The sequence below is a fragment of the Mobula birostris genome, chromosome 30 (genome assembly GCF_030028105.1).
Source record: "Mobula birostris isolate sMobBir1 chromosome 30, sMobBir1.hap1, whole genome shotgun sequence".
In the NCBI taxonomy this organism is placed as follows: domain Eukaryota; kingdom Metazoa; phylum Chordata; class Chondrichthyes; order Myliobatiformes; family Myliobatidae; genus Mobula; species Mobula birostris.
The window spans coordinates 6,916,414-7,198,604 of NC_092399.1; the positions used below are offsets into that span (position 1 = coordinate 6,916,414).

Below are 282,191 nucleotides of genomic sequence, written 5' to 3' on the forward strand. Positions count from 1 at the left end.
CAGCTATTTTACATTTTGAGAGGAAGAAAGGAGAGGGGAAGGAGCAAAGGAAATGAGACACAGCTACAGGGAAAGAGGAAGTGTGGGGATAAAGGAGAAAAGGAGCAATGTATATTTTCAATTGACAGATAAAAGGAGACAAAAGAGAGGTCAACACTATCAGAAGGCGAGGAGGAGAAAGAGTTAGAGACAAAAGGATGGGAAATGGAAAGAACATAAGGAGAAATAGAGAGGAAAGAAGCAACGAAGATGAAAATACAAAAATGTCACAATTTTCTGGAGTGATGTTCAGAGTGCATTTCCTCTGGATGCTCTAATTTTCTCCCAGGGTCAAAGACATGCCAATTGATTGATTAATAGGCCACTGGAAATTGCCCCTATTAATGAGTAATTGGGCGAGGTGAATCTGCAGGCAGTGGATGGGAATGCTGGGAGAATGGTTTCTGGGTAAAGGTACTGACATGTGTTAGTGATAATAATGCTGATTCTGATTCCGAAACGACCAAGGGAACGGGATCGGCTGTGAATCGGCAAGGGCTCAGTGGGCTTTAAGGAAATACAGAGCGATAGGGGCAGGAGCGTATTAAAACGTCACCTACATGTCTCAGTCAGCCTGATGACGCAACACATCTGGGGTTATATCCGGTCACAGTAAAATGAATTACCTCACACTAGAGATACTAAACCACGCTTACACCCAACACATAACATATCAGGAAAGAGACACAGCCTCAGGCCAAGAAGGTATCGGTCCCACTGGTCTGCTTATTCAATACAACAGTGATGATACAACAGTGGCTTACTCAATCCTTTGATGTCGCTTTTACCGGAAAACAAGAGTGCAGCTGCTTAAATGGTGATTCTCACATCCAAAATGAAATGGCTCTTCTTGGAGAAAGAATTTCAGAGGAGGAGCGAAGTGCCAGGCCCTGATGTTGTACCTGGTGGGGCACTGAAACCCTGCGCCAACCAGCTGGCGGGAGCGTTCAAGGACATCTTCAATCTCTCACTGCTGGAGTCCAGCGGTCCATGCAGATCAGAAATAACATCTCTTCCTCACTGACAGTTAACACTGGCACAGCTCAAGGATGTGTGCTTAGCCCGCTGCTCTACAGCCTAAACACGGAGTTGCCGATAACACAATTATTGTTACCAGAATTTCAGATGGTGACAAGAAGGCGTACAGGAGTGAGATAGGTCAGCTGGCTGAGTGGTGTCTAAACAACAACCTGGCCCTCAACATCAGTAAGGCCAATGAACTGATTGCGGACTTCTGGAAAGGGGCAGTCAAGGGCATACACATGTTCTCATGGAGCGATCAGCAGTGGAAAGGGTGAGCAGCTTCAAGTTCTTGGGTGTCAACATCTCTGAAGATCTACCAGGGGCCCAACATATTGATGCAATTACAAAGAAGGCAGTTTGAGGAGGTTTGGTATGTCACCAAAGGCTCTTGCAAATTTCTACAGATATACTGCGGAGAACATTCGAACTGGTTGCCTCATTGTCTGATATGGTGAGGCCATTGCACAGGATCAGAAAAAGCTACAGAATGTTGTAAGCTCAACCAGCTCCATCATGGGCACCAGCCTCCCCAGGCGAGTTCATTAGGGCATGTTCATAAGGCGATGTCTCAGTCATTAAGGACCCCATCACCTAGCTTCTTTGAATTGACTTTATTGAATTGACTTTATTTCTTACATCCTTCACATACATGAGTAAAAATCTTTACATTACGTCTCTGTCTAAATGTGCAATCATGGTAATTTATAATAATTTATAATAAATAGAACAGTCAATGTAATATGGAGTACCATCAAATCAGTGTGAGTTAATCAGTCTGATGGCCTGGTGGAAGAAGCTGTCCCGGAGTCTGTTGGTCCTGGCTTTTATGCTGCGGTACCGTTTCCCGGATGGTAGCAGCTGGAATAGATTGTGGCTGGGGTGACTCGGTACAAGAGCCTCAGGACCCACCACAAGGTTTAAGAACAGTTACTACCCTTCAACCATCAGGCTCTTGAACAAAAGGGGATAACTTACACTCATTCCATTTCTGGTCTTCCCTCAACCAATGTTCTCACTTTGAGGACACTTTATCTTGATAGTTCATGCTCGTTATTTATTGCTATTTGTTTACATTTGCACTTGCACAATTTCTTGTTCCTTGATCCTGTTTACAGTTACTATTCTATAGATTTGCTAAGTACGTCTGCAGAAAAAGAATCTCAGGGTTGTATGTGGTGACATGTATGTACTCTGATAATAAACTTTACTTTGATTTTGAGCTTCTTCCTCTTGCCATCAGATTTACGAATGGACAATGAACCCATGTACACTACCTCAATATTTTTTTCTTTTTTGCTTTCATTTTGCACTAATTTATTTACTTGTAGTCTTATTAATGTGTAGTCTTTTAATATGTATTGCAATGTACTGCTGCCACAAAACAACAAATTTCATGATATATGCCGGTGATATTAAACCTGGTTGTGACTCTGAGGTCTGAAATATCTAATTCCGCAGAGCATGCATTAGAGGTGAGAAGGAATAAGTTCAAAGGAGATGTGCTGTCTGAAGAGGTGTTAGAGGCAAATATAATAGAGGCATTCAAAAAGGCTTAGATGGGTACATGAGTTTGCAGGGAATAGAAGGACATGGACGTTGTGTAGGCAGAAGGAATTAGTTTGGTTGAACATTTGATAACTAAATTAATTAGCCCAGCACAAGGTCCTGTCATGTGCCATATTCTTCAATGCTCTATAATCAAGGAAATACAATCTAGAGTACACAACCTAATCTCGTTTAACTCCTTGAACTTCAGTATCATTCTGGTGTATCCGCGTTGCACACCCAACGTTCAAAGTACATTTATTATCAATGTATGTATATACAAGCTTGAGATTCGTCTCCTTGCAGGCAGCCACAAAACAAAGGATCACAATAGAATCCATGATAACATCCCACACAACAAGGACAGTCAAACCTCCAATGTGCAAAAAAAGAACGAATTGTGCAAACAATACCAAAAGTAAACAAATAACACACAGAACCCAAACCGCAGAGTCCCCGAGGGTGAGTCCTCAGCCACAGAGCCAATTCAGGCCTGCAGCAGCTCCAGGAGCCCAGTGGGTGCAGGCCACAGCCATGGATCCAGCTCTGGGCTTCAACTGCTCCAGGAGCCCAGTGGGTGCAGGCCACAGCCACAGAGCCAGTTCAGGCCTGCAGCCGCTCCAGGAGCCCCATGGGTGCAGGCCACGACTACAGCGCCAATTCAGCACTGAGGCAAGTAAAGCCTGACAGGTTAGTAAACTGAATATCGGTTCATCTTTCGTCTTTGGCCTCGACACCTTGATCATTTTAAACTGGCTCGGTGCTTACATCAGCTGAACATCTGTTAGTTTTTCACTCTCAGGCCTGGGCCCCACTGCTTCAATGAAATGGGTCCCAAGTCCGCTCCAGTGATGGTTGCCATGGCTATACCTGCACTCCAAGGACTTAAAGTCATTAATCTCTTAGTTTGAAGTGTGTGGGTTAAAATGTATTCTAATCATTGAATAAACACTCAAGGCCATTATATCCACCTGAAAACAACCCCAGTTTGTCTCCCTTTACTTCTTGGAATAGGATAGCTCCTGTATAACTGCATGCCGAGCTCCTGGTTTCTCCTCAACCAAGTGGGTCCTGCAGAACCTTTTACTAGCCTGTCCTAAGAGGGCAATGGAGCACCTTTTTGAATCACAGCAACCCTGCTACTGAAGGTATTCCAGGTAGACCAAGGTTTCCTAATATTTTTTAAGCCATGGATCCCTACCATAAACAGAGGGGTTCACAAACCCCAGATTGGAAACCCCTGCACTAGGCTATTTAGAAGGGAGTTCCAGGATTAACGAAGGACATGGAGAGATATTTCCAACTCAGGATGGTGTGAGGCTTGTAAGGAATCAATGTTCCCTCATCCTTCTTGGTGGCAAAGGCTAAAGGTCTGAAGATTAGAATAGCCTTGGCAGGTAACGGTAATGCATTCAACAGATTGCATGCAGTAGAGCCACTGCACAGTGCTGAAGGAGAGAATGAAGGCTTAAGACCGATGGATGGGATGACAGTCAAGCAACCTCTTTTCTCCTAGATGATGTTAAGCTTCTTGGGCGATATTGGACCTGTAGTCACCTACCCTTCAAAGGCTAGATCACTTCCCTGTTTATCCTCCATGATGAGTTTAGCAGCCAATACCCACTATTTGAGCAGTGGGTCCCCTCCACTTCACAGGGAGATACTTCTAGCAAACAAAGGAGTTTAAACACAGTTTGTTTATTTTTAGTGATACACATTTAAATTTAGATAAAATTCTTAAAACACTTTTAAAACTCACAGTGGATTTCAATCTTAAAAAAGATTTCCAAATTACAATTTCTAAAACACAAAGGATTTCCAAAACACAGGTACAACTTCTATAAGCTAAAAAGACATACCAACAAGTTGCAGATGAATGCGGTGTCCACCGCAGAAATCCAAGGCAGAGAAATGAATTCTGGTCAACTTGTCTTTCCGTCAATCTTCTTATCATTCATTGACCATTCCTAACAAGCCTGGCTGTTCTCTTACTATATTTTACTGCATTTTACTATCTGGTAAAAAAAATATGGGATTTTTTTTCAAATACTTTAGCTGGGAAATTCACACAGATGGCCTAAGGCTTCTAAGGACAAAGAGTCAGACATCCAAAATAAATGTTGTGAGGGCTGACTCTCTGAGTATCCAAATCTCCCAACTATTGATAGATCGGCTATTTGATGTGCTAAGTGATAGCATCAGTCTGGTCTGTAAGCTTCCTTGAACTACTGTAAACAAGTTCCTTGAACTTTGTAAAAAATTCTTTCTTACTTCTCTTCTAACATTCGTGCATCTGTGCATTTGTAATGCTATTGTGGCACTGTAATTTTCTTTGGGATCAATAAAACACCTATCTATCTATAACTTAGCCAGTTTTGTCAAGCTTGATAGAGGGCCAATTAATATAACCCCATTGTTTTACATTGCATCTCTTAAGCAGTCATCTTTGTGTTATGGGTCTGTGCTTTACACAGTGTAGTTTACTTGCAAAGCTGTCCTTTTAACTTCAGACTGATATTGCTTGTCATTTAAATTAAGAACTGAAGACTGACTCCCATTTGCAAAAAGAAACTAAACAAAGGAAAAGCTGTCTTTTAAATTTCAAACTGATCATTGATCACAACTTACATTAAGAACTGAAGACCGGTTCTTGTTTATGACAAGAGGCTGAGCAAGAAGTATGACTTGGGAGTTTAACATACTCAAAAACAACACTTTGACCCCTGGAAGAGTCCACTGCTGTGTTAGTTAGCTGAGTTTGGTAAAAAAGCTCCCCGGGCCCCAGACATTGAATATCCATCACATGTGGAGCCAAGGATACTACCCTGAGGAACTCATTCTGTTATGAGTGAACAACAACCTCGATCATTTTTCCTTGTGAAATTATGCCTCCAACCATTGGTATGTTTTCCTTTTAGTTTTATCAGAATTTCTTAGTGTTCCTATAATATCAAAGACGTTCACTCATAACTCACTTTATCAACTCTCTGCTCCTTGTTTGAGCCTTTGCAACCCAAAATGGCATTGCCGAACAGGTTATTTGAGAGTATATTATGCTTGATAGAAAATTGTCATCTTCCATCACTTTTGCTAATACAAAGTAAAACATTTTTGTACTCTAGCCCCAGTATGTGCTTGAACCTGAACCCACAGAATAACAGCATCTCTTATTGCATAGATTTGATTGCAATCTTCAGCAGCCCTGCATGAAACTGGACTGAGGTTCGGGCAGGAAAGGAGTGATAGTGATAAGAAACAATTCCACATAGGACACATTAAAAAAGACAGGAGAAAGAAAAATATAAGCAAAACTTTTGTTTCACTCGAGTCCGAGGCAGGCTCGTACTGGAACATAAAGGTGAAAAGGAACCAACCACCTACACTTGATCATAAGTTGTATCTGAAAAAGAGATGCCCTGCTCAGAACAGAAATCATTCTGACATATAGGGCCTCTGCCCCTTCCCTCTACAGTCTTAACGAAGGGTTCCGGCCTGAAACGTCAACTCATCTTTTCTACGGATGCTGCCCGACCTGCTGAGTTCCTCCAACATGTTGTGAGTGTTGCTTATTCTGACATGACCGTTACAAGACAAATCTAAAGCATCGCCGAAAATGATTAACACACATGCTCACAAACAGAACAACCCATTCCACTGGAAAGTAGTAAATGCGTCAATATTTATTGGACTGAATATAGGAACACTATCAACAATCTACAATAATCTGACACATTTGGAATATATGCAAAGCAACTGCACAAGGCACTTAATATCTGAAGCAATGCACAATGCAAGTCAGATGTCCATATTGCTTGTAAATTAGGTAATGCCAGTTAAAACTATATGATAATAATCCAGTTCTCACTGTAATATACTCCAGAATGACACTTTTAGAATGAGCTAATCATCCAACTTCCCAGTGTGGCCAGTTCAGAACACCAGTCAATAAGTTGTATTCTCAAGGAATATATTGGCAAGGTTTGAGGGGTGATTCTGAGGTAAGAGGGCGCTTCATAGTGCAAATTAAACTTCACATCCTCGTCTTCACACAAGCATATTTAAGAAGAGAAGAGCCGTGGGTACATTTGTAGATGCTAATTAGGCAAAGTTAAGAGAAGAGCAAACAGTTCTAAAAGAGTGAGACCATGCTGGGAAGTGTAAACCAATGTAAATGCTGCCGTCCTGGTCATCCAGGCAAATGAAAGCACTCTTAACTTCTTAAACTTATTCTTTAAGCCAAGAGAGTTCAAAACGCCCGAAGTATCTACCCATTCCAGACAGGAATGGCTCATGTAGTGGAAGAATACTTGTTTGCATCAAGCATACAGCCAGTTCAAGGTTTTTCTCAGATCTCCCTTTAACTTATTGTGAATAACATTCTGCAGCATTCACATAGGCAAAGCTTTGGGTTTAGTTACTCACTGCATCTATGGTATATTGGTGAGTAAATATACTTGTCACTAATCCACTTAATAACACTGGACAACAATTTTTTTTGTAAGTGTTGCTTCCTCAGAATTTTTTTTTTGTTTATGATAGTTCACTTGAAGTTGGACACAAATATAGTTTCAGACTATTTGTATCACGTAGGAATTTGGAGACACAAAACATGAACTTTTATTGAATATAATGCATTTAATTGCATTACGGTGTTGACGCTTTGCAATAGTTCAACTAAGCTTGTTGATGGTTTTCATTTGTACTCAGTGTCTGAGGCTTCTCCCTTAAGTGTCCAACAATAACCAGCCAGCATTTATGGATTCCAGTTGCCCTGATACCATTTCTCCATGACCGCAATGTCCTGGTGAAACCTTTCACCATGCTGGTCACTAACAAGGCCAAGATTTTCAGGGAAGAAGTCTAAATGGGAACGCAGTAAATGAACCTTTAGTGACATGTTCACTTCATGGTCTTGTATGCTTGAACCATGTTGTCAACCAGCTACGTGCTCTGTAATTGTCAAGAAAATTTTGAGCAACATCCTTGAATGCCTTCCATGCGATTTTCTCCAGTCCCACTAGAAGCTCTTCGAATTGCCTGTCATTGATGAACTGTTTGATTTGTGGAGCAACAAAAATGCCTTCCCTCATCTTGGCATCAGTATTCTGACTTGAATTATGAATTGAAATAACAAATATAGGCAATTTTTTAAAAAATGGTCCATGATAGAGAAGTTTCACGGTGATTTTCATGACCAGCAGGCCAAAATCCATTAGGTACACCCAAAAGTATTCAGAAAGCAAAATCTTTGTTATCCAGTGTAGTTGGCAGCTTCTACCTTGCTTTGACATTGTGCTTATTTACTATCTTTAAATATTCATCCCATTGATAGTAATTAACTACATTATTGGAGCAAAACACTTTACCACAAAGGTGCACCAATGATTGTTTCTCTAGCAAGAAGGTTACGTTTATGTGACTATCTGGCAATATGAATAATGAACTGATTTCCCAAAGAACATTTATATTTTAAAAATCTAGTTGATTTTCCCAGATCGCTTATTTCAAATTTTGCCTCAAAAATCAGCAAATGAAAAATATTAATCCAATCAGCTCATCCCAATGTCACAGTTATCAATGCTCCATACTTATCTATACTCAGAACAATATCAAACTGCACACCTGCAGCAAAAGTTTTGTTTTGTCCAAATATCTGGCATTTCAGAACACGCAGATCTCTCCTACAAAAATTCTAGTCATTAAATCGCAAATCTGTATAGATCAGGTGATCTTTGGTACTAAAATTTTTTGTCTTTCTCCGAATAAAAGCAGCAATGGTGACACAGCTATGCGTTTGGTCAAAGCATGCAGTTGCTGCCATTGTTCACACCTCAGGAGTGTCCAAGGTCCACAGGAATCCAATGGTTCAATCCAGAAATAGCTCATGCACTGGGGGAAGAAACTGTCCTCGTTGCTTGCTGGAATATCAGCTGTATCGTACCTTTTCCTTGTGCGTGCGCAGGTTTGATGAGGCCAGGGGGCTCGATGGCACAGATCACAGCGCCGTCTGACTTCTCTGGCATGGTTTTGTTCAGGACACACAGACTTGTCTGGAAAAGGGAAGTGGGCACACTCTGGTAAGATAATACAGCACCTTGAAAATTAAGTCCTTGATTACACTGAGGGAACAGAGGAAGGAGCACGGGGTTTAAAGAAATTGGAGAGGAGAATGAAAAATAGAAAAAAAAAACCTTTAATAATATTAAGAAACAATCCTACAAAGCTGATGCTTCAAAAACTGCACAAGAAACAGGATGTGATTATTAATGGTATTCAACCCACAAAGGACTACAGCTCATTTCAAAGATTATTTAACTATATAGTGAACATTGCTGTAACACCGTATGTTTTTACATGCTTACAATAGCTTAATTATCTCAGTGGACCAGTTGAGAGGAAAATGTTTCTCGGCTTTATTTATATATTTATTCAGCGTGGAACAGGCCCTTCCATCACTTCGAGCTGCACCACCACAGCAACCCCCACAACCCCGATTTAACCCGAACCTCATGGAACAATTTGCAGTGACCAACTAACCTACTCGATAAGTCCTTGGGCTGGGGAGGAAATGAGAGCACCTGGAGAAAGCCCACACGTTCCATAGGGACAACATACAGAGACTCCTTACAGATGATGCTGGAACTGGGCTCTGAGCTCAGGGCCCCGAGCTGTGATGGCATCGCACTAACCCCTACGAAGTCATGGCACTCTATTGGAAGGAAAAAGGTCCACAGAGAACTTCTGCAACTCAGAGTTTAACTTCTATCGGTCACTGTTGGAAGGCCTATCATATGAGGAGCGTTTGACGGCTCTGGGACTCTACTCACTGGAATTCAGAAGAATGAAGGGTCGCCTCATTGTAACCTATCAAATGTTGAAGAGTTTCAACAGAGTAGATATGGAGAGGATATCCTTTTAGAATAGAGATGAGGAGAAATTTCTTTAGCCAGAGAGTGCTGAATCTGTGGAATTCGCTGTCACAGGCAGCTGTGGAGGCCAAGATATTGGGTATACTTAAGGCTGATAAATTCTTGATTAGTCAGGGCATGAAAGGGTATGGGGAGAAGACAAGGGACTGGGGCTGAGAGGGAGAATGAATCAGCCATGATGAAATGACAGAGTAGACTTAGTGTGCCAAGTAGCCTAATTCTGCTCCTATTCCTTACGGTCTTAAAAAGCAAACCCAGTCATTGTTGGGAAGAGCTTATTGTCAGTAAGAAACTACCCTGTTGCCTCAGGGTAGTAGCAAGAGAGTAGTAGTCTACGGGAAGGGAGCCTGGAAATAAACAAATAAAAATAACCAAGAGAAACCTCTGAAACGCACAAGGGTCTGTTTTGGGAACAATCTTCAAGATCATCATTTCCATCTTCACAGCTTCTGCAACAATGATCAGATATGGATCACTCAGAATTGGCACTGAGACTTCCTTGAGTAGGCACCAAGTTAACTTCTTAAAACAAGGATGAAACATTAACTCTTTCACTCTCCACAGATTTCAGCAATTTGGTCTGGTTTGCAATCACTAGCCTTGGCAGTTTGTTTTATACATGCCCGCAACAACTCATGGTAGCGTAGCAGTTAGCGCGACGTTATTACAGCGCTCCAGGTCAGCGGAAATCAGAGTTCTATCCTGTAAGGAGTCTATATGTCCTCCTCGCGGAATACGTGGGTTTCCTCCGGGTGCTCTGGTTTCCTCCCACAGTGCAAAGACGTACCGGTTAGTAAGTTAATTGGTCAATGTAAATTGTCCTGTGATTAGGCTAGGGTTAAATTACCAGGTGGCATGGTAGTGTAGTGGTTAGCACAATACTTTACAGACCCGGGTTCAATTCCCGCCACTGCCTTTAAGGAACTTGTACCTTCTCCATGTGATCGCATGGATTTCCTCCGGGTGCTCTGGTTTCCGGTTGGTAGGTTAATTGGTCAATGTAAATTGTCCCGTGATTAGGCTAGGGTTGAATTGGGGGATTGCTGGGTGGTGTGGCTCGAAGGGACAGAAGGGACTATTCCATGCTGTATCTCAATAAATAAGTAAGTAAACAAAATTGGTTAGTTTTTTATTACTGCTGGGCAACGTGGAAGAGCCTATTCTACACTGTATCTCTAAATAAAATAAAAATAAATAAAATTATTACCTCAGAGATTGGAGCGTGCTTCACCTCTGGAGGAAGTAAACATGTCTAGAGAGAGCACCCTACACCCCAGAACATCTTCTGGGAGCAATGCCTCTAAAAGGAGGCATCTATCATTAAGGACCTCCATCACACAGGACATGTTATCAGGGAGGAATACAAGTGCAGTATATACTTCTTAACGTAATTTGCAGTCTTTATTATTATATATCGCAATGTACCGCAGCCGTACAACACCAAATTTCACAGCCTACTGTCAGTCAGTGGCATTGAACCTGATCTGATTCTGAAGGGAATGAATGGCCTGCTCCTATCCCCCAATGGTCTTAAAATTCCAGTGAGTGGGTGCACAGTGCACATCCAGCAATACCCTTAGCAGAATAGAAACAGGACGAGAATCAGTGAGACTCAGGACGATGACGCATGGAAATGTCAGTCCCATTGAAAGTTTGACTCTGACAGCACGACATTCAGACCAGTGTCCATGCCTAAGGTTACTGAGAAACAGATTTATCATTGACATTTGACACCAAAGTATAGTAGACGAAAGACAGTAAGTGGTGTGGAGGACTTCAAGATGGAGTCAGAACTTGAACATCAAAGCTAAGGAGTTGTAGGAGCCATGTATCTATTTGCTGCCTGTATTCTAGTTTGTGGCATTTTTATTAAGGTAATCGAGGTTTGGGACGTGGTAGAAGTAAATGAGTATAGTTACATATTCATATTTCGTCTTAGTTGTTAGTTTAGTCTACTTTTTGTTGAAAGCTAAGATTGGTAACTTCATTATTTTGCTAATTAGAATGCTAATTATGCGATAAGACCACTATTTACACCGATACATCGCTGATTTAGTTTTGCTAGTTTTGTATTGCTGCAAGATGGTTCGCCTTTGCTGGTTTCGTAATAAAGAGTCGAACGTACCTTTTTCGATTTGGGAATTTGCTGATGGGAAGTGCGTTGTACAGCATCAAGCACCCTGTTTTTGATTTGCTTTCAAGTAACTGCTACAGGAGCGACTTCACAAAAAGGGGAGGAGAAATCTGCTTCCAAAGATTTTTGTCCAAGGGATCCAAGCCAAGCCGGGCTATGTGGATCAAAAATTGTCTTTATAATGGAAGAAAGAGAGTGGTGGAGTGTTATTTGGAATTCTGTGACCAATGGGCACCAGAAGGGTCAGTGCTTGGGACCTTTGATGTTTGTGATATGTATTAATGACTTGGATATGAATGTAGGAAGCATAATTAACCAGGTTGCAGATGATTCAAAATACAGTGGTGTCTAAGGTTACAGCATGATATATGTAGATGAACTTAGAAAGTTGGGCAGATCAATGGTGTATGGAATTCGATAATGACAAACGCAAGGTGATGAGTTTTGGTAGAGCAAACAAGGGTAGGACATACACAGTAAGTGATAGGGACCTAGGGAGTGTTGATGAACAGAGGCACCTCGAGGGTAAAAATTCACAAGTAACAGCAGAGGTGGAGAAGGTGGCGAGGCCTCTAGCATATTTGTCTTTCGTTGGCTGTGGCTTAGGATATAAGGGCGGCGGGCATCACGTTTCAAATTTTCAACATGGCTTAGGCCACACTGGGAGTATTGTGTACAGTTCTAGTGGCCTCACTACATGAAGGATGTGACTGATGAAGGAGATTCACTGGGATGTTGCCTGGATGGGAACTTTTCAGTTATAGGCCAGTTTTGTTTTCTCCGGGAGCAAAGGGGCAGAGGGGTGATCTGACAGAAGTATACTAAATTATAATGGAAATAGACAAGATAAATACTCATCCTTTTTCACACTCTAAGGCAGGAGTTCCCTGCCTGGCGCCCACGGGCCCCTTGCTTATTGCAATTGGTAATATGTTACACATCTGACCACACCAGCTTCTGGGGTTTAGATGCTCTAACTCTCCGGAATATGGATAGCTGGCACGGCCCTTTAAAGATTCAGGCCTGTCCAACTAATTTGTGGCCATGGTTTGGTTTCAGGATTTTTAATATTTAAAGAGCATCTGAACTGAGGTTCAATGCTCAATTGTCAACTCTACTTTGGAGTCTCATCTAGCATCTGGTTTAGAACCCTGTCCTTGTTTCAAACTCGTTTTGTGTCTTGATTCTGGTCTTGGATACTCCTGCACATGGGTCCTAACCATCCTCACCAAGGTCTCTCCTCACAATTGGCCCACAGTATAAAAAAGTTGGGAATCCCTGCTCTAGGGGGACCAGAGGGGGTACATTCTCCCCACAGATGAAGGGGTTGGAATCAAGAATGCACCGGCTGAGAACGTGGTGGAGGAAGATATTCACATAACAGTTGAGAAACATGAATCACCAAGGCATTGAAGGCTGTGGATGCAATGTGGGTATAAGACAGATTGGAATGGATTGGTGCAACGGTCAGCATGGGTTCGATGGGCTGAAGAGACTATTTCTGTGTTGTACAATTCTGGGGATCCAATCTGAACAATTTCCTAACAATAATGATAACGTCTTGGGTCTATTTACACCTTGAAAATCTGAAATTGCAAGATCTGTTGTTAGGCAAAGGGTTTAAACAGCCAAGTTAGAAATGTCAGCCTATGATACAGATGAACTGTGATCTTGGACTTTTTTCCCAATGGCAGAGAGCACCATTCTGCCCATCAAATTCAGGCTTTCATCTGTTCCATTCTGCCACTTATTTCCTTGTGCTTTGGCCATACAGTCTCCCCTAATTCTACTGCCACCCAAATATATTAATAGTCAGCTAATCTTACAACACATCTTTAGCATAAAATTTGTTCAGATATACAAAGAGTGAAAAAGAGGTGAGAGTGGATAGCAGACAACTGGAAAACGATGCTGGAGAGGTAGTAATGGGGGACAAGGAAATGGTGAGCGAACTGAATAAGTATCTTGCATCAGTCTTCACCGTGGAAGACACTAGCATATGCTGGATGTCCCAGAGTGTCAAAGGGCAGAAGTGAGTGCAGTTGGCCCTAATGGGCTACCCCCGCGGGTTCTGAAAGAGGCGGCTGAAAAGCTGGTGGCAGCATTAGTAATTATCTTTCAAGGATCACTAAGTTCTGGCATGGCTCAGAAGGACTGGAAAAATTGCAAATGTCACTCCACTCTTCAAGAAGGGAGAGATGCAGAAGAAAGGAAATTGTACACCAGTTAGCCTGACCTCAGTGATTGTTAAGGATGTGGTTTTGGATTACTTGGAAGCACATGATAATATAGGCCAAAGTCAGCATGGCTTCATTAAGGGAAAATCTTGCCTGACAAATCTGTTGGAATTCTTTGAAGAAATAAAAAGCAGGATAGACAAAGTTGATGCTGTATACCTGGATTTTCTGAAGGCCTTTGACAAGGTGCCACACATGAGGCTGCGTAACAAGCTGAGAGCCCATGGTATTAGAGGAAATAGTCTAGCATGGATAAAGCAGTGGCTGACTGGCAGGAGGCAAAGAGTGGGAATAAAGGGAGCCTTTTCTGGTTGGCTGCCGGTGACCTGTAGTGTTCCGCAGGGGTCTGTGTTGGGTCTGATTCTTTTTACGTTATATGTCAATGATTTGGATGACGGAATTGATGGCTTTGTTGCAAAGTTTGCAGACAATATCAAGATAGGTGGAGCAGTTTTGAGGAAGAAGGGAGGCTGCAGAAGGACTTACACAAATTAGGAGAATAGGCAAAGAAGTGGCAGACAAAATACAGCCTCAGGAAGAAATAAAAGCGTAGACTATTTTCTAAACGGGGAGGAAATTCAAAAACTGAGGTGCAAAGATTCTTGGGATTCCTCAGGCAGGGTTCCCAAGCATTGGTGAGGCCTTTCTTGGAGTATTGTGAACAGTTTTAAGCCCCTTATCTATGAAAGGATATGCTGATATTGGAGAGAGTTCAGAGGAGGGTCACAAAAATGATTCTAGGTTTAAAAGGATTATCACATGGGGAGTGTTTGACAGCTCCTGGCCTGTATTCACTGCAATTTAGAAAAAATGGGGGAGGTGGGAGGTCTCATTCAAACCCATTGGATGTTGGAAGGCTGAAATAGAGTAGATGTGGAGAGGATGTTTCCTATAGTGGGGAGTCAAATACCAGAGGGCACAACCTCAGAAAAGAGAGACGTCCATTTATAATGGAGACGAGGCGGAGTGTGGTCAGTCCGTGGAGGTCGTTGCCACAGGCAGCTTTAGGGGCCAGGTCATTGAGTGTATTTAAAGGGAATATTGATAGATTCTTGGTAAGTCGGGGCATGAAAAGTTACAGGGAGAAGGCAGGAGAACAGGGTTGACAGGACAATGGATCAGTCATGATCAAATGGTGGAGAAAACACGATGGGCCGATTGGCCTTATTCTGCTCCAATGGCTTATGGTCTCATAAGACAGGAAACCAAGAAGCCAGAGGAAATATTTTGAATGATAGAAAGAACGCACTCCACGCAGACAGCACGCAAGCTCAATTTCAAACCCGAATCCTTGAAGCTCTGCCACAACAGCACTAACTACTGCACCACTCTGCTGTCATTATCTAACTGAACAGTGGAAAAAAAGGGTTCTTTAAGGTAGTCATAGCCGGGGGCAGGGTGATAATGGGGACAAGCTCCCACTACCTATTAAACGCTCCCCATGGAGTGCGTCTCAAATAGCCTCTGACAACCGAGTCCAGCTCCTGGTCTTCACGTGTTGCTTAGTTGCTGAGCCTGGTGGAACCATTTCTACTGACAGGAGAAGGGGCAAAGGTGGGCTACTGGCACCTTAAAACCAGTCACTTCGGGCAACGCACCTAGTAGAGGGAAAACGCTGATCTCAAACCTCCTCTGCCTTGCGCCTGTACCAGCTCACGGGGAAGGCTTTGGGAGTAAACCTCAAGGAAATATCTGGGGCTGGAGTCCCTAAGGCAGTCTTACGTTGAGTTCAATGCTGACTGACAACTCCAACTCCTGCCGCTGGTGCCAAACTGTATCAGTTTCTGCCTGGCATGGGCAACAGCTGGCTCTCCATATCGTACTGCCCTGGCAGTATCAAGTAGACAGCTAGGACACCATACCCGTGGCCAACTCCGAGCAATGAAGGGTCTAAAGTGGAAAAAATTCAAAAGGTCTGAACAGCAGATTCCCGTCAAACCTTAGTATCAAATCTAGGTTCGATTTCAAGTCCTGAAATCAAATATCAGCATCACCACAATAATATAAACTTACATCCTGAACAGTCATGCAGCCAAATTAAGCTTTACAAGGTTTGTGAGGATAAAAGCTGCAGGTTGGAATGGTACAGAAAAGAAGGGCGCCATGATGGCATAGCAGATAGCACGATGCTTTTACAGCTCAGGGTGTCAGAATTCTGGTGCCGTTGGTAAGATATTTGTACGTTCTCCCCATGAATCTGAGGGTGCTTCCAGCTTCCTCCCACAGTTCAAAGACATACCAGTTAGTAGGATAATTGGGCATTATAAATTCTCCTGTGATGAGGTGAGGGCTAAACCAGTGGGTTGCTGGAATGGTGCGGCTTGTTCCCCACTGTACCTCTAAATAAAATAAAATATGCAATGGGTTAACTCCAGACAACTTCCAACTTCAGCTGTTAGGAGATAGGACAAGAAACACTCTCTCACATGGGACACTGTCAGCACCTTTTCCCTTCCCTGAAAGCAATGACTTTTGATATCATGCACGCTCCACCTGTACTAACTACTCTAACATTTAACAAGCATCACATAACCATCAGAGGCAAGATTGGCCAATCCTGTGCATACCACTTTCCTGTCAGAGCACAAACTTCAGTTTCTCCGCTTCAGTCCAGGGCTTAAAGGTCAATTATCCACAATTCTGTAAACACAAACACGCTGGCGACATCGAACTCCAACAACTCAAGAACAATTTCTGAATAATATGGCTGCTTGCCTGACATCCAGAGATGAACTCCAGAAATAACCTCCAACCAGATATTGTGAAGACTGAAGCCACAACATCAGTATCTAAAGTAAATTCTGGTTCTCAACCACCAGCTCCACTGCTGAATACATCCCTGAGCCTGAACCAGACTCTTCACCACCTTTTAATTCACAGTAGGCTACCAACCCTGAATAAGTACAGTACTTCCTCTTTAGATCATTGAGTGATTTGGTGTTAGATTTTGTTTGGCATCAACTCTACAAAATGCCTTTTGAGGTTCTACTCATTAACGGTGCTAAGCAAGTTATTTATAAACTATTTTAATTTAAATCTCAGGCTAATCAACCAGTAGCCAAAGAGGAAACAGGTACAGCAGCTGAAGATAAATGAACAGGGCATTTGTTGTGACCGACAACCAATTTCACCCTTTATGAAGTGCTGATATTATTCCTCATATGTACTGTGCTCTTCGGTGTCCATGCTGTTACTTGTGAAAATGACTCTCTAGAAAGCTGCAAATTTCCCCGTTTTGAGCACTAATGGCAGGTCATAAGGAAATAAATTACCTTCGGAATTGAGCTGAGATTTCATATTAGGACAAATGGAAAACATCAGCAGAATAAACAGTCATGAAGATCTGGGATGGAAAAAAGGCTGGATTCTCATAAGAGGAAGTTGGGCTACTGCTGAGACCTGGTTGCCAATGACAGTGGCTGCGCAGGAGATGCACATTGAACATCAACTGCGACCGTGGAAGATGAGGATGGAGAATGTGAGTGTAAGGCTGAGTGCGAGTGTGAGAGAGAGCAAGCTTACCAGCTGACCGTCATCACCAGCCTCACTCTGAAAACTCTTACATCCCTCAGGCCGCGCATGAAATTGCAAAATCCTCACAAGTATCCTCCTAGGGAACAAACACTCAACATTACACACAGACCAGTGACATGCAACTCCAGCTCTCCAGAAGTTATGTCAGCAGGATATCCGTATTGGACTAAAATGAACATACTGTCCCAGAGTGCGCTATTCCCTCCAAACCCCCACAGCTGTTTCTCCCACCCACTGGAAGGCAGGGTGGAGATACATTTCTACCAAAGGAGGTGTAAGGCGCTCCTTTCCTCCGCTAGCCTGCAGGGCATGCTTGGGTAAGGATAGCATATTCTTAGCACCCAAACCCCCCGGATCAGGGTCACGTGAAGCCATGGGATCAGGTGGTGGATGGTTGTTTGAGCAACTGGTGCAGATCACAAGTCCTGGTTATGCGACCACTGACGCCAGGCAGACAGTCTCTGAAGAGTATTGATAATGGCCGGGGTCACCGTCTTGTGAAGAGACTGACCAGAAAGCAATGGGAAACCACTTCTGTAGATCACCATGCTATACCACACAGCACATGGCGAATGGACGAATGAACTGATTTCATCAGCCCCGTCACGAGAAACCACAATCCCGCCCACCCAGATTTATCACTTTCACCCATCAGCTCAGTTTTGCAAGCACTACAATGAAATCTAGCATTACTTTTCGAACAGGTGTACCGTGCCCAAGCAAAAGACTCAGAATCGCGTAACGGTCGCAGCATAGGAGGAGGATATTCAACCATTGAGTCCATAGCAACTCTACGTAAGAGAAATCAGCTAGACGGCGGTTCCCAGCCTGGGTGCTATGGACCCCTCACTTAATGGTACAAGTCCATACATGTAAAAGGTGGGGAACCCTTGAGCTGGACAATTTCCCCCGTCCATTCACCATAGTCCCGTCATTTCTTTCTTTTCAGTTACCCAGCTCCCTTCTGAGTGCTACTGTTTCTATTACTACCCCGGTTCTGTATTCAACACAGTCTATTAAAGAATCCTTGTGGCTCTCCCTCCACCAGTGAGAACAGTTTCTATCTATTCTGTCTCCTTACTAATTTAAATACATAGAACATAGAAATCTACAGCACAATACAGGCCCTTCGGCCCACAATGTTGTGCCAACCATGTAACCTACTCTAGAAACAGCTTAGAATTTCCCTAGCGCAAAGCCCTCTATTTTTCTAAGCTCCATGTATCTAAGAGGCTCTTAAAAGATCCTATTGTATCTGCTTCCACCACCGTTGCCAGCAGTGCATTTCACGCACCCGCCACTCTGTGTGTGAAAAACTTACCCCTGACATCCCCTTGGTACCTATTTCCAAGCACCTAAAACTAAGCCTCCCTCGTGTTAGCCATTTCAGCCCTGGGAAAATGCCTTTGGCTATCCACACGATCAATGCATCTCATCATCTTATACACCTCTGTCAGGTCACCTCTCATCCTCTGCCCCTCAAAGGAGAAAAGGCCAAGTTCACTCAACCTATTCTTATAAGGTACGCCCTCCAATCCAGGCAACATCCTCGTAAATCTCCTCTGCACTCTCTCTATAGCATCCACATATATAGTATTCTTGTAGTGAGGTGACCAGAACACAACACAGTACTCCAAGTGGGGTCTGACCAAGGTCTTATATAGCTAAATCATTCCAATCCATATTTCTATATCCATCCTTCTCCCCCCTTTCGGAATCCAAAAGCACTTATTATTCCTCTCTGTGCAGCAAGTTGACCGTGCAACTTTTGTATCTGCTTTACACACTTCGTATGATTGCCAGTCTTACTTTTCTTTTCATGTATGTACCACATTTAGAGCTGCCTTTCAAACATGGCACTGTTTCCTTAATCTCTCCACTTCAGCTTTAGCTACCTGGGCTGCTTATTCCTGTTTACTCTTCCCTTTAACCAACTTTCTCCCACAAGGACTGCATAAGAGCCAAGGAAATGGCATACAAGGTAGCAAGAGTGAGTGAGAAGTTTTTAAAATCCAACAAAAGGCAACTTTAAAAAAAGCTATAAGAAGGGAAAAGATGAAATATGAGGGCAGACCAGCCAACAACATAAAGCAGGATATCAAAAGTTTTTTTCATTTATATAAAGAGTAAAGGGAGGCAAGAGTTGATATTGGACCAGTGGAAAATAATGCTGGTGAGGTAGCAATAGGGGACAAAGAAATAGCAGATTAACCCAATGGACACCCTGCATCTGTCCCCACTGCTGAAGACACCAGCAGTGCGCAGAAGGTCCATGAGTGACAGGGAGCAGGAGTGACCTCGATCTAATCTCCTCACAACCTTCTCCTTCCCTAGGAGAACAACATCCAGCTCCTCCAGTCTACAGCACATAACCAAAGTTGTCCATCCTTGGAATCATTCTTGCACTGCCTCCAAAGGCTGCACGTCCTTCCCAGAGCATGGCACTCAGAACTGGACATTGTACAACAATAGTGTCCACACGTGATTTGTAAAGGTTCAGCTGGACTGTTCTGCTCTATTTCTTTGTGCCTCTGTCTGTAAAGCTCGGAGCCAAACATGCTGCTTCAGCTACTTTCTCAACCTGCCACTTATAATGAATTACATGCAAACACGCCAGATCTCTGTTCTCGTTTCTCTTCAGGAATTCTATCCTCACAATATTAAAAACTCCTTCAAAATGTAACAAATTTCACAGCAATAAATTTCATCACCCATCTATCGACCCAATACACCAACCATATCTCCTTGACCCATTACCACTTTCCCAACACTTCAGTCCACTTCCAAGTTTTGTCATGTGTAAATTTGGAAACTGTATTTGGTACACTCATTTCCAATTCATTATTTTTATATTTAAAAGCAGCGCTCCTGGGAATTTCATTGTGTACTTCTTCCCATTTGATAAATCATTAGACCATAAGATATAGGGGCAGAATTAGGCCATTCGGCCCATCGAGTCTGCTCCACCATTTCAGCATGGGTGATTTATTATCCCTCTCAACCCCATTCTCCTGCCTTCTCACCGTGACCTTTGACGCCCTGATCAATGAAGAGCCTACAACCTCCACTTTAAATATACTCAATGACTTGGCCTCCACAGCCGTCTGTGGCAATGAATTCCATAGATTCCCTACCCTCTGGCTAGAAAAATTCCCCCTCATTTCTATTCTAAATGGACTTCCCTCTTGTCTGAGGCTTTTCCCTCTGATCCGAGACTCCCCTATTATAGGAAGCATCCTCTCCAACTTCACTCTATCCAGTCCTTTCAATATTCAATAGGATCCCGCCCCCCATTCTTCTAAACCCCAGTGAATACAGGCCCAGAGCCATCAAACACTCCTCAAACGTTAACCCTTTCACTCCCAGAATCATTCTCATGACCCTCCTCTAGACCCTCTCCAATGTCAGCATTTCTTTTCTTACATATGGGGCCCAAAACTGCTCACAATACTCCAAGTGCCATCTGACCGATGCCTTATAAAGCCTCAGCATTATATCCTTGCTCTTATACCCTTGGTCCTCTCGAAGTGAATACTGACACTGCATTTTCCTTCCTTACCACTGACTCAACCTGCAAGTTAACCCTTAGGGAATCCTGCACAAGAACTCCCAAGTCCCTTTACACCTCTGATTTTTGAATTTTCTCCCCGTTTAGAAAAAGCCTACACCTTTAATCCTTCTACCAAAGTGCATGACCATACACTTCCCTACACTGCATTCCATCTGCCACTTGTTTGCCCATTCTCCCAATCTGTCTAGGTCCTTCAGCAGACTCCCTGCTTCCTCAACACTACTTGCCCCTCTGCCTACCTTTGCCCCATCTGCAAACTTGGTCACAAAGCCATCCATTCCGTGATCCAAATCATCAACAAAGAACATGAAAAGAAGCAATCCCAACACTGACCCCTGTGGAACACTGGCCACTCTTTGCCTCCTGCCAACCAGCCAAGCTTCCCCCGTTTTACATTCCTTGGGCACCTTTAGGGTCATTGAGTTCCAGAGCTCGAAAACAAGGACAATCCCAACTCACCCGTGCCGACCAAGGTGCCCGCCTGAGCTCGTCCCATTTGCCTGCATTTGACCCATATCCATCTAAACCAGGGGTTCCCAATGGACCTCTTGCTTACTGGTATTGGTCCATGGCATAAAAAAGGTTGGGAACCCCTTCCCTAGACCTTTCCCATCCATGTACTTAAATATTGTGATTGTGCCTGTCTCAACTCCTTCCCCTGGCAGCTCCTTCCATATACAGACCGGCTTCTGCATATAAAGCTGCATCTCAGATCTCCCTTAAATCTTTCTCCAATCATCTGAAACTTATGCCCCCTAGTTTTAGACCCCCCCCACACCCTAGGAAGAGATTGCGACTATCCATCGTATCTATGTCCCTCATGATTATATGAACCTCTATAGGATTACCCTCTCTCTCCTAGGCACCAGGAAATAGCTTCAACCTATCCAGTCTCTCCTCATGACACAAGTCCTCCAGTACAAGCAACATCCTTGTGAATCTTCTCTGTGCCATCTCTAGCTTAATCACATCCTGCCTTCCTACGGAATGGCGAGAGGAATGTGCACAAAACTCCACCTGGTCTCACTGATGTCTTGTACAGCTATAATATGACATTCCGAATCTTGTACTCACTGAGACATCCAACAAAAGCAAATGTGCCGATGCACCTTTCTCATCCACTGTCACTTGCGGTGAATTTGTCCTCCAAGGTTTCTCCATTCAAGTCCTGCCCTCGGCGAACTTCTTCAAATGTATCACTTGTCACTTACTCACTGTCTGCTTAGGGCAGCCATGAAGGTCTTTCATCTCTGTCGGTGTTCAGGGCTTCCTTCATCGTGTCAGTAGCTTCCTCTCAGTTTTCACTACTGTCAGTCACGCAAGTCCTGGGTGGAGACTCAGGAATACCGTCACACTCAGATGTAGGATTCTTCATTGCTGTTTCTGTAACTGTTTTGTCTTACCAGTCAGGGTCATTAATCCTGAGCTGAACCCCTGAACCTAGAAGACCAGTGGACCACTCTTAGTCTGGCCTTTACCCTCTGACCTGTTTGGCACGGGTGACCCTACCAAGAGCCAAAACATAAAGCCCTGACTCCAGCCAATATAGCTCTCCAGATCACTGAGACATGCAAGTCTCCAAACTATGACAGGTTGTGGTCCTCTTGGAAGACTTTGCACTCGTACAAGTTAAATTCCATCTACCATTCCTTTGTCCACTTTCCCAGTTGATTTAGATCCTGCTGTAACCTTGGACAATCTTCTTCCCAGCCAAAACACCACCAATTTTGACATTATCCACAAGCTTACTAATTATGCTTTGTACATCCTCGACTGAATCTTTAATAAATAGATCAAACAATAGAGGACCCAGCATGACCCAAGCAGCACACCATCGGACACAGCACTCCACTGCTACCTCTGGCTCCTTCCAGCAAACCAGCCTTGTATGTGGTTTATTTATTTATTGAGATACAGTGAGATACAAGCCCATCTGGATCTTTGAACCACGGCGCCCAGCAATCCTCCGACTGATCCCTAGCCTAATCACGGGACAATTTACAATGACCAATTAACCAACAAACCGGTACGTCTTTGGACTGTGGGAGGAAACCCACGTGGACACGGAGAGAACGTACAAACTCTTTACAGACAGCAGCGGGAATTGAATCTGGGTCGCTGGTACGTAAAGCACTGTGCTAACCACTACACTATTGTGTTGGCTAGGTCACCCCGGATCCCATGTGATCGCACCTTCCAGACCAGCCTACCACACAAAATCTTGTCGTAGCCCCTGGATGATTACAAATACCTGGGGATACGAATTGACAATAAACTGGACTGGTCAAAGAACACTGAGGCTGTCTACAAGAAGGGACAGAACCGTCTCTATTTCCTTAGGAGACTGAGGTCCTTTAACATCTGCCGAATGATGCCGAGTCTGTGGTGGCCAGTGCGATCATGTTTGCTGTTGTGTGCTGGGGTAGCAGGCTGAGGGTAGCAGACACCAACAGAATCAACAAACTCATTCGTAAGGCCAGTGATGTTGTGGGGATGGAACTGGACTCTCTCACGGTGGTGTCTGAAAAGACGATGCTGTCCAAGTTGCATGCCATCTTGGTCAATGTCTCCCATCCACTACATAATGTACTGGGTGGGGACAGGAGTACATTCAGCCAGAGACTCATTCCTCCGAGATGCAGCACAGAGCATCATAGGAAGTCATTCCTGCCTGTGGCCATCAAACTTTACAACTCCTCCCTTGGAGGGTCAGACATCCTAAGCCAATAGGCTGGTCCTGGACTTATTTCATAATTAACTGGCATAATTTACTTATTACTATTTAACTATTTATAGTTCTATTACTATTTATTACTTATGGTGCAACTGTAACGAAAACCAATTTCCCCCGGGATCAATAAAGTACGACTATGACTATGTTAAAGTCTACCCCTGTCCTCATCAATCTTCTTAGCAACCTCTTCAAAAAAAATTCGAGGCATAATTTCCCACACACGCAAAGGCATGACGACCGTCATCATTTTCTACCCATGACAGTGTAGCCCCTTTCAGGCTTTAAATCTCAATAACAAACCAACTATATAATATCTTATCAAATTGATTTGCAAATCCATAAAGGTCACATCAATCATATTTCCCTTCGTGGACTCTCTGCTACTTAAATAAAAACTCTATGGTACGAAATTAGTTCAATACGATTCGTCACCAACACACTTACATTGGCATTCTCTCACCAGCCGCAACTGGCAATCCCGTCCTGATTATTGTTTTTAGAACTTTCCTCATCAGCAAGGCTACTCTGGTCTGTAATTACTGCGTTTATCTCCTCCTAGGGAGGAAAAAAATGCATACCATTCTCAATTTCCCAGCCCTCTGCAGGGAAGGTTTTGGACAGGACACTGGCAATTTCTCCTTTTCTCAGAAACCTAGGATACATCATATCTGTAGGAGAGTAATTGATCCACTAAGTCCAGATGTGCTTTCTGCTTCGATCAATTTTTAGCCTACAGTATGTACGAGATGTGACCTCAATTACATCTTTCTCTGTTGAGATTCAAAGTGTCTTTTCTGTTGATGATAACTGATATAAAGTATGCATTTAGTTCCTCAGCTACTGTATATCTCAGTGAGAAGATTCCTTTTTTTGTGTCTATCACCACTCATTTTTCTTTTCATAATCCATTCCAGCATATGTCTATGACTACATACAGATTCCCGTTAGTGTTTGCTGACCATCTTTATTCAGGCTCCCTTTTCCCCCGACATCTAATTTCTTACTTCCTCTCTGAAGAGGACCACAACCTTGTGGTTTGGAGGCTTGTATGCCTCAATGACCTGGAGAGCTATGTTAACCAGAGACAGGGTTTTAATGCTTTGCTCTGTTAGGGTCACCCATGCCAGACAGGTCAAAGGGTAGAGGCCAGTCTACGAGTGGTCCACTGATCCTGCAGGTTCAGGGGTTCAGCTCAGGGCTAACAACCCTGACTGGTAAAACAAAATGATTGCAGAAACAGCAGTGAAGAATCCTTCAGCATCTGAGTGCAACGATATTCCTGAGTCTCCACCCGGGATTTGCATGACTGACAGTAGTGAAAACCGAGCTACGCAATAAAGGAAGCCCTGAACACCGCCAGAGACGGAAGACCTTCATTGGTGTCTTAACTGCCAAGTAGACAGTAGAGTTCCCCTCTGAAGTTTCTGTAGTCAAGCCGTTTCTCCTTTGATTTATCAACTACACAATTATCATATTTTTTTTAGGCATCCGTTAGTTTCGTGAGACCATGGATTTGCGCCTTGGAAGGTTTCCAGGGCGCAGGCCCGGGCAAGGTTGTATGAAAGACCAGCAGTTGCCCATGCTGCAAGTCTCCCCTCTCTATGCCACCGATGTTGTCCAAGGAAAGGGCACTAGGGCCGATACAGCTTGGCACTGGTGTCGTCGCAGAGCAATGTGTGGTTAAGTGCCTTGTCCCAGCTGAGGCTCAAAACGAGCAACCTTCAGATCACTAGACTGATGCCTTAACCACTTGGCCACACGCCAACACAATTACCACATTTATTTCTGCTCTTTTTTATTCTCTTATTTATTTCTGCCCTCAGATTTCCCCTTGGGAACATGAGATCACAGCTGAAAAATCGCATCTTCAAAAGCCTTCCATCGGTTAATTGTTTAATTCTTGCGAGCGGCCAGAGTGCTCCACCTGCCCATTTACCTCCTCCCTCGCCTCTGTTCAGGGCCTCAAACAGTCCTTCCAGCTGAGGCAACACTTCACATGCAAATCTGCTCCCAACGCAGCCTCCTCCACATTGCTGAGACCTGACATACACTGGGGGACCGCTTTGCCGAGCACCTCAGCTCTATCTGCCAAAAGTGACCAACATTTTTATTCCCATTCCCATTCTAACATGTAGGACCACAGCCGCGATGAGGCTACGTGGCCTCAGGGTTGAGGAGCAACACCATATCTCATCTGGGTCGCCTCCAACCTGATGGCATCAATTTCTCCTCCCAGTTAAAAAAAATTCTCTCTCCTTCTCCTCTTCGTCTATTCCCCACTCTAGCCCCTTAACTCTTCGCACCTGTCACCTCCCCCTGGGTTTCCTCTTCCTTCCCTTTCTCCTAAAGTCCTCTCACCTTTCCTATCAGATTCCTTCCTTTCCAGCCCTCTACCTTTCCTACCTACATGGCTTCACCTATCACCTTCCAGCTAGTCCTCTTTCCCCTCCCCTCATTTTTTTTTTTACTCTGGCATCTTACCCTTTCCTTCCCAGTCCTGAAGGGTCTCGGCCTGAAACGTCGACCGTTTATTCATTTCCATAGACACTGCCTGATCTGCTGAGTTCCTCCAGCATTTCTGTGTCTGTTGCTTTGGATTTCCAGCATCTGCAGAACCTCTCATGTCTGTAATTAGAATTTTGCCTGCCAAGGTTTGAATCCAATTGACTTGGGCCTGATCTGTTATTATCCCATTGAAACTGATTGGCATTTCTACAGTTGGAATTTTACCTTGGAGTGTTCTATAACCTCTTTCAGGGCCATTCTAAGCCTTGCTATGTGGTAACTGCAGTTTCCTAAAAGCTCCCCGTTGATACTTGTTCATTCCTTAGAGCCAAGTTCAGCAACAACATCCACCACTAGGTAGAAACGCTTCCGAACATTCCAGAAACTTCCTCCCCCCATGCCAATGTTCCCTCTAATTTGGAATGACCAGTGTGCACAAAAATCTTGTGCTGGACACAGCGACAACATGTGCACACTGAATTTTTCAGTGTGAGTAAACCTGAAGCTTTTCTAAGGATAATAAACCATTCTGCTTTAAATAAAGCGGGAGTTCTTTTGCATTTCATGCCTTTTGCTTCTTTGGAGTTCGACATAGTGAATCAATAATTTCTTCAATAAATCCAGAAATCTTGAGATTGTGAAATATACTTAACATGCCAACGAGATAGAGGGTGACAACCTTCTGTGCACAGATTAAATTCCTTCATGCGCTAGTAGCAAAAGATGCGTGCACTCATACACATGCACACCTTAGAGGGAACATTGTCCCACATCATTTAAGCTCTTGTATCATTGCCACTTCAGTCTATATCTGTATGGTTAAAGCCTCTGTTTAGCTCACAATGGTGTTAAAATCTCGGTTTTCACTAATCTTCCCTCTAAAGGGAGAGTCTGCTCCATAACAGTGTTTCCCACCTTTTTCTAGCCCAGTGCCCCCCTAAAGCACTTACATACTTGCTAATGCCCCTCTAGGGACAATATACTTTCCGCACCCCCATAGTGTAAAAACATGTCTACATGAGAAAAATGATTCTGCTTTAATGTTTATTTGTCTTTAAACCTAGCTTACACAGTACCTGTGCACTGTACAGCAGCTCCGATATCAATATGATCCTTGAGCTTGATGGGTTTTAGGAAAAGTTGAAATATCTGGTTCAAGTTGTGACAGCAGAAGCCTGAAGTCCCCACACATAACAATGTCCAAGCAGTTTCTGTTTCTTCTGAGTATGTGGTTCACTGCACTGAAGCCTCGATCAACAAGGTAGGAGGATGGAAATGCAATGAAGAGCAGTTTGTCTCTTCTCCAAAGATCAGGAAACCTCATATACCAGTGTAGCCACATACCACAAAAACCTGCATTTTTGCTTCGTCATTCTGAATTTCAATCATTTCTTCTTGTAAGCTCTCTTCCTGTTCTTCCACCTTGCAAAGAAATGGGTTAATTACCTAGTCCGGAATTTCCAGATCATTCAAATCCTTGAATTGAATCTGAAAATCCTTTTTCAGTGATTGCAGGTGTAAGCAGTACTCTTGCAAATCATCATCTGTGAAAGAAAGTGCCATACTTCCCATGCAGGGAAACTGTGAGAACATTCTTCTCCCGATGTTTTACTTATATATTTCCACTTTTTCAATAAAAGTGGACACTGCACTTTTTCCCTGGATTAAATTTAGATTCTCACCCTGCAGTTTCATATTTAGAATGTTCATTTTGTCATACATATCAGCTAAGTATGCCACATCTCAACATAGAAGTCCAATCGTGTTTCACAAGCTCTTGTCGACTTTGAGCTAAAATTCAACGATAGTGTCAAAAAGATCAAAGAAATGTTTTGAGCTGCAGCCTTTTGACAGCCAATGCACTACAGTGTGAAGAAGCAAGAGTTCAAACTCTTCACCATCTTGGCATAACTGGCAAAATAGTCTGCTATTTAATGGATAGGCTTTAATTTTGTTGATAGCAGATATTACAAGGGTCATCCTTGACAAATGTCGCTGGCTAAGGTTTTTGACTGCAAGATGTTGATGATGAATTACATAATGTATTGCAAACAGAGTTGGAATTTTTATTCATAAATGCCACTAACCAGCATGGTGTCCTGTCATGTATGGTGCTCTATGTGTTGCACAAAGCATCATGTTCCTAATTGAAATACTTTTATACTCAATATACATATTCAGCTTGTTGTAAACTGGCTCTCCGTTGATATTTGTTTTTAACTTTTTACAAAAGAGAACCTCTTCATTAACTTTTCCATTTTTGATAAACTGTACATATGCCATTAATACTGCCTTGTAGTCTCATACAGTTGACTGATCCAGTAGTATGCGAAATACTGTTTTAGTAGCTCTGTGCATAGTTGATAATCAATGCCTTCATTCATTTTGTCAATACAAGCTACAGCTAATACTCAGAGAAATTGATTTTAAAATGCAGGTATCCATTTTGAGAATGGTGGTGAGCACTTCTGATACTGCAGGCATTAATAACCTTTCACCGATTGTATGAGATTTTCCACGGTCTGCTATCATTTTGGAAATGTTATAGGAAGCAATGAGACCATTATTGAGGTCATTTTTAGCTTTCTTGGCAAATGACTTGAGTGTGTGACACTTTTCTATTGCTTCTTTGATCTTCTGGAACTGAGTAATACCATAAATAGCCTACCCAGGGTGTCTTTTACGGAAGTGCTCCTGCAATCTTGATGGTTGCATGATTTCATTAGACAGTACAGTATTACAAATAAGGTGCATGGGGATTCGCTGATTTGACAGGAGTGGAATAAAACCACATGCCAAACATATAACATTGTATTGATGCACTTTCTGTAGTTTGTTTCAAAGCTTCACCTCCTTCAGACTCTTAGAGAGATTGTGCCATACATATTTATCCATCATTAACTGGGCTAGATTAAAATTAAAAATAACACAAACTGGGAATGCCTATTGGATGCTGATGATGCCGGCAAGTTGACACAGGTGAAATGATGGTAGCGGCACGCAAAGGAACGGCAAAGTGAAGAAGAAGACAATTACAACAGCGAAAGTTGCATTGACAAGAATTCAGATTGGAATTGAATGTTAGTCAGGATGGAGCTGGTGTTCAGCAAACTAGCTTTATGCTCTTCCAGTTAGCGCGATTGACCAATCATGTAAGATTTCATAATCCCCAAAGACGGTTCGTGACCAGACATCACTTTGAACACAAGGGAGTCCTCTGGGTCAGCAAGTTCATTGATTGGCTCTATTTCACTGTTTGGTTCCGGCCACAGCAGTACCGTTGCACGACCTGTTTTCTGTAGATCTGTAGAAAAAGTTGAGAGGGTGTACTTGACTTACCAACTGTTAAATTGCATGAACTCATTCTATGCTGCAAGGCAAGGGGAATTATTGGACAGCCTGGTTGCTAAGTTACGCACCCCCAATGACATCTGTTTGGTTGGTAGGGTTGGATGAGGCTGCTGAGATTCAGATGCGTTGTGACGACGAGTGGTCACTGCCTGCAGAGCTATGGTTCTTCCTGTGTTCCAGTGCCTCATCCTTTTTTTTGGAAGTACCTGCTCTACTAACGATCAGTCCGGTCTCATGCGTCAAGTTAGGGTGCCGCTTACCCCCCTCCCCAACTTCTATTTCCCCTAACACCCCCTTAGGACATGTAACCCGTATTCCCGTTGGGAATCACTGCTCTATAACGATCAAAGACAATCTCTCTCTGCTGAGTGAAGAGCCAACGGAGGGTTGTAATTTACTTATTTATTTAGAGATACCAGTCAGGGTCAGGTGAAGCCACGGGAGCAGGTGGTGGGCGGTCGTATGAGCAGCCGGTGCAGGTCACGAGTCCTGGTTATGTGACGACTGACACCAGGCAGACAATCTCTGAAGAGTGTTGATAATGGCTGGGGTCACCCGTCTTGTGGCAGCAAAGGTAAACCACTTCTGTAGAAAAATTTGCCAAGAACAATCATGGTCATGGAAAGACCACGACAGCCCACGCCACACAACACGGCCCATAATAACGACAATGAGAGATACAGCAGTGACAAGCCCTACCAGGCCACCAGTGTAGCACACGAGCAGAGCGGTTAGCGTTACACTGTTACTGCGCCAGCGACCCTGGTTCAATTCCGCCACTGCCTGTAAGGAGTGTGTACATTCTCCCACTTTCCAGAGACATACACGTTAGTGGGTTAATCGGCCACATGGGTGGGCTCGGGCAGCGTGGGCTCATCAGAAGGGCCCATTACCGTGCCATATCTATCACAGTTCAAATTCCGGTGTCACCTGCAAGGAGTCCGCATGCCCACCCTGTGGAATTGGCACGTTTTCTGCAGGTGCTCCAATTTCCTCCCACAGTCCAAAACACGTACCGGGTAGGCTGTTCGGTGATTGTAAAATGTCTCCAGCCTAACGCAGGTTGACTCTGTGGTTAAGAAGGCATACGGTGCACTGGCCTTCATCAGCCGTGGGATTGAGTTCGAGAGCCGAGAGGTAATGTTGTAGCTATATAGGACCCTGGTCAGACCCCACTTGGAGTACTGTGCTCAGTTCTGGTCGCCTCACTACAGGAAGGATGTGGAAACCATAGAAAGGGTACAGAGGAGATTTACAAGGATGTTGCCTGGATTGGGGAGCATGCCTTATGAGAATAGGTTGAGTGAACTCGGCCTTTTCTCCTTGGAGCGACGGAGGATGAGAGGTGACCTGATAGAGATGTACAAGATAATGAGAGGCATTGATCGTGTGGATAGTCAGAGGCTTTTTCCCAGGGCTGAAATGGCTAACATGACAGGGCATAGTTTTAAGATGCTTGGAAGTAGGTACAGAATAGATGTCAGGGGTAAGTTTTTTTTAAACACAGAGAGTGGTGAGTGCGTGGAATGGGCTGCCGGCGGCGGCGGAAACAATAGGGTCTTTTAAGACAGGGGTCCCCGACCTTTTGCGCACCGTGGACCGGTTTAATATTGACAATATTCTTGCAGACCTCACACGTGTTCAAGTTCAACAGTGGGCGTGACAGGGAATGAAGAATGGTGCAGCTCATATCGGTTCATATTGCCAAATCATACCGTTTCCTCGCAGCCCGGTGGTTGGGGACCACTGTTTTAAGAGACTCCTGGATGGAAACATGGAGCTTAGAAAAATAGAGGGCTATGGGTAAGCCTAGGTAGTTCTAGGGTAAGGACATGCTCGGCACAGCATTGTGGGTCAAAGGGCCTGTATTGTGCTGTAGGTTTTTCTACGTTTCTAAGCTGACAGCGATGCAGGTGGATGCTTTCCTGGTGTCATGGATTCTTGATTACCTGACTGGCAGACCACAGTACGCGTGCTTGCAACACTGTGTGTCCGACAGAGTGATCAGCAGCACTGGGGTTCCACAGGAGACTGGCTTGTCTCCCTTTCTCTTCACCAATTACACCTCGGATTTCAACTACTGCACAGAGTCTTGTCATCTTCAGAAGTTTTCCAATGACTCTGCCATAGTTGGATGCATCAGCAAGGGAGATGAGGTTGAGTACAGGGCTACGGTAGGAAACTTTGTCACATGGTGTGAGCAGAATTATCTGCAGCTTAATGTGAAAAAGACTAAGGAGCTGGTGGTAGACCTGAGGAGAGCTAAGGTACCGGTGACCCCTGTTTCCATCCAGGGGGTCAGTGTGGACATGGTGGACGATTACAAATACCTGGGGATATGAATTGACAATAAACTGGACCGGTCAAAGAACACTGAGGCTGTCTACAAGAAGGGTCAGAGCCGTCTCTATTTCCTGAGGAGACTGAGGTCCTTTAACATCTGCCGGACAATGCTGAGGATGTTCTACGAGTCTGTGGTGGCCAGTGCGATCATGTTTGCTGTTGTGTGCTGGGGCAGCAGGCTAAGGGTAGCAGGCACCAACAGAATCAACAAACTCATTCGTAAGGCCAGTGATGTTGTGGGGATGGAACTGGACTCTCTGACAGTGGTGCCTGAAAAGAGGATGCTGTCTAAGTTGCATGCCATCTTGTACTGGCTGGGCACAGGAGTACATTCAGCCAGAGACTCATTCCACCGAGATGCAACACAGAGCGTCATAGGATGTCATTCTTGCCTGGGGCCGTCAAACTTTACAACCCCTCCCTTGGAGGGTCAGACACCCTGAGCCAATAGGCTGGTCCTGGACATTTCCTGGCATAATTTACATATTACTATTTAATTATTTATGGTTTTATTACTATTTAATTAATTATGGTGCAACTGTAATGAAAACCAATTTCCCCCGGGATCAATAAAGTATGACCATGACTATATCAGGACAATTTACAAAGACTGAATAACTTACTACCTGGTACGTTTTTGAACTGTAATAGCATGGCAGTAACCACTCTGCCAACATGGTGTCCAATAACAAAGTCTGAACATATTCCACATGTAGTCTCTCATGCTCAAAATACCTCTTTACCCTGCTGTATTCTGAAGGTACAGTTTGCATTAAGCTTGTGTACCATTGAAAGTAAACCTACATTATATTTGTGACCTATGGTGTGATCCGAGATCATAAACTGTTCATTTGGTCTCTGGTTTCTCTGAACATAATGGTGAGCCAGTGAACGGGGTTGAATCACAGAATCCCTGGAAGGGCTCAACCCCAAATACAACATGGACTTAAGTGAAATGTGTCAGCCAGGAAAGTCAAACCTGTTTTAGCCAGTAGATCTCCAGTGAATCAGGTCGGGGCTGCGAGATTCCAGCACAGCTGATGCAAAAGATATTAGATTAAGGTACAAAATCCCAAACAGAAAAGTAATTCATCCACAGTTGATCAGAAAAACTAATGAGAAATCAAGGTTTATAAAGTTAGTAGAAACTAGCAGGCTAGAGGATTGGGATCATTTTAGAATTCAGCAGGGAGAACCAAGAAAATGGTAAAGAAAGGCAATGAAGAATATGATTGTAGACTGAAAAGAGGGTGGAAAAAAGTAGACCAAGAGCTTTTACAGTTACAGCTTTTAAAGGAAAAGATGGCAAAGGGCAAGAGTAGGCCCTTAGAGAGGAACTGAACTTCTATAGATGATACACAAACCCTACTGAGTATATTTATACAGAAAAAGCAAGAAAGGATATAATAAAGAAACTGGTAGATTTGAGAGCTGGTAAGTCTCAAGAATCTGTTGATTCTCATCTGAGAATTTTGAAAGATGGCTTCAGAGAGCATGGATGTTCTGGTTACCATTTTCCAAGATTCTAATCTGCAAACATTCCTGTGTCTTAAAAGGCAGCAAAAGTGTTCCTACCCCCACTGAACGAGGAAGAGAGAATACAGGAGACTGTCAGCTTTAATGTCTTTGATATAGAAACTGCTGTCACCTTTATTGAATAATATAATATCCTGATAAGAAAAACAGAATTGATCAGAGTCAGCACGGATTTATAAGAGGGAAGACCATCTTTGTCTAATCTTTGTCCAGTTCTTCGAGGACGATGACGAATAGAATAAAAAAAAAAGGAGAAACACTGGGTGCAGTGCACACAGATTTTTGGAAGGTTTTCAGTACGGTCTGCACCTGAAAGTAGGTCAAAAAGGTTAGAAGACAGAATTATGGGTGGTAGAATGACAGAGACAGGATTGGCTATTGGACAGAGAGCAAAGAGTGGGAATAAACACTCTTAGAATGGCAAGATGTGACTGGCGGGGTAGCAAAAGGTTGGTAGTTTAGCAAATATTCATGATCCATGTCAACAATTTGGCTGAGGAGAAAATACCACTTGCTGATTTAAAGATTAAGTGGGATTGAGAGCACAAAGAGAAGTTGCAAAAAAGCTTCGAGAAAGGGGGGTTCAGACAAGCTGAATGAGTAAGCAAGAATATAACGTCCTGAGGCTGGGGTGCCACGATAGTGTAGCTGCTAGCGCGACGCTATTACAGCTCAGGGCGTCGGAGATCGGAGTCCAATTCAGATGTCACCTGTAAGAGTCTCTGTATGTCCTCCCCGGGGAATGCGGGGGTTTCCTCCGGGTGCTCCAGTTTCCTCACGCAGTCCAAAGACGTATTGGTTAGTAGGTTAACTGGTCATTGTAAATTGCCCTGTGATTCAGCTAGGGTTAAAATCAGGGGTTACTGGGCAGCACAGCTCTAAAAGGCCAGGGGGGCCAACTCCATGCTGTATCTCAATAAATAAATAAGACAGATGGAATACAATGTGGGAAAAATGTAGTTCATCCATTTTTGTCCAACTATTAGAAAAGTAGACCAGTTGTTAAATGGCAAGAGATTGGGTCGCACTGATGTCAAAGAAACCAGTGTGTGTTTGTATACGGGTCACTGTGTGCTAACATGCAAGTGTAGTGAGCACTTGGGCAGACAAATGGTACTTCAGCATTTATTATGACAGGCTTGGGTCTTACTGTGACTATGATATCCCACCCGCTGCATTGCATAGAGCTCTGGTATCTAGTTTTCCCAGAAGTTCAGGAACACAGTTTACTACATTTGAGACAACCAGAGGCAATCAATGTACATGTCCAGAGAATAAATAAAACACAGTAATAACCCTCAGTGGATGAAACACCTTGGTTCAGAAGGTGAAAGGACTCCATCTCCAATTAAATTTATTTCTATCCAAATAAATCACTCGGAAACTCATTCAGATCACAGCGTGACTGACTGGGAGATGGGAAGCAGGAAGTATTCTAGCTTCAGCTGTTGTCTTGATTTGATGAAGATGAAATAAAGGCAATAATTATGAACAATCTTTGTAAAAACGTAAATGATGAAGGAGTTTGCAACCGCTTTATAGTGAATCTACAATCACCAACCCAACAGTGCACAGCCATGGCTTCATATTTGATCTTCACTAAAGCTCACATCTCACCTCATGCCTGGCAACTAAATTCGTTAGATTATTACAGACACTGGCTCCTCGTGATATCCGGCATCCTAAATTCAAGCTTCAACACCGATAAGCAGCAACATCTTGTGTCATGGGCATTATGGACAGAGGAAGTCAGCATGGGAACAAACCATCACACCGGCTGGGTGCACTCTGTGGACTTGGACATTCATTTGAAGCCTTGACAACAAACACACTTATTACAAAGGCACTGTCAAATTGCTCAAAGACTCTTCAACTTTTAAACTACCCTCACTTGGCAACAACCTACAACTCAACTAAAATAAGCTTAGACAGAGAAGACCGTTTGGATTCTAGAATATTAAGTTTCATAGTGGAATCCTATGTAGTGTTTTCAGTACCAATACACAGAAAGTGCTGGAGAAACTTAGCAGGTCAGTCTGAAAAGAAGGATCAGCCCTGATGAAGGCTCTCGGCCCAAAATGTTGGGAGGATGGGGGGAGATGAGAGAGAGAGGGAGACGGAGAGAGTGTGTGGGGGGGGGGAGAGAGGGGAGAGGGGGGAGAGAGGGGGAGGGGGGGGAGGGGGGGGAGGGGAGAGAGGGGGGAGAGAGGGGGGAGAGAGGGGGGAGAGAGGGGGGAGAGAGGGGGGAGAGAGGGGGGAGAGAGGGGGGAGAGAGGGGGGAGAGAGGGGGGAGAGAGGGGGGAGAGAGGGGGGAGAGAGGGGGGAGAGAGGGGGGAGAGAGGGGGGAGAGAGGGAGGAGAGAGGGAGGAGAGAGGGAGGAGAGAGGGAGGAGAGAGGGAGGAGAGAGGGAGAGCAGAGTGTGTGTGTGTGTGTGTGTGTGTGTGTGTGTGTGTGTGTGTGTGTGTGTGTGTGTGTGTGTGTGTGTGTGTGTGTGTGTTTTTGTTTGTTTTGCTTTGGATTTCCAGCATCTGCTGACTTTCTTGTGTTAGTGTTTTCACTAGTTTAGCAGGGGAAGAGCATGAGACAACTAATGTATTTTTTTAACCTAGGGAGAACTTGAGATCCAGAAAATAGGAAAGGAAAGGTACGTCGCATCCGGAGTTTCTCCGGTTAGTGGCCGATTTCCCTCCACGCCTCTCTGACGTAGTGGGGAACCTCGTACGAGGCAAGTTACAGCAGTGGTTTGCCATTGCCTTCTGCCGGGTGAGTTTCACCAGCTCGTAACCCAGTACAGAAAGTAAAACTCAATAAATCACGAACTCCCATTTGGATAGAAGTTGCTAGAGTTGCCTTTCAAGCTGATGGTAGGTGCATGGACTGTAATGCGATGGGGCCGCGCGGTTGCACTATGGATAGTGCAACTATCTCACAGACCAAGTGACCCAGGATCAATTCCGACTTCCAGTGCTGTGTGCAAAATTTGCCCTACAGGACTCTCCCCCAGTCTTAACCCCCACCCCCACAGCAAAAACAAAATTAGCCTTCGGGTAGCTAACTAGTGGAAGAATCACGTAAATATTAATATTAACTTGCAGGTTGGGTCAGTGGTGAGGAAGGCAAATGCACTGTTAACATTCATTTCGACAGGACTAGAATATAAAAGGATGTAATGCTGAGGCTTTATGAGGCACTGGTGAGGCTTCACTTGCAGTATTGTGAGCAGTTCTGGGCCCAAGAAAGGATGTGCTCCCATTGAAGAGGTTCACAAGAATGATTCTGGACATGGAAGGCTTATCATATGAGGAGAGTTTGATATTTCTGCACCTTTACTGCCTGGAATTCAGAAGATTGAGGGGTGATCTCAATGAAACCTATCAAATGTTGAAGGGCCTCGATAGAGTGGATGTGGAGAGGATGTTTCCTGTGGTGGGAGAGTCTATGACCAGAGGGCACAGCCTCAGAATAGAGACACACCCATTTAGAACAGAGATGAAGAGGAATTTCTTTAACCAGAGAGTGATAAATCTGTGGAATTCATTGCCACAGGCAGCTGTGGAGACCAAGTAATGGGGTATAATTAAGGCAAAGGTTGAAAGGTGCTTGATTAGTCAGGGCGTGAAGGTATACGGGGAGAGAGCAGGCGATTGGGACTAAGAGGGAAATGGATCAGTCGTGATGAAATGGCGGAGTGACTCAATGAGGCAAACGGCCCAATTCTACTCCTATATTTTATGGCACATGTGAGAGGATAGGTTACGAGGAAAAAAGCAGGAGAAAGGAATTGATAGGAAGAATCCACAAGCTGGCATAGGCTTGATGGATTCATTGGCTCCATCTTTCCATTAGGGAAATATGAAATAAATCAAGAAACTTTGTGCATTTCAGAGCAGATAGTTAAACACAAACAGTGTAACTCCAACCAGTCATCTTCCTTTTCATTCCCTCAATACCCTCGGCCGCTCTGTCCATTCCAATCTCCCCCAGTCTCTTTCACAACTGCTGAACCATCTGCCTCATTTCATTTCTACTCAGAGTTCACCAGGGAAGACTATGTGATCAATTTCAATTTTATTATAAATACAAGTTAATTAAAAAAAAATCAATAATTAGATGGCATTCTCTGTACAAGCAATACAATGGAACAAAAAATACACATAAGAACACTTTAAAATAACACATTGTGGTGGAACACACTGGACTGGCAGTAAGTTTTCTGTGTGTCATCTCAATGCAATATGTGAAAAGGCAATGATAGGTCTGAAGGCACAAGCAGGACCCAGGGCTTCCCAGAACCTAAACCTCACCAATACTTTCCAACAACCCAACCCTTCCCTTTAGACCATTCCACTTCAATCCCAGACAACAGATCAACTGCTGAGGATAATGAATATTTCCCCTGTGTCTTACTGTCTTTTGGTCACAGTGACCCACAATAATAATTATCCCATCATCCCATTTGAAGCAAAAGATTAAAGCAGCAACTCAACTGGAAGGAAGCCCTCCTGCAACCTTGGCCTCAATCTTCTTATTTCAATAGCAATAGCCTTTCAGTATAAACTATTTCTTGTTCCTTTATTATAAAAGCATTCTGACCAACACCCTCAAGCTGCTACACCTTGCCTATAAATACTTGGCTTCAATGCTCCACCTCAGTTTATTCCAAGAGCACGATGCTACTTGTAATTCACAACAATGAGATGTCCCTCTTAATTAATTAAGCAGGAGGCATCTGGTGATCTTTAAAGCGAGTCCAGCGCAGATCCTTCACAACACCCACACTTTTGTAGACAATCAGTCTCTGAAGGCTTAGCATTCTCAGCCATGCGATCGCATGCAGCATGTCACCGAGACATGAAGATTCCCATGACCGGCACCTTAGCTTCCCCCTCATGCTCAGGGTGAAGTCATGGGGTGACAGGGAATGGATAGGTGCACGAGGGAAGGTGGAGTCAAACACGACAGGCAGGGCATTCACTCATTTCATTAGGGGTCACGTCCTACCAGGCTGCCTTCTGTTTTCACTCCCTGAGTAACACTGTGCTGGCCCCCAGACTCTTGTGTTGTATCTGGGTCCAAGAAGCCACGTCTGTCAATTAAACTAGGGAATAACGAGAAAAAGTAGTGAGCAATCTCAATCTCTGTATTAATGGACAAATCAGAACACTTGCTATTATACTCAAACATTGTAATTTACTAATATAAACTTTATACAAACTTTATACAAAGATGGCACAGCAGGTCCAAGACAAATTCTGCAATATTTCTTTGCAGTTTTGCTCCATTGTGGAAAGGAGAAGAATAAAAGTACAAACTACAGGAATTCTGCAGATGCTGGAAATTCAAGCAACACACATCAAAGTTGCTGGTGAACGCAGCAGGCCAGGCAGCATCTCTAGGAAGAGGTGCAGTCGACGTTTCAGGCCAAGACCCTTCATCAGGACCTAGTCCTGACTGCACCTCTTCCTAGAGATGCTGCCTGGCCTGCCGCATTCACCAGCAACTTTGATGAATAAAAGTACAATCAGCCTTTCCGAATTACTGATGCCCTCAGCAAATCTCATCCTTCTGGTGCACAAACACTACACTTAAACACAATGTAAATTTAACAAGTTATTGCCTAGTTTCAATCATGGCAGATTATTCCAGGTATTTATCATACATTGCAACAAATTCTTAATATTGTGTTATTTTAAAAAAATTTTCCACCAGAATTTGGACACAGACAGAAGGAGAAAAGCTGCAAAGGATAGTAATGTTGATAAATCAGGGAGAGAGGACCATGTCTCCAGCAGTTAGGAGACCAAACTGGCACAGCAAGGGCATTGCACTGGAAGTTCAGCCCTGTACTCCGGGCTTCTTTTGCAGTCAATGTCACAAAGGTAGTACAGTGAACAAACTTACCCACAATTTGGTATTTTATTCAGCAGTTCCTTTAAGTAAACAACCATTAAAAGGTATTTCCTGTTATAAATCTGACTGATGGACGGCACGGTAGCGTAATGGTTAGCACAGCGCTTTACAGTACAGGTGACCCGGGTTCAATTTCCACAGCTGTCTGTAAGGAGTTTGTATGTTCTCCACGTGACCGCATGGGTTTCCTCTGGGTGCTCCGGTTTCCTCCCACAGTCCAAAGATGTACCGGTTGGTAGGTTGATTGGTCATTGTAAATTTTCCCGAGATTAGGCTCAGATTAAATCAGGGGATTGCTGGGGAGCACGATTCGACAGGCCAGAAGAGCCTATTCCACACTGCATCTCAATAAATAAATGAAATGATGCATACACATACAAGCATGTATGCACTTCACAATCCAAAAATAAGGACAAAAGCATTGGCTATCCACAGCCTCATGACTTGACAATAGATGTGGAGCAGCAGACTTGAGTCATTAGGGTTTAGCCAGATAGAAATGGGGTAGGGGAAAAGTGGGTTGAGGGAGGGAACAGTGAAAATTAGGGTCAGACAAAGAGATGCACAAGATGGACACAGATAGAGACCGGAATGAGTGTGAGTGTGTGAGAGAGCGAGAGAGAGAGAGAGAGCGAAAGAGAGACACACACACACACACACAAATGCAGGTTTCAGAATCAAAATCAGGTTTAGTATCACAGCTATAAATCATAAAATTTGTTGTTAGGTGGCAGCAGTATATTGCAATACATAAAAACCTGTAAATTACATTTTAAAAGTTAAATTAAATAAGTAGTGAGGTGGTCTCCTATTCTTACCTGGGTGGCATTGGTCCACATAATACTGCACAGCAGTTAGTGATGATACTGTTATAACTGTAGGGGTTACTGCTTTCCTCTGAGTGCTTACTGGACCATGAACCTTTAATCTATTTAAAAATCAAAAAGAGGATCATTGTACAAACTGCAGAATCATAACCTAAATATTTATGTAAGCAATTTATATTCTACACTTAGATTTGTCTCCAATGTCATAGCAGAACTTCCAACCCTGTATAATCCCCATCCATTAATTCACTCCAGGACGTACATCATCATCATCTTCTGAGTGAAGAGAGGGGGGTATGGAGCTGATTCTCCCCACTATGTTTTAGAGCCAACCACACACAGCAAATACTCTCCTTACAATATCAGCTGTTCCCAGCTTAGGTGCAGCACAAGAAAATTAGCAAGTTTAGATCTCTTGTTAATAGTAGTGTGCTTGGAAGAGTTATGGTTCTGTAGGAGCCATGTGTTCTGTGTTGTATGCTTATTATGGTAACTAGAGGGTAAACAGCTTTAAGTTCCTTGGCATCCACATCACCGAGGATCTCACGTGGTCTGTACACACCAGCTGTGTGGTGAAAAAAGGCACAACAGCATCTCTTTCACCTCAGACGGTTGAGGAAGTTTGGAGTGGCCCCCAAATCCTAAGAACTTTCTACAGGGACACAACTGAGAGCATCCCGACTGGCTGCATCACTGCCTGGTATGGGAACTGTACCTCCCTTAATCACAAGACTCTGCAGGGAGTAGTGTGGACAGCCCAGCGCATCTGTAGTTGTGAACTTTCCATGATTCAGGACATTTACAAAGACAGGTGTGTAAAAAGGGCCCATAGGTTCATTGGGGACCCAAGTCACTCCAACCACAACCTATCCCAGCTGTTACCATCCGGGAAGTGGTACTGCAGCATAAAAGCCAGGGCCAACAGGTCATCAGACTGATGAACTCACGCTGATTTGAGTGTACTCTATATTACATTGACCGTTCTATTTTTTATAATTATGAATTACTATGATTGCACATTTAGATGGAGACGTAACGTAAAGATTTTTACTCATGTATGTGAAGGATATAAGAAATAAAGTCAATTCAATTCAAAAGCACATCGGTGGGGGTGTGGTAGAAGCGAAGGGAGTAAGTTACGTATTCATAGTTATTTCATGGCAGTTTGTAGCTTGGGACCGCAGAGGTCATATCTTTGCTGACCTCCCGAGATATCACTCAACAAATCTTGATTATATGTTTGCTAATTGCTAACAAAGGAACACAATAGGGATTTTGACTCTTTGGAGGCAATCTTTGGAACCATGGGCATGTCACGTATGTATAACAACTCTGTCTGGGGACACAGGCTGGCGGCAAATGTTCTGTTTTGATTTTGGATCAATTTTTTGCTAATACAGATTCAGTTACTGATCTAGAGGTACACTTAAACCCCACCAATGACAGCTAGTAAATTTAAATTCAAGTAATTCAATAAATCTGTAATTACATAAAACTATGACGTTGCTGCAAAATCTAATGTGGCTCCCCCACTCCTCAAGGAAGGAAATCTTTATCAGATCAGGTCTCAAAGCAATTTCCAACATGTTGCTTGACTCTAAACCTTTCAGCAACCCTCTAATGGTTGACCAATCCACTCAATTCAGAGGCCAATTTGGGATGGGCAGTAAATATCAGCCTCTTCAGCAACATCCACATCAAATAAAAATTAGTCTGCTGCAATTCTACCACTGCAGTAATAATTCAGAGTGCTACATCAGTTATCCTCATGGTTTCTACAAATTAAAGTGAAATTAACAGCAATTTTGTGCTGAAAATTAAGAATCCATCTAAAAGCTTCTAAAACAGGGGTTCCCAATCTTTTTAATGCTACAGTCCCACACCACTAACCAAGGAGCTGGGAACCCCTGTTCTAAAACATTCTGTGAAATCAAACAGAAATGAATTACATTTCATAAACACTCCCTCTGATCAACTGGCTTCTGTCTTCACTGTCTTTGACGATTCCAGTGACTTTCAACCAAATTAATAACAAGCCTGAAGATTTTCTCTCGCATATTCAAAAATATTAGTGTGGTTTACAATGTCCACTGTTTTTTGAATGTAGTCAAGCAAAAACAAATTTCTCTTGTAATTCAAAGTGAAAATTATTGTCACTTTCTACATTAGAAAGTTCTATTGAATCTACTGCTTCTTCCTTCCAGAATGTTCCAGTCAAAACAAATACAAATTATTCACTTAACTCTTCTTCCTTTTCCTTAACACTAGTTTACAGCAACAACTCTATTCCAAGCTTCAGTGGAGATTGTCAGTCAGTGGAAGACATTCAATCTAAGTATATAAGCTATATTATGTATTCATATCTATTCAGATTTTTTATTATTGTTATTTTTTATGCTGCATCGGATCTGGAGTAACAATTACCTTGTTCTCCTTTATACCTGTGTACAAGAAATGACAGTAAACAACCTTGAATCAGATAGCTCTTCTGTCAATCAAGCACGATAACCACACTGTGCTAATTTTAGCATTTTGCCTGTGATTAAGTTTAGGCAAGTATTTTCCACACTATAATTTTCTGTAGAAATTAATGTCTCTATTGAGGGAAGTTGTTATTTCCTTTATTTTATTAAATACCCCTTTTTTTTTGTTTGCTATACAAGTCTTGGTTGTGTGTTTAGTTGTGCATGCACTGCCATGCCACTAAATCACCAACTCACTGTTAGGAGGGTTGTGTTAGCTGCATTTCTCAGGAGGAGGAATGCACAGAAAAAAAAACAAACCTTACAAGGGAGAAGGCTGGGAGGGAGATGATCGAGAAACCAAAAGTAAGAAAATTCAACCACAAAAAAAAACAAAGAAAGAGACACAAGTGATTGGCAGAGTCGGAGAGGAGAGGGGGAGGGTCATAGTTACTTGGGGTAGCGGGAGGGCGTCTCTTTGTGTGTGGCTGTGTACAGGAGAGGAGAGATCCTAGGGACCAGAAAGTGAACATTTGGGAAAGTCAAAGGAGGTGGCCCACAAAAATACACGAGAGACTCTAGGAAAAAATGGAAGGCATTGATCTTTAGAGATGGGGATGGGGTGGGGTGGAAGAACATGGTGACATGGATGAGGAGATGTCAAGACAACTCTTAGGATTTTTTTTTTGGGTGGGGGAGCCTGACAGGGAAAAGCTCCCACAGGAAGGAAGAAACAGGATAAAGAGAGAAATCAAAACGTTTCTGAGAGTACAGAAAAATGCACAAGGCTAGTGGAGCTTATGCTCTCATTCAGGAGCAGACTATTAACCCTCGATCATCAGGCTCCTGAACCAGAGTGGATAACGTCATTCACCCCAACACTGAACTGAATCCACACCATATCGAGGACTCTAAAATTCATCTATTCATTATTTATTTTTTCTCTATTTGTATTTACACAATTTGTCATCTTTTACACATTGGTTGTTTGTCTGTCTTTGTGTATAATTTTTCATCGATTCTATTTTTTTTTGGCATCTACTGTGAATGTCCACAAGAAATTGAATCTCAACATAGTATATGCTGCATCAGCAAGTTTGCAGCGCTGGAGGTTTACCGTCTGCATGAGATGATGGGACTTTTGAGAGACTTTTACCGTGCTTATCAAATTACGGTATTGCTTTGCACTGTCGTAACTATATGTTATAATTATGTGGTTTTTGTCAGTTTTTAAGTTGGTTTGTCATGTATTTCTGTGATATCATTCTGGAAAAAGATTATATCACTTCTTAATGCATGCATTACTAAATGATAATAAAAGGGGACTGTGTGTCCTCATAATCTAATCTAATCTAATCTAATGGTACATATGTATGTACGTCACTAATAAATTTACTTTGAACTATATAATCCATTTATTTGATCACAGAAGTAACCTCCACGGAACAATGATAAATGCCACACTAAAGAAAGACTGACATTAGTTACAGCTTGTTCACATCCAACAGCACTGTTCTACTTACATCTTCATTTGTTGTCAGGTTGGAGGCCACCAGGTATGTGTGAAACCCTGAGAGACCCAGAATGGACCAAACTGAGAAAAAACAAACCACCAGCTCAAGTGCGGTAAGCGGAGTCAAGAAAAGTATATTTTCAATGTTCAAGAAAAACTCGTCAGAATCCTAACAAATCACCATTCCCTAACCTATGCACCACTCCCAAGCACACCATCCCTCCCAGGTTCTTTGGGTCTGATTTGCTATCCTCTTCTGCTTAGAAGCTGATTTTGAGGTTTAATTTTTGTTGGTTTGTTATATTATCAACTACTTAATGGTACAAAAAGGAGCAGACTGATAAAGCCCTAAAACCTCTTCCCCCACTTTGTTCTACAATTAATCCCAGGTAAAACAATTGCCCAAAAAAACCTAACCCTTCTCATCCTCCAAAAAGAACATTAGAGTGTGGAAATGCACAGGGCACAATATGCCAGTTTTAATTTCCTAATGACAAGGGGGGAGATCTATATCATGCCCTCCGGCTTGTTCATATCCACTTCCAGTGAAGATCAAGAACAACCAGTATGGTTGAATGATAGGTAAACTTTAATTTAATTAGAAAATTAATTTGCAGGCTGCAAGCCAATTTCCTGCAGGCTTTCTATTCTAATCTCTTGCAATTGTTGGTTTCACTGGCAACTATCAGTGGATTTGGTCCACTCTTCATTGATGCTGGTCTGGCTTTATTTCCCATTACTGACTCTCCTAAATATCCAGGTAATGAATGGTGTACATCGTTTAAGAAACAATCATGCTTAGAATTACAATAAGGCTTTTACAGCTGGGGTATGTTTTTGGCAGGAGAGGAAAAACTATGGAGTCAGAGATTGAACTGGTACTTAGGGCTAGCAATTAAGCTTTTGGAGTTACTGGCTCATTTTATGGATTGGGTTTAAGAGTTTAGTCATAAAGCTGCCTGGGCAGATCCCAATTAAAATTTAGATTAATATACAATTTGGAACTCGAAAACTTGTAAATAGACCAACATATTATTCAAGTGAACTCAATCTGTCCTTTAGTGTCAACTAACAAAGATGCAGGTGTCAGCATGCAAGTAATTATTGAGCAAGATGACATCACCATCTACTAGTTGGATGTGCCTCAAAAACCAGAGAAAATGATAAAGTGGCCTTAAACAATGTGATCTTCAGTATATGCCATCTAATAGTAGCTGTGAAGCGGCAGAAAGCATCTTGCAAAAATTGGACAAGTGTAAAACTCAAACCAAGATAGTTTAAATGGGATATTTTATCATTCATATAGACTAGAATGAGACAATGAGCTCATTTTGAAAGATCATTTTGCAATGGTGGGTGATTTTATACAGCAGGATTATAGAATACCGGTTCAATATTGTGTGTACTTATTTTCTATTCATTTTGTGACTGGCGCTTAAGGCAACAATGAAGCTCTTCCATGTTCATTGCTGTTTTCATAACAATGTTGTTTTGACCAGTCAGGGTTGTTAGCCCCGAGCTGAACCTCCAAACCTGGAGGACTGGTGGACCAATTTTAGTCTGGCCTCTATCCTTTGACCTTTTGGCATGGCTGACCATATCAAGAATCAAAGGACAAGGCCCTGACTCCAGCCAACGGAGCTCTCTGGGTCAATGAGGCACTCTTGGAGGAATATGGTGTGTTAAAGGGACAAACTACTGTCAAGATTACAGACTGCAACAATAAAACAGTCATGCGCTGGGAAGGTGGGGGGTGGGCAGTTGAAAAATTAATCTTTTTATGCTACAGATTCAGTTATTAGCCATGAAGGGCAAGAAATCGATTACTAAAAGAATACATGGATGGTGAAAAACGCAGAGATCAACAAAGAACACATACAAAAAGGCATTAAATAAACAGAGACCTGGAGGACAGAAAGAAGCTGTATCAACAGGTAAGAACTGCAAAAGAGCTGACCTTTTTCGAGTCCTTGTTTGTGTATAGAGGAGCGGAGTTAATGACAAATAGTGATTTCAACCGATGAAATATGGCAGCCCAGTTTCTGTTTTGTTTGAATCTTTTTCATGTTCAGTTATTAAGAGATTGGGAGGTTTAAATTAAATGTTACTCGGAGTCTGTATTTGTATACGTTAACCGTTATTAATGTAATCCCGATCTCTTTGTATCATTATCATTGTTATGGTTATCAATTTGAAACTCAATAAAAAAGGATGAAAAAGAAAGAACTGCAAAAGGGAACAATAATGGAAGGCTTCAGAATGAACAAGTGTTCAGACATAGATTTTCAAAAGCAATCTGAGCCTTTCAAAGCAAGTAACATTGATACTATAAATGCATGAGAAAATGGCATGCACTTTAAATTTTACTTTCAGCATTTATAGAGGAGAAAGGAAGTAACAGTCCAAAAATCTAAGACACTGCTGAATCATGGGAAGGAATTTGCCATAATTTTAAGTGAAAAAGCAACAAAAGAAAATAACAGTATTGAAAATGAAAAACACTAGAATCAGATGGAGTTTGAAAGGAAGGGGTAAACACAAAGGATCTAGTGCTTTCACAGAGTATATGACGAATAAACTCTAACTGGGCTTCCAGCCGGGTACAGCTATCGACTATAACTGACTTTTCGATGACACACTCTGCCATCTTCACCAGGGATGATGCCTGGGTATGTCTAGTCTGGTGGTATTTATACCCCCGTAGTCCGTCCCTCCTGATTGGTTCGTCCTCATCCAACCAGGTTTCCACTCTCCCACCTTGTTTACAATCAAATTCCATCTCAATGTGTATATAATAGTCTTGGAAGCAATACACGGTAGATTTATCAGAGAGGTACCTCAACGCAAAGGGGCTGAGTTATACAGAGCGCTTGCAGAGACAGTGCCGCATTTCCTGTAATTAATGTATAATGTAAGTTAGGTAATGGAGTCATTTTAAAGGAATGGTTTGTAAGTTACTAAAGGGTAGTTGAGAGAAACTATTTCTACCGCTTAAACAAGGAGGCAAAGTTAAAAAATTACAGCCAGACTTTCCAGGGGCAAACACTTCTACATACATCAGGTGGAAAAAACTAATATTCTCTTCTGCAATAATTTCAGAAAACCAAACATGTTAAGAGACCAGGTAAAGGGCTGCATATAGAGTCAGGTCACTTATCAATCACAATCTACTTGGTACAGGTTGGCTAACCTAATCTCTGGTGAGCAGGTAACCAAGCCAGTGGGATTAAATTAAGATGCAGTGCAAACTTCCTCCCTGCACTGTTCGGTGCGTCAGCTGGCAACCTTGCTATTTCTTTACAGCTTGGCTGCTTTCGGAGGCCGAGTTGCTAGCTGATGGCTCAACCCAGCACGGGTATGCTGTGCAAAACATTCCACTAAAAATCTACTAATTCTCAATATCCTGGCTCACGCAGAACATTTTGTTTCAAAGCTAAAGGCCATAACACGAGAAATTTTTTTTCTCATGTAGAAATGCGCACCCATGCCTTACTGTGAAGTAACCTCTCCCATGCAACTCTCCCCCACCCCCAAAGAGGAACATATTCTTCAGGACACGGAAGAACGCAAAAGTTAAAATACAAGTTAAGCAGAGATTTTAACATTCTCTATGGCCCTTGGGCAAATACACCAGTGACACAATGCAACAACACAGAAAAGGATATCTAGCTGGAGTTTCCTGGAGCGTGTTTAATAACCCAATGTCCTGAGATCCTGGGGATGAAACAATGAGAAAGGTTAATGCTGAATGGATTAATTAGATTGGTGCAGTAACAATAGTATCAGTATTAAACTCAAGACCGAAGCTTACAAAGGAATATATGCAGTTTAGTTCAATAGAATTAAAGAAAGATTCATCCAGGGCATACACTCCACTCAAGATCACCTAACTACTTGTTAGCACATATAGTAAATAACTTCAGCAGCTAACCTCAGCCACCAATCTTCAAATGTGAATATAGACTGTAGATTAAATTTAAAATGCAGCCCTGAACAAAGGATTGTGATCACAGTTAACTGGAAGACCAGACAATGCTGATTCAAAATTCATTTTTGTGTCTGTAGTGTAGATGCGAATAAGGTGGTGTAAAAGTTATAACTCAAAGGAAAGCATTGTAGGTGCTTGTAAATACGTAATTGTCCTTCGATCTTTAGCAAATAAAATAGTGTTGGGTTGAGCAGTCTTCTTTCTCCAAAAAGGTCGAAGTGTGATGCCAGCTGTGTCTCATTTTGTCAAATAAAGAGACTACTTCATTTCTACCCACGTCTTCACTCCAGTGACTTAGTTCACTCAACACCACCACGCATTTGGGCAAAGGCCACAGCTCCAATCCTCCAGCACCCACTTGACAAAATCAATAACTCCCATTTATACAGCACCTTTAACAAAATCAACGCCCCCATTCAGACTTCAGAGAAGCGTTATCAACAAATATTTGTTGCTGAGACAAAGGATGATTTAGCTACTCGAGAAAATCTTGGTCAAAGTTAAATGAGTGCACCAAGAGAGGAAAGAAAAGTAGGAAACTGAAGCAATGAATTCTAGAGCGCAAGTCACCATGAAGTGATCTGAGGCATTAAGAAGCACAGGTCATATAACAAGCAGAGGTCAGAGAGACAGTAGTATGAGATTTGGAAGCCAGAGTGAGAAGATCTGATTTAACTATATGCTAAAGTAGATCAGAAAGCTTTGGGAAAAGGAATGAACTTGAAAGTGCAGATTTAAAGTTCACTTTTCAGCAGAATGAGAGGTGTACTAGGATAGTTGTCAAGCTTATGCCATGTACCAACCTTCGGCCAAACTCCTGCCTTGCCTGCAAACTGTAACTAATGCAAATCTTCAGTTCATGACCATCCCTCATGGTCCAGGAACACATCACAACACCGTACGGCTGGGAAGTCTCCAAACTGATGACAAAATAACGATTTCTCCTTCCGGTAAAAAGCTCTCTACCTCCGCTTCCCTTCCTCTTCTATTCCTCACTCTGGCCTTTTACCTCTCCTCATATGCCTATCACCTCCCCCCGGTGCCCTTTCTCCTATGGTCCACTCTACTCTCAGATTCTTTCTTCTCCAGCCCTTGACCTTTCCCACCCACATGGCTTTACCCTATCACCTTCTAGCTACCCCCATCTTTTTATTCTGGCATCTTCCCCCTTCCATTTTCGTCCTGAAGAAGGGTCTCGGCCCGAAACATTGACTGTTTATTCATTTCTATAGATGCTGCCTGACTTGCTGAGTCCCTCCATCATTTTGTGTGTGTTGCTTTGGATTTCCAGCACCTGCAGACTTTTTCGTGTTACTGTTCCCAAGTAACAAATACTTGTTGGACTGGGGTGTAAAATTATCTTTTCTTGCAGTTTAAAATTCCTATGTTTGCTTCTATTTTTATATCATCACCTCTATACACTCAGTGGCCAGTTTATTAGTGCATTAATGCAAATATCTAATCAGCCAATCACCAATGGTCGAAAGGGTCAGTTGTTGTCCAGACCAAACATCACAATGGAGAAGACACTTGATCTAAGTGACTTTGACTGTGTCGGTGCCAGGTGGGGTCATCTGAGAATCTCAAAAACTGCTGATCTCCTGAGATCTTCACTCACAACAGTCTCTGGAGTTTACAGAAAATGGTGAAACAAAAAAAAATCCAGTGAGCGGCAGTTCTGTGGGCAAAAACACCTTGTTCACAGGAGAATGGCCAGACTGGTTCAAATTGACAGGAAGACGACAGTAACTCAAATCACCACGTTACAGCTGTGGTGTGCAGAAGAGCATCTGAGTGCACAACGCGTTGAACCTTGAAGTGGATGGGTTACAGTAGAAGACCGCGAACATCCTATACCTAATAAACTGCCCACTGGGTATACATATAATCATCCAGCAAACTTTCCAGTAATTATGGTACAGTTAACTCTGTATTGTTCTGGAAACTTCTATACTTCTCAGCACCAGGTGTCACACCACTTGAATCTGGCTATTTTGGGTAATCTCTAGTTGGAGTTTGAGATGACCCAAACTAAACTACTTTTTGGTTTGGTCTTTTCTTTGTTCTCTTGATGCTGCCTGTTCTTTGCTCTTGCAACATTTAATTAAACAGCAGTGAGCAACAGGATTTATGCCTCAATTTGACTTCCAAAGGACCTTTGGATCACAAATGCATCAGGATCCAACATTGCTTACAATGAAATGCAAATTACAAGTAGCTCTTACCAATTTTTTTTAAATCAGAAGCCTTGCTACTTCATTCCAAATGAAAAAGGGGTAATTCAGGGAGTGAAAATATCTTTGAAACTCATTTCCAAGGACTAATCAGGTCCACTTTAAATCATTTCTTAAAAAACAATAATAACCCTTGGACTGCCCTAGTTCACATGGGATCAATACAAACTTACGCAGCGCAAGGTGAGTTATCACACAGGCAAAAATGAAAGCAGTTAGAAAGGAAAGCGACAACAAAAACATGTAGAAAAATCTGTAGTTCCTTTTCCCGACACAGTTTCCAACCCAAGGACAATGGTGATCAAATCGCTCTGCAAGAGACAAAAAATTTAACATTAGCCCATCAAAATGCACTTTCTCCCCTGCCATCAGGAAACAGGGCTGATTTGCCTCCCAAATAATCAACTACCTGGGGCAAGTTTTGCCCTCAGTAAACAATGGTATTCAGCTCCTTTTATCCCCCTTCTATTCAATTGCCCATTCACTTTGACCTTGGGGAAATGTTACCCCCTATTTGTCACATATGCCAACTTCCACAAACCTGTGCCCAATGGCCCCATTCCTACCAAAGTCCGTGTGTTTCCTGACAGAGCCCTCAGGGACACAATCCAATCAATTCCATTCCACAATACAGCTCCCTGTGCCCTCACCCACACTCACCCACACAGTTATCACAAAGGCTACAGTGCGACGTTCGCGGGGGCCGGAACATCTTGCAGCTGAAGCAGTATTTAAGCTTCACTGCCTGCCCATTGATCACCACTTCCTTCGTTCGAGGCGGCGGTCGATAACCTGATCCACCAGGGTTATCTGAAAAAGAATGGAGCACCTTCTGTTAGAGTGTGCTGGGGCAGAGGTCCAATGGCCAACAAGCAATTTCTACCAACCGCACTTCCATTCTCTCCCCACACCGCGGGGCGTGAAAGGGAAGGGCCTGTGAGAATCCAGTGAAGGAAAAGCAAACCTGACTCCCTTGATTATTATCCAGATTTCTATTTGATCCCTGCTGCTTTGAAGCCACTGGGTCAACATAGCACAAGGTTCGTGGCAATTCTGGGACCTGTGGAAGCTGGTTCACTGCCCCGTGTAGGGCCAGTTGGCTTTTTCACATACCATGAATCACCTTGAAATCGACTGAGAATGGATCAGTCTGTTTCTGTAGGGGGATAAAGAAAATTGCGAAGAGGCCGTAATGGAGAAGTGCAAAAGTTTGAAGACTGTAAGAGGATACTGGAAAAGATAGGACTAGTTGGGCCGAATGACCTGTTTCTGTGTTGTACTTCTCTAGGACTTTACAGTGATGAAGTGTAGGGAGATGTGATCCGAACGATAATTTAAACTTATAAATGCAGATTACACTAAAGCATATTCATATTCCTTTCTGAACAATTAAAACTGCAATTAATTCTCAATCTCTTTATAAAGGATAATCCATAATTAAGACAGGAACACGAGAGACTGCAGATGCTGGAAATCTGGAGCCACATACAAAGGAGCTGGAGGAACTCAATAGGTCAGGAAGTATCTTTGGAGGAAAATGAACAGTCACTATTTCAGGCCGAAACCCTTCATCAGGACGGGAGAGAAAGAGGGAAGACAGCCAGTACAAAAAGGCATAGAGAAGGGATGCAGCAAGAGCTGGCAGGTGATAGATGGATCCAGGTGAGCAGGGGGGAGTAGGGAAGAGTGGGAATGATGTACAAAGCTAGAACGTGACAGGCTGAAGATGGAATATGATAGGAGAGAACAGTCAACCACAGAATAAAGGGAGGGAAATTGGTGGGAGGAATGTGTGGGTGATGAGCAGAGAGGGTGTGAGAGGGGAAAGAGGATTAAGGACCCCCACCACCCAGGCGACGCCCTCTTCACACTGTTACCATCGAGAAGGAGGTACAGAAGCCTGAAGACACACACTCAGCGATTCAAGAACAGCTCTGCCATCAGATTTCTGAATGGACATTGAATTCAAGAACCCATGAAGCATTTTATTTCTGTTTCTTTGCACTGTTTATTCTAACTTATCAATTTAACAGACATATATGTGTAACTCAGTTTTTTTGTTCTCTATATTTATCATGTATTGCATAGTACTGCTGCTGTCAAGTTAACAAATTTCATGACACATGCGGGAGATATTCAACCTGATTCTGAGATAGGGTAATGGGGTAGGTGGGATAAGGGTCAAAAAACAAAAGGCAAGGACAGAGGGAAGTGGTAACCAGAAATTAGAGAAATCAATGTCAGTTTGGAGGTTAACAAGGCAATGCTCCTCTTCTCTGTGTCTAGCCTCGACCTGGCTATGGACAGACATGTCAATGTAGGATTAGGAACAAGAATTAAGGGAGCTAGCCACTGGGAGATCCCAGTTGGTATGGTATCAAGGGTGCTTAATTTAGTGATTCCTCCAAACTGTGTCGGGTCTCACCAACACAGAGAAGGCCGATCTGGATTCAATAAAGGGTAAGCATAGATTCTCCCGTGAAGGGCTGGAAGGACGTTTTGGGCCCTGAATGGTGGGTGAGGGAGGCGTTAGAGGGAGAGGTGTAACCGTGCGGCTACGGGGATAAGTGCCTGGAGTGGGATCGGTGGGGAGGCACAAGCAGGCAATGGAGTCATGGAGTGAGGGAGAGGGGAGCAGAAACAGTACGTGGTGGTGAAGCCCCAGTACAGATGATGGAAGCTGGAGAGAATGATACATGGAATGCAGGTTTCACAGCCAAATGTGGAGCGTCAGTTACCTATCTGCTTCTCCAAGTGGGCTGCTTCATCTGGCGTCGCTCGTGGCAGAATCCCAGGGTCGGTGAAACTCGTGTGCAGCAGTGCACTTAATACAAACACAAACAGCAGCCCCGCGATAATGGGAATAGCCAGCGTCAGGTTCTCCGTCAGGTAAGGACAGCTGTGAAAACAGAGTACCATAGCTTTACCAAACACAAGCAGCAGCCCCGCGTTAATGGGAATGGTCAGAGCCAGGTTTTCTGTCAGGTAAGGACAGCTGTAAAAACGGACTGCAATAGCTTAACCTTTCCTCTGGGCCTCAGCAACATGCCTCATAAATCACAGGAGAAAAGATTTATTATAACACACACAAAACGCTGCAGGAACTCAGCTGGTCAGGCAGCATCCATGGAAATGAATAAACAGGCTGAGAGCTTTCATCAGGGCCTGATGAATAATCAGTCGACATTTCATCAGGACCCAAAGAATAATCAGTCGACATTTCATCAGGACCCAAAAAATAATCAGTCGGCGTTTCATCAGGACCCGATTAAGGCTATTGGCCAGAAGCAGCAACTGTTTTCATTTCCATAGATGCTGCCTGAGCTGCTGAGTTCCTCCAGCGTTTTGTACGTGTTACTCCGGATTTCCAGCATCTACATAATCTCTTGTTTATGAGAAGATGTATTTATTTTACTGAGAGATACAATGCGGTAACTGGCCCTTCCAGCTCTACGTACTGCCCAATGACACACATGACCCATTAACCTATTAATCCGTACATCTTTGGAAGGTGAGAGGAAACCCACATGCTCACAGGGAGAACATACAAACTCCTTACAGACAATGGCCGAATTGAACCGGGGTCACTGGCACTGTAAAAGCGTTACACTAATCACTCTGGCTTTACCCCTCTACTGTTCTCACCTGGAGGTATCTGACGAGCCAATATCATGGGAGTTTTATTCTACATCTCTCCAGTTCCAACTGCAATTTCAGTCAGGTTGTCATCATCAGTTCTGGAAATGCAGGTGCATCACCGTCAAACAAGAATTACCAAATAGAAACAGATCATTTAGTCAATCAAGTCTGATGTGGTATTTACCCTCCACAATAAATACCTGGAGTATTTATGGTATGTGTGGTGTCCCGGTTCTGAGAATCTACACTGTTTCTATTTTGCAACTTCTAATCTAGAAAGTAGTTTCGACTGGAAGGTGAGACTAGAACTAGGGGACACTGCCTCAAGATTCAGGGAATTAGATTTAGGACTGAGAAGAGGAAGAATTTCTTTTCCCAGGGATCAGTGATCTGTGGAATTCTCTGCCCAGGGAAACAGTGAAAGCACATCATCATCATGTGCCGTGTCGGATGACGTGGGCGATCATGGTCTTTCCATGACATGATTGTTCTAGGAAAATTATTTATTCATTTATTTATTTTTACAGAAGTGGTTTGCCATTGCCTTCTTCTGGGCAGTGTCTTTACAAGATGGGTGACCCTGGCCATTATCAATACTCTTCAGAGAGTACCTGCCTGGCGTCAGTGGTCACATAACCAGGACTTGTGATGTGCACCACCTGCTCCCATGGCTTCACGTGACCCTGATCGGGGGCTAACTAGATAACCATCAAAAAGGGATAGGCAGCCAGTGCAGATTACCCCGCGGCAGTTGCCCTGGATACTGCTGAGGGGAGGAGGGAGATGTTCCGGCAGAGGAAAGCCACTGCACTCAGGTCTCTGGCTCTATGGCTCAGTAGAGAAGAGGGGAGAGGAGTCAAACTTAGTGATAGGGGATTCAATGATTAGGGAGACAGACAGGAAGTGCTGTGGATGAGGACAAGATTCCTGGATGGTACATTGCGTCCTGGGTGCCAGAGTCAGGGACAACTCAAACTGAGTTTACATACCCTTAAGTGGGAGGGTGAGCAGCCAGAGCCACTGCCCACATCAGAATCAGTGACGTAGGTAGGAATGCTACATGCTAGTGAGGCCAGAAGTAGGAAAACAATTTAACACGTGGCTAAGGAGATGGTGCAGGAGGGAGGGCGGGCTTCAGAGTTTTGGATTATCAGGCTCTTTTCCACGGAAGATGGGACCTGTACAGGCAGGACTGTTTTCACCTGAACTGGAAGGGGGGGGCTAACATCCTTGCAGGAAGGTTTGCTAGTGCTGCACAGGGCAGGGGCATTTTAAAGTAGAACCGCAGAGAGATAACAACCAGAGCAGATAGTGGAGTGGTTTGGGGGAAAGAAGTTGTTACGCCTATATACAAAGTCAGCATGGCGGGACTAATGTCCTGAGCTGTGTATATTTCAATGCAAGGAGTATTGTACAAAAGACAGATGAGCTCAGGGCATGAATCAGTACATGGAATTATATCGTAGCCATTAGTGAGACTTGGCTGCAGGAAGAGCAGGACTGGCAGCTCAATATTCCAGGGTTCCATTGTTTTAGAGGTGAGAGAGTGGGTGGGATGAAAAGGAGAGGGGTGACTTTACTAGTCGGGAAAAAAGTCACAGCAGTTCTCAGTCAGGACAGTCTGGAGAGCTCATCTAGTGAGGCTTTACGGGCAGAAGTGAGGAATAAGAAAGGTGTGACCTCTTTAATGGGACTATATTATAGGCCACCCAAAAGTCAGCGGAATTTAGAGGAACAAATTTGTAAAGAGGTCGCAAACTATTGCAAGAAACACAAGGTTGTGATAGTAGGTGATTTTAACTTTCTACATATTGATTGGGACTCACATACTGTAAAAGGATTGGATGGGAAAAAGTTTATCAATTGTTTCCAAAAAGTTTTCTTAATCAATATATAGAGGTCCCCACAATAGGGAATGCAATACTAGATCTCCTGTTAAGGAATTAGACAGGGCAGGAGACAGAAGTTTGTGTAGGGGAACATCTAGTGATCATAAGGCCATTAATTTCGACATAATTATGCAGAAGGATAGGTCTCGCCCTTGAGTTGAGATTCTAAATCGTAGAAAGGCCCATTTTGATGGTGTCAGAAAGGATTCTGGCCAGTGTGGATTGGGACAAGTTGTTCTCAGGCAAGTGTGTGGCTGGTAGGTGGTAGGCTCAGAGTCTGAAACATCGACCGTTTACCCTCACCCGCAGCGTTCCTCCAACATTGTGTGTGTGTTGCCCTGCAGAATCTGTGTTTATAACCCCCAGGCGGCTCTGCATCCTTTTGCATTACTGTCTCTTCAGGACTGATTTCATGGCGTGACGGCAGTCGCCATGGCCGGTTCTGTGGTGTAGCAGGTCGGTGAGCCACCTATCACCTGCCAGCTCTTACTCCACCCTTCCCTTCACCTTTTCATACTAGCCACCTCCCCTCCTCCTTTCTTGTTGAAATGAAGGGTGCCCATTTCCCTTAGCCTGACCTGCTGAGATGCTCCTGCGCTCTGTGTGCTGTTCACAGTAGCAATTTTTGAAGCATGCCAGTATACTGCAAGAATACTGTTTCCCATAACCAAGACTTTGTCAGTAGGACTGATATGTCAGTGAAGTCACCCCAACTAGAGAAACAAAGAGCAGCAAATATAGGAAGTCTGAAACAAAACCAGAAGATGCCTGAAATAGTTGGCAGGTCAGACAACATTCCTCAATAGTTTAACAAAAAACCCATCAGCCAAGTAATCTGCTGGATAAACTCTACAGGTCAAGAAGAAAGGAACTGTCAGTGTTCCAGTCGAAACAGATGGGGAGAGCGGTTCATTAGCCGAAATCTAGAAGGAAAACTCTGATCTCAAATCTCCACTGCTTTGCAGCCTCACCCACTCATGCAGAAAGCTTCGGGAGTGAACCCCGAATGAAAAATCCAGAGCTGGAATCACTACGGCAGTCCTACGTTGAATTCAACTGGCAACTCCTGCCACACCGCTGGCGCCAGACTATGATCAATCTCTGCCGTTCATTTGGATTCATCAGCTATGGGAAGAGGAGGCTGCTGAGGAGGTAGCAGCTTGCTCTCCATATCGTACTGTGTATCAACTTAGACAGCATGGACACAACATCCATGGTCAACGCCAACCAACTGGGAGGGGAGGGGCCACCAGGTTGAAACCCTACATCAGAAACTGACTGGTCCTGGACGAGTTGGGCGGACGAGCCGGTTTTCTTGTTTGTCACCATTGACTCTGCCAACTTCACTAGAATTCTCAGAAATCTGGCCAACAAGAGCTGAAAGCTTGCTGTAACATTCAACCATGACTCATCCTCCATATCAACATCCTATTCCACCTCTCACGGCCCAGAACAGTAAACAAAAATGTAGTGTACTTTCCAAATTACTTGTCGCACCTGTCTTTGCTAAGTCCTGCATTGGGACATCCAGATTTCTCTGCATATCAGAATGTTGCAATCTTGCATTCAGATTTTTTTTTTCCAATTTCCCCTCCCAAGATGTATAACTGCACGTAATTTTGTCAGATCTTTACTAACTTGTTTAATCCCTTTGCCTTTCACAATTTACACTCTATCTTTGTGCAACCGCGCCTTCACCGACTTGACTCATTTCTATAAACTGGCCCCACCACCAAACTCTGGAACATTTATCATTGTATCCAACCAGAAAAAGACCCACTTACACCCACTTCGCGTTAGTCAGCCACCCCGCTAGATTTTATGTTCTGTGATAACATCTGATGTGGAGTCCCAGAGCAATGCAGCACACAAACAAGTCTTTCCGCGCTGCTGGTCCAACTTCCCAACGCACGCAAAATGCTGGAGGAACTCAGCAGCTAACGGAAAAGAGTAAACAGTCGACCTTTCAGGCCGAGACCCTTCATCAGGACTCCTTGCTGGTCCCAGTTGCCCACAACCCTCCCCCCCCCCCATGTACCTATCCAAATGCCTCCTGCCTTCTCTTTTCACCCCAAGGAGCCAAAAACAATGGGGAACTGGGTCGAGCAGAGCCGAACACTCGCTCGCTCACTCACTGAGTCAGTGAGGCCAGCCGGGTGGACACTCTCCCCCGGCAAACAGCTGCTAGAAATCCAAGTGTAGTATGTTTTTTTTAAATGATCACTTGGTAGTTTCTTGTTTCCCGTCACTAAGACCATTGTTGAACAAAGCAAGGCGAAGATACGTTTACAATTAGTCCAGACAGGTCTCCGGCTCAATAAAGGCACAATAGCTGAGTGCTAGCCATCTGTGGAACAACCCCCTCCCACGACGATCATGGTGGCAAACACCTAAAATCCTTCAGTGGCAAACGTGAAGAAAAAGCTGTAAGTCCTCAGATCCCAATCACTCAATAACTGCAACGCCAGGAAAGTATATAGTTGCTACTCAGGACCGAGCGCAGTGCATCTGTCCCAATCCCAACACTCGCCCCACACACAGCCGACGGATGTTCCCAAGGAAATCCCACCCAGGTCATTGAAAGGGAAGCTCCCAGCACACAAAGGCCGGCGGTTTATCTCTAACTTCAGGGTATTATCCACAGTCCAAAACGGTCCGGAGGGCGGAGAGACCCGGGGCTGCAAGATGCTGGAATCTGGAGCAACAAACACATTGCCGGGTGAATTCAGCGGGTCGGGCGGCCTCTGGACAGCTAGCGAGACCCTTTACCTGGACTGGAGCTCCGGCCCCGGCCCCGGCCCCCGCCCGGCGGCAGGACACCGACCTCAGCCCAACTTCTGGAAGCAGCGCACCCCGACCAGAAGGCAACTTACTCGAACCCGAAGAAGAGGCCGCTGGTGCCGAGGATGAGGCCCAGGGTCAGGTAGAAGGCGCCACTCTGCCGCCCGGTTATCAGCCGCCCGTCGCAGAAGAACCGATTCTTGCCGGCGAACGACTCCCACTTGCGCCGGCGCCGCTGCTTGCCCGAGGCCGGAGTCTGACACGGGGGAGCCGGCGTGGAGCCTTGCCCGCGCCCCAGTGCGATCTGCCGGTACTCGCACACCTTCATCACCGAAACGGCCGGGGGTGCTCAGCGCTCCGGGTCTCCGCTCCCGGTCATCCGGTTCCCTCACTCAGGCCGCCACACTTCCCATATACCCTCAGCCTCCGACAGCCAGGGAGCCGGTCCGCTAACGCGGGCAGGAGCAACCTCCGGCCGCAGCGACACCCAGCGGACAGCCGGGGAGCCGGTCCGCTAACGCGGGCAGGAGCAACCTCCGGCCGCAGCGACACCCAGCGGACAGCCGGGGAGCCGGTCCGCTAACGCGGGCAGGAGCAACCTCCGGCCGCAGCGACACCCAGCGGACAGCCGGGGAGCCGGTCCGCTAACGCGGGCAGGAGCAACCTCCGGCCGCAGCGACACCCAGCGGACAGCCGGGGAGCCGGTCCGCTAACGCGGGCAGGAGCAACCTCCGGCCGCAGCGACACCCAGCGGACAGCCGGGGAGCCGGTCCGCTAACGCGGGCAGGAGCAACCTCCGGCCGCAGCGACACCCAGCGGACAGCCGGGGAGCCGGTCCGCTAACGCGGGCAGGAGCAACCTCCGGCCGCAGCGACACCCAGCGGACAGCCGGGGAGCCGGTCCGCTAACGCGGGCAGGAGCAACCTCCGGCCGCAGCGACACCCAGCGGACAGCCAGGGAGCCCGTCCGCTAACGCGGGCAAGAGCAACCTCCTCCAGGGACACCTAGCGGACAGCCAGGAAGCCGGTCCACAAACGCGGGCAGGAGCAACCTCCGGCTGCAACGACACCCAGGGGTGAGGAGCCGCCACAACCAGAGCTCCGGCTTCTTCCTCGGACGATTGGCAGTCCAAATTAAAAGCGCATCCCTGCCGCCAACTGGACTGGGTTGTGGTGTAGAGTTGGGGGAAAACCCCTTACTGCTACTCTTTCAAATGAAATCTACAGCCCAGCGCATCTGTGGATGTGAACATCCTACTATTCAGGCCATCTACAGAAACAGGTGCATCAAAAGGGCCCGAAGGATCCGAGTCACCCCAGCCAGACTGTTCCAGCTGCTCCCATCCGGGAAACGGTCCGCAGCGTTAAAGTCAGAACCAACAGGCTCCAGGACAGCTTCTTCCACTAGGCCATCAGACTGATGAACTCATGCCGATACAATTGTATAGCTGATACTATGCTATACTGACTGTCCTGTTGTACATACTATTTATTACAAATTACTATAAGTTGCATTCTGACGGAGACGTAACGTAAAGATTTTTACTACTCATATATGTGAAGGATGTAAGAAATAATGTCAATTCAATTAAATTACCCCCCAAAAAACCCTATAGATTGTAAAATCTCTGAGGATTTAATCTGGTCCCAACATATCGATGGAGTTATAAAGAAGGCAAGACAGCGGCTATATTTCATTAGGAGTTTCAAGAGATTTGGTATGTCAACAAATACACTCAAAAACTTCTGTACATGTACAGCACCCAGGGCGTGCCCTTTTCTCACTGTTACCATCAGGGAGGAGGTACAGAAGCCTGAAGACACACACTCAGCGATTCACGAACAGCTTCTTCCCCTCTGCCACCCGATTCCTAAATGGACATTGAACCCTTGGACACTACCTCACTTTTGTAACATATAGTATTTCTGTTTTTGCACAATTTTAATCTATTCAATGTACGTATACTGCAATTGATTGTTATTTTTTATTATTTTATTTTGTTTTCTCTTCTATATTATGTATTGCATTGAACTGCTGCTGCTAAGTTACCGAATATCACGTCACATGCCGGTGATAATAAACCTGATTCAGATTCTAAGTAACGAAAAACGAGACTGTACTGTGAATTAAAGTCAATCTCGTAATTTAGCAGTTTTTAAGAGAAAACTAGCACCAAAGATCGTAATGAAGCCTGCATTTGATTTAATTCAAAGTTACATGCTTAACTTTGTAATAGTATACGTTTAGCTGTTTCAAATGACAAAACCTACACAACCCAGAATGAGTCCAGAGGGTCTTGGCCCGAAACGTCTTTTCCATAGATGCTGACCTGCTGCGTTCCTCGAGCATTCTGTGAGTGTTGCTTTGGATATTTTCTCGTGTTCGTGATACGACAACCAAAAATGATGTTTTCCAACAAGACTGAATTCAGACGGAGACGTAACGTAAAGATTTTTTACTCGTCGTGTATGTGAAGGATGTAACAAATAAAATCAATTCAATATAACGTATGCCCAACTCTAAGTCATGTCAAACTAATTCCTTCCCTTCTTGTTTTACCTCTTCTCCCATAATGCCCAATATCCCACGTCTTGTCATCGCCCCCCTAATTCTTTACCCTACCAACCCCTTAGCTTCTCACTTGCTAAGTGGAAGGTCTATATCTGTTGAACTTCTAACAGCTTTCTTAGCTAAACGATCAACCAATTCATTCCCCTCAATACCTCTACGTGCAGGGACCCATAAGAAACAAGCTAACACTTTGTATACGAAATAATATTTGATGAGTTTCACGATACACGTGAAGCTCCGTCGTCAGCAACTGCAACACTTTGAGAGTCATCCCCAGCGGCTCTACGTCACCACCCAGGAGGGTGACGCGGGGGGGAGTGGGATGGACTACCTCCGCACACTGCGCCATCTAGCGGAGGGAGTCAGAGCAGCAGCTCGCTGCCGTAGCGTCGCCACCCACAGGGCAGGGAGTGGCTGGAGGAGGGGGGAGATTGGGGGTGGTGGGTAATCAACCTCCGAGCACAGCGCCGCTTAGCGCATCCCCTTGCGGAAAAAAGCAACGGCCCTGCACCGTACCGCCACCTGGTGGACAGGTGATAGTTGGAGGTCCGATCCCCGACCCCACCACAAGTCCCTAACCGCAAGCATGGAGGCAGCTAACAGGTTCTGCACTACCTCCTAATGACCTTCCATCCGAAGGGAAACATCGGCGGCAATAGGTCGCTAAAAGTCAGGGATGAGGGAGAAATACGTAGAGGGTGGAAGACAATACACCCATCACCTCCTGATGGCTGGGCAGATACAAGGGACGGCGCATCACTATACTGCGACCTCCAAAGTAGAGGAGCTAGCACCAACCACATTAAGACTGCAAGATATAGGAACAGAATTAGGCCATTTGGCCCATCGAGTCTACTCCACCATTTCCTCATGGCTGATCCATTTTCCCTCTCAGCCCCAGTCTCCTACCTTCTCCCAGTACCTCTTTATGCCCTGACCAATCAAGAATCTATCAGCCTCTGCTTCATGCCTTGGCCTCCTCAATTGCCCGTGGCAAAGAATTGCACAGATTCAACACTCTCTGGCTAAAGAACTGTAAATGGATGGTAAAGGGGGAAAGTGACAATAGAAAAACGCCAGGTATTGACCATTGTCAAATAACAATCTAAACACTAGTTGTCACATCAGTAACAGTGCTATCACTTCACCCCCTGTCATAAACCTCCTAGAGGTCATCATTAACCAGAAACTCAACTGAAGTGGACACACAAAATACTGTGGCAGTAATACACGGATGTCCTGTAGCCAAGTATCTCACCTCTTGATACACCAAACGTTTCCATCTGTAAGGTACACATGATCATGATGGAAGTCTCTCCACTTACTGACATGAGGATGGTTTCTTAGGACAGGGCAGTAAAAGGTCCTGCAGTATTCGGGAGCTCAGGATGCAGTTATACAGGGCAGGAATCGCTATCTGGGGGCAAATGGAGAATGGCAGGAACACAAAAACAACCACATGGTGTGAGGAGATAAAACCCCTCTCCATGCAGATCAGCATCTGGAGGCTCAGAAAACCTTCTGCTTTCCTCCTCCTGACCTGCGGCTGCTCTGAGAGTCCTTGGCCTTCAACTCCCTGTGCTCGAGCTCGAGATTCTGATCTAAATCTACCTACAAGTTTGCAGATGACATCACTGCAGTGGGCCGTATCTCAGATAACAATGAGTCACTGTACAGGAAAGAGATAGGGACCCTAAAAACATGGTATCATGTCAGCAGAACAGTCATTGACTCCAGGAAGGGGGGTGGCAGCGCTCGGGTAGAGAAGTTTGAGAACTTCGAGTTCCCACGAGTAGACATCACCAATAGCCTGTTCTGTTCTAACCATGTTGATGCCATGGCCAAGAAAGCTCACCAGCCTTCTACTTCCTTAGATGGCTTTTAAAAAATTTGTTTTTTTTTAAATTGGTATATTTTGGGTTTCTTGCTTTGTGGTTTCCCGTAAGCAAACAAATCTCAAGGTTTTATCATTTATACATTCTTTGATAATAAATATACTTGGAACTTTGAAAAAAAAGCATGTACCCTTTGACCTTTACCATTTTTATCAATGCAATCACATGTGGTTGATAACAGGGATGTTATGAAGATACAAAATAAATCCAGCAGATACAATGAGGCTTTGCTTTTTGCGTCCTGGTTCGGGAGGGAAAGATCAACTTGAACTTCAAAAAAAGGTAGGTAAAATTTGGTAAATGAAGATGGTGACACATCCAGATGCAGCAGCCACTCTGGCTCCAAGTGATGGTGCCCTACCATCGAGCAGGAGGCAACGTAGCATTAGGACAACTGTTAGGCTGGGAAACAGCTTCTTCCTCCAGACTGTAAGACTGCTGAACTCCCTGCCACCACCCAGGTCTCATCACGTATGAAGAGCCATTTGAGTGACCGTTTACTTTTTAATTCGTACTGTATATGCACCTTATTATTTGTTAATTTACTTTATTTGTTAATATTACTTTATGTGGTACGTGTGCAAGTTTCTGTGTATATACTGTGTCGTGCATCTTGCCGGAGTATCGTTGCCTCATTTGGAGGTATACATGCGTTCCGTTGAATAGAAGGTTTGGGCACCTCAGACTCAACCTGAAAGCCAGCATAATCCAGAACTTTTTTTTAAAAAAACCAGACAAAATCAAAAATGATAAGTCAAAATGAAAAGAACTTTGTCAGAAACATAACAGGATGGCAAGTGATCTTTCACATGAACTTCTGCCAACCTTCAACTTCTAGGGAATGAAAGAGCATTGAAAATTGCCAATTCGAGTAACTTGGTCGGTCAACCAAAGATAATTCAAGAGAACACAAGGTGGACAAGTAGAACAGGTAATCAGGTGGGTGAAGCAATCAGTCAACTGTGAAGTAATATACACAGTAAGGCTTCTAGCCACATTGAGATCAGGAACATGGTACCGAGTGACAAAATGATTATTATATGCAGGATGTGACAATCTTCTAGTTAAGTGAGAGAATCTAGGGTGCAGTGAGAATGAGTAACTGAAGGAACTACAGCACAAGTGAAAAAACAGTAATTTGTTGAGCTTGAAAGACAATAAATCACAAGGACCTGTAGATCTAAATCCAAGAGTTCTGAAGGAGGTGGCTTTTGAAATTATGGAAGTATGGGTTGTCATTTTCCAAGATTCTATCAATTCAGGATTTGTTCCTGTGGATTAAGAGGAGCAAATGCAATCCTACTGCTTAAAAAAGGGGAAAAAAATGGGGCATTAGTTTAACATCGGTGAGAGGGGGAAATGTTGGAATCCATAATGAAAAGAACAATACTGAGCAGAGTCAACACAGTATACGGAAAGTAAATGGTATTTGATTAATCTTCAGTCTTTTGAGGATGTGGTCAACAAGTAAAAGCACATTGATCCAGATATATTGACTTGCAAGTTCCTACAGATGTACTGTGGAGAGCATTCCGACTGGCTGCATCACCGTCTGGTATGAGGGGAGGGGGCTACTGCACAGGATCAAAGTAAGCTGCAGAAAGTTGTGAACTTAAGTCAGCTCCATCATGGGCACTGGCCTCCACAGTATCCAGGACATCTTCAGGGAGCGGTGTCCCAAAAAGGCAGCGTCCATCATTAAGGACCCACACCATCCAGGGCGTGCCCTTTTCTCACTGTTACCCAGGGCGCGCCCTTTTCTCACTGTTACCCAGGACGCGCCCTTTTCTCACTGTTACCCAGGGCGCGCCCTTTTCTCACTGTTACCCAGGACGTGCCCTTTTCTCACTGTTACCCAGGGCGCGCCCTTTTCTCACTGTTACCCAGGACGTGCCCTTTTCTCACTGTTACCCAGGGCGTGCCCTTTTCTCACTGTTACCCAGGACGTGCCCTTTTCTCACTGTTACCCAGGGCGTGCCCTTTTCTCACTGTTACCCAGGACATGCCCTTTTCTCACTATTACCCAGGGCGTGCCCTTTTCTCACTGTTACCCAGGGCGTGCCCTTTTCTCACTGTTACCATCAGGGAGGAGGTACAGGAGCCTGAAGACACACACTCAACAATTCAGGAACAGCTTCTTCCCCTCTGCCATCCAATTTCTGAATGGACATTGAACCCACGAACACTTCACTCTCACTACTTTTTAATTTCAATTTTTGCACTACTTGTTTAATTTAACTATTTAATATATAAATTAACTGTAATACACTTTTTTATTCTATTGCATTGAACTGCTGCCGCAAAGACAACAAATTTCACGACATATGCCAGTGATATTAAACCTGATTCTGACTCTGACATGGATAGAGAATTGGTTTCTGAACAAAGGGCAAAGATGAGAATAAACAAGATTTCTCAGCTTGACCGGCTGTGACGAGTGGGCTACCTCATCCACAGTCATTCACCGTCTGTATCTTTAGACCAGGGGTTCCCAACCTGGGGAGCACTGACCCCCTCTGTTAATGGTAAGAGTCCATGGCATAAAAAAAGGTCGGGAACAAAAATGTCACGTTTTCCAAGTTTGCTGACAACTCTAAACCAGGCAAGATGAGAAACGAGGAAACTTCTGGGGGACACAGATGAGCTGAGAGGGCAAGACCATGGCAGACAGATCGAAATATTTTTAAAATTAGGTGCCTAACTAAAGCTCTCCCTTCGGCCTACACAATGCTCGTACCATTTCATTCTGTGCATATTCATATGTCTATCTAAGAGCCTTGACTATTATTATGCTGAGCACATTGGCACCAGGAAGTGTGGCGACATTTATGGGCCTTCCCCAGCACATCCTTGGGTTGTGTTGGTAACGCAAATGACACATTTCATTGTAGGCTTTTATCATTTCTTTATCGGCCCTTCGAGCCGAGCCACTCAGCAACTCCCTCCCGATTTAACCCGAGTCTAATCGCGGGAAATTTCATGGTGATCTTTTAACCCACTGACTGGTATGACTTTGGACTGTGGGAGGGAACTGGAGCACCCGGGGCAAACCCCAGCATTCCACGGGGAGGATGTACAGACGACGAAGGAATTGCACTCCAGCCTCCGATGGCCCGAGCTGTAACTGGGCAGCGCTAACCACTATGCCGCCGTGGCGCCCGAATGTTTCGAAGTCCATGTTATATACAAGTGAATCTGCATCCCGCAGTGCATTCCAGCAACCCACCACCGTTAGAGATAGCTTGCCTCGCACATCTCCTTTGAACTTACCCCCTCTCGTCTGAAACGCATGCCCTTTGAGCGTTACTGGGGCTGCATTCCTCAGTCAAAACATCTCTTCACTCCTGTGACGTGCCTCGTAGCTGTTATAAAGTCAGTAGTGAATCTAGAGGTGATCCCCCCACCCCCCAGCACACATCACAAGCTACTCCTCCAACCTCTTGTACCTGGTGTATTTTTAAGGTCGATCTGGTTAATGCTGACAGGGAATTCAATAAAGCTGCTCTTTGCTAGCCCTGATGATCGTAGAATACCAATACCATGTGGGTGGGGTTTATGGCCGGAACTGGTCACGTCCAAGGGAGAAAATTACAATGCAAAGCAAGGCCAAGAAACCAGTACAGTACAAAATATCCAAGAACACAGCGTGCAGTCTGGCTGCACCTTTTCCAGTCCTGCAGGAGAGCAGTGAGATGGTTTCCGGGAATGACTGCAAACTCGTACGGATGTGGTGAGGTAGTGGCGTCCTGCCCGGGCTCAGTTTCCTGCAGCAAGTGGGCACAGAACCAGTACAGGACGGGAGAGGCAGAGGCCAGGAACCTGGTGATGACCTGCGTAGGAGGCAAGAGAATTATCAGTTATTTCACATCATGCAGTGATGCAAATGCTGAAAATCGTAAGTAACAGAAATGTTCAGCAAATCCAGCAGTGTGTGTGGAGAGAGGAAAGGGTTGGTTTGTTAAATCTGCCCTCACAACAGCTGTTGTCAGCTCCAGAGCCAATGGTGTGAGCCTCAGCGGAGACATTTCTTCGAATAAAACTGTACAAAATTATATTTTGTAATCTAAATTATAACAGAATCAATGAAAGACCATACCAACTGGTCTTTTGCACACTGATTGAACACCCAGTTGTTGCAGTCTTTCATTGATTCCAGTTTAGTTATTATTCTATTATCGATTTATTGAGAATGCCCGCAAGAAAATAAATCAAAAGGTTGCATATAGTGACATATGTACTTTGATAATAAATTTACTTTGAACATCGTATAACAAGCAGTTCTCAGAAAGTTAGAATGCATTCTAATTTTGTTTCAAATCACTACAGAAGTGGCATTTTTGATCCTTTCAAAAGCTTGAGAAAAGGGAAGTCATGAGACCAAGGAATGAGAGTGTCAGTTTGGAGAGTGGAAGATATTGGGAGTGATCAGACAATTAGTATTAGGTTGGGTCGGTTACTAATGGCTGGGAGGGATAAACAGAAGAGATGTTTGATGGCAATGGGGAGCAAGTCCAGGACAGAAGAACTAAGATTGGATTGTGTATTAGAATAGCTAGGGAGCAAGGAGGGTGCTTGAATTAGCCGAGATCTTCGTGGATGTGGAAGTGAGGGTCTGACCTTGGAGGATCAGAGGTGGTGAGGATTAACAACTTTAAATTCCTCGGTGTTACTATTTCAGAGGCCCTGTCCTGGGGCCAACACACAAGTGCAATTACAAAGAATTCATGGCAGCACCTCTACTTCCTTAAGAGTTTGTGAAGATACAGCACGACATCTAAAACCCTGGCTAACTTCTACAGTGGAGAGTATATTGACTGGCTGCATCACAGACTAGTCTGGAAACACCAATGCCCTTGAATGGAAAATCCTACAAAAGGAGTGGACACAGCCCAGCCCATCGTGAGTAAAGCCGCCACCCCCCCCCCCCCAACCTTTGACCACTTCTCCATGAAACACTGTCGTAGAAAAGCAGCATCCTTCGTCAGGGACACCCACCACCTCGGACACGCTCCCTTCTCACTGCTGTCATCGGGAAGGTGGTACAGGAGCCTCAGGACTCGCACCACCAGGTTCAGGAACAGGAACTCCTCAACCATCAGGCTCTCGAACCAAAGGGAGAACTTCACTCGCCCCATCATTGAAGTGTTCCCACAACCAATGGACTCACTTTCGAGGGCGTTTCATCTCGTTCTCAATATTAAATAAATTTATTGAGTGTGCCCACAGTGAGTCTCAAGGTTGTACTGAACATGGTGACAGACATGTACTCTGATAATCAATTTACTTTGAACAAACCTCTAAGCTAGCAAATGATTTGGGAACAGATAGGAAAGTGGGATCAGACTGGGGAATATTAATGGATGCGGGAAACTCCTTGTGAATTTTCACATCACAATGTGTATACTCTGCTTTTGTGGTCGCAGTTCTCACCTGGATGTGCATGAAGCAAACACCAAATGCCAACAGCACTGTTGCATGAACAACATAGACGAACACACCACGACTGTGGAAGCCGGATGGTGGTTTTCCGTCCCTCTCTCTCTCCCCCTTCGGCGTTTTATGGGTCAAACCCAGGCGGATGCAATACCAGGGATCAACGAGTATGTACTGCTGGGCTGCCCACACACCCAGAGCTATGATCGGGAACGCAAGCAGGAAGTTGGGAAGCTGCCGGAGCTGGTAATATCTCATGAAGCCCACGTCCCAGTAGGTATCCTGAACGTAGGAGTATATGACGGGGTACTGGTGATGACACCAGCTGGGTACGGCTCTGTCCTTGTCTGGGACACGGTAGCCCTTCTCCGTGGCCAGTTGCAGCAGATGTTGAGGAACGCTCAAAACAGGGCTCACCGTCGACCTACAGAATGTCAGGTATCCATAATACTGAAAGAGGGCAAAGGGCAAAACGACCACTACTGACCCCCCGGTCACCAACAGTACCCTTCGGAGGATTGGGCCCAAGCACTGGTGCCAGTCTTTCCGTGCAAACTTCAGCTCGGGTCTCAGGTACAAAAGGCAGCGCTTTAGCTGGGAGTGAAACAGAAATCCTGCGTTTACAATCCCATTGGAGCGTGCTGCTGTAGACAAGGCGAAGAGAAGGCAGCTGGTCAGAGGCTGTGCCTTCTCAAGATACAGCATTCCACCGAAGGCCAGCAGTGCGAACATGCTTTCGGAATACGCAGCTGACATAAAGACGCTTGCAGGGTTCAGGCAGAAGAGGAGGCTGGACACAGCCGCCAGCCTGCGATCGCGGAGCACAGCAAGACCCAGATGGTAGAGGACGACCGCAGAGAGCACGAACAGCCCGGTGTTCAGAAGCGTCGAGGCGAGCAGCAGCCGGCTGTGAAGACTAAGCCACCGCTCGAGCGGTCGAAGGGCCGTCTCTGCCAGGGCCCGGACGCTCAGCGGAAACAGCGGGAAGAAGGCGAAGTTTTGCTCGTAGACGTAGCCGAACTCTGCAATGAACAGGAAGTGCTGAGCATCCCAGCAAGAGAAACCACCCAGCAGAAACTCCAGCAACACGTCACCAGTGCTTGGACTGTGCAATGGGGGCACACGGAACGCGTCTGCTCTGTGATCAGGAATCAGAGAATTAAACACTATCTGGAAAAGAACAACAGATGAGGTAAATATCCCTCCAGCAGGTAAATATTACATAAACATATTCAAAACTATATCAATCACTGGGATTCAAGTGCACCTGCAAACCCTGAAAATTACTGTGCTGAGGAACAATTATATCTCGTCCTGTCATTGATAATAAAATCAAATAACTGGGCCCAGAACACGCACACGCTTTCAATTCAAACATTCTTTTTATTTTACTTGTGCTCTAGAATAGCATGGTCCCTGTCACCCACACTGTTCTGACGCCTGAACAGAAAACCGCTGTTTTTACACAGAATTGGCTCACCAGTTACAGATAGTGATCATTGTAAATTGAATATGTTTGAATTTCTTACTCACAAGATCAATCGCAATTCACAGTCGAAGCTTCAAGTGGACAGCTGATGATATTCTGAGTTAGCTAAGACAATTGTCTCACATCCTTCCATTTTTCCCTACCGCGTCTGTCTCTGTCACCCTCCATTATGTCAAACAGGGGCTCCCAACCCTTTTTAAAACCGCGAACCCCAGGTTGGCAATCCCTGGTGTAAAGGGATGCTATATTTTAGGACTCCAGCCAACATAGCTCTCCGGGTCATTGAGGCACGCAAGCCTCCAAATCGCGACGGGGGTGTGGTCCCCTTGGAGGGTACTTGGAGCAAGTTAGATTTTTAACACTACGTGCCTTGGTTTGGAGGCTGTAGAACTGAGGCACTCAAAACAAACAGCTCCTGGATCCCTTCACTTCGCGGACAGAGCAGGAGCAGTGAGCTACAAGGCTCGGAAACCCTACGGTTCTCAAACACAGAGAATCGGCACCTTCAGAAAGTATACACATGGGAAAGCCAGCACCTTCAGGAACACACAAAGTGCGTTCATGTACCTATGAATTCATGCATTTATGAATGTCATTAAATCAAAGCTATTAAACTCAACTTCAATAATTTTTGAATTTTTTTGTACCCAATTAATTTTATAAAGCTCCTGGGAAATGGTCCGTGACATTTAACTACATTAAGAATAGTTAACAGTTAATAATAAAAATAGTTAAAATGTTGTGTAGCACTCCCCAGCAGCTTTGTAACATTAAATAGACACAATAACAAAGTATTATTGAGGCTGAGGGTAATAGTTTTGATTTAATGAGCTTCATTAAGGATAATAAAAAATGAGTTTTAGGGATGATATTCTTACAATTTAAGATCTAGATTGCTAAAGGCACCACCACCAAAGGTAGAGCAATTGATATCAGGAATGTGCAAGGATGAAGGAGGACAGAAATTTCAGAGGGGTGGGGTAGGGCTGGGGTCTCTACCAAAGGAGGTGTAAGGTGCTCCTTCCCTCCGCTAGCCTGCAGGTCACCCTTGGGCAAGGTGTAGCACCTGCTTAGCCCCCAGATCGGGGTCACGTGAATCCATGGGAGCAGGTGGTGGATGGTCATGTGAGCAGCCGGTGCACATCACATCCTGGCTATGCGACCACTTCCACCAGGCAGACAATCTCTGAAGGGTATTGATAATGGCTGGGGTCACCTGTCTTGTAAAGACACTGCCCAGAAGGCAATGACAAACCACTTCTGTAAAAAATTTTCCCCAGAACACTCGTGTCACGGAAAGGCCATGATCGCCCACGTCATCCGACACGGCACATGATGATGATGTGCTTTCACTGTTTCCCTGGGCAGAGAATTCCACAGATCACTGATCCCTGGGAAAAGAAATTCTTCCTCTTCTCAGTCCTAAATCTAATTCCCTGAATCTTGAGGCAGTGTCCCCTAGTTCTAGTCTCACCTTCCAGTCGAAACTACTTTCTAGATTAGAAGTTGCAAAATAGAAACAGTGTAGATTCTCAGAACCGGGACACCACACATACCATAAATACTCCTGGTATTTATTGTGGAGGGTTAATACCAGTTCAGACTTGATTGACTAAATGATCTGTTTCTATTTGGTAATTCTTGTTTGATGGTGACGCACCTGCATTTCCAGAACTGATGATGACAACCTGACTGAAATTGCAGTTGGAACTGGAGAGATGTAGAATAAAACTCCCATGATATTGGCTCGTCAGATACCTCCAGGTGAGAACAGTAGAGGGGTAAAGCCAGAGTGATTAGTGTAACGCTTTTACAGTGCCAGTGACCCCGGTTCAATTCGGCCATTGTCTGTAAGGAGTTTGTATGTTCTCCCTATGAGCATGTGGGTTTCCTCTCACCTTCCAAAGATGTACAGATTTGACAATGAGAAGACTGAATTAGAAACTAACCTGGAAAAAGATGGCCAGGATTCTGGAGAGAAGGGCAAAGTGCACAACCAATTGGAGGTCAGATCGCACCATTTTCCTGGGGCAAAAGTCCAGCACTGTTCCTCTTGCAGCCGATTCCAGTCACCTCACGATTCTCAAAGCTCAATTAAAGAGCATTGCAGGGAACATTCCAGAACAGAAATAACATAAACAGTGAAGAGCATCAGTGCCGACTCTGAAACAGAGAGGAGTTAGTTAAGGCACTCTTCTCAACCGATCTTCGTGTGCACACAGGAACTTAAACTGTACACAACAGGTTGTCACCCTCTACCTCGCTGGCATGTTAAATATAGTTCACAATTGCATACGATCACATTTCCGTTTCTGGTTTCTGATACGGACAGAGTTTGTGATGATTTGCCCGCAGTTTTTAAAACTGGCCTATTTGTACTGTTTTTATTGAAGAAATTATTAATTCACTATATCAAATTCCAAAGGAGCAAAGGGTGTGAGGTGCCAAAGAACTGCTGGTTCATTTAAACTGGAATGCCTTAATGCAACAGTAGAAACTGCTACACTGAAAGTTCATGAGGTCAGGAAAGTGCAACTATGAAAAATATTTATGTACAATACAGAAACTGGTGTTACCTGTGTGTATTGTCACAATGCAAAAGTTGTTGGAGAATTTGCAAGTGGGAAGGAGTGGACTGGTATTTGGAAACTTCACTTTTTAAATCCTTCATTACCCACTACAGACCTACTATGTATGTTTTGTAAGAGTGCAGATGAACGAGAGCGAAAACGATCAAACCCAGAGGAGATCAAAGTTTTATTGAGTGCTTTGCTGGCTGTTAAAATGAATACCTCTATAGATAAAATTCAGTGTGCACGTGCTGTGGATAGTCAACCTACAGGATGTTAGGATGTGGGAGGAGAATAGAGGACTTGGAGAAAATCCACACTATCACAAGGAGAATGTGTAAACTCCATGCATAGCACAAGATTTTTGCGCACACTGCCCGTTACAAATTAGAGGGAACATTATTCTCACCCACACACATCTCAACCTCTGCAATTCCTGTGACCTACTCAAAGAAAATTAAACTAATCCCTCCAGGTAAATGTAATCATTCACCCTGAGCAACACCCCAATAAGAGTGAATTCCTTGATTCCCGGCACACTATTACGGTGTAATAGTTTGCTCAGGATACTGAACTTTGCAATAGCAGAGTATCCAGACCCATACTCAATGCAGCTGAGCATGAACCAGGAAAACAAAGCAGATCTAAAGGGGCGTGAATACCACCGGAGGATCTCGCAGCCTTTCATTCATCAGAAGCCGGGTTAGGAGGGGTAGCCCGTGGTTTTGGGAGTGGTCCGACAAGTTGCAGGAGATTGATCAGAGTTACAAGTTCTGTTATTGCTGGTACTTTGGGACACGGGGGGGTGGGGGAGAACTCAGTGGGCCCCCACGGGTCAGGGGAGGCTTTCGGGACGGTGACACCACCACATCCCACAGCCAGCAGGGCAGCCTTCCCCGGGGTCGGGGCGCCCCTTCAGACGGGGATTAGCGCTCCCCACCCGGACAAGGGGTGCCCCCCGCCCCGGTGACGGGGATCCTCGGGCTGCGGCGCTGGACGCCGTCGTTATGGCGATATAGTACTTCCGTTTCCTACTGGAAGCGGCGTCTTTCGTCGGACGCTTGAGGCCGAGCGAAAGGCTACACGGCGCCACCTTGCCCACCACTGGGCCTTGACCGATGCCTCGGAGTTGCCGTCCACAGCTCCGCCTCCCCCCGATCCCCACTCACCGCTGGCGACGCCGCCACCGAACGCACAGACTCACCGGGCCTTCGCCGATAACTTCCGGAATAATGCCGCGTGGCCTGATGGGATTCCTGGCGGCAAGAGGCCGGTGTGGTGGCCATTTTTAATACTGGCAGTAATTACACTCCAGTGGCGGTGGGATACTGAGAGAGATGATGAGAAATAAATTAAGGGAGTTGGGGATGCAGGAAAAGGGTTGCTGGGCATGGGTGAGAGAGCACAAGTCCGGGTATTTTTAGCGTTTTTAAGGGGGTACAGGGGTTTTTTATAGAATATGACGAGTAAACAGGAATAGGATACTAGGATGGTCAAAGATGAGAGGGTGAAGTGTAGGTGTGTGTGTGTGATTGGGTGAAGGGATTTAGAATGTATGTCTAGTGCACATTCTGGAGCAGAGGGTGGCGGTAATGCACCATTAAGCTGGATGCCAACCGCCGTAAAACAAGATACAGACAGACAGAGAGACTCCAGTGGCGGAAGTGCAAAGCGGGGTCCTTGGTGTTCTTGTGTCCCGGGAAGAAACAATTGATTCGGGAGCTTTCAGCGGGGATCCCATAAACAAAGATCACAGTGGCAGGAAATTGACAAATGTGTGTTGAAGGTTATTAAACTTGATGCCCTTCACCAACTGCATGGCGGCAGTGGTGCAAAGCCACCGGGTCTCTGCCCTGAACTACCAGCCCCTGTAACACGTGTATTGAATGTTATATTGGTACCCGAACCATCATTCTTTCTGTGATGGTGCCATTGTTTCACAAGACTAACTGCAGGCTCCTAGGGCAACGTGTTTACACTGAAGACAATTTCAGGAGGTGGTGATTTGAAATAAAACAGTAAATTTAACTTTCAGAACCAACTATTGATGCAGATTACACAATAAAGCTGATATTCTGTTTTCAGAAATCCCAGCATTGTGGCATCTGACCAACCAGGTGAGAATTGCTGCTCCCAAACTCACCCAGTCCCCACACTCGCTTTAAATCCCTGTACCCATATTCCCATCCAATTTATCTGGCTCCCCATTACTCCCTTTCAACTGCCCAGCATCTATTTCCTGTGTTTCTTTAAACCAGGGGTTCCCAACCTTTTTTTTAATGCCATGGACCCCTGCCATTAACTGAGAGGGCCACGGACCCCAGGTTGGGAACCCCTGTTTAACAAAATCTGGTTCAGTGGCAATCGTTTTAAATACACTGAGACATCAAATAACATCAAATAATGCAGAAAGTTTCCTGTCAACACCACTCAAGTCCCAAGTGCATTCAATTATTAGCGTTCTAGAAGGATGACAGCTGGCTCTGAAATCAGTACTGTGAATTAAGTATATCTGTTAATATTTTAAATCACTCACTAGTACCTACATCTTGTGCTAAATAAGGAAGCATGCCTTAAACCGGGGGTTCCCAATGCTTTTTATGCCATGGACAATCTCATTAACTGAGGGGTCTGTGGCCCTCAGGTTGGGAACATCTGCATTAAATTAGGGATTCCCGACCTGGGATGAGAAAGGGTGTGTGATGAAATGATGAATTCCAGACTCCTCACCTGAAACGGATCACTGGATCCCAGCACACATCCTTCCGCTATGAGGTACCAAAAGACAAGAGAAGAAATAGAACCACAAAATTTCCCAGCAAAAGAATTATCTACAGAATAGAGAGAGGGGGGAAGGAGGAGTGTTACGTTTTGTAACTTCAGAACGTTAAACTAACTCGAAGTTAGACCCGGTCTTCCTTTGAATTCTTTTAATGTTTTCAAAGTTCTAAGTAGATTTATTATCAAAGGAAATCTATGTCACCATATATAACCCTGAGATTCATTTTCCTGTGGGCATACTCAGCAAATCTATAGAATAGTAACTATAACAGGATCAATGAAACCAGAGTGCAGAAGACAACAAACTGTGCAAATGCAAATATAAATGAATAGCAATAAATGAGAACATGAGATAAAGAGTCCTTAAAGTGAGATCATTGGTTGTGGGAACATCTCCATGATGGGCAAGTGAGTGTAGTTATCCCCTTTTGTTCAACAGCCCAATGGTTGAGGGGTAGTACCTGTTCCTGAACCTGGTGGTGTGAGTCCTGAGGCTCCTGTAGCTTTTACCTGATGGCAGCAGTGAGAAGAGAGCATGTCTTGGGTGGTAGGAATCTCTGACAATTTCCAGCGACGACACTTCGTGTAGATACGCTCAGTGGTGGGGAGGGCTTTACCCATGTGTCTTGTGGCGTATCGGGTAGTAACCTTGCCATTTCTTTACCATTTGTCTGATTTTTACAGGGCCGAGTTGCCAGCTCAATGGATGGAAAGCATGCAAGGAGCCGGCCAGATTCAAACCGGGGCCCATTCAACTCCAAGTCCAGTGCTGATGTCACTACGCCACCGGCCAGCTAAGGAGGGGAAGGTGGCTAGTAGGAAGAGGTGAAGGGAAGGGTGGAGTAAGAGCTGGCAGGTGATAGGTGGCTCACCGACCTGCTAAACCACAGAACCGGCCATGGCGACTGCTGTCACGCCATGAAATCAGTCCTGAAGAGACAGTAATGCAAAAGGATGCAGAGCCGCCTGGGGGTTATAAACACAGATTCTGCAGATGCCAGAAATCCAGGGCAACACATGCACAAAGTTAGAGGATCTCAGCAGGTCAGGCAGCATCTGTGGAGAAGAGTAAACGGTTGACGTCTTGGGATGAGACCCTTCTTCAGGACTGGGAAGGGAGGGAGAAGATGCCAGAATAAAACACTGGGGGGACAGAAGAGGAAAGAGGACCGAGTCTGGGTGAGAACGTGGCTGAAGAGTGAGAGGGCAGCAGATTTAACAATTCTCTAAAACGTGGATACACTTCACAGATTATAATTAATTAAACCTGCCAGTCACTGGTAATGCCAGGCTGAAGCCACCATCGTTCAATGATTCAACAACTACAACATGTAGATTGTCTCTTGTTTGCAGATCCAGAGGAGGAATATTGACAGTCACCACTTTCCCTCGAGCTCTCTGTCAGAGTACTGAATGAATCGTTGCTACAGCTGGCGCACATCGGGGTCAGGAGAAAAGAACTGTCCACTTGCTCTGCTTGGCAAGAGGACATGGCTGAAAACTCTGTAAGCAGACAGATATTGAAATAATAAACACAAGAGATTCCGCTGGAAGATGCTGGAAGCCCAGAGTAACTCGTACACACAAAATCCTGGAGGAACTCAGCAGGTCAGGCAGCATCTATAGAAATGAATAAACAATTGGCATTTCAGGCTTCATCAGGGCTGGAAAGGAAGAGGAAAGGCATCAGAATAAAAAGGTGGGCGGAGGGGGAGGAGGACTAGCTAGAAGGCGATAGATGTACTTTTTAAACTGATAATTAAATATAAATTAATGCTGACAAACTGTTCCATCTACCTCTCGTTGTATTCCTACAATTGGACAATTATGTTGGTTCCTGCTTGCTTGAGTTGGCCCCGTCTGGGACCTGGTATTGATGCATTTCCATGAGTTAGGGAAGAGGTGGGTATAGCTGCAAAGCAGGGGAGGTTTGAGATCAGATTCTCCCCTCTCCTAGATGAGCTGCCAACCACAGCTGACCAGCCCCATCTGCCCAGAGCAACTGGCTTTAAGGCGCCAGTAACTCCTTCTCCTGTCAGTAGAAACCGATCCGCCAGGCTTAGTCACATTGTGAAATTAGTGGTTTTGCAGCCGCACATTGTAATGCATAATAATAAAAACATAAATTACAATAAATATTTAAAAAAATTAAATGAATTAACTAGTGTAAAAAGAGAGGAAAAATAATTGAAAAGGTAGTGAGGTTCATTGTCCATTCAGAAATCTGATGGAAGAGGGGGAGAAGCTAAAACGTTGAGCGTGTGTCTCCTTGATGAGAAGAGGGCATGTGCTGGGTGATAGGGGTCTATAATGACAGACGCCACCTTAAGGTGCTGGGAGCTTCGGGTGAAGAAGTGCCAACTGCCGACCTGCAGAGGGCGCCAGCGGCACCAATCGGGGCACCGAGGCGCCGCTCAACGCCGATTGGACCGTAAACACTCGAAGTTACTTTCCCACCGAGACGGAATGAGCTGGCGTTAAGTCGTAAGCACAGATGTACAGCGAGGGTGCCCGACACTTTTGTACAGTGCTGTATTCCTCAAACTTGTAAAGCGTGCGGGGAATGGCGATGGTGGGGCAGAGCGGGGCCGGGAGGGGTCTGGGACAGGTGGCTGAGAAAGAGTGCCGGGGCCGGGGGGTTGACACCCAGTCCTGATACACCAGGCAAGCTCATTTGATTCCAAACAATTGGTGTTCCCCTTTTCCCAACTATTAGGTCCCCTCTTCCCAACTATTATTCCCCTCTCCCTGTCCCTTCCCACTCTGTCCCCAATAGAGACCCATATCAGAATCAGGTTTATCGTCACTTACACGTCATGATTTTTTTTGTGTGAGGCAGCAATACATAAAATTACTACAGTACTGTGCAAAAGCCTTAGGCACCTTATATATAAAAGACACAGGATTAGGATTAACCCTAACCCTACTAAAACTTCTGCTCAGGAGTCAGGACTGTGTATAGGGGAGACTTGCTATACTGTATTATGAGGCAAATCAACTGTTGGGTTACTGGTGGAAACAAGCGGATCCAGTTTCAGTGTATTTACAGGCTAACTGAAGCGCCTTCAATAACTCCAAAAGACAGGTTTGGTAAAATACTGAAAGGCTTTTATTCGCTGTACAATATGACCTCCATGGTGAGTGTCTGTCTGCCCCCCGACTGAGGGGGAGGGGCAAGGTGAAACACCTTTATACAGGGGCAGTCAGCAGAGGGGCATTTCCAGTTAACCCAGTTTATATATATATAGTTTACCACACTAACAATGGCGGGTTTTGATTGGAGTCACCCAAGATCAAACACTGTAATATTGCAGGGTATCCTAGAACCAATAGACCTATGGGTTGCTGTAATGTAAAGGGTTCATCTTTGAGCGTGTCGAATGTCTCACCGCCACATCTTGGCCTGGAACGTCACAGAACTTTGATCACTACTATTGGACTACCACCTTGGGAAACAGGAAAGTTAGTTGAATGCAGGGAGGGAGTCGTGAAGAGTGGTGACAGGTGATGACTGGCTCTGATTCGGTGCAATGCATTGGTTCACTTCACTGCAGTATTTCATATCAGGTGGAGGGGGCATCATGTTAGAGCGGCCCGAGAGCTTGGTGGGGAGGAGGGGTAGATTCTCAGGGCCCCTGTATTCAACTAGCTTTCATGTTTCCGGGATGACCCCACCGTAGGACTGCATTCCCGTGGTGATATTCCAATACAAGTCGCAGATGGAACGGGAGGTGTACTGCACCGAGAGGCCCCTGCACGCCTCGATAAGTGTTTAATACTTGCTGTTCCATCCTAATAAACCGACTATAGACAGGAACACTGAACCAGACATGAATACAGCCTAACAAAACTATAATTAAACCTGAACTTGATCATTGCAGTTTGCGTCCTTCTGCTGTGTTGATGCCATTGCATAGAAGATTGTACTGGTGACAACAGACCGGTAGAACGTGTGAAGGAGAGGCCTGCATACTCCAAAGGAGCTCAGTCTCCTCAGGAACTAGAGGTGACTCTGGCCCTTCTTTTACACAGCCTCTGTGTTGGTGCTCCACTCATGTCTGCCATCCAGGTGCACCCCCAGGTAATTGTAGGTCCTCACCATCAATCGTAACAGGGAGCAGTGGAGGCTTAGTCTTCTGAATGTCCATCACCATCTCCTTTGTCTTACCTCTGGTCTCAAGACAAATCTGTCAGGGCCCCAGTTTCCTCCCTTGTCTCCTATGGCAATTTTTGACACATCTCGTCAGCCCTGGGAATTTGTTCTTTTTTTTGCCCAATAAAACACTCTGTACCTTCTTTTTAATAGTAACAGATCCCAGAATTTCACCACTCACCTCCCTAAATCTTCCGGTCTCAATGTTGAGTGTGCAATCTGGATAGGAAGGTATACAGGCATTGATTAGAGATGGCTTTATGGTAGAGATGAAGGAGTAGAGGTGACAAAGACGGGAAACAGCTGTGCATATGGACTGCGAGTCTTGTGGAAGGTGTCATTAAGGGAAGCTGAGGTGTACGGGGTGTCCAGGGAGGGGTAGCACCTCTAGTGGAGGGGCTCGTTGTAATTATTCTGGGCACTCAGATCTCACCTGCGGCTCCAAGTAGCTGTTTGCACGTGACAGCGGCCACACTGGGGTACACCGCTTTGAAAGGGCAGGCTAAAGCGGGTGGGGATAACCAGTGGGCCTGTCCTAGTGTGTGAATCGGCTCCGGCAGACTGGGCGGATGACACCTACAGTAAAATTCAACGGGCAGGAAGGCAATTCTGCAACACTCCATGGACAGCAAAGGACAAGAAAAGGTACAGAATACATCGTGGACATCCACTGAAACTAAAGATGACCCCAGCTGTGACGACCACTCATACCACTGGACCTGGATGTCTGAGGTCGAGAGAGTGGAAATGCCCAGTGCGACGGCTTTTCCACTTTGTAAACTCTCCCGCACAGTTTTCCTGTCATTGTCGGATACGGCGGACAAGCACCAAGTCAGGGAAGAGACAGGGACAGTGATCACATAAGATAAGGAGCTTGACAAATTGAGATGGAGCTTGGAAGAGACAAGGATGAAAAGCTGCTTCACGAGGAAGGACATGCATTTTGTGCAAAGTCATTTAAATTTCAACAGTGCTGGGCAAACGTGTTAGGAGCTTGTCAGACTCAACTTGTTTGATGTGTTCACTTTCATCAATATCCAGTACTTGCTTGACCACCACATTTGAATCTGCCTTCACAATGGCCTCTAATAGAGCATTTCAACCATGATAACCCTTAACAATTTCCTCTGTCCCAAGAAGAACCTTAGTTATTTTAGTAAACCTCTCTTACATCCACTTTAAAGATGTCCCACCCCACCTTTCCTAAAGAGTGGCACACAGAACCCAAACCAATATTCTAATGGGTGGGTGATTGACTGACTGGGTAAGTGGGTGGGTAGGTAGGTTGGTGAAACTCGGTGAAAGACGCTATTTGGTCAGCCCGAAACTTGATGATCTACCAGCACATGGAGATGTCCGTGGGAGAATGCTGCCGACTGGCACACTCTCGGCTGCAGGAGTACGTGCTGAGGGACGCACTGAAACTCGGTGCAGCCACCGCAAGGGCCCGGTGGGGAAGGACCACAGTATAGGTTTCTCCACCCGTGGGAGTGGGAGGGGTCAGTGGGCGAGGAGTATACCCCTCAACAATGAGATGCTAAGCTGAATTACTGGAGTGCCACGTGGGTGGCTATAAACACGGGTATTTTACTGAGTATAATGGAAACGTATGTAAAGGATGAAAAGTTATTGAATGGTTTATTGTATATATTTATTTTTGAATAAAGTATATTTTGAAATTAAAAAAAAACTTTTTTGCTTTATATCCATACCACTATAAATCTCAAGATCCCATACACTTTTTCCTTCTGGAACCTGCTTTCTTAACCCGTCCCGCCATATTCAACAAATCATGCACGTGCCATGAGGGAACATGAAAATATGAAATATACCCAATACATCGTACACAGTTAGAATTCCTCTTCTCATTTTCCTAATCTGTAATGCTTCATATTTCACACCATTAAGCTTCATTTACCATCTAGCAGACCATTGATATCTCCTCAAAGTCTACTGCTGTGCATCACACCTTCAGCTTTTTTTCTTTTACAGATTTGAAAACTGTGCACTGGACACCAACTCATAGTCATAGTCATAGTCATACTTTATTGATCCCAGGGGAAATTGGTTTTTGTTACGGTTGCACCATAAATAATAAATAGTAATAAAACCATAAATAGTTAAATAGTAATATGTAAATTACGCCAGGAAATAAGTCCAGGACCAGGGTGTCTGACCCTCCAAGGGAGGAGTTGTAAAGTTTGATGGCCACAGGCAGGAATGACTTCCTATGACGCTCTGTGTTGCATCTCAGTGAAATGAGTCTCTGGCTGAATGTACTCCTGTGCCCAACCAGTACATTATGTAGTGGATGGGAGACATTGTCCAAGATGGCATGCAACTTGGACAGCATCCTCTTTTCAGACACCACCGTCAGAGAGTCCAGTTCCATCCCCACAACATCACTGGCCTTACGAATGAGTTTGTTGATTCTGTTGGTGTCTGCTACCCTCAGCCTGCTGCCCCAGCACACAACAGCAAACATGATAGCACTGGCCACCACAGACTCGTAGAACATCCTCAGCATCATCCGGCAGATGTTAAAGGACCTCAGTCTCCTCAGGAAATAGAGACGGCTCTGACCCTTCTTGTAGACAGCCTCAGTGTTCTTTGACCAGTCCAGTTTATTGTCAATTCATATCCCCAGGTATTTGTAATCCTCCACCATGTCCACACTGACCCCCTGGATGGAAACAGGGGTCACCGGTACCTTAGCTCCCCTCAGGTCTACCACCAGCTCCTTAGTCTTTTTCACATTAAGCTGCAGATAATTCTGCTCACACCATGTGACAAAGTTTCCTACCGTAGCCCTGTACTCAGCCTCATCTCCCTTGCTGATGCATCCAACTATGGCAGAATCATCAGAAAACTTCTGAAGATGACAAGACTCTGTGCAGTAGTTGAAGTCCGAGGTGTAAATGGTGAAGAGAAAGGGAGACACCTTAAGGAAAGGTCTTCGTACCATCTTCTGTTGTGCTGTTATTTTTTTGGGCCAGAGACAACCTCTCATTTCTGTTTTCTGGTCCTTACCCATTTCTACCGATGCTGCTACAAGCCCCTTTATTCCCCCGTGGCTTTAAATAGTGATGACAAACTAATAACTGGAAATTAAACTTTTTGAAACTCCATATACACATGTATCCTTCTGTAGCCTCAGTAAATAAATTATCAAGTTGGTTAGGATATGATTTGCCTTCAATATATCCATGTTCTCTGATCACACTTGGGACAAATAAATACATTTCTGTTTGATTGTTTTAATAACATTTACCACTTTCAAGGTTAGACTGATTGGTCAGTAATCATCCATATTGACTTTTTTTATGAAATAGGAGAAAACATTGGTCATTTTCCAGTCTGCAGACACCACCCCTGAATACACAGGCATCTGGACAGCTGTAATTTCCAAATACAAAGTCTGCAGGTGCTGGAAATCCAGATCAACTCACACAAAATGCTGGAGGAACTCAGCAGGTCAGGCAGCCTCTATAGAAATGAATAAACAGTCAATGTTTCAGGCCGAGACCCTTCATCAGGACTGGAAATGAAGGGGGGGGGGGAAGGCAGAATAAAAAGGTGGGGGGAGAGGAAGGAAGAGAGCTGGAAGGTGATAGGCGAAGGCAAGTGGGGAGGAAAAGTAAAGGGCTCATAAAAGAGGAAGGAATCTGATTGGAGAGGAGAGTGGACCATAGGAGAAAGGGAAGGAGGAGGGGACCCAGGCCAGGAGGAGGTGAGAGGACAGAGTGGGGAATTGAAGAGGAAAAGGTGAGAGGGATTTTTTTTTTACCTGAAGGAGAAATTGATCTTCATGCCGTTCGGTTGGAAGCTACCCAGATGGAAAATAAGGTATTGCTCCTCCACCCTGAGGGTGGCCTCATCTTGGCACAAGAGGAGGTCAAGGACCTACATGAATAGGAATGGGAATCGGAATTAAAATGTTTGGCCACCGGGAATCTATTCTATTATCTGTATTTTCTTCCATTACTTTCCTCATTAACCTGAGATTAATTCCAGAGATGAGGTGCTTTGGCTTTTTACAAATGCAGGAACCTTTCATTTCTATCAGATTTAGGCCCCTCTTAAGTTCCAAGTACACCTTCCTTAAAGAGACTAATGGAAATGGTAAATTTAACTTCTCAGCCACATCTGAGTAGATTTTCTGTTAGGTCCCACCTCAACTCTAATAAATCTCCTGACTCACTCTATAGCCATTTTGGAACACCTCCTATCATGATCTCACCTGTCTCGTTTACTTTTTAAACTTCATCTCTGAACTTTATGTCATCAGAAACAAAGAAGATTCTGCAGATGCTGGGAATTCGGAGCAACATATACACACACAAAAAAAGCTGGAGGAACTCGGCAGGTCAGGTAGCATCCATGGAAATGAAAAAACATTCAATGTTCTGGGCCGAGACCTGAAGAAGGGTCACAGTCTGAAACGTCGACTGTTTATTCAGTTCCATAGTTGCTGCCTGACCTGGTGAGTTTCTCCAGCGTTTTGTGTGTGTTGCTCTTCATGTCATCTGCCTGGCTCTCCCTTGGATTAACAACTGGCATCTATTAAATGTTTTTGTTACTTATTTCATTATCATTTTGATCACCCGAGAAGCTTTTACTTCCCGAGCCTTCTCACTCATGGGAATATACCAAGGCAAAATCTGAAATATCTCCATCTCCTATTTTTAATTAGTTTCACCTGCCAAGATTTAATTGTTATTTACTCATCAAATCTGCACTCATCCGATTAAATATTGACCTTTCTCCAAATGACTATTTTTATCTTAATGATATACATCCTTTCCAAAGCTATACTGTTTAATGATATGATGATTATTGCCGAGATGTTCTCCCACCCATAATTAGAGTATTATAAACACCAAAAAATCTGTAGTTGCTGGAAATCCAATGCAACACACACAAAATGTGGGAGGAACTCAGCAGGTCAGGCAGCATCTATGGAAATGAATAAACAGTTGACGTTTTGGGCCGAGACCCTTCATCAGTTGGCCTCGCAATACTGTCTGTCATTAAGCCAAAACATCCAGATAAAGAAAGTTCTGTATTGTTTAGAAATTCCTCTATCCATTGTCTATTGTTATCCCAGTCTGAACCTCCATATTGAAGTCAACCATTTTTGTTATTTAATGGATTTTCAATTTCCCTCCTAATTCTGCAATCTACTATATAGCTGTGAAATTTTCCACTATTGTCACTGCATCTCTATTCTGTTCTAATTTTGATAAACAGAAATTTTAAATAAACAGGAAATGCTCAAATTCTGAAATAAAAGCAGAAAACTTAGCTGAAGTCCTGAAACTAACTCTGATGAAGGATTTTTCACCTGGAAGTTATTTTTTTCCACAGATGTTGCCTCGTTTACTGAATGTTTCTAGCACTTTCTGCATTGCAGAACAAATGCAGCCTCAGTTGACACTTTTAAACACCAGCTCAAAACCTATTGAACCTTGCTTTTAACTAACATCTTAGTCTTTTATTTTCATACTACTTTTATTTTCACGTTTGTACTTTTATTCCATTGTAAAACACTTTGAACTACATCGCCTGGATGAGAAGTGCTGCACAAATAAAGCTATTATTATTTCATTTACAGTACTATACAAAAGTCTTAGGCATCCTGGATTTGTTTTAATATAAATTTTGTTTTAGATGTTTCTTTTGACTTCTGCATTAGCGTCAGTAGAAAAGAGCAAATTTTAGATGTCGAAACATTTATTTTCCAAAAAAATTAAAGCAAGCGCAACAACCAAAGTGTGCAGAAATGTGGCAAGTGTGGATTTTCTCACAAGACTGCCCGACAGTGTACCTAAGAGAATTGATGCAGTTTTAAAGGTAAAGAGTGCTCACACCAAATATGGATTTTATTTAGTTTTCTAAAACCTGTTTACTGCCCCTTAAGTATTTTTTGATGTTTGGAAACTTTTCATTTCATTATTTTTGAAAGTATCTTCGCTTTACAGAATTTTGGTACACGCGCCTACACTGTATGATAGATTCTTTGATTGTTTTGGAATATTCTACCTCTCCAATACTTGATCAAAGCTATTTTATCGTTTCTTGCTATCTTTACTGAACACATTGTACCCAGGAATACACTGGAACCCATTCCCGTCCCTTGAGGTCGGGTCGTCATTATTGCCACAGCATCGTAATCTCATGCGGTTAACCGCGCCTGCAGTTATGAGTCTTGTTTAATACATTTTTCAAATACTTGTACTATAAATCAACCATTTTCATTTCTTATTCACCTAAAAAAAAACATGTACTGCCGTATTCTCTATCCGCTTCTAGTACTTCCCCCGGAGGCGTGTGGCCACCGGTAGCCCACTCTCTCTGTGGTTAAAAAAAACCTGGCTCCCTTTAAAAACATTTGACATTTCCACCCTGGGGAAAGTGACTCTAAACAACCTCTATTTTATATACTTCTATCAGGTCACTCCTCGGTTTTCAAGGCTCTAGTCAAAAAAAAAATCCAACATCTCCTTATAGCTAATGTCTTCTAATCCAAGCAACGTTGCGGTGAAATTCTACACCCTTTCGAAAGCCCTCCGTATCCTTCCTGTAACGTGGCGAACAGAATTGCACACGATGCCATCTAATCAGTTTTATGTAGCTGTAACATGACTTCTCAACTTTTAAACTTAACACCCTGACCGATAAGTTAAGCGTGCCTATTCCTTCTTTACCACCCTCTCTACTTGAGTTGCGACTTTCGGGGAGCTGCGTGGCCTTGCAGCCCAAGGTATCTCTGTACATCAAGGGTGCTGTATTTATTGTATACTTTTATCGAATATTTGACCTTCCAAAGTGAAACGCCTCACACTTGTTCGGATCTGCCATTTCTCTGCCCGCATTTCCTTACCCGGCCCACTCCTTTGACAACCTTCCTCACTACCCACGATTCTGCCAATTTTTGTGTTGTGCGCCATCAGACCACCTACAATTCCGTCCAACACATCACCCACAGAAGTTCCATCACTGACCCTTGGTCACAGACCTCCAGTCAGAATAACACCCACGTCTCCTATAGCCAGACCAATCTTTAATCCTCCCAATGTCTCCATGGATCCCACGTGACTTAACTTTTTTTCTCCTTTTTCAATACTACGTTCCTGCACAATTCTGACAATCAAAGCAAACTTCTCTTCATCATTTTCTTCTTCTGTTTAACTAAGGTTCTTCACGTCTGCAGTTGGCACACTGCCACATCCGTATGGGCAGCAAATAATGGCTGCAAATGCCAGACTTGCTGTATCTTGCAAAATGAATTTTAAAAATGTAGAAAAGGTTATATTTTGTCGCAACTAGACCTCTAATGGCCAGTGGTGCCTCCTTCCCTCCAATCAATATTCAAACTTGCAAAGGGCATTTTCGACGAGGTGTAAAGCGCTGCTTCTCTCTGCCAGTCTGCAGGTCGCCCTTGGGCAAGGTGTAGCATCGGTTTAGCCCGCAAACCCCCACCCCCGATAAGGGTCACCTGAAGCCACGAAGAAGATGGTGGACAGTCAGTGCATATCACAAGCCATGATTATGCAATCGCTGAAGAGTATAGATAACGGCTGGGGTCAGGGTTGTAAAGACACTGCGAAGGTGGCAATGGCAAATCACTTCCGTAGAAAAAATTTGCCAAGAACGATCGTGGTCAAAACCATGATCACCCGCATCATACAACACGGCACATGATGATTGCCATTTGATTAGGAACGTGCAGGGCAATTGCATTAAGCACTTCACTTTGTAGACGATAGGTTATCCAGAAAATTCCAAATTGTGCCTAAATAAATATATAACACCAGTTAACATCTATGAGCACCAGTTTAAATTGCTATCAAGAAAGTTATTCCCGACTTTCTTTTAAGAGTTAATAGTTCAGGGAAAAAACCCTTCAGCTGTACATTTTACTGGAAAGCATTCGGCACGCTATTGCATTGGTTTCTTGATTGCTGAAGGTGACAGACGTAACTCACTGGTTTCATCAACACGTCTGTGATAACACATCATACTTTCATAAATACTGAATCATTATTGAAAACTGAATTGCAGCGGTGACACTTTTGTCTCATTTATCCTCCTCCCCCCCCCCCCCCCCGCCAACTGGAAGTGGCTTGGGGTTACTGAAATTTGGATGGAGTGATATTTGATCCTGGAAAAATAAAGTATAGCCCCCCGACTCCCAAACTCGATCAGGGTCATGTGAAGCCATGGGAGCAGGTGGTGGGTGGTCGTATGAGCAACTGGTGCACATCACAAGTCCTGGTTATGCGACCCCTGACGCTAGGCAGACAATCTCTGAAGAGTATCGATAATGGCTGGGTCACCCATCTTGTAAAGACACGGGCCCCAGAAGGCAGCAATGGCAAACTACTCTGTAGAAAAAAATTGCCAAGAGCAATTGTGGTCATAAGACCACGATCGCCTACATCAGACAACACACCACAAAAAGCAAAAAAAAACAACACATGTCAAACAAAAACAACAGGAATTCTGCAGATGCTGGAAATTCAAGCAACACACATCAAAGTTGCTGGTGAACGCAGCAGGCCAGGCAGCATCTGTAGGAAGAGGTGCAGTCGATGTTTCAGGCCGAGACCCTTCGTCAGGACTGACTGAAGGAAGAGTGAGTAAGGGATTTGAAAGTGGGAGGGGGAGATCCAAAATGATAGGAGAAGACAGGAGGGGGAGGGATGGAGCCAAGAGCTGGACAGGTGATTGGCAAAGGGGATATGAGAGGATCATGGGACAGGAGGTCCAGGAAGAAAGACAAGGGGGGGGGACCCAGAGGATGGGCAAGAGGTATATTCAGAGGGTCAGAGGGAGAAAAAGGAGAGAGAGGAAGAATGTATGCATAAAAATGAGTAACAGATGGGATACAAGGGGGAGGTGGGGCCTTAGTGGAAGTTAGAGAAGTCGATGTTTATGCCATCAGGTTGGAGGCAACCCAGACGGAATATAAGGTGTTGTTCCTCCAACCTGAGTGTGGCTTCATCTTTACAGTAGAGGAGGCCGTGGATGGACATGTCAGAATGGGAATGGGATGTGGAATTAAAATGTGTGGCCACTGGGAGATCCTGCTTTCTCTGGCGGACAGAGCGTAGATGTTCAGCAAAGCGGTCTCCCAGTCTGCGTCGGGTCTCGCCAATATATAAAAGGCCACATCGGGAAAGTTATCTGCTGCGAACTTGCATCAGGATTGAGAAGGAAGATTGCCGTTATATAGGCTGGTAGGGGTTGGGTACCACCAACCAGGGAAGGAATAATTGTCAAGATGAATAGAGGAAGAAAACTAGGTGGGCTGGTGTCATGAGGAATTTGTGTGTTACCTAAAATTGAAAAATCTCAGTATTCATACCAAATGAGATATTTTTGTTCTTTCAATTTTCATTTGGCTTCGCCATAGCAATGGAGAGAGCTGAGGACAGGTCAGTGTAGGATTGGGAGGGAGTGAAAAAAAACATACAACTGGAAGCCCAGTCTATCTTTTGTAGATGGAGCACTGATGCCCTATGAAATGGTTACCTACTCGTGTTTACCAATGTAGAGAAGGTCAACATTACAAATACCAAATGCCACAGGCCAGGTTGGAAGTAGAGCAGGTGACAATCTTTGCTTTTCAGCTGGAAGGGCTATTTAGGTCCCTGGATGGCAGTGAGGGAGGAGGTATGGTACCACCTTTGGTTGCAGGGAAAAGAGCCAAGGGACAGGAGTGAGCAGACTAGGGAATCACAAAGACAGTGGCTGCCGAGTGAAGCAGAAAATGACAGGGAAGAAGATATAATGCAGTAGGATTACATTAGTGTTGGAGGAGATGGCAAAGGATGATGTGCTGGAGAGGTGAAAGGTGAGGACTAAGAAAACTAATGCTGCTGTGTGTGCATGCGTACATTCTGCACATTTCAGTATCTGCAGTAGTCTCTTTTGTCTTCAGTTGACTGCCGTTTCAGCATTAGCTGAGTGGTATCTGGCTGAAGTCTGCTGCCTTTTTTTTTAAAACATATATAATAAAAAGCATTGGGAAAGGACACAGGGTTACATTAATTAGTCTCTCTGCTCAAGTGTTCACAATCTATTCGGCTGATTCCAAGGGACCCAGGGTTTTCAGTTCTCAGATATATATACACACTGTATTCAAGATGAAATTCATCATTGGAAGTAATTCAACCCATTTCATCCTAACAGCAGAGTCTGGTTTCCCACTCTTGGTCCATAAGGCATTGTGCTCAAAATATAAAATATTTTAAATCAACCCCCCCAACTGCTCTGAGGGATCTGAACCAATATTCAGATCATCAACCCACATCCATAGATCAGGTTCAGTAATATAACAAATATAATTTGATTGGTGTGATCATCACCTTCTCATCAGAGGATACAAACTAGGAAATAGAGAAGTGTCTGCTGTTACTTCCACTGTAGTTACATCGCCTCATGTGAGAACTGCTCAACATGGTTCTGATGAGGTCAGACTTCACACCACACGCAGATGATGACAAAATTTATTCTCAGAAAATGTAGCAAGGTTTGCTCAAGCACCGAAACGAGGGAAATGAAACAGGAAGAGACGCGTGTGGAGTTTAGAGTCAAGCTCAGGCTAATTAGGCTGAGTCACCCATCTCATAGTCTATATTCAATGCGATTTGATAAATGCTGCATCCCAATGAGAGCAGGTGTTGCCTTGTATGCGGACTGACTTTAACAGCCAGGCAGACTGAACCAACAAGTTCAATACCATCATAAACTCTTGAGAACAGAGTCTAATTCTAAAAGCTCCACTGAGATTATTATATACCTACGAAATCAGAGTCTACATTGTACCGATCAAAGATGCTAGTTCCTCCTGCAAAATTTTGCTTTAAAAATAGTTATTCTAATTTTGTTTTTTCACCCTTCCACTCCTAACACCATATTCACAAGCAATTGCAGACATTTAATGTTTCACCTGGTGCCCCTTCCTTCAGTCCTGGGACAGAGTTCCCTTTTTTAGGAAATGAGAACACCGAGTTTGAAGTCCAAGGTAACTGCAGGTTTGCTAAGCACCTATATTTTATTAATTGATCTTTGCCGAGGTGGGAGAGAACAGGCCTCAAGAAACCATAGAGAGAAGGGTGATCAGTCAGAGAGCAATCAGACGGCCTCTCTCCATCCTTTACTTTTAAGTCATGGGATTCGGTGCAGACACATTTCTACAAGAAATTGGTTGTTGACCAGTGCACAGTGGCAAACAGTAGTCATTTCATAGTATTAAATGGTATTTCATTAACAGTGTTAGGAGAAGAAATTTAAATCAAAAGAAGATGCATTTGACAAATTATTGCAGTTTATATTATGTAAAAAAGATGTCAGTGGAACTTCTTGAATAGACACGGATGTGCAGTTACACACTTACAATTCAAGATGATGCATATTTGATGTTCGATAAAAACAAATTTGCTCTGTCACTTATAAGAGCTTCTGAGTCCTACAATTACAGTGACTTGGTAATTAACCCCCCAATTTCTTTTTCAGGGTAGATAGAAGGTACTCAAATTAATATTTCATTTGTAACGTAGGAGAGCATACATCAACAACTTGTTCAACGGTGGAAAGAACATCTGAGCCAAATGCCATGCTCACAAAATACCAGAGGAGCCATAGCCCTGCTCATATCCAGTACTTAACTACAGTGGATTTCAGTTAATTAGGACAGCTGCTTATTTGGGACAACTTTTAAAGGACAAAAACCAAACGACAGAATAGCCGTAATTCCCTTTATTTATTTGGGACACTATGCAGCTTAACTGGGACAAGAGACTGCTGCTGAACAGTTTCTAACTAGCATCAGTCAAGTGCACTTGTGTGGCTATTAGACACTACACCTTGCTTAGAGTGAAGAGTTTAATTAGCACAAGTTGTGTGTGTTCATGTTACGTTACCCGTTTGGGCCAATGGATGCTGAATCAAAAAGCAGTTATTTTTGATCAATTTTGTGCCAAGAAATTTATTGTTGAATTTCAACACTGCTTCGAGTAAGATTGCAATGAAGGCAGACCATTATCTACACTAGATGTCTACACTGATTTTGTTCACTCACAGACAATCAAGAGAACACCGCAGTGCACATTGGATTAATTCCTCCATCGATAACTGTTAGGAACTAATACAGTTTTATTGTACTGCAGTAGTATTGCTAGTGTCTTGTGGTCTAATTTATTCTGTATTTCATTTAAATACATCATTTAGTGGTAGTTTGTCCCTAAGTACTTTTTAACTAGTTCCATGAAACTTTGGCTAATTGGGGCAGCCACTTAATTGGGCCAAAATGTACAGGTCCCGATGTGTCCCAATTAACCAGGATCCACTGTGTTTACTTTGACATCTGATCCATTTATTATTTATTTATTACTAATTTTTTTAAAATCATTTTCTCTAGGGTCTAGGTTGGAGAATATCTCCCGAATGATTTGTGGAGTCCAAAATCAACAATTATTGAAAATCCAGTGTACTTAATTGAAACTTTCACTGAGCTATTCATAGCCCATGTTCAAATGGTCAATCTATGGATCACAGCTTCTTCCACTTGAGTTCTGAATATATTCCACAAGAAACTGAATGCATGTAAAAGAGTAGGCATCTAATGACTACTCTTTCTATAGGCCAGAGATGCTGGCATGCAAAGGTGCAGGAAGGGCTCAGTTGACAATGCAGTCCAGAAATCCAAAGGGCCTTATCTTCAGCCTTTAGCCCTTGCGCATTTGTCAGACATCTACAGATGCATTCTTTTCAACCTGTGGAATTAAACGAAAACCTCCACAGCTCTTACCAAGATTTAATGTACATTTATTCTTAACACGTGGAACATATAGTATAAAGATTTCATACTGAATAAATGATATTCATTAAGCCAAAGGAAAAAGGAGGAATTTACATCAAGTTTTAGCTACATTGTCTGAAATACAAATATGCAGATTTCATAGCACTGAAAAATCTCAAATTGTGTTTCTTCATTATTTTTGAGCTTCAACTGAACCTAAACTTTTTCCACACCTTGATTATAAAGGAAAAATGTGATCTGTTGCTCTCCTTCAACTAGAGCACAACTTTATACATACAGAAACTTGTACATTACCCTCGCAGGATATGGCCGATGGAAATAAAAGCTATCACTTTTTGCTTGACCATGTCATGAAAATTGTAAACCTCATTCTACGAGAGAAGGAAAAAAAAACAACCAACTTTGAGGGTATGTGCATTGTACAACTTCTATATACAATCACAGCTCATGGGCTGTGGCTGCAGTTTAAAATCAGTCAGGAAGAGAAAGAGGAAAAGTTCATACAATCAAGGGGAGTTGTAGATACACACGATACTTTGAGAAGGGGAAAAGCCTTTTTTCACGTTTACTGTAAACTAAAAAATGTTTTAAAACTACAGTTCGCTGCCAAACCAGCATTGTTCAATGTGAAATATTGTTTACAGCTGGTCAAAGGTTACATATGTTTAGGGTCTAATGTTTAGGCTGTCTCCTGCATAATGTATACGACAGCTTCTAATGAGCCACTTTCCAGTGGTTGAATTACAATCCAAGAGCACAGCACTGAACCAAGATTTCCCAAGTCACTTAGCTTCCAAAATTTACCATAAAAATGTTGAAGCAGGGCCCTCCAGGGAGGGATGCCCAAGTATGAGGCATTCTCCCAAACTCGCTGCAAGTGACACAGCAACTTTGGTTAAAAAAATTCTGACTTATACACAGGCAGCAAACATTCATATGTTTTTTCCCCCCTCTGGTACTTGATCAAAATGACTACAATATCCTTCCATTACTAAGAATGGGTGGGGCAAGTTTTGGGAACAGAGGTGGTTTTTGCATAAATAAAGACAGAAACAGTCGATTCAAAGATCTCCACTCACGCACACACACAGTAAGGTTCCCACAGCTGTCATGACTGGCCGATCATGAAGAGTACATCACAAATTACATTTGTAACCAGTGAGTTCAGGAGAGGCGATACAGAGATATCTAGCAGTCGTGCCTCATGCAACGTGAACTCAGAGTGGTTTTCTTCTACTTTTGCCATTGCTAGCAAGGCCTTGGCTGCCCGCCGCATCATGTCCATACTCGTTGGCTCAATAGGTGCAGTTTGCAAGTGCATCAGGCTGGGCTGACTCTGCTGGAGTTGAGTGGCTGCCAGACTATCCTCCAAAAAGCCCAGTAGATTACTGATGCTTCCCTTACGAACGGCAATCGCTCTGGCAGCCAGGCTGTCTCCTTGTGCCAGATTTGCCAACAGTACCACACACATTTCACGGCACACCTGGCTTTTTCGTTCCCCAATGAGCCGGACCAGTATCCCATAAAGTTTCTCCAAGCGGCTAAATGGAGGCGTTGCCAGGATTAGGTCCACATTATTGTCCTGGATACTAAGTTTACACAAGCTCTCCAGGACGAGTCTCTGGGGAGAGAGCATTGAATTGGGGCCTAGTGTTGGGAAAGGGTCTTGGGCCTCTGCTGCAGGACACACAGCCCAGTGCAACAATCCGTCCAGAAGTGGCAAGCAGATACTCTCTGGATACAGAGACAGGTCCAACTGCCCTGAAATATTGGCCATTGTGACAAGAGTGTTTTCCCGTAATACTTCTAAACAGTCCCACCACCATTCATCACTATCGCAGCTCACACCTTCATCTTCCTCATCCTCCTTCTCGTACGTTAATGGCGCCTGTTTCCGTTCGGGGTGCTCATGATGCTGCAAGATGAGCTTGCCCAAGATGAGCAGTAAGCCAGGGTGCTTTGACATCTCTGCATCGTTGCCAGGCACAAACGACAAGCTGCGAATAATGTTTGATATACAAATACAGCGCTTCGCTAAAGAGTCCTGCCAGTCGGCCATCAAACACAATGGCACCTCATCCCGGCTGCAAGGCTCATCCTCAAGAATTTTGATATTTTTATGATTTTGTGCCTGATGAATAGCAAAAGGAAACTTGTTGTTATCTGTGTCCCCCTCCACTGAACCGTTAGCCACTTCCTTGTTCAAGGAGCCAGGCCTCGCTGACAGAACATCATCCATGGTCGCAGTTATGCTTTTCTCAGACTCCTCGCCATTTACTGCTGCCTCAAGGTTTCCTTCTGCCCCCTTTTTGTTTTCAGTTGTGTACCTTTTCGTGGCTCCCTTGTGGGCCAGGGTTCGTTTCCGCACGGGTACCTGCGTCTTACTCTCAAAGTGAGTTTGGATGTGTTCTGTAGTGTCACCTCCTCCAATTTGCCAATGGAGCAAGCCACTGTCAAATTCCTGTACCCTGCCCAATTTATCAGAGTTATCCACCACAAACACATCAGCTTTTCTAACCATTTTCACAGGAACTCTGTCAAACTTGCTGACGTGCTTGGGATTCTCTTCCATACTTTCAGTGGCTGTTGCATCTTCAGTTATATTAGCTGCCATTTCCTCTTCACTGATGTCTTCCCTGTCATGCTCCGCCTCAGGCCCCAATGGTTCTTGTATTTTCCCAAACAGCTCTGGATCCAGGAGTGTCTTTTGGCCAGGATCTCCAATCTCGTACTCCTTCAGAATCCCAAAAATTTCAATCAAGCATCGCCGGAAATATTCCACCAGAAGCTCCAAGAATCCAGGTAACTACGAGAAAAAAAACAGAGGTGAGGTGACAAGCACAGAACAACACTATGAAGCAGTGAAGAGCTGCCTTCAGTAAAACTTTACCCTGGTGCCCTTTTACTTGAGTCCTGTGTAAGGGTGGCAAGCAGATTTGGGACCCCATGCTGACTCAATTTTCAATTCACAAACACACAGTACCACAGCACCTTTGATATCAGTAGTGTAAATTCTGCAATCGTTTACTCAACCATCTATATGCAGCATGTCACAAGAATTATAGTTCAAAATGGTAGCTCCAAACCTCATTTTCAAGGGTCGCCAGGAAGTGAATACTCATTCCCCCACCAACAGAATAAGTAAAACTCCAGTCAAGTCACCTTTTGCTTTATACGAACTCTTTGTATTAACAACAGAAAGCTTGGAAGCATGGACTCCATGCTGAGCCTCAAGAGATTAAAGCTGCAATCATCCTGCAGTGACACCAATGGAGCTCTACTGCATAAATTAATACTGAATAAAACTAATTATCACCATTTTTACTCATTAACTACTTTAGGAAGTTTTACTGTATTCTTTTCAATTTCACCTCCCTTTCCGAAGGCATGCATGCAGATTCACAGGCAATGCTTAATCAAGGTCATTATTCATGCAAACCCTGCCGGGACAATTCAGAAAGTCTTACAGCACAGGACACCATTCAGCCTGTGATGTCCTTGTGAGCTATTTGAAAAGGTTATCCAATTAGTCCCATTTGTTTGCTTCTCTCTCCCCCCGCCCACAAGAGACCTTCAAATTTTGCACTTTCAAGTATACATCCAATTCCCTTTTAAGAGGCTAGCATTGAATTTGCTTCAACATCTTTTAAGGCCATACACTCTAAATCACAACAAGCTGCATAAATAGTTCCTCAACTCCCTTGTGATTCTTTTACCAATTACTTTTGATGTACGTACTCTGATTAGCAATGGAAACGACTAATTCTAACTTACTCTTGTCAAAGTCCTTTATGGTTTTGAGACATCTATCAAATCTCCCTTGAACCTTTTCTGATCTGAGAACAACTTCTACTTCCCTGATCTCTTCAGAAAGTCCCATTCTTCATCCTGATACCAGTTAAAGAATCGGACACAATTTTTTGTTGTTGCTGCTTTATGCGCCCTTCTGGGGGATATGTTAGTGTTTTGGGAGGGAGCGGGGTTGGGGTTTGTGTTCCAGCTGACATTTTCTGGGTGGGCAATGTTGGTTTTTGTATGAGGGAGGGGTTGGGGCTTTGGGACTTTTTGTTTCTTTCTCATGCGTGTGTTATGTGGTGGTGGGGGGGGGGGGAATGTCTTTCTGTCTTTTCTTTCAACAACTTGCATGGTTTTTCTGTATTTCAAGACTATCTGAAGAAGACAAATAATGTTTGATTTGGCCTGCAAGCTTAAAGCTAACAATATTTAGCCCCCATGTAGTGTCACAATTACATCAATAGACACAATGGATAATTAGGTTCTGTAAATTCTGTTCCTAGTGCTACTAATAACCAGACCAAAGGGTCTTTCTGCCTCCCACCTGGGAGGGAAACAACTTGTATATTGATTTACTGTATGGTCTTGCCAAAGAAAGCCAACTCCAAATCACACAAGCTCATTTTCTCATTAAAAATCAGGCATCAATTAGCTCCTAGTAATGGAATAATTTTCTTATTCCGGAAGCAAATCTTGCACCCTCCTCAGTGAGGCTCATTCAGGTCTGCTCGAATTAGATTCAGCCCCAACCTTTAAACACCAAACCTCATCTTGTATCAGTTACCTTCTGACCCAAATGAAACAGACAGGTTGATGAATCAGAACAGTCCAAGCCTGGGAGAGTTTCTGACTAATAACAGGAATCATCTTTGTCTAACTCAAAAGGGCAATGGATAATGTGCTACTTGATTTCACCCTTCTGCACATCCATGATTATAAAATATTATTTTATTTGACATATGTGAGCAATAATGTTCCAAAACCAATACTGGAGCATTAAAATCCAAAAGTAAAAGCAAAGGAAGCTGTGGAGGAACGAAGTCTGCCATTTTCATTGGAAAGGACGGCGAATAGCAGGAAGGTGCAGTAACCACTCTCTGGTCCTGCTTTTCAAGCGTCCTTCCACCTCTTCCCTACCAAGCCTGGCCTAGCACTCCACAAATGGTATTCCACATTCATTTTACAGCAGGACAAGATTCTAAAGGGTATAATTACTGGATAAACACATGATAACTCACAGCAAATGCCGGTGTTGTGTCTCAAATGTGATGTCTCAAAATTGATTCACAGGAATCATCATACCAAGGAGCACAATGAATTTTAAGTTCAGCTTTAATGTTAAACACACTGGATTGAAGTGTCACATTTTTTGATAATACTTCAGATGTACGGGCCTCCAAAGATATCAGGAGGGCAGCAAAAACAAAGTGTGTTGCAGTCAGAACAGTTGGAAGGCAAGGAAAGTTCAAAACATTTCATTATTCAAATCACGCTCTGAGTTGGCTTTGAATCCATCCAAGGTCAATTGGTAGCTGGAGTCGTCACTGCATCCAAGTTTATTCTACCTGAGGAGGTACCGTGGCAGTGGAATGAGCCTTCGAGCTACTGTGCCAAAGTTAATTTGTACTTCAGATTTCAATCTCAAACTCTAACCCTGAATGCCCTGATTCTGCCTCAGATCTGCGGGATTTACTTTTCATCTTAAGAGTGTTTACTTACCTGAGATAATGTGAAGGTGGCTACACTGCTATCATCGTACAATAAAATATTAATGGTGTCCAAGGCCCATGTACTTTCAGCCAGGAGGCCAGATTTAAGGGACATCATCACTCGCCAAGCTTCTGGGGTGCCTGGGAATGGAACATAAAGAATGATGCTGAAACCACATCCTAGGAAATGCCTACTATATTAACACATTTCCCATTGTGCACGATACATTATTTGAAAAATTTCTCCTCTCCTTTAATTAACGTGATGGTCAAGCTACCTGTACAATCCTGCTAGAAAGCTTAACTCAATGTGTAGTAACCACCTCACGTTTCAGAGCTCAATCCAAAACTCGTCCAAGCGACTAGATCCTACCCCTCTTCCACAGGGTTCACTGAGACTGAACAGCGCTCTTCTCTCACCTCAGTGGGAAAGTGATCTCTTCAATATATGCAGAAGACACATTATTCCATCTCCATCTTAACTCAATCTACAGAACCTCATCCCTCAAACTCCATGTCCCTCCACCTTCAACAAGCTTGAAATTCAATTTCAGAACGATCTGATTATTTCTTAAATAACCCAGCTGACCACTCCACAAGGTTGCTTAAAACTTACTGTGTACCAATACTGATATTTTGCCTGCTCTATGACAGTATGCATTGGAAGCAGTCTTTTGACCCACTGTACCTGTTCAACAACCGTAATTTTTCTTGATATGGTGAACATGTTACAGTGAAGGAAAAATTGCAAGTTTCTGACTCATTTGTTAACTTCAAATCTGGCCACATACAGTCTCAGGCTTACTACAGCTGAACTGAACCAGATAATTTTAATCAGTGGAGGAAGAGCACAGAAAGGGTCAGTCACTCAGACTCTTAAGCAAATACCAAGTCAGATCACGGTCCATTCATCTCAAATTAAAACTTTAAACAAATTTATAGGGAAAAAAATCTACCTATTCACAAATAATAGGATGTGTCACAAATGCAAGCTGATTGTACAAAAGCGCACGAGCCACTCGTCAGTGGAGATGCACCGCCAACACACAGGAGCTTCGTGAAGCTTACCCAGCTTGAACCATAAGCATTGACTGGATTGTGCCATTATTCCATGTATATTTAAGCAATGTTCCAAGGAAAAAAAAACAGGTTATATCAAAATTACGTGCAATCACCAATTTATAAAGGGACACCATGTTCCATTCTGAAGTTGGGAAAGAGCTCCTAGTCTACTTGACCCGAACAACGCCCACGATCACTTACCAATGTCCTTAGTGGTGAGTCTCCGGCGTGATTTCAGGACTGGTTGAGATGCTTCAACTGAACCGGGAGGGAAGGTGATGTCTCGTCTTATCAGTGGCGGCTGCACAGAGGGTCCAGAAATATGGGATGCTGGCATGGGCGGTCCAACCTTTTGCATCTTCATTCCTGAATGGATAAATGGCGATTTGCTGGGTGAGGTACGGTTTTCCAATGGTCTCTGCATGGGAGCTGGACTGGACACTTGGGAAATATGATTTGGCACCGACGGAGGAGTTTGGTAGGTAGACTGTGACGGTCTTGTGATTGGTGGAAGAGACGCAGAGGGGGTGAAAGATTGCTGACGCTGGTTGACATGGGAAGCCCACTGCCCTTCATGGTTCATTCTCTGGTCGGGTCCAATCATTTCCTCAGAACGATTCATGCCATGGTACGCTGGAGCTTGCGGCGGAGTCCCAGGACCTTGTCGGTTGGGATAGCTGTAACTCATGTCATTTCGCCCTGGCCACACAGACCCCTGTGGTCCCTCAGGTGGCGATTGCAACGGACCTCCTATCATTTGAGAGGGCACAGGCTGCGAAGTGGCTGTGCCAGGGGGACCTTGCATTCTCTCTCTACCGTACTGGAAAGGAAACTGATTCTGCACTGGCCGGCGATCAGTACCTGGATAGGCATTGCTATACTGGTTATACATATCTTGCTGCGATTGCTGGGCTGAGTAGGACATTCCATATAATTCACCTTCGTGCCTCTTAGCTGGAGGCCCATATGTTCCATCCATCTGTCGCTTGAAGTTCTGGCAAAAATGACAGAAGAATGCTCAAACTTCTTAAGACTTCCTACAAATAAAATTATTCTTGCAGCCTAAAACCCAATAGTTCAAACTAAACGAGGTATCTGAGCAATACAGAGATCATTTAATCAAGCAACCTCAAGTTCCTGGAAATATACACAACAATTTTCAGTACCTTTAGGCATTTAAGCATTGGACAAGTGAACTCCAATGAATAGCTGTGCTCTAATAAATGCCTGCTTACACTGATCGAGAGTTTTGTTACGTTGTAAAGCTTGGTTTTATTTTCTCTCCTGAACTTGTTCACTCTACCCAGTGGTGATACAAGTGGTGAATTGAACCCCAAGCATGCAGAAGACCGTGAGATATAGGCCATTTGGCCCATCGAGTCTGCTCCACCATTTCAATCTTAGCCCCAACTCTCCTGCATTCTCCTCGTATGCCTTCATGCCCTGACTAAATCTCTCTATTACAGATTCTGCTAAACCTACAGTAAGATTTTAAAAAAGCCAGGATTCCCCCAACCCTATCATTTTTATTTCATTTGTAAATATTATACCTCCATTCTATATATGCCACTATTAAGTTGGTTTATATACATCATAGTTTTCATTTTAAATACTTCAGATTAACCCCTGAATGTCTAAATTTAAGGAGATATGCGCCTCACTCATGCATCATGTCCTCTTATTTTAACAGCTGAAGGTTTGGTCAATATCTAGAAAATGAATATTGAAATCTTCCATTGCCTACACAACTCTCCTAGGGCAACATTCCAATACAAAACTGAAGAATCTAGATTGGGCCCAACAGATGCTCTGTACAACTGAAGTAATCTTTCCTCCCCTTTGTTGTCAAACTCTTTTGAGATAAACATTTGATCCTTGCTCCTTCTTACTGTACATCAGCTTTAGATGATTTATAAAACTTAGCACCCACCAGGGGTTCCCTACCGTCTTTATGCCATAGACTCCTACAATTAACTGAGGGGACCGTGGACTCTAGGTTGGGAACTCCTGATCCTTCTCCATAACACTTTTCTTAGTATTAAAATATTCCTTGTGCCCCTCTCAAATCCAAAGTGGATAACCTTTTAGGATAACCATTTACATTTCCTGTTCTGTAATTTGCTAAATATGCCCGCAGAAAGAGGATCTCAGGGTTGTACGTAGTGACGTGTATGTACTCTGATAATAAATTTTACTTTGAACCTTATTCGTTTCATCAATGCGCCATAATTTTAGAGCATTACAGAATCAGCATGTGAACTGATAGAAAGACAAACACAAATCAGACATATTTCATGTCCAGCTTACAAATTCAGCAAGAATGGATTAACTATTATAAGACCATAAGCCATAGCAGCCCGTTGGGTCTGCTCCCCATTCCATCATGGCTGATTTATTATCCCTCTCAACCTCACTTTCCTGCCTTCTCCCCGTAACCTTCGATGCCCTGACTAATTAAGGACCCATTAACTTCCACTTTAAATATACTCAGTGAGACCTTTAAAAACACAATGGCCAAGAACTTCCTGAAAGTCTAATTACATCAGTGCAGATAGCCCTGTGTGGATCAGAAGATATTCATGGAGGATTAGCTTGACTAATGTGGATTAGGTTTACTCTTCTCTTGTTGCTAATAGCCAAAAACAACACAGAAACCTGTTATTTAAGGACTGACAGTGAAGTACAACATAAGATGACCAATGATTGCAGCAATTCAACCCAAATGGTTCGGCAAACACCACCATCTTAAAGCAGGAGCCAGTTGATTGAGGTTGACCAGATTTGCATATCCTTCTGAATTCTTTCTGAGACACAGTCAGAGTTCCATATCAGATCTATCTGCCCACGGAACCTACTTGTTGTTGTGGAAACATTCCAGGCTGCTGGTTGGAATACGACTGTCCGGGTGGAGCTCCCTGTCCAGAGTACTGGCTCCCGTAAGGATCATGCCTGGTTGTAGAGAGGTAAATCAAAGTTAGCAGCTGTAGAAACTGCACTGCGACAAAACAAGACCCACTAGATTTCCTTTGGAAATATTAACTCTTGGTACGAAGTAAGGAACAGACCCGTTTAGTGATAACTGGCCTGCTGGGAAAGAATAGTTAGGAAAAGACTGTCAACCATAGACACTTTAATTGGGGCAGACTGGCTCTGCGGCCGGCAGTCAACAGATGACAGCGCTAAATTGAACTGAACAAAACTAAACGGAACATTCCTAGACTGTTCCAATGACTCTGTTTTTTTGTTTTATATTTTGTTTTTAACTCCTTTTTTTTGCCATTTGCATGATTTGTTCCTTTTTTTGGACATCGGGTGTTTGATGTTTTGTTTCCATGGCATTTCTTTGTTTTGAGGCTGTGCGTGGGAAGATGAATCTCAGGGTTGTATACTGTATACATGCTTTGATAATAAATGTACTTTGAATCTTTGACCCTTTAACAATGCACCAAAGTTTTCAGATTTATAAAAGCATTTTATTTGGGCTGAGCATCACAATGCTCTAACTGTACATCTATGGCTGACTGGTAATGAAATCTGAATGAGTCCCCAATGTCAATGTCTCACATTGGTTTGGAAAAATACCACCCAAAGCTGTTAAGTAATCAAATAAAGAAACAACATCATCTCCAACAATTACTCTTTCACTCTCATCCAAGCCAAACAAATCATCTACAACATAACATCATTCAGCAGAGACCTTTTGTTTAAAAACAAGGCCTTCTTAAGTTCGGGGCAAAACATGCAGCTTTTTCAGAAATGTTTTGCACTTACCGCTGCTGAGCTGGGTAACGGTTTGGAGAATACATGCTGGAATCTGCATTTACTGACGCGTTAGATTGTACTGTCCCCTCTGGACCCATTCCGTGTTCTGACCTGAATAAGTGAGGATGATGAAAGAAAGCTCAAGATGAAAGCTGGGAACAGAGTTCGAGGGGACAGGGTAGAAGCACTCTAGATACATGATATTCCAGCACCACCTGATCACAAGAGCTGGAAACTTCCTCGATATAACCAATGGCTACTACAGTATACAGCTCATAATTCGTTCTCTGACTTCTGTGATACATTTTCATGACTCCATCCTAAAAGGGACATCGTAGGGGTAGGACTCTATCTGCACTGTATTGCTCGTTTACTATGTTTATCATGGCAACTAGTCACATGAGTAAGGATGTGGTAAAATCAAAGAGAATAAGTTATATATTCTTGCCTATTTGTGGTGGTTTGTAACTTGGGACCAGTGGAGATCATATCTTTTACTGATCAGTGAGGTAACGCTCAATTTTGCTGAATAATGCTTAGTTTACACTTGGGTGCGCTTAGTTCCATCACTTCAAGCTTTAGGCTTGCTAATTGCTGATAAAAGGATACAAAAAAAGGATTCGACTTTTGGGCCATTATTGAAGCTGGGGCGCGTCATGCAGGTGTAACAACTCTGTTGCGGTTGCAGGCTAACAGCAATAGTTTTGGTTTTGTTTTGCCGATACAGTAGGAACGTTTGAAGGAGACACAAGAAAAGTGGCTGTGTGGTTTAGAGAGGAAGAAAGGTTCAGTTTTCAGGAAAATATATTTTGTTCTGTTAGTTGGACAGAAAAATGGCAGAAGAATTAGGTCCACAATGCGAAGTATACATTTAGTAGGTGCAAAATGGCAAGGGTATATATGCATAAATGGGAGGATACAAGTGGTGCAGAGGAACAAGGGGACCTTAAAATGCAACCACAGACCCTTAAAAGGAGGAGAATAAGTCAATAAGATGCCTAAAATTTATTGGACCTGGTCTTTAATTAACCATGATAAAGAATCTAAGAGCATTGTTTCTGCTACAACTGAATTAAACAACTTGTTCACTGTGCACTGTCCTGGTCACCACGTTGCATTACATCTAAAATATAATCGTACTACAGAGAGCTCAGAACAATTTAATAGGGACAGCTTCAGGACTGGAAAAAATATAGTAATAAAAAGAGATCAAATAAGCTACAGTTGTTTTATTTGCAGCCAAGGAAGCAGAATAGAGACCTAAATGAGCGTACAAAATTATGAGCGGCCTAAATGGAGAAAGCTCGAATGACCTAATAAACCGATCTGATGCACGCTTTTTATCAGTCATGACAAAACACGCGCAAAAAATCATTTCAACTTCATAGATTAAAAGTAACTTTGATGATCATTTAGCAATGAATAGTGAACTTAGAAAGCTTATAGAAATGTTCCATTTTAACTTTCACATAGTTCCAATTTTCTGAATTCCAAGAACCTTTACCTCCTCTCAAATCCAGATCCATATGCATATTGCTGCCGTGGTCCCATTCCTGTTGCAGGAGGCCGATTATAAGGGTCTCCCATTCCAGTATTGGGAGAGGGTCCGGATGACAAGAAAGGATCTGTTCCAGGAGCTGTTGACAGAAGACAGATTAATCAGTCCGCTCTTCTACTCATCTCAACTTTACCTTCCTGCATCATCTCCATATCCCAAAATGAATATGCTCGATTAAACATCCAGAGAATCTCAAATAGTTTGTCCTCAAACAGTTGTAATAAGCTGGAATCTTCACTTTGCATTTGGTGATCCCAATTTTTAAATTTCCTACACAGGTATCTAACACTTAGGCATCACAATCTCAAAATACAGATTTAGAATTTATATTATGGCTATTAAGAGTTTGATTGTTAGATCAGCCCATTGCAAGATTACTTTGTCCTATTAACTGCACATCAGTTCAACTATTTAGAACAATGTTCTAAGCTGCAACAAGAGGTCTGTCTGCATCTATCCAATTCAGACAAAGATAGCATTGCACATCATAGTGCAGGATGTCTGGTGAAAGGACAGGATTTTGCAGCGGCCAAGAGCATAACAGTCATAGAATGACACACAGCCTATAGAGTGTTTTAGCAGTTTTTTATTCAATTTAAAACTCTAATTACCCACCATGTCAGCTGTTTTTTTTTTATAAAAACAGCAACAATAAACAAAGTTACTGTAATTTCATTTGGCTCCTACACGGCACAAAAGTTAGTTTACTCAGTTCAAGAGATTGCCTCCTAGATCATCCAGATAATGTTTCCCTTAGAAAACAAGAAGTCACCTTCAGTGGCAGGAACCAGCCTGAAAGGAGATCCAAGGGCCAAAGATGGGCATATCTAGAAATGGAAATTAACCTAAGTGTCCCCACTGCAGACATAGCAATCAATCTCCTTAACCAGAGTATTAAATGTGCCCAAATTGTAAGCTGTTCTGCCACAATAGCACCCTTGTCTCTCACAGCAAGGCGAGAACCCACATTGATGATCCTCAACTACTGAAAGACTTAGTTAACCAAGGTGAAACTAAGGTCTATCTGCTCCAGAAACTTACAAGATAAGGAAACATTAGTGCTAGCCTCCCTGCAATGTGTAGGCGAGTGCAGGGCATTGGGGTGGCTGCATAGACTGGGTAACTACTCCGTCAAATATTCATTTCACGCAAAGCAGTGGAGTGATCTGCTGGATGTCAATGTCCTTACCATTATGGCATTCTGCACTCATAAATCAACTTATATACCCATAAAACTTGAATAGAGTTCATAAGTTCCAAACAACTAAAAGAGACAATGGATTACAGTCCAAATGTTGCTGTGACCTTGCTTCAGGACTTCGAAAGCACAAATGGAAAATTAATAATATTCATAAAACCACACAGAACAGACCATGGAACATAAAAAACTAAAACTGTCTGATCAACAAAAACAAAGCTATCACCGCAACATATTCTGCTATTTGTTCCATGACTGTCTAGTTCAACTACTAAAATATAATATTATAGTTGCTATTTAACATAAACCACATGAAAGAATATAAAAATAGGGGAGGATGAGGGGTGAAATAGCTTTTTGACTATTGAGAGCTGCTCGTCAATTTAAGAATTTGAAGGATGAATTAAAAAAACCTCAAAGGAAACAAAAAATTTAAAAAATACAATAAACTAATAGTTAGCATTGCTGCCTTGTAGCTCCAAGTTTGGTCCTGACTTCAGAGCCCTTTCTGGGGAGTTTGCAAGTTTCCCATGACTGCATGGGTTTTCAGCAGTTTTCCTCCCATCACACTTCCGCCCACATCTGTGCTGCAAGCTTAATTGGCCGCCGTACACTACCCTTACCATATACACGTGGCAAAATAAAGTGTGTAATTGATGGGATTGACGGAGATAATAAGTACCAAAGCTACAACGCACAAGGAAAAGGGAGTGGTGCCATTGTGACAGCACAGTTGGAAGCTGGCACAGATTGGTCCCCTTCATGGCAACAAGAGAAGGCTTCTATAGGGTCTCTTGCAGGGAGAGAAGAATTTATAATAGTGGATAAGGCAACTGCAGAGGAATTAAATACCTTGTGCCTGTCTTCATGGAAGACTAATAAAAATGTACCAAGGCTCAAGTGCAAGTGAGGAAATGAAAGGAATTGATGTTAGTAAAGAAATACGACAAGAGAAGTAAATGGGCTTAAAAATTGATAGATCAATTAATAAATTGATAAATGTTTACATCACAAAGCCTTGAAAGGCAAGGATTTGGAGGTGGTGGATGCTCTAGTTACTGATTAAAAAATTATAGACTCAGCAATAGATTCTTCCTATTGGAGGATATCAAATCTAACCCCACTGCTGGGCAGCGCCAACTTGGGTTTATGAAGGGGTAGATATGATTGACAAATCTACTGGAGTTTCTTAAAGATATTTCCAGTAGAAAAGAAGTGAAAATGTGACTGGATTTAGAAACAACTTTCAATGAGAGCCTGTACAGGAGGCTGACGAACATGGTGAGGACCATTGGATTGAGTTGGTCCACAGACAGAAAACAGTAGGGTTCTTCTTGGGCAGGTGAGCTGAGATAAGTGAAAACCACAGGAATCAATGTCCGACTACTCTCAATCTACAATCAACAAGAATAAAGTGAAAATGTAAGATGACATGAAGATGCAAAGAGGGTGTAAGAGGATATACAGACAAGATAAGTGATCCAGAACACGGCAGATACATGGGAAAATACTGTGTTATCCAAACTAGTAGCACACAGAAGTGCTGTATACTTTTTAAAATGTTCCTCATAGGGGCCTGAGTCATCTTGTACATAAATGACTGGAAGTTAATAGCAAATAGAGAAGATAAATAGATAAATAGAAGTTAGGATTTATTGGAAGAGGATTTGAGAACAAACAGATGTCCCACAAAATTACATTGCATCTTGATGAGACCAGACATACACTTTGTTACAGTCTTGGCCTTCATCCTAAAGTAATATCCTTGCTATAAAGGAATTGAGCAAAACTTCACTAGACTGATTCTTGGGATGGGGAGGTCTGTTAGTTGAAGTACTCCAGTAGGTTAGGCCTCATTCTGCTTCAGAAGAATAAGAAGTGGCCTAATCAAGATGTACGAGCAGTTGGGGGAATGGAAAGAGTAGATGTGGGATCACTGTCACAAAGGGATGTGTTAAGCAGGATCAAAATGAGGAGCAATGTCTTCACTTAGGTGGTGGTGTGTTGTTGGGGATTCGATCCAAGATCTCAGTCATTAATCGCTTTCAAAAACAGATATTGACAAATTTCTAAATATTAGATGAATCAAGGGGAAAGGGAGTAGCATGGGAATAGTAGCTGTGATAGAAGATCCAGTGGTGATCTTGTTAAATGGCAGAGGTTATTTTACAGCTAGGCTCTTTCAATAATCTTACACTTTGCTGACTCAACTACTTTTCCTCTGAGGTTTATTTCTAAAGTTTATGTTTGTTGTATTATGAATTATTTAAAATACATTAAAACTCAAATCACTGCACAATACTAAGTTTAGTGCAGTCTAATTCTTGGTCTCTCAGCTTACAGATCTAGCAAACACCATCTTCATTAAATTCCAGGATCTTGTCATTAGTATTATTGCAAATATGGTTGAAAAGTCTGCACAAAAATTAAGATCTCGTATTTAATTTGACCTCTCCTATTCGGGTTCATTTCCTGACAAAACTACAGGGGATCTCTATAGCAAGCTCACTCATATTTCCTGTCTCTTTTACCAATATCCAAGCTAGTCGTGCATTCTGATTTTTAAGCTTCAAACTTAATTGCAACTCAAATGAAAAATATGAATACTGTTTGTAAGATTTCTAGTTTACCATACAGTACAAAATCAATACTTTTCTAAGTGCGTGGTAAAAACCAGTCTGTCAGCCAACTCACTGGCCATTTCTTAAAATGTTCTAATTTCAGGAAATAATCTTAAAAACTACTCCTACCTTTCCTCATCCCACCAAATGGATCTTTGTTCGGTTCGTATGGCACACGGGGGATTAGGTCCGTGGTATTCATGCTGGGTGGGTAGGCAGGATTTTGAGGAACAGTGGACCTCTTTTGGAAAGCTGGGTCACTGGTGTCTGCAAATGGATCCTGGATACTCACAGAGTTGCTTCTGAATTTTAACAAAAATAGAAATTGGTTAAACATAGATCTTTGATAAGACGGTAAAATTTCGTAAATAGCAACTGACAAACAAATTACTTTAGTTATTAATGGAGAGTAGCAAGAGGCAGTGGGAAAAGCAATCAGTTCAACTGGGTGACCACATACTCCCTTCCATGGGCTGCCTAACACACAAATGGGCCAACACCTTGCCCCCAGTGTATCACTGCATCATAAGACCAATTTTACCTCTCCTCTACTTATGGTATAGTCTTTACTGAACTTTCCTTGGAGTTGTCAGCTCCAGTCCTCACCCTACCAGCTGGTGCTTTGGAAATGGATGAAGCGAAGCAAACACAACTCGATCACTATTGCAGTATCTGAATCACTATTCAGATTCAGATGTGTGGCCACACTTACGGGTTTCCCCCAACACATCCATAGATGGTGCTGGTTAATACACAAACAATGCAATTCACCGTATTGTTTAAGAATGACGTGAGTATGAATGTGCAAAGTCTAGTTCTCTTCAGAAAGCAGAGGAGTTGGTAAGTACCACTGTGTATGATGTGCACTGGGATCATGAGAGGTTGTGTGTGATGTGCACTCTCGGGAGTCTGAAACCACCTGTAGTTTCTACAGCTGTGCCGCCAATGCAAAGAGAGGTGTGTGCAGTGCGAGTTCTTCTAAAGTCGATAACCATTGCCTTTGTCTTGTTAACGATGAGGAAGCGGTTATTTGCCTGGCATCAAGCCTCAAGCTCTTCCATCTCTTCTCTGTAAATCCAGACACACCATTCTGACACAAGTGTCCTTGTTTTCTAGGTGTGTCAGGGTCAGGTGCATGATCAATGCTATGGAATCTGTTGTAGGGCAATTTTGCTGGCAAGTATATTGGTACAGAACAGGAACAGGCCCTTCGGCCCACAATGTAAATAAATCTGAATTAGTTGCCTGCAATCACACTGAGAAGTTCAACACAATTATTTAACATGATTCAGTGTGCCTTTTACATAATAACTTTACCTACCTGGATCCTGGCATTGGCTGCATATGGCTATGGGGTGTTGAGACGGGCGTTGGTGGCTTTAAATCTCCTCCTTCTGCCATTGAGCTGCTGGTGGACTGAGGGGTCTGAGGGCCCTGCTGGGAACCTGAACCAGCTGCAACAAAAACAAAAGACTACCTTTGTCACAACGGGGAGATGATGGCCTACGAACCACATAAACCAGGGGTTCCCAGCCTTTTTTTTTAATACCATGGACCTCAGATTGGGAACCCCTAACATAAACCACAACAAAACATGCAAGATGTGAAGAGGAAGAGGCCGAGAGAGTGAAGAGGGACAGGACCGAGGGGAGTGAGATGAGTTGAGGGAGAACAAGATGACCAGAGGGAACAGACCAGTGGAGTGTGGGTTTACAAATAAACGGGGAGGGGTGAGAGTTGGAAAAGTCAGTGGATGGGGAAGGCTGATCCAGAGAATTCTGCGTTGGGCAGCCGGTAGAGAAGGCAAATAAAAAAAGAGAGCAGGGGCCTGAGGGACTGGATGAGTTTAGGGCCGAATGGGTAGAGAAGTGACCAGTTTCTTTACCTAGGTGTTCTTTCTGGGGGGAACTGAATACCACGTCACCAGGAGAGGGCCTGTGTATTTTATTTTTATTGAGGTGCAGCACAAAAAAGGCCCTTTGAGCCACACTGCCCAGCACACCCTGATTTAACTCTAGCCTAATTACAGGACAATTTATAATGACCTACCAACTGGTACGTCTTTCTACTGTGGGAGGAATCCACAGCCCCGGAGGAAACACACACAGTCACAGGGAGAATGTACAGACAGCGGCGGGTCGCTGAGAGAGGGAGGCATGGGGTCTGGAATTTAAAATTAATCCGACCTATTGCTCAGAGCCGCGAGAAAAATAAAATCAACGAAACTACAAAATAATTACTCTCAAAAACTGTTTAATTATGTTCAGATTCTATTCATGTGGGCAGCCACAAAGTTGGAACGACAGCGTTAATCAATATTTCCTTGCATTCTTCTGACATAAGAGATCATCATGACATGTCATGGATGGTGCTGCTCAGATATACTCCAGTGAATGCATTCGTCATTATGCACTCTCTGGTATTACAATAGTCTTGATGATTCACACTGCTATTAATTAAATGTGAGCAAAGGTCAACAGAAGGTTAGCATTATTTACACCCAGCCCTGTTTCACCTTTTCACCCTGCTCAGTCAGGGGATTCCCCTCCTGCTTAGTGACTTGTCACTGCCTTAAGAATGCAGTGGGCTCCCCTTACTGTGTAATATGGGAATTAGGTTACATTGCAGTCAGTGCGCTTCATTCACTTTCTAAATACGTTTCCCATTCATCATCTCTAAGGTATCTCCAGGGAAGCTAGGATGGCAACATGCAAAGCAGTCAGCTGGAATGCCATATGAGCTAATGGGCAGGGCTGACATTCTTGGAATTCCTTCTTTTTCCCATACAATCCTCCGTGCAGTGTTCACACTGATAATGCCCATGTAAGGACAGGCTTCACCATACTCGAACCACCGACTCAAGTCACCCAGCGGAATTGTTACTGAAATCAAGAGTTCAACCAAATACCAAATTTACTGTAATAAACTACACTCGCAGACTTTGACATTTATTTAAAGCAGCAGGGAGAGGTGGCCTACATAGAACAATTGAACAAGTGGGAACGCTGAGCCTCTTGTACATGACGGCAGCTGGACTACACAACTGCTCCTCAGGCCCAGGATTTCTCCTTCCGACAACAAACATTCTTCTATTAACTGTTTCTCTCATCAAATGCTGGCGTGCTGCACATTTTCCAGTATTCCAGTAATGAACTGCATATTTTTCTCCAATCAAAACACAGTGGTAACATAAACAGAAAAGGGATAACGTCCCTTGTGACCCAGATACCTAAAGTTCAAGTGCTACTTTTAAGTGAAACGAGGAAATGTTTGGGTGCCAGTTTTAAAATGACTTACTAGCACTAGTGAAGGGCAGCCTGAAAGAGGAAGGACTGAGAAAGACAATGGATACGGAAAGGCAGAAAGTATCAAGAAGATCTCAGGAAAATTAGAGCAAAAAGTAAATATGCGTGCTCAGACAGGGTAAATGAATCCAAACTCCATACTACGATCACCATCCCTCCAGAAGTTCATCACTGTATTCTGACTTTTCCCAATAAACTGCAAAGTTAAAATGCACACCTTTTTGCTGCTAAATTAACCCTAGCTACAAATGTCTGCTACGTGTTCAACTGCATGTTCAATAGACTCTGAAATATGGAAACCTAATGACCAAAAATTCTTCGCTAGGTCATTATTAACCTATTTTCGTGTTGGCAGCATGGCACTTCTTAATAATGAAATAAGTATATTTTAATACAAACCTTAAAAGACCAAACTAAAGGATTTACGAAACAGTGTTTATGAATAGTTCCCTCAGGAAGGATACGTGAAATAACTCATTCATACTGTTTCGTTTCGCCCTTCCATCCAGCACACACTTTAGCCATACAGCAGGTAGCAAATCAATCCTCGAAAGCAAAGCCATCACACTCACCAGGCGAAGGAGGTTGTATCTTTGGTTGTTGCTTTTTGGAATCGGTGGCTGCAAAGATGTCTGGTGGAGGATCTTCTCCTCGTTCAATCTTACACTCAAAGGCAAACAGACACTGGATATATTGTTTCTTCAGAGAGCTGGCTGCACTGCTTGAAGTGCCCACGTTCAGATTGGTGGCCAATTCACGCCATTTTTTGTTTTTATTCACCTGCAGTAGAAACTACTGTTTAGTATTGGGATGCTTCAAAGATATCATAGATCACAATATGAAAAAAAATACACCACCCTCTATTCAGGTATACTGGTTATCGTCAGGAAAATGGATCTTAACTGCCCCTTTAACACCAGAGAACTCCCTTTTTTCCACCTTGTTTCCCAGTCCTGAAGAGTCACAGATCTGAAACGTTAACCATTACTCTTTACACAAATGCTGTCTGACTTGCTGAGTATTTCCAGCAGAATGTTTTAAATTCAAATTTTCTGTATCTGCAGTTTCTTTTGGATTTTCATTTGATTAATAACCAACACCGAGGTTGCATTCATTTGAGGTATGTAATTACAGAAACAAAACCGCTGCAAACAGAATACAGCATAGTTTTTATAATTTAACCAGTACGTGCACAGTACTGCACCATCAGTTGAGCTCTTTCAGATGAGATGTTAAACCAAGGCTCTTCCTTTACAGAGAGTGCAAGATTTCATCTGAAAAACAGGGGAGTTCTCCCCAGCATCCTGCCCAACTTTTATTCCTCAATTATCAACAAAAAGGTCACATCAGAGCCCTATGGAATTTGTGGAAACACCTTGGATTCCTGCAACTAAACAGGAATTACATTTCAGAAGCAATTCATTCGTTACAAGCTTGAGTCAGGAGGAAACGAAAGATGCTATATAAATGCCTTAATTTTCCTTTTAGCTAAATTACCATACTCCGGCTATGTTGTGACAAGTATCATTGTGGGGTGGCATATCAATATTGAGGCTTGGAAATGGAAGCTCTATTCACACTATTGTTTCCCACAATATATTGAAACAATCTCAGCGGTTATGCAGAAGTAACTCCTTACTACAAATGGAACAATTCCCGTGGGAATGTCAGGCTAGGTCAAGATATATAGGTAAATATCTTAAATCAGGGGTTCCCAATCTTTTATAGGCCATGGACCAATACCATTAAGCAAGGAGTTCATAGATTGCAGGTTGGGAACCCTTGTCTTAAATGAAGACTGCCCATAAAGTTATTAAAAAGATTTATTATATATAACTTTTCTCTCTCTCTGTCTCTCTCTCTCACACACAAAGTTATCCTACCCTCTCCTCAACCTGCCTAGAGCCATGCAACAAGACGACAGCTTTTTTTCAAGTTACTCATAATCCCAATTTTGACTGGCAGGTTGCCCTAGGAATGTTTTTTTTTCCTCACTCTATCCCTCTTACCCTGTCCTTAAAACACGTTAGTACCATAACTCTTGCTTAACTATCAACCACCTCACAGAACTCACCCATTCAATAACACTGAATGCTCCAGTATTGCTTCCAAATTCTTCATTGATTTGAAATACACAAAAAGTTTTGAAGTACTTCAAACGTTCTACTTCTGTTTGAGGTGAAAAACACTGCAGAGATCTATCAACAATCTATCCACCTAAAAACGACTCAAATGAATTCTACTTTATTAATGGAATAATGATGGTAGTTTTGGAATTCCACATACAGTTATCACTGGACACCGAATAAAATTAGGCTCTATCAGAAATGTATTCACAATCCATTTTAAGTTTGAAATTATTGCGCCAAATTGAGCAGAAAGGCATTTGGAATTATTTTGATCCAAGCCTCTTCCCACTTTACATGAAAGAGCTGCAAGGTGGGATATTATTTCTGTAAACATTTTAAACTAAGTGTTACTATCCTTTGCGGGAAGTATTTCGCAGGGTAAACAATCCTACATTTATTTATTTCCTTCCAGCCCAACAAGCTGCACTGCCCTGCAACCCATCTATTACCTAATTACAGGACAATTTACAATGACCAATTAACCTACTAACTGGTACCTCTTTGGAATACGGAAGGAAACCAGAGCACCCGGAGGAAATCCACGCGCTCGTGGGGAGAACGTACGAACCTTTTACAGACGTGTAAAGAAGTTTGGCAAAATAAAGCACCAGTAGGGATGGCACAAAGCAAAATTTTGAAGTTTTCAGTGAAGTCCCACAATGAGGCTGAAGTTAAAAACTGTTTCACACTCACCTGTGTTAGTCCCCCAATATCTTTGACGGACATATAAAGTCGATAAAGGTCCAATGGTTTCCTTCCAACCGCAGGGAGGTTCATCATCATTGTGCCCTTCTCTTCCATAAAGGCAAAGTACCTATCGATCCACATCTTTCGCTCTGGCTCTCCACCCAACTCATACAGTTTTGCAATCTTTTCATTCGTGGTGGTGGAAGAGCTAGTCTTCTGTAGAGACAGATTCATCGGTAACTAAACAGTTAAACCAAACTCAATAAGACACAAATCCATGCAGATTAAAGCACTTGAACTTGAGTATACAAGCAGAGGCAGACAAATGGTCCACACAGTTAATATACTAGACCAACAATGCATTAAAATAATCGCAAGGAGCAACCTATCTCTGGAGAAAACAAAAATCAAATTATAACAGATTTCAATACAATTTATAAACAAATAAACCACCTTTTCCATACAGGAGGCAAATACATTAAGATTACAACATAATTTATATGAAAGACCCAGGCAAAACCTATCGCGATCTGAAAGGTAATGTGAGGAGGTCAATAGCACCATAAATATCTGTCCATATTATCTAGTTTCTTTTTCCAAAAAGCTGTTGTGCTCCCCATTGATCAGGTGATACCAAGATTGACTCAGGATGACGGTGGGAGCTGTTACCCTTTGAGTGTCGTAATATTAGTGGGAACTAATGAATTTACTCGATAAACATAGACAAAGTACAATGACTGATGAGTGAACTCATCATCCAAGTGTGAGGAAAGAACAAAGTAAATTTTACTCTCATTGAGTAAGCTGTACTTGATATGGGGCCAAGTAATACTGGCACTGGATGTTTGAAGACCAAATTGCTAAATCCTAATCAATAGCTACCCTTCATTTCATTCTCAAATTATCAAGATCATTTTTATACAAAATAATGGTGGTACAGGATTAGCCAAATGAATTAAAGCGCTAGACAAATAGAAGCTGTACTTAATTGTTAACCATGTCATCATTAGGTCTTTTCACCTCATTCCCCAGAAACACATGTACTGTGTCCACCCCGCTTAATGTTGAAACTCAAATGCAGTAGCATCAAGTCAAAGAGCAATCTGCACAAGAGGCTTTACCATCTATGCTAAATTTATATTTTTTCCGGTGAATAACATGTGCCTGTGATACTGCTGCAAGTTTTTTACAGCACTTGCACATACATGTACTTGTACGTGTGACAATAAACTCAGGTTTGACTTTCCTTACCTTCGACTTGGACTCAGCCTTTGTCATTCCATCTGCTTTATTGTTTGCTTTCTGTGTTGGTGGTAATTTTCCTTCCCCAAGCGCCATCATTTCAGGACTGGGAGCCATGCCTGCATGAAGGTTGCAAGAGAGGTGTTTAATACTGAAGCTTTGCAAGGTAATTAGTTAACAGACACTTAAATGGTTCCACTATTTTCTCCCATTTGTTTACCAAGTTTTTAAGTTTGCATCCAAGATTCTCTCGTTCTTCAGAGTTCACGAATACAAAATTCCAATAAGACCGCCTTTATGTTGCCTTCATGCAACATAGTTGTTAAGAATCTTGGAACAACAGAAGAACTGCTGCTTTTAGCAAACATAGACCTTTTACTAGTTTGTGTCAACTATCAGTAAACAGTATTCTTAATCCCCATTCTGAATGTTAAGCAAGTTGTATAAAATGAGTCATACTGAGAAAACGTTACTTTTTGAATGAGATACTAAATAATACCCCTCTTGAACAACTGCATGAATGAACCATAAAATAGGAAACTCATTTGTTCAATCTATTTTTTAATCCATGATAACCACTCTACTTCACTAGAGTGATATAACTAGTGGAAGACCCCAGGGATCAGTACATTGGGCCCAAGTGTTCACTATTAATATTAATAACTTGCAAGAAGGAATGAAATGCAAAGTTCCTAAGTTTGCCAAAATAAAAATACACATGGAAGGGCATACTGCAGTAAGGACAGGTAAATAAGAATGAATAGGTGAAAATCTGACCAATGGAGTTTAAATGCGAGGTCATGCACTTCAGTATGAGGAGTCACTGCAAAATCAGTGAAGCTTATTTATTTATTAGCAGGATATAGAAGTCAGCAGGCACATCCTAAAAATAGTTAAGGCAAATGGCCTTTATTATGAAAAGGCTGGTGTTTCAGAATAGTAGTCTTGTTAAGTTCTACAGGACATTGGTAAGACCAGGCCTGGAAAACTACAGAATTTTGGTCCCCTTACCCAAAATGAAAGATATAGAAGCAGTCTATAGATGATCCACCAGGCCAAGTTCTTGGATCAGAGTTGTTCTAACAGGACACTTGACTGCATCCTTAAGAGTCTTTTTTTTTAAACAATGAAAGATGACCTCATTCAAACATCAACTTCTAAAGGGAGGGGAAAACTACAACATAAAGGTCCAGTCATTTAAAAATGAGGTGCTTTGAAATTTCTTTCTTCAGAGTAGTGAAACTGAAATCCTCTGCTCCTGACGATGGTAAGGGCCATATTATTACATACAGTTAAGGTGGCAATAATTTGGAAGATCAAGGAATTGGACATTATGGGGGAAACTGGCAGGGAAGAGGAGTTGAGCTCATTCAGGAAATACAAGCACATGTAATTTAATAGCAGAGCAGCCTGGAAAAACCTAATGGCTCCACGTTGTTGTGCCAAGAGCCTGTTACATACCCTAGCCTCCAATAACACACCCTTTGCTAAACCTTGGATACTTTTGAGGAACGATGCTAAATGGGCTAGGACAAGCAACGAGACTTGCACAGCATTGAGAGGCAAGATAAAAAACAGATTGTCCAAATCCTATGGTCTCAGGCATGAACTCCCGATGGAAGTGATGTAAATTGCTGCCCTTCTATCCTTGTCTGGACGTAGAGTTCTGACCAGCCTAGACATTTCTCCACAGGAACAACCTCAACAGTGATCTCTGGCTATTGAGCTCAGTATCACAGAGAAATTTACAGGCTTGGAAGAACTTTGAGCCAAATTTTTTTTTAAAAAGGTGGGGGGGGGGGTGGAGAAAGCATCTTCAATCACAGCTAAGTGGCCAGCCAACACTCTAGGCAGTGACTGTCAGTCCCTAAAACTGACCTACACTCACCTAGACAGATGGAACTCTGAGCCTCAGACCTCAGCATCAAACACCCATAACGCTCAACTTGATAAGAGCAATTCCAATCCTCATAAGCTGTCGTACCCAATAATTCTGGATTACTGGTCGGGCAGTGTCTAACAACAGGAAGCGAGGGGTTCTATTAACAGTTTCTTGGCACTGTGGTTTGCAGTACAACAGTGCACAGCAAAGATCAGGAGTTTACACCAAATTTATTATATAATAGCACCTTGTGACACATCTCCCTATAAATAATGTTATATGACCTCTTTTAGCACTGATTCCATTACCACTGTCATTCCTGGGAATGCACTCTGCCAAGTCATCAATGTCATAGAGTTTCCTACCACTTTCTGGTTAATCTTATCAGACTCTCTTGTTGCCAATGTCGCCCCTTCCTGTTCCTTTCACTCTACTTCTCTTTATATTTAAAGTTTCTTCTACATTCCTCGACACTTCTTAGCACCTTAAAGCCTTCAGCACCCTCTCAATCCATTTTGCATCTCCTTCTGAACGCGGTTCATAAATGCTTCTGCCCTGTCTTCAGCAGTTATTCTATTGTTGAAAATGGGAATATGGTTGGTGTTCAGTTCTCCCATTTCAACTCTGAGTCCATATAGCCCAGCCTGATTATAGTGCCATACAGAACAATGACAAACATCCTCAGTTTAAAGATTTCATCTCCACAAGGAGCATTTGCGGTGTTCACTTCTACCAATGCTTTCTAAAATACATTGCACCTGCAAATAGTAGGCTGGTGAGGACTACAGCAAGTTGGTTATCTCTTGCATTGGTTTACATGCTACCTGACTCAGATGTACATTCTACAGGACTCAGTTAACCCAATCAGTGGGGCACAACCAGGAATCTGGTGATTGCTACCAAGCATCCAAGTGCACCGATTCATCAGCTGGAGGAGGAAAGGTGGTAGTAATCAAGGGACTTTTTCTTATGTCTGAACTGAATGGCCTTAATGAATTGAATTGAATTGATTTTATTACTTTCATCCTTCATAAATATGAGTAAAAATCTTTACGTTACGTCTCCATCTGAATGTGCAATTTATAGTAATTTACAATAAATAGTATGCACGACAATATAACACAGAAATGGGTCAGGATGAATTAAGCAGTCTGATGGCCTGGTGGAAGAAGCTGTCCAGGAGCCTGTTGATCCTGGCTTTTATGCTTTGGTACCGTTTCCTGGATGGCAGCAGCTGGAATAGATTGTGGTTGGGGTGACTTGGGTCCCCAATGATCCTTCGGGCACACCTGTCTTTGTAAATGTCCTGAATAGTGGGAAGTTCACGACTACAGATGCACTGGGCTGTCCACACCACTCTCTGCAGAGTCCTGAGGTTGAGGGAAGTACAGTTCCCATACCAGGCAGTGATGCAGCCAGTCAGAATGCTCTCAATTGTGCCCCTATAGAAAGTTCTTAGGATCTGGGGGCCCATACCAAACTTCTTCAACCGTCTTAAGGTGAAAGAAGCCCTGTTGTGCCTTTTTCACCACACAGCCGGTACGTACAGACCAAGTGAGGTCCTTGGTGATGTTTATGCCGAGAAACTTAAAGCTGTTCACCCTCTCAATCCCTGATCCATTGACATCAATAGGGGTAAGCCTGTCTCCATTCCTCCTGTAGTCCACAACCAGCTCCTTTGTTTTTGTGACACTGAGGGAGAGGTTGTTTCTTGACACCACTGTGGCAGGGTGATGACTTCTCTGTAGGCTGCCTCATTATTATTTCAGATTAGGCCAATCACTGTAGTATCGTCAGCAAATTTAATTAGCAGATTGGAGCTGTGGGTGGTGACACAGTCATGGGTGTATAAAGAGTAAAGGAGGGGCTTAGGACACAGCCCTGAGGGGCACCTGTATTGAGGGTCAGAGGTGAGGGAGCCCACTGAGGAATCCCAGGGATACTCCCTGCACATTGTAATTACCTCCCAACCACCTGTTCTGCTGAAAGATTGAGTCTGCATGCTGCCTGCATCTATGACTTTGTGAAATCAACTGTCAGGTTGTGGCCTGATTTGTCTGTGGAACAGCTTGTCCGTTTTAAGTAAACAGACCTCACCAGTGAGTACATTTACATGGAGCACTGCCACAAGAAAGCAACACTGGCACCATACCCTCTTCTTGCTATCATTGGGCAGGAGGTACTTAGGTCCCACACCACCAGGTTCAGGAACATTTATTACCCAACAATTAATCTCCTGAACCAGCATGGATAATTTCATTCACCACTGCTCTGGACGGATCCTACGGCTTACAAGCTCACTTTCAAGACTCTTTACAACTCATAACGTCAGTATTCCTTATTTGCATAATTTGTCTGATTTTGCATATTGGTGGTTGCATAAAATTGTATTGTATTCCATTTCTTTTCTGTAAATGCCTGCAAGAAAATTAATCTCAAGGTACTATATAGTAACATATAAGTACTTTGATCGTAAATTTACTATGAACCCTGCAGTGGCTTTTCCATGGCTGAATTTGATGTCTGAGTTGAGCCAGGTGACCTGACTTGTTTTGTCCTTTCTCTGCTATACCAGTGGCTTTCCAGGACACTTTAGAGAGCAAGGATCAACCACATTGCTCCATATCTAGCCAACAAATTCTGTCATCAAACATGAGACAAGCAACCCATAACAAAGAGGTTTGTATTAGTATCTGTATTAGTGTCTTCCATTATTTGATTCTTGAAGAGATCTCTTATTTACAGATTTCTCTCCAAAGTGCCAGAAGTTTCAGCAGACCCCTTGAACATCCAAACTAAATAGGCACTGCCTAAAAGGCAGCTTGAATCACCAACAAGAAAATCCAGGAATTTAAAAATGATGGTATCTAACACCAAATGAACATTACTTTGACTGTGGAAAAACTTCGTGCAAGGCCACTCCTGCCTACTAAACCCTAGGGTAATTCAGAAATACCGTAAGACCATAAGATATAGGATCAGATTTAGGACATAAAGTCTGCTCCATCATTTCATTATAGGTGATCCACTTCCCTCTCAGCTACCATCTTCTGCCTCTTCCCTATAACCTTTCAAGCCCTGACAAATCAAGAATCTATCAACCTTTGACTTAAATATACCCAATAACCTGACCTTCACAGCTGGCTGTGGCAATGAATTCCAGATTCTCTACTCTCTGGCTAAAGAAATTCCTCCTCACCTCCATTCTAAAGGGACATCCCTCTACTTTGCTGCTATGCCCTCTGGTCCTGAACTCACCCACTACAGGAAACATCCACTCTATTGAGGCCTTGCATGCTGTTATCCAAGAGTATTATCTATAAGCAAATTATTCTGCACATTTTAGCCAAATTTTTATTTTGAGGATTAGGATCAAGCTTTGCCTCGGGCTTTTCTCAAGAACTTCTTATGAATTAATGCTAAGGTCTGGAGTCATTCTGCTCAGTCCTCTTTATAGCTATAATAGAACACTCAAAATTCCAGTAACCTGCAGTACTGGTCTTATCACTAATCAATGCAATGTTTTAGTGCAATTTGTTTAGTGCATGTGATTTATCAGAGGTAATGAATATGATTTAGTACTTTCATGACCTGACCGAACTACTTTTGAAATACAATTCACAGCAATGTGAAACATGGTAATTGATACACACACAGCAAAATCACTAACTAATCTGTGGAATTCGTTGCCACAGGCAGCTGTGGCGGGCAAGTCTTCACGTATATTTAAGGCAGAGGTTGATAGACTCTCGATTGGTCAAGGCATGAAAGGATACAGGGAGAAGGGCTGAGAGGAAAAATGGATCAGCCATGAAATGGCAGAGCAGACTCGATGGGTCAAACTCTGCTCCTCTGTCTTATTGTCTTAAGTATCAGCTGGGATTCTGAATAGAAAGCTCAACTTTTTCAAAAAGATGTTTTTAGTCGTTCAAGAGACCAGCCACAGTGCCGGTTGAAAGTTGCAACTAAAGAACGCACAATCAGAAGAACTGTGAAGTGCCAACCTGCACAATGTGATCAAGTATTTTTAGTGAGACTTCTGCCACTTAATTTACTGAGCAAGAATGGAAAGATTAAGAAACCGTAAACAAGGAAGTTTACAATTTTACCATCTTGCTATACTGAAGTATATAATAGGGTTATAATATCTAAGCAATTACCTGCAGAACTATTTGCCATGTTTCCAGCCATGGAATATGGAGAGCCCTGTGGATTCATCATCCCTGCCATACTGTTCATGCCTTGATTGTAAGCTGAGGCAGAACCCATCATACTTCCTTGATTCATAGTTGGATAAGTAGATTGCCTAAACGAGAAAAGGAAAATAACAGGGTTATGCATTACCCAGTTAACACACAAAAGTGGCATATTACTGAAGTTCAAAATTCATTGCAAAGGACACAAACTTTCACTGTGTGGTACAGCTGGTGAAGAAAACTTTGTTTGGGCTGATAACAGAGTAAATGGGTATTACACGAGGAATTCTGCAGATGCTGGAAATTCAAGCAACACACATCAAAGTTGCTGGTGAACGCAGCAGGCCAGGCAGCATCTGTAGGAAGAGGTACAGTCGACGTTTCGGGCAGAGACCCTTCGTCAGGACAAGGGTCTCGGCCCGAAACATCGACTGTACCGCTTCCTAGAGATGCTGCCTGGCCTGCTGCGTTCACCAGCAAATTAAATGGGTATTATTCCAAGACTGAGAAATCACTGAGTGAATGTGAGAAAAGGTCAAGGGTGAAAGCAAGCTGCGCCTCTTGAAAATGTCCCGCAATAATTCAAATACCTGTTCACTACCTTTCACCAAAAGGAGGTCTAGATTATGTACAAAGGAGTAGGTTTCAGCTTCTCAAACCTATTCCCCACTCAATTAGATCACAATTGATTGGTTTCTTAATGTCTTTTAACTAGTGGACACCACAGTGGTACAGGTAGAAGAGCCGCTCCCTTGTAGTTCCAGAGACTGACACTCAATCCTAATTTTGCTAACTGTGTGGAGTTAGTATCTTCTTCCTGTACTGCATGGGTTTCCACCAAGTGTTTTGGGCTCCGCCTGTGCCCCAAGGGCATAACACTGGTAGATTAAATAGCCATGGCGAATTCCCCAGTGTGTAGTGGAAGAACATGATGGCAAACAATGAGAGCGTGCAGAAATGGGATTAAAGCAAGTTAAGTGTAAATGGGTTAGTGCAGATGTGCATTTCTGTGCTCTTCACGATCCTTAATGGCCAAATAAACAAAAATCATTTTCAATTTTTCTATCAAGCCTTAATTCTCGAATAGTAGAGATGATAATGAACATGACTTTGTAGAATTCCTATATTCTTCATGGGTAGTGGTGCCCAAAATTAGTCCTGAAGTCCCAGCTTAATTTTTAAGGTTATGCTCTCTGTTCTGAAATCCTTCACTAGATTAGTCTTACCATCTGCTATTGATAAGCATGCTACACAATATAACAATCACATCCAACCCTTCAGAAACAAAGTATCCATCAATGTGTTTCATAAACTTTATTAGCACTGACATTCTAATGTTTAATATTTTAAAAATTTAGATATTGTATTAGACTGAGGTCAGTATATCTTCTGTTAAGATGTTACTCATCTTTTTGTGCCTTCTTTCTATTCCATCTCTCATTCATAGTATACTGTTCAAACAGCAGTTACTTTCAGTTGAATTTTTGAGCTATCTCAGTCACAGCAGCTCTGGCAGAACTCTAGTGTTATAAAGAACTAAACTTTAAATTATCACTAATGTTGCCAATTTTTTAACAATAGCCATTGGAACAAAAGGCTAGATACAAGAAAAACTTTTCTCATGAATATTGAAAAATACTTAGATGGCCTGGAACTTCCACATACAAGTATAAGTGTGACAATCCATTAATGGTAATGGACTCAACAGCTGCTTTCCCCTTCTACTTTACCTACCTTCAGGATTCAAGGAGCAGTAGTATTTAGCTTGAAAACTAGCACAATGCATTTCCACCTTATACACCTCACATCTCAGTGACTGGATGCTCAGCCTGCTCGAAGTTGTTTACTTGTTATATTTAATTTTTAAGAAATCACACTAATCAATCCCCAGTTTAACTTCAGTCCCAAATCTCCTCATTACCTTTGGTACAGAAATGCAGGCTAATTAGACATCATACAAATACAGACAAGCAGGCTCTAAGATGCCAACCACAATACCTTCCACTCCAATGCAACATTCTTCAGACAAATTCACTTGCGTATCAATTTCTGAGATAGATACGTTTACAAGAAATGATAGTTTAAGTATCTTCTCTACAAACCCATCTCCCATGCCAACAATTTACTCCTGAGCATTTAACACCCCAGTGTTAACTTTAACCAATTAATGTTCTAGTAATTAGTTCTCAGCTATTTGATTAAATTAGACCAGATAACAGCACATCTAATTATAACATGCTAATATTAATAATCTAAAATTCAAACTTTACAGAATATCAATTTCCTTGAAACTCTCAGTTTGTGCTTTTCTCTGATTAATTTGAATCTTTCAGCCATTTTGCTAGGGCTATACTTACCTATTCTGTACCGAATTAGCTGCTGCATGCATTGCAGCGACCGTGTCCTGAGCCTTGCGGTTCATGGTTGGTGGCGGGCACATCCCTGAGGTCATTTGTGCTGATAGGTTTGCTGTGTTCTGGGTCATGTTGCCTCCATAGGGCCGATTACCCATAGCTACAGGTCCTATTCTCCCTGGTGGCATCCCAGCATAAGGTGGTGCTGGACCCTGACCGTGCATTTGGTTGCCAGCAGACATTGCATTCATGGAGCCTCCCAAGCTGTAGTTTGCACTGGACATTGCGTTATAGTTGGGTTGCCTGGGATAGCCTCCTGTTTAAAATAAGGGGATAAACAATTTAAAAAATGACTGTTTATCAGAAGTAAAAACAGAAACTGGTGGAATTAATTAAGTACCAGCTAGAGAGATTGGAATCAAGTTTTTTTATCTTAATAAACTTTTGAAGTGTTGCATTTACCTGGAAAAACTGGAGTCTGCACATTTAATAAAACTACTGTTGATTTTCAAACTCGTCTACTTTCCTGCCTGATCCTATCGTTCTTGATTTGCTTAATTTCCAACAAATGACAAAACTTTGGAAGTCTGACATTTTGCTACCTGATTTATCCAGGGTATGCTGATTTAAAGAACACAATGTGACTCAATCCATAAATATTCGAGCAGGAGTTCACAAACAATGTTATGCCATGGACAAATACCATTAAGCGAGGGGTCCATGGACCCATTCTGGGAACCCCTGTGAGCAACCAGAAAGAAACCAGGACAGTTGAAGAATGTAAATTAGTGATCAAATAAACAACTACTCTCAACTGCAAACCCTTGCTCATCTTGTAAACCTAAACTTACTCCCTCTACCAGCTGCAGCACATATAATGGTTCAGAGCACAAGAAATACACGAAAAACAGCCCAGCGCTCATGAATTTGAAGTGCAACGGATGTAAAGGTATTTGAGGTGGGGCAACACAGTAGCATACTGTACAGCACCACGCTTTACAGTACTAGCAACCCAGGTTCGATTTCCACTGCTGTCCGTAAGGAGTTTGCACATTCTCCCCGTGCTCCAGTTTATTCCAACAGTCCAAAAACATACCAGTTAGGTTAATTGGTCATTGTAAGTTATTCCGTAATTAGGCTAGGGTTAAATCGGGGGGGGGTTAAGAGGTGGCGTGACTTGAAGTGCCAGAAGGGCCTATTCTGGGCCGTATCTCAATAAATAAATACTTTCTGCTTTGGGAGAGGAAAAGGACCTTGTGCTATATATCCACGGATTCCAAGTTAGTGATATCAAGTTAGTTCATCTGCATTTACTTGTTTCCTTTCTCCTTTACTGAACAAATTCAAGTTCATTCATCCCACACCTTTTGGCTAGCTGCTCAACTGAAAGAATATTTCACAGGAAGAAGCTGGATCAAGGGAGGCACACAGCAGTAAGGAAGCAGCTGGACCTACATCTGGTTCACCAGAGCATTTGCTAATGTGGCACGTGTCAGATAACAAGCTTTCAATATAGTGGGGTTAACTTTGTTGCTTTTCAATCTGATCAAACTATTCTTCAATCAAGGGGATTTTGGAAGTTAACAGCCAATGCAGTCACTATCCTCATCACCCCAGCAATTTATTGCCTCTCTATTTTCTTTAACTTTAAATAAAACAATGATGACTTTAATTCACTTCTTCTAAACCTTTTGTTAGAATTCCAGAAGGCCTGTATCCTTATGGATTTAATGCAAATACATTGACTTCTTTAGAGGCAAACAGGTTTTTTTAATGCCTTTCCGTTATCATACAGTCAAGAGAGAGAGTTACATTAATTCACAATGCTGAAGTTTCAACACTTGCATACAAGTTTTGCACATGAAACTCACCTTGAGGTCCATACTGTGCACCTTGAGGTCCATAATTTCCAGAGTTATTTTGCTGATATGGGCTCATTCCAGCATGCATCTGGCCCCCAGATGACTGACGTGGGGATAATGCTGACCCTGTTTGCGGAGAGTTGTACTGAGGCAGTTGTGGGGGTCTCTGCATGTAGCCTGTAGAGAGAGGGGGGGGGGGCCAGAATTTTATGCAGAGCAGAATATAGCTGATTAAGGGTTACATCTCACTGCAAATAATTTACAAAATGCATCTTAGCACCATTTCTAATTGTCCACAAGACAGTGGTATCACTTTCTTGAACCACTTGAACCCACATGGCTGATGGCACAACCACTATACTACAGGGTAGGGAATTCCACTAATTGGAGCCATGGATAAAGATACTGTGATATTTTTGCAGCTCGAAAGGGAAGCCTGCAGATAGTTGCCATCCCATGTACTTTCTGCTTTTGCCACAAATCATGAAGAAGATGGGTTTAGGAGATGCTGTTGACATCATGACTAGTTGCAGCAGTACATTTGGTAGGTAGTCCACATTGTAACATAGTAGGAGAAGAGATCAGTGAATATTTGGTGTGGTGGATGGTGTCTAGATTTTTTAATGGTGTAGAAGCAGCAGTAACCTAGGCGTTTGGAGGATATTTCATTGTACTGCTGGAAACTCACAGAAATTACAGCATTCTCGCCCAGTCTTGCAGCTATCACATTTAACTAGTTGCTCCAATTAAGTTTCTGATCAATATGTTGAGATAAGATTTCACAAGAGCAATAATACAATCGAATGTCACATGAAATAATCAGCACACAATGCCTTGCTATAGGAAATAACTGTCTGATACTGGTGTGGCACAACTGCAGCTCGCCACTTCTCAGCCCATTCCAGACTGTTGTCCAGGTATTGTTATATGTAAACATGTTTATTATCTGTTTGTAATCATTACCTGTTCATTTGTATAATGAAACATGGGTTCTTAATCAGGGGTCCATGGATAGATTCCGGGAGGGATCTGTGAACTTAATTTTTTTTTTCCCATCCATCTTTATTTTCACTAATCTCTAACTGAAATTGAGCACTTCCTTCAATTATTAATGTAAATTGGAGTTTAACTCAAAAAGCCATGAAAAGTTCTGATTTTCCTTGAGAGGAGCTATCCTCTCCTTGTAAAGTGAGTTATGGAAGCTTTAATTCCATTTGCAACAACATATTTTTGCAAATCAGAATTTCCAACATGACCTGTGTTGCTTTGTCAAAGAACACCCCACAGTTTAACATTCTTACTCAAGTGAAGCAACAACAGCCTTCGCACTAATAGGTCTTTAAAATATGATTTTAACTTGCCTGTAATCTATATACTACTAAAACTCTCATGCTCTGTCTGTCTGTTTGTGGCCTGCAATTAGCACAAACGACGCATTACAGCTGGACTTTTTTTGGGCTAAATCGAATTAAAATGCGCTAACTTACACAATGCAGGCAAAGTTCAGGGTTATATATTTGTATAAAATTGCTCATTTGCCAAAAATCAACTGGCTGCCTTTCACCCAAGACCTGATCGGCCATTATGGAAATCGGGATGCCACACCACAACGCATGCGCACGGCCAGCCTCAGCAGCACCCCATGATGCTCACAGAACTGCTTTCACCTTCCATGGAGACCGCAACGCCACACCACGACACATGCGCACAGCCAGCCTCAGCAGCTTGGAGGCTTTGGTGTTACTGCTTTCCATCTTCTATCAAGCTTTGGGATAAAAATATATGGATAGCCTAATTATGCCGCGTGGAAAGAGAAGAGGGACATTATGATCAAGAGATGACACCAAACACCATCAGGAAGCGGCAAGGAGAGGGAGAGAACAACAATCGGATGAGGCCAGGGCCGCACGACTCCAGGATGAGAGAGAAAGAACAAATGGTAAGAGATGAAAAGACAAAGGATGAAAGGGCTGCACGCCTCCAGAATGACAAAAACAGGCAGAGGAGGAGGAGAGAGGAAGGGACAGAGGAGAAAAGGAAAGATCAACTCGAGAATATGTGGCACAGAGTAACTATTGCGAGAGTTGCTGAAGACGACAATGGCCGCTTTCGACGACAATACCTTGACAGAGAAAGAGCAAGGCAAAATGCACGACTCGCATGCCATCACATTTCTGGTGTTGATTCGATGACGAGAGTATGCCCTCACTGTCGTGCCTTCCTATTCACTGGAGAAACCACACATTTCTGCTGTATGAAGGGAAAGGCCAGGATAGGCAATTTGCAGCCTCTTCCTAATGAACTCCTCAATTTGTACAGCAATGATGAACCTATTGCAAACCAGTTCAGGAAGAACATCAGACAATACAATTGCCTTTTCCAAATGACATCCTTTGGTGCCAAAGAAGTCATTCCAACTAGGAATCGATGCAATCCTTCTGTGATTATTCAAGGCCAAATCCATCATTACATCAGACATTAAATTTCAGACCTGACCCAGCAAGCCCGATTCCTTCAAATTTACTTCATGGATATTTAATGTTCATTCTGGTCACATATTTGTCTTGCTATGCATCTTTCTTCTTTAATAAGCTGAGTTTTTCTTCTTTAATTTCCAAATCAAAGAGATAGCAATGGCATTCAGGAAAATTTAATGTTCATTCTGGTCACATCAGACTGCACTACCCTTCTCTCAAAGGGTGGTCCAATGGGTCACCCCGTTGTCTAGTTTCAAATATATAGTCTTGTTATTTAAAGTGTTAATAAAGCACATATATTACTACATCACAAATTTGTTCTTAATATTTTGATAATTGTATTTTGATATAATTGGTTTCTTTTGTAATCCTATTTTATTTTATACATTTCAATACATTATTCTGAGAAGGGGTCCATAGGCTTCACCAGACTGGCAAAGGGGTCCATGGCATAAAAAAACATTAAGAACCTTGAGATAATGTAATTATAACCTCTGCTTTAAATACAGTATTGCTATTGGTAAACAGCTTGCAGTTTCAGGAACCTCATGACAAAGTTACAATGATAGCAAGGGAATACAATGGAGTTACCCAATACACTTAACATTAAATTTATAAACAGTTCTCTGAAGATTGTATCATCTATGCCACTCATTCCCACTCCCAATTTTCTAATAGCAAAACGTTCATCGATGAACAGTTAATGCACAAAGAAAAATTATGCAGGTTGAGTGCACAATCTTTGAAGTAGATAATGAGAAACGATCTCACTGAAACATACAAGTCTCTGAAGACAATTGATACGTTGGAAGTTGAGAGAATGTTTCTCTTGTTGGCATTTTTAGAACTAGGAATTTTGTTTCAGCATAAGTGGTTGCCAACTTAAGATGGAGATCAGGAAGAATTTCTTCTCTCAAAAGACTTGAATCTTATTTTCACCGCTCTCAGGGACAGAATCAATGATTACGCTCATGATGCAACTTGATTGGCTTGCTAAGTATAAGGTTAAGGAAACTGAGAGAGCAAGAAGTGCCGTGGAATCCAAGACTAGATGAAGCTTTGATCTCACTGGATAGTGAAAAGAATTCCAGAAGCCATTTGTTTTATCTTTGCTCCTATTTCTAATGCCGTGTTAGCAAATGAAGATGCTTATGCCAAGGACAATGTTCTAAGAGTCCTTGCAGGCTAAATTAATCAGTTTCTAACAATCACATCTATTTCATTTGTGTCTACATCAATTACAGCTATTGGAGAGATTCAACAGTTCATATGGACAGCAGTCAATGTCAAGAACCCCAAGAGATACTTCCTCCAACCTGATGCTTTATCAGTCTGAGCCAGTCAGCAAATGAAACAGCATATTTAGCTGTGGAGGAATCTAGGGTATTGAAAGGGAAGCAACTGTGCCAGGTGGTTTCCTGCAAAATCTGTGGGATACTTCTCTAACTGAAGACACTAAACCCTGGATGTCGCAGTAGAATATCTATAAAGTAAAATGATGTAAGTGAATATCCTTGTTGGTACTAAATCCTATGCCCAGGTTAACACTGCATGAGTTATTAAGTTTTCTTTTCCTCATTGTGTCCTCAGTGGTATGAAAGTTTTAGACAAGGTGTTGGTACAAGTTAATCACATCATTAGGGAGTGACACAGTTCAAACTAGACAGGGCTATTTGCTTATCAATGTTTTTTTGACTTTTCAGATACTTCATTGTTACAGTACAATACAGTCCAACTTCTACAGCACAGAGACATCCTCTCTGGCCCAACTCAACCACAACTGTGATGCCCATCTATGCTATGCCAACATTAGGCCCGTATCCCTCTACTCCTTTCTTCTCCAGATGTCTGTGCAAAAGTCTTTTAAGCCACATAATAGTACCCACCTCTATCACTTCCTCTGACAGCTTATTCCATATAACCACTATCCTCGATGTTGCAATTCAGATGAATTTACTTATCATGTGTACATTGAAACATACTGTGAAATGCATTATTTGCGTAACAACCAACACAGCTGGGGACAGCTCGCAAGTACCACCACACAATTAAGCACCAAAACAGCGTGCCTACAATGTTCAGCAGAACAACAGAGTACACAAACACAAGCAACAAAACATCAACAGCAAAGCAAGCCCCTTTCTCCCTTCCCACTTTAAAACTATGCCCACTTTTTTTAGATTACCCTTTCTAGGAAAATGACCAACTACCTACCCAGTTTATGCCCCTCAATTTTATAAACCTCTACGAGGTCACTCCTCAACACGTTTTGTTTCTGTGAGAAATAACCCCAGCCTAGTAACTTTCTCATTACAAGGAAAGCCCTCTATTCCAGGCAACACCCCAGCAAATCTCTTCTACAACTTTGCTAATGTTACAACATTCCTCTTGCAGTGTGACAGTGTGGCCTGACCAATGTCTTGTACAGCTGCAATATGACATCCCAACTCTCGTACTTAATAACTCAGCCTACGAACCAAGCAGGCTGAACATGTTCTTTGCAACCTCGTCCACCTGTGTCAAGGTCTTAAAAAAATCCAGATTTTACTTAGCTGATAAATCAAAATTCCTGATTGATATGATGGGATTTGAACAATTCTCAATTGTCCACCCAGACCTGTAGATGACTAGGCTACCAGTTTAACTGCCAAGCATAGTTCACTCTACAGTATAAGCTTGTTCCATACCACACCAGACAGATTGTCAGCTTAGTGCCTGGTGCATACTCAGCCGTCAGGTCTCAGTAGTTCAGGCAAGGACCAATACACTTTTAAAAGAAATGGCTAATAGTTGAGAGAACATAGGGAAGGAAAATCAGTACAATGAAGCTTTGGATTAGAACAGAGACTCAATAGTTATACTGCAAGCATTTATAATTAGAATTCATACGGCTAGCAGGTAGCAGTCAGTGGTAGTAGCTGAAACTGCACTATAACACAACCATACAACTTGAGCTGAAAGATTTGGTGAGAAAATAAAAATTCTTTCAATCTCAATACATACTTTTAAACTATTTCCTTGTAGTAACCAAGATGATAGTGTTGGCATACTTATCAATTTTATCCCTATCGTTCAGTCTCATTTTCAGCGAATGAACTGGCTCTGAACTCACCTCGGTCCTGCCCCATTGCAGATGGATTCATGGTGGGGTGAAGAATTCCATCAGATTGTCCACTTGAAGGGCGGGGTGGCATCTGATTACCTGGAACGTAAAGATTTTACAACTTACCTGTTAATCAAAGTAAGAGGTATCACAACAACATGTGGTGGTTACAGAATTAGAATTACAGGGAGGGAAGATTTTGAAGGAAAAACCAGCAACAGGCACCAACACACACATACCTGGTACAGCTGCTGGGGACAATGGCCCAGACCTGGACTGTGTTACACTAGCTGGCGATCCTACAGGTGAAGGTGATGGGCCACGGATTCCAGGCAGATGTGGGGAAGTATGAGGAGAGAATGGTGATTGCGCAGGGTTACTTTGTTCTCCTTGACTGCTGGAGATTCCAGATGTACTCACACCAGGGCTCAGTGCCCCTTCTGTCCCGGTTGGCAAATCATCAATGGAACCCGACAGATCCTAAAATCCCAAAAGCACCATTAGTACACCTATACTTGTAACAGTTTTTCATCAAATAATCATAAACTTCTATGACGAACATGGTATTTTTAAAAATATTTGTCACATGTACATCAAAATACAGCGAAATGTGCCGCTCGCATCAACAACCAACACACCTGCAAGTGTCACCTTGCTTCCGGCACCAACACAACATGCCTTACTGACATAGCATAACATATCATAGCAAAGCTTACTAACCCTAACCCATATATCTTTAGAATGTGGAGGAAACCAGAGCACCTGGAGGAAATCAACACAGTCATGGGGAGAATGTACAAATACCTTAGAGACAGAGGCAGGAACTGAACCCTGATCTTAGATTGGTGCTGCAAAGCGTTGCGCTAACCACTACATTACCGGGCCACCTTTTAGTTGAGCTGTGTGAAGAAAAGGCTAGACTGTGCATCATGAACATTTTTAATTACACAAAATGCAAGGAAGTTGTATTAATGATTGCAAGTAATAATCAGAACATCTTTACTGCATCTCCTTCAACCCATGTTCTTTCTCTAAGCACAGAAAACGGTTCGGCACAGCCAAGAAGGGCCAAAAGGCCTGTTTCTGTGCTGCAGTTTTTCTATCAGCTCAACTGGTAGAAAACAGTTAATCACAAACATGAGACAATTTGTAGATGCTGGGAATCCAAAGCAACTCGCTCAAAATGCTGGAGGAACTCAGCAGGTCAGGCAGCATCTATGGAAATGTTAAACAGTCAATGTTTAAGGCCAAGACCCTTCTTTAGGAAGGAGCATTTTGTGTGTGTGTGTGTGTGTGTGTGTGTGTGTGTGTGTGTGTGTGTGTGTGTGTGTGTGTGTGAGAGAGAGAGAGAGAGAGAGAGAGCGCGAGAGAGAGCGAGAGAGAGCGAGAGAGAGTGTGTGTCTGTGCGTAGCTCAGAAAACTGTTAATGTTTAATTTGCAAAGATGCTCTACCAACCAAAGCCCCTGATAACATTAGTATTGACCCATGTTCACTGACTGAGACAGAGTCACAATTAGTTTGACGTATTAGCAACATCAAAATAATTCAGCTTAAGAGGCAGGAAGCAAACAAGGGAAAGAGAAAGGTGCTGTGGTAGCATAGTGGTTGGCGTGACGCTATTACAGCTTGGGGCGGAGGTCGGTGCTCAATACCGGTACCCTCTATAAAGTGTCTCTACACGTCCTCCCTGTGGAATGCATGCGAGGGTTATCTCCGGGTGCTCTGGTTTCCTCCCACAGCCCAAAGACGTACCGAGTAGGCTAATTGGTCATTGTAAATTGCCCCCAGTTTGGGGGAAATTGGGATTGCTGGGGCTCACGGGGCAGAGCAGCTTGAAGGGCCAGAAGGGCCTATTCTGCATTGTATCGCTAAATATACGAATAAATTGTAATGACTGAAATAATTTAAATCTTTTAATTTAAAAAAAATCAATGTATTTATCTTAGGAAGTTGCTGCTGTACTGTGAATGCTAACTGTTTTCAGTTATCATTCAGAGGAGGGTGTGACAAATACTATGAAGGGTGTTTGGGGATGGAATGGGGGGGAAGAACTGGAAAGCAGTGGAAACTGAGGAAGGAGGAAGACAGCATTAGGGATAGCATGTTTAAAACATCACTCTTCAGCAGGGTAGCTGCTCAGTATCCCATAATCTTTAATGAAGTAAAGATTACTGAAAAATCTCTAAAAATCTGCCCAAGGAAATATATAGAAGTTAAGCTTTCACTTAGAATTACAAGTCGAAAGCTGGGGTGGGGTTGACAGGAGCACAAGCAGTTATGAATAATCCTGCCACGTTTTAAGTATAGCCCTGGCTGGCACAACCAGTCAGTCTGGGATTACCATCCTGTCAGGCATAATGACATCATCACATCACATTTAAATTACTGGAACTACTTTTTACTTGGTCTTTGAAAATGTCTTCAAAGCACTTGACAACAATTGAATAATTAGCTATCAGCTGGAGACAGGACAAGGGCCAGAGTTAAATCTCCTGTGTAGAAGTTCTACTACAATTACTTGTCAAAGACCTCGCATTGTTGTAAAAGGCAAATTTGATTGCCTTTTACAATTTTATTTTAACTCAAGAATGGAAGAGCTCTTACATCTCACAACGCACCCATTACTACACATAATTTGGACTGTGCTCTTAACACAGAATTTCTTAAAGTGCTAGTAACCCCCATCACCTGTAATCTCCTCAAAAGTCAATCAATCACTTCTCTGCACACAGCTCACTATCTAGTTTAATATCACAAACTCAGAAGAAGGGCCCTGCATTAAAATTGTCCCAACATCTTCAAATCATTATGTAGAACCATAACTGAGGACAATCTCAGGCAAGCCCTCAATTGGCAAACTGCATCTCAGCAGCAGATTAAATCTGCTATAATAATGATGTAAGGGGGCTGCATCATTTTTTTTCTACAGGACATACACTCAATTCTAGTCACATGATTACTCCCTTCCCACAGACCCCACTAACAAACAGAGGCAAAAAAATTCCGAACAAACAAAGAACATTAGGCTACATGAATTAACCTGGTCTGTTTTACACTACACTGGCTGCTTTTTGATCATCTTACAAAATGGTGGTTAAACAAGAGAAAATGGCAGCTGCAAAAGCATATCCTGTACGGAATGCTAAGGCAATCTAGCTTATCCTTGAGACCGAAACTACCACACTGAACCAATACAGAGGTAATAATGCATTATTCGTTAAAATTTAAACTGTTTGCTTCTCCTTAAATCAGCAGCATGGATACAGAAAAAATACATTCACACAGAGTTAATATATAAGCATCCTAGAATAAATACTGAAATCTCATCCCAAAAAATACTACTGCCCTGCAGTGTTATATAAAACTGTTTTTACTATAAGCAAAGTTTACGTTTAATACAAATATTGATAGCACTCATTCAGAATTTGCAATGTTAAAGGTACTACACTGAAATCAAGGAGACAGAAAACACCCAGGATATTTATGCTGACACCAGCAGGAAATTGCATCAAGGGAATCTACTACTGACAAGATTTCACACACACATTCCGTTAACCACAGTGTCATACAATTTGACAAAAGAAGCCACACCAAGAAAATAATTCCCACGCTTTCACATTAGTGTAATGGTCAACAGAAACAGCTGGCACATCCCAATCCCACACTGCTGACCTGGAGTGAATGTCAGTTTCAGAGAGCCTCTCACTTACGTAAAAAAGGATTGCTCTTCCATCCTAATAATGCTTATTACTCAGCCAACATTTACATTTGTAAACAATAACAGTGTGAGTGGATTGGTTTGTCTCGCACGCTTTCCATGTGCTTTCGATTTATTGCCCATCTGCCATTACCATCAAAATACTGGAAGCTATCCAAGTATTTCACACTGAATCTCACACTCCTGGCTGGCTCCCTAACAAAAGCCTTGAGCTTTCTTTTGAAATCCTGCCCAGTTTTATTTCAGGCTCTGACCTGATGAATGAGAGTTGAATACTCCAAGGAGTTTATTTATTCATTCATTTTTTTTTAGGATGCTGTTGCTGCTGGCGAGCCAGTATTTATCGCCCATCAGAAAGCCCTTCTTGGTAGTCGAGGTTATGGGTTTCAAAGATGCTGTCAGAGCAGCTTTAGCAAGTAATTGCAAGAAATTTTGTTGATAGTGCACATTGCAGCCATAGTGTGGCAGTCATGGAGGAAAATTAATGTTAGGGCCCGTGGATGTGTTGCTAAACAAGCCAATTTGTCCTGAATAGGATCAAATGTCTTAATTGTCGTTAGAACTGCATTCATCTTTGCAAGATGAAACATTGCCTTAAATTCCCAATGTGTGAATTTTATATGTTGGAAAGGCTTTGAGCTGCCGAGTGAGTCACTCAGCACAGGATACATAGCTGTGCGCTGAATGCATTAAGGTGATAGCACCACTGCCACTCCCTACACAGCTCACCATACATGCTCTTGTCCCTTATTGCAAGAGTGCACAATGATGCGCGCACGCGCACACACACACAATAACCATACTTTCTATACTCCTAAATAATCCTTAAAATTCAATTACTCCCTTCACCTGGATTAATAACCTGGTATCCAACCAAACTTTAGACTACTGAAAGCCTAAGGCTAGACCTTTATTAATCCCACTCTCTCAATGAAAACCTGTGCCTTCATGATCTAGCTCAGGGGTTCCCAACCCTTTTTGCACTGTGGACCAGTTTAATATTGACAATATTCTTGCGGACCGGCTGACGGGGGTGGGGGTGGGGGTTGCCAACAGACAAGAGTAGCAGTCAGAATATGTTGTGTTTACCCCGAGAAAGACTACCATGACCATGAAGCCTTACGCGGGCACGTGTGCGCATGTGTGTATGTGCGGATTTTTCTCGACAAATCATTTTTGGCAATTCTGTTCCCGGGGGGCGGGGGGTGTTAATCACGACCGGAATATAGGTGATAAATGTCTAATACACTCAATTTCATTTCTAAAAGGGTTTATCTAATGAATTTAATATTAAACACACAGCGCATATTTTCCTCCCATGAATATAGTGATAAGTCAATTATCAGAGGACGACAGGGGAGCTTGAACTAAGTGTTGAACGAACTTCCAGTAGAAGTGGAAGAGGCAGGTTCAATATTATCATTCAAAGAAAAATTGGATAGGTATATGGATAGGAAAGGAATGAAGCACTGTGGACTGAGTGCAGGTCGGTGGGACTAGGTGAGAGTAGCGCTCGGCATGGACTAGAAGGGCCGAGATGGCCAGTTTCCGCGCTGAATTTGTTATATGGTTCTATAAGTCACTTATAAGGCAATAGCACCATAACATTTTAAGTAACGTTTGGATATTAAACACACAGCACATATTTTCCCCATATGAACATATAAAATCATTGCAACGCACCAATATCGCTGAATCAGTGGGAGCCCTGGGCTTGTTTCCCTGCAACAAGACGGTCCTATCATGGGGTGATGGGAGACAGTGATACTCGAAGGGGGTTATGTCCAATCTATTCCGCAATTTAGTTTTCGTTGCATTCATTGCAAAGATATGTTGGAAACAGAAGCAACGTTTTCAGTGGTTTCGTGGCTATCTCAGGATACTTAGCCTTGACTTTGATCCAGAATGCCAGCAGAGATGTTATGTCAAACATACTTTTCAGCCCGCCATCATTTGCAAGCTTGAGGAGTTGATCTTCTTCCCGCGCTGACATAGATGACGCGTGTGTAATGAGCTCGCATGCGTTCAAGCTCGACAGAGTGTGACAGGGAATGAGGAAAGGTGCAGCTGACTCATCGCCAAATCATATCGTTTCCTCGCGGCCCGGTAGCACATGTTTTGGGGACCACTGATCTAGCTTTCCCATTTCCCTCCATTTCTAACATCTTAATTTGCAAGACTTTGTTTTAATCAGCATTTTCAACTCATTACCCGGGTAGGAAAGTTATCAATTCCAAACACTATTGCGACTGTGCAGATTTAAATCTGAACTCCAAAAGGTGAGCTACAATCTGACCCCATGAGCTTTGTACACTGGCATCTAATTGTATAACTGCTTCCCTGATACAGAGTCTGCCCTCAGTAGAAGTCATTATAAAACACATTTCAGAGATATCAATGTGCAGAGAAGGTCCCAAAGCTCATCCCCCCTCTGTCAAACCTAGTTCTTCTAAGCAACCAACTGCAAGATTTGTGGGAGCAAACAGAAAATAGGTCTTGTACTAGCAGGATCTCCCAATCTACAATGTAAAAACATTCAAATGACAGAAGAGGTGGAGGCATCCAACTGTAAAACCAAAATAACTCCAACACAGCCAACAAACAAGTAAGTGCTGGTGAACTCTCAATCTGAATGAAAGGTCATTAAATTGAAATGCTGACACCCCAACTTCATAGGTGTTTGACTTGTTGAATATTTCTAGCATTCGATTTCCAACATTTGCACTTATTAAAATTTTTGAATGAATAGTAATTAACCCAAAACAATTCACATGTTCTTCGATTTTTAACGTGTTGCCTGATTTTAATAGTGCAATTGAGACAAAATTAAGGAAATCAGAACAATTAAGTTCATTTTCAAAAGGAATACACTCTTGCTGAAGGTGGCCAATGCTTACAAATGAGACAAGTGCAAATTAATGGCAAAATCACACCAAGAAGCCCATTTGTTGCATTTTCATCTACTTCTGATTAATGCCAAACTTCACCCATCTTCCACAGCCTCACACCTCCATCCGCCATCATCAAATGTTATGAGGCAACAGCACTGACTTTTCAGTGAAGGAAGTTTAGTCAAACTAACTGCAATCTCCCAAATCTCATTTCCTGAAAAAGGCAAATTATTGAATGCAGGTGCAGACTGATGACACATTTAATCTCTGTGTAGTACAAATACAAATTCTCATGTTAAGAATATTATAAACCCTATAGAACATTGAAGGAGGAGGGGATTTTTGATGACAGTATAAACTCTGAAGGTGCCACCTCTAACAACCTTATTAAATGACAAAGGCTCCTACTCACAGTTGATGTGTTTCTATGAAGATTATCTTTGTCAGTTATCTAGTCACTGAGAGAATGTCTTATCTCTGAATTTAGGTTGAGATGAGTTCCTTTTTGTGCCTTGTTTGATGCACTGGGTGGCATTCTTGCCATTTCTTTAGAGTATCTGTTTTTTTTTACAAGGCCGAGTTGTTAGCTCAACGCTCAACCCAATACAAGCATGCAAGGAGCCAGCCGGATTTGAACCCAGGACCACTCGGTTCAAAGTCCAGTGCAGATGCCACTACACCACTGGCCGGCTAATTGTATTTAGGTGCAAGGGTGCAAACATTGTCTATGGAGCTCAACAGTGATGCCAGGTGAACTTACTATGCTTCTCAAAGAAATAATTTATTAAGAGGGTTATTCTCTTCAAAGAAAACCAGTAATGAAGGATGTAAGACAGTAATGAACATTTTTCAGTAAAGATGTATTTGCTTATCCACACAATAGTGAATACTACAAACCAAAACTCAAAGCCCCTCAAACAGGAACAGCCTATTCTAACTGGAACATTACGGCTCAGGTAGAAGTCGCTCAATGAGCAATGGTTCTGACAGAGAAAGCAGGTGTGGGGTGGAGGAAATAATAGATTAATGCATTCTTGCAAAATAAATGTGCAGCCTGAACACATTAGGCACCTGATGACAGGGGAATAGGAACATCTGGGGTAACCCAGGCAACTTAATAGGATTATGGCCTGCACCTATTATTTCAGTTTAACTTAAGAAAATGGCAACAACTGCTTCTGTCCCCACTCCAATTACAATTGAGACTATTCAGTCCCCAAGGCATGGGTGAATGGTTCAAGAATAACTTAAAGTACACTTAATTCCATACAACAATGGAATATTTTTGAGAGGAACAATCACAGTAATAGGATTTTGTCTACCTGGAACACAAGAAAGGAACAAAATGAAGCCACTTTTTCCATATTTAAACAACTTGGAAATATTTAACTGTCAATTATATACCCAGATTGACTATAGCAAATAAATAGGATATTCACATTTGAATAATTATAACCCTTAACTACTTGGTTCGTACTCCACTAGTTATGAGCTTGAGGCACCGACTATAATGATCATCGTCTACGTGACATAATGCAGTATTAGTAGCCAAACCGCACAACAGTTTATAGCTCAGAAATGGGCTTAGACATCTAAATTTTTAAAAATCTCAGAAAAAAATAGGTGGACAAGACGACTGGAAAGGAGAGGGCATCAAAGAAATAAAAATGCATCCAATATATTACTTCAGACCTACTGAGAGCCTTAGTGTTATCAGACTCAATCAAGGGAGAAATCTCATTGACCAGAAAAACTGCTTCTTAGCATCTGTGCAAGTACAAGTAGCATCCTTTTCCTTTCTGCGCTATCAAATAGAAAGATACAAGCTTGAAAAAAAGATAGCACAGCATTTGCAAAATACAATTGCAGGTGTACTTCAAAGAGTTGTTTACAGCGGCTGACAGTAGACATCAGAACCTGACTGCATAAAAACCAGCAGAGGATGCCAGTCCAGTATTGAGGATATTGTACTTTCCTAAGTGTATCCTTTTGGATGGAACGTTAAAACAAGGGTTTGCCTGCTCTTCTTGATGCGAACAAATCCAAGGGCATTCACCGGTCACATCTGGGTGAAACTGAGCTACAGCTGCAGACAGCCTTATGACCAGGAGTTGATTCTCAGTAAATGAGTGCCATCATTTTAATTATGCTACAGCATAATGTAATAATGAAGAGGCACCGATTTACAAGCAATTTCCACTATGCTATATACAAAGACGTTTATTACCATTTAATATTATAAGCAAGGATTAGAGAATCAAAGACCAGAATGTGATTTTGAACCCTGTAAGAGTTGTCATAGAACTATTGTCAATTAACACTACAGGTAGCCTCAAACTACAGATCACCTACATTCAACATTAAACACACACATACAACATTATATTCAGAAAATATGCCCGTGGTAAACTCAAGAGTTTACAAGTTCAAAACCAACTTCCGAAATCCATTTTATATTCCTTCATATAAAACAAACTTTTCCTGCCACTTCAAATGCACAGGACCTGATTTCTGTTCCTGAGTATATCTTTTACAATGTCATGGAACAAAAAGTCAACATTAACCACTGGAGCTGAAGCCACCATGAAGCAGCTCAGTTTCCCTGCTGGCTAGACCTCAAGGTCAGGCAGCCAAGTACAAATCCACACTCAAAACCACCAGCCACAAAGGAACTACAGAGAATAAAGGGCTCCATCCTTGCGTCTAGCTCCTGCTTTCAATACCAACAAAACCTGCTTTTCAAAATGTTTGTTCCAAGCCGTTGTATGAAAATGAATAAGGAGGGAGAATAGACAACTTGCCCCCTTGAGCCTGCTCTACCATTTCAGAAGAATGAGGGGGATCTCAATGAAACTTACCAAATGGTGAAAGGCCTTGATAGAGTGGATGTGGACAGGACGGTTCTTCTGCTGGGCAAGTCTAAGACCAAAGGACACAGCCTCAGCATAGAGGGATGTCCACTTAGAATGGAGACGAGGAAGAGCTTCTTTAGTGGTGAATCTGTGAAATGTGTTACTACTGACAGCTGTAGAGGCCAAGTCATTGGGTATATTTAAGGCAGAGGTTTGACAGATACTTGATTTGTCGGGCCATGAAGGGATACGGGGAGAAGGCAGGAGATTGGGGCTAAGAGGGAAATAGATCGATCAGCCATGGTGAAATAGTGGAGGAGACTCAATGAGCCAAATGGCCTAATTCTGTTCCTGTATCTTGTGGTCATATTTAATGAGATCATGCCGACCTGACTAGGAAATAGTACATTCAATAAGGCTATAAGATCATAAGCTCACAGTAACACTTTTCCCTTAGTTATCAAGAATCCATATTCAACTGACTTGAAATTACTCTGCTTCTACCTCCCTTTGAAAAAAGAATTCCAAAGACTCAAAGCCCTCAGAAGAGAATTTTTGCCTTATTAGAAAAGGACAACTTATTTTAAACAATGACTTAGTTCCAGATGCTCCTGTAAGAGGAAACATCCAAACATGATCCCTCAAGACCTTCATCAGTTCAATCAAGTCATTCCTCAGTCTTTTATATCTCGGGAATACAAGTCTACCATCTCCAAACTATCTTTATAAGATAACAAATCCATTCCAGGCATCACCTAGTAAATCTTTGGCTGAACTACTCACAGAGCATAAATATACTAACAGGGATAATCAACATTGCACTCAATACTCCAGGTATAGTCTCACCAATGCCCTACATAACTGAAGCATAAACTCCTCTACCAATTAACAATATCATTAGCTTTCTTATTTCCTGCACCTCCACTAGAAGAGTCATAGAATTGTACAAATCTTCTACATAATGCCTATCTGTGCTAACCCCATATTCCTGTATTTGACCCATACCCTACTCATTTTCAATTGGAGTACCTGTCTAGATATCCGTCAAACACCAACTCTTCCTGCCTTTGCCATGATGCACGGAATTTTAGCTTAGATAAGAATGAAGTGATGAAAGTTACACCAGGGTAGAACTTGCACAAGAGAGTCAGAGTCTTGAGATGTTTTGTAGAACAAAGCAATATTGGGGGTACCAATATAGTTTTCTGAAGATGGCGACACCGGAAAGATAAAGTAGCACAGAAGTCATATGGCATGCTTGCCTTCCTCAGTCAGAACACTGAACAAAAGAGTTAGGACATGTTACAGCTATATAGGACACTGATAAAACTACACCCAGAATATTAAAAACACAAACACGAGAAAATCTGCAGATACTAGAAATTCAAGCAACACACAAAATGCTGGTGGAACACAGCAGGCCAGGCAGCATCTATAGGAAGAAGTACAGTCGACGTTTCGAGTCGAGACCTTTCGTCAGGACTAACAGAAAAAAGATAGTAAGAGATTTGAAAGTGGGAGGGGAGGTCTGAAGTGATAAGGGGAGACAGGAGGGGGAGAGATGAAGCCAAGAGCTGGAAGGTTGAGTGGCAGAAGGGATACAGAGCTGGAGAAGGGGGAGTATCATGGGACAGAAGGCTTTGGAAGAAAGAAAGCGGGAGGGGAGCACCAGAGGAAGATGGAGAACAGGCAAGGAGTTATTGTGAGAGGGTAAGAGAGAAAAAAAATTGAAATAAATAAAGTTTTTTTATACATTGTGGGGACCATTTTTGAGTTATTTTCAAAACCTTTGATTTGTTGTTAAAGTACAGATGGTGGCTAATAATATATTTTATTATATGATTCCCCCCCCTTTTTGTTGCTTTTCCTAACAGCTCTGACTTTGGTAGTGGGTTTAGATTTTTTTTCTGTATAACAAAATTATATTTCAATATTACGGTTTAATTTAATTTTTATGAATACAGGGTTTTGTGATTGTAACTGTATTTTTAATACAATGTATTTGGTGCTATTTTATTTTTTTCTTTTGACTTGTATACCTTGTACTCTATCATTCTATGCAGAAACTAATAAAATATTGAAGGGGGGGAATAAATAAATAATTAGGGATGGGATACTCTACTGTCGAGATGAGGCCACACTCAGGTTGGAGGAACAACACCTTATGTGCCGTCTGGGTAGCCTCCAACCTGGTGGCATGAACACTGATTTCTCTTAACTTCCGTTAATGCCCCTCCTCCTCTTTTACCCCATCCCTAATTTGTTGTTTGTTTATTTATTCTCTCTTTCCCTCTCACAATAACTCTTTGCCTGTTCTCCATCTTCCTCTGGTGCTCCCCCCCCCACCCTTTCTTTCTTCCAAGGCCTTCCATCAAATGATACTCCCCCTTCTCCAGCCTTGTATCCCTTTTGCCAATCAATTTCCCAGCTCTTGGCTTCATCCCTCCCCCTCCTCATCATTTTGGGTCTTCCCCTCTCAAATCTCTTACTATCTCTTTTTTCCATTAGTCCTGACAAAGGGTCTCAACCCGAAACGTCGACTGCGCTTCTTCCTATAGATGCTGCCAGGCCTGCTGCCGTTCCACCAGCATTTTGTGTGTGTTGTACCCAGAATATTAGGTGCTTTAAAGGTCGCCATACCATAGGAACGATTCTGCCAGCGTTCTGGAGGGCGTAAATTATGAGACAATAGATAGGCAGGACCACTCTCCCTTCAGTGAAGGAGGCAGAGGAGTGACCATATAGAGGTTTACAGAAATCATAAGGGGCATAGGCAAGGTAGATAATGTCTGGTTTTTTGAACAGTGTAGAAAAATCTAAAACTAGTGGCATAGACTTAAGGCAAGAGGAAAGATCTAAAACAAACCTAAGGGGCAAGATGTTCCACTTAGATCACAGTGGATATATGGAACAAGCTGTCAGAGAAGTGGTAAAGGCAGGTACAATTACACCATTTAAAAGACATTTGGGCAAGTTAATGGATAGGAAAATTTGAGGGGTATAGTCAAAGGCAACTCGCTTAGAAAGGCGTGAACAGGTGGGGACAGAGGACCTGCTTCTGTGCTGTTTTACTCTACAACCTCATCCAGCAGTTCATACATAAATCTAGGCCCTCTAATTTTAAATTTCATACCCTAGGAAAAAGACCAGAAGGTCATCCCTTGGCCTCCTACTGTACACTGCCGTGAGAACAGACGCAACCTTTCAAACCTATCCTTTTGCAACTAAAGCACTCCGATCCAGCTATCGTTCTGGTAAATCTCTTCTGTATTTTCTAACGTTACAGAATTCTTCCTGTAGTATACAACATAACATCCCAACTCTAATACTCAAAGCTTCAGCCTGTGAAGGCAAGCAGATCAATGCCTTCATCGCTATCTTATCCACCTTTGTCACCATCTTCAGTCATCCCAAGGTGTCTTTGTACATCAACAATGCTAAAGGCAATGCCTTTTACTGTACAAATCCTTACCAATATGTATTTTCCCAAAAATGCATTACCTCACAAGTCTGGTTAGCTGCCCAACTTCCTACCTGGATCCAAAGGCAATCTTCTTCGAGACTTCCACCAATTTTTGGAAATCTACTAATCAGACCACCTATATTCTTGTACAAGGCCTTGCAGTAAACCACGTCAATTTAGGGGAAAAAAAACTCTCCATTATCACCCTCTGCCTCTTATCACAAAGCCAATTTTGGATCTAGTTTGCCAATACATGTTAGGAAGGTTTTGGGACCTCAGATCCCAAACCCTTCCCTAACATGTGGGACGTTATCAAAAGAATACCCACATTTTTCTCCATCTTTACCCCTTCACTTATTTAAAAACATTTGCTACCTCCGCATTTACCATTTCCACTACAACACATGTCCCTTCCTCATTCAAATGAAATCCATTTCCCACTATGCAGCTCTTTACTATTCCCGTACCGCTCTTGTAACAAGTGTCAGTTTTTTAACACACAAATCCTTTAGTGGTGTGTTCATTTGATCATATAGTCTTGCATGGATGCAACAAGTACTAGAATATAAAAGCAAGGATGTAATGCTGAGGCTGTAAAAGGCACTAGTGAGGCCTCACTTGGAGTATTGTGCGGAGTTTTGGGCACCTTATTTATGAAGAGCTGCACTGACATTGGAGAGGGTTCACAGGAGGTTTACGAGAATGATTTGAGGATTTAAAGGGTTTTCGTATAAGCAGCGATTGAAGGCTCTGGGCCTGTACTTGCTGGAGTTTTGAAGAACAAGGGGAATCTCATTGAAACCAATCGAATGCTGAAAGGCCGAGATAGAAATGATGTTTCCCTTGGTGGGGGAGCCTAGGACTAAAGGGGCGTCAATTTAGAACACAGATGAGGAGGAATTTCTTCAGCCAAAGGGTGGAGAATCTGTGGAATTTGTTGCCACAGGTGGATATGGAGGCCAGGTCACTGGGTGTATTTAAGGTGGAGGTTGATAGGTTCATGATTAGTCAGGGCATGAAAGGTTATGGGGTGAAGGCAGGAAAAAGGGGTTGAGAGGGAAATGGATCAGCCATGATGAAATGGCAGAGCAGACTTGATGGGCTGAATGGCCCAAATCTGCTCCTATGTCTTATGGTATAACATTAAGTTGTCAGAATATTCATAGATCTTAAAAGGTTGAGGAAACTGGTGCCAACTGGAGCTTTCACAGGTGTCTAAAGGGATCAAGGATATAGCAAGCCTGCATTAATGTAATTGGGCACAAATCAGCTACATTTGAGCTTTTAACTGTGGAACAAACTCAATGGAATGAACAGCCGCTAACTTCTTTGTTTACAAACAGTAAACTTGGTAAAAGCATCCATTCTTATTTCTTCTCATCATACTTTCCTGTCTGCTGACATCACACAAGTATAGCACACGTTCACATGCCAAAAAGACCCATCTTTACAAATCAACCTCGATTTGTCTTGTATCAATTATAAACTAAACCAAAATTGCAGTGACTTAAATTAATCTTAAAGTATGCATCTGTTGCCCAAGTCCTGACAAATCAAGAAATATAACCTTCGTCACAATTTTAATTCAAATACAAAAATAACACTGAAATTGAAAATGAAAGGTATAAAGTACAGTCAGGAAAAGTTTAGCATAGAAACATACACACTCCCCACCCACTTCTCTCTTCCCCAATTCTTCCATTAAAGCCTGGCTGTTCATCCAGATGTAGAGTCTGTTTACATCCTGCTAAGTGATGCCACCACATTGAGTTAGGTCAGCCCTACTAGGTTATGCAAACCAATAATTTACACAGCAATGCTATGATAAAATTCTTATGGAAACAATTTGCAGCAACTATGCAAAATTTGTACATTGCTTTCAGTATGCTTTTACGGGTTTTTTAAACCTGCATGTTGTCCACTAATAAAGCCAACCTGCTGATTAATGAGTGTCTGATAACAGTGGGGCAAAGTTAATTGGAAGTAACTGAAAAGGGGGCAAAAATATGTGCAATTATGCAAAACAATGTTTCCAAAGTTGCTCAACTCAAGACATTTTTGCTTTTGCAATTGTATCACAAGTATAAATTCTGAGAACATCCTCCAATACTCAACCAGGCACTAATGGCCTTGAAAAATGAAAACCAACAAGGCATCAAGTAAAACAAGAATAGTTTAGGTTTGAGGCTTATCTCCTCAGAGATCACAAATAATTCTTGCTTCAATTCCCGTGGAGATTTGAAAAAGCACCATATGATTGATGAAATGCATTACTTGTTTAAATGCAAAGTTGCCTTTAAGCCAGTGTCTAGAAAGTAGCTGAGGTTTAATATTGCTGAAAATCAGAGCAAGTAGATTTCTATCGCATGCTAGCATGCATAATCCATTAGATCAAATCACAGCAGCCCATGTTCTCACTGATACTTTGATTTATCCGTTTTTATAGAAATCAGAAGTTATTTTCTGAAATACTTAAATAATCATAATTAACTATATTTGTGAAATAAACAAAAACTGGAAAATAACTCAAAAATTAGAGCCTCACTCATGGTCCATTCCCAGAATCTGCTCTAACTCGTGAGGAAGTCTGGATATATACCACATACAACAGAAATCAACAGAGCAACACTCCCTCCACTGGTGGCTCTCATCATTGATAGTTAAAACCCAATTAACCATATACCCACATTTTAAATTTGACTCTCAAATGAAATTTTATGTCTAGAAAACCCTGCCCTCTGTGTGTTACAATGTTTGGAAACTAGGAGAGACAGATCTGCTGTTTCACTTGTGATCAAGCCAGATTATGCTGATGGTTCGCCAGCAGATCCATGAAGAACTGACAAGCTGCAGAAGGTGCCCCAATATATTCTAAAGTCCTATAGTTACACAACTGACCTCCTGCACAGGCGGGGAAGTCAGGAATACCCTTATACGAGTGCACTGCACTTAGACGGCAGTTCGCTATGCATAAGCTGGCTTATCATATAGAAAACCAAGCCCAATTAGAAACAACGTCATAGTCTTGGCAACCTTCTCTCCCTCCTGATTTCAAAATATTGGTGAAGTATCTGATCTCTCAGGGCACCTCTGGAGTTGAGATTAATTCTGGATCACCCAGAGTTACACTTCAGCCTTACCCCAGCCAGCATTTAAGCTAAATATAAGAGTTGTTCCTTTTATTTAATATTAATAATTTTCATTAGATACATTTTCAAAAAAGCAGCATTATTTCTTTTAAAATGTAGCAATTGTTTAAATCTATTTTGACTGTCTTTAAATGCCTTTGGTAGTACACAACAGATCAAGATAGTTTGTTTACTCAAACATGAGGAAATCTGCAGATGCTGGAAATCAAGCAACACACACAAAATGCTGGTGGAACGCAGCAGGTCAGGCAGCATCCATAGGAAGAAGCACAGTCGACGTTTCAGGCCGAGACCCTTCGTCAGGATAGTTTACCGTCATTTCTACAGAGCACAAATGTAAAGGGGAATGAAATGATTGTTATTCTGGCTCCAATGCAGAATTTTTTAAAAAAACAATGAGCATAAAGAACGCAATGGGGAAAAAAAAGCAACAAAAAAAGAGAATAAACAACATGATTGAGGTCTCCTGCAATTATGAGTAGACTGTTCGAATGCTTATTTAATAATGAACTGATGATATCGTACAGGTCTCCCAGTGTGTCCTTGGCATGGGGAGGGGACGTAGGCAGCAGTTATAAATTCAACCGTAAGCTCCCTGAGAAGCATTCAGGCATTCAATTACATGATGTTCAATTGCCACAGAACAGCGACTGCCAACTACAGAAGAGTGCGCGCAACCCGTGTCAACGGACACACAGAACCTGCCTCCCTGGATTTCCCCGACAGGGAGCTGTCATTCCGTAGAGTTAGGCATGTTGCTGCCCAGCCACGCTTAGGTTAAAACTTGAATGCAGCAATTTCTTATCTCCTCCTGTGCATTGTCTCAGTAGGACCATTCTCCAGCAAGCAAAGGTTGTCCAGCTCACTGAAAAAGCCTCATGACAGAATGGCCATCATATGGGACACTTCTGGTTCCATCACTCGAAGCCTGGCTGCCATCCGCAAACCTCTGGCTTAAGGGACGGACAGAGCAGTGAAGCCACAGGTACATTTGAAACCACCTGATGGCAGAATATTAGTCCTGCTGTAGGAATACAAACAGCAGAGAGAGAACTGAAGGCATGGACTGAGTCAAACGTGATCTATTGGGAATGTTAGGACATTTTATCATTAGCAAGCAAAGTGGATGGGTGGCAGGGAGGAGTTACGTCTTTACCAAAGGAGGTGTAAGGCGTTCCTTCTGTCCGCTAGGCTGCGGGTCACCCATGGGTAATGTGTAGCACCTGCTTAGTACACCCACCCACCCCCCCAACCACTGATCAGGATCACATGAAGTCACAGTCTTATGAGCAGCTAATGCCTATCACAAGTCCCGGTTATACGACCACTGTCGCCAGACAGACAATCTCTGAACAGTAGTGATCAAGACTGGGGGCACCCGCCTTGTACAGACACTGCCCAAAAGGCAGCAACGGAAAGCCACTTGTGTAGAAAAAAATTTGCCAAGAATAATCATGGTCATGGAAGGACCATGATTGGCCACAACATACGACACTGCACATAACAAACAAATGAAGCAAGGTGGATGTGAAAATGCAGCCTGTCCACCAAGGCTTTGTTGCATCACATGAATCTCTACAGAGGGCTGCCATAAAGTAAACATAACAGATAGAAGACGATCAGGCCCAACCAGTGCCAGCACTCAACCTTCACGAATATTATTCGATCTTCCCTTGTTTAACCTTAAAGATTTCCTTTACCCTGTCTGAAGAGCAGACCTACAGAAAAAGTACAGCAGAATGGGAGCTTTATGCCCAACCAATCCGTGTCAGTGATACACAAGAAAAATCCCTGCCTTGTCCATTCTGAACATTTCCAAGTTGATTTTAAATACGTCCAGATGATATGCTCATGACCTCCTGTCTTATTAAGAGATGAGATACAAAGGGAACACTGTATTTAGATGATTGGGAAGAGGCAAAATTATTAAGAATGCACTGCTGCTGACAGAGGATGCCCTGGAACAACTAAAGGCAGAATCAATTTAATGAGGAAACAACAAATGCAATTACACTAGAGGGTCCATTTCATTATTGCCAATTAGTAGGAAGGATACTGAGGGACAAATGTATAAGCACAGTACAGAGGCGTGTTATCAGTCGGACTATATTTGCTACCTTCCACTGTGGAATTTTGGAAGACAAGCAGTGCATCTACACAGCTTCATCGGTATTTGGTTTTCAATTCCATCAATGTCTTCATTTTTTTTTCCTATAATTAATACTACTTTTCTGAGCTCTACATTTACTTCAAACTCTTAACCCTGCACAATTTAAGTGTTTTATTCATCTTCCAAGAAAACGAATGAAATATCTATTAAATTTCTCTGCCACATCCAAACATATGGATTCCTGCCTCAGCCAGCAAAGGATCCATTATTAACTTCTGTTCATCACTTTTCTTTTTGACCATCGATTTTGACAATCTGTTATGAATCTTGCTAATCTACCCACCTTTTCTCCACCAACACCCTGGCTCTATTTTGCAGAGCTCTTCGCATTTTACCAATCCTTGTAGCTAATGCTCATTACAGCTGTGTGCAACACCTATGACTTCACATTATTTTCAACAATTCCTGATAGCCCATGCTTAGACCATTTTAATTTCATTTGTAAACTATGCATTAATATCTTAAAGTTAGTCATTACACGATAGCCACACTTCTTCAGAGTTTGCTTCATTCAGTTGAAACACTGGTTTCAGATTTAATTAAACCACCAACTCTTTGTAAAATTCTGTATTATGATCACTGTTAAAAAAAGAGATCTTAATTACCAGATCAATCAACCCTTTCACATCACACAATTCTCAATTTAAAATAGCTTCTCTTGTTGGTTACTCAACATATTGATCTTGTAAACCATCTCATACACTCCAAAAATTCATTTCTCTGCTGTATTGCTAACTTGGTTTTCCCTACATCTAGATCAGGGGTTCCCAACCTGGGGTCCGTGTACCTCTTGGTTAATGGTAGGAGTCCATGGCATAAAAAAGGTTGGGAACCCCTGACATAGATTCAAGTCATTTATGATCATTTCACACATGCTAAATGCCTTATATTACAATTATGTTTGGAAGTCAATACACTTCTACATTTGAATGCACTGTTTCTAATAGTAGGCATCCATTAGTCTCCTGAGACCATGGATTTGCACCTTGGAAGGTTTCCAGGGCACAGGCCTGGACAGGGTTGTATGGAAGGCCGGCAGTTGCCCATGCTGCAAGTCTCCCCTCTTCATGCCACCGATGTTGTCCAAGGGAAGGGCACTAGGGCTGATACAGCTTGGCACCGATGTTGTCGCAGAGCAATGTGTAGTTAAGTGCCTTGCCTAAGGACACAACACGCTGCCTCAGCTGAGGCTTGAACTAGCGACCTTCAGATCACTAGACTGACGCCTTAACTGCTTAGCCACGCGCCAACACACAGATTTCTATTTTACACCACGTCTTCATTGTGCCCTTTCTATTATAAATTTAAAGTCTCATCTACAGACCTCATGATTCAATTGGAAATGACACGTGTCCCAGATGGACTCAGGTGAAGATATTTCAGTCAAAAGCTTCTTCTTTCTCTCCAACTGATGTAACATCCCATGAAACCCATGTTACCTACATCAATCTTCAGACCACACATTTGATTCTCTCATTTTATTTCATTCTTTCAAATAGGCTGTGATTTAAATAGTAATCCAAATGATCATCATTGTTTTTTTTTTAAACTGATTCCTAATTCCTAACTCCTTCAATGGAAGCTCGTTCTTTGTCCTATCAATGTCACTATCTCTCACAATTAGTTCTCTTTCACTCCACAACCATGACACATGCCCTTAACCCTGGCACAAGGCAGGCAACATTATGCCCAGGTTTTTTTTTAAAAAAGTCTATGCTCCTGGGTCCTTGAACTATTACTTTATCTACCAGTAATAGGATAGATTGCAACCTTGCAGACAACACCAAATTTGGTGGTCTAGTCATGGTGAAGGTTGCCTAAGGTCACAACAATTAGGAATCAACTCGGGTAGTGGGCAGGTGAATTAGTGATGGAAATTCACTGACATGTACAAAGCAGTGCAATTTGAGAAGTTAAACCAACCCTGATATATAGACAGGACCCTGGAGGATGTTACTGAACACTGAAGCCTTGAGGTACAACTAGATAACTCCCTGAAAATGTGACACAGTTAGACAAAGGTGAAAAACATATATGGTTTGGGATATCACGTTATAGTTGCACAAATTGTTGGTTAGCTCACACTTGGGAGTATTATATACAATCCTGTTCACCTCATAGCAAGAAGAAAGTGATTATGCAAGAGGAGGAGCAAAAAAGATTTGCAGGAGTGTTGCCTGGTCTGGGGTACTCACGTTACAGGGGAGATAAGACAGGTTGAACAGAGACCCTATTGGTTCATACAATTATGGAAGACACAAATAGGACATACAAGTTAGTCTTTTCCCCCGGGAGGGCAGTCGAAAACTAGAAGCAGAGGTTTAAGGTGAGAGGAGAAAGATCAAAGGAGATCTGAGCTGCACATCTTTCCAGAGATTAGTGGGTTTATGGAGCAATCTGCCAGAGTGATGGTAAAGGGAGAAAAATTTAAAAGAACGGAATGTTGCTGGGGTAAGTTTTATTAGAATGAGGGCTAAAAGACAGGGAAACTAAATTAGTGCAAATAGGCACCTTGTTCAAACTTCACTATAGAAATTGTGGAAAGTAAACTCGATTTAAGAAAACAATTTATTGTCATTTTTCAGAATTATCATCTGATACATCCATATCTTCCAGGGAAGGAAACCTGTATCCTGCACTTGTCTGACTTACATGACAACCAACAAAATGGTCCTACAAGCCACTCAAAAGCTTAGATGAAAACCATGAAAATAAGCAAATGGAGACCTAAACAGAAGCAATTGTTCAAGGGCCTAGGATGTAGCCGACAAAGATTGAGCAACATGTAAAAGATGATGACCCTTTAAGCTATGATCTGAAATTCACTGCTCATAGTGGGCAAGGGGAACAGAATCAATCAGTGCCCTCAAAAATAGGAGAGGCACAAAACAGAGCAGCTTGCAATTCTATGGCGAAGGAGCTGAAGAGAGGGATAACTGATTGACAGGAGCAGGAAACAAAAACAGGCTGAGTGATTGCCACCTATACCATAACAATTCTATGATCAGCTTTATTTTCCCAGCAGGTTAGAAAATGATTATCACCTAGGACAATATATAAAGCGATTACTGAAAACATAAAAAAAACCACTAGAAGTAAAGTTTAATTATGTAATAATTTAAAGGAAATGTTTTTTGTAATAATTGAAGGACCAGGACATGCTCTCTTCTTGCTGCTGCCAACAGGACTGTGGTACAGGAACCTCAGAACTCTCACCACTAGGTTCAGAAACAATTATTACCCCTCAACCATCAAGCTCTTGAGTCAAAGGGGATAATGTCACTCAGGTTCACTTGCCCCAACAATGAAATGCTCCCATAACCAATGGGCTCACTTTCAAGACTCTTCATCTCATGTTCACGATATGTATTGCTTATTTATTATTTATTTTTTCTTTTGTATTTGCATATCGGTTGCTTGTCTGTTAGGTGCAGTCTTTCATTGATTCTATTATGCTTCTTGGATTTACAAAGTATGCCCAGAAGGAAATGAATCTCAGGGTTGCATATGGTGACATATATGTACTTTAATACTACATTTACTTTGAACTTTGAATTAAATCATTTAACTTCAATATACTCATTCTATGAACTCCAATTTATTACATTTTTGCAACTCTTTTGCTCAAAGGGCGAAGGAAACAGAGTTTTTGAACTTTTTAAAGGCATTGTTAGATAGGTTCTTCAAAGGCAAGAGATAAAAGGTTACTGGAGGTAGGCTGGAATGCAGGATGATTACAATCAGTTTTATGGATGGTGGAATAGGTTTAAGGGGCTATGTCAGAGGTTTCCAACATTTTACCCTACCATTAACTGAGGCATCTGTGGACCCCAGATTGGGAAGCCCTGGGCTCTGAACTGTTTCTGTTCCTAATTTGTTCATTTATTCCTAAAACCAGCAAAGCAACAGCAGCAAACAGAATGTCTAAAGTTAGTGGAAGGGTTATCAAAACACCTCAACATGGATTTTAGGATAGACTTTTTAGCTTCAGAGGTAAAAATATTCTTTACTAATAATCAAGGGTGGCAGGGTGGAGATAGGTGCAAGGCACTCCTTCCCTCCACTAGCCTGCAGGTCACTCTCGGGCGAGGTGTAGCACCTGCTTAGCACCACCCCCTCCACCCTCCAATCAGGGTCACATTAGGCCGGGGTCACCCGTCCTGTAAAGACACTGCCCAGAAGGCAGCAATGGCAAACCACTTCTGTAGAAAAATTAGCCAAGAACAACCATAGTCATAGGAAGACCATGATTGCCCACATCATACAAACACACACTTAACAAACCAACTATCAATCAGGTCAATCACTGGCATTTTATATTGTAAGAAAATCAATAATTAGTGATGCAGAATTCAGAGTAAATTATAAAGCTTTATACTGTTTCAGGATTTGACCAACCAAAGATTTAGTTATCCCATTTTCTCACATACAAAACCGGTCAACCATTAGTAATGTGATAAGAAAAGGGCAAATATATTCAATATGCACTTTGCTTACAGAATAAACAAGGACAAAAAAAATTCAGTGACACAAAGGAATTTGAAATGCATGTCAAACGGATAATTTATATATGATTTTCCCAAAATAATAGTGGGACTCAAAGCAGATAAAACAAGGACTTCATAGTGATAATTTTCCTAAATACTTGCATTCAGGATCTGTACCTTTGAATGGTAGAACTGCACATTTCGCATGGGGAAGTTTAATTGAAAAAGTGGAAAGTTATCATCAGTAACTGGGTACTTAGACAAGTGCCAGTTGATAAGAGCTCTTCAATAGATTTCAGTAAGCAATTTTTTTTGATAATCACTAGATTTCATAGCATCTGTGGATTTTATTTAAAAGAAGGCATCAACCTAGACATCTCACATTACACTAGGCACATGGAACTGGAATTAACTTTGTAATGTTGCTAGAAAATCGGTGGGAAAGTGGCAAACAAACTGAAATAAAGGGTTTGTTCCAAAAGGCAATTTCAGCAAGTAATGCTCCCCAGAGATCTCTTCAGCAGTCCTGGTTGCTCATCATATCTCTTGATGTATAAATAAAGGAATTGAGTATTGTGTATCCAAGTCAATTAGGAAAGAGGAAGTTAGCATAGGACATAATTATTCCAATGAATGGGCAAAGAATAGAATGCTGAGTTTAATGTAGGTCATCCACTTCGTATATGGGCAAACTTTTTTAAGAATTGTGAAAGAGAAAGTGATTTTCCCCATTTTTTAAAAAAAGCTGTAAATTGCAGTAAGAATCATCAGAAAGGCTTATGGACTGCTGTGCGGGCTGCAAAAACAAAGGCACTGTAATGTATCAAGCGTCGATGGCCTTTTTTAAATCATTGCATTCAGATCATAGCATTTGACTTCAGGTAAGATAAATTGGAAATTAGAACGACAGATTTTGGCACTTCCGTAAAGAGGATAAGGGTTTAAATTAGTTGTGCATATTGCATAAAATGATTATAACCTTTTGATGAGATGATTAATTAGAAATATACAAACATTATAATTACACTCTATAATTATATACAGTATATATGTCAAATATACATCATTAAACATTTTAAATAGGTAGAAATTTTCTAAAGTCCAAAACATAATCTTAAAATTAGAGTCAGTGTTCCAAACAACTTTTGTTTTCAGTGCCAGAAACCTGGATCTCTCCCTCCAAAAGCTGAAACATCACATCTATTACTGGTCACGAGACTTCAAGGAACTGTAGATCCTGAAGGTGAAACATATTTTACTAGTACAGTTCCAAGGATAAGAGATATCAGTAATGGGGCTTCACTGCCTTTGGTGTTGTGCTCCATGGAGCAAAGATAATGAAGATCTGTGGTGCTGACAGGTCAGGCAGGGGTACTGGAAACTGTTCTTTATAATAAATGCTTCAAGGAGAAGTTCAAAAAACTGGCCAAAAATTATGTGGAATATGAAGAAAAGCTTATTTTTCCATAGCTAGTTGCTATGAAAGGGAATTCACTGCCTGTAAGGAAGGCAAATGTAATGTTGGCATTTATTTCAAGAGGACTAGAATATAAAAGGATGTAATGCCGAAGTTTTTATAGTGTCAGACCACATTTGGAGTACTATGAACAGTTTTGAGCCACATATCTAAGAAAGAATGTGCTGGCATGGAGAGGGTGCAGGAGGTTTACGAGAATTTTCGAAAGAATTAAAGGGTTAAGGTACAAGGAACATTTAATGGCTCTGGGCTGGTACTTGTTGGGAGTAAGAAGAATAAGGATGGGCATCTCATTGAAACCCATCGAATTTATTAAAAGGCCTAAATAGGGTGGATGCGGAGAGTATGTTTCCAATAGTTAGGTTTTTGGAGCTTGTTGATCAGAACTGAGGGGATGGTTGTGTCGAACGCTGAACTGTCATTAATAAACACAGCCTGACATAGGATTACTATTGTCCAAGGGATCCAAGGCCGAGCGGAGAGCCAGTGATTTGCATCCACTGTAGACCTATTGTGGTGATAGGCAAATTGCGGAGGGTGCAGGTCCTTGCTTAAACAGGAATTGATTCCAGCCACGACCAACCTCTCAAAGCACTTCATCAAAGTAGATGTGAGTGCAACTGGGCGATATCTGTTAAAGCAGCTCACTTTCATTAAGATGAAAATTAAAGACTGAACGGAAACATCTTTGTTAGGCAAGGTATCAATGAAATTGAGCATCTGTTGGTGAATGGAGTTTTTTTTAATTGATCTAAAGGTTGAAAAAGGCAAATTATTTTAGTTCCTGTAAGTTTTCAGAGCAAGGATCCATGGACAGTTAATGGAAGAGGATAAAAAATCATTCTGGTTGTAAAAGCAGGCTGTAGAAATAGGTGGAATTAAAAGATGGAGCCAAGTCTAGGAAGGGTTTAAAAGATCTTGTCCAGCACACATATTGCAATCAACAGAGTGAAGTGTAATAACACATTCACAAGACAAAATCTTGGAACCATACTATGAAGCTGGCTGAGAGAATGCTGGGAAGTCCACGAGAGGCCGCAATTTAAAATCCTGAGATTATAATGCAGTTTGAAAATATTACAACTGTTGAGTGAATCAGACTGAGTTTACTAATAGAAGACATGATTATGTAGTAAGACATGATTATGTAGTTAGACATGATATGACCAAAGGGAAAATACAAGCTTCATTCAATATTTAGTTTTATTTCAGGCAAAAACTTTACTATAAATTTACAAAAGAAATACAAGAAACTTTGCAGATGCTGGAAATCCAAAGTAACACACACACACAAAATGGTGGAGGAACTTAGCGAGTCAGGCAGCATCTGTGGAAGTGAATAGATGGTCAACGTTTGGGTCGAGACCCCTTTTCAGGACTGAGAAGGAAGAGGGAAGATGCTTGAATAAAAAGGTGGGGTGGAGAGAGGAAGCTAGCTGGAAGATGAAAGGTAAAACCAGGCAGATGGAAAACATCAATGGCTGGAAATGAAGAAATCTGGTAAGAGAGGAGAGTGGACCATAGGAGAAAGGAAAGGAGGAGATGACCCAGGGAGAAGCGTTAGGCAGGTGAGAAGAGTGGGGAATAGACAATGAGGAGAAATGTAGTTTTTACAATTGAGAACAAGAGAGGAATCTGCAAAGAAGCAAGTCATGGCCATGTATGACATAAAACATTTGTAGAAGTTGGCCCTAATAAACTGAGGTGTATACTTACTCCAAATACCAGAAAGGGGTGATATAGCCAAATATCCTTCCCCTGTTTTTTATGCAGACAAGAAAAACTAACTGCTCTGAAACACAAGAGTGAACCACTGATCCTCTCAAAAAGATCAAACCTTTCAGGTCTACATGTGCCCAGTCATGCAGCCAAAGGGAAAAAAGCTTCCAAAAAGTGACAGCGGTTTGCATGCTAAATAAAATAAACCAATCAGTGAAACCCAGAATGCTTATGAGGGAAGTAAAATTTTGACCAACAAATGGATATAGAGTGAATTCTTAAATATGAGAAAGCAGCTTTCAGTTGAATCACTCAATATCACAAATCTCTTGCTTCCTTCAGCAACTCTGCCGCTCAGCTTTACAACACACCAAAAAAAGTATCTGGAATTGAGGGTATAGTTTACTCACACTAACTGATGACTGATTAACAGCATTAACTCTCTCTAAATGGGAATATCAATTAGTATGCTAATATCAAAATTCTAAATTAACTAACATTTCCTCCATGGAACTACATTGAAAGTGTGTAGGCACAAGCTCCATACACATCACAAGCTTCCAGCTCAGAACACATGGAAAGACCCTTTCAAAGGTCCAAGTAACCATCTAAAAAGAGGAATACATCAATAATACTTCACTGAAAGTGGAAAGAGGAAGTGTGTCCTTTTGTAGAAAAGCAGCTATTGGTTCTTTTACCTTCCCAACTTAAGAGCTGCAACTTAAAACAAAACTGAGCTGCACAGAGGTACCAATTTAAAAAGATCCTAAAATGAATATATCACTATAATGAATATCGAACTAATATTTCAGAGATGCATGTAAATGCAAGAGCAATTAAAGACATCCATTTATGCAGACTGGTTGATATTTGGAATTCACTGCCAGAAGCAAAGAAGACTGATACAATCACTATGTTTTGAGACACATCTAGGGAAGCATTTAAAGAGGCTAAGTATGAGGATACAGACAGCGCAGGAAAATGGAATTAATGGTCTAGATACACTGTGTCACTTGGGGTATTGGATTTCCTAACTAACAGATGTCTGTTAGACAGGATGCACAACTACTCCTCCCTCCCCATTATCCTCAACACAGGTACCCCCCCCCCCAGGCTATGTGCTGAGCTCATCACTGTATGCTCTGTTCACACACGACTGGACAGCCAAACACCCAAGTAATCACCGTGTAAAGTTCACTGATGACAACATCACCCACAACGATGAGACAGCCTTCAGAGAGGAGTGGAAGAGCTCAAGGCCAGTGCCAGGCAAATAACCTCTTCCTTAGTGTCAACAAGACAAAGGAGATTGTTAACAACTTCGGGAGAACTCTTTACATCAGTGGCACAGCAGTGGAAAGTGAAAACAATGTCTAACTCCTGGAAGTGCACATCTAACACAACCTCTCATCAATCCAGAATACATCCTACACAATCAGGAAAAATCACCAACCCCTCTACTTTGAGGAGGCTGAGCAGAGCTGGACTGCGTATGTCTATACTCATGTCCCTCCACAGATGTGGAGTAGGGAGTATCCTAACAAGCTGCATCACAGCATAGTACAGAAACTGCACTGTGGCGGACAGGAAGGCTTTACAATGGGTAGCCCAACGCATCACTCGCACCAGCTTACCTGCTGTCAAGGACATAAACCATACACGGAAGGGTGCTGGAAAAGGGCCAGTAGCATCACGGAGGATCCCACCCATCCTGCTCATGGAATGTTTGCCCCACTTCCATCAGGGAGAAGGCTACGTAGCATCCACGCAAGGACCACCAGATTCAAAAACTTCCTCCAAGCAGTAATGCTGATCAGCTCCTGCACCCACCAGCCCACCCCTACCACCACTGTCATTTCCTGTCAGTCACCTTACATACAGGTACTCCTTTGACTCGTGTCACTGTATGGACAGACAGTCAATGTATACAAGCTATCTCCATACTTACATTTATTGTGTTTACTTTAATCACTATATCTTTTACCTTATTGTGTTTTCTTTGTGCTGCATTGAACCCAGAGTAACAACTATTTAATTCTCTTTTACACTTTATGTACAGGAAATGGCATTAAAACATCTTGAATCTTGAACAGGATCACTCCTCATGAAGCAGTGAATCATGTTTCCCAGCTTCACAGGCAAATGAACAGAAAATCTTGGAAGTGTATATATTGCTACATTAAATATATACACTGGATTTTCCCATCTTTTTAAGGAAAATATTGGCACAGTTTGTATTTATAATACCAGCTGACAGTTGTAGTTTCAGACATGCACACTGAGGCAGTATTATACTGTCATGTATTATACATGGCAGTATAATACTGATGGACTGTGTACATATTCTGCATTTTCAACAAGCATTGATTTGTTTGAGACACTTGCCACACAACAATGATATTCTACAAGTGAACCGTTACTGTTTACAAGGTCAAAAGTGAGCCAAGATGATTACTATGAAGAGGTAATGCTGTAGGAAGCCCAAAATATCCTTTATCACTTCCTTCCTCACCCCAATCATCCAGGGAGGTGTTTGGTAAAGGCCAAATGGATCTCCATTACAATCAGGTTCGCCCTGAGCGAGCACGTTTCCAGTTACTGGACTCTCCTGCCCCAAAATGAGGACCTTTTCTACAGCAGCATTTTTTTTTTTTAAAAACTGCATCTCTAACACAGATAATTTTATTGACTCTCTCTTCTCCAAATCAGAGCGTAAAAGCATCTCCCCCCCCCCCCCGCAAAGAAATGTTATTAAAAGTTTGACATTCGAGTTTCCATTACAATTTAGTCTGTTGGGAATGGTGGAAATATTAGACCATAATTTAACATTTCCGATCCATATATTCAATGCATTTCCAATCAATGTATTCTTGATCAGATTTCCGATTAACAGATTTCCAATCAGTATATCCTTGGAACCTTCAACTGCCCAGAAACTTAAATAATCGACTCAAACTTCTGCCATAGGTTTAAAAATTCAGGAGAATTTAATAATTTTAGCAGATTCTATTACAGCTAACAAACTGTTCCGGAGCATATACTCAGCTCACTGAAGCCTAGAATTTTACAGATTAGAGTAGGAACCAGAAAAGACATTTTAAGAAAACATGCAGAAAGGTATCATCCATCTATCTATCCCATCTCAGAGGGAATGTACCACCTGCCAAACAGAAGCAGGTTTCACACACTGAGCAGGAAAACTGGTGAAAGCAGAAGTCTACTCTTGATCGCGGAAGGCAGCCCTGCTCACACAGCTGACTAAAGACAAAAGCAGATCTACAAATCACAAGCAAACTGTGAGCTAAAAAAAAAATGTACAATCATGCCACTTGGATGAGGAACTTCTAAATGACATGAAACTGCCCCTCCTGAAAAGGCAGGAGAAAGCTGCAGCAAGGGAGAATTCTTTGGCCATTACACTAATGCAAACAGCTATATTCTGTTTAGTAGACAGCAATGACCATCGCTTGCTCCCTTACTCCCAAGATTTGTTCATAGCTTTTTTGTAGTGAACTACCATTCTTTGAAAGGGATACCAAATCTCTAATACAGACTTAATTCCTCAGAAGATCATTAGCTTGAATTTATTTATTGACAAGGAATAGGCCCTTCCGACTCTTCGGGCCACGCCATCCAGCAATCCCCCAATTTAATCCCAGCCTAATCACAGGCAATTTACAATGACCAATTAATCTACCAAACAGTACCTCTTTGGAATGTGGAGGGAAAGCAGAGCACCTGGAGGAAAGCCACACAGTCATAGGACATACAAACTCCTTACAGGCAGCGTCAGGAACTGTTACTGGTACTGTGAAGTGTTGCGCTAACCACTAAGCTACCATACCACCCCAATTATTGATACAGAATGTTATAAGAGTAACAGCCCACCAAATCACCAACCCCCAAATTTAGCTGCATATGTCCGGAGTTATTAAGAAAATTCAAGTGAAATCTCAAACTGGAGGCATAATGTAGAACACGATGCAACATGGAAGTAATTTGCATCTCACAGATTCACACTAGGTTTTTAAGAAAATATCAGAATTGAGAAACTAAATACCAAACTCGATGTCACAGGATGCCTGAGTTTACATAGCATAACAAACAGGACCCCAGTGCCCTGACACAGCATAACACATACAAACAGGAAGCAAACTTCTGAAGGGAGGCACAAGAATAGCAACAGGAAGTAGGCCCCCAACAATGAATATCAACGCATAACCAATGGTATGACAGCACCCAGCTCAGAAGTCAAATTAGCAATCTGAAAACAGTTAAAATGTGAACTCCAAAACATTCAAAATCTAACCATTGAAAAATGTGGCCCTCTTGTTTAGCCAGGCAGTAACTGCATTCATAATCTATTCCCAGGACTGGGGAAGTCCCTATTATAAATTTTGCTTTCATGTCCATTTAGTCACTTTCCTGTCAAAATGTTGCAGTGCAAGACTCAGCTACCAAGATACAAGACTCAGCTACAAACCAACCGGATGTGCATAAGGGCTCGACTCACCATGCAGACAACTGAATATAATCAATAAATGTCACCTTATTCTAAACAGTAGCAAGGCCAGAACTACACGACCCAGCTCAATGAAATAGAGGTTAATGTATTTACATACCAGGACCACTTTTACAAGTATGTTTTTCACATTTAGCAAAATACGTTAAAGCTCTCAGATAAAATAACAAAGGGTACATTTTAACCAGGGGTTCCCAACCTTTTTCATACCATGGACCAATACCATTAATCAAGGGCTCCATGGACCCCAGGTTTGGAACCCCTGATTTTAACTGCAAATCACCTTCTCGCTTCACAACAATTCGCTAGACATCCTACCCACTGCGATTTCTTTGCCTCTGATAGAAACATTTTACTAACAGGCATAGCATCACAGAACACAGCAACTTAAGTCTCTTTGAAACACTCAATTCCAAATATTACTAATCAAAATATAACCTTTAACTGTGTGATGGGAATACACTAGCTAAAAATACACCAGAAATCTCACAAACTCAAATTTAAATTTGCAAGCTTCCTTTCAATACAGTACAAGCATTTCCCAATTCCCTGCTGCTTTTATGTTCCAAACTGGAGAAAAGCTATTCAGGTGTGATGCACTTTAGAAATGGAAGATGGCAAATCATTCTGGAAAAGTATGAAGTGTAATATTTTGGAAGGTCAAATTTGAAGGCACAGCACAAGGTTAGTGGCAGGATTCTTAGCAATGTGGAGGAAAAGGGACCTTGGGGTCCACAGCCATAGATCCTTCAAAGTTGTTGTGCACATTGATAGGACAAATAAGGCGGCATATGGTGTGTTGGCCTTCATTCTTAGGGGGAGTTCAAGAGCTGCACGGCGATTAGACCACACTTGGGAGTATTATGTTCAGTTTTAGTCACTTTATAGGAAAGCTGTGGAAGTTTTTGAAAGGGTCCAGAAATGATTTACCAGAATGCTGCCCGAATTACAGAATGTTTCTTATGAGGAAAGGATGAGAAAGTTGGGTCTTTTCTATTTGGAGCAAAGGGTGAGAGGCGACTTGACAGAGGTGCATTAAATGATATGAGGTGTTGATAGTTTTCCCAGGGCATCAACAGGTAATACAAGAGAACATATTTTTAAGGTGATTGGAGTAAAGTATGAGGTGGGTGGGGGAGGTTCGCAATTCTTTATTTACACTAAAAGTGGTGGCAGAGGCAGATACATCAGGGACATTTAATAGGTTACTAGATAGGCACACAAATGTAAGAAAAATAGAGGTCTATGTGAGAGGGATGAGGTTGGCTGATCTTGGAGTAGGTTAAAAGGGTAGCGCAACATTGTGGGCCAAAGAACCTGTACTGTTCTATTCTATAATTGTGATCTAACATAAGTACAGAATTTAAATGTTGGCCAGCAAATCAATTCACCTCTTTCTGGAACTATTCAAAGACAGAGTTGCTGCGAACCTCCACCAAACCAAGTCCCAAAGACTATGAAACCAGTTCCTGTTGTAGAGAGAATGTTGTAGAGAGAATGGAAAGCAGATTGGATAGTTCCAGCATATGATGTGAAAATATCACTTTTGCAATGAACACTATGGTTAGCAAAGAACAGTGAAATCCAGCAACTTTCTGATGAACCTCACTTATTTCACACCAGAATATTCATGGTACATTTCAGCCCTATTGCTCAACCACAAAATGTATTCTTATCTGTCAATATTGTTGTATTAATAATATTTTGTGTGCTGTAGATGATATATGTACTGTGTTTTGCACCTTGGCCCAATTTTATTTTATAAATTATTAAAAAACTGGCACATTGGCTCTGACATACACTTGTACTTTGAAATGACATTTATCTCCTACAACACCAATCCTCCATTAACCAGCTAGATGAAAGTAACCTTAACTAATATCATAGCCATATCAGTAAATCCTACAAAAGGTACTGGATTCAGCCCAGTACATCAGGAGTCAAACCCTCCCAGCCGTTGAGCACATCTACTTGAAATGTTGCCGTAGAAAAGCAGCATCCATCAAAGATCCTCACCACCCAAGCCATGCTCTTTTCTCACTGTTGCTATCAAGTAGAAGGTACAAGAGCCTCAGGACTCACACCACCTGGTTCAAGAACAGTTACTACCCCTCATCCACCAGGCTCTTGAACAAAAGGGGATAACTACACACATTTAAGGACTTCATTAATCTTGGTATTTCATGCTTGTTATTTACCGTTGTTTGTCTATTATCTGCATTTGCAGTTTACAGTTCCTGATGTCTACAGGTCCTGTTAACAGTTACCGTTCTATAGATTTGCTAAATATGCCGGCAGAAAAAAAAATCTCAGGGTTGCATGTGGTGACATGTATCCACATTATTTTCATGATCTGAAGACAAGGGGAAGTGTCACTGACTGAAACAAATCAAAAAATTTTCGAACCTTGGTATCTTATCCAAACCATCTCTCACACAATCCTACTCCTCTGATTTGTCTAAAGCAACAGAAACTTGCTCCAATTATAGCTAATACTCTTTCACTGACAAAAGTAAAATCATATCGTTTGCATCAACATGGATGCCAAATAGGTAGTGTGCTAACTAGAGCAATCAATTTACTTGATCTCTCCCTTATCAGTTGACTAAGCAGATGTCCATGATGCTGAAAAATTATCACCACAAAGTCTTTGTGCAGAAAAAGTCCAGTCTTCCAATGTGTTCCATCACTCTACAATTGTGCTAAATGGGATAGATTTCACTACAGCTCTAAAGCAGGAGGGCATGGTTTAAGGAGAGGACAGGTTTTTCCACATGACAGGTGGAGAGTACATGGAATGAGCTGCCAGAGGCAGAGATAGTTTTATTTAGTAGCCATTTGAACAGATGCATGGAGAGGAAAGGTAGATGGATATGGGCCAAATGCACACAAACAGGACTAGCTCAGACTGGCACCTTAGGCACAGAACAAGTTGTCCAAAAGGGACAGTTTTTGTGCTGTATAACTGAGCCATTTTAGACATTAGTATACCTTCAGGTCATACAAAACTAATTTTATAACTGTGGGCAACACACATAAAAATTGCTAGTGAACGCAGCAGGCCAAGTAGCATCTCTAGGAAGAGGTACAGTCAACATTTTGGACCGGGACCCTTCGTCAGGACTAACTAAAAGAAGAGATGGTAAGAGATTTGAAAGTGGGAGGGGGAGGGGGAGGGGGAGATCCAAAATGATAGGAGAAGACAGGAGGGGGAGGGATGGAGCCAAGAGCTGGAAAGTTGATTGGCAAAAGGGATATGAGAGGATCATGGGACAGGAGGCCTAGGGAGAAAGAAAAGGGGGAGGGGGGAAGCCCAGAGGATGGGCAAGAAGTATAGTGAGAGGGACAGAGGGAGAAAAAGGAGAGAGAAAAAAAATTAATAATAATAAATAAATAACGGATGGGGTACGAGGGGGAGGTGGGGCATTAGCGGAAGTTTGAGAAGTCAATGTTCATGCTGTCAGGTTGGAGGCTACCCAGACGGAACATAAGGTGTTGTTCCTCCAACCTGAGTGTGGCTTCATCTTGACAGTACAGGAGGCCATGGATAGACATATCAGAATGGGAATGGGACATGGAATTAAATTGTGTGGCCACTGGAAGATCCTGCTTTCTCTGGCGGACAGAGCGTAGGTGTTCAGCGGTCTCCCAGCCTGCGTTGGGTCTCGCCAATATATAGAAGGCCGCATTGGGAGCACCGGACGCAGTATATCACCCCAGCCGACTCACAGGTGAAGTGTCGCCTCACCTGGAAGGACTGTCTGGGGCCCTGAATGGTGGTAAGGGAGGAAGTGTAAGGGCATGTGTAGCACTTGTTCCGCTTACAAGGATAAGTGCCGGGAGGGAGATCAGTGGGAAGGGATGGGGGGTACGAATGGACAAGGGAGTCGCGTAGGGAGTGATCCCTGCGGAAAGCAGACAGAGAGGAGAGGGAAAGATGTGCTTAGTGGTGGGATCCCGTTGGAGGTGGCGGAAGTTACAGAGAATTATATGTTGGACCCGAAGGCTGGTGGGGTGGTAAGTGAGGACAAGGGGAACCCTATTCCTAGAGGGGTGGCGGGAGGATGGGGTGAGAGCAGATGTGTGTGAAATGGGAGAGATGTGTTTGAGAGCAGAGTTGATGGAGGAGGAAGGGAAGCCCCTTTCTTTAAAAAAGGACATCTCCTTCATCCTGGAATGAAAAGCCTCATCCTGACAGCAGATGCGGCGGAGATGGAGGAATTGCAAGAAGGGGATGGCATTTTTGCAAGAGACAGGGTGAGAAGAGGAATAGTCCAGGTAGCTGTGAGAATCCGTAGGTTTATAGTAAACATCAGTAGATAAGTTGTCTCCAGAGATAGAGACAGAAAGATCAAGAAAGGGGAGGGAGGTGTCGGAATTGAACCAGGTAAACTTGAGGGCAGAGTGTAAGTTGAAGGCAAAGTTAATGAAGTCAACGAACTCAGCATGCGTGCAGGAAGCAGCGCCAATGCAGTCGTCGATGTAGCGAAGGAAAAGTGGGGGACAGATACCAGTATAGGCTTGGAACATGGACTGTTCCACAAAGCCAACAAAAAGGCAGGCATAGCTGGGACCCATACGGGTGCCCATGGCTACATCTTTAGTTTGGAGGAAGTGAGAGGAGCCAAAGGAGAAATTATTAAGAGTAAGGACTAATTCCGCTACACGGAGCAGAGTGGTGGTAGAGGGGAACTGGTTAGGTCTGGAATCCAAAAAGAAGTGGAGAGCTTTGAGACCTTCCTTTTGGGGGATGGAAGTATACAGGGACTGGACATCCATGGTAAAAATAAAGCAGCGGGGGCCAGGGAACTTAAAATCATCGAAAAAATTCAGAGCGTGAGAAGTGTCACGAACATAGGTAGGAAGGGATTGAACAAGGGGGGGATAAAACAATTATATTTTTTGAAACAGTTTACAGTAATTATACTTTCCCCCCATTTACAATATTTCAAACCTCTACTTTAATCTCATTCTAATTTTGCAGCCTGTGGTGCTTGAAAAAAGTATGTATTTTTTAAATATTTGAGGCTCAAGTTCCGGTGTCTCTTAAGGATCTAGTCAAAGAAATGACCAATAACTTAAAACAAACCAAGTTTCCCAATGCCATGAGAACAGTATAACAGGCAAGATGTGATAAGATTATGACTCTGGAACGAGATATAAATTAAGTGGGTGAAAGCATGAAAATATCTTAATGTGACATAGTATGAGGTCATGCACTTTGGTAAAATTAATCAAGGAGCTATTTATCCTAATAGAAGGGGATTGCAAAGCAATCCAGGTGTTCTTCTGCATAAATCACACAAAGTTAGCCCGCAAGTACAGCAAGAAGTTAAAGCAAACAGCAGACAGGCCCTTATTACAAGAAGTTTGGAGTTTAGAAATAGGGAAGTTATACAGAGTGTTGGCAAGGCAATCCCTAGAGTACTGCACATAATTTTGGTCCTCTTTCCTAAGAAAGAAGAGAGTAGCATTGACAGTATCCCATAAGAAATTCACTAGGCTAATTGCTGGAAGGAGTGGCTTGATGGTTCATAAGGCTGAATAGATTGGGTTGGTAATCCTTGGAGTTTAGAAGAGTGAGTGGTGAATTTATTGTAACACAAGACCCTAAGGGGCAAAATAAGGTAAACATTGAGGTAATGGAAGAGTCTCAAGCAAAAGTAGATATCTTTAAGATAATGGACAGTCACTTAGAATTAAGATATTTAGAAAGTCCTTCTTGCAGAGTAGCAAATCACTGGAGCTCTCTTCCCCAAACTCCAAGTGGCTCACACATTAGAAGTATGCAGAGTGAGATAAATTTTGAAAGGTCAGGGGATCGAGGACCTAGAACAGAGTTATGGACTGGGGTAGATCAAGTATGACCATATTGAATGCCATGTTAACCTACTCCCATTCCTGTTATGTGCTCTTGCAACTAATCTAATAGATCCACCCAAACCCACATTCTCTGTGACTAGATCGAACAAAGGCTTCAAGTATGTGAAAAGACCACTACCTACACATTTTAACCTTCAGGTTATAAACCATTCTGTTGCAGAAACATATTGCCATTCCTATCATCACTAGACCAAATTATGGAACCCTTGCAGTAATAGCACTGAGGGAGACTTCCTTCTAGAGCAATCATAATAGATAATAAACTGCGGACTTTCAGAATCAGATCCCAAAAAATTCTATTTTTCAATTATCAATTCTAAAACTTCTTCATCACTCATGTTCTTCTGTAATCATTCATTCAGTGAAAGACAAGTATGCCACACAACTGACCAAAATTCAAAAACATACTTTTTTGGAATAAAACTCTCATTTCCAGATTAGTAATATCAGATGAACACCTACCAATCATGAAGATCTCCCGGGTCAGGAAAAAAAACTTCCTCCAACTACACACTCTTCCATCAGCAAGGCCAAATAAGGTTGCTCACAGCCTTACCATTCTAACTTCTTCATCACCAATCTGCCCGTTTCCACCTTCATAATGTTGACTGCTCAAGACCCATTTCCTTCACTCCTACTGGGAACACCCACTAAAATTCCTTTAATTTTGATTGGATCTCCTCTTGGTTATCTCTCTCCGGATAACATGGTGGATAACAATCACCTTTATTCATTATTCATTAGCCTGGTCATCATTATAAGCACCACATGAACTGGAAATCCAGGCACCAATCAAGCCTGCATACAATTATAAGCAAATTTAAAGTAACTTGTACAAAGTTGTATCATCTCTGTCTAAAGCTTTATGGTCCTCCCACTTATAAAGATTCAATTATAGTGAACAAGTTGTATGTTTCTTCCAACCTTTTGTCTGTTTTATATTGCATCTGATTGCCACGCCATAATACACGACCACTGAGCAAGATCATAACAAGGCTTAAATTACACACACAATGACATTATAACATTCCCAAAAACGGTTGTAAAGTGTAAAAAGGGCCTTTAGGATCCTTGGGGACCCAAGTCACCCCAACCACAATCTATTTCAGCTGCTACCATCCGGGAAACGGTAATGCAGTATAAAAGCCAGGACCAACAGGCTCCAGAACAGCTTCTTCCACCAAGCCATCAGACTGATTAATTCATGCTGATTTGAGTGTATTTCTATGTTACACTGACTATTCTATTTATTATAAATTACTATGATTGCACATTGCAATCATTACGTAACATAAAGATTTTTACTCACGTATGTGAAGGATGCAAGAAATAAAGTCAATTCAATTCAACTGCTGTATTCCAAACATATACAACGGTCTTTTACAGTAAGTTTTAGTTTTGAGGGGACATAAGGAGACTGGTGAAAGACAAAGTAGCAGCATCATACCTACCCTTCCCAAAAAAAGCAGAATATTTATTCCAGCAGTGATCCAGTAAATCACCTGGCAGCTACTGAATATCCCTGCAAGTGTAAGATCGGGACTAGAAGAGCACTCACCGGCAGGCTAGATGGACGCCCCTGCTGCATGAGGGTCAGCTCCTCCTGGTTGGGTTTGTTGGAAGTTAACCCTTGTGGAGCCTGAGTGGCAAATGCTTCCTGAGACAAATCCTGCTGTAGTACAAAGGCAGAAAATGTGTAAGTGTAGGAATGTTACTGAAAATACAATTACTCAATGACCAGAATTTGATCTTATAAATCAATCAACCCCGCCGTGAAAGGAAGGTTGGGGCCTAGAGCTAGGAAACCCATCCCATAAAAACCCAGCAGTACAGAAACGCCAACAGAAGCTCCAAAGATAGTGTTCCTGAAGGGGGAAGGATACAGCAAGAAAATGGGCTACAACTGGGAAAACTCAAAAGACTGACCCAGGACAGAGGACTCTGATGAGCTGCTGTCAGCAGCCTACGCCCTAGTAGGGGAGATGGGCTTAAAAAGAATTGATTGTTAAAGATAAATTGTTTCACTGCTTTCTCAATTAATAGCTAATTTTACAACATGTAATAAAATTTTTCATTTGCTTTTTTTGCAGCCTTGGTTTGTGAATGAAACTCAAAGGTCTTGAACTTCACAGCTAAACGGCAACAGTAGCCGAACAGTTCATATAAAGAGTCTCTGTGATTGGTATGATCCAGAATTAATATCATGAGAAGCTTGCATGTGTGAATACCACAAATGCACAATCTTGGTAGATTGAGACAAGCCTCCCTACAAATTATCCACCAGCAGTCCCAGTTCAAGTAAAAACTAGGAAAGTTGAAAATTGTGAAATAATATCCCAATAACCACAACAAATTGAGGGAACAGAAAAACCACGTTAACACCATACATCAAGTTTTTTTTTCTTCTGCAGAAACTACGAAACATTGCTCTTGAACAACTGGTTTCTTCCACTCAGCATATCTCAACATAATTACCTACATTGCTGGAGCAGAGCAGGCATTTGATTAGACACCAGTAATGGCACATCCTTTGTGGGACTGTCAATTTAATAACTGACAAAGGACACTAATGTCACAACTGAGCCCATTATAAAACCAAGTTGCTGGAGCTTCAAGCCCACATCAATGTCTCTCGGACATCATGGTGCAGGACTAAATGGCAGTATAGTATCAGCTGTGCACAATGAAAATCAATGTCTCTACTTCAAAGGCTCATTCAAGTCATACCTGCTGTAGTGGGAACCGTTGCTGTTGAGGGTATGAAGGCTGTTGCTGGTTGTAGTACGGTGTCTGGCCCTGCTGACAGTAACTGCCTGCACTCTGCTGGCTGTAAGGAGGCACCTGCACAGACAGAATGTACACTGAACAGTGATCTCCAGAGTTCACGAGTAGAAAATGAACAAAACGTAAAAAAAATGTCAGTAGATTTTCAGAATACAAATAGATATTAATTCAAGGAACAGAAACATTAAAAAGCATTTCCCTTCAGAATTTGGCAAAGTGCTGCTCTGATCTGAGTATAGAATATTGAGAATGCAAAGGCACACATCGGCAAGCAATGTGCAATAGAACAATCTGCATTTAAATTCTGTAACGCAAGCCACTCAACATACCTCAATATTACAAAACACTATTATTTGCAGCAGAACAATCAAAACACTTAACTTTAGCATCTTGTAGGTCTTTTGCTGAAAATGCAACTTGAGGAAAGTGGACATCAGGAATTCACTATGGATCCAACCCGATGTCAGTGCACACAATATTCTCCACCTTACTTTCATTACTTGACTATGTAGTTAGCGAAACTGCATTTATTTGGATTTTTTTTTTTAACAGTTTTGAGGACATTAAATGCGTGCAGAGTAGATTTTCTTAATTATAGAATCTGGGCTACTTTTAATCATTACAGCTTACACGTGCTTGTCTTAATGCAGTTGGCCACAGAGCAGACAGCTTCCGAACAGTGGTAGAAAATGAATGTTGTAAATATAGACCTTGAATGACCCATTAAACTGCACAATTGCTATGCAATAGAACTCAGGGACAAAGTCCAACAGTATTATTTAATGTCATTCCTGAACAGACATTTGGAGAATGTTGAACATAGCCAGAATTCAAATCAGGCAAACATCCAGTCCCAAAGTACAGGGACGATAGTAGATCCTCAGCATAACGTGGTGACTAGTTTTTGAATCTAGTGTTTTTCCCCCACAAGTATCTTTGCAGTCTTTCATCTACATTTTGGATACACATCCAATCTCAGTAGGTGGGTTAAGACTGCAGGCTGCTGTACCGCCCATGAACTTCTTATGCAATCACATTTGCAGAATACAGCTTCTGTAGTGGTGTCTTGTTGGAGGAAACTAAAACAACCACCATCCTTGAATTTTGTATTTTTCTTTTCAAAATCATTTCTGTATCAATCATATTCTATGCAAAACTATGCTGCACTTCACCTTGAAAAGAAATTTCTTCTGACCATATCTCAATCTATTAAAATTGGCAATTTTGCAAAGTTTTAAGTGACCTCCTCAGCTTATCATGAAGATTTTGAGAAACAATTTCCAAATTCTAAAATCTGTCCTGGTGCTTCTCCAATGTTTACCATTCACTGCTTTACACAAGTTCATTACTTTAAACAGCGTTGTTTCCTATTTATGAAACCAACATTCACAACCTTAAGACTTATCAGAAACTATTCCTAGCAACAGACAGCAGCGTATTAGGTTGCAGGAGCTTCTACGGGACCAACCAAATATGTTGCTTTTTTTAAAACATACTTTATATTTGCTTTGCTATGCCTTCTGCTTGTTCTTTTTGTCGTTCGTATCATGGACACTGTTGGAGCCTGTGACACAGTTTGGAACTCGATCAAGGGATCTAACACTATGTGTGTCTGAAGAACTGCCTCCTGGAGATTTTGGGGGTGGGGGGTGGGGAGGGAATGAGAACACAAGCTGACAGAAAAGACCAGTGACGAGGCGTGGGATCATAAATGATTCCATGTCAAAACGGTGAGAAAGATTGAAGCATCAAGGTGAATGCAGAGGGGGGGGGGGTCAACGATCACTCCCAGCGGAGATGGTCAGCAGTCAGATCAGCGCTTTCGGACCATAGTCAGCAGAAGGCAAGCCATATTGTGCTCTCAACTGAAGACTGTTGCAACATTCGCAGACTCAGGGTCTTGGACTATATACATTTTTTTTTGTGTTACTGTATTTTACTGCTTTCTCACAAGCACTACATGTACCTTGCGCTGTGTATGACTGTTGGTACCGTGTTTTGCACCTTGGCTCCATAGTAATGCTGATTCATTTGGCTGTATTCATAGGTATTCATGCATGGTTGAATAACAAACTTGAATTAAGATAACTGGCTTGCTGTATACTACTTGCTGTCTTCCTTTTTGAATGAAGGAAATACATCGGTTAATTTCCAATTTAATGGAACCTCAAATTTAGAGAAATGTGGAAAACTAAAGCTACATTAATAACCAGCCCAGCTGTATTTCTGTTAAGAACACCTAAAAAATCCCATCAGAGCCCTAAAATTTGTCATTTGTTTTGATCCAGCTGAGTATTTCCAACATTGTATTTTTATTTCAGCTTTACAACATCTGCTGTATTTTTGCCTTGGCTTTCGATCACATGCAGTTTTGTTAAGAGTCAATTTTTTTAAAAGAAAAGTGGATAACTATTTTTAAAAAGCATTAAAGCTGCAGACCGACAAGACTCCAAGTCTTGATAGGGTTTCAGAGTATTTTTCTGGTTGGTGTTCCAGAGATATTAAAGAAACAAGGTAAAGTCACTGTTCACCAGTGGAAGAGATTAGAAAATTAATAATGAAACTGAGAGACATTTTGGGACAGATGCAGAATGACTAGAATTACCATTTAGTCAGATAGCAGATTAATGGAATTTTACTGCATTTGGATCTCTGGAAGGCATTCAGTATGATGCTAAATTTAAAAAATCATTGCACAAGAATGACAGTGTTTGGGTTGGATAGAAGAGCTACTGACTAACAGAAAAGAGTAGGGATAAGATTGTCATTTGGATCCACCACAATAAAACTCTAGTCATCTCCACTTGGAAATTGTAATAGCTGGGCAACTGATCAATTTGAATGGACAATTGGGAAGATTAGGGTTAAACCAGACAATTACAGAAGTGCTGAATTTGAGACTTGGGGGTCATATGCTCCACCAGGGTATAGGGATAGCATATTTTTAAAATGACCCACACATACACTGGATCAGGACAAGTTGCATGGAGTACACAAACTTCTGCAAAGGAATATGGATAGGTCAAGTGGGCAAGTTAGCAGCATGGAATACAAGGATTTCCACTGCAGAGGGGTAAATGGAAAATCAAATTATGATTAAATGTAGTACTATGGAATTTAGTGATCCGAATACATGAAACACAAGGGTTGATGTACAGCTAAAGTAGTGGGAAGAATATATTGCAAGCAGATAAAAAAAATCAGGTGAGTTTTGTTGTTACTTTACAAAACACTAGTGAGTCTGCAGATGGATACAGTTTGGCCTCCAAAGTTAAGGAAAAATAAAATTGTGTTAAGAAGATTGCATAGAAGGCTCATTACCTGATAACTGGGATGAAGGTTCCTAGGACAAATAACTGCCTTAACTTTTGGAGTTTAGAGTGAGAGAAGAAGATCGTACAGAAACATGCACAGAGGGGTACCAATTCTTGTGTTCTAAATTACAAGATATTCCACCACCACCTACTAAAGAGTTAAGGCTGATTTATACTTCTGCATCAAATCGACACCATAGGTACAGTGTCATCACAAACCCTACGCAGTGCCTATGCAGATCCCTAAGCTGTAGCCTGACACACACCTCTCCCAAAATGTAACTACGTGTTGCGGCAACGCAGACTGCAACAACTGTGATTGGTCCGTTTGGTAGCATCGCATTTCCTCCTACTCTGCAATAGCTTCCCATTGGGCGACTGAAGGACAGGGAAGGAACTCTGGCTGCAATGCTTTCCATAAAGCTTTATAGACCTCCGAAATTATGGAGGACACATTTCACTTTTACGAAAAAAGACGCTCGCTTTAAACTTGTTTACCCCGAGAAAGACTACCATGACCATGAAGCCTTGCACAGGCAGGAGTGTGCACGTGCGTGACATGCCCGAATTGCAGAGCGGCACAGACACACCAACACACAAGTATAAATGCTCACAACGCGCATAGGTCACTTGCGTAGGTTATGGCGTTCATTTGACACAGAAGTATAAATCAGCCTTTAGTGCCCAGACATTTAATTCGTGGATCTTCAATGTGTTAAGCTGACAAGTTGCTGACAAGTTTCAGAAGACGACTAAGTGAGGGGGAAGAGCATTATCAATATTGATACCGTTCGCTAATGCACAAGACTGGAACTGTACCCAATGCCAAAGTTCCCCAGAATCCAAATGTGAACTGGGGTAGAATGGATAAGAAGATGCAGGGCAGTTGGTGTAACATAACAAATCTCACAAAACATTTGCTGAATTCAAATGGTAGCTGAAGTTAATTAATCCCCTTGCAATTCAGAAGTAATTAACCAAAAGGTCACAAGGTCTGATTTAAATGAATCACTTTTCATTTTCACACATCACCTCAAACCCAGTAGAAGTGAGAAATCCTGGCAGAGAAACTCTGGGAAAATAAAATTCAAAATCCAAGGCTGCCCACAACCAAACATACTCCAAATCCTTATTAAAGAGATGATAATAGCTCTCACAAATTCTTCAAGAATTTGGAAGCAAATGTCTAATCTACATGCAACACACATCAAAGTTGCTAGTGAACGCAGCAGGCCAGGCAGCATCTCCAGGAAGAGGTACAGTCAATGTTTTGGGCCGAGACCCTTCATCAGGACTAACTGAAAGAAGAGCTCTTTCAGTTAGTCCTGACAAAGGGTCTTGGCCCAAAACGTTGACTGTACCTCTTCCTAGAGATGCTGCCTGGCCTGCTGCGTTCACCAGCAACTTTGATGTGCGTTGCTTGAATTTCCAGCATCTGCAGATTTCCTCGTGTTTGTGCCTAATCTACATATTAGGTCAAAGTTCAAATAAAAATACATTCTTAAAAATACAAACGTCACCATTATCAACCCTGAGATTCATTTTCTTGTAGCATATTCAATAAATCCATAGAATAATAACCACAACAAAATCAATGAAAGACCACACCAAATTGGGCGGTTAACCGGTGTGCAAAGGACAACATAATGTGCAAATACAAAAAGAAAAATAATAATAATAAACAATTAATATCAAGAACATGAAATGAAGAGTCCTTGAAAGTGAGTCCACTGGTTATGGGAACAATTTCAATAATAGGGCAAGTTGAGTGAATTTATCCCTTTTAGTTCAAGAACCTGACGTTTGAGGAGCAGTAACTGTTCCTGAACCTGGTGGTGGTGAGTCCTGAGGCTCCTGTACCTTCTTCAGCCAGTCAATATACTCTCCACTACACACCTACAGAAGTTTGTAAAATGTCATGCCAAATCATGGCAAACTCCTATAAAAGTAGAGGGGTCTGCTTTCTTTCTTCATAATTGCACTTTGCACCAGACCCAGGACAAGATGCTTTGAAATAAGAACACCAAGGAATTTAAAGTTGCTGATCCTCTCCAGCTCTGATCCACCAATAAGGACTGGCTCATCGTCCTCTGGTCTCCTTCTCCTGGTCAATAATCAGCTCATTGGTCTTGCTGACGTTGAGGTTGATGCTGCGGCACCACTCAGCCAGATTTTTAATCTCCCTCCTATGTACTGTTTTGTCACTACCTTTGAGTCGGCCATCGACAGTGGTGTCATCAGCAAACTTGAACGTGGTATTGGAGCTGTGCTGAGCCACACAGCCATAAGTGTAAAGCAAGTAGAGCAGGTGTAGAGATCATGGAGAAGATGTTGTTCCAACAGCACACAATACAATTACATCTCTACCAGCAAAGCTATTCAACAGGCATGATGAAGTGTATAAACATAATTCCCTTAAAGATACCAGGCTTATGCAGATTAGCAGCCTGGCTTTAATATGGAATCTGGAGATATACAGCGAAATAACTGCTGCAGACATATTATGGGTTTCCAAAAAGCATTACAAGCACAAGTGCAACAACATTAAGTGTTAAATTTATGGAGGCTACACCTTGTACAGGTTATGTACACAAAGCCATGCCCTTTCTGAAGGGGCTTCTCTGTATCAATTATCAATACTCATTCGTTTCTGCTAAAAGATCACGAGGTACCTCCAAACCAGGAAAGAGATTTTGTACATAACTCTGCTTCATTATTCTACAATTTTTGAAGAGAGGAAGACAGCTGAAACTGTAGTTGTTCAGTACTGGACAGGAAACCTTACCGGAAGGAATTTTGCGTGATCTCCTTGTGCAGTGGTGGGCTACGAGAACCAAGGATAAACAACATGCAGACATTGTATTTGATCTGATCACTGCTTACCTGTTGTGGGTACTGCAGCGCACCCCCCATGGTGCCTTGGGTCCGGCCCTGCACACCCACGGGATAGCGCTGAGGCGCTGGAGGTCCATACGGTTGTCCTGGGTAAGGTCCACTTTGTTGCGGAGGTGCCTGCTGTGCATATGGATTATTGCTGCCGCCATAAGGCTGAGGTCTCTTCATCCCCATCTGGTCCATAGGGCTAGTTGGCTGAAAAAGAAATTAACCAGCGATTAGTTATGCTTAGATATACAACAACCACTCCATTCTATAGTTGTTTCTTAAATGACACGTAAAATTATGAGGAAATGGGAAAATACAAGGAAATAAGGAATACAGGAAAACAACTTGGGTGATTTGTTTTGTTATGTCTCCCCTCTTGCTGTGAAACGGGGACATCTCGTTTTCCCTTATTAGGAAGACAGAGCCTGTGCTATGTTGAATTACCGGGAGAATGAGTACTGCAAGTCTGCGTCTCTACTGATGCCTTACTCACGCTTGAGTTCTCAGTGGAGGGTGCAGATGCTTTTTTGCTGGTGGGGGGGGTCATTGTTTTGCTGCTGCTTGTGTGTGGGGGGGAGCTGGGGGGGACTTTGAGGTTCTAACATTTAACTGTAATTCATTGAGGCACTCCTCTGTTTTCATGGATGTTTGTGAAGAAAAAGAATTTCATGAGGTATATTGTATACATTTCTCTGACATTAAATTTACCGACTGAAATATTGAAATTACATTGGAAATTATCTTCCCCATCCCTATGTACAAATACACTATTCCTCACAGAATGGAATACAAATCAGTGCCCACAGTGTTCGCTGTTGAAGCAGTTACTTTTTAAAGATACTGAGATTTGCGATGGTATCATAGCCAACTCCTGTGAATTATTGTATAATAACATGCCTCACAATAAAGCAGAAGTCTCTAAATTAAGTGATACTGATCCCAAATCTTTCATAAAAATACCACCAGCACTCCAATAGAGCTAGGAGGATAAGCTAATTCAGACACCTGCAGGAACTGTACAAATTGAAGCACAATTTTCTATACAATTACATTGACGAGCCTACATTCTCCCCCACCCCCCAGAGTGCAGGATCCCATCACAACCAAGCAGGAACAGCCACATCACATGTTTAAGCAACCAATTTAAACCATCATCAGTTCATCTTACAAGTAATACTTCACAAAGAAGCTGATGCATAAGGGCATGATGCCAAGGTGATCAGGGAGAGAGTTAAAGTCGAAAGAATGCAGTCACTACAAATATACAGCACAGTAAAGAACATGCCTGTCAAGTCCAAATTAAACCACATTTTAAAAGTCAATACCAAGTACAGTAAACTCTGACAATCCAGAATATGATTGTTTAGAAATCCTGATGGTCTGGCATCTGGTTCATTCATGAGTCCAGAGAGTGAATTGTAGACCATAGACCAGGGGTGTCAAACTACTGGCCCGCGAAGGGGTCCAATCCAGCCCGCAGGATGATTTAGGGGGGGAAAAGTATATTCACAACCATTTATTATGTATCTGTACGGCAGCCGGTCTCTCTCTCTCCCACCGTTGCTTGTGCTGCCTGCTGCGCCGGCAGCTTGTTGTGTGTACTTAGAAAACAATAGGCTGCAGTTAACCACCCGATGTGCACAAGCACCTACCACCCTGCACTGAAGACCACGAGGGCCCCACTTACATCGTCAGACACAGTATAAACACACAGAGTACTCAGGTAAGTAACACCTGTAGCAAGGCTGAGAATGTTTGCTGCTGTGGTTCAAAACGCTTTCCAAGAAAAGAAAAGTTGGCATTGAAGGTCGGATATTCAACGATAATTGGAAAGATCGTTTTTTCTTCTGTGTGGTCAACAGCAAACCTGTGTGTCTGATATGTCACAACAAGTGGCTGTGGCAAAAGAATATAATATCAAACGACACTATGAGATGTTGCACGGAGAAGAACGGCAATCAGTGCTCACCAAAAGTCGAGGGACTCATGCTGGAGCTGTCAAGGTCAGCTATATTATTGCCAACAAATTAGCTGCTGCGTCGAAGCCATACTCAGAGGGGGAATTCATCAAAGCATGCATGCTGACGCCGGCTGAGCTGGTGTGCCCTGAGAACAGACAGACTTTTGGTAATATCAACTTGTCAAGAAGTAATGTGGCAGAGAGAATCGGGGACCTTGCAGGAGATTTGAACAGTCAACTAAAAGACAAGGTGAAGTCACTTATTGCCTTCTCTATTGTAATTGATAAGAGCACCGACATGAGTGATGATGTAGCTCAATTGGGAATATTTATTCGTGGTGTTGATGTATCTTTGACCGTCACCGAGGAGTTTGTGGAGATGGTGCCCATGACAAACACCACAACGGCGAACAATGTTTTCTCCAGCCTCGCCGAGGCCTTGGACAGACTGGGGGTTGACTGGAGTCACGCTGTCAGCGTGGCAACAGATGGCGCACCATCCATGGTCGGGAAAAAGGCAGGTGTTGTTGCGAAAGTCAGACAGAAAGTTCAGAGAGAGAATCCAGAGCAAGAATTCTGGAATTTTCACTGTATTATACACCAAGAGGCGTTATGTAGCAGCAGCCTGAAAATGGACAATGTCATGGACGTACTAATCAAAACGGTTAATTTTATTAGAGCCAAGGGACTCAACCATCGGCAATTTGACACTCTTTTGTCCGAAAGCAATATTGGACACAGCCTACCCTACCACACTGAAGTACGCTGCTCGAGCAGAGGGGTTGTGCTCAAATGTTTTTTTTCCAATTACATGCGCAAATTGGACTATTCATGAACGAGAAAGGGAAGCCAGTAGCAGAGTTGGATGACCCAGGCTGGCTTCATGATCTTGCATTTTTGGTGGATATAACAGAGCACTTAGATGTGCTCAATGTTAACATGCAAGGCCGTAACAAACTTGTTCTGGAATACTACGACAGCATTCGTGTCTTTCAAATTAAATTAGGCCTGTGGGAGATGCAACTATCCCGGAGCAACCCAGCTCATTTCCCCTCTTTGCAGCCTGTGCGTGTCGCTCATAGGATTAATGACAACTTGGACAGGTACAAAGACAAAATATCATGGCTGAAAAGTGAGTTTCAGAATCGTTTCCAAGTCTTCACTCAGCTTGAGAAGGAATTCTCACTATTTTGCTTGCCGTTTGCTGTCAACGCAGCATCAGATATGCCAGAAAAACTCCAAATGGAACTAATTGAAATTCAGTGTAACTCGGCTTTGAAATATAAATTTGAGACTGTGGGTCTGGACTCATTCTATCAATACCTGGGACCGATGTACCCCAAGATGACAGACTTTGCCTCAAAGATCCTTTGCATGTTCAGGACAACATATCTCCGCGAGCAGGCGTTCTCCATAATGAACATTAACAAATCCAAACTGCGCTCACAGCTGACACACAGACATCCAAATGACATTATGAAAATCACAACTGCCCAGAAACTGGTCCCTGATGTTGATAGGCTGGTTAAAGCCAAGAAATGTCAGGTGTCTGGAAGCAGCAAGTGAAAAATGAGTGACACTGTTCGATGCACTGCAACATGTAAGCAAAATGCATTATGAAATATTGCGTGTCATAATATTGTGATTCATTCATTTTCTGACTATTCTATGTGATCACTTCAATAAAAATTAGAGGCTAACTGTGTTCATTGTCTGAGTTTGATTGCCGGAAGCAGGCTAAAAATTAGGTGCAATTGTGTAGCCTACATTTACAATTTGTTTCATTAGGGTCTACATTCCTGTCTGCTAATGTTCGATTTCAAATGGTTTATTAATAGAAAGGGTGTGGCTCCCAAAATAGCATCGTTTTTTCTCTCTCATCACAACTTTCTTGTAGCCTACAACTGTAAGTTAATATCAATCATAAAAATAATGCTTGCTAGGCAATCTTCTTCATAAGAAACGAAATTCGTAAAGTGAAACACTTTGCAGTTATACCAGAGACTGAGACACATGAGAGCAGGTTGAAAAAACGAAGGCAACGAAAGCTGTCGGAGCACGCATGCATGCACAAATGATCCGGCCCGCATGAAGTCGCATTTTGCCCAATCCGGCCGTGACCTAAAATGAGTCTGACACCCCTGCCATAGACCAAGCAGTGCATGTAGCAAAAGATGGGTCTGACTGTAGGTCAGGCATGTGGCTGGAATCTAGATTGGTCCAGGGATTCAGGGATTGGAATTAGAGCAGAGCAAGCAAAGCAAGGATCTTTCCTTCACCTTTTAAACTTAGCAGGTTTGGTGGAAAATTTAGTTATCACTGTCTAACAGATTTTTTCAAATGTAGATTAAAATTTGTGTGGCATAACAATGAATATCCCTAAAAACAAATCTGCAAGTCTGGCACTACAGAAGACCCAAGGGTGCTAGGTTATCAGACTTTTGCTATATATGGAAACTAATGCCACTTATCAGTCAGACTTCTGGCAGTCACCCAAGTTAATAAATTCCATATAACATCCAACACTTGCAACATTGCATTCATCAGCCAGATTAATTTAAAGACCATGCAGAAACCTCCACCTTCCACCCTTTCCCCAGCCCTGATAAGTACACACAGGCAAAGGACCGAATGGAAGGCAGCGGTGGGAGCACTGAAGACAGATGTGCACAGTGTGTGTTGAACTTACAAGGAGAATTGGTCAAGACAATTGGGCTTTCAAAAATGAAATACAAAAGTACAATCAACAAGTACAATACATGAAATACAGTAAGATCTTTTTTTGGTTAAGAGCCAATCAAACAACACACAAAGTTCTTCCACCATGATCACAATGCCATTTCCTCATGGGGAAATTTGGGTAAAATGCACACATTTTGATCAAAACTTTTTCTTTGTTAAGAGGACATTGCGAGTGAAAACATCTGGCATCATTTCCAAAATATTTCATTCGATGATATTTTATTGACATGAATTACATATCTACATGCACATACACAGTACTGTGCAAAAGTCTTAGGCATATGTGAAACAAAGATGCTTTCAAAAATAACGAAATGAAAAGCTTCTATCAAAAAAATTACTACAAAGAACACTAGACCCATTGCAATTTGCCTATCGCCACAATAGGTCAACTGCAGACGCAATCTCAATGGCTCTCCACACAGCTTTAGACCACCTAAACCAGTGGTCCCTAACCTCCGGGCCGCGGACCAATACGTTGCCGTGAAGAATGCAGTGGTGCAGCAGTAGTCGGAACACACATCAGGATCTGGGCCAACATTTACATGGCGGGTGGCACCTAATTAATTAGGTTGTTTATTTCAGCTTTTTTCTTTAAGATGTGCTGGGTGCGTTCCGACTACTGCTGCACCACTGCATTCTTCACGGCAATGTATCGGTCCGCGGCCCGGAGGTTGGGGACCACTGACCTAGACAACACAAACACCTATGTCAGGATGCTGTTCATCAACTATAGCTCAGCATTTAATACCATCATTGCCACAGTCCTGATTGAGAAGTTGCAGAGCCTGGGCCTCTGTACCTCCCTCTGCAATTGGATCCTCGACTTCTTAACCGGAAGACCACAATCTGTGCAGGTTGGTGATAACATATCCTCCTCACTGACGATCAACATTGGTGCACCTCAGGTGTGTGTGCTTAGCTCACTGCTCTACTCTCTATATACACAGGACTGTGTGGCTAGGCATAGCTCAAATGCCATCTATAAATTTGCTGGCGATACAACCATTGTTGGTAGAATCTCAGGTGGTGACAAGAGGGTGTACAGGAGTGAGATATGCCAACTAGTGGAGTGGTGCCGCAGCAACAACCTGGCACTCAACGTCAGTAAGATGAAAGAGCTGATTGTGGACTTCAGGAAGGGTAAGACAAAGGAACACATACCAATCCTCATAGAGGGATCAGAAGTGGAGAGAGTGAGCAGCTTCAAGTTCCTGGGTGTCAAGATCTCTGAGGATCTAATCTGGACCCAACATATCAATGTAGTTATGAAGAAGGCAAGACAGCAGCTATACTTTATTAGGAGTTTGAAGAGATGTGGCATGTCAACAAATACACTCAAAAACTTCTATAGTTGTACTGTGGAGAGCATTCTGACAGGCAGCATCATTGTCTGGTATAGAGGGGCTACTGCACAGGACTGAAAGCAGCTGCAGAAAGTTGTAAATCTAGTCAGCTCCATCTTGGGTACTAGCCTGCAAAGTACTCAGGACATCCTTGGGGAGCAGTGTCTCAGAAAGGCAGTGTCCATTTAGGACCTCCAGCACCCAGGGCATGCCCTTTTCTCACTGTTACCATCAGGTAGAAGGTACAGAAGCCTGAAGACACACACTCAGCGATTCAGGAACAGCTTCTTCCCCTCTGCCATCCAATTCCTAAGTGGACATTGAATCTTTGGACACTACTTTTTTTTTAAATATACAGTATTTCTGTTTCTGCATGTTTTAATCTATTCAATATATGTAATTGATTTATTTGTTTATTTATTATTTTTTAATTTTATTATTTTTTCCTTCTGCCAGATTATGTATTGCATTGAACTGCCGCTGCTAAATTAACAAATTACACATCACATGCCGGTGATTATAAACCTGATCCTGATTAACGAATAAAAAAAATAAATCAAATCAATATTCGGTGTGACCTTTATAACTGCATCAATTCTCTTAGGTACACTGTCATGCAGTTTTACAAGAAAATCAGTTGGTAGGTTGTTCCAAGCACCTTGGAGAACTTGTCACAGTTCTTATGCAGACTTTTGGCTGTCTTGCTTGCTTCTTTCTCTCCAGCTAATCCCAGACAGACTTGATGATGTTGAGATCAGGGCTCTGTGGAGGCCATGCCATACCATCTGAAACCATGTTAAAAAATCTAGGGTGCCCAAGATATTTGCACAGTACTGTACACGCGCACACACACAATACAAGGAAAGAATAGATGAGAGAGAGAGAACGTCAGAGATCATCTCTCCTAATCCTTCATTTTTAATGCTGGAGGAGCAAAGCAATATTCAATGGGTTACCAATAAGCCACAGATTTTTGGCTACCATACTGCAAACCAATGTGAAGTGCATTAATGCAGGCACAAATGCAATTATTTGGAATATAATAATACATTTTAAAAATGCAATCAGCTACAGTATGATGGCATTTCCATTAAATCTATTACGTTATGACTATTCCAAATTGACCATGCATGTTCACTTCACTATGCAGGATAAGATTAAGATTTTTTATATACAAGTTAGTAACTAAAATGCACAGAGTTACATCTGAAAAAGTTCTGTAAGCAGCCAATAACAGCAGTAATGGATGCTATGTGAATATCAAATAACCATCAATTCCAGCTCAAAAATTAACATGCATTCCCAATATCATCAGATCACATTTGTGTGGGAAACACCACTGCTGGAACTAAACTTATCAAAAATGTATGTAGCAACAATGGCAAAGTTCAAGATTTCTGCAGCAAGTCTATTCTTATTCCTTGCACTTGCGATCAATGTTGCAATGTAAAACCAATTACTTCTGGTGCAGAGTAACTGCCTGTTGCCATTGGTACTTTCTAGGTACTAACACTCGAAAAGAATAAATGGGGTGGTACAGGAACCTGAAAACACACACTTAACATTTTAAGAACAGCTCCTTCCCCTCTGCCATGAGATTTCTGAATGGACAATGAACCCATCAATACTACCTCCACTATTTTCCCCTCTTTTGGCTGTAATCTATTTTATTAAAATTTATAACATATTTTATGAATTGCACTATACTGCTGCCACAAAACAAATTTTGTGACACCTGTCAGTGATAACAAACCCGATTCTGATGATTAGTAAATGAAATGGTAACAGTTCCCCTATTTAAACAATTTAAAGGAAAATTTGTGATTAAGCAATAATACAGAAATTTAAACCAATTTCAGAGAACACTAAAATTCCAACACGAAATTAATTATTCTGTCTAGTTTTACAAAAACGCAGAATTATCAGAACAAGATAGGAAACAATGTACAGAGGGCCTGCATAAACGTCAATTACATTTTTACAAAAATGGCATTCAAGCAACACACACAAAACGTTGGAGGAACTATGTCAGCAGGCCAGGCGGCATCTACGGAAAAGAGTCAACAGTTGATGTTTCAGACCGAGACCCTTCACCAGGACTGAAGGATTCAAGCAGGTTTCTGGCAAATTAATACGGAGAAAGTATTAAAATTATGACTACTTGAGTCTCTGCAACTGCTTATTAGTCAGTGACATCTCCGCTGGAACAGACTTTGAGAAGATCAATCGGGTTCTTCTGTAATTCACACCCATTCAAAATGAAGGTACTGAAGTGTTAACAGTATCACATTGTTCCCCATAAAGACTCAAATTTAAGGAAAGAGAATGATTGGAAATGGGTTAACAATAAAATGAGTAACAAAAACATTTTGATGAAAAATAGTTAACAGACTCTTTTGGGAAAGGCATCACAAAGATCAAAGTAACTCAAAATCAGAACAGAAACTGCCGTGGTTCAGTATCACTTAGCGCCCAGTTAAAATTGGCCGTATTACATTTGATTATGCTGAGGAGAGAATTACAGAACCGCGAGAATGACAGTCATGCGTGTAAAACTGCTCTCCCCACATTCCTCATGCTCAAGATTAGAGCAACTGTATTCGAACAACAAAGACATGGTACTTGTGTTTAAGACATCTCCTATTTATTCCAACCGCAGGACAAATATCACACTGACAACTGTAATATTGGTGACCAATGAATAAATATTTCCTCTGCACCTCTACAACTCCCCAATACTTCCAAGTCAGTGTCATTCCACATGAATGCCCAAGCAGATCCTCATCACCACCGCTTGCTTTAGATGCATCAGCACTGAGGTAAGATTTATTGGAACCCTGGTTAGTTATTCTAGTGCATCTCAGTAGACTAGCAGAAGACACTTGGATTATGGCCTTCAAATTCTTGAAAGCAGTACTATTACATATAAACAACTAATTTTTTAAAAAACACACAGGTGATAAAACCAGGTAGATTTTAAGGAGATGGGAGAGAGGGAGATTTGATCTGTTGAGGGCTTAGTCACTAATGAAAACTACAATCCTGGTGGCCAATGCAGAAATGGGTTTGCAGTATCAGAATACACAAAGAAAAGTTTTAAAGTGAGATTAAGACTGAAGAGAGACATGTAAACAAGATAGAGGAAGTTGAGTTGAGGAATGAGCTCAACTATAAACAGGTAATAGGAGATGATCCAAGAGTTTTATTGTAGTTGAGCCTTGAGGGGAAAAAACATGGGCTTGGGTGTGAGAGGGGGAACAAGGTGACAGAGGTCATGTGCACTGTTTGGCACTGGTGAGTTTGGAAATAATGTGACTGAAAAAACACCAGGAGAAAGGGAGAGAATCAGTTTGTGGTATATGTACTGATATAGTTATGAAATGGCTCCACAGGGGGTGCTAAAAAGGCTCTCAATATGCATGTGTGGCTAGTTGCAGAAAAGAAACTTTGAATAACTCTTCCATTTAATGGGCAAGACTGATTGAAACAGCCAGTGTTTTAAAAGCATACGAATGTCAAAAGAAGTTAAAAAGGCCCTATCAGTAGGATCAAAAGCCTTGGCTTATCAATACATTGTAACAGAATGCTACTGTTATTTGCAATCAGTATTGTCCATCTCAGTGTTACAAGGTAAGATTTCACATGTACTGCCCAGGACTTCCACAACTCAAAGCTGCATTTTTCTAGTCAACCAACATCTGAACATAAGAGGCCTCTCAGGTCTGTCTCCACATTGATTATCATGATAGACCAAACCCAGGCCTCATCTTCTCTCCTGTCCCAGTTCCCCATGACCCTCTATTCTGTGGTATTTCAAAAATGTATCTACTTCCTCTTTAAATAACTCCTTATGACAAGCCTCCACAAATCCTCTGGGATAGAGAGCTCCAGAGACTCATCATCTTATGCAAGTGCAAAAGGTTAGTTAAGCATCAACATATAACATCATAGAAATGTCAAAATTTACTTCCAGCTAAACAGCAAAAAAAACTGTTAAATTACCTCTTCAGAAAATGAGCCGAGACCTATTGGCAAACTTGCCAACTCTGGATGACATCACATAACAGCTGAACCAATCTTAGGCATCAACACATCCAATACTTTCCAGGAAGTGCCTGGGGAAAATAGTAATAAATTCTCTACATGCCTAAATGAGAATCTCTGCTATTTGAACATTGGATTCCCCCTAAATACATCCATCCCAGAAAGGTACAGGACTTTACGAAGAATCAATTTGTTCTGGAAAAAAATAGTTTCAGTTGGTTTCAGGAACCACATCACATCATAATTCTTCAATACTTCAAAACAACACAAGGTTAAATCTGATCTATGTTCAACTCACTATCATAAAAAAAATTGGCAATGGAGCATCGCATCAGTAATGCCACAAAATGGATTTACCACCCACAAAACTGTGAATGGATAAGCATCAATAGAAAGTACGGAGTGATACAACAACTAGGCTAAAATTGATTATTTTTGACACTTTTGCACACAATTTTTCATACTAAGGAAAGCCACGTTAAAAAAAATTTCAGAAATCAGGATCACTTTCTTTAAAACGCTCCCTGAAACAAAGCAAAGCTTCAGTAATTAACGGAACTAATTTGTTCCAAGCAAATAACTGTCTGTGATCAAGGGTCCAATTAAAAACTTCAGTTAGGAATAAAAACCATGAGCACAACTTTCTGCCTGACAATTTGCTGTATTAACTGGGTATTGCAATGGGTAGTATAAATGGGCTCATAAGACAATTAAACGAGCTCCTGAAAATGCAATAGTTTCCAGCACATGACAATAAAGTTACTTTTTTTGGAAAACCAGTGGAGAACATGTTTGACTTTACACTGTCAGCAGGAGAGGGAAGCTATTAAATCCAATATAATTGTGTCAACATTTTACTGCCAATTGATATAAACATATATATATATATGTATATGTTTGATTTAAAGTAAAATACTTAAACCCACTATTTAATACTTTTCCCCCCCAAAAAATGTATCCATAAATTGCTCAGGTACCATTTGTGTAATTATTGAAATTTATCTGACCTTAATCTGAGCACTTATTTATAGTCATTAGACATTTATTTGCATGCATATAGTTACTAAATAGGGCTATAAAGTGTGCGATCATTAACTTTGCAAATTAAGAAATAGTAAAGTAATAAGCTGCTATGGAGATATGCACATCAAACTGTAAGCTTGCTGACCCCACTTTCTGTTCATGCACAAAATGGCTCCCTATCATATTCAACTCCAAGAGGGTTTGCTCTTTGGTAGAGAGGCTTTTTTTTTATTTAAAGTTGGTCAATTTGTAACATATGCAAACACAAATATTTCAAAATGCAAATATTAAGGCATTCTGAGAATTAAGATGGCAAAGTCTGCATACACCACACGTTTGGTAGAGATTATGAGGTCCTTTTGTAAACAGCACTTTAAGTTAGAACACCAGTTACCAGGCAACCCACAGCTGCCTGCAAGGAGTTTGTATGCTCTCCATGACCGCGTGGGTTCCCTCCGAGTGCTCTGGTTTCCTCCCACAGGCCAAAGACGCACCAGTTGGGTAGGTTAATTTGGTCATTGTAGATTGTCCTGTGATTAGGCTAGGATTAAATAAATAGGGGGATTGCTTGGTGGCATGACTCAAAAGGCAGTAAGGGCCTATTCCCGCTCTATCTCAAATCAAACAATTAATAAATGCCCCGTGCAAAAGATGTGCTTCATTAAAAATTAATTTAATTGAGACAGTATCTCCAATTCAGAAAATTTTTTGATCTTAACCAATTTGGGCTAGCGATTCCTATTTTAGGTAACATATTTTTTCCTTCCTCTTTTACGGATCGTGCTTTTCAAATTTGGAAGACTAAGGGTATTTCACGGTTTTTGGATTTATTTTTAGATGGTTCCCTTATGTCTTTTGAACAAATATCTAATAAATATAATTTATCAAGAATACATTTTTTTAGATATCTACAAGTTAGAAATTTCCTAAGTACTATACTTTCTTCCTTTCCAATGCTTCCTCCTACATACATTTTAGATACTATAATTAACCTTAATCCATGTCAGAAAGGTGCATCGGCTATTATTTATAATATTATGGAACTTAGGAAAGCTCCATTTGATAAGATTAGGTCAGATTAGGAACAAGAATTGGGATCTATTATTTCCGTGGATGACTGGGGGCAGATTTTACAACTAGTCAATACTTCCTCTATCTGTGCTAAACATTCCCTAATTCAATTTAAAGTTGTTCATAGAGCACATATGTCCAAAGATAAATTAGCTCGCTTTTATTCTCATATTAATCCTTTTTGTGATAGATGTCTGGGGCAGATAGCCTCTTTAACTCATATGTTTTGGTCTTGTCCTACTCTGGAAACTTTTTGGAGAGACATTTTTAATATTATTTCCAAGGTATTGAATATAGATATCTCTCCTCACCCTATTACTGCTATCTTTGGACTACCTAAAATTTCCAGTAATCTTTCTCCTTCAGCCCGTAGAATGATTGCATTTCTTACTTTAATGGCGAAAAGATGTATCTTACAACATTGGAAAGAGCTTAATGCTCCAACTACCTTTTTTTGGTTTTCTCAGACGACATTATGCTTGAATTTGGAGAAAATTAGAAGCAATCTTTATGACTCTTCATTTAAATTTGAACAGACCTGGAGATCTTTTATTCAATATTTTCATTTAATGTAATATATACCCTTCTTGTTTTTTTTACTGTTTTTAATGGAGGTCGGGATTGAGGACGTGATTTTAAGTTTTTTAACTCTGTTTGGTTTCAAGTTAGCCCATTGCTTTGCTTTGCTTTTAGTTGCACGGTGGGTTTTTTTTTTGGTGGGGGGGGTTTCCTTTTCTCTATTGATATATATATATAAAAATCAGTATACTATTATGTTACTTTGGTACGTTATGTTTAAATTACATTGTTTGTATTTTTTTGTATTAATATCTCCTGTAATTTTATTATATTCTAACAGTGTATTAGTGCCTATATGGCTTACCTTTTTGTATACTTATTCAATAAAAAGATTTAAAAAGAAAGAAAGAAAGAAAGAAAGAGACAGTATCTCCAATATAGAACAAAGTTAAAAACTGGAAGTTTTAGAATTTTGCCATGAATGTAATTGGAAAAAGGGACTAAATCACACTAACAATGTTTAAGAGTAATATAGAGAAAAATGCAATCAGCTTTTTCAAGACAAAAATGATGTTGATATATTTCAGAATCTGACTTACTTATTGCTCTGGACTGCCATTAGCAAGACAAAATGACTTAGTACATGACATACAAATGAAGTTACATCAAGTTTACAGCAGAGGAAAGATAATTCAGTCCAATTAACCTAGACTTGGCATAAAGTATTTAGGTATAAGACTTGATAATGATGTAAAGAATTTATATAAATTTAATTATTTACCACTATTGAAAAAAATTCAAGAAGATTTTGACAAATGGATGATACTTCCAATAACATTAGTAGGTAGAGTCAATGTTGTAAAAATGAATATATTTCCTAGATTAGAGTATTTGTTTCAAACATTACCAATACAACTGCCGCAGAAATTTTTTCAAGAGTTAAATAAATGTGTGAGAAAATTTCTTTGGAAAGGTAAAATGTCAAGAATATCATTGGAAAAATTGACATGTAAATTTGGGTTAGGAGGGTTACAACTTCCAAACTTTAAAAATTATTATAAAGCAAATCAACTTAGATTTATTGCATCTTTCTTCGATGATCGAAAACCAGCATGGATTAAAACAAAATTAGACAAGATAGGAGAAAATAGACCTGAAGATTTTATATATAAATGGGAATCTAAATGGATACAGGAAAAGAAAGAATCTCCTATATTAACACATTTGATTGATCTATGGAATAAGATAAATGTTGATAATGAAACACAGAAATCTCTATTAGCAAGGAGACCTTTGTTCCAAAACAGACTTATTCCTTTTACCATGGACAATCAACTTTTATATAATTGGTACCAAAAAGGGATTAAATTTATAGGAGATTGTTATGAACGAGGTATATTGATGTCATTTGAACAATTAAAGGATAAATATAAAATATCAAATAATACTTTCTTTTGTTACCTTCAATTAAGGGTTTACTTAAAAGGTAAGCTGGGTCAAACAATGTTTTTGCCAAAACCTAATGAAATTGAAATTTTAATTCAAAAAAGGAAAATTAAAAAATTTATTTCTTGTATGTATTCAAGAACAGACAATTAAACAAGGAATCCATAAGTCAAAGCAAAAATGGGAAACAGATCTGAATATTAATATTGATGAAACAAATTGGTCAAGACTCTGTCTTGACAGTATGACAAATACAATAAGTGTTCGACTTAGATTAGTACAATATAATTTTTACACCAATTATATATTACACCACAAAAAATAAATAGATCAAATTCAAATCTATCCGATAAATGCTTTCGGTGTAATCAAGAAATTGGTACTTTTTTACATTCTACTTGGTCTTGTTTTAAAATTCAACCCTTTTAGATAAATTTAAGAGTCTTATTGGAACAAATTACTGGAACTCAACTTCCACATAACCCTGTATTATTTCTATTAGGTGATATTGAAGGGATAAAGCCGAAACTTAAATTGAATAAATATCAGAAAGAATTTATAAAAATTGCATTGGCAGTAGCTAAGAAGACTATAGCAGTTACTTGGAAATCTGATTCGTATTTAAGTATGGATCCTTGGAATAATGAAATGGCTAGTTCTATTCCACTCGAAAAAATTACTTATAATTTAAGAGATAAATATGTAACATTTTTGAATATTTGGCACCCTTATTTACAAAAGATAGGATGACATATTTAAGTGCTCCGATAAAGATCTTGGTCCCTTGGGGAAAGTAACAAATAATTATACCAAATTTATTTTGAATCCCAAGGAGCATGTGGAAACCTTCCAATACCCAGGCGGCTCTTCTTTTTGTTCCTCTTCTTCCTTTTAGGTAGGACTATATATGGGGGGGGGGGGTTTAAGGGGAGGGGGAGGGTAGATTTTATCTTTCATGTATTCTTTGAAAACTCAGTAAAAATTACATTATAAAAAAAATTAACCTACACTGGTGCTTATGTTTCAAGTTAAGTTTTCTTTGTCCCATTTACCAACTATTCTTTTCTCTCTTGTGCTAACCAGGTCTACCCTCCAGCACATTTCCTTCATTCACCTCAATGCTTCCACTCACTGGGCAAAAAAAAACAAGATTTGTTCCAAATCCTTCACTAACTATTTTAACTTTAACAATACTATCTTGTATTATAAACCTTAATTCAATTCCTCAAGTTAAAATATTTCCTCCAAATTGACCTAATCATTACCTAATACCTTAATTCAAGGTGCCATCCCAGTTTAGTTTCAGATTACATATTAGTTTAACATTGAAGTGTACTATTTTTGGCAGTCAGCCACTGCACAATGCAAGATTTGCACATATGCACTGTAAATCAGAATCATATGGCATGGAATCAGGCCATTCAGCCCAACACATCCATGTTGACCAGCGGGCAGCTTCTGTTTTATTCTTTTTCCCAGTGATTGGTTCATAACCTTCTGTATCCAAGTGACTCAAGGGTTCATCTGGACACTTCTAGAATTTTTTTCACCAACCAAGCTTCAACCTCTCTCTCAAGCAGCGATTCCAGGTACTTAATACACTCAGGATGTAGGTCCCCTTGTATCCCTGGAATCTCTTCCCTCTTACCCCAAATCCATGTCCTCTAGTTCTATTTATTTCTCATATGGGGAAAGGTTTCCTGCAGTCTAACCTATCTAAACCACACTTTCCATTGCCCAGAAGCATCTTCCACACTATCAACTCCGTAGTCTTCACGTCATCCCCAAATTTTACTGATCCACTTTGCTACAATTCAATCTAACTGATCAGACTGTAGTATTTACTGTCTCTGATTAGTTCCTGCCTTTCCAAGTGATCAATTATAAATCTCAAATTCCGCCCCCCCCCCACCCCAGTGTCTTTCCCATCACACCATCACAAGTCTCTAGTTACCAGGCTTTTCCTTGCCACCTTCCTTGAAAAATGCTGCCCTCACATAGGAGTCTGGAACAAATGCCATGAGGTTCTGGGGACATATCTAATTGTTAACCCAATACATACATCCAAATTAATCAGCAAAAACATTGCTGGACTCCGCACTATCTAGTGACAAAGTTCAACTTTGCTGGCATTCCCCAGAGCTACCCTGTCACTGGGATACCTCATTTAAGTCAGACATGATACATGATCCATGATCCAATCACTTATCTACAGATGTACCGTGGAGAGCATTCTAACCGGTTGCATTAGCCTCTGGTGTGGAGGAGCCACTACACAGGACCGGAAAAGGCTGCAGAAAGTTATAATCTCAACTAGCTCCATCATGGGCACTGGCCTCCCCAGCATCCATGGTATCTTCAAAAGGCAACTCCTCAAAAACATGACATCCATCATTAGGGACCCCAATCACCCAGAACATGCTCTCTTCTCATTGTCACCGTCAAAAGAGGTATAGGAGCCTGAAGAAACATGTTCAACATTTCAGTAGCAGCTTCTTCCTCTCGGCCATCAGACTTCTGAATGGACAATGAAGCCATGAAAAACTTCCTCAGTATACATTTATTTATATTTTTATATACTTATAGTAATTTAGTTTTATTACCATGCATTACAATATATTGCAAAACAACAAATTTCACGACATTTGCCAGTGGTATTAAATATGATTCTGATTGAGGAAAGGATTACTTTAATTAGATAACATTTATATTTTATTACGTACGTGTGCTTTAATTTATTTTATTTTGACTGTTTACTATTTAAATAGTTTAAAAGAATGCTGCTAAATGGTAAACAGATTTAAAATGAATAAATCATTTAACAATGTTATCATAACACAGAGGTCCAACTTTGTCTTCTCTCAATGGCTGTGAATGGTTTCAGACAATGGGGTCGCTTTGCTATTGACACCCAAAGCCTAATTTTGTACCTCACCACTGTAATTGATGGAAAACAGTAGCTATAAATGAAATCCACTGATTGGTTTGATTTTCTACTTTGACTATAATCTATTTTACTAAGTTTGATTTGTGTATCTGCACCCCTGTTCCTCTACGCTACTTATCACATAAGTAGCAAATGGCCTTCAAGTTCGTCTCACCAAAATATACAACTTATCATTAGCTTTTAAAATAAATCCATCAACTGCATATTCATTTACAGAGCTTAATGTTAAACTGTATTTCACTGTAGTCTATCTACATTAACAGTAGTTACTTCACACCTAATTTCCTCACACCACAAATCTGGTCACTTGCAAATGTAGAAGTTTTATTCTTGATTCCCAATTCCTCCGAGAGGACCACAAACTTATCGTTGGGTTTGGAGGCTTGCATGCCTCAATGACCTGGAGACCTATGTTGGCTGGAGCCTGGGCTTTATGCTTTGTCTCTTGCTAGGGTCACCATGCCAATCAGGTCAAAGGGGAGAGGTCAGACTAGGAGTGGTCCACCGGTCCTCCAGGTTCAGGGGTTCAGCTCAGGGCTAACAACCTTGACTGGTAAAAGAAAATTGTTATGGAAACAGCAATGGAGAATCCTTCTGCATCTGAATGCAGCAGTATTTAAATGTGCATCCACAACTTACATGACTGACAGTAGTGAAAACCTAGAGGAAGCTACTAAACATGAACACTGCCAGAGATGGAGGGCATACATTGCTGCCCTAAACGCTACTGGTGTAATGGGCAGTGATTACCAATTGCAAACCTTTAATGTAAATAATCATTATCAGAAGCCAAGCTACAGAGTACCATTTTTCATCTTTCAATCTCTACCACGTTTTCAGCTTTGTAGCTAACTTAGGCAGAGAGTCGCAAATGGAGAAAATTCATTTCAAATTAACCAATGGGCATCTTTCCATATTATTCCTGCCACCTAATACTTGGTCTACAGCCTTCTCTACTCAAGTGCTCATCCAAACCAGTGGTTCTCAACGTCAGCCATATGGCCCGAAGGGGACCGTGAAGGATTTTGCAGGGGCCACAAGAAAACAAAACAAGAAACTGGGGGCTGCAGGAGTTTCTTAAATGGACCATAAGTTTACTGTTCTAATGAAATATTACTAAAATATATATATAATTATATGTAATTTAATTGGAACCCTGAATGAAATGAATGGGAAGATATGCTAGATGACGCAAATGAGGCAGTGAAACAGGTGCGTGTGCGTGAGAGAAAGAGATCAATCGTTAACTCCACTCCTGCTTGACGATTCACAAATCACCATCAACACCCTGTAGGACAGCCCACTGAGACCCGCTCGACATCCACCACCCCAAATCACAAACTGCAGAATGGGAGGCGCTGTGTCTGCAGCAAGACCAATCAGCAACGATGCAGCAGGTTGGCTCTGTTTGCCCTCCACTGCTAAGTTGATGAAGGGTCTCGGCCGAAATGTTAACTGTACTCTTTTCCATAGATGCTGCCTGGCCTGCTGAGTTGCTCCAGCATTGTGTGTGTGTTGCTTGGATTTCCAGCATCTGCAGATTTTCTCTTGTTCATACCCACAGGTCCTGCTTGAATAAATCTCCTTTACTATCCCTCATTAATGCCCTTTAAAAATCCAAGAATATTACTTCTGTGTTTCTTTTGCCTTTTATTTCTTCAAGGAAAAACTTAAGAGTTTCCAGATAACAGTAAGCCTTGCAAATAAAAAAAAATCAAACTTCATCAAAGAAAAACTAGGAAAGTGATCAGGACAGGGAATACCAAATAAGAAAAAGTAGCCTGGAGAGACATAAAAGAATAACTAGCAACATCCAAACAAACAACCAGTTTATTTTATTTATTATTGAGTCACAGAGCGGAATAGGCCCTTCCTGCCCTTGGAGCCACGCTGCCCAGCAATTCCCCCCGTTTAATCCTAGCCTAATCACAGGTCAACTTATAATGGCCAATTAACCTACCAACCGATATGTCTTTGGGAGCAAATCGGAGCACCCAGTGGAAACCCACACGGTGATGGGGAGAACGAACAAACACCTTGCAGGCGGCAGTGGAAATTGAACCCAGGTCACTGGTACTGGAAAGCATTGTGCTAACCACTACAGTATCATGCCGTCCCTTTATGACGATCACTTAGAGAATGAAACAAGAGAAATTGTGTTTGGATTAAAGAGATCAGAGTATCTCATATCAGTCTGTATGGAGGCTGAAAAAGTCCTCAGGGAAAATGGTCTGCAATGATTGAGAAACCAAAAGAAAGTTATATTAGATGGGTCTGAAAGCTGACAGATCAGACCCCAAGTATTCAAAGAGGCCAGGATGGAGATACTGGTTCATCATCTTACAAAATTTCAAAGAATTTTCTTTTCTGACTTGTTTCCTGACACTGGCAGGTGACAAATATAACCCCACTTAAAGGACAGAGAACATGAACTATAGATGTACTAAATGGACATCAGTCGCACAGGGGACTTGTTGGTATATACTATGGCAAGGAACCACTAGCATATACTGCAGCAGGGATACGAGGATACTGAAAACATTAGATTTGACAAATTTATTAATTTTTGTTCAGCTTTAATAGTGGAAACAAGAGCTTGTGATGCATTTGTCCTTTGATAATTCAAGGGACTATTATACAAAATTTTTTACAGAAAGTATTATATTGATGTAGACACAGATTTAGATAATAGACAGAAAACAACAGGAAAATAACTAACCTTTTGAAATGACCCAGTTTGCAAGTTCCCTTGAAACTCATCGGGGGGGGGGGGCAGTTCCCACACTCCCCAAAACTCATCTAGTTCAACAAAATTTTATTATAATACCAGCTAACATCTAAAAAGATTAACCTGAAAGCATCTTGGTATCAATAATAACATTCAACAATCCAGCAAATCTGCTAGTCCTGCACCACCAATACCCTAAGCGTGCAAGATAATCAATTTGAGGTATCCAAAATTAACAGTGAAGTTATTTTACAGAAGTGACTGTTTACTGCATAATATATCTTGTCATTTCAAATGCAAGCAATAGTTTTGCTAAATTTGACCCTTCTCACACATTCCCTCAGGATCGAATGACATATGGCCATTCTAGTTCTGTGGGTTCTGAGATGACTGGTGAAGCCAATGTAGAACTGCAAACTCTGCCACAGAGGTGCCGAAGGACAGGCGAGGAGTGTGAGAACTGTTATGTTCCTTCAGAGATCCATGCAGGGCTTGTATGTACAGCACGTGGCCCTAATTCTCAATACCACACCAAATGTTCCTTCCCAGCTTTTGAGCAATCTTGGCTAGAGTTTCCCAGGAGTCATTAGGGAAACTGCATTTCTGCAAGGAGTCTTAAAGAACATCTTTGAATCACCTTTGTTCCTCTGGAATCCCTTTCCATGAGAGAGCTCAAGAACAGTTTATCCATTTTGGGAGTTTGGGGTCAACACAGCCTGCCGAATATAGTCGAATACCAGAGACAGAGATATTAGACTGCTTATCCTTCAAGTGAACTCAGAGGATTTGGAGATATTATTTTTTCCAGTGCCATGAGGTCTCTGCTATAGGTAGTCCAAATCTCACAAAGAATATAGATAATGGATACACAGAATCTTGTGTCAGGTGTAGTAAATATTTAACACTGAACATTCTTGAATTAGAAATTATATGTCATGCTGACAAATTATATGGCACCTTTGCAATAATGTCATACAGTAATATAGAAGAGTAGCTGAAACAAACAGGCTAAGACCCTAGCTACTCCCAACAGATATTTGTGTTAGTTGGTCTCAAAATTATGATCAAAACACCAAAATACAATTATATAACATGGAAAAATATTCAGATTAGAGGGTTAGATTGGACCAAAACAAATTCTTGAAGACCGAAGTCCTGGGTAAATAGACAAAAAGGAAGACTGCAAAGGATTGGAAGATTTGAATAAATGAGTTGCAGAATAAAGGAGACTAAAACCAATTAATCCCAGGACAAACATGTCCAAATGGAGTAAATTATCCAAAGCAACACACACAAATGCTAGAGGAACTCAGCAGGCCAGGTAGCCTCTGTGGGAAAGAGTACACAGTTGAAGTCTTGGGCTGTTCCCTTCATCAGGAATTCCGATGACGTATCTCAGCCCAAAATGTCAATTGTTTATTCATTTCCAAAGATGCTGCCTGACCTGCTGAATTCCTCCAGCATTTTGTACGCTATGCTTTGGATTAAAACCCAGCTATATGGCAATTGCATTGAATCTTCACCATTCTGCCTCAGTGTACAAACTATATCAGCAATAGTTTTCATCATTTAGTGATTCAACTTAATGCAGGACAGAACAAAATGACTTAAATGTGAAACCATCAGAACTCCTTACACACACAACTCAAAATGCTACCTTCAGACAACTCGACCAACAATCTGAATATATTATCCACAAATATTTCTCACTATTCACTCAAGTAGAAACACTCCATACCTTACCACATATTACCAAAATCTTAGCAACAGTATAAACACAGGTGTTATTTCTTCCTCTCGCTTTAACAGTAGATGAAGAACTTACAAATTTACAAATTGTTTTTACTGTTTACAAGCCTTCTGCAAGAGATCATTACCTCTGCAACCAGGTAAGTATCAGCAAAAGTGGAAGAAATTAAAATCCTGGGCCTCTGAACCTCCCTCTGTAATTCGATCCTCGACTTCCTAACCAGAAGACTACAATCTGTGCAGATTGGTGATGACATATCCTCTTCACTGATGATCAACACTGGTGCACCTCAGGGGTGTGTGCTTAGCCCACTGCTCTACTCTCTGTATACACATAACTGTGTGGCTAGGCATAGCTCAAATACATCTACAAATTTGCTGACACTGTTGGTAGAATCTCAGGTGATGACAAGAGGGCATACAGAGGTGAGATATGCCAACTAGTGGAATGGTGCCACTAGTAAGACGAAAGAGCTGATTGTGGACTTCAGGAAGGGTAAGATGAAGGAACGCATACCAATCCTCATACAGAGATCAGAAATGGAGAGAGTGAGCAGCTTCAAGTTCCTGGGTGTCAAGATCTCTGAGGATCTAACCTGGTCCCAACATATTGATGTAGTCGTAAAGAAGGCAAAACAGTGGCTATACTTTATTAGGAGCTTGCAGCAAATTGGCATGTCAACAAATACACTCACACTTCTATAGTTGTACCATGGACAGCATTCTTACAGGCTGCATCATTGTCTGGTATGGAGGGGCTACTACACAGGACCGAAAGAAACTGCAGAAGGTTGGAAGTCTAGTCAGCTCCATCTTGGGCACTAGCCTACAAAGTACCCAGCACATCTTTAGGGAGCAGTGTCTCAGAAAGGCAGCGTCCATTAGTAAAGACCCCAAACACCCAGGGCATGCCCTTTTCTCACTGTTACCATCAGGGAGGAGGTACAGAAGCCTAAAGGCACACAGGAACACAGAAAGGCGATTCAGGAACAGCTTCTTCTCCTCTGCCATCCGATTCCTAAATGGACTTTGAAGCTTTGGACACTACCTCATTTTTAAAAAAATATACAGTATTTCTGTTTTTGCACATTTTTTAATAACCTATTCAATATATGTAATTGATTTACTTGTTTATTTATTATGTTTTATTTTATTTATTTTTTCTGTCTCCGCTAGATTATGTATTGCATTGAACTGCTGTTGCTAAGTTAACAAATTTCGCATCACATGCCAGTGATAATAAAACTGATTCTCAAGTTCAAAAACTAATTTTTTGACCACAAGGAAATCATCTCTGCCCGCCATAGGATAAACGATAACAGCTTAATCCAAAATGGGATTTAAATAGACACCATGTCGGATGAAACAAGTGCTGAAACTTCACATCCATTTTTATAGATGAAATGTTCAAAAATTAAGCAAAAAGCTCTCTGCATCAAATAGTGGTCTTGCAAAGCTTACAGCCTTCTTGCTCTACACCTCGTGCCAAGCCAGGTTCAACTCTGGGAAGGAGGGTTCCAACATGCTATTTATAAACCATTTTAAATTGAGGGCACTCTGCCTAAAAACTACAACCTCACAGCTGTGCACTGTTTGAATTGTTGCCAAGTAAATTTTTCATCAGTCTTGGCAATGAATGAATGACATTCAGTAAAAGGCAGGAGAGTTTGTGATGATATGACGTCAAGTTGGGGGGTGGGGGGAGGGAGGGAGGGCTGGATTATACTAAACACAGGCTGCAAGTGGAGACCGATTCATTCACTCCTCTGTGCTCCATGGCTTCTGAATATTAGGAGATAAACCTTTTCCTCTTTCTTGTAGCATTTCCAGTGCACTGCACATGGCTAATCTGCATAAACCAAGGCCACACCACTCCCTGTCTAAGGGGTTAGCGTCAGGGGCTGCCTGCCTAGAAGCACTTGGATTCCTGCCTGATGACTGATAATGACGAGTCAACAGATGGCTTGGGGTTGCTAATAAACAAGAAATCACATGACCTGCCACATGGGAATGGAAGCCAAGCCAATTGTTTAAAAAAATCAGCAGCTTCTGTTAAATCAGCCTTCTATCCATCGCTACTAATCAGCCTCTGCATGAACAAGTCATCAAGTTGCCCCAGAAAACACAATGGCAGCAACCTAAAATTGGCCTACACCAATATCCACAATCAGTGCAGGTTACTTTTAAGCTAGATGTAATGGAACATGCCTAATAACACACAAAGAACATACTTCAAAGTACCCAGGTTAAATAAAGTAGAGATATGGTCCAACAAAAAACATAAAATATTTGCTAGGTCAGCCCATTCCAATCGAAAGTACTGTACACACTGTTTAACCACAGTCAATCCTCCTCACTCAACCCAAGACCCTTAATACTACAGTCGCAATGTGCAACCACATTTTCAGGAGATACAATGGCCTTTCCACAACCACCCATCACAGCCATGACATATAAACATAACCAAACCAATTGCTGCATCAATCCATACGCATCCCAAAGGGAACTGAGCAACCAGAACTAATCCTACAAACATAACAAAAAACCGTAACATCCACACCTCAGAGCAATTTCTCTAAAGCAAGGGTTCCTGATTTTTTTTAAATGCCATGGACCCATACCATTAATAGAGGGGTCTGTGGACCCCAAGGATGGCAACCCCAGTCCTACAACGTAGCTAGTCACACGAGTATCTCTGTTGGACTACTTGTACAACAGAATCATATATCCAAGTCTGTCAATGAAAATGTGGCATTGTGAACAGGGTATGAAGAAGAAAGTAAATGTCTAGCAAAACAGCACATCATTCATAACATAAGCACAATGAATATCAATCATTTTGAACCAGAAGAGTTGGTTTGGATGATGAAAAGCTAGAAACTGTACTGATCCAGTGATTCACGATCAATTTACTGAGATTATGAAATAATGGACAGTTACCAAAAAAAGAAACTATTAATAGAGCAAAGACCATACTTAATAAAGAGAAAGTTTTGCTGCAGTTGTACAAAGATCAACTTAAATCTGAAATAACGTACAAGTTCCATATATGACTTATTTTACTGATCCTCAAAGAAATAGATTGTGAAGAGGAATGAAAACAAGACTTGAGTTCCCGGAAATACAAACTCTGTAAAGGTTTGAAAAGAATTGAAAACTAGGATAATCAAGGGAAAGACCACAACCTTAAAATTAGAATCAGGAGGGAAATTAAGAAACATTTTATCATGCACAGGTAGATCCAAGACAGGAATTCACATCACAAATAGCTGCACATACAAGAACAATAATACTTTAATTAATTTGGAAAAACAGTAGATATTTTATTCAACATAGGTACAAAGAGAAAAGGGGTTTTGCTTGGTTCAAGGTAGTTTGGCACACATCAGCCACAAATGTCCAAGAAATTATTCCTCTTCATATCACCCAGCACAACTACTAGTAAGTTCATTAAGTTCATCATGTACCTCAAAAATCATTCTCACACATTATACTCATCTGACGTGATCCCACCAACAGATTTTCTTTACAACTATAAGAGGTGCAACCCTTGTCCCTTCATTTCCTCCATCAGCACCAGTCAGTAACCTAAACAATCATTCCAGTGAGACATCTCTTCAAGCTTCTGGTGCTCCCGATGTGACCTGCTCTATATTGAATCCAAGGCAACCAGTCTGCAGAGCAACAGCACTCTGGTTGTAATGTCTATTAAACTTCTAGTCACATGATTTGAACTCTCCTATCCACTCCCATGCCAATATGTCTGTCCTCGGCCTTCTCCATCAGTACGGAGGTGCCAAATGCAAGATGGAAGAACAATTTATATTCCACTTGGATAGCTTGCAACCCAATTAAATAAACATTGAATTTTCCCAATTTCAGGTAATATACATTCCTGGTGCTCTCCCACAATTCCCATCTACTCTATTTTCTTCGTTCACCTCTAAACTGCCTGGTTCCATCTGGCCATCATTCCATCCCTATCTGGTTCCACCTTCCATACCAGTTTTGGTCTCAACCTCCTTCAAAATCTGACTCTATCTGCCCAGAATCAAAAACACAAAATCATAAGTAGATAGCATTGTTCATACATATTCCCAAGTAGACACATCTTCATAAGTAACAAATATCAGACCAATCCCTCCAAACAACTGTTCAAACATTCCATCTCCACCAACATTCACCCTCCTTGTGCAACTACAGGAGATGCCATATTTATTTAATTCCTTGCTTCCCACTATCAAGAACTCAAATACTCTTGGTTCTGTTTCACTGGAGAAACAAATTGTAGATTCAAGGAGAAATATTTGAGGCAAACACCACAGTTAGAAAGAGACATGCTAATATTTTAAACAGACGTTTTGAATGTTATGATGAAAATGAAAACTTGGAAGAAGTAATGTATGAAGGCAGTCCATTATCTACACGAGGTGTCTGTGCTGATTTTGTTCATTTACAATCAAAGGAACGTGGCAGCATACACAGGATACTTCGATAACTATCAGGAACTAATACACAATCTTATAGTACTGCAGTAGTATTGATAGTGTTTGAATTTATGTATTTTATTTAAATACATAGTTTGTTACTCAGTCAAATGGTAGTTTGTCTTTTTAAATACCTTTTTAACCATTCCCATTAGGCAGCTGCTTAATTGAGCCAAATATACTGGTCCCGATTGGTCCAGTGTATTTTTTTCAAGCCTCCACAACAGAGCTGGTGTAAGCAGGGCACAGCATAATTCAAATTAACAAACCTGGCACCGATTCCTAAATCAGCGCAACTACACTCATCTCCATGAAGTCAAAACAAGTGTAAAGAGTGAATGGTGATACAAAGGAAACAGTTGTGGAAAATAAAGGGCCAGGCAAGCCAGGAATATGCACTTCTATTAAATCGAAAAGAAAAGAAAAATTCAGGAAGTGTGTCAAAGTGAGTGACTGCAATGAAGTACATTGCAGTGGTTGTAAAAGACTGAAGATTATTTGCCTGGAAAACTTCAAGCTGTTCAGGAGAAATCTGATCAGTCAGTCCCTCACATATTAAACAATAAATGACTAAACAGTTATTACAAACACCGCTTATCAGCAAGTGAAAATCATGACAGCCAATAACATGAGGAAGTTTCAATAGAGAAATTCTAGTATTTACACTTGAATAGCAGACAGACCACTCATTACATAATGGTCATGCCTACCATAGACTCACTCATCATAGTTAGGCAATACACAGCACGCTGAAACAAAAGTTAGGTACAGCAATAAAGTATTTACAAATATTCTCGAACTTTGAACTGGGACATGGCGAGGATAGGGGCTATGGCACAGAACCACCAACCCAACAGGTTAAAATCTGAAACCTATCACATATTTTGGGCATTACACAATTTTGCTGATCAGCCTATCCTTCCTGTGAATTCTTAAGAGTGAAAACTTCAACTGAGAGCTGCTGGATTGCTTGTATAATGCCAGGATAAAACTGACACAGTCTTAACACTACTTCACTGTTAATGTGCTACAAGTTTGCAGTTATCAGCGTGTAACCCAGCAGGCAAAACTCTTAAAGAGCCATAACATTTAACAAGCAACGTTTCCAAGTACAAGGAATATTACAAGTGAATGAATGCTGCAATTACGAGAAGGACTTGGAGAATCAGAGCAATGAGACAGACCTGGACAGCTTGGTAAATAACAGTCAATGCAGCAAGAATGTTCACTGTACATATGTTGCCCAGGGAATTTTCATGGTTAAAGCAAAAGGTTTATTTTATTTAGAGATAGTGCAGAAGAGACGCAGCCCCTCGAGCTGCACCGCCCAACAATCCCTAATTTAACTCTAGCTAATCACGGGACAATTTACAATGACCAATTCACCTACCAACTGGTACCTCTTTGAACTGTGGGAGGAAACCAGAGCACCCAGAGGAAATCCACACACACACGAAAGAACATGCAACTTGGCTTACAGAGAACGCTGGAAATAAACTCAGAACGCCGATGCCCGAGCTATAATAGTGGCGCGCTAACCGCAGCGTGCCTGGTAGGTGGTTGCCTGGGGCTATATATAATTTCTGCAGCACAATTTTCTTGTAAAACTTTATTCTTTTGCACCTTCAGACAATTTACTGTCTCAGTTGTATTTTCTTAAAGCAGGAAGATCAACTCCAGTGACAGAAAGGGGCACAGGTTACCCAGTCATCATTATGTTGCTATCTATAGTCATTTGCAGTGTACAAAATAACTCCCACACTTCCTCAATAGTAAGAATATCTATGCTTAAAGAGCACCTCAATGAGATAATGTTTCCAACCTGTTAAATGTGCTAACTTAACCAATGTCCCTTCTTTCCCCAAATATTCATGGGCAGCCTACAATTCTCAGCAACTCCTCTCCCCAGTTTTGACTGTGATTGGATAGAGATGCTTAGGTGACCTCAAGATCCCAAGTCACATATGCTTATCTATTGGCACCAACTCATCACAGGTTGAATATGAGACCGAGAGTTGGGAGTCACAAGCAAAAGTATTCCATTCCACACCCAATGTACATAAACTGAGTACAATCTGGTCTACTAATTCAGAGGTTAAATTTAAATTAATAGTGCATAAAATAATTAAATTATTGGACAGCAATTGTTTCAAACCAATAAAAAGTGAATAACAATAGTTTAGACATTTTCCTGCAGAAAGTCTCAAAGACTGACTAATACTGGCCATCCCCTTCAAACATAGCAACAACTACCTTATGAGTAGAGAAACTGAAATGCAGATGGAAAAGGGGACAAAAGAAATAGCCAATTGTTTTGTTTTGTGTTCTTAACAAGTGATTAAAAATTCCTCACAGGAATATTGGGTAGACTGCACTGACAGATAACTGTCCCACTAACATGATGGCAACAGAAATAGGAGCAGGGATAGGCTATTCTGGCATTGTATTTGCTCTGCCATTTTAATGTGATCATGGGAAAATTATACCCCAATGTAACCTTCCTGATGCTTTTGGAATGTACTCAACTCTACTTCCGCTGATCTCTCGGGTACAGAAATGTAAAGATTCACTGCATTCTCTATGTAGATAATTCTCCTCTCCTGCCTAGTATAGTCAACAGTTTCTTTTTTAGAATGAGATTACTACTTATATCATCCATGGGAAATCAGCAAATCTGCATCAAACCTTAAAAATGCTGTACAGTTAAAATATACACCCTTCAGACATTTTATTTAAATGACTATCTGAAAGATAGTTGTAGCCAAACTCCAGGGTTTTGTGCATTCAGTAAAGACTAAGGAAACAATTCAATAATGACAATCACAAGGGAAAAAATATCAAAACAGATCTACACAATCCCATCACTCATATCTTCATCTCCACTCCACTGCCCCTAAGCCAGGGGTTCCCAACATTTTTTATGCATGGGCCCCTACCATTAACTAAGGGGTCCATGGACCATAGGTTGGGAACCCCTGCTCTACGCAGTTTTACCCATCCTGCTAACTTCACTACTTAAACATTTCAAAACATCAGTAAGTACTTCATTGGGAAATTTCCTCCATCTTCTTTCTAATGAAGCAAATCCCAATCACAAATTTCAGTCAGCACTGAGAAATGAATTTGGGATTGGAATGCAAGTTTTTTTTTATATATACTCAAGAGTCATGGATGCCTGGAATACACTGCCTAGTGTGGTAGTAGAGGCAACTACAATAGAGGCTTTTAAGAGACGTTTAGATAGGCACATGGATGTAAGGAGGTTGGAGGGATATGGACTTGGTGTAGGTAGGAGGAATTAGTGTTTGGGTGTTTTTGATTTGCTTTTTAGCTGGTTCAGCACAACACTGTGGGCCAAATGGCCTGCTCCTGTGCTGTACAGCTCTAGGTTCTACATCTTCAGTTCCCTGGTTTTACCAGCCCTATTTGCCACCTCTTCTTAAGACAGACACCTGCAGAGATGAAATGTTTCAATTTAAAGTTTAGGGGGCAGCATTAAGTTTTTTTTTCATGCTTGACATGAGTACATGCAAGATGCAAGCAGTAACTCAGCATCTAAGTACAGTTGTTTGGTCTGTGTCAATGCCTAAAAATCTTCACATTCCAATTATGGTATCATCCATCCATGAGGCAAGTCCACAAATAAGTATCTCCTAAATATTGAGGAACACTATAAAATTCAGCGCAGCAAGTAAGCAGAAAACAAACAAAATGGTGGCTTTTCTACCTCCCAACTCAGCTAGATTGATATAGAACAGGGGGGAAAAATAGGCGTAACAAACCCCAAAACTAAGCATCTCCTACTGTCCTTTAGGTATTACAGAAAATAACTAAAACACTGATTGAAAAGAGAGATTTTAAGTAGAAGAAAAATACAGGACCATGGATAATGGAGGAAATTCCATGTTATTAGGGTTTTATTTCCTGAAAGCAGAGACACTACTGAAAAACTAAATGTGGGAAAGAGCAAGAGTCAGATGAAAATGAAACAACTGGATGACAGGAATAGGAAGGACATGACCAATGATGGACATGAATTTTAAGATTAAAACAGGACTCAAAATTAGGACTAACTACAAGTTATTTTCCACAAGAATGAGGAATAAATAAAGCTTGGTGCAAGTAGGACAATTAAATTTCTGAACATCAGGACAGCCAGCCTACAGCACTGAAATAGTTGAGGGTAAACATAATAAAGACAAGTACATTTTTCCACAGCTGAAGACTTAATGTAAGGCCGGTCATGCTCATAGGTGTAAATATGGCCTTAATGATGGTACTAACATGAGCTCCAAAACCCAACTTTGGTTCCACCGTCACCTCCAGAAAATGCAGGGAGTGAGGGATTCGGTGGCTAGATCACTTCTTACAAGGCCCAATGATTACTGCTCACCTTGAAGAAAACAGCCTGTCAATTTAGAGACAAGAGTCAAGAGAAGCCTGTGTTGCATCGCTAATGACTCCAACATACATGTGCAAACCAATTTCACATTTTCAACTGTGCCAAGTTGCAGCACAGACGAGAACATGAATGCATCCCTAGAAACACTAGAGATAATGGTGCAGAGGAAAAGGATGTCATTGTTGGTTTTACGGTTACAATAACGGCAGTGATCAAAATTGAACCAGACATGTGCAAGTCGCATTCAGCTGAATGATGGTGAAAACGCAATGGAAGTGTGGGTAGACCAGTTAATACTGGCTACAGGTAAATCAAGAGGATTACGGAGCAATATACAGAAGCAGGGTAGAGAAGACTACTGGAAACTGGGGCAGAATGGAATGAGGTGGGGATTTGTCCTTGCTAGAGGGAGAAAGCCAAGTTCATCCCACTTGCAAGTGAGAACAAGAATGGTAAAGGGTTTAAGTTGTCAGAATGCAATGGAGAAAGGAAGCCAAGGACTACCTTTGCACTGCATGAAGATCCTAGTATCGTGAATGGTTTGTCCAAATGGCAGCAAACTTCACCTGGTTAGTTAAGATCTGACAGTGAGTGGCTAAGCCAGTTCCCCAGGGTATCGATTCGAGTCTCCATTTTCAACTTGAGCAAACGATAAAATGCCATCCCAAGAAAAATAACCGGGGTGACAGAGTAATAATGTTAACATGGTCCAGAACAAAGATAAAAGCAAAATTTTGATTAAACAGATCCATAGACGTGGAAACATTGTGGCAAATCGAAGGCTAAAGGCTAGACAATTGAGTGTTTAAATAGGACAGCTGTTAAGTGAACTGGAAGAGAGTATTTTTTTAGCCACAGATAGAAAAATGCAAGTCTGCAAAGAGGAAATGTGGGCGGAGAGCATTACAAGCAATGAATGAGGTGACAAGTAATGGTATTTAACATGATAGGAGCAATTAAGGTGATATTCAACTGAGATGTCTGTGGAAAATAAATGATATCCCAACAACATGCTCATCCCCCATTTCCTCTACTATCTTAAACATTGACCATTTTTTCTTCAGTCACTTAATTACACATGGGCATGGCCTCAGAACACATCCTACATAGTCCAAAAAGCTCACTAATGCCTCTATTTTCTGAGGAGATTGAAGAAAGTTGGACTTAGCACATCTATACTCACGTCATTCTACAGATGCACAGTACAGATCATTCTAACAAGCTGCAGCATTCCTTGGTACGGAAACTGTACTGTGGCGAGCAGGAATGGATCGTCCAAACTGCCCAATGCATCACGGGCACTACCCTACCAACCATCAAGGAAATATACACACAGAAAGGTGCTGGAAAAGGGCCGGTTACATCATGAGGGATCCCACACACCCTGCTCATGGACTGTTTGATCCACTCCCATCAGGGAAGAGGCAACGTAGCATCCATGCCAGTACCACCAGATTCAGTTACTTTCCCCAAGCAGTATGGCTGATCACCTCCACCTACCAAAATCCACCACTACTTTTATTATTTCCCGTCAGTTTATGTACAGCCTGGTGTCACTTTAAGGACACACAAACAATGTATATAAGCTATCTTATGTATTTATATTTATTGTGTTATTATTATTGCTGTGTTCTTTACTTTTTGTAGTATTTTTGTGCTGCATCAAGTCTGGAGAATTAGTTCATTTTTCTTACACATGCATACAGGAAATGACATTGAACAATGTTGAATTTTGAATCTTTCCCAAACCTTGCACCAAATTTCTTTACCCAAGGTTCCACAACACGACCCCCCCCCACACAACCACTGAAAACCATTTGCTTTTATCATTCAACATTATTGTGCATAATTTTAAAATTCTCTCAAACCATGTTACTAATTCCTCCACTCTTAAAACATTTTATAAATCTCATTTTCATATTTAGATACTGAAACTGCTCTACACTCTAGTCTTTTTACAACATATAGCCCAAAATTGAGGCTACAGGTGACCCCCCCCCACCTTAAAGGAGCTTGTGTCTCCAGAAAACAGGTCACATTATGATTTTCCATAATACAATTTATGTCAAGGAATAATGCATTTTTTTAAAAAAGAATGATTCACTTACTCCTGCCCCCTCTCCTCCCAATCAAATTCCGTGAAAGCAAATTTTATTCCATTTCAAGTTCTGAGGTAGTAATTTGTGAATTCTGCAAAGGTATATTTCTGTAATCAAAATGGCCATAAAGCAGGGTGGGGGTGGGGGGGGGCGGTTTAGCTCTATTTTAGAGATTTTGCATTCCTCTCTTATACCATAGAACTAGTCATTACATTTCATTTTAAACTTAACTCAATCCATGACCATTGTCTTCTCAACAAAGATCCCCAAATTCCCATATTTCAAATCAAGCCATAAATTTAAATGTTTAATAAAGTTTAAATCCACCTGCTGTTAGTGTTCCATTTTCATAACTAATCAACAAAATCTTACAATTTTATTGATCCTTAGAATTATTCTGCATGCCTGCCAATTTAGAATGCAGCTTCAGAAACCATTTCTTCCAAATCCAATGATTTAAACAGGAAGAGAAACAGTCCTAAAAACAAATTGCCTTATTCAATCTCTGAAAAAAACTCACTTTACACCCAACTATTTTTTCACCTTCAATCCATCTTTAAATATAATTTTCTGCCTTCCCTTTACCTAAGTTCACCTACAGTTCAGAATCATCACCCTGACAACACACCTTTGTTTCACTCTCTGCAGTTTCTAGTCAATCTCAACGAGTATTTTTAGCATTTTCTGTTTTACTTTAGATTTCCAACTTTTGGTTTAGTTTTGACTCATGATGCATACAAAAAAAATTGCTTCCTAATTAAATGTGGTCTTGCAATGTGAACTAGATCATAAATAATAACAGTGCACAATACCACAGATCATGCTAGATCATGGTCTAGCAAGCTACTCAGTCTATGGCAATTAGAAATTGCAAATAAACGCTGGCCTAGCAAACAACGCCAACATCCATGTCAACATACCACCAAAGTACCCAGCAATAGACACTGACCAAAAAGATCAGATTATTATTCCTGTTCGGTCTCAACTCAGCAAGAATCCTGACACACTGAAATACACTAAGTTAAAAAGAGAATTTTGCCATAGATTATCAATATAGTACTGTAGGTGTAATAATCAGAGTACTGTTTCAATATTGTCACTCAACATCATTTTGGAATAGGGCCAGAATCTGATCAAAATTAGATTTTTGATTCTCCAATGAAACCATCTTCTCTTTCAGAAAATTCAAAATAGCTCAGCCGTCCTAAAAGGAAAATAAAACCCTTCAAAATGTTGTTAATCAAAAAATTCCAATCAATATCTCAAAAATGTGAGCATTGAAATATCAAGACACTCTTCCTGGGAACGAACACTGACTCAACTACTGGAGTTGAATGACCTCAGGGTTTATTTCCTACAGATGTCAGTTTTAAAAAAAAAATCAGACACTGGATACAACTATGGATCCAGTTTACAGGGGAAGGCACCAAGTCTGAACACTGCTCTGACAGGGTGTCTGCTACTGAATGTGAACATGAACTCATTATTGCACTATCTTTGTAACTTTTAATGATTTTTATATATCCTGCAATGTACAGCTGCTGAAAAGCAACAAATTTCACGACAGAGGTCAGTGATAATAAACTTGATCCCCATTCTACCTGAAACTTCAATCTTGAACGTATACATCAACAGAGACTTAAAAACTTAAAGAAAATTAGGGGAAGGTCATCTGGCCTAATCTCTTGACAGCTTTTCTTGCCCTCAAATATCATTTTCTTGCTGTATTCCCCACATCCCTTGTTTCACTTAACCTTGAGAAAGTTATCAATTGTATCAAAAATACAGATCAAATCACTGAATGTTCTCAGCCCTCCAGATTCACCCTCTTTAGGACAACACTCATTTCTCACCATCTCAGTTCTAAAAGGCCTACTACCTACTTGAGACTATGGCACAAGATTTGGTTCCTTAATCAGGATTATCTTTTCTGCATCTAACCTAAGGAATCTAAAGATTCAGCATGCTTCATGGAGGGCTCTGCTCCAGTTTCGGGAAGCGAGGAAAGATCTAACTTGATCTCTCATTCACACAGAAGTGTGATTTTTTTTTGCAGCAGTCTCTCTGTAGGCCGTCTATCTCTGTTTTAGATAAGTAAACCAAAAATTGCACCGACTCTAGGTGTGAATGCAGAAAGACCTTATATAATTGCAGTACGACATCTTTATGACTTGAGCACTTGACCACAACAGTAAAGGCTAATGTGCCATTTACCTCCCGCACCTGCATGCTAATGTTAAGTAACTAGTGTTCAAGGACATCCAGGTCCCTTTAAACAGCAACATTTCCCAAACATTCACCATTTTTTTTTAAATCATCTGTTCTTCTCAAAATAGAAGATCTCTGGTATTCCAGACCCTGGACTTTATCTACCATGCTGCTACTTAGTTAGCTTTTCAATATCCTCTGAAACTGCTGAATCCTCAATGTCTTTTTTTCTGTCAGCAGCAACTTGGAAATACCAAGTCCCCTCAACCAAATGTTTGCAAGTAGTTGGGCCAAAGCACCAATTCCTGCAATACCCATTTAACCTGAGAATAGGCCATTTCTATTTGTTATATCATCCCAATTGCATCAACCCTCGTTCATTTACCTCTTGTACGAGACATTATCAAGATAAAAATGCACTACATCAGCTTGCTCACCGTCCCATCTAGATACATACTCAGCAAACTCTAAATGATTAAATAATTTACCCTTTTAGAAACCTACGCTAACCCTGCATAATCATGTTAATATTTTCTAAATGCTTTAAAATCAGATCTTTCATGACAGATTTTAGCCTTTTCCCAACTACAATCATCAGGGTAACATGCTGGGAGCTCCCCTTTTTGCCTTGCTCTCTTTTAAAATGGGAGGGGGAAGGCTCTCCTTCGCTAAACTCCAACTTTCTTCCAAGAATTCACAGAATTTTAGAAGGTGCCACCCTGAGCATTCACATTTCTACAGCCACCTTTGTCAAAACTCTGGGATACAAATGAAGAGATCTTTTGGAATTATCAATTCTGATATATTGAGCCTCGTTTATTTTCCTCTTTCGATATCTACAGAAATGGACAACGAATGGTGAGGGCAGGACACAGACAATGGGAAATAAGCAGGAAGAAGTGTCACCAGGAGCAAGTCAGGCAAACCAAAGCAGGAAAAGACAAGATCAACAAGAACAAGGTGCCAGATGGAGTAGAGGCAAAACTTAGGAGTTATCTTAATGCAGGAGAGGTTTTCTAGAAAGCTCCATAACACCAGAGCACAGATACTGCTCTAATAAATGGGGTTACCGTAGAGAGGTCAACTAGAAGAGTTTCCGGTTTGTCTAGAGATTTGGGAACAAACAAGTTGAGATCACTGGGAAGAGGGAAAGAACAAAAGGGCCCATGGGAAGCTATCCCTCTGCAAGGACAAGGCAGAGGCCAATACTGACCAAGGCGTGAAGGATGGTACATATAGCTATGTGGACAAATGTGTGGTGGATGCAATAGGTGGACTACCAATAGCAGGAAGGGGGCCAAGTACAGACAAGAGGATTTGGCTAAAATGAGTGGAATAGCCTCCGGGAGTCAGAAGAGGGTAAGAAAATCCAAGAGGAAGATCATTAGATTGCAGCAACAGGATGAGGGCAAGCTCAGAGAAAGCAGGTTATTCGATAACTAACTGTGGGAGAAGGTTTACCAAGGAATTCTCTGAAACAGACCAAGCAGTGAGATTACCTGAATGCTGAGGGCCAGAACAGTGGCAGTTGTGAAGCTGGACGTGGGTGAGCAGGAAAAAGTGCAGGGGGAATTGAGGACAAAAGAGGAATTGGCCAGAGGTGGGAGTATATCAGTGCTCATCAGTTGCAAACAGAAATGTTGCCCAAATTGGGTTAAAGTAGAGGGAGTTGCCAGGAATAGATGGTTGAGCTGAGGGGCTCCTAAACTGCCATGAATTACAGGAACAAAGAAAATGAGTGAATGGGAACAGGGAGAATGAGAAGTAGAGATCAAAGCTAAACAAGATCATGAGCAGTGGATAAAGAGTTGTGCCAGAAGAGTTGGAGGGCAAAGGGCCTCTCCTTGCTCCCAACGAAGGGCAAGAGCCAAAGAAAGGAGAAGGGGCAAGAAGACAGTGAGAGAAAAAGCCACAGGCCTACACAGAAGTGTGGGGTATGACGGAAAGATAAGTTTGATTGTTAGGGGAAATGCACACGTGGGAAGAGAGTGTGTAAGAAGAGGGAGAATAACAAAGCCAAAATTAGGGAGGGAGTCACTGGTGGAAGCAGAGGGGTAAACGGTAGTAGGAAGTTTGGGCCAGGAAATAGGAGAGTTTCGATGGGGGGGGGGGAAGGATAGGGAACACCAAGGATGAGGTTAGGAAAACGAGCGTCGATGTGCGGGGAGTGCTTGGGGTGGTGTGCGAGACAGTCTGGGGTTGTGGGTTCAGGATGTGCCGCTCCGCTCGGGTTCAAGCCTCACTTTACATAATTTATACCGAGAGCTGCAGCTCTAGTCGCACAAAGCCGGCCATTTTAGAGCGAATTCTTTGTACTGAGCGAGATACACAATCAGGGCCCGATCCCCCCTCTCTCACACAACCACCACCAACCAATTCCCTACAGAGGAACCACCACTCAATGCCCCGACACACACTAGTTAACTACTAGTTATTTTTTTACCTGGGTCCTGAGCAAGGGCTGCCCGCTGTTGCCGGGACTGATGGGCGGATGGTGTATTCTTTGTTGCGCTGCTGCCCAGCCTGCGCTCGCGTACTGTCCGCCCAACTCGCCTCCCTTAGCCAGTTCTTGGTTGCTATTATAGTCCTGGTGGGCTTGGTTATAGTTAGTGAAGGCCCGCGCTCCACTCGGAGAGGTGAGCAGTTGGTTGAGGGTCGGGGTGCTAGAAGCCGTCTGCGACTGTTGCTGGAGGCCTGGGGCGGGCGCCGGCTGCTGGTGCTGCCCTCCGAACCGCTGGAAACTCGGGGCCATATTCGAGGCCGAGGCTTTGGGCCCGGCCGCTCCGGCCCGCGGCGAGTTGAGGCCGTAGCCCTGGTTGGTGTAGCCGCTGCGGGCCGGATAAGCCGCAGTGTAATTGTTGTAGTGGCCGAAGGCCTCGTGTGAATTGGGTTGGAAGGAGTCGAGGCCGCCGGTGTGCAGCGCTGCCCCCATGCCGGGGCTTTGTTGTCCGCCATGTTGGTGAAACGGGCCCCGGTAATGGTTGTAACCGTAGCCAGCGGCCGGCACGGCGGCCGGGCCCGGACTAGGCGCGGGGTTCGCGTTGGCCATGGGCCCAGAGCCTCCGCCGTTGTTGTTGGAATGGTCGAAACGCTGGTCGCTGGTCAGGAGGCCTAGGCTGCCCGTGGCGGCCCGGCCAGGCTCCGGCTCCACGGATCCCGCTCCGCCGTTACTGTGTTCCGAGGAGGCACCATCCGGCTCGCCGTGCGGCTGGTGGCTGTTGTCCTCGTCGCTGTGCTCGCCGGGTCCCGGAGCCGCGCTCAACCTGTGGTTGCTGAAGGTGTCCCTGGCGCCGGAACCAGACTCCGAGCCATTGCCTGGCAAGTGATGCTCCTGCTCGGCGGCGGGGCCGGGCCCACTTCCCGACTTCAACGCCGCCAGATCGCCGGCCTTGGCCTGGCTGATATCGCTGTCTCTGAGGGCGCTGACCGGAGCGGCCATACTGCCCGCCGCTCCGCGCGATCCCCCCCGCCTCGCTCCGCTCCGCTCTCTCTCGGTGTGTGTCGCTGTCTCCCGTGGCCGGCCTGGCGGCCCCAACTCCCGATCCCGGCTCGCTCGGCGTCCGCGCTCCGCCCGCTGACTTCCAGCCGCTGGGCTCGCCCTCGGCGGCGGCGGCGCTTGCTGCTGCTGCTCACGCGATCGCGGTGCCGCTGTCGGTGCCGGTGCCGGTGCCGCTGCCGCTCCCGCTCCGCATGGCTGGGGTGTGGGTGAGCACAGCAGTCCGAGCCCGTCTAACGGAGCCTCGGGCCCAGCGCAACACGCGGTCTGACAGAACTACTAGCCATGTTGTGTAGGGGGCGGCGGCAAAACCTGGAGCGGAGCGGGAGGGGGAGGGATGGGGGAGCGGAGCCAGCTCGGGGGGGGGGGAGGTGGAGACATCCGGGGGGCGGGGCCTCGGCCCGGGGGAGGAGCCTGGGTCTGGAGGCGGGCTCGGGGTCTGGGGGCGGGACCAGTCCCTGTCAATCCCTCATCACTCCATCCGCTGTCCCCTCCCCCACCGATCTCTCCTCCAAACGACAGGCTCGTTTCTTCCTCCCCCCTCCAGCACCTACAAGGGATTCTGCACACGCACAAAACACAACACAACACAAAAAATACAAACTATCTTCACTAAATCGCAGGTACTGATCGAAATTTAAGTTCTAAATCCACACAGGCAGAACTTGGCAGCTCGAAGCAAGGATTAGAACAAAGCCTCTCAGGAATGACATTGGGAGGCATTTTTTTAAATTTCCACACATTAAGGGTAGTGTAAATTTGAAGCTCTCCGCAGCAAAAAAAGCTCGTATGGTTTGAGCTCTACAGCGGGAAATGAAAGATCAAAGTTGAGAAATATATATTTGACAGGCAAGTCTGGTGTCACCAAGGAGCCTCGTGTTCATGGAGCTAAGATCTATCATAATCTATTTGAACAGTGTGATATGCTAAAGGAAAGGAACTTACAGCACAGAAGAATCCACTTGGACAATCTGATTAACTTTGGCCAAAAATAATAATTTGTTCAGATCACTTGCATTCCTAGTCTCTGGTAACCTGCAGACTTTATTGATTAACTCAACCGGATACTTTTTAAACATGATGAGATTGTCCACCTCCACTTCTGGAAAGTGGGAAGCTGGAAAGCTGTAAATTTATAATCGATTATTATGTATGACTTGGAGATCATGGTCTTTTCATGGCATTGATTGTTTTTGGCAAATTTTTCCACAGAACTGGTTTGCCTTCTGGGCAGTGTCTTTACAAAACGGGTGGCCCCAGCCATTATCAATTCCCTTCAGAGATTGCCTGCCTGGTGGCAGTGGTCACATAACCACTGCTCATACGGCCATCTACCTAACCAGGTACTACTCCTTGCCCAAGGGTGACCTGCAGGCTAGTGGAGGGAAGAAGCGCCTTACACCTCCTTTGGTAGAGACACATCTCCACCCCAACACCCAAAAATTTATAATGCCTTACCATTTAAAGCAATCAATTGCCTGGCCTGTCATTATCTAAATAAAAGGAATAAACCCAGACCCTTGTACAGAATTGATAAATACTGAATGAATTTGAACGATATAGTGTTTTACAGCGCAGATGCAGATGATTTGGCCCTCTTGGTCTCTACTATTGTTGTTAATTCCACGATCTTCCATTCCTTACTCTCCTATAGGGCCAGTTCCTTTTACCAGCCCAGAACAATCCCTTTAGCTGTTTCAACCGTACTCCAGAAAAGAGAAATTTCATTTGGGTTCCATGATGTACCTATTGATTATCTTATCACAATGATCCATAGCTTCAGATTCTCTCATGGGAGGAAATGTCACAGAACGCAGAACAATTACAGTACAATGTTGCACCAACCCCTTAACCCATGCCAAGATTAGTCTAACCCTTCCCTCCCACATAACCCTCCTTTTTCCCTTTCATCCAGGTGCGTATCTAAGAGTCTCCTAAATGTCCCTCATGTATCTGCCAATATCAGATTTTATTATAATCGAAAATGGCACAAGCCAGCTCATTTCTCTTGGATGTTAACATGTACTTGGTATGATTGCTGAGTAAGAAAGGATCTAAAATTGAAGTGAGGGCTTTCTGCAGAAAGATTAGAGGCCATACCAAAGCTAATTTCTCAATTTGTGGGATAGCCTGAATACATTACTAAATTATTATTTACTGCCTGTCACGTCGCCAGCATTTAGGGCAGCAGTGAAGATCCTCCATTTCTGGTGGTGCTCACGGCTTCCTTCATCGTGTCAGTAACTTCCTCTTAGTTTTCACGACTGTCAGTCACGCAAGTCCCGGGTGGAGACTCAGGAATAGCATCGTGCACAGATGTAGAAGGATTCTCCATTGCTGTTTCCTGAACAATTTTGTTTCACCAGCCAGGGTTGTTAACCCTGAGCGGAACCCCCAAACCTGGAGGATCGTGAACCACTCTTTCTGACCTCTACCCTTTGACCTGTTTGGCATGGCTGACCCTACCAAGAGCCAAAGCATAAAGCCCTGACTCCAGCCAACGTAGCTCTCTGAATCATTGAGGCACACAAGCCTCCAAACCACAACAAGGTTGTAGTCCTCTTTGAGGATTACTAAATTATGGATGCACAATACAACTAACATCGTATCAAAAACAAGAATTCTTCTTTCAAGATTTTTATTGGCCTGGACACTGGGGATAGCTCCTCTTCTCATCTACAGATTAGTGCCAAGAGTCTTTTATGTTTACCTGTTGTACAAATCTCTGTTTTAGAATGTTTAATCTACCTTACGTTATGGTGGCATGATTGAAATAACTGACTTTAAGACCATAAGATATAGGAGCAGAATTAGGCCATTTGGCCCATCGAGTCTGCTCTGCCATTTCATCATGGCCGATCCATTTTCCCTCTCAACCCCAGTCTGTGTTGACCCTTATCAAGTAGAGTAATTAATGCAAGGAACAATCTGCTGGAGGATCTCCATAGGTTGAGCAGAAGCTGTGGGGAAAGAAAATGTAAATGTTTTACGTTGAGCCCCTACATTAGAATTCAGAGCTGAGAGGGGAGATGGCCAGTATAAAGGGGGAGTGATGAGACCCCAGACTGAAGTGATAACATGCAAATTGCAAAATATATTTACAGGTGCTCCGTAATTGTGATTTACCAAAGACAGGTAAAAACAGTTCAGGGAGTGGAATGGAGTGATTTTTATAGCCTCATTCACCTCCTTTGTATTTCTGATCAGAGACGAGAGAGAGAGGAAGCTGGCAGTAAAGGGAGACTCTGGAAGGGATGGAGATTGGAGAAGTGTAGTGGTTAGCACAACACTTCACAGTATAGGCAACCCAGGTTCAATTCCCAACGCTGCCCGTGCGTTCTCCCCGTGGCCGCGCGGGTTTCATCCCACAGTCCAAAGACATCCCGGTTGGTAGGTTAATTGGTCATTGTAAATTGGCTAGGGTTCAATCAGGGGACACTGGGCGGCGCGGCTTAAAGGACCAGAAGGACCGAATCCATGCTGTATCCCAATTAAAAATAAAATTAAAATATGAAAAGGCAGAGAGAAGGATTACAAGGAGCTGATCGGGTGGCTTGAGAGATGGGGGAATTCCGATGGTCACAAATTTTCCTGACTATTATCCCCTCCCAGGTCCAGTAAATTGTTAGTTCATTTTTCCCAGTACATCCTTTTTTTATATAACATTGTCACTTGAACTGTCCAGTTATTCCCAACTGTGGTCTAACTATTTGATACAGGTTTAATATCTCTTCATGGTTCCTATCTTATTCACTTATTTACCAACATGTTATTTAACAATTCCTTTGTCTTATTACCCCATTCAGATTATGTTACAAGGTGAAAACTCTCCTTATATTTATGACCACAAGACATAGGGGCAGCATTAGGCTATTTGGCCCATCAAGTCTTCTCCATCATTTGATCTTGCTGATTTATTTTCTTTCTCAGTCCCATTCTCCTGGCTTCTCCCCATAACCCTTGATATCCTTACTCAGCAAGAACCTATCAATCTTCGCTTTAAATACATATGCCCAATTAATTGTCTTCACAACCATCTGTGGCAAATAATTCCACAGATTCACAATGCAGAAGAAATTCAGAAAGTAATAGTAAATGGGAATGGTTTATAGCCCAAGGTGACAAAAGCGTAATGACAATAGAGATTTTTAGGAAAGATCAGAGTATAAAAACATAAGAATGTTCCTCCAATTAGAAGAGAGAAATAAAGTAAAAATTAGACAGGTTTGAAGACTTATAATGGAATACAATAAGTAATTTTATCAAGTCAAGTCAAGTCACTTTTTATTGTCATTTCAACCATAACTGCTGGTACAGAACATAGTTTTCCAGGACCATGGTGGTACATGAAACAATACAAAAACTACACTGAAGTACGCAAGAAAAACACAAAAACTACACTAGACTACAGACCTATCCAGATCTGCATAAAGTGCACAAAACAGTGCAGGCATTACAATAAATAATAAACAAGACAGTAATCACAGTAGAAGGTATAGTAGGTTGGTGTCAAGCCAGGCTCTGGGTATTGAGGAGTCTGATGGCTTGGGGGAAGAAACTGTTACATAGTCTGGTCATGAGAGCCCAAATGCTTTGGTGACTTTTTCCAGATGGCAGGAGGGAGAAGAGTTTATATGAGGGGTGCGTGGGGTCCTTCATAATGCTGTTTGCTTTACAGATGCAGTGTGTGGTGTAAATGTCTGTAATGGCAGGAAGAGAGACCCTGATGATCTTCTCAGCTGACCTCACTATCCGCTGCAGGGTCTTGCGATCTGAGATGGTGCAATTTCCAAACCAGGCCGTGATGCAGCTGCTCAGGATGCTCTTGATACATCCTCTGTAGAGTGTGGTGAGGATGGGGGGGTGGGAGATGAACTTTTCTCAGCCTTCGCAGAAAGTAGAGAGGCTGCTGGGCTTTCTCTGCTATGGAGCTGGTGTTGAGGGACCAGGTGAGATTCTCCACCAGGTGAACACCAAGAAAGTAGAAATGAATTGGTGCGAACGAGCAGCAAAATGTTCAAGGTTCGACCCTGAATAACCCAGGATATTTAGAAGAGATGGTGAAAATGGAAAAGGAGAAGTGGATAAAATAAAGCATGAGGACCAAATATTAATGGAAAGTGTCTAAGCTCACTCAAGTTGTAGCGACAATATAGGGTGCACTCTAAATCAGTTAAGGAGAATGCAGGTTGAATATTGTCTGCACATCTGCTTCCCTTGTCCAAGGAAAATGGAGTGCCTCAAAAGTTCTGACCAGTTGCTAAGCTAGTGAGATTGTATCTGCTGTGGCAGTGGGCAAATTGCAGGAATTAATTCTTCGCATGTCCATCTTCTCAAAGCACTTCATCACAGTAGATGTGAGCGCTACTGGACAATAGACACTGAGACAGCTCACCCTGCTCTTCTTGGGTACTGGCATGATAGATGAAGGTGGGAGCCTCAGACTGCAGCGGTGAGAGATCGGAGACATCCTTGAACACTCCAGCCAGTTGGCTGGCATGGGTTTTCAGCACTCTGCCAGGCACACCATCATAGCCTGACACCTTGTGAGGGTTTGCCCTCTTGCAGGAAGTTCTGATATCAGTCTCCGAGGCAGATCACAGGTCGTCAGATGCCGTGAGACCTTAGCAACCTTGTCAACATTGTTCAGATCGTCCGTGGCTAGATGCATCGTGAAACATACATTTGAACTGTTTGATTTTCCCTTATTAAGGATCTGGGAGGGGCAGGCACCTCCACAGTGTATTCAAGGACCTCTCACCCTCCATTTAAGCTTCTGCCTATGGTTCCCTGGACCCTGCTACATCTTTCAGTTAATTTTGATCAGGACAAACAGAAGGTCTGACCAAACTGGAGCAACCTCTCCCAATAAAAGCAGTGTAATTTTGGCAGATAAATAATGTCAATGGTGGATAATGACCAACAAATTTTACCTGCTTGCCTCAACTCCCCAACCCCTATACCCACCAGCATCTAACTGGATTGGCAAACCAGATCTCAGTATGCAAGCACTCCCTACACATGACCAATGAAGAAATGCAGTCAGTGGATCACTTTCACTTGGTTCCAGCACCACCGTCGCACCAGGATCATGATCACACATAGCATCGTATAGTTTCCGGAGCTTAGAAATTCATTCAAAGTCAAATCCACAAAAACAAACACAGATAGGCTGCATATAATGACAATTGTACTCCAACACAGAGTATAGATTATTGTCATATTCCACTGTCAGTCAAAGTTGGTGAGCCCATTGCTGTGGAAAACTAAGATTGATTTTATGCACAAACCCATTCACTGCATTTATTGAGGGAAGGTGTTTCTAAATTAGCCATATGTCCTGTTCCGTCTGATATATGAAGTGATATAGTTTTTCTGATAAAATTGACACTATCACTGTATTATCAGCGTTTTGCTGTGGGCACAGATATTAGCCCTCTTGCCTCTTTTTCCAGAGTCAATAAACACAGCTACATAAATTTCCAGTTCAAGATTCAAGATTGTATAATTTCATTTCCAGTACACAAGTGTAAAGGAGAATGAAATAATTGTTACTCCAGATCCGATGCAGCGTATAAAAAGCACGCTAAGATAAAGAACGCAGTCATAAAAAAACTCTATAAGTATGAACACATAAGATAGATTGACTGCATGTCCATTGAGTGAGGCTAGGCACAGGGGTGTCTGTACAGGGCTGACTGAGGGGAAATGATAAAGTAGTGGTGGTTGAGGGTGTGGTGGGGTGGGTTACTGGGTGGAGGAGTTGATCAGCCTAGCTGCTTGGGCAAAGTAACTGGCGTGGCCTCCTCCCTGACAGGGAGAGGGACAAACAGCCTATGAGCAGGGTCGGTGGGATCTTTCATGATGCTACTGGCCTTTTTCCTGAACCTTTCCGTATATGCCCTCGCTGGGCATGGGCAGGTAGGCTGGTGCCAGTGGCGCATTGGGCAGCTTTGACTACCCATTGTAAAGCCTTCTTGTCCACTGCAGAGCAGTTCCCGTACCATGCAGTGATGCAGCATGTTAGGATGCTGCAGCAGTTAATCTACAGCTCTTGGTGTAGGGCATGATGTCAAGAGAATTTTCTTTTCATTTTCAAATAATGGCACAAAATCCTTTTCATTTTCACTGGAACATGAAAAGCCTCGGTCTAATCCCCCATTTAAGAGATGACATCCCTGATATTGCAGCCATTACTAAGCTACAGTAAGCTGTCAACCAGCACTGCATTAAGATCCTGGGGTAGGGCTAGGAGTTATATAGGTCTGCGCGAGTTTTAAAAGCAGAGGGAGGTAGAGGCAGTGATGCAGCTGTGAGAACCATGGGGAAATACTGGAGATAATAATTCATCCCATTGTTCCAGAGAAAAAGCTGCCTCATTAGCTGAAATCATGAACAGAAGAGATTCTGCAGAAGCTGGAAACCCTGAACAACACACACACAAAATGTTGGAGGAACTCAGCATGTCAGGGGGCATCCATGGAGGGCGAATGAACAGTTGACGTTTTGGGCTGAGACCCTCCACCAGGACTTAGTGAAAATATTGGCCCGATTTCTTGTAATGTATTTATTGAAAATCTGAAAAAAAAAGTTTCTAGAGAGATGGGGTGGTTTAGGTCGTTGCTCATTTCTCTGCTGAACTATAACAGGCTCCTGAATCGTCTACACTGATGACTGCCTTTGTGGTTGTGGACACTTCAGTTCTGAGTGTTCTTTGCTTACTTTTATTGTTTGCACATTTTTTCCCCTCTGCTTATTGGGTGTTTGATGGTCTTCTTTTTGATAATGGGTTTTATTGGGTTTCTTTGTTTTGTGGCTAGCTGCGTAAGGAGAGGAATCTCAAGGTTTTATATAGTGTGCCTACTTTGATAATAAGTGTACTTTGAATTTTAAACTTTAAACTTGGAATAATGCCTAGAGTGAGGAGCTAACATTGTGGTCCTTATTTTGAATATTGCTTTAAGATGATTCGTTTTGTTTTGTACAAAAAAGAGATGCCAGAAAAGAGAGTCACATCATGAAGGATCCCACCCACCCTGCTCTTGAGCTGCCTGTTCCACTCCCATAATGGAGGAGGCTACATAGCATCCACATCAGGGCCATCAAGCTCAAAAATAGTTACTTCTTCCAAGCTATAAGACTGTTCAACACCTCCACCCACTGACCCACCCCTCCACAGCCCCAACCACCACTACTTTATCATTTCCTGTCAGTCATCTTATGCATGGACCCTCCTGTGCCTAGCATCACTTTTCTGGATGTACAGCCAATCTATGTATATAAGCTATCTTACTTACTTAAATTTATAGTGTTTTTGTTTTCATTATTATTGTGTTCCTTATCTTATTGTATTTTTTTCTCTGCTGCATTGGATCTGGAGTAACAACTATTTCGTTCTCCCCTACACTTGTGTACTGGAAATGGCATTAAACATGCATCTTGTAACTTGAATCTTGATTCTTTTGTCCTTTCCAAGACCCTGATCAGCTCTTATTTGGAATATTGGGTCCAGTTTAGGTCTTACAATGGAAGATATCAAGGCTTTAGAAAGGGAAAGCAAGGTCATTGGAATACTTCCCAGTTTAAGGCAGCTTATTATCAAAGAAAACTGAGTGAATTGTTCCACAGCTATTTACTGTAATGCAGATATCGGGTGATAAAATTGACGTTCAGAGTATGACAATGTTCTGGATGACATTTTGCTCAAATTAAATAGTTTTAAATGGACACAAAAGTTACAATTTTAAGAGTAGGTTAGATTAGTTCAGAATCGGAATCAGATTTAGTATCACCAGCAGATGACGTGAAATTTATCATTATGCAGAAGCAGTGCATTGCAATATATAGTAATAAAAACTAGAAATTACAGTAAGAAGTAACCCTAATGTGTGTCTGTGTATGTTAAATTACATAAGTAGTACAAAAAAGTAGTGAGGTAGTGTTCATGGGTTCAATGTCCATTCGGAAATCAGATGGCAGAGGGGAAGAAACTGTTCCTAAATCAGGCTCCTGTACCTCCTTCCTGATGATAGCAATGAGAACAAAGCATGACCTGAGTGATCATTTCCTGTGCTAGTTTTGATCTCTTGGTTTATTTGGTGGTGTGGAATGAGGAAATGCTTATGGGACCAGTGTTTTCATTGTAGGCACACTCTCCCGGCTCAAAGGACTTAGACATTTCTTCAATGAATCGAAGCAAGGTTTCCGGGTCAAAGTAGTCCAGAATATCCAGGAAGAGATCAGACTCGGAGTCTGAACGGTCAATGCTGTTAGTATCCATGTGGAAGGAGTCAATCTGGCAGACGTAAGTGGAGAAGTTAGAGAGCTTACATATTTCCCCAAGTTGTCCCGAGGGAGCAGCTGATCTTATAGTTAGCGGGAGGGTGAAGCACAAGTCATTACATTTGTGTGGGGTTGGGGTACTGAATGGACTGGAGGATTTTCTTTTCCTGTCTATCATAATTTTCATGTGTTTATCCAATCATTTTTCAAGCCATACAATCCAAATCATTGCATCTCACTGCATAAAGAAAGCTTTTCTCATAATTCTTCATGGATCTTCTGTTAGATATCCTAAATCTGTGACCCTTGGATAATGGCCTGAGTGCCAGCAGAAATTGTTCTCTCTCTGTTTGCTCAATGAAACCTTTTCGTGATTTTGAACAATTGTACAAAATTTCTTTTTAACCTTAAAGAGAACAACCAGATTACCCTTGTCCCTCTATCTGACTACAACCTCACAGGTTTAATAGCATGAATTATCATAACCAGGAATTTTGATTTGCACCAGCTGCTCATATGACCATCCACCACCTGCTCACATGGCTTCACATGACCCTGATTGGGGGCCAAGCAAGAGCCACACCCTGCCCAAGGGTGACTTGCAGGCTAGCAGAGGGAAGGAGCTCTTTACACCTCCTTTGGTAGAGATGAATCTCCACCCTACTGCCCAAATAGCATGAGTACTGTGATTAGTATCCAAGGAGAGAGACAGAGTTTTAGTTTAATACCTCATCCAAACAGTGACACCTCCAAAAGGCCACACCTTCTAGGACAAGAGGACATGACTTTGGGATTCTAGGACAAGGGGGCACGACTTCGGGATGGAAGGACATCCAGTCAGAACAGAGCTGCGGAGCCTTTAGTCAGAGGGTGGTAAATCTTGGAATTCGTTGCCATGAGCGGCTGTGGAGGCCAAGTCATTTGGTGTATTTATGGCAAAGATAGAGAAGTTCTTGATTAGCCAGGGCATGAAAGGGTATGGGAAGAAGGCAGGGGAGTGGGGATGACTGGAAGAATTGGATCAGCCCATGATTGAATGGCGGAGGAGACTTGATGGGCCGAGTGGCCTACTTCTGCTCCTATATCTTGTGGTCTTAAAACTGTAGTCCTCCTTCAGTTCTGCCCTAAATGTTCAGCCTAAGGTATATGCTCAACTCTCTTGGGTAAGTTTTGAACCTTCTTCATTAGAGAAAGACCCACACTGAAGATCTCAACAAATGAGAAAAAGGTAAGAGAAAAAACTGGAAAGAAAGGGAACAAAGGAGGAAATGAAAACAAAAAAAAACAGGTCGGAGAGTCAGGTAAAGAGCTATTTTAGTTTTTACATCCCCCACCCTTAAGCAATGCATTCCAGAACCTAACCTCCCATTTTATAAACAAAAGTATTCTCCTTGTGTAAAGTTCTTTTGTCAGATCAGTTTAAATTATGGACAAGATCAGGTTAGATCAATGTCAAAGAAGAAAATGTTTCTGGAAGTAATCAAGAAAACGATGCGATGGAGCACAAGGCAAACAGAAAACTAGAAGTAACATGACAGATCTTGAGAAAGAGATAACAAAAGACAGAAGGACATTGAGACAGAAAAGAGAATGAAAGACAAAGGTGTAATACAGAGATAGAGATAAAATCAGTGTAAGAACAAAAGTGAAATACAAAAAGCTGTTTAAAATGTAAGGTGAAAATTGTCAAGAGTGGGAGAAAGGAGATGAGAGAATGAGCAGGATCTATGGAAAGAAATACATGAAAGAAAACTGAAAATGAGTTTAAAATATTTTTAAATCAGTTCCTCCAACATTTTGTGAGTGTGTTGTTGAGGAAAAAGCCACAAGTTTTCACAATGTACCAAAGATTGAACTGCCCTTCTAAAGAATGGAATAATATTATGATGACATTTTTCCTGGGATATGAAGTTCCACAGGATTCGTATCTGATATTGTATACACAACCCTTCACTATAACTACAATTCTCTATATTCTTTACTATATATACACCTAGTGTAGCCAGGAATTGAATGATAGGTAATATAGGTAACACCACATTACAAATGTTGAGAACAATGACAAAGATGTTAACCTGAGTGGCTAAACAGTGTGGGCAACTACAAGAAGAAGCCCAAAACAGTTTACATTAATATTGTGCTTTCAAAAGGCACTTCACAAAACTGATAGCAAACTAAATTTAGTACCAAGCTTCTTAATGGAGATATTGGGACAAATGGCCAAACATTTTATCAAAAAGAAAGTTTTAGGGAAGTATCTTTATGGTGAAAGAGTTATAGGGCAGAGAAGGAATTCGAGAGCTTAAGTGTTTTGACAAATGAAGCTATGGTCACAAGTAGTTGAATAATTACATTTTAGTACAATCAAGGGGAAAGAATTGGAGGAACACAGGTATCTTAGCGTGTTAAAGAGCTGGAGGAGATTTTCTGTGATTCCATGATTCTATTCTATATAAGTATAGGGAATGGGCAGGTCGAAAACATGGATAAGAATTTTAAAATTGAGGTATTGGTTAAACAAGGGTCAATGGAAATCACTATGGACAAAAGACATGGGTAACAGATTCTGATGACCACAAGTTAATGAATAGAACAAGTGGATCTTCTGACAGGACATTGAAACATTCAAGGATTCAGGCACCAAAGTTTCCACAGTAGCTCACCCATTCCTGTGGTGTTGCAGTCATCTAATCCATCTTCAATTTCATCTGAGATCCAGAATAGGCCACATCCGTCGCCTTAGGATGTACAAGGCTCCAGAGGAAGATAAAATAACTATCCAGCCTAGCCGTCGTCTTTATGGCAATCTTTGTGCACAGCTGCCTCAAGCTGTGTGTAGAACTGAAGTAGGCAAACACGAAGTGCCATTATGTACTCAGGTTTTATTTGTCCCCGGTATTGTGAAGGGTGGACTTGGCCTCATTGCCATACAATGTACCATTCAGCTGGAATGACCTTTCACAGAAAAGTTTCTGCAGGAAATCACTTTTTATTTCAAGTCCTTTCATCAATAGTCCTGCAGATCCTATGGGAGGATACAGAGGTTCTGTTTCCCAAACAGACCATCGAAGCCTGCCTCATCTTAAAATAAACTCCAAAGTTCATAGCAAATTTATTATCAAAGTACATATATGTCACCATGTACTACCCTGAGATTAATTTTCTTGTGGGCATTTGCAGTGAATACAAAGAAACACAACAACTAAACAACTAGACAGACAACCAATGTGGAAAAATCAATAAACTGTGCAAATACAAAAAGAAAAGAAAACAAACAAAATAATAATGGTAAATAAATAAGCAATAAAGATTGAGAACCGGAGATGAAGAGTTCTTGAAAGTGAGTCCACAGGTTGCAGGAACAGTCCAGTGTTGGATTGAGTGAAGTTATCCCCTCTGGTTCAAGAGCCTGATGGTTGAGGGGTAATAACTGTTTCCAAACCTGGTGGTGTGGGTCCTGAGGCTCCTGAACCTCCTTCCTGGTAGCAGTGAGAAGAGAGCATGACCGGGGTGATGGTTGTACTTGATGATGGACGCTGCTTTGCTGCAGCTGTGCTCAATGGTGGGGAGGGAGCTACCTGTGATTTACTGGGCAGAAAGCATTTACATTGAGACCTTGTTAAACTGGAAGTGAGAGGGGTCCTCCCAGTCAGATCTTTCCTGTACCATCATGGTCTGCACCCCTGAAATGCGTACTATGCAGATAAGATGATCATCCTCCTCTTTTTGGACTAGGTTTGTCAAGAAAGTCTGGAAGAGGATGCAACAGTCATTGTCAAGGTTAATCCCAAGTACCTGCAATAACAGAGCTGCCTCTGATCTACAGATTGTTCTCAGGCAAGCATACTGAGATAAACATTAACTGTTAATGGATGGTCATCAATTTGGTGAAAGGTGACTCTTGTTGGTTTTCCATTGTAGGGAGATGTCCAGGAGTGAGTGCTGCTTACTGGCACTTTAGGAGTATGTGCTGAGAGATGCACTAGTACGATGAAGATGTTCCCATTACATTTTGTATAGGGGGGAGAGCGGTTTAAGGGGTTGATTATCATGTTGCCATTCTTTTTTGTCCAGGGGATGGGTTTGAAGTTTCTCTTTGAACAACTCCCTTGGGTTTCTTTGTTTCATAGCTATCTGGAGAAGACAAACCTCAGAATTGCATACAGGATACATACTTTGATAATAAAGGAACTTTTGAACCTTTGAAGATGAAAATTAGGAAGGGGCCAAGAATAAGTCCTTAGACCTCTCATGTCAATTTAAGTGCCAATCTGAGGCAGGTTTGAGAAGATGGACAGATCAGAAGCAGATACAATCCAACGTTGGAAACTATGAAGTGATATATTGTCAAGCTAATAACAGAGCAAAACTTGCAATTTAATAGAAAACAGGGTATAGAGCATTGTAGTAACATTGACATTTCCCAAAGCTTGAGTTTGCTTCAGTCTATATGAAAATAAAGACAATTAAAGATCTAGATTCATTAAATGTTTTTATGAGAGATTCTGGTCACTATGTTAGCAGCTTTTTTCATAGAAGGTGATGAGTTTAAATGTGAGTGGAAGGTATCTTTAAGAATATCATAAAAGGAAGTCAGCATTGCTTCCATTTGTCAAATTTAATAACAGCAAAAAAACCTTCCCCAGAGAGTGAACTCTCTGCCACAATCTTTTGATGAAAAAATTCCATTAATTTCTTTCAAAAAATGAGCAGATAGCTACTTGAACTGATGAAACCTCACAAGAGTGTCATGAGCAGTGGTATTAGTTTAGATGGGGACTATCACTGACATAGACAATGGGCTGAATAGCCTCTCCCTGCTTATGCATTTCTTTACTGAGTGTGCTATCTCCTGAGTCCTGAGCTGTAACCATGTCAAGAGAATATACAGGATGGGACAGTAAAAATGCAGGGGAGATGATGAATTAAAGGGATGAAAAAGGAGAGAGAAAACCAAAGCACAGATTGTACAAAACATATCTTAATCTTCCTGGATCCTATTTTCATATATGAGGCCTTCTTCTGTTTTCCGTGCTCCTAAAATATAAATGTAATCACTTTTGGAAAAAAGCTTTCATGCTAAAGTCCATTTTACATAGCTGTGGAATTTTCCATTTCAGTTTGAATCTATTTACCATAATTATTTGTTTTAAATATTTGATTTTTTAACCTTCACATCAATATTGCCAAAATCCTTTTAAAACTCTATTCGCCTAGAACAAATGCACAAACCCACCTACTTTGATTCCCTCTAATCATTCTCAATTGTTAAAAATGTAGGTCACATTTTAAAAAAAAATAACATGCAGTAGTTTATTCCCACTCAATAACTACACTTGGCATCAAGCTCAGTGTGTTGTGTGTTGCTGCTTCACTCCCAGCTGTCAGCATGATCACATTGCCAGCAATGAGTGAGGCTCACCAGAACTCCATTGCAATGCAGGGACTGTGTGTTGCAGGCTAGGCTCTATTTTTAAACACTGCTGCTCATGAGGCTGAATATGTTGTATGACTGAGTCTCAGGCTGGTCTCTCCCTCTCATACATTCTCCACTCCCCTTTCTGTTGCATTTCAAAAAACACCTTCAATTTTCTCCTAATGGTCCCCAATGAAAAATAATAAGTCTATTAAAGAGTATTGATTACATTGCTTGTTTGCTGTGCAGTTTCTTTTGTTTCAGAGGCTGAGTTGTGTGAAAGGTTCCTGTTTTAATGCAGACTGTGTCCAGGTCAGAAAGAACAGGCTGCACTCCCTCTGGATTCCACCCACTCTAAAGGCTTCATAATCGCCATCCTGCACAGGACCCCACTCGGATGGGGGGTAGAGGAAGGCAGCAGCTTCCAGGGAGGGGCCTACAACAGTTTCTGACCCAGATTATTATTTTATCAGGTTGTTTTTTTCTTAAAAAAAAACATTTTTAAGGACGGTTCCCCAGAATCCAGTCCGGGTTTTAAGCTGCTTTCCTCTCTTCTATGCACTGTGCGCTCAGAGCTGCAGCACGCAGCAGCAGCAGCGGAACCTTCCACCCTGCCATGCCTCCTGCCCGGCTCGCACTCAGCCTCTCCGGCCCGGACTGACTGCCAGGCGATGCCGGCCGCTCCCGTGCGGCGCCTCCCGCTCTCCCCGGCCACTCGCGGCGGCCCTCAGCCCCTGAGACACCGGGGGCACTATTTTTCCGAGCCGTCCTTCTGACACATTCCTGTGTTAGTGCGCGGCGCTCGGCTTCTCGCTCTTCCTGGAAACTCCCGCCCAAAGCAACGAAACAACAAAGTCTGCACAGTGAATCCAGAACAAGCTCACGCTAACACAGATATAAGTTCTGCAGAGAGAGAGAGTCGAGAGCAAACTATAGCTGAGAAACAGCCTGCTCCGTGGGGAGGGTGGACAACAAACTTGAGCAGAGAAATCAAGACACAAAGCAAACTACAGCACAGAGAGAGAGAGAGAGAGAGAGAAAAAAAATTGACCGGAGGTCACAGCACAGAAATAACAAGATAACGAGCAGAGTAGGCAAGAACACACAAACAACAAAATCAGAGGAAATCAGGAACAACAAGAGGGAAAGAGAGCACCTTATTTCAGCCCAGGGACCGAGAGACACAAGCTGTAGGGAAGACCCAGTGAAAGCAGCATAAGTGGACAAACCAGTTTTGCCGAATTTGGCCCACGACGATTTTGATCAATTCAACAAGATTTCCAGAGGTGACCCAGAGCAAATTAGAGCAGACCAAAGAGATTTGTAGAGGATTCAGAGCAAATGTGAACAGAGAAATAGCAGGATATAGAATTGTGCCTAGAGCAATGCACAAGAGTATCAAAGCACATGATCCAGAACAAACTAGAAGAGAAAAGCAAAATGAGAATAAACTAGAACAGAGAACAACAAAATCAATAAACCAAAGTGAAAAAGCAGCAACATTAGTAGGCATGACCCAAAACAAACGAGAAGAGAACAGCATGATCTGAGGGTAGGTCACCGACATTAGGAAAGCAACGAGCTTTGCAAGTATCCAGAGTAAACATGCGATGAAAAACATTTATAAAGGACCCAGAAAAGACACAAGCTGGTTAGGAACAAGAGCTGACAAGTTTCAGAGCAAATTAGAGGTGACAGAACAAATCAGTAGAAGGGAAAAAAAAACAAAGATTTAAAAAGAGGACCCAAAGGGAAATAAAACATGATTACCTTCTACCTAATCCTCCTTCCCCTCCCCCTCCCCTTCTGGCATCTTTCCCCTTCCTTTCCAGCCCTGAAGAAGGGTCTTGGCCCAAAAGTTGACTGTTCCTTTCTGTGGTGAATGCTGCCTGACTTGCTGAGTTCCTCCAACATTTTGTGCGCGTGTTGCTCTGGATTTCCAGCATCTGCAGAATCTCTTGCGTTTAAGGTTAACAGTAAGGCTTGCCGAGAGGACCTAGAAGAAACAAACAAGGTCTGTTAATGATACAAAATATTTAATAGCCAGAAAAACAACAAGAACGGAAGAAATGACTGGGAGCACACTATAGGAGAGAAACAAGATCTACAGAGGAGGCCTGCGGCAGAGAACGATTTGGTAAGAGGTTGCGGAGTGAATTAACACAAATCTGAAACAAGATCTAAAGAGGTGACCAAGAGCCACAGAAGGTTCAATACTTATTACATCAGTGAGTAATTAAGCAACACACACAAATCGCTAGAGGAACTCAGCAGGCCAGGCAGCATCTATGGAAAAGAGTACATTCAACATTCTGGGCTGAGACCTGAAACGCTGATTGTACTCTTTTCCATAGATGCTATCTGGCCTGCTGAGTTCCTCCAGCATTTAGTGTGTGTTGCTTGGATTTCCAGTACAGTATCTGCGGATTTTCTCTTGTCAGCTATTTCTGGGCCTGTTCACTACTGTAGTGCAGTGGTAGCTAGTATGATTCCCATACTCTAGGCATGCAGTGACCCATCTCCCGTCCATTAGGATATGGCATTCAATGGCATAAAGTTCAGAATCTGTCCTTTTAAATAGTCTTGACCGCATTTCACTAGCCCACAGCCCAACTAAAATATTACAGGCCCGCTCTATCTACCTTCAGGCAGAGAGTCGGGAATTGCCTGAGATATGATGACATCGTAACTTTCCTCTTTACTGATCGCAGAACTTGTGATTGGAACAAGAGGCAACTTCCCTTGGTCATTAGTCCACAACAAAAATAGCAGAAACAGACCAAATGGAAAAGAAGTGTAGACACTATAATGTGGAATATCTAAAATATGGATTTAAACCAGCACCAACCAACCAACAGCAGCCAATGTGTCTGTTGTGTGAAAAAGCTTTTCAAATGAGGCCATGAAACCATCCTTGAATATCTGGAAAGAATGCACTCTGATAAAACAAACAAGAGTGTGGCTTACTTTCAGTCACTTTATGAAAACTTTCAGAAACAGAAACACTTCAAGACATATTTGCTAGCACTTCACAACGAAATGGTGATTGTTTGCGTGCTTCATACAAACCTTTCATTCTTCATTGTTAAATTTGGAAAGCCCCATACAATTGGAGGAGATCTGATTCTGACAGCTGTAAGGGAGATTCTGAGTATGCTTTTGCACAGGTCACCAGACCAAATAGTTAAAGCAATCCCACTCAATAACAACTCTGTTCAAAGATGACTAGATGAAATATTTGTCAATGTGGAAGTCACTTTGTGCAGCATACTTGGGACAACAGAATTTGCTCTGTGGTTGGATGAGTCAATTTTGCCAGGCAATGAATCTTTGCTTCTTAGTTATGTTTGCTTTATGAAAGATGAAAACATAGTTCAAGTGTTGTTACTTGCAAGGGAACTAGAAACAAATACAAAGAGGAAATCAATATTTTGATTGTTGAGCAATTTTTCAAAGAGAAGGACATTCCACTCACCAACATTCTTGCTTTGTGCATTGTCAATGTCAGGATGCCACGTGGAGTTACTACTTTCTTCAAAAACCTATGCCTAACACATTTAGCATTCACTGTGCAATTTACAAGCAACATCATTAAATACTGTTATCACAGTGGTAAATAAAATCAAGACCCATGCTCTCAATTTGGGAGATTTGTATTGAGAATGACGGACAGTTGAACAGAAGTAAGATGGCTCTCAAGACGATTCTGTCTGAGATGCTTTTATGCATTTTTTCAAACTATGGTAAAAATCCTTTGATGACTCGAATGCTTTATTCAATAATCAACCGAAGAATATTAGACATGGGGACCAACCATGGTAGGTCTGTCACAGTAAGCGGTAGGGCACTAAGGAGTGTGGTAGAACAGAGGGATTTGGGAACGCAGATCTATAATTCCTTGAAAGAGGTGTCACAGGTAGATAGGATCGAAAAGAAAGCTTCTGGCACATTGGCCTTAACAAATCAATATATTGAGTACAGGAGTTGGGATGCTCTGTTGAAATTGTATAAGATGTTGGCGAGGCCTAATTTGGAATATTATGTCCAGTTTTGGTTACTTACCGACATGAAAGGTGTAAGTAAGATTGAAAGAGTGCAGAAAAAAAATTACTAGGATGTTGCCGGGATTTGAGGATATGAGTTATAAGGTTGAATAGTTAAGACTTTATACCCTACCCTATCACCGAATTATAGGAAAGATGTCAACAAAATAGAGAGAGTACAGAGAAGATTTACTAGAGTGTTACCTGGGTTTCAGCACCTAAGTTACAGAGAAAGGTTGAACAAATTGGGTCTTTATTCTTTGGAGCATAGAAGGTTGAGGGGGAACTTGATAGAGGTATTTAAAATTATGAGGGGAATAGATAGAGTTGACGTGGATAGGCTTTTTCCATTGAGAGTAGGGGAGATTCAAACAAGAGGACATGAGTTGAGAGTTAGGGGGCAAAAGTTTAGGGGTAACACAAGGGGGAACTTCTTTACTCAGAGAGTGGTAGCTGTGTGGAATGAGCTTCCAGTAGAAGGGGTAGAGGCAGGTTCGATATTGTCATTTAAAGTAAAATTGGATAGCTATATGGACAGGAAAGGAATGGAGGATTATGGGCTGAGTGCAGGTTGGTGGGACTAGGTAAGAGTAAGCATTCGGCACGGACTAGAAGATGGCCTGTTTCCGTGCTGTAATTGTGATATGGTGAGTAGAAGATTGAGGGAAAATTATTAATTAATAGAGAAATACAAAATTATGAGGGGTATAGATAGGGTATAAGCAAGCATGCTTCTTCCACTGAGGTTGGGTGAGACTACAACTAGAGGTCATGGATTAAGAGTGAAAGGTGAAAAGTTTAAGGGGAACATGAGGGGGAACTTCTTCAATCAGAAGGTAGTGAGAACAAACTGCCAATGCAAGAGCTGGATGCAGGCTTGATTTCAACACTGAAGTGAAATTTGGATAGATACATGGAAGGAAGGGGTATGGAGGGCTGTGGTCTGCGTGCAGGTCAATGGGACTGGACACGGACTTTGGTATGGACTCGATGGGCTGAAGACCTGTTTCCATGCTGTAATGTTCTAAGACTCCATGAGATTCCTTATTTGTCAGAATTATTTGCAAAGTTTAATTAAATCCATCTTCAATTGCAGGGAAACAATGTGAATCTTATCTAAGTAAGATCAGTCATCTCCACATTTTTCTCCAAGTTAACCCTATTTAAGTGCCACATTGGCTGTCCAATCTCCAAGCCTCTCTGAGGTGGAAGAGAAAGAAAGAATACCAGAGGATGATCTTTAAGTATACTGTATCCATCTGGGTGAGCTGCATAAAGACATGTCAGAGAGATCCCAGGATCTTCTCTTGATCCAAATTCCAGATTGGATCATAAATCCATTCCTGAATACTTGTAATGAAGAATTAACGGGCAGGCTGGAGGAAGAACTGATCTTGCTACAAAATGAGTTTGAGCTGAAACCAAGGTTAAAAAAAATCATATCAAGATATTTGGCTGCAGAAAGAAATCTGAGAATGCATTGTGGAAAAAGGTCAAGATGTTCTTTATTGCCTTTCCAAAATAATTTTTTGTAGAGCGCGGTTTCAGTGCAGTTGCCCAACTTCTTTCAAAGCAACAAAATAGACTGCAGATTACTGAACATGGAGATCTGAGACTCCTTCTGAATGACATTCAGCCTGATGTTGAGAACCTGATATCACTGCATCAAGCCTATCCATCTCATTGAAAGGTGAAAGAGCAACGAAGTAGCAAATAGCTAAGCTACTAATATATGCTCTAAAATTGTTGATGAAAATAATTTTTACTGTAATTAATGAACTAATTTTATTTGTAGCTTTAAATAGATTTAAAATATTTTTGCAATTATTTGTCACTGCTTTGAATTTGAAGTTCCTACTTTTTTTCACTGCTTCGTAAATCAAAATTCTTTGTAATTTTTATGTAATGGCTGGAAAGGGAGAGGGGAGCATTAGGGATGTGGTCTAGGAGCCAAAAGGCCAGTAACCCAAAAAAGTTTGGGAACCACTGACTTAGAGCAAACTATGGCACAGGAAGTACAAAATCTGCAGAAGATCCAGAGTGAATCAGAAGAACATAAGATAAAGGAGCAGAATTAGGCCATTTGGCCCATCAAGTTTGCTCCACCATTCAATCATGGCTGATTTTTTAACCCCCATTATCCACCTTCTCCCCATAACTTTAAACTATTTTAATAATGAAGAACCTATCAATCTCTGCCTTAAATTTGATGGATGGATATGAAAAGAATGAAGAAATATGAATGCTACATAAGAGGAGGATACTTAGTGTAATCTAGAATCAAGATCAGCACAACATCATGGGCCAAATCACTTGACCTGAAGAGTCCACCTTGGCAATGAATTCCACAGGTTCAGCCCACTCTGGCTGAACCAATTCCTCCTAATCTCACTTGTAAAGGGACATCCCTCTATACATTTATTGCTAGACTCTCCTGCGAATGGAAACATCACATCCGCTCTGTCCAAGCCTTTCAGTGATCTTGGTTGGTTTCAATGAGATCATTCCCCCTCCCCCACCACCCTGAATTCCATCAACTTCTGGCCCTCACAGATCATACATTCCTCTCATGTTAAGCCTTTCATTCTTGGGATCATACTTGTGAACCTCTCCAGAGCTAGCACATCTTTCCCTAGATACATAGCCCAAAATTGTCCAGAAATGAGAAGCAACAAGATCTTACAAACTTTGGCAGAAAATCTACATGATCTGGCAAGAGGGTATAGGGCTAACTAGAATATTGAAACAACATGATGTAAGGAGAGAGGTCAAAGAGCTAACTGGAACAAAAAAAAAGAGATGATTTGTGGTAGAACGGAAGTATCTGTGAATACAGGTCTATAATTCACTGAAAGTGGTGTCACAGGTAGATAGGATTGTAAAGAAAGTTTTGGCACATTGGCCTTTGTGGATCAAAGTATTGCGTACAGGAGTTGGGATGTTGGTGTGGCCTGATTTGGAGTATTGTGTGCAGTTTTGGTCACTTACCTACAGGAAAGATGAATTATAGATTGCAAGAGTACAGAGAAAATTTACAAGGATGTTGCTAGGTCTGGAGGACCTGAGTTATAAGGAAAGATTGAATAGATTAGGAATTTATTCCTTAGAATGTGGAAGATTGAGGGGAGATTTGATAGAGGTATACAAAATGATGAGGGGTATAGATAGGGTAAATTTCCATTGAGGTTGGGTGGGACTAAAACCAAAGGTCGTGTTAAGGGTGAAAGGTGAAATGTTCAAGCAGAACTCAAGGGGAAACTTACTTATTCAGAGGGTCGTAACAGTGTGGAATGAGCTGCCAGCACAAGTGGTGCATGCAAGTTTGATTTCAACATTTAAGCCAAGTTTGGACAGGTACATAAATGGCAGGGGTAATGAGGGCTATAGTCCTGGTGCAGGTCGATAGGAGTAGGCGGTTTAAATGGTTTCAGTATAGACTAGATGGGCCAAAGGGCCTGTTTCTGTGATTTTCTATGACTATGGAAAAACAGAACAAGCCAGAAAAGGGAGACATTAAGAACTATAAAGACAACCCAGAGCAATAGTGTGAAGAAACAACAAGTTCTACAGAGGGAACTCAAAACCAAGATTACCCAAAACAAGCAGGCATTGGTTTAAGGTGAGCGAACAGAAATTTAAAGGGAAACTTAAGGGAAAATATTTTTACACATGACGGTTGATATCTGGAGATCACGGCAGCACCTTTTTAAGAGGTATTTAGATAGTCACTCAAATAGGCATAATATAGAAGGATACAAACCTAATGCAGACAAATGGGATTAATGTAGATAGGCAAAAAGGATGGCATTAAATGTGGTGGCTAGAAGGTCTTTGGGTGGCAGGGTGGAGGTATGTCTCTACCAAAGGAGGTGTAAGGCACTCCTTCCCTCCTTCCCTCCTGCAGGCCACTCTTGGGCAAGGTGTGGCCCTTGCTTAGCCCCCCCAGTCGGGCTTTCATGAAGCCATGGGAACAGGTGGTGGATGGTCGTATGAGCAGCTGGTGCATATCACAAGTCCTGGTTATGTGACCACTGATGCCAGGTAGGCAAACTCCAAAGAGTATTGATAATGGCTGGGGTCACCTGTCTTGTGGAGACACTGCCCAGAAGAGGGCAATGGGAAACCACTTATGTAGAAAGATTTGCCAAGAACAATCATGGTCATGGAAAGACCATGATCGCCCATGCCATACAGCATGGCACATAACATTTCTGTGCTGTACGACTCTAGGGCTATATACAAATTAGATCAGTAAAATAATAAGACTTGTGGAAAATCCTGAGCAAATTAAAACAGATAAAATCTTGGGACAATTCAGAGCAGAAAAGCAGCAAGATCTCCCTTTTTCTCCACTAGTTGTAGGCCATTGGCATTAAACTTCAGACCAAAGTGTACACTTCTCGTGAAAATGCAAATTTGGTCTGTCTCAACTTCACAAAATACTCATGTAATTTCCTGGGCGTTTCCTCCAACATCAACAGATCGTCTTGGTTATACAAGATTCTATCCATTGTGTCTGGAAAATCTTGGGCAAAGACCTAACACCATAGGGGAAATGTGTATAAGTAGAACCCAATGAATATGTTGATGGGTGGATACTGCTATGTTTGTCGACATTCGCTTATGTATAAGCAACCTTGCTAAGCTGTCATCATTCCACACCATGGACCTCCTGAAGATCCTCCGTATTTTCTGGCCATAAAAGATCTCCAACCATGCCCTACTCCTTCAATGACATCAAGAGGACATGGTCACAATCATCATGAGGAAATATGGATTGGAAATGTGATGAGAAGTAAGGCCAACTTCATCATCAAGACAGCACTTCATTGGACCCTTGAAGGGTGGAGGAAACGCAGGAGACCAAAGACAACTTGGCTCCGTACTGTAGAAGCAGAAATAAGGACCCTAAACCACACCTGGGTCACAATAGAGAAAATGGCCAAGGACAGATAGAGATGGAGAACCTTCATTGCTGCCCTAATGCCTGTGGTGTGTCAGGCAGTAAGTATGCATAGGCTTGAGAAAGATCCAATTTTATGAATTCTTTTGATCCTGTTAACTGTATGTACAATCTTACAAGATGGATAATGAATATTGTTCACTTATAAATCAATGAACAGTATTTATGCACCTAAGGCACAACCAGTATTGGAATAATCATACTCAGTGATTAGTTTCCAAAAATCTCTATCCTAACCATTTAGATCATAAGACATAGGAGCAGAATTAGACCTTTTGTCCCATTGAGTTTCCTCACACGTTAATCTTTTCATCCCTGGGATCATTCTCGTAACCTTTCTCTTGTCCCTGTCAACACATCCCTCCTGGGATATGAAGCCCAAAACTGCTTACAATTCTTCAAATATGTTCTGACTAATGCCTTAAAAAGCCTTAGAATTACATCCTTCCTTTTGTACTCTAGTCCTCTCGAAATGAACGCTAACATCGCATTTGCCTTCCTTTCTACTGACTCAACTGTAAGTTAATCTTTAGGACTCCCAAGTCCCTTTGCACCTCCAATTTCTGAATTCTCCTCCCAATTAGAAAATAGCCTATGCTTTTATTCCTTCGACTAAAATACATGACCATATATTTCACTATGCTGTATTCCATCTGCCGCGTTTCTCTTTCTCCCAGCTTCCCTTCTCAACTTGACTTGTTAGCGCATATAAGTCATGCAAAAGAACAATTTTGTATCTGATCTGATACAGATATGTGCATTGAACCCTGTTAATGCAAGTGGAGCTGTCTTTGAACACAGTGTCACACATTTCCAACAAAGTGACAAGGTACAACTTTAAAGTTCCAGCCCTACAAACCTACAAGTTGTATCAGCCTATACTTCCCATTAAAGGTAGGATTAGAGTTAGAGTTATTTCTCATTGTTGGATTTTATATTTTGCCATAATAATGGAGAGCTATACTTATTGTCCATTAAACTGCACCCTGCTTTTGATTTTTCGTAATATCTATAAAATCTGTAAAGAGTTACCCGAATAGATTTTCAGATTGATTAGTTTCTGTCAATTGTATATGCTTGAACCTGCTAAGTGTCATGGCTTGACATAGAAAAATTTGCAACAGTATAAATTTGCATGTCAATCTACTACTTGTTGACCAGCACCTTCCCTCAAATATTTGTTGAGTTTCCTGCCATTACTGCATGTATCATTGATACCACAGAGTCCCAATTCTTCATTGTATGAACTGTCAAACAATGAATTCCTTCTGTCACTGAAATTCCTTTTGTTGCTGTCGTGGCCTTGTCAGAACAGAAGCACTTGGTTATTCTAAACTGATAAAGCTGCAGTAAATGATTTTAAATTTTTTTATAGATATACTTTAAAGGTGCTCCTCAAGTTATGAATGCCTGGCTTACAGATAGCCTTACATATAAATAAGCTCCCATAATAATAATAAATTCAAAATTTCCAACATACAGTATGTACTGTACATTCATTCATTCCTACAATTGGAAAACTAGTTTCTCCTCTCCAGAATCAGATTTAGTATCATTGATTTATGTCGTGAAATTTGTTGTTTTCTATAAATTACAGTAAGAAATAATTAAAATTAAATTAAATAAGTAGTGCAAAGGAGAGTAACAATAGTGAGGTAGTGTTCATTGGTAGGTTAATTGTCCTTTCAGAAACCTGAAGGCAGAGGGTAAAGAAAGTGTTACTGTTATTAATTGTCATTTCTCATCAGTCCTGCGTGTTTTTAATGTCATAATAGCATTGCGGAGGTATGGTTAAAAATCACGTGATTTTTTAATGCATTTTATGATTTTATAGACAGGATTGATGCCTGTAAAAGTGGGACCTGTTCACTACCTGGGGAATGGCCTGTATTCATAACATACACACTGTCAATACAATTGGTAGACATCCTTCTGTACATTCATTGTGCCATCAATCCAATACATTCACTTTCTACATTACAGCCTGTAACTTTGCTCAGCTCCAAGATCATGGACTGCCACTATGCCAGCTAGTTCAGGTAGACAAAATTATCTGGAATTCTTGGGTGCTGTGAACAATTTGACATGCAAGTGTGAATGCCAAGATTTTCATGTTCAACATCTTTGACTGAATTTGTTCGTTCATCAGTCCACACATAAATCTGCCAATCTAGAAAGTACCAGGATCACACGACAAGCTGAGCAACACACAAAATGCTGGAGGAACTTGGCAGGTCAGGCAGCATCTATGGAGGGGAGTAACCAGTCAATGTTACTGGCCGAGACTCTTGATCAGGATTGTAAAAAGTTCTTTCAGGAAACAATGCAATCCTGCTCCAATCCTGCTTCTGGCTCATTCCAAACGTATACATAATGAAACATGGTATTTCATGCTTAAGAGTATATTGCAATCATTTATCTAGAAATAGTGAAAGATCTTGCAATGGTTAAATTATCAGATCAGTAATCCAGAGGTTGGACCAACTAAGGAGAGATGTGAGTTCAAATACTGTTATGGGAGCTGAGGAACTGCAATTTATTTAACAGTTGGTCTGTCACAAATACCCACCCCCAACATCCTCCTCAGGAAGAAATCCAGTATCATTACCCAGCTGGCCTTCATGTAACTCCAGACATGAGGAAATGTGATTCAGATGTAGTGAATTGCATTGTAGAATTGGTTTGAGTGTAAATAAGGAAGAGCAGGGGCAAGAATACATACATGGGATAGTCTGTAGACACCCCCCGACCTCTCCAATAGGACCAGGCAGAAGCGGCGAAATATCAAAGACATGAGATGGGAACTTCAATCATAACTTTGACCTGCATATTGATTGGACTGATCGAACTGGCAAGGATATCATGGAAGAGGAACTTGTGGAGTTGAAATGGGATTGTTCCTTAGAACAACATGTTATAGAACCTATCCTGAAGCACACTATCTTACATTTGGTTGAATAATAAGATGGGATTAGTATGAGATTTTGGATCCAAAATTGGCTCAATAATAGGAAGCAGTGAAGAGCGATGGAGGGTTGGTTGTTTGTCTGATTGGAAGTCTGAGACCGGTGGTACACTACAAGGGTCTCTGCTGGGACCATTGATGTTTGTGGTACACTTTAATGACTTGGATGTGGAAGTAGGAGGTTTGATCAGTAAAGTTGTAGATGACATGAAAATTGGTGGTGTTGAAGGCAGTGAGGAGATTTGCCTAAAGCTACAGCATGATCTAGATGAGCTAGAAAGTTGGCCAGGGCTGCAGCAGATAGAACTTAATCCTGACCAGTGTGAGGTGATGCATTTTTTGAGGGTGAACATGTTAGGACATACACAATAAATGGTCATGCCCTAGGAAGTATTGATGAACAAACAGGAAGACCATAGTGTACAAGCCTTTAGATCCCTGAAAGTGGCAGCTTAGATAGAAAAGGTGGAGAAGAAGGCATAAGGAATGCTTGCTTTCATTGGTCATGGCATAGAGTATAAGAGTTAGGATATCATGTTACAACCTTATAAAATATTGGTTAGCTCACACTTGGAATATTGTGTGCAGGTCTAGTTACCATACCACAGGAAGGATGTGATTGCACTGGAGATGGTGCAGAAAGGTTTCACTAGGATGGAGCCTAGATTGGAGCATTTTGGTTATAAAGGATGATTACGTAGTCTGGATCTCATTTTCCTGGAGAAGTGGATGCTGATAGGGGTCTTGATAGAAGTATACAAAATTATGAGGGGAATAAATAGAGGAGATACATAGTCGGAAGCAACACACAATGCTGGAGGAACTCAGCAGGTCAGGCAGAATCTATGGAGAGGAATAAACAGTTGACGTTTCAGACCAAGGTCCTGCAAAGGAAGGGGGAAGAAGCCAGAACAGGAAGATGGGAGGAGGGGAAGGAGTACAAGCTGGCAAGTGATGGGTAAAATCAGGTGAGGGAGCATATGGGGGCGGGAAGATGAAGTGAGAAGCTGAGAGGTGATAGACGAAAGAAGTAAAGGGCTGAAGAAGAAGGAATATGATCGGAGAAGACAGCGGACGTAAGAGAAGTGGAAGGTGGAGGGGTATTGGAAGGAGGGGATGGGCAGATGAGGAGAAGAAAAGGGGAGTCAGAATGGGGAATGAAAAAATAAAAAAGGGAGAAGTTACCAGAAGTTAGATAATAGTCACAATCCTTTTCATATGATGGGGATGACTAAGAAAAGAAAGCATAGATTTAAGGTAAAAAAATTGGACAAAGAGGAGATCCGAGTTGAAAATTTTTCAGACAAGATCTTTGGGCACTGGAATATGGTGCCTGAAAAGATAGTGGAGACAGATACTCTCACAAATTCTAAGAAGTTTTAACTAAGCACTTGAATTGCTGAGGCAGAGAAGGCTATAGACCTGATGCAGGTAAGTGGGGTTAGTATAGATGGGTGCATGGTTGTGGTGTGCCAGGGGTCCTGTTTATGCACTTCATGGCCCCAGTTAAAGATCTTCTAGGGTACAATGATCTTAATATGGAAGAATTCTAGATATAGTTTGAAGGAAAACTCCTCAGATCCAAAATCAGTGTCCACAAAATAAATAAGGGCAATTACAAAGCTACAAAGATAAAGTTGTAAACATGAGGAATTCTGCAGATGCTGGAAATTCAAGCAACACACATCAAAGTTGCTGGTGAATGCAGCAGGCCAGGCAGCATCTCTAGGAAGAGGTACAGTTGACGTTTCGGTCTGAGACCCTTCGTTGGGACTAACTGAAGGAAGAGTTAGTAAGAGATTTGAAAGTGGGAGGGGGAGCGGGAGATCCAAAATGATAGGAGAAGACAGGAGGGGGAGGGATGGAGTCAAGAGCTGGACAGATGATTGGCAAAAGAGATATGAGAGGATCATGGGACAGGAGGCCCAGGGAGAAGGAAAAGGGGGAGGGGGGGAAAAAAACCAGAGGATGGGCAAGGGGTATAGTCAGGGGGACAGAGGGAGAAAAAGGAGAGAAAGAGAAAGAATGTGTGTATATAAATAAATAACGGATGGGGTACAAGGGGGAGGTGGAGCATTAGCGGAAGTTAGAGAAGTCAATGTTCATGCCATTGAACATAAAGATAAAGATTGAAGATAAAGTTGTCTGGAATGGACCAGGAAAATAAGTTCATAGAAAGGTCAGCAGATGCTTAATCAGATATTTCAACTGGTATTTCTAACAGTCAATAGAAATTTAATCATTAGAAAGATGAACCATCTGTGGTTAACAAAGGATGTCAAGGAAAGTATAAAAATGCAAAGTTAGAGGTGGACAGCACCATGGTTCAGTTAATAGAACCACAGCTGCAGCAACCCAAGTTTGATCAAGACCTTGAGTCCTGTCTGTGTGGAGTTTGCACTTCCTCCTTGTTCTGCGTGCGTTCGCCATGGGCACTCTGGTCTCATCCCATCTCCCAGAAACTTGTGGGTCAGAAGATTAATTGACCATGGTAAGCTGCCCCTAGTGTGTAAATGAATGGTAGAATCTGGAGTTGGTTCATGAGAATGTGGAGAAAATAAAACGGATTAGAGTAGGATTCGTGTAAAATGGCTGCTTGGTTATCAGTGAGTCGTACCTCTCCATGTCTCCATAAGAAGTACTGTTGCAGTCATACAGGGTGTTGATGGGGCTGTACCTGACGTACTCTTACAGATTTGGACTCCTTATTTAAGGGAGGATATACTAACTTCGAGGCAGTGCAGATGGAATTCACTAGGCTAATCCCTGGCATGGAAGGATTGATTTTCACAAACAATTAGATCAGTATTTTTTTGGAGTTTAGAACAACGAGAGGTTATTTTATTGAAGTATATAAGATCATCTGGGGGGGCATGACAGGCAGTGTTGAGATGTTTCAAATCACGAGAGATTCTTGAAGCAGAAGACCGGCTGACTGGCAGGAGGCAGGGTGGGAATAAAGGGGGTCTTTTCTGGTTGGCTGGAGGTGACTAGTGGTGTTCTGCAAGGGTCATCATTGGGTCCACTACTTCTTATATTACACACCAATGACTTGGATGATGGAATTGATGGCTTTGTGCCCAAGTTTTCAGATAATACGGAGATAAGTGGAGAGGCAGGAAATGAGAGAGCTGGGAGTCTGCAAGACTTAGACAGGGTAGGAGAATGGACAAAGAAGTGGCAGATGGAATATACAGTAGTGTAGGGAAGTGTATGGTCATACAGTTTTGTTTCTTATCTAAGAAGGGATGTGCTGACATTGGAGAGAAGGTTCACAAGAATGATCCCGGGAATGAAAGGGTTAACATATAAGAAGCATTTGATGGTTCTGGGCCTGTATTTGAGTTTAGGAGAATGAGGGGGGGATCTTATTGAATATTGAAAGGGCTAGGTAGAGTGGGTGCAGAGAGGATGCTTCCCTTGTGGGGAGGTCTAGGACCAGAGTACACGGCCTCAGAATAGAAGGACAGAGGAGGAATTTCTTTAGCCAAGCGATGGTGACTCTGTAGAATTCATTACCACGGATGGCTGTGGAAGCCACATCACTGGGTATATTTAAAGTGGAAATTGATAGGTTCTTGATTAGTAAGGGTGTCAAAAGTTATGGGGAGAAGGCAGGAGAAAGGGGTTGAGAGGAATCAGCCATGATACAATGGCAGAGCAGACTCAATGGCTGGATGGCCTAATTCTGCTCCTATATCTTATAGTCACTCCTCCCACTCACTAGGGCCCTGGTTCCTGCACTCAATTCCTATTCCCACTCACCAGAGCCCCTGTTTCTGTTTGCTGGAGTCTACGTCCCCACACTGCCTTTCAGTGTACCTAGTTCACTGTAAATTTTACTGTCATTGTGCTTAACACTTTTTTAAAATGAATGAAAATATGTTGATGTATTAATAGAAATAGCATCCAGTAGTTTCAAAAATCTGCGAGTCTGTCAACATCAAAGTCCTGAGCATGCCAGATTATCATCATCATTCTGTGCTGTGTACGATATGGCGATCATGGTCTTTTGACCATGATTATTCTTGGCAAATTTTTCTACAGAAATGGTTTGCCATTACCTTCTTCTGGGCAGTGTCTTTACAAGATGGTTGACCCCAGCCATTTTCGATACTCTTCAGAGATTATCTGCCTGGCATCAGTGGTGACATAATCAGGACTTGCGATACGCACCAGGTGCTCATACGACCATCCACCACCTGCTCCGATGGCTTCATGTGACCCTGATCATGGGGGGGGGGTTAGGGTTGAGCACCTTGCCCAAGGGTAACCTGCAGGCTGGCAGAGGGAAGCAACACCTTGCAACTCCTTTGCTAGAGACACATCTCCTCTGCCACACATCATGCCGAACTGGTGGAATTTTATTGTACTTTCAACTCAGGGAGGTGATCCTCTCTCAGGGACAAGTGCAGAAGGGAATGAAGAATTGCAGGAAACGAAGTCAAATGTACTTTAAAGTGAGATGCCAAACTGACAAAGCTACAACACAGGACCAAATATACCATAAAATGAGGTGCCAAGCTGGCAAAAATATACCACAGGACCAAATATACCAGGTTGAGGGGGGACTTGATAGAGGTATTTAAAATTATGAGAGGGGTAGATAGAGTTGACATGGATAGGCTTTTTCCATTGAGAGTGGGGGAGATTCAAACAAGAGGACATGAGTTGAGAGTTAGGGGGCAAAAGTTTAGGGGTAACACGAGGGGGAACTTCTTTACTCAGAGAGTAGAGGCTGTGTGGAATGAGTTTCCAGTAGGTTCAATACTGTCAGTTAAAATAAAATTGGATAGGTATATGGACAGGAAAGGAATGGAGGGTAATGGGCTGAGTGCAGGTCGGTGGGACTAGGTGACAGTAAGCATTTGGCACGGACGAGAAGGGCCAAGATGGCCTGTTTCCGTGCTATAATTGTGATATGATTATATGGTTAAAACAAGGTGCCATCCTGGAAAAGCTACACCACAGGACCAAATGTGTGGTTAACAGTAAAGATGGGGTTCAATAAACAGCTCTGAACAATCTCACAAATGAGGGGGAAATCAAAGAAATGTCACATCAGTGGTGTACAAGCAAAGAGCTGACAGGGAAGGTAGTTTCAAGAGCATGCTCATCCTCAAAGATGGCCGAGCCCAGTCTGCGAGTGCTAAATATATGGCTGATGTATTTGTAATCATGGTCAGCCAGATGTCCCGAGTGGATAATCTCTTGAAATTCCCGTAATCACAGAAGCAGCCTTTAGCCAGTTTGATTCACTGATGTAATATCAGGCTGTTACAATAGTATTCTAGAAGTTCAACACCACCCAGGAAAATCCACTTTGTTTACTTGCTTGGGATACTTTGAGTGCACGTCACAAAACTACAATGTCTATCATTGAGAAAGAACATCAATTTGCACTTTATCCTAACATGTGAGTATACTTCCATTCCTTTATTGTTGCTGGGTCTAAAACCCAAAACCCTCTACTTAATGCCATTGTTGGAAGTACCTTCACAGAAAGACTGACACAGTTCAAGAAGGAAGCATACCACTACCTTCTCAAGGACAACTAGAGATGGGCAAGACACGCTGACCTTGCCAATAAAAACCACACGTCCCAAAAATGCTCACACTATGAGAATACATCACAACTGAGTGATGGGTGTTTTTGCATGGAATAGCTGCCTCTTTATTGCTGTAAAGTGTGGATAATACTTCTACTTTCATATTAGTTTGTTAAATGATTGCTTTCTACACTAGAAGGAAGGATTGTGATTTAGATGTCTTGTAGCTACAACATACCATAAGTTACTGGGAAGGGGCATGGCTTTATTGAGTTACAGAACAAAAATAGTTTATACTTTTATACTTTATGCTTTATTGTCGCCAAACAAATTGTACTAGAACGTACAATCATCACAGTGATCTTTGTTTCTGCGCTTCACACTCCCTGGATTACAAATATTAAATATTAAAAATAGTTAAACTGAGTAAATATTAAACATTTAAATTATAAATCATAAATAGAAAATAGAAAAATGGGAAGTAAGGTAGTGCAAAAAAACCGAGAGACAGGTCCGGATATTTGGAGGGTACAGCCCAGATCCGGGTCAGGATCCGTTCAGCAGTCTTATCACAGTTGGAAAGAAGCTGTTCCCAAATCTGGCCGTACGAGTCTTCAAGCTCCTGAACCTTCTCCCGGAGGGAAGAGGGACGAAAAGTGTGTTGGCTGGGTGGGTCGTGTCCTTGATTATCCTGGCAGCACTGCTCCGACAGCGTGCGGTGTAAACATTTTTATGGTATGGACCCCTACCATTAACCAAGGGGTCCATGGTCCCCGGGTTGGGAACCCCTGCGTTATACAGTGGCCAACAATAATGAGCCCCCCCATCACAGACTTCGCACTTCACTGTCATTCTGTAATGAGCCCTCCAGGCCTGTGCAGGGAGCCAGAGAACATTTGGCTCAGAGGTTTCCAGAGCACCTTAATTGGTTAGTTGTTATTTAACCGGTATCATTAATTCCTTTAACCTTGTTAAGTTTACCTTGATCGGCTTGGGGATTCTGGGTTGCCTGTACCATTTAAGTGGATGTTGCTTAGCTTTTGTTGCGGGGTTCTAGTTTTGAGAATATTATGTCTGCACTGTTGCTCAGCCAAGTCACTGATATTTTGTTGGAATTCTTATGTATAAACACTGTTTGTCGCATTGATATGGGAGCCTGTTTTTCCTCCACACTTGGGTTCCATCTTTGCCAGCGCACACTATGACACATTCAGTGTGTTTACAGAAGAAAAGCTCATGGAAAATGCAAAATATTGAACTGTTAAGGATCGAAATTATAAAACTTTTCTTTCAGGTACTGGGAATCTGCAAAGATTTTACTTATTTGCAATAACTAATAAATGTCTGTAGTGGATGGAAGAGTAATCAGAGATGGCAGGCAGTGAGAATATAGTTTACTGAGAAATATCAATAGGATAATGAGAGGGAAAAATATTGGCAAACTGAGTACAATTTGGCAAAATGTGTCATTACTCACTTTAGAAGGAAGAATGATAAAACACATCTTTATTTAAAATGAGAAAGTTGCAGTACAAAGGGACTTGGTCTCCTTATACACATAACACTCAGAAAGTTAGCATGCAATTTAGCAGGTAATCAATAAGACAAAAAGAATAGAAACATAGAAACATAGAAAATAGGTGCAGGAGTAGGCCATTCGGCCCTTCGAGCCTGCACCGCCATTTATTATGATCATGGCTGATCATCCAACTCAGAACACCGCCCCAGCCTTCCCTCCATACCCCCTGACCCCCGTAGCCACAAGGGCCATATCTAACTCCCTCTTAAATATAGCCAATGAACTGGCCTCAACTGTTTCCTGTGGCAGAGAATTCCACAGATTCACCACTCTCTGTGTGAAGAAGTTTTTCCAAATCTCGGTCCTAAAAGGCTTCCCCTCTATCCTCAAACTGTGACCCCTCGTTCTGGACTTCCCCAACATCGGGAACAATCTTCCTACATCTAGCCTGTCCAATCCCTTAAGGATCTTATACGTTTCAATCAGATCCCCCCTCAATCTTCTAAATTCCAACGAGTACAAGCCCAGTTCATCCATTCTTTCTTCATATGAAAGTCCTGCCATCCCAGGAATCAATCTGGTGAACCTTCTCTGTACTCCCTCTATGGCAAGGATGTCTTTTCTCAGATTAGGGCACCAAAACTGCACACAATACTCCAGGTGCGGTCTCACCAAGGCCTTGTACAACTGCAGTAGTACCTCCCTGCTCCTGTACTCGAATCCTCTCGCTATAAATGCCAGCATACCATTCGCCTTTTTCACCGCCTGCTGTACCTGCATGCCCACTTTCAATGACTGGTGTATAATGACACCCAGGTCACGTTGCACCTCCCCTTTTCCTAATCGGCCACCATTCAGATAATAATCTGTTTTCCTATTTTTGCCACCAAAGTGGATAACTTCACATTTATCCACATTAAATTGCATCTGCCATGAATTTGCCCACTCACCCAACCTATCCAAGTCACCCTGCATCCTCTTAGCATCCTCCTCACAGCTAACACTGCCACCCAGCTTCGTGTCATCCGCAAACTTGGAGATGCTGCATTTAATTCCCTCATCCAAGTCATTAATATATATTGTAAACAACTGGGGTCCCAGCACTGAGCCTTGTGGTACCCCACTAGTCACCGCCTGCCATTCTGAAAAGGTCTCGTTTATTCCCACTCTTTGCTTCCTGTCTGCTAACCAACTCTCCACCCACACCAATACCTTACCCGCAATACTGTGTGCTTTAAGTTTGCACACTAATCTCCTGTGTGGGACCTTGTCAAAAGCCTTCTGAAAATCCAAATATACCACATCCACTGGTTCTCCCCTATCCACTCTACTAGTTACATCCTCAAAAAATTCTATGAGATTCGTCAGACATGATTTTCCTTTCACAAATCCATGCTGACTTTGTCCGATCATTTCACCACTTTCCAAATGTGCTGTTATCACATCCTTGATAACTGACTCCAGCAGTTTCCCCACCACCGACGTTAGGCTAACCGGTCTATAATTCCCCGGTTTCTCTCTCCCTCCTTTTTTAAAAAGGGGAGTTACATTAGCCACCCTCCAATCCTCAGGAACTAGTCCAGAATCTAACGAGTTTTGAAAAATTATCACTAATGCATCCACTATTTCTTGGGCTACTTCCTTAAGCACCCTGGGATGCAGACCATCTGGCCCTGGGGATTTATCTGCCTTCAATCCCTTCAATTTACCTAACACCACTTCCCTACTAACATGTATTTCGCTCAGTTCCTCCATCTCACTGGACCCTCTGTCCCCTACTATTTCTGGAAGATTATTTATGTCCTCCTTAGTGAAGACAGAACCAAAGTAATTATTCAATTGGTCTGCCATGTCCTTGCTCCCCATAATCAACTCACCTGTTTCTGCCTGCAGGGGACCTACATTTGTCTTTACCAGTCTTTTCCTTTTTACATACCTATAAAAGCTTTTACAGTCCGTTTTTATGTTTCCTGCCAGTTTTCTCTCATAATCTTTTTTCCCCTTCCTAATTAAGCCCTTTGTCCTCCTCTGCTGAACTCTGAATTTCTCCCAGTCCTCAGGTGAGCCACTTTCTCTGGCTAATTTGTATACTGCTTCTTTGGAATTGATACTGTCCCTAATTTCTCTTGTCAGCCACGGGTGCACTACCTTCCTTGATTTATTCTTTTGCCAAACTGGGATGAACATTTGTTGCAGTTCATCCATGCAACCTTTAAATGCTTGCCATTGCATATCCACCGTCAATCCTTTAAGTGTCATTTGCCAGTCTATCTTAGCTAATTCACGTCTCATACCTTCAAAGTTACCCCTCTTTAAGTTCAGAACCTTTGTTTCTGAATTAACTATGTCACTCTCCATCTTAATGAAGAATTCCACCATGTTATGGTCACTCTTACCCAAGGGGCCTCTCACGACAAGATTGCTAATTAACCCTTCCTCATTGCTCAAAACCCAGTCCAGAATAGCCTGCTCTCTAGTCGGTTCCTCAACATGTTGGTTCAAAAAACCATCCCGCATACATTCCAAGAAATCCTCTTCCTCAGCACCTTTACCAATTTGGTTCACCCAATCTACATGTAGATTGAAGTCACCCATTATAACTGCTGTTCCTTTATTGCACACATTTCTAATTTCCTGTTTAATACCATCTCCAACCTCACTACTACTGTTAGGTGGCCTGTACACAACTCCCACCGGCGTCTTCTGCCCCTTAGTGTTACGCAGCTCTACCCAAATCGATTCCACATCTTCCCGGCTTATATCCTTCCTTTCTATTGCGTTAATCTCTTCTTTAACCAGCAACGCCACCCCACCTCCCCTTCCTTCATGTCTATCCCTCCTGAATATTGAATGATGTGCTTTATTTCACAGGGGTTTGGAGAATAAAAGTAAGGAAGTATGGTTTCAGCTGTAAAAGGTGTTTGTAAATCTATGTCCAGAGCATCATGGATAGTTTTGGTACCTTCATTTAAGCCAGTTCAGGAAAACCAGAGGGTCATCATCAGCCAGTCCTCATCGGAGGGTCAGCGGGAGACAGGGTTAGCAACTTTAAATTCCTGACTTACTATTTCAGAAGCCCTGTCTTGGACTCAGTTTATAAGTGCAATTACGAGAAAAGCATGACAGCACCTCTACTTCCTTAGAAGTCTGTGGAGATTCAACATGACATCTAAAACTTTGACAAACCTTTGTAGATGTCTAGTAGAGAGTATATTGACTGGCTGCATTACAGCCTGGTATGGAAACACCAACACCTTTGAAGAGAAAATCCTATGAAAGGTGGTGGATTTGACCCAGTACATCATGGGTAAAGCCATCTCAACCACTGAGCACATCTACATGAAACGCTGTTATAGGAAAGCAGCATCCATCATCGAAGATCGCCAGCACCCAGCTCATGCTCTTTTCTCACTGCTGCCATCAGGTGGAAGATACAGGAGCCTCAGGACTCGCACCACAAGGTTCAGGAACAGGTACTACCCCTCAACCATCAGGTTCTTGAACAAAAAGGGATAACCACACTCAAACAACAAGAATTCTGCAGATGCTGGAAATTCAAGCAACACACATCAAAGTTGCTGGTGAACGCAGCAGGCCAGGCAGCATCTGTAGGAAGAGGTGCAGTCGACGTCTCAGGCCGAGACCCTTCGTCAGGACTAACTGAAGGAAGAGTGAGTAAGGGATTTGAAAGTTGGAGGGGGAGGGGGAGATCCAAAATGATAGGAGAAGACAGGAGGGGGAGGGATAGAGCCAAGAGCTGGACAGGTGATAGGCAAAAGGGGATACGAGAGGATCATGGGACAGGAGGTCCGGGAAGAAAGATGGGGGGGGGGGACCCAGAGGATGGGCAAGAGGTATATTCAGAGGGACAGAGGGAGAAAAAGGAGAGTGAGAGAAAGAATGTGTGCATAAAAATAAGTAACAGATGGAGTACGAGGGGGAGGTGGGGCCTTAGCAGAAGTTAGAGAAGTCGATGTTCATGCCACCAGGTTGGAAGCTACCCAGATGGAATATAAGGTGTTGTTCCTCCAACCTGAGTGTGGCTTCATCTTTACAGTAGAGGAGGCCGTGGATAGACATGTCAGAATGGGAATGGGATGTGGAATTAAAATGTGTGGCCACTGGGAGATCCTGCTTTCTCTGGCGGACAGAGCGTAGATGTTCAGCAAAGCAGTCTCCCAGTCTGTGCCGGGTCTCGCCAATATATAAAAGGCCACATCGGGAGCACTGGACGCAGTATATCACCCCAGTCGACTCACAGGTGAAGTGTTGCCTCACCTGGAAGGACTGTTTGGGGTCCTGAATGGTGGTAAGGGAGGAAGTGTAAGGGCATGTGTAGCACTTGTTCCGCTTACACGGATAAGTGCCAGGAGGGAGATCATTGGGGAGGGATGGGGGAGACGAATGGACAAGGGAGTTGCGTAGGGAGCGATCCCTGTGGAATGCAGAGGGGGGGGAAGGGAAAGATGCGCTTAGTGGTGGGATCCCGTTGGAGGTGGAGGTGGAGGTAACCACACTCACTTGCCCATCCATTGAGATGTTTCCCACAACCAATGATCTCACTTTAAGGACTCTTTATCTCCTTATCTCATGTTCTCATTACTTATTGCTATTTATTTATATTTGCATTTGCACAGTTTGTTGTCTTCTGCACTCTGATTGATCTTTCATTGATCCTGTTATAGTTACTATTCTATAGATTTGCTGAGTATGCTCACAGGAAAATGAATCTCAGGAATGTATATAGTGACATATATGTACTTTGATAAAAAGTTTACTTTGAATTTTAAACTTTGAAGTACACGAGCGTAATCCTGGATATGGAGTTATTGCCTCAGGAGGAAAAGTTGAACAAATTGCGACTGTGCTTTTAGAATTTAGAAATATGAGAGGCAATCTTAATTGAAACATGAATGATAATTGGCGGCTTAACTGCAAAAGTACTGGGAGGAAGTTTCCTCTCATGGGAGAGTCTATGAGCATTGGGCAGAGGGTCAGAATAAGGCAGTATCCATTTAAGATTAAAATGAAGAAATTCTTCTCTCAAAATTTTTCTAAGTCTTTGAAATTCCTTAGCCCAGCAAGTGTGGAGGCTGTATTCTTGAATACATGCAAGGCTGTGATAGACCAATCACAAAGAAGAGTAAATCTGCAGATGCTGGAAATCCAAGCAACACACACAAAATGCTGGAGGAACTCAGCAGGCCAGGCAGCATCTATGGAAAAGAGTACAGTTGACGTTTTGGGCCAAGACCCTTCATCAGGACTGAGATAAATACGTTTTAAAGTAGGGAATCAAAAGTTATGAAGATTGGCAGAAAAGTGGACAGGGAAATTTTTTATCAGCCACGATCTTATTGAATGGAGAAGCAGCCTTGATGGATGATCTTCTGCAAGTTCAGTCCCTGGAAGGCCAGTTCGGAACTGCAGATCTGTTTTGAATCTACCCAGTTTGGATCTGTGTAGTGTCTCAGAACATGATAGAGGGAACTCAAGAAGAAACAGTCTGATGACAGCACCATCCTAGGATGGCCAAAAATATCAAGATCTTACAGGCTTTCTGCAAGGGCACTCACAAGAAAGCAAAAGGCTTCAATGTGATTCGCAGCAGGAAAACATACAGGTCATTCAGCCTAACAGAACACTGCAGTATTTACGCTTTATCTGCCTCCTCACACTTCTTCATGTATCTCAAATGTATTATCTCCACTACCACCTCCGGCTATAACAACTTCAAGGAGCCAGCCTCTGGTAGCAAAACACTCCTGAGTTAACTATCCTCCAGAAGTTCCTGAGGAGGACTTTGCAAGATTGATTAGGCCAGGACTGACAGATTTACTTCTGGATGATCCATTCAGTTTTAAGGCATGTTAGCATAGGAGTTTTAATTGGTTTTCTGCACCATTTTGGTCTGGATTTATGTGACCGAGACCAGGTAAAGGCTGCAGTTTCCTTCCCTCAAAATTCTTGACAAACCAGATGTATTTTTACATGTAAGCTTCATGGTCACTATTGTTATGATCAATTGTTTTAAAATTCCAGTTTATTTAATTGACGGGATTTAACTTTTTATTAGATTCTGGGTTTCTGGATTATTATGCTAGTAACATCTTCCACAACACTTCAATCCTACTAGAGTCAAGGTTGCAGAGTGTAAGTTCAGGGAAGTGTGGATGATTATCAGAATTAGGCCCCTGAAGAAAGAGGAGGTTCTTTTTTGTTGTGATGGCAATGCAGGGTAAGTCCAGTCCACTGGAAAGACACAGTCTTGTACGCTCCATTGCATGAGGGTGTCGGTTATGGACAGCCTTTGTGAGAAACTGAATAATGAATAAAAATGTTGGGAGATATGACCATGAACATTGTACAACAAACAAGACAAATACAGTGTGTTCTGTGTCTTTGAGAAATGCTGCCAGTGAGCAATTACAGACAAGTAAGGTTTGTTTGTGAAATGTGACCTGGCAATGTGCTGCCCTCTAGTGGCTCGCACTCTGAAATTGCAGTGAAGTAGCTCTGCTCTCATGGTCATAAAAAGTACTGCCTAAAAATCAACATTAGTTAAGATTTAAATCTCTCTTGAAATCCAGAGACATTTAGCAATGTTTCACAGTAGAAATTATTAGCAATTGGAGAATATAAAGTTGACATCTTCATTTCATTTCATTTCGGTTCAATAGGTACATTTAATGTCAGAAAAATATATACAATATACATCCTGAAATTCTTTTTCTTTGCAAGCATCCACAAAAACAGGGGAGTGACCCAGTGAATCATTCTGCCCATCTCCTATTCCCAAATAGTTTCCAGTTCATTTAATATCAGTGAATGTGTACAGTATACAGCTTGAAATTCATACTCTTCTAAAACATCCACCAAACAAGAACTCCATAGAATGAATGATAGAACATTGAAGCCCCAAATCCCCCCAAACCCCACCCTCTGCATAAGCAACAGAAAAATCATCATTCCCCCCCAGCTTGCACCAGCAGAAGCACTGACCCTCCCACCGCACCCCCCCCCCCATGCAAGCAACAGCAAAAGCCCCCATAGAGACTTTGATCCAGAGTCCATTGAAACTTTGGTCCGCAACCCGGCACTTCAGTACCTCAGACAGGCGTTCTCTCTCCAGCAAGGGAGTGAGAGGTCGCTCCTGCAATGGTGAGAATGGAGACCAGCGGCTCGCTGTTCCGATGTTACAATCTTCTGCGTCACTTCTCCAAGCCCCCTGACAGACTCTCACTCTCCATTGAAAGAGAGGGAGAAGGCGGGATTGCTGGAGTGCAAGGGCCTCCTTCCGACAGCAGCATACACCGCCTACTATCCCGACGTCTCTTTTAAAGAATAGATAAGTATTTGGGAGCAGGAGACAAGCAGAATAATTGACTGGAAGTTTATATTGTGGGTCTTGGCTTTTCAGTATATAAATGAAAAAGTGCAGAAGAACTGGACCTGTACATCAAAGTCTTTGGGTGACACAGTGGTTTGTCAGTCTTTGTTTATGCATAGTTCTCCATTTATTCTATTGTATTTCTCTGTTCTCCTTGAATGTCTGCAAGAAAGTAAACATCAATGTGGTATATATGATATCATATATGTACTTTGATAATAAATTTACTTTGAACTTTGGCACATAGTGCAGTAAGTTACATGAGTGGGAAAAGGACTTTAGAAAGGAGAATAGACAAATTATGTGAATGGGGCAGAAAATGTGCAAGCTTTTTGTACTGAGGAGCCAAGTGAAAAAACTACATTTGATGAATTTAGAATTCTAGTTACATAAATCATAAAAATTCTTGGGTTTTATTTCACAGGAACAGAATGTAACGCTTCAGTTGAACGCACGTTAGTCAGGATCTCATTTCGATCATCAGGGAGTGCAGTCTGTGGGAGGAAAGACCAAACTCTGAGAAACGATGAGCCATTTTCAAATGCAACTTGAGTTTAAATGCGTGCAATTGACAACTGGTGATTGGTTTTATTTTAAATAAAGACCGAGAATAGAAGGCTTATCTCAGTAAAAGGCTGGATGATGAATGGCTATTACTTCTGGATTTGTCTAAGTAAGTTTTTGTGCTTACTACTCTTGTGCTTAGAAGCATCTGGGGAATAAACTGGATTACATCAGAAAAAGTAGCTCGGAGCGGCCACCTGCAGGCCAGTGGAAAACTGCAAGAAGGTAAAAAAGTTAAAGAGATCTGAGAGAAAGATAAGGAGTATGAGGATTGATTAAAATTGAAGAAAGGAATGGAAACAAGGAAAGAACAGTTTCATGCATTATATTTTTTTTATCATAGCGTATTTATGAAGTAAAAAATTCTGACAGGATTAGGCAGAACACAAAAGAAGATTGGAAGAACTTCTATAAGTAGGTAAAAAGAGAAATATCAGTGAAAACTTATGTAGGTCCCTTACATTTAATGAGGGGAAAATTTATAATGGGTAAAAATTAAGTGGCAGAGCAATTCAACAAATGTAGTGGATTCTGGTTAATTGGGCCATCAGTTTATTGGGACAGCTGCTTATTTAGAACATAGAACATAGAACAGTACAGAACAAGAACAGGCCATTCAGCCCACAATGTTGTGCCAAACCAGCTAAAAAGCAAATCAAAAACACCCAAACACTAGTCCCTCCTACCTATACAATGTCATTATCTCTCCAACTCCCTCACATCTATGTGCCTATCCAAACATCTCTTAAAAGTCTCTAATGTATTTGCCTCCCCCCACCATACCAGGCATCCACCACTCCCTGAAGTAAAAACTTAGCCCTCACATTCGCCTTGAAGCTACCCCCTCTCACCTTCAATGCATTGCCCCTGGTATTAGACATTTCAACCCTGGGAAACAGGTGCTCTCTGTCTACTCTCATAATCTTGTAAATCTCTGTCAGATTTCCCCTCAGCTTCTGACGCTGCAGAGAAAACAACCCAAGTTTGTCCAGCCTCTCGTGATAGCACATACCCTCTAAACCAGGCAGCATCCTGGTAAACCTCTTCCGCACCTTCTCCAAAGCCTCAACATCCTTCCTACTGGGGACACCAGAAATGTATGTAATACTCCAGAAGTGGCCTAACCAGAGTTCTATAAAGTTGCAACATTACCTCTTGACTTTTTAACTCAATACCTTGACTAATAAAAGAGAGCATTCCATAAGCCTTCTCGACCACCTTACTGACTTGTGTAACCAGTTACAGGAACCTACAAACTTGAACTATGAACTTGCGTGGAATGGGCTGCCGGCAACGGTGGTGGAGGTGGATACGATAGAGTCTTTTAAGAAACTTTTGGATAGGTACATGGAGCTTAGAAAAATAGAGGGCTATGGGTAAGCCTAGTAATTTCTAAGGTAGGGACATGTTCGGCACAACTTTGTGGGCCGAAGGGCCTGTATTGTGCTGTAGGTTTTCTATGTTGTTACGTTTCTATGAATCCCAAGGTCTCTCTGCCCAGCAACACTGTTAAGGATCTTGCCCTTAACAGTGTATTGCCTCCTTGCATTTTCCCCGCCAAGGTGTGACACCTCACAACTATCTGGGTTAAACTCCATCTGCCATTTCTCTGCCCATACCTGCAACTGATCCATATCACGATTTATTCTTTGCCAGTCTTCTACATTATCCACAACTCCACCGATCTGAAACTTAATAACCCCTCCCATCTACACTTTCATTCAGGTCACTTATATCCATCACAAATAGCAGCGGTCCCAGCACAGAGGAACGCCACTAATTGCAGACCTCCAGCTCGATTAAGTCTTTTCAACCACTGTTCTTGGGTTGGAACAACTCTTAATGAACAAAAACTAATTGAGAAAATAGCTGGGACTTCCTTTGTTTATTTGGGACAGTATGCTGCTTAACTGGGACAAGAGACTCCTGCCGAACAGTTTCTAACTAGCGTCAGATGCATGCCATTGTGTGGCCGTTAGCCACTACACCATGCTTAGAGCAAACAGTTTTTAAGTAGTGCTAGTTGTGTGTGCTTATGTTCAAAAAGCAGTGATTTTTGTCACTGATAGTTGATGAGAAATAAGCAGTAAGGCTTTGTTCACTGTGGTTTCAAGCATTCAGGCTTGGAGATGCAAGAAATGTCTGGGAGTGAAAATGAAACATACATAGAAAATAGGTGCAGGAGTAGGCCATTCGGCCCTTCGAGCCTGCACCGCCATTTATTATGATCATGGCTGATCATCCAACTCAGAACCCCGCCCCAGCCTTCCCTCCATACCCCCTGACCTCCGTAGCCACAAGGGCCATATCTAACTCCCTCTTAAATATAGCCAATGAACCGGCCTCAACTGTTTCCTGTGGCAGAGAATTCCACAGATTCACTACTCTCTGTGTGAAGAAGTTTTTCCTAATCTCGGTCCTAAAAGGCTTCCCCTCTATCCTCAAACTGTGGCCCCTCGTTCTGGACTTCCCCAACATCGGGAACAATCTTCCTGCATCTAGCCTGTCCAATCCCTTTAGGATCTTATACGTTTCAATCAGATCCCCCCTCAATCTTCTAAATTCCAACGAGTACAAGCCCAGTTCATCCAGTCTTTCTTCATATGAAAGTCCTGCCATCCCAGGAATCAATCTGGTGAACCTTCTTTGTACTCCCTCTATGGCAAGGATGTCTTTCCTCAGATTAGGGGACCAAAACTGCACACAATACTCCAGGTGTGGTCTCACCAAGGCCTTGTACAACTGCAGTAGTACCTCCCTGCTCCTGTACTCAAATCCTCTCGCTATAAATGCCAGCATACCATTCGCCTTTTTCACCGCCTGCTGTACCTGCATGCCCACTTTCAATGACTGGTGTATAATGACACCCAGGTCTCGTTGCACCTCCCCTTTTCCTAATCGGCCACCATTCAGATAATAATCTGTTTTCCTATTTTTGCCACCAAAGTGGATAACTTCACATCTATCCACATTAAATTGCATCTGCCATGAATTTGCCCACTCACCCAACCTATCCAAGTCACCTGCATCCTCTTAGCATCCTCCTCACAGCTAACACTGCCACCCAGCTTCGTGTCATCCGCAAACTTGGAGATGCTGCATTTAATTCCCTCATCCAAGTCATTAATATATATTGTAAACAACTGAGGTCCCAGCACTGAGCCTTGCGGTACCCCACTAGTCACCGCCTGCTATTCTGAAAAGGTCCCGTTTATTCCCACTCTTTGCTTCCTGTCTGCTAACCAACTCTCCACCCACACCAATACCTTACCCGCAATACTGTGTGCTTTAAGTTTGCACACTAATCTCCTGTGTGGGACCTTGTCAAAAGCCTTCTGAAAATCCAAATATACCACATCCACTGGTTCTCCCCTATCCACTCTACTAGCTACATCCTCAAAAAATTCTATGAGATTCGTCAGACATGATTTTCCTTTCACAAATCCATGCTGACTTTGTCCGATCATTTCACCGCTTTCCAAATGTGCTGTTATCACATCCTTGATAACTGACTCCAGCAGTTTCCCCACCACCGATGTTAGGCTAACCGGTCTATAATTCCCCGGTTTCTCTCTCCCTCCTTTTTTAAAAAGTGGAGTTACATTAGCCACCCTCCAATCCTCAGGAACTAGTCCAGAATCTAACGAGTTTTGAAAAATTATCACTAATGCATCCACTATTTCTTGGGCTACTTCCTTAAGCACCCTGGGATGCAGACCATCTGGCCCTGGGGATTTATCTGCCTTCAATCCCTTCAATTTACCTAACACCACTACCCTACTAACATGTATTTCACTCAGTTCCTCCATCTCACTGGACCCTCTGTCCCCTACTATTTCTGGAAGATTATTTATGTCCTCCTTAGTGAAGACAGAACCAAAGTAATTATTCAATTGGTCTGCCATGTCCTTGCTCCCCATAATCAATTCACTTGTTTCTGTCTGCAGGGGACCTACATTTGTCTTTACCAGTCTTTTCCTTTTCACATATCTATAAAAGCTTTTACAGTCCGTTTTTATGTTTCCTGCCAGTTTTCTCTCATAATCTTTTTTCCCCTTCCTAATTAAGCCCTTTGTCCTCCTCTGCTGAACTCTGAATTTCTCCCAGTCCTCAGATGATCCACTTTCTCTGGCTAATTTGTATGATTCTTCTTTGGAATTGATACTATCCCTAATTTCTCTTGTCAGCCACGGGTGCACTACCTTCCTTGATTTATTCTTTTGCCAAACTGGGATGAACAATTATTGTAGTTCATCCATGCAACCTTTAAATGCTTGCCATTGCATATCCACCGTCAATCCTTTAAGTGTCATTTGCCAGTCTATCTTAGCTAATTCACGTCTCATACCTTCAAAGTTACCCCTCTTTAAGTTCAGAACCTTTGTTTCTGAATTAACTATGTCACTCTCCATCTTAATGAAGAATTCCACCATATTATGGTCACTCTTACCCAAGGGGCCTCTCACGACAAGATTGCTAATTAACCCTTCCTCATTGCTCAAAACCCAGTCCAGAATAGCCTGCTCTCTAGTCGGTTCCTCGACATGTTGGTTCAAAAAACCATCCCGCATACATTCCAAGAAATCCTCTTCCTCAGCACCTTTACCAATTTGGTTCACCCAATCTACATGTAGATTGAAGTCACCCATTATAACTGCTGTTCCTTTATTGCACACATTTCTAATTTCCTGTTTAATACCATCTCCGACCTCACTACTACTGTTAGGTGGCCTGTACACAACTCCCACCGGCGTCTTCTGCCCCTTAGTGTTACGCAGCTCTACCCATATCGATTCCACATCTTCCCGGCTTATGTCCTTCCTTTCTATTGCGTTAATCTCTTCTTTAACCAGCAACGCCACCCCACCTCCCCTTCCTTCATGTCTATCCCTCCTGAATATTGAATATCCCTGAATGTTGAGCTCCCATCCCTGGTCACCCTGGAGCCATGTCTCTGTGATCCCAACTATATCATAATCATTAATAACAATCTGCACTTTCAATTCATCCACCTTATTACGAATGCTCCTTGCATTGACACACAAAGCCTTCAGGCGCTCTTTTACAACTCTCTTAGTCCTTTTACAATTATGCTGAAAAGTGGCCCTCTTTAATGTTTGCCCTGGATTTGTCGGCCTGCCACTTTTACTTTTCTCCATAGTACTTTTTGTTTCTACCCTCACTTTACACCCCTCTGTCTCTCTGCACTGGTTCCCATCCCCCTGTAGTGAACTAACCTCCTCACGCCTATCCTCTTTAATTTGATTCCCACCCCCCAACCATTCTAGTTTAAAGTCACCTCAGTAGCCCTCGCTAATCTCCCTGCCAGGATATTGGTCCCCCTAGGATTCAGGTGCAACCCGTCCTTTTTGTACAGGTCACGCCTGCGCCAAAAGAGGTCCCAATGATCCAAAAACTTGAATCCCTGCCCCCTGCTCCAATCCCTCAGCCACGCATTTATCCTCCACCTCATCGCATTCCTACTCTCACTGTCGCGTGGCACAGGCAGTAATCCCGAGAATACTACCTTTGCGGTCCTTTTTCTCAACTCCCTTCCTAGCTCCCTATATTCTCCTTTCAGGACCTCATCCTTTTTCCTACCTATGTCATTGGTACCTATATGTACCACGACCTCTGGCTCCTCACCCTCCCACGTCAGGATATCTTGGACACGATCAGAAATATCCCGGACCCTGGCACCAGGGAGGCAAACTACCATCCGGGTCTCTGGACCGCGTCCACAGAATCGCCTATCTGACCCCCTTACTATCGAGTCCCCTATCACAACTGCCCTCCTCTTCCTTGCCCTACCCTTCTGAGCTACAGGGCCGGACTCTGTGCCAGAGGCATGGCCACTGTCGCTTCCCCCGGGTAAGCGGTCCCCCCCCAACAGTACTCAAACAGGAGTACCTGTTGTTAAGGGGCACAGCCACCGGGATACTCCCTATTACCTGACTTTTCCCCTTCCCCTTTCTAACCGTGACCCACTTGTCTGCCTCCCGTGGCCCCGGCGTGACCACCTGCCTGCAACTCCTCTCTATCACCTCCTCACTCTCCCTGACCAGACGAAGGTCATCGAGCTGCAGCTCCAGTTCCGTAACGCGGTCCCTTAGAGATGCACTTGGTGCAGATGTAGACGTCCGGGAGGCTTGGAGACTCCAGGGCCTCCCACATCCGACACCGAGAACAGCAAACTGCCCTCACACTCATACTGCCCCTCTCCTCAAATAACAACAGAAAATGAATGCCAAACCTCCCTCGCCTCGCCCGTTTCCGCCTAAGCCCGTTGAGCCGAAGCCCTTAAGTCTTCACTCTGCTCCCGGCTCACTCCGCAGCCCGCAAACTCCGCTGCCCGCTCTATGAGGCTCTGTTCCTTTTAAATCTGCCGCACTGCACTGCCCGACGTCACACGCCTGCGCAGTCCCGCCTCTCAGAACGCCGTTGGAGAAAAAAAAATAACGAAAATTTCAAAAATGTCTTTCTCGGCACTCCCACTCAGACTCTCAGACTCCTTCTTCGAATCAATTTCACTACTTCAACAAATTAGGAACTATGAGAGATTTAAAGACATTCACAATCAACTTGAATGTTACAATGAAAGTGAAGATCTGCACTAGGTGTCTGCGCTGATTTTGTTCATTTAAAGTCGATCAAAAGAACACGGCAGCGCATACACTGGCTGATTCCTCCATCGATAACAATTAGGAACTAATACAGTTTATAGTACTACAGTGTAGTGGTATCAATGGTGTTCTAATTTGTCTGTATTCATTTAAATACTTTAATTTGTTTCTTAGTTAAACAGTAGCTTGTCTTTTTTTAAATACCTTTTTAACTATTTCAATGAAACTTTGGCTAATTGGGACAGCTGCTTACTTGGACCGAAATGTACTGGTCCCAGTACGTCCCAGTTAACCAGAATCCACTGTTTCTGGTTTCTGCCTTTATACAGGAGACTCAAATAACTTCCTAGAAATATGACAAAACAATCAATCTAATGAAAAAAAAGCAATTCAAGGAAATAATTACTCATAAAAATCATTAGTGCTGGAGGAATTAAGGAGACATAAAGTCAATAAATCCCAGGGCTTGATAATTTTCACCCTAAAGAATTAGAGGGGTTGCCTTATAAATTGTGGTTTGCATTGTTTGTCAGCTTTCAAAATTCTTGCAATTATGGAATGGTTCCTGCAGATTGGGTGATGACAAATGGGACACCACTCTATAAGCGAGGAGAGGGAGCAGGGAGTTTATAGGTCCCCTAGCCTAACATCAATAAGAGTAAAAAAATAATGAGGTCAGGGCTAAAGTTGATTTTAAAGGATATGCTAATTGGACATTTAAAATTGTCAAGGATATTAGACAAAATTGTCAAAGGTATTAGACAGAATCATCATGGATTTAAGTTCAAAGATCAAAGCACATTTATTATCAAAGTATGTATACCTCATACATCCTTGGGATTTGTCTCCTTGCGGGCAGCCACGAAACAAAAAAAAAACAAATAGAACCAATTAAAACAAAAGAAGGCCATCAAACACCCAATGTGCAGAGAGAGAGAGAAAAACACAAATTGTTTTTATGCAAAATAAGAGAAAATCTGCAGATGCTGTAGATCCAAGCAACACACACAAAATGCTGGTGGAACTCAACAGGCTAGGCAGCATCTATGGAAAAGAGTACTGTCGATGTTTCGGGCTGAGACCCTTTGGTAGGACTGGAAAACAGAAGCCTGGTTAACAAACAGGAAATAGAGAGAAGAAATAGTCGTGACTTATTTGGGGTAGCAGGTAGTTCAGTCAAAGTTCAAAGTAAATTTATTATGAAAATACATACATGTCACCATATACAATCCTGAGAATCATTTTCTTGTGGGCATACGCTACAAATCCATAGAATAATAATCATAACAGAACCAATGAAAGACCGCAGCAATCAGTGTGCAAAAGACAACAAGCTGTGCAAGTATAAAAAGAAAGAAATAATAATAATTAATAAATAATAAGTATCAAGAAAATGACATGAAGAGTCCTTGAAATTGAAAGCACAGGTTGTGGGAACATTTCAGTGATGGGGTGAGTGAAGTTGAGTGACGTTATCCCTTTTGTTCAAGAGCCTGATTGTTGAGGGGTAATAACTGTTCCCAAACCTGGTGGTGTGAGCCCTGAGGCTCCTGTACCTTCTTCCTGATGGCAACAGCGAGAAGAGCGCATATCCGATGATGGATGATTTCCTGCGACAGTGTTTCACGTAGATGTGTTCAGTGGTGGGTAGGACTTTATTTGTGATGGACTCCACACACACTGCAAGAAAGAATAGCAACAGTAAGCACAAAAACGTACTCAGACACACACAGAAGTAATGCCCTTTCTTTGCCCAGCCTTTTACTGAGATCAGCCTACTATTTCCAGTCCTTCTGCCATTAAGGTCAGTTCTTTAGGTGATAGGCCTTCAAGTGCTCATGAAGCTCTTCTTTTCCCTTGAGCATGCCAGAGGAACACTTTGAGTTTGTGACTACGTAGCTCCTGGATCTTCTGCCCATTCTCATCAAACCAGTCTTAGTTCCTCCCTGAAGAGAGACAAATTCCGTCTTCAAGCTTCTGATTATGCTTGACTTCAGGGCAGTCCAGATGCTGCGATGTTCTGAAGTCCGGGAGTCATCAGGTTGTCTGTGAGGTACTTTATTAGGAGAGATAGCTTTGCAGTGTCCTGGAGAGCTTAAAGAGTGATTTTCTAGCGGTAACGTTTTTACCGTCATTGTTTGAAACACATGATTGGAAGTAACAGAGGGGATTCGGTAGCAATCATTGGTATCTACCGCAATGTGGGTGATGTTGACACCCTGACACTTTATCACTTGGGTGATGATGTAATCTAACTGCTACCATGTATGGAAGTTGTCGTGTCCAAGACTGGAAGAAGCTGCAGAAGATCGTGAACACAGCCCAGCACATCACACAAACCAATCTTTCATCCGTGGACTCACTTTACACCGCACGCTGTCGGAGCAGTGCTGCCAGGATAATCAAAGACACGACCCACCCAGCCAACACACTTTTCGTCCCTCTTCCCTCCAGGAGAAGGCTCAGGAGCTTGAAAACTCATACGGCCAGATTTGGGAACAGCTTCTTTCCAACTGTGATAAGACTGCTGAACGGATGCTGACCCGGATCTGGGCCGTACCCGCCAAATATCCGGACCTGCCTCTCGGTTTTTTTGCACTACCTTGCTTTCCCTTTTCTATTTTCTATTTATGATTTATAATTTAAACTTTTACTATTTACTATTGATTTGTACTCCAGGGAGCGCGAAGCGCAGAATCAAATATCACTGTGATGATTGTACGCTCTAGTATCAATTGGTGACAATAAAGTCAAGTACCAAGACCTTGTGCTTGGCTCTCTGGTGAAACAAGATGTTGATTATGACAAGAATGTGCTTCAACCATTACGCCAGCAGGAGGAGACCACTGGAGTGACCTCTCCTCTTCCCTCCTTGCCAAAGGTTTGTGTCTTTGCCACTGGGCCAAGACTTCAATAGAACATAGAACAGGAACAGGCCCTTTGGCCTACAATATTGTACCAAACCAATTAAATTAGTAATCAGATAGCTAACTAAACTAATCCCCTCTGCCTACACAATGCCCATATCCCTCCATTTTCCACGTGACTATCTAAATGACTCTTAAGAAACTCTAATGTTTCTGTCTCTACCACCACCCAGGCAGTGCATTCCAGACAGCCACCAGTCTGTGAGTATAAAACACTTGCCCCTCCCGTCTCCTTGGAAATTACCCCCTCTCACCTTGCCATCCAGTGTCAGACATTTCAACTCTGGGAGATAGGTTCAGTTTGTTCACTCTGTCTATGACTCTCATAATCTTATAAACCTCTCTCAGATCTCCCCTCAGCCTCCAGCACTCCAAAGAAAAACAACTCAAGTTTGTCCAGCCTCTCGTGATAGCACATGCCCTCTAAACCTGGCAGCATCCCGGTAAACCTCTTCAGGACCCTCTCCAAAGCCTCAACATACTTTCTTATATAAAGGGGCAACCAAAAACACATGAAATACTCCAGATGTGGCCCAACCAGAGTTTTATAAAGCTGCAACATAGTTTCCTGCCTTCTTTCAAGCCATATGGCAGCTGCTAACAGTGTTGGACCTGCTCCGCCATCATAGTCTGGAAACACAGAAACTATTGTCACCCTGACTGAGCTTCAGTAAGTAGGAAGTGAACAACTTGACGATTCAATAGTGAAGAACAAACAAGAGGAATACTGCCTTCTTGATTGAGATTTGCCATCAAGAATGAACTCCTCCTGGGTCTCAGTGCCTCCTGTGAAATAAGTATATTGTAGGCATTATCGGCCACCAGCTCAGTCAAATATGGAACGAACACATGGGGACCCAAGCCATGGAAGCCCATCAGGATTTCTAGTCTGAATAGACTCTGAACAGCATCCTAACGGGAGACAAGCTGACTTAACCTTCCAATGGGAATGTACACTTACCAAAATATGAGAAAAAGAAAACTTTTGAAAACAGAAGAGATGTGCCAGAAAAGCAGAAAATAAAGTTTAACGTAATGAAAGACAGAGGTCAGAGAGTCAGACAGCCCAGGAACAGGACCTTTGGCCTGTCATTAAACAGCCATCTGTACTAATCCACTTCGTCCATAAACTTCTATACCTTGGTTATTCAAATAGTTGTCCAGATCATTTTTGGAAGTTGTTACTGACTGTGCCTCTAAAACCACTCTCTCAAGGAACATGTGCACATTTTAGTCAGCTTGTAGGTGGGGAGAACCAACCTCAGATCCCCCCCAGACCCCCTTCTCCTTACCTGAAAACCGTGCCTCTTGGTTTATGACTAAATGGAGTAAAGGAAGGAGAAGTAGAACAACAGGTCCAAACTGTAGGAATATGTACCAACATCTCCTGTGGATTATGAAAACTTGAGGAGGAAGATGTATGCAGTGACTGAGAGAGAGTCTGGGAGAATCCCAGGGTTCCCTTATAGCCACGTTGCCACTGTGTTCGACCCTAAAGATGCAGCAACTGATACAACAATCACAAAGGGAGACCAAGTACATAGAAAGTTCGGGAGCTGATATTGATGAGGTTGCTCCAGAAAAAAGTTCAAAGTACATTTATTATCAAAATATGTATAATTATACAACCTTGAGATTCGTCTCCTAACAGGCAGCCACAAAACAAGAAACCCAAAGGAACCCAATTTTTTTTTTAAAAAAGATCAACACCCAATGTGCAGAGAGAGAAAAAACAAATCAAATCAAATGATGCAAACGATAAAGCAAGCTTCAGCATTCAGAAAGAATTTGAGTCCATATGCCTGGTTGTGGAAGAAATATTCTAGAAAGAGGAGGAATTGGAAACTGTATAACTGGAAACCAAGAAGATGTAGACAAGAAAACTGAAATTAAAACAGAAAATGCCAGGAGTATTCAGTAAGTCGGGAAGCACTCCGAGATGAAAGAAAACTAATTAAAACATTTGCTTTCTCGCTTCTCATGTTCCGATGAAGGGTCACTGACCTGAAACTTTATCTCTGCTTTTCCTGCCGCAGTACAGTCCTTTGATCTGCTGAGAATTTCCAGCACTCCCAGTTTCTATCACTGCTTGGTAGACATCGAATCGAGATTCTGCTTTTTATCTGTAAGTATTTGCAAACTCATACAACTTTGCATGACCACCGTTTGTTTCAATTTACAGATTTAAAATTCAGAACTTTTGAGAGGAGAGAGAAAAATAATCTGTGAATTCAGTTCAGATTGCAGATAATCTTTGCAATTCCTGTTCAAAACTGAGAAGAGTTATGCACAGCAGTAACAGAAAGGCAGTGCTAAAGCAAGTAACAATGATATTTTATTTTATTAAGATACAGCATAGAATAGGCCCTCCTGGCCCTCGAGCCACACCGCCTAGCATTCCCCTGATTTAAGCCCGGTCTAATCACAAAACAATTAACCTACCAACCGGTACGTCTTTGGACTGTGGGAGGAAACCCACGCAGTCACAGGGAGAACGTACAAACTCCTTACAGACGGCCGCAGGAAATGAACCTGGGTCACTGGTACCGTAAAGAGTTCTGCTAACCATAATGTTACTGTGGTGATATTAAATCACTTATTAAATTACAGCATTAACAATATTGTCAAAAATAATCATATTTCTAATATCAGTTGTGAATGTGTAAATGCAAGAGGTGCAGTGACCAACAGGCCACGGTAGTGGAAGTGTTTGTGAAACACTATTACAGCTCAGGGTATCAGAGTTCAGGGTTCAATCCCAGCGTCCCCTGTAAGAGAGTTTGCACCTTCCTTTACGTGACTGCATGGGTTTCCTCCCACAGTCCAAAGATGACCAGTCGGTGGGTTAATTGGTCATTGTAAACTGTCCTGCGATTAGGTTAGTGTTAAATCAGTGGGTTGCCCAGAAAGGTCTGTTTCACACTGTGTCTCTAAATAAAAATGAACATAATAGCAATGATAGGAACACTCACTGTAAAGAAACAACAATGTAACAACTCTGATCACTTTTATTCATCTTTCTCATGTTATTTCACCCAGTTAGGCAATCACGGTTTCAATACAGTACATGCATTTACCTGAAACAGTTAAAGGCTGGCCAGCAGGGCTCTGGTGAAGCCGTATCGGTCAATCCCCTGTACAGGGGATACAATGGATTGCCGACGGAGGCATCGATGAACTCCAACCGTACCATCGCCAAATGAGATGGGATGTGATCGATGGCCAGTAACCCACTGGGGGCTAAGTACTTATGTACACATATGTACAATTATCATGTATTATCATCAGCATCCCCATACATACATACATATATACATACACACTTAAATAATTAATTCGGCAATATAGCCCTTCTGGCTCTTCAAGCTGCACCACCCCAGCAACCCCTCAACCCTGATTTTATCCTAACCTATTCACAAGACAAGTTACAATGACCAATTAACCTACTCAGCCCACCCTTGGACCGTGGGGGGGGAGGGGGTGGGTGAAGGGAACAGAACACCCGGGGAAAAACCATGCACCCCACAGGGAGGACCTACAGATTGGCACCGGAATTGGACTCTGAACTCCGCAATAACCCGAGCATCAAGCTAACTGCTACACTACCGTGGCACGTATCTGAGAGAAGTCGAATCTCTGTTAACTTTCTGCGGAAGGTGAGCACTGGCTAGCTGTCTTTTGATCGCTGGGGGATCACTCTATTATGGAGAGGGAAAGGTCTGCCATTGGGCCTGGAGAATGTTACCCAGGTTTTCTGCGTTTTGGATATGGACTTGGACTATAGACTTTTTTTTCCATTCTTGTAGTTTTTATGTTCCGTGTTTTTCATCCAATCTTTCTCTTTATTTTGTGCGCAGGGGAGGGAGGTTTGGGGGTTGATGTGCCAGTTCCATTTTTGTTTGTTTTTTGTGCGGGGAGGAGGGATTTGGGGGTCGATGATCATGCTGCCGCTCTTTTCTTTTATTGTCTTTCTTGGTTTTGTGGCTCTCTGGAGAAGAGGAGTTTCAGAGTTGTATACTTTGATAATAAACAAACCTTTGCATCTCCGGACTTTCTGCAATCTGTGTACTGTACAAAGATACCCAAATCCCTGTAAATACCGATCTTTGAAGTATACTTTGCTTTACCATTTTCCATGCCAAGAAGGAGGGGAGAGACTGAGAAAGAGACACTGAAGGAAGGGAGCGAGCCAGGGAGAAGTTGTAAGGTGAAGAGTGCAGAAGATTCACACACAAAATGCTGGAGGAACTCAGCAGGCCAGGCAGCATCTATGGAAAAGAGTAAATAGTTGACGTTTCGGGTTGAGACCCTTCATCAGGACTGGAAAGTGTGCGGAGAAGTCAGTGTAAGAAGGTGGGGGGAGGGGAGGAACAAGTACTAGGTGATAGGTGAAACCAGGAGAAGCAGAGGGGGTGAAGTAAACAGCTGGGAAGTTGGTGAAAGAGATAAAGGGCTGGAGAAGGGGGAATCTGGTAAGACCATGGGAGAAAGGGAAGGGGGAGGAGCACCAGAGGAAGGAGATGGGCAGGTAAGGAGATAAGGTGAGAGAGGGAAACAGGAATGGGGAATAGTGAGGGGGTAGGGTGTGGGCAAATACCAGAAGTTTGAGAAATCGATGTTCATGCCATCGGGTTGGACACTACCCAGGTGGAATATAAAGTGTTGCTCCTCCAACCTGAGTGTGGTTCCATCGTGGCAGTAGAGGAGGCCGTGGACTGACATGTCAAAGCAGGAATGGGAGGTGAAATTGAAATGGGTGGCTGCTGGGAGGTCCTGCTTTCTGTGGCAGACGGAGCGAAGGTGGTCGGCGAAGATTATTTCTGTTTGTACATGCTTGTTGTCAGATACATTTTTGTTATTCGAACCTCCATATCATTTAAGCTCTGATACCCCTTGTGATGGCTGGTGTATGATGCACAGCTCACATGACAAAAATTTAGTTATGTACCATTCCTCAGAACTGGAGTGGAAACAAATTGGTCTCACCCAAGAAGACAAACCATCTCAGTGAAGTTTTTACATTTCAAACTTCAGCGTTCAGCATGAATTCATTACCAAAGTACATCATATGTCACCGTATACAACTCTGAGATTCATTTTCTTACAGGCATTCACAGCAAGAAACACAACAGAATCACTGAAAGGTCGCCTCCAACAAGACAGATAACGATCAATGCGAGAAAAACCAGAAGTGTACATATATAATAAAAAAGAAATAATAATAATAATAATAAATAAGCAATGAATATCGAGAACATGAGATGAAGACTCCTTGGTTGTGGGAACAGTTCAGTGATGGGGTGAGTGGAGTGAAATTATCCCCTTTGGTTCAAGAACCTGATGGTTGTAACTGTTCCTGAACTTGGTGGTGTGAGTCCCGAGGCTCCTGTACCTTCTTCCTGATGGCAGCAGTGAGAAGAGAGCATGGCCTGGATGGTTGGGATCTCTGAAGGCAGATCCTGTTTTCCTGTGACAATGCTCTGTGTAGATGTGCTCAGTGCTGGGGAGGGTGTTACCCGTGATGGATGGGGTCGTATCCACTAATTTTTGTAGGATTTTCCGTTCGGGGGCATTGGTGTTTTCACACCAGGCCGTGACGCATCTAGTCAACATACTCTCTGTATAGTAGTGACTTGCCTTTTTAAGGGGGAATGAATGGTGTTGGTGTAGTTAATGTATAAAGCAGGAAAGGATGGCATAGTTTCCTCCCACAATTCCAAGATGGATGATTTAATTAGTCACGTGGGTCTAACTGGGCAGTGTGGGCTCGTGGAGTCAGAAGGGCCTGTTACTGGATTGTATCTCTAAGTTAAATAATTAATTAGATGTGACTGCTGCTGTAAAATAACTGTCATTATTCACCAGAAGAGGGCACCAGTTACTTGTTCTATTTAACAACTATGAGAAAATCTGCAGATACCAGGTCTGCTGAGTTCCACCAGCATTTTGTGTGTGTTCCTTTATTTAACAAAGGGCTAGCACAGAATAAGCAACTCACAATGGCTTACGCCCTTACTTACTGCCTGTTATGCAGCTGGCATCTACGGCAGCAACGAAGGTCCTCCGTCTCTGTCTGTCCATACCGTCGCACACACATATAAAAGGATTCTTCATGGCTGCTTCCATAACAATTTTGTTTTGACCAGTCAGGGTTGTTAGCCCTGAGCTGAACCCCCGAACCTGGAGGTCTGGTGGACCACTCTTAGCCTGGCCTCTACCCTTTGACCTGTTTGGCATGGGTGACCCTACAAGAGCCAAAGCACAAAGCCCTGACTCCAGCCAACAAAGCTCTTTGGGTCATTGAGGCACGCAAGTCTCCAAACTGTAGGACACAGCTTTGGTCCTCATGCAGGCCACAAGAATTTAAAAGTTTAAAGGTATGTTAGCCTTCATCTCGAGGGAGTTGAAATAGGGTGTGATGTAAATTATACCACAGTTGTGCTACAGATACTGTATTTAGCTTATCCCCATGTATATAACACCCCCTCATAAACATATGCAGGAACATACCCCGGCACCCCAAATTCCCTCGTGTGAATCACTATCAATTTGCTCACACATAAACCTTTACTGTAAAAAGCCGCTATTACTGTATACATAGACGTACCATCATACACCCACACACATCACATCATACACTTGCAAACCTTCCCTTCTCCATTCCCACATTTCCCACTGGCATTTAACAGAGTAAATTTATTATTAGAGTGCATATGTGACACCCTGGTAAAGGTTTCGCTGCTAATGTTGAGGGTATTTCATGTAATGGTCTTTCTGTAGGAGCAGTGTTTGGATTACGGTGGGAGATAAGGGATGCTTAGGAATGTGGGTCATCCAATCAGGAGAGTGGAACAGGGAGAAGGTTCTGGAGAAGGCTGGGGGAGTGGCTTTGTGACGAACTCTGGTGTGGGTTTTGGTCTTTCTTCAGCGGGAGGTGGAGAGGGAAGAGGCTGGAGAGAACCGGTCAATCCGGTGGGGAACACGATTCGATGGAGGCCAGGCGCGAGGGTCTGCTGGGGATCGGTGAATATGGGTTCTGGAAGATTTGAGCTCCCACCTGTGCACGTCTGAGCGTTTAATTATAATGAGCCCTTTTTTTCTTTTTTTTCTTTACTAATTCTTTGGCTAAGTTAACGTTCGCAAATATACTTCTTTATTATTGTATGTGGTGCGCGATCTGTTATTTTATGCTGACTGGCTATTGCAGGGCAGTGAATCACACAGCATTCACACAGACGGGGTTCTGGGTGGGCAAGACGTCCCAATCTCATGGATTTGGCGAGACCAAAGTCGTATATGCCTTAGACGCAGGAAGCTGGAGAAAGGTGGGTTTATTGGCGCAGAGTCCAGAGGCTGTTACCGAGGGAGTAATGAGCCACTTTTCCAAAGACGCCCAGAAAAAGGGGGTTTCACATACATACTGTATATTTCACCATATACAACCCTGAGATTCATTTCCTTACGGGCATTCACAATAAATACAGGGAACACAATAGAATCTACGAAAGACCACACCTGCCAGGACAAACAACACAGGCGCAAAAGACAGCAAACTGTGAAAATACAAAAAGAAAAAGAAAGAAAAGATAATAATAAATAAAAAAACAATAAGTATTCAGAACATGAGATGAAGAGTCCTTGAAAGCGAGTCCATTGGTTGTGGGAACATTTCAATAGGTTCGATAGGTACATTTAATGTCAGAAAAATGTATACAATATACACCCTGAAATTCTTAACCTTTGCAAACATCCACGAAAACAGAGGAGTGCCCCAAAGAATGAATGACAGTTAAACATTGGAACCCCAAAGCCCCCCCAGCTCCCCCCATGCACAAGCAGCAGCAAAGCAATGACCCCCCCACCAGCAAGAAGCATCAGTGCCCCCTCCCACCGAACACTCAAACGTGCAGCAAAGCATCAATAAAGACACAGACTTGCAGAACCCCCAAACACTACTTGTTCACCCAGTAAGTTGACACACTGCAGGCTCTCCCTCTCCCTAATAAGGGGAAAAGAGATGTCCCGTTTCACAGTGAGAGGTGAGGAAGTGAAGTTACTCTCCTACCCCAGTTCAAGAGCCTGATGGTTGAGGGGCGACGACTATCCCTGTGGGTCCTGAGGCTCCTGTACTGCCTTCCTGATGGCAGCAGCGAGAAGCCAGCGTGTCCTGGGTGGTGGGGTCCCTGATGATGGATGCTGCTTTCCTGTGACAGTGCTCCATGTAGATGTGTTCAGTGCTGGGGAGAGCTTTACCTGTGATGGACCGAGCCGTATTCACCCCTGCAGTTCCACATGAACAGCATCCTGAAGATTTCCACTGACCAGTGATGGCACCTCGTTGCTGAGGTTGCGAGGGCAAACTGCAGAGGGCATATTTTGATCACCTCCTGACTTTGCAATGACTCTCCACCATCTACAAGGTCCACGTTCATTGTATGGAATGTTCTAGTTGCACCTGAATGCAGCTTCAAGTTCAGTGAGGAGTCTTCAACACATTCAGCACACAATGTACATTGCGTACAACATAAATCTCTGCAACTCCTCAAAGCTTCCTTGTCAACACGTGGAAACACAATAACTAAGCCAAATGCAAATATCACTTTAATCTTCTTACATAGAACAGAGAAACTTACAGCACATTACAGGCCCTTCAGCCCACAATGTTGTGCTGACCATGTAACCTACTCTTGAAACTGCCTAGAATTTCCCTACCGCATAGCCCTCTATTTTTCTAAGCTCCATGTACCTATCCAAGAGGCTCTTAAAAGACCCTGTTGTATCTGCTTCCACCACCGTTGCCAGCAGTGCATTCCACGCACCCACCACTCTCTGTGTGAAAAACTTACCCCTGGCATCCCCTCAGTACCTACTTCCAAGCACCTTAAAACGATGCCCCTCATGTTAGCATTTCAGCCCCGGGGAAAAGCCTCTGACTATCCACACGATCAATGCCTCTCATCATCTTATACACCTCTATCAGGTCACCTCTGATCATTAGTATCAATAGTATTCAGAATTCCTCAGATTATGGAAAAACCTCAGGGGATTATAAATGCAATGGTGCTATTCTGGGAAGGAGGGAGTGAGGAAGAAAAGAACCAGGAAAGCCAATTAGCTTATTTTTATTCCTCATTTTAGAGAAACAGCCTTTCGAGCCACTCAGCCCCAACAACACCCAAGAACCCTCGATTTAACCCTAACTTAATGATGGGACAATTTGCAATGACCAATTTACCTACGAACAGTCTTTGGACTGTGGAAGGAAACCAGAGCACCCGGAGGAAATCCACACGTTGCATGGGGAGGACATACTGGGACTCCTTACAGAGGATGCTGGGATTGAACTCTGAACTCCAGCTGTAATAGCACTGTGCTAACCACGACACTCCCGTGGCTCCCCGCTAACGTGGCAGCTTAGTGTCTGACACCAGGAAAGTACAAATGAAAACTAATCAGTTTGATCTATTGAAAGAAAAATCAAGTTTAGAAAATTTACTTAGTTCTTTATGCGCATAATTGTCAGGGTGGATAACAGAGAACCACAGGATGTTTGTATTTGGATTTCATAAAAAGCTGCCACATAATAGAAAACTTCACAATCGTTATGTTTTGTAACTCCAAAGCATAAAAACTCATTGAAAGGAAAACAAGGGAGCTGGGAATGTGAGTCTCACTTCTTTTTTACTTTAAGTGAGATGCACTTTTACTACTTTTAATATAACCCACAATGAATAATGTAAACTACAAAGAACGCTTAATCAAATAACATATTTACAATCTACCTCTCTCTCTCTCTCTCTCCCTCTCTCTCTCTCTCTGACACACACTTTAGCTCTCAGCTTGGATGGACAATAACTCTCAATCCCATGTAAGGCAACCACGTCAAGGTCAAATTCATCCCGTTGCTGGCAAAAATGGGGAAAATGGGATTTCTGCTGCACATTCCAGCTATTTTGTGTGGCCGTGGAGACCGGAGACAGCCATGTGGGGTCTTTTCTGGTTTCCCTTTGGATCATCTTTGCCAAAACAGGGAGAGGAGACTTCCAATTTGCATTAGGGATGGAGAATACATCAAGGAGTCTCCTCCTTTTGTAAAACTTTCAGATACTTCCTTCTCCAGGGGTGAATGGGAGAGTTCACCAGCAATTCTCTGATTTGTTGTCCTCTTGAATTTGATGTTGCATTCTCCAATAAGCAGAGCCCATCTCCGCATCTGTGCTGCCGCTGTTACTGGAACACCCTTCAGTGGATTGAAAATGGGCGTTAGTGGTTGATTATCAGTAATGAGGGTAAACTCTCTTCCATACGAGTACCGGTTGAATCATTTTACACCCCAAACCAGACTTGATGTGCATATTTGTCTATTTTCTACCTTTTTTTAAACTCAACCATGTTCTCTCACTCTCCATTCCAAAGTGACACACGCTGTGCTTCAACAGGTAGGTAGTTGACTTGGGTTTGTTTTAAAACATACCCTGTTATATTTGGTAACTCCAAGATATAAAAACTAGTTGAAAGGAAAACAAGGGAGCCAGGAATGCAAGTCTAACGTCATTTTTACTTTAAGCAAAACATGCACGTATGTCATGGTGGCATAATAACATATGCCATTTACATACTTTTACGTGTAACCAGCAATGCATTAAGTAAACAAAAATGAATACTTAATCAAACAATATGTTTACAATAGTGCTGAAATATTCAATACATAAATATTATTTATCTAACAGACAAAAAGCTGAGAGTGGGGATGAATGGGGCACTTTTAAGGTTAGATGGGCATAAATGTGACAAATGAAATACAAAGAATATGAGAAATGTAACATGCTTGGAGACGACGAGCAATGCCAGGAAAAATCAATGGTAGGATTTTAGAACACTTTGCGGAACTGATTCTAGAACAATCTGGGGAACTGATTCTAGAACACTTTGCGGAACTGATTCTAGAACACTTTACTGTGCTGATTCTAGAACAATCTGGGGAACTGATTCTAGAATACTTTGTGGAACTGAGGGACTTTGGGGGGCTCAAGTCCACAGACCCATGATAAGTAGCTAAAATAACGTATCGTTGAATCAGGCTCGTGGATTTGGTGAGCGAGACAGAAAACACTGTCTGCGAATAAGCACATTAATCATTTATTTACAAACAGTAAAAAATTCAACCAAACATTCATGTTCTCCCAAGTTACACAAGCTACAGAATTAAATATTCCACAGACGCTTAGCTAAGGTGGTGCATGGAGTACACCTTCCCAATGGCTTTGTGCAGTGTGTCTTAGACAAAGGGAAAGAGAACTACCCTCCTGCTTGTGCTATTTTATACCCAGCATATTTGATACTGGACACCAGACAGCCAACCAATGGGGAAAGTAGCTGCAGTTTCTAAACTGACCAATTACAAAGGAAGGAGCTTTTGACAAGCAGAATGAGCCACACCCGCCACAGGATAAATAATTACGAAGGCATGTGAAATGTTTGATGAAGTGTAGGAGATAAGGACAAAGCAGTCAGGGTTAATGATGCGTAGAACATTCGTCCCAATCGTTATGTGCCGTGTCGTATGTCAGGGGCAATCATAGTCTTCCATCTGTCAACTATCCGAGAACTTCTAATAAGCCCTTCAAAACTTTTTCCTGTCCATCCCTTGATGTAACTCACGAAAGGCTAGAGTGTGTAGTTCTGGAAACCACGGGATGCGTTAGCACTTGAGGATGCAAAGGAGATTTGCAGTTGTCTGGCAGGCCTGGAAATCTTAAACTCTGAGCAGAGGTTAGCTGGGCGGTGTTGTTTTCAAAGTTCAAAGTAACTTTATTATCAAGGTACATATATGTCGCCACATACAACCCTGAGATTCATTTTCCTGCGGGCATACATATTCAGCAAATCTATATCCAGATCTATGAAAGATCAACCAGAGTACGAGTGCAGAAGACAACACTGTGCCAATGCAAATAAAAGGTGGGAGCAGAAGATCGTGGTGCGCTTGCGTGTGCGCAGCCCTCCGGTGAAAAATGATATCGTATCCGTTAAATAGGGGCCGTGGACAATTCTGATTTGATGGAGATGGACGTGAAAGCACGGAGGAACATCTGGAGAAATTTCTGAAATGCCCGTTCGCTGTGTCGTTACTGTGTGGTCGGGAATCTTTTGGAGGGTAGGCCTCAAAATCCCCGGCCTTGCCTGCTTTTGGCGACCGAGATTGAGGTCGAATCGTTCAGACAGAGATGGCGCTTGGTACTCGGTGTCGGAGAGCTGATCAGAGCTTGAAGTTTTCGGATGACTCAGAGACGGATTGTGGTCGGGCATGGAAGGGAGAGTTTTTCTTCCTTCTCCCGTCTGCGTGAGATGTGGGACATTTGAGAGACTTTGAACTTTTTACTGTGCTCATGGACTTCTTCATCAAGTTATGGTACTGTTGCACTGTTGTAACTATATGTTATAATTATGTGGTTTTGTCAGTTTTTTCAGTCTTGATTTGTCCTGTGTTTCGTGATATCACACCAGAGGAAATAATGTATCATTTCTTAATGCATGCATTACTAAATGACAATAAAAGAGGACTACGTGTCTTCATAATTATCATAAGTAAAAAATGAGAACATGAAATAACAAGATAAAGTGAGATTATTGGTTGTGGGAACATCTCAATGGATGGGCAAGTGACTGCAGTTACCCCATTTTGTTCAAGAGCCTGATGGTTGAGGGGCAGTAACTGTTCCTGAACCTGGTGGTGTGAGTCCTGAGGCTCCTGTACCTTCTACCTGATGGCAGCAGTGAGAAGAGAGCATGGCCTGAGTGGTGAGGATCTCTGATGATGGATGCTGCTTTCCAATGACAGCGTTTCATGTAGATGTGCTCGATAGTTGGGAGGGCTTTCCCTGTAATGTACTGGTGCAAATCCACTACTTTTGTGGGATTTTCTATTCAAAGGCAACTTTGAACTTTGATTCAGGAACAAAGGAGTGAAAAAAAGAAGAAAGATAAGTAATAGAGGTAGCTGGATCAAAGAAAGATACAGATGGGATCAGGAAGAAAAAGCCGTTTATCAGAGGTGACAATCATTAGGGTCAAGGGTTGAACAATTAGAATTTGAGAGGGTGATAAACTCATCATATTCAGAGGATAACTTAAAGAGCAATCCCTACAAGGCTATGGATCAAGACACAGGAAGTGTGGACCACTTTATAGCTAGGATATTCATGATGGGCCAAATGGCCATTTTCACAGCATATGCTTCTATGATTCTCGAAAGCAAGCACTCTTTCCACTCCTTTGATTTCTTCCCTTGTCTCACAGGCACAACTCAAGGAAAAGCTCAGCCTAGCCTGTACAATGCTAACCCCTACACCCATTCCCCACAGCCCGGGCAGACAGCAGACCAGAGAGCTGTGGAATAAGATGGTTCTAGAGTCACACTGGAGAGCAGGTGTAGCTCAGCTGATTCTGAGTTCCCCAATCTTTCCCTTCAACTCAGAAAGTTATCATTAATCTCCTTACTGCCAATACTTCCTTTTCAGTATCTGAGTACAAAGTGGACTCTATTTTCCCGCTTTGCATTGGTGGGATTGCAAGCCCAACACTATAAACACAAGATGAAGTAACTCGTTGATATCATGTTAACAACATGTAGACATTTTCCCTGCTGTAGTTAAAATGAAGGTCACTTAGGAGTTATTTATCCAAAGAATATTGACATCCTAGAAAAGCAAGATAACATAAATAGCTTTGATAGACATTGGTGGCTTCCAAAGTACCAGGGACACATTGAAAGCTCTTCAAATCTATGTGTTCATCCTTGAGTGGCAGGGTGGAGATACGTCTCTACCAAAGGAGGTATAAGGTGCTCCTTCCCTCTGCTAGCCCACAGATCACCCTTGGGCAAGGTGTAGCACCTGCATTGCCCCCTTGATTAGGGTCACATGGGAGCAGCTGGTGCACATCACAAGTCTTGGTTACGCGACCGCTGACACCAGGCAGACAACCTCTGAAGAGCGGGGTCACCCATCTTATAAAGACACTGACTAGAAGAAGGCAATGGCAAACCACTTCTGTAGAAAAATTTGCCAAGAACAATCACGGTCACAGCCATGATCACCCACATCATACGACACGGCACATAATGAATGAACAATGTGGACATCCTAATTTAACCCAGCTTAAAAGACTTGTCCAATACCGAATTTCACGGAGCTGCAAGCTAACAGCCTCCAGGTAATGGCAGCACCTCATTCTTGGTACGAGAGAGCTTCCCTGCTCGGTGTTAATGCACGAGGGGTACTGAGAACTGATTCATAGATAAGACGGGAGTCACAAATCTGATTGTGCACTCATCCCGCTCATCCAGAATCTCGTAGAAAGCAAAAACAGAAATGATGGAAGAACTCAACCAGTCAAGCAGCGTCTGCAGACAGAGAAACCATTTAACCTTTCAGCCACAGAAGTGGTGGAAGAGGCTTTGAAGCACAGACAGAATTTGTAGTAGGACAGAAGGCTATGGCAGATCAGGCAATAAACAGCATGGTTACCGATAGTTAGCAAGACATTTTTAAGGAGCAGTGAAGAAAGAGACGTAACCAGGATATGGGAGAGGATGGAGGGCAACTTACACATTTCCATAAGGTGTATTTCAGATATTGTACATATATATCATATAATCATATTTGCCACAAATCTCCACATAATATTTATCTGAGGTATACACCTATAGAAAAGAGAGGAAAGAAAGAACAAGCAAAAGGAGAAAACTATGTACAAGTAGGAAGTGATTTTTTTTTACAACATATTCTTTGATTTGTGAGAATAAAATCAGGCCTATGAGGTGTTATGTAGTTGAACCATTTTTCCCAGTATGAATCAAATTGTTCCAACTTATGATTAACAGATGCTGTTATCTTCTCCATTTTGTAAATGTCCATTGTAATTTCCATCCATGCATTTAAAGTTGGGCTCTCCTGTGATAAGCATTTCCTGGTCAGAGTCTTTTTACCAGCCACCAGCAGTATACTCATTAAATATTGATCTCTTTTCCACCATTCTTGAGGTATATACCCAAAATATATGGTCTTACTTTCTAAGGGTATTTCACATTTAAAAATGTCTTGTAGGGCATTGTGTATGATGAACTTCAATAAAAAATAAGTTACAAAAAAAGGAAACTGCAGTGCTCGTTCCAGAAGACTATCTAGATGGAAGCCAGCTCGCCACAGCAGTCCAGGAAGCAACAGACAGATCAGAATGAAAACGGGACCAAGAACTAACTTGGCAGGCACCGCCCACGAAATGTTGGAGGAACTCGGCAGGTCAGGCAGCACCAGCAGCGAGGAGTGAAGAGTCGGGCCCAGGCCTGGAAAGGAAACGCGGCATCGCTCCGCGGACCGAACACTGGTGCGCCACAGTGACCATCCAGTCTGAGCATGCTGTCCGTGCTCAGTCCACTGCTGCATTTCAGCAACTTCTCTGTCTCAGGGCGGTCTGGATAATCACTCGTCCGAGGCACTTTTCAGACATCAAACCAACAAAGCGGCATTCTGATCTACGTGAAGCGCCCTGAGCTCAGTTCTAACTGAAAACTGTACAATGATTGCAGCAGAACAGGGTTTCCACAGATAGAAATTACGCTTGGAGTGTTTCCATTTCAGTAGTTCAGAAAGAGCATAAAGCACTCCTTCTTTAACTGTGCAGGAAAGCAGTGTCTATCACCAGGGACCCCCACCACCCAGGCTATGCTCTCGTCTCACTGCTGTCGTCAGGAAAACGGGACAGGAGCCTCAGGACCCACCAGGTTCAGGAACAGTTAATACCCCTCAACCATCAGTCTCTTGATCCAGTGGGAATAACTTCACTTGCCCCACCACTGAAATTTTCCCACAACCTATGGACTGACTTTCAAGGACCCCTCATATCACGTTCTGGATATTTATTGCTTACTTATTTATTTTCCCCCTTTTTGGATGCTGTCCAAGTTGCATGCCATCTTGGTC

At 42.2% G+C, this 282,191-nt stretch overlaps 3 protein-coding genes across 4 annotated transcripts; all 3 read right to left on the minus strand.

Moving 5' to 3' along the window:
- Positions 1–7,243: 7,243 nt before the first annotated feature.
- On the minus strand, positions 7,244–59,196 carry zdhhc18a (zinc finger DHHC-type palmitoyltransferase 18a). The gene is made up of 8 exons (XM_072247410.1): positions 58,817–59,196; positions 53,154–53,314; positions 51,076–51,225; positions 50,589–50,726; positions 44,204–44,274; positions 40,210–40,319; positions 38,483–38,579; positions 7,244–8,657 (listed from the first exon to the last, which is right to left on the minus strand). Exons 1-8 carry the CDS (start codon positions 59,050–59,052, stop codon positions 8,490–8,492), a joined length of 1,131 nt encoding a protein of 376 aa, XP_072103511.1. The 5' UTR covers positions 59,053–59,196; the 3' UTR covers positions 7,244–8,489.
- Positions 59,197–63,287: 4,091 nt separating this feature from the next.
- On the minus strand, positions 63,288–73,898 carry pigv (phosphatidylinositol glycan anchor biosynthesis, class V). 2 transcript variants are annotated; one of them, XM_072247232.1, is made up of 4 exons: positions 73,852–73,898; positions 72,062–72,275; positions 68,621–69,793; positions 63,288–67,020 (listed from the first exon to the last, which is right to left on the minus strand). In XM_072247232.1, the coding sequence occupies exons 2-4, from the start codon at positions 72,131–72,133 to the stop codon at positions 66,760–66,762; spliced, it is 1,506 nt and encodes a 501-aa protein (XP_072103333.1). In that variant the 5' UTR covers positions 72,134–72,275; positions 73,852–73,898; the 3' UTR covers positions 63,288–66,759. The 2 variants fall into 2 exon arrangements, with proteins under 2 accessions (XP_072103333.1, XP_072103334.1); XM_072247233.1 differs by lacking the exon at positions 73,852–73,898 and adding an exon at positions 72,689–73,277.
- Positions 73,899–90,929: 17,031 nt separating this feature from the next.
- Positions 90,930–215,277, minus strand: arid1aa (AT-rich interaction domain 1Aa). Its single transcript, XM_072247339.1, has 20 exons — positions 213,915–215,277; positions 176,701–176,907; positions 170,447–170,560; positions 169,278–169,391; positions 131,627–131,867; positions 131,397–131,486; positions 125,817–125,984; positions 123,949–124,261; positions 121,556–121,701; positions 115,523–115,632; positions 114,278–114,487; positions 112,028–112,235; positions 109,472–109,604; positions 108,280–108,452; positions 104,278–104,410; positions 102,783–102,884; positions 101,867–101,960; positions 99,213–100,005; positions 97,960–98,090; positions 90,930–95,251 (listed from the first exon to the last, which is right to left on the minus strand). Exons 1-20 carry the CDS (start codon positions 214,908–214,910, stop codon positions 93,554–93,556), a joined length of 6,174 nt encoding a protein of 2,057 aa, XP_072103440.1. The 5' UTR covers positions 214,911–215,277; the 3' UTR covers positions 90,930–93,553.
- Positions 215,278–282,191: the final 66,914 nt, after the last annotated feature.

Excerpts from the sequence above, each read along its gene's own strand:
- zdhhc18a (XM_072247410.1), bottom strand. The coding sequence starts at position 59,052 with ATGAAGGTGTGCGAGTACCGGCAGATCGCACTGGGGCGCGGGCAAGGC. Across the intron at positions 53,315-58,816 it reads GGCCTCTTCTTCGGGTTCGA|CTGTCCTTACCTGACGGAGA; the intron begins GTAAGTTGCCTT and ends CTGTTTTCACAG. Across the intron at positions 51,226-53,153 it reads CCACTTGGAGAAGCAGATAG|ATAACCCTGGTGGATCAGGT; the intron begins GTAACTGACGCT and ends ATTCTTTTTCAG.
- pigv (XM_072247232.1), bottom strand. The coding sequence starts at position 72,133 with ATGGTGCGATCTGACCTCCAATTGGTTGTGCACTTTGCCCTTCTCTCC. Across the intron at positions 69,794-72,061 it reads TCCTGGCCATCTTTTTCCAG|ATAGTGTTTAATTCTCTGAT; the intron begins GTTAGTTTCTAA and ends GTTCTTTTCCAG. Across the intron at positions 67,021-68,620 it reads TTTGCTTCATGCACATCCAG|GTCATCACCAGGTTCCTGGC; the intron begins GTGAGAACTGCG and ends CCTCCTACGCAG.
- arid1aa (XM_072247339.1), bottom strand. The coding sequence starts at position 214,910 with ATGGCCGCTCCGGTCAGCGCCCTCAGAGACAGCGATATCAGCCAGGCC. Across the intron at positions 169,392-170,446 it reads AACGGTTCCCACTACAGCAG|CAGGATTTGTCTCAGGAAGC; the intron begins GTATGACTTGAA and ends TTTGTACTACAG. Across the intron at positions 102,885-104,277 it reads GGATCTGGATTTGAGAGGAG|GTCAGAACACGGAATGGGTC; the intron begins GTAAAGGTTCTT and ends TCACTTATTCAG.